This window comes from Stenella coeruleoalba (assembly GCF_951394435.1).
Source record: "Stenella coeruleoalba genome assembly, chromosome: 7".
In the NCBI taxonomy this organism is placed as follows: domain Eukaryota; kingdom Metazoa; phylum Chordata; class Mammalia; order Artiodactyla; family Delphinidae; genus Stenella; species Stenella coeruleoalba.
In genome coordinates, this window is record NC_137153.1 from 121,030,670 (window position 1) to 121,235,225 (window position 204,556).

At 58.0% G+C, this 204,556-nt stretch overlaps 6 protein-coding genes across 8 annotated transcripts; 4 read left to right on the top strand and 2 right to left on the bottom strand.

The window, feature by feature from the left end:
- Positions 1 to 575: 575 nt before the first annotated feature.
- LOC307188940 (beta-lactoglobulin-2-like) lies at positions 576 to 4,973 on the top strand (the record flags this gene model as incomplete). Its single annotated transcript, XM_079926588.1, has 6 exons — positions 576 to 671; positions 1,147 to 1,286; positions 1,967 to 2,040; positions 3,381 to 3,494; positions 4,319 to 4,444; positions 4,915 to 4,973. The coding sequence occupies 6 exons, from the start codon at positions 576 to 578 to the stop codon at positions 4,971 to 4,973; spliced, it is 609 nt and encodes a 202-aa protein (XP_079782714.1).
- Positions 4,974 to 15,327: 10,354 nt separating this feature from the next.
- Positions 15,328 to 20,393, top strand: LOC307188941 (beta-lactoglobulin-like; the record flags this gene model as incomplete). The annotated part of the gene is made up of 7 exons (XM_079926589.1): positions 15,328 to 15,423; positions 16,115 to 16,446; positions 17,017 to 17,090; positions 18,687 to 18,797; positions 19,507 to 19,611; positions 19,839 to 19,880; positions 20,313 to 20,393. The coding sequence occupies 6 exons, from the start codon at positions 15,328 to 15,330 to the stop codon at positions 19,853 to 19,855; spliced, it is 735 nt and encodes a 244-aa protein (XP_079782715.1). The 3' UTR covers positions 19,856 to 19,880; positions 20,313 to 20,393.
- A 23,636-nt stretch (positions 20,394 to 44,029) lies between these two features.
- On the top strand, positions 44,030 to 52,703 carry LCN9 (lipocalin 9). Of its 2 annotated transcripts, XM_079926034.1 has the most exons (6): positions 44,030 to 46,264; positions 46,368 to 46,501; positions 46,758 to 46,831; positions 47,188 to 47,298; positions 47,715 to 47,911; positions 48,413 to 52,703. In XM_079926034.1, the coding sequence occupies exons 1-5, from the start codon at positions 46,169 to 46,171 to the stop codon at positions 47,885 to 47,887; spliced, it is 588 nt and encodes a 195-aa protein (XP_079782160.1). In that variant the 5' UTR covers positions 44,030 to 46,168; the 3' UTR covers positions 47,888 to 47,911; positions 48,413 to 52,703. The 2 variants fall into 2 exon arrangements, with proteins under 2 accessions (XP_079782160.1, XP_079782159.1); XM_079926033.1 differs by lacking the exon at positions 48,413 to 52,703 and having other exon boundaries at positions 47,188 to 47,336; positions 47,868 to 48,220.
- A 1,108-nt stretch (positions 52,704 to 53,811) lies between these two features.
- SOHLH1 (spermatogenesis and oogenesis specific basic helix-loop-helix 1) lies at positions 53,812 to 58,795 on the bottom strand. Its single transcript, XM_079926032.1, has 8 exons — positions 58,678 to 58,795; positions 58,210 to 58,353; positions 57,636 to 57,783; positions 57,050 to 57,117; positions 56,918 to 56,961; positions 56,072 to 56,249; positions 55,509 to 55,579; positions 53,812 to 54,906 (listed from the first exon to the last, which is right to left on the bottom strand). The coding sequence occupies exons 1-8, from the start codon at positions 58,740 to 58,742 to the stop codon at positions 54,689 to 54,691; spliced, it is 936 nt and encodes a 311-aa protein (XP_079782158.1). The 5' UTR covers positions 58,743 to 58,795; the 3' UTR covers positions 53,812 to 54,688.
- Positions 58,796 to 62,175: 3,380 nt separating this feature from the next.
- On the top strand, positions 62,176 to 132,641 carry KCNT1 (potassium sodium-activated channel subfamily T member 1). The gene is made up of 31 exons (XM_079926727.1): positions 62,176 to 62,819; positions 73,594 to 73,752; positions 101,806 to 101,885; positions 102,379 to 102,478; positions 105,948 to 106,004; positions 107,341 to 107,389; positions 107,469 to 107,528; positions 107,695 to 107,769; positions 107,836 to 107,919; positions 108,634 to 108,728; positions 109,639 to 109,819; positions 112,884 to 113,048; positions 113,313 to 113,449; positions 114,351 to 114,414; positions 114,529 to 114,637; positions 115,046 to 115,154; positions 115,926 to 116,075; positions 116,401 to 116,639; positions 116,956 to 117,190; positions 118,323 to 118,428; positions 119,809 to 119,981; positions 120,348 to 120,419; positions 120,523 to 120,657; positions 120,826 to 120,937; positions 124,461 to 124,562; positions 124,965 to 125,048; positions 125,142 to 125,270; positions 125,586 to 125,606; positions 126,388 to 126,700; positions 131,291 to 131,375; positions 131,488 to 132,641. Exons 1-31 carry the CDS (start codon positions 62,710 to 62,712, stop codon positions 131,606 to 131,608), a joined length of 3,711 nt encoding a protein of 1,236 aa, XP_079782853.1. The 5' UTR covers positions 62,176 to 62,709; the 3' UTR covers positions 131,609 to 132,641.
- Positions 132,642 to 142,061: 9,420 nt separating this feature from the next.
- Positions 142,062 to 197,342, bottom strand: CAMSAP1 (calmodulin regulated spectrin associated protein 1). Of its 2 annotated transcripts, none has more exons than XM_079927739.1 (18): positions 197,169 to 197,342; positions 196,847 to 197,006; positions 179,332 to 179,594; positions 178,355 to 178,516; positions 168,926 to 169,006; positions 165,629 to 165,770; positions 157,205 to 157,344; positions 157,021 to 157,117; positions 155,356 to 155,512; positions 154,807 to 154,898; positions 154,179 to 154,263; positions 151,174 to 153,553; positions 150,133 to 150,269; positions 149,807 to 150,015; positions 149,417 to 149,519; positions 147,874 to 147,989; positions 147,322 to 147,440; positions 142,062 to 143,943 (listed from the first exon to the last, which is right to left on the bottom strand). In XM_079927739.1, exons 2-18 carry the CDS (start codon positions 197,004 to 197,006, stop codon positions 143,641 to 143,643), a joined length of 4,746 nt encoding a protein of 1,581 aa, XP_079783865.1. In that variant the 5' UTR covers positions 197,169 to 197,342; the 3' UTR covers positions 142,062 to 143,640. The 2 variants fall into 2 exon arrangements, with proteins under 2 accessions (XP_079783865.1, XP_079783864.1); XM_079927738.1 differs by having other exon boundaries at positions 150,133 to 150,287.
- Positions 197,343 to 204,556: the final 7,214 nt, after the last annotated feature.

Sequence of the window (204,556 nt, forward strand, 5' to 3'; positions counted from 1 at the left end):
TGGGGCACACGGCAGCCCCGGGCGTGCACACTCAGGTGGTGTGTGAACTGGGTGCACACACACGGGGACAGCTTGTGCAGGGGACCCATCAGGAGTGTGGTGATATGAGCCCCCGGTGTGGGGCAGAGGGTCACCCCCTGGCACATGTCCCTGGGTCATGGCTGGCATGGGGGTCTCCAGACCCCGGCCGACCCACGGGCCCGCCCTCCAGGACACAGCTGTCCTCAGTGCTGGCTCTGACCTGTCCTTGTCCAAGAGCCCGACCCAGGAAGTGTTCCTGACACTGGCGGCCAGCCTGGACCCACACCCTAGACCCTTCCTGCCTGGGGCCAAGCAGGAACTGTCCAGGCCCAGGGACACAGGGCACCTTCCTGCTTGGCCTCGGATGGAAGTCAGTGATACTGTCACAGAAAGCGGGCCTCAGGCTGTCCTGGAAGACAGTGTCTTCGTGGCCCCAAGGATGAGTCACAGGGCATTCGGGGAACCGCATGGCCTCCTCCTATATAAGGCCCCAAGCCCTCTGCCTCGGAATTCCCTTCTCTCCAGAGCTCAGAAGTGCCACCACGGCTGCAGCCATGAAGAGTCTCCTGCTCGCCCTGGGCTTGGCCCTCGTGTGTGGCGCCCAGGCTGCCCACATTCCCAATAAAGTGGAGGGTCTGGACATAAGAGAGGTATGGGGGTGGGCCCCGGGGGCTGGGGTCAGGGGCTGCGAGGGCACAGGAAAGCCTGGACAGCAGAAGTCTAACACGGGTCAAAATGAGGCCATAGCATTGGGGGACCACTTCATCCCCCAGATGTTGGAGGGACTTGTCTCTCTCCAGCCACTTGGTTCCCAGATGCTCCTGTTTCCCTCTCCCTCCCGGTGTGGAGTCGTCCTCGAAGTTGCCACACCTGGATGGGGGCTGACTTAGGACTGCGCTGGGGGTTCGGCAGAGATGGGGGTTGTTCCAAATATGCAAGAACTCCCCACTCAGGTGTCATCACAGAGCTGGTGATCCCCAGGTGCACCTGGAACCCTAGCGCATCACACTTCCTGAGAAACCCGGGCACATAGGAGACTCGGCGTGGCCCGGTTGAGGCGGGACTGAGAGCCCACTGTGGGGCTAGGGTCCCCTTCCCGGAGTGCAGCTCAAGGTCCCTCCCCAGGTGGCAGGGACGTGGCACTCCGTGGCCATGGCGGCCAGCGACATCTCCCTCCTGGATGCCGAGAGCGGGCCCCTGAGAGTGAACGTGGAGGAGCTGAGGCCCACCCCCCAGGGCGACCTGGAGATCATCCTGCAGAAATGGTGGGTGAGCCCCGCCCGCCGTGACACGGCACCACCCCTTCCCCGGGGCTGCGGGCCAGCGGGGGCAGCTCCAGGACTGGTGGGCGGTGGGCAGGGCTCCAGGTGGGCCCCAGCTGCACTGTGGGCAGGGCCGGGGCCCCAGGGACGGGGAAACAGGGCTTGGAGGTTCTCGGTCCCCTTGGAGCCCTGCCCAGGGGCTGTGGGGCAAGAGGCGGCTACAGAGCGGCCCCGGGGTCAGTGTGGGGAGAGGCCTGTGTGGAGCCACTGGGCAGCTGCAGGCTTGGGTCCTCAGGGCCTGGGCAGTTTCCACCATGAGCCCCACCTGCCCCCAGAGTGGGGGAGCCGGGGCGTCGGGGAATTCTGGGTCATGATGAGACCAGTATTCTTGGAAACACTGTGTCCAAAGCCCCATGCAGACAGGGTCAGTTCTGAGCTGCCACATGCCCTCGGCCACCAGCCAGCTCCCCTGTGGGGTTCCTGGCTGACTCTGTCTGCCCCATTGTCAACTTCCTGAGTCACCCGCTTGGGTCCAAGGAGGGCCGCTCCCACTCAGGCCAGCACCTGGTGACGGTGCTTTGGACGGCCCAGGTGTCCTCCTGCCCTGAGGACACTTCCCGGAGCACAGCTCCTGTCCCTCTGCAGGGTTTGTGAATGACCCCCACCACCATCTGGCTTTTCAGGGAAAACCAAAAGTGTGTTGAGAAGACCATCCTGGCTCAGAAGACCGAGGACCCTGCTGTATTCAAGGTCGACGGTGAGTGCCCCCAGCCCGGGCCCCATGCTCCCTTGGGGTAACCCCAGCACATGCGGGGCGTCACCCGACGCTCTGAGACGCTCGCCATCCCGCCATCTGGGCAGCAGGAGTCGGGCTTGAGTGTGTGGCCTCGTCCTGTGCACCAGGCCCTGCTTCTCCCACCCTGTGGAAGGTACTCTCAGGGGGACAAGGCCTGGGATCCCCATGCTTTCCTGCCCCTTCTGCACCCCCTGCTTGGTGTAGATGGAAGGAAGCGGGTATGTGTCCTGTGCACCCGGGGGTGGGTTGGGGGGGGACACGTTTCTCGGGGGCTCCTTAAAAATATCCAAACAAACCAGACCTTTGGGCAGGCACACTGTGCATTTGCCTCTCCAGCCTGAACCCTGCTTCTGGAACATTCCAGGCCTCACCTCCCTCACCCCAGCCCTGGCAGCCTCCCTGGGACACATCCCTGGGCCCTCAGATCCGCCCCACCCCCAGGGCCCACCAGCCCCATCTCTAATCCACAGTCTGTTTTTTGTCACGTCCTCTTTCTGAGAGGCAGTAGGTGGGGTGGGGACAGTCTCATCCTGCCACATCTGGGCCCAGCAGCAGATGGGGGCGGGGAGCCACCTAGCCCCACGCCCGAGGTTCTCATTCCTCACCTGCAGGGCCTCAGGTCTACCTGGGAAATCGGCAGGACTTTCCAAAGAGCCTTCCCTCCATCACCATCATGTAAATCCAGCCAGGACAAGGGCCCCGAGGGTGCGGGGTCTCCACGTTCTCCCCCCGAAGGACAGAGGCGTCGCTGCCCTTCCTCTTGAAATATCGTCCCTTCTTTCTTCCACTCTTTGGTGTCGCGTATAACCCCAGACTCCAGTGGGGCTCCAATCCTGGCATCTTTTTGATCGCTCACAGACCTGGGAGCCTGCCCCATCGAGGGGGGCTAGCTGGGATTTAGTGCCTGGGGGTGTGGATGAATAAGTGACTGAATTAATGCCACGTCCAGGACATAGGGGAGCAGAGTTTGGCCAAGCGGGCAGTAGGCATGGACAGCGGCTTCACTGTAGCATCAACATTTAAGAGCTGTTTCCAGTCTCGGCCTGAGTGCGGACGGGCTGGTCTCGCCCAGACGGTGCGGCTCGGAGAGTCCCCACTGGGGGTCCATAAAACTTGTGCTGCCGGTGGTGGGTTTCTGGCACCCAGTAGGGAGGGCGTCCCCTCGGTGTCCGGGAGCAGATATTCCGAGCCCAGTGGCTGCCGTGGGAAAGAGCGCTCCCAGGTGATGATCCGGGTGCCCCGACGGACATGGTGGAGGGACTCAGACAAGATTTCAGGCTCCATTTCGGCCCCTTTTCCAGATCATGGGGAAAGAAAGATTTCCGTGCTGGACACAGACTACACCACCTACATGATCTTCTGCATGGAGGCCCCCACGCCCACCGATGAGCACGGCGCGATGTGCCAGTTCCTGTGTACGTGGCTGACCCCGTGGGGCGTGTCCAGAGGGGCCACTCCTCGTCAGAGACGTGGCCTTTGGTCAAGCTGTGAATAAGGGACGCTCAAGACTCCCCCGCACCTTCCTGGCCCCTGGTGGGAGGAGGGGGAGAGGGGCTGCCTCGCTGGCCCCTACAGGTCATGCTAGCGAAGGTCCCAGCCGTGGCGCCCGACACTGGCCGCCAGATGTGGGGTGACGTGCAGGGCAGGAGATGCTTGGGACAAGGTCCGGGACAGGCCAGCGGGACTGACACAGGAGGCTCCGGGGTTTCTCCCTGCATGGAGGGGCCTCACCGACCAGCTGGTACAAGTAGCTAATATTCATCAACAGTCTTATAGGAGGAGATTCTTAACGACTTCAGAGCACTTTCAGTTATGCAACCAGCTTTAAAGGGAGATTTTCTGACCAAAGTAAATATACGGGCGATGCTCCCAAGGTGGCCATGGCGGGCAGTGGAGGCTCCTGGTCAAGTCAGTCAGCCCAGGGGGACTGGGGGAGACCAGGATAGGGGCGAGGCGGGTGCCTCTCCTCTGTGACCGTGCAGACCCCCAGCGCTGCCCCGGGAGGAGGAGGAGGGGGATGGGCCGGGGGGGGGGGGCAGGGGGCGGGGCCCTGGAGGGCAGGGGGCGGGGCTCTGCAGACCACCCTGGGAAGCAGGGCTAGACCAAGCTCTACAGATCCCAGCGCATCCGTGCCTCCTTCCTGCGCTCGCTCCTGGGCGGGGGGGGGCCTCAGGGTCCCCGAGCTCTCGGGGGGCGGGGGGAGCGGGGATGCCCCCAGGGACTGACCCCTCCCCCACAGCCAGGACCCTGCAAGTGGACAACGAGGTCTTGCAGAAATTCGAAAGAGTCCTGGAGTCTCTGCCCGAGCACATGCGGATCAACCTGGACCTGAGCCAGAGGAAGGGTGAACTTAGCCCTGCCCAGGGTGAGAATCAGGGGAGCATCTTCCCCCCTTGCTGGACCCCCATTCTCCCCACGGCTGCCGGGAGGAAGGGGGTGAGGGCGCAGCGCCCCCGAGGTGGGCCCCCTCCCCACCCCCTGCCAGACCCCTCTGTCCCCGGGGCGTCCAGTCCCGTCCTGACCCTTCCGCACGGCTCTCCCTCCCCCACAGAGCAGTGCCGCGTCTAGGTGAGCTCCTGCCGGCGCCCTGGGGGTAACGTAACCCCCCTGCCCCACATCCTGGGCATGTGCACAGGGTGGGGGTCTTGGTGGGGCCCGGGCTCCCCCATCAGGCCCTGGGTTCCCCCTGCGGGAATGGCTGGAAGCTGGGGTCTCTCCTGGCGACTGCCGAGCCGCTGGCCGCGTGCCCACTCTTGAGGGGTGGCCTTTGGGGAGGTCGTTTCCTGTGTCCTGGCCTCACTCGCTTGCTGACCTCCCCCTGCTCCCTCTGGGCAGGGCCGAGGGCCAAGGTGGAGGCCCCGGAAGCGGGCACCGGTGACAGACACTCCACCTGAGGGGGGAGGTGGGGGTCCCTCTCCCGAGGAGGGGCCGTCCTGCACCCCCAGGCCCAGCCCGGGGAGGGGGCGCTGGCGAGGGTCCAGCAGGTTCCCCAGGAATCACAGGAGAGCCCCGTGTCCATTTCAGGGCCCGGGAGCCTTGGCCCCTCTGGGGACAGATGACGTCACCCCCACCTCCCCCACCAGCACGGTCAGGAGGCACCAGGACCAAGGTCACCCCTCTTGGGACCCAGGCCCCTCCGGGCCCCGCCTGGGGTCTCCTGCTCGGGGGCGTTCCTCCTTCAGCAATAAAGGCATGAACCAGTGCGCACTCCTGTCTGAGTCTTTCCTGGCCGATGCGCGTGGGCTGGGGACCCGGGCGGCTCAGGCGGTGACGCAGGGATGGGAAAGCTGGTACCTCCTCCAGACCCAGCCCTGAGCCCAGCGGGGCCCCAGCGGGACGCCTTGTCTGTGTCAGGCGGTGTTGGACACAATTTCCCTTTACTATTCATCCCACCTCTGTCGTCGTAGGGCTGCGGAAACCCTGTTTGCTGGTGGGACAGCTCACCCTGAAAATCATACATTTTCATTTAAATTTCTTGAAAAAGAAATGTCTTGGTACCTCCTGCCCTCCCTGGAGGTGGGGGTGTGTCAGAGCTCCAGGGTGGGTGGGGGCCTCAGGCTGCTCTGTGGGTGGGCGGATCCACAGGGACCAGCATCAAAGAGCAAGGCCACCCCCCCCCCCCCGTTAGAGCTCAGGGTCACCCCCTGACGGGACCCGCGGCAGGGCTGAGCCCCGCCCCTGCCAAGAGAGAAATGGGGGCAACAACATTCAGGCATTTCAGCTTCCTAAGGCCCTGCACGGTGCTGACGTGGCTGCACAGCCACGGAACCCCCAGTCCCTACACCAGTTCAGGGGCAAAGCTGAACCGGGCCCCTGGCCATCGGCTCCACGCTCCAGCTCTAACCTGACACCGAACCCCTCCGATGGGAAAGCTCCCAGGTCTGGCTCCACAGACGAAAAGGATGGACAGGACGGCAGGGCAGGGCCTGGCCACAGGGTGGTGACAAGGCTGTGAGCCCGTTTCTGTGACTGCCGAGGGCAGCGGTCATCCTGGCTGTGCGCTGGTCAAGAGCACAGGCTGCAGGCCAGCCTGACGACGCCCTGCTGTCACCTCTCTGCATCCGTTCCCTACCTGTAAAGTGGAGAGTGCGGAAGGAGCGACCCCAGGGAGGCGTGGGTGAGGATGGAAGGAGAAGACAGCTCTCCTGCACCAGAGCAGGGTCCACGCGCAGGAAGTGCGCAGCGACCACCGCCGCCCCAGTCCTGACACCTGACCTTCCCCACCATCGCCACCACCCGCCAGGGCCTCAGTCTCCTCGGACGTCAGGGCCAGCCCGAGACGGTGTGACAGCCCCCCGGTGGGTTCTTCCTGCCACTAACATAGTCAATTGAAAGCGAGCAAAGCCAACTGTGGCAGAGTTTAATAGAAAACTTCCCCAAAAAACCGCGGCGGCTGGACTTCCAATGTGGACAAGATGGTGTGAGCCCATCTCCCCCTGCTCCTCCCTGCTAAGCACAATTATACAGCCTGGAAATTACACAAACGAAATCTGAAAAGCGGCAAAAGGAAGGCCAACTGGTTTGGGGCCCTGGGGTTGGGGGAGGGCACAGCGCAAGGTGTCACGTTCCCCCGACTCAAGCAAATAAGGTGACCCGGCCTGGTGTTTCCTGACCCAGCCAGGAAGGCAGCCAAGCTGGGACATTCCCCGCCTGGATCAAATGGGAGTCCCTCTGACGACACCAGGCGAGCCCAGCACCTGCGGCAAGGGAACCCAACCGGGGCCCCTCCAGCAATGATTAGCCATGGGTTGCACTCCCTTTCCCACAGGAGAGCAGGCCTGAGATGGTCCTCCCCACTGGGAAACGCTGGCGGCCAGGCCTGAAGAAACCCTCCTCCCTTCAGGCAGCACGAGCAGGGACAGTGGGGGCCCAGGTAGCACCAGACACCCCTTTGTGGGGGTCAACATGGAGCCACAAAGGCTTTGAACATTAAACTGGAACCACAGTCCACAAGAATAGGCCAGGATAGTAGGAGGGAGACTGCTTACTGTGACTAAAAAAAACAACGTCAAGTAACACCCAGGGTCTCCTATCATAACAGGTACAATGTCAAGGATACAATCAAAAATCACCTGTCATACCAAACACCAGGAAAATCACAACCTGGGTGAGAAAAGACAATACAATGACACCAAAAGCAAGACGAATCAGTTGTCGACATTATCTGCTAGGGATTTGAAAGCAGCCTTTGTAAACATGCTTCAACAAGTGATTCCGAACACACTTGAAACAAGTGAAAACAGAAAATCTCACCAAAAACTGCAACCTACCATTAAAGAAATTAAAAGTTTAATTTCTGGATGGGCTCGGCAGTGGAGTGGAGACCCCCAATTCAAAACCGTAGGCAGGTTGAGAGTGAAAGGATGCAAAAAGATGTATCAGGCTAACGTTAATGAAAAGAAAGCAGGAGTGGCTATTTTAATAACCAATAAAGCATAGTTCCAAGCAAAGAGAATCACTACAGAGAGAGACATTACAGGGGACGAGGAGGACAGAAAAATTATTTGGAGAAACAGTGGCCCCAAATTCTCAAAATTAGATGAAAACTATAAATATACAGATTAAAGAAGCTCAACTAATATCAACCATGAAAAGCAGGAAGAAAACGACTCCAGGGCACAGAGAACAAATTAATCGAAACCAGTAACAGAGAAAAAAATTTGTGTAAAAAGGAACAAAGATGGTCGCACTTTTAAGAATGATTTTTGCTGGCAATGTTGGTTGTATATACTTCATGAGGTTAAAGAAAGTCCCTTCTGTTTCTATTTAGATAAAAGGTTTTGTTTTGGCTTGGTTTTAACCAGGAATTGCTGTTAAACTCTAACCAACGTGTTTTCTGCATTGAGGTGACCAAATAGTTTTTCTTTAACCGATTGAGGTTGTACATTGCATCAGTATGTTTTATAATGTCAGATGACCCTTACCTTGCGGGGGAAAAAACAATTAGTCACGAGAGATTGCTATCCAGCACTGGATTTGGTTTTCTCCCTATGTTCTGGGGTACATTTTCCACTTATGCTGTAGGTTAAGCTTTCTTGTCCTCTCCTGTCTTTTTTCTTTTTTAAACACCAACTGGTCAGACTCATATGAGATGTATTTATCTCCCAAGTGATAGAGCTCAGGTCAACCATATTAGAAATAATGCCATACAGATGTCAATTAAAGTAGTGCTGTGTTCTTTAGTACTAGCCTTTGGTTGTTTCCACAGAAGGGACTGGCTCAGGAGCTATTAAACTAAAGGTATTCCCACTGCTATAAAAATGCTCCATAATTATTCAAATAATTATAATTTTAATAACTGTTAATTTTAAACAATTTTGCTCTGGTAAATGGCTTAGAAATTAATTGTTTTCCAGAATTTAACACACTGTTCAGCCAGCCATCTTCTTAGCAGCACACGAGGCTTTCTGTGACGTGGGGGGTATTGGTAAATGCTGGTCACGCAGAGTTGGTTCACAACCACATTCCTTGCTCTGTGGCACCAATGTTTTCCTCAAGCCTGTCTTCTGAGCTTCATGTTACCTTTTGCTGAATTTTCCAAGGAGAAGGAGGAGAATCTGGTATAAGAAACGTGTGCTTCCCCAAAGAGACTCTGAATAGACCTTTCATCGGGACTGTCTCACCTGAAATTCCCTTCCTGCTGTTGGCCACTGCTGAGTCATAATCCCGAGGGGAAGTGTCTCTAGGGATAGAGGCAAAGACCCCGCAAGGGAGACCGAGAGGTTGTGGCCTTGGGCTCACCTCTGTTTCCAGTTGCGGTAGAAAGTCAGAGAGACTTCCTGAAAGAGTATTTTGCGATCTTTAAAAATCTTTGTTATTAGTGTGACCAAACCAAACTGAGGTCCGAGCGTCCACGTGCAGTAAATCCTATCTCCTGACACTGGTGTGTGATGAAGGAAGGGGTGGTGTTTATTGCAGGTGCCAAGCAAGGAGTCCAGGTAGCCAGTGCTTAAAAGGCCAGAGCTCCCCAAAGTCTTTCAGGGAAAGATTTTTAAAGACAGGGTGAGGGAGGGGGGCTGTGGGGTGTGTGATCGGCTGGTGAACATTCTTCTGATTGGTTGGTGGTGAGGTCATCAGGAGTCAACGACATCAACCTTCTGGTTCCGACTGGCCTGGGGTCTATGTGCTTTGGGGCAGCGTACAGTTAACTTCTTCCACCTGGTGGAGGTTTCAGTACCTGCAAAACAGCTCAAAGGACATGGCTCAGAATATTATCTACAGCCCTTGAGGAGGAACTAAAGGTCCTTGGTTTTGTTTAATGGCTAAACTAGTATAATTTTGACTTGTTTGACTGTTTTCCTTTCTTTCTGTAGTTTCTCACTTCTCTGATTAAATGTACTCTTTGGAACTCTGGGAAGGCCTAGGAGGCTAAACTTTTTCTACAAACAAGAGGCAAGTGGAGGACATGGGGGATGTGGGGGGAGTCTGTTCCGGGAAGGCCCCATAGGGTCCTGCTTGGTTACATTAGGACACTGAGGGTTTTTGACCCTTCCCCACGGGACATTGTTGATAGTACTTTTCCTGTTGCTATTTGAACTACAGTCCTGTAAACAACCCTCATCAAAACTCCATCGTGCTTCCTCTTTACTCACTCACTCACGTGCCTATTCATTCCACAAACACGGACCCTGCTGGGGTGTGGAGAGAAATAACAAAAAGAGGGGGATGGGATAGAGTTGATCTAGGTCAGAGTCGTGAGCTCTCTCTCATCCCCCTCTTTCTGTTATTTCTCTCAGCAGCCCCTCCACGCTTTGAAGAAGTTAGGAGATTAAGAGAACTGATGACTCTCTAAGTCTCTCAATCTAGTCCCAACTTGTTAGATCCAACCACAAACTGTATGCCACTAGCCACTTAAGTTTTGGTGAGCTTCAAGAGGCCATTCTGAGAAGTAGCAGAGTCGCCCAGGAAAGTCGGGGTTTTTTTGTTTTTTTTTTTATGCTTCCACTAAGCGAGCCTCAGAACAGAGTCATCTATAAGTACTCAGGTTTCGCAGCCAGGGGACCACACCTGTCTCATCTGTGCCCTCTTAGCCATTTCTTCTGCCACACTCAAGGCCAGGCTCTCACCTGTCCCTTAGATGCTCAGACTTTAACATGCACAGAACCACCTGGGGACCTGTCATGAATAGAGACCTTGAGCCCCACCACTTATGAACCGAATCTCAGGCTCAGGGGTGGGCCCGGTAATGGCTTGTTAGCTCCAAACTGTCCTCACACACACTAATGCTGGAAGCAGACCCAGAGAGACAACAGCAGTGGCCTCTTAATTCCCGATTGTGCTAGTATTTCACCTAGTGTGTCTTAAATATCTTTACTAAAATAATCTTCTCAAAAATCTTCAATGGCTCCTAATTGTCTAGTAAAATGTTTATCTGACTTTTCCGGATTTCCAAAAATGTAAACCTAGTTAAAATTTTAAGTTATTCACTCCTAATCTACACAAAACTTATACAGGATAATTTCTTTTTTTTTTTTTTTTTTTGGTGGTACGCGGGCCTCTCACCACTGTGGCCTCTCCCATTGCAGAGCACAGGCTCCGGATGCGCAGGCCCAGCGGCCATGGCTCACGGGCCCAGCCGCTCCGCGGCATGTGGGATCTTCCTGGACCGGGGCACAAACCCGTGTCCCCTGCATCGGCAGGCAGACTCCCAAACACTGCGCCACCAGGGAAGCCCAATTTCATGTTTCTTAAATATTGATTATATTTTTCCATCTCTAGCTTTGCTCATTTTGTTCCCTCTTTTTAAATTCTTATCAGTTCTTCAAGTCGTCTCAAATTTCCTTAAGAGGACTGTACTGCCTATGTTTTCTTCTAGGAGTTTTAGTTTCAGGTTTTACATTTAAGTTTTTAATCCATTTTGAGTTTATTTTTGTACACGGTGTTACAAAGTGGTCCAGTTTGATTCTTTTGCATGTAGTGGTCCAGTTTTTCTAACACCATTTACTGAAGAGGCTGTCTTTTCTCCATTATATATTCTTGCCTCTTTTGTTGTAGATTAATTGACCATATTAGTTGGGTTTATTTCTGGGATCTCTGTTCTGTTCCATTTACCCCTGTGTCTGTTTTTGTGCAAGTACCATACTGTTTTGATGACCGTAGCTTTGTACTATAGTCTGAGGTCATAGAGCATGATACCTCCAGTTCTGTTCTTCTTTCTCAAGACTGTGTTTGGCTATTCGGGTCTTTTGTGTCTCCATACAATTGTTAGAATTATTTGTTCTAGTTCTGTGAAAAATGCCATTAGTATTTTGATAGGGATTGCATTAAATCTGTAACTTGCCTTGGGTTGTATGGTCTTTTTAACAATATTAATTCTTCCAATCCATGAGCATGGTATATCTTTCTCTCTGTGTCATCTTCAATTTCTTTCATCAGTGTCTTAGAGTTTTCTGAGTACACGTCTTTTACCTCCTTGGTTAGATTTATTCCTAGGCATTTTATTCTTTCTGATGCAATTGTAAATGGGACTGTTTCTGTAATTCCTCTTTCTGATAGTTCATTGTTAGTGTATAGAAAAGCAACAGATTTCTGTGTATTAATTTTGTATCCTGCCGCTTTACTGAATTCATTTATTAGCTTTTTGGTGTCATCCTAAGGATTTTCTCTATATAGTATCATGTCAATTGCAAACAGTGACAGTTTTACTTCTTCCTTTCCCATTCAGATTTATTTCTTTTTCTCATCTGAGGGCTGTGGCTAGGACTCCCAGTACTATGTTGAATAAAGGTGGTGACAGTGGACATCCTTATCTTGTTTCTGATTTTAGAGGAAATGCTTTCAGCTTTTCATCATTGAGAATGATGTTGGCTGTGGGCTCGTCCTATGTGGCCTTTATTATGTTGAGGTTTGTTCCCTCTATACACACTTTGTTGAGAGTTTTTAGCATAAAAGTATGTTGAGTTTTGTTGAAAGCTTTTTCTGCATCTATTGAGATGATCATATGGTTTTTCTTCTTCACTTTGTTAATGTGGTGTATCACATTGATTGACTTGCAGATATATTTGCATCCCCGGGATAAATCCCACTTGATCATGGTGTATGGTCTTTTTAATGTACTGTTGAATTCACCTTGCTAATATTTTGTTGAGGATTTTTACGTCTACGTCCATTGGTGATATTGACCTATAATTTTCTTTTTTGGTAGTGTTTTTGCCTGGTTTTGTTATCAGGGTGATGCTGGCCTCATGGAATGAGTTCAGAAGTGTTTCCTCCTCTTCAATTTTTTGGAATAGTTTGAGAGGGATAGGTGTTAACTCTTTAAATGTTTGGTAGAATTCACCTGTGAAGCCATCTGGTCCTGGACTTCTGTTTGTGGGAGTTTTTTAAACTACTGATTTAATTTCATTACTGGTAATTGGTCTGTTCCTATTTTCTATTTCTTCCTGGTTCAGTCTTGGGAGACTGTACATTTCAAGGAATTTGTCCATTTCTTGTAGGCTGTCCATTTTATTGGACATGCGTGGGGGCACCTGGTGCCGGCCACCACGGTCGTGAGCAGCGAAACTCAGACTGGCTTCCCGGTGCTGAGGTTGAGACCCCGAGCAGCATGGCATCCTCAGCTGTGTGAAGGCCCACTGACCCTGCCCGGCCCCACGATTTCATTCTGAGATAGGTGATTTCCTGCTTCTGCAGTTACAGGCCCGACTTCCTGACATGGTTCTAAAGAGCAAGGGGTTTTGGTGGGAGGGGGAGTGACTGAGAGCTGGTGGGGGCCCAGGTCTCCTCCCAGGTCCCACTTTCTGGGGCAACGCATGACCTGGGGGAAGCTGAGCCCTTAGATCTCAGTCTCCCTCCCACAATGGACAATGCCAACTGCCCAAGGCCAGTGGGTGCTTTTTTTTCCTTTTCTCTCTCTCTTTTTTTTTTTTTCCAATTTTATTTTTTGGATGGTATTCTATGGAAACTGAAGGTTCCTGGAAGTTATGAATAGTTGTGCCCTGAAGGGCATGCTTTGTGGTCTCGATTCAGAGGAACACGTGAGAACCTGCAGCACGGATGCCCCGCGGCGGGTGGGATCCCGATTTCCCAAGCTCACCGAGAAACACGGTGCTTGTTTCTCTCTGGCTGACCTCCCTCTGCCCTGCGTGACCCAGTTCTGAGAGCGGAGCTGTGTTGAAGGGGATGGCCTCTCGCATCTGACCCCCGGGTCCAAGCCGCCCGTGCTGATGTCCTAGGGGGCCACCCCCTGAGCGGGGGGGCTTCTAACTACAGAAGTGTGCCCTGTCCTGTCTGAGGCCAGAAGTCCACAGTTCGGGCGTCGGAGGACCGAGGTCCCTCCAGAGACTCCCAGGAAGGACCCTTTCCCGCTTCTCCAGCTGCTGGTGTTGCATCAGTCCTTGGAGCCTGGTCTCGTAGAAGCCGCGCTCCAATCTCTGCCTCCGCGTTCAATGCCTTCTCCCTGTGTCCCCTCCGTGTCCTCGTCTTCTCTTACAAGGACACCAGACAGTACATCAGCCCCCTTCCAGCACGCCTCATCTGAACTACTTACACCTGTAAAGACCCTGTTTCCAAATAAGGTCCCATCCTGAGGTTCTGGGTGAACGTGTGTTCTGGGGCGACAGAATTCAACTCCATAACTGCCTGTGGCTCGTCGTAACAGAGGGAACTGGGGACCCTGAGCTTGGAGGATTGTCGCAAGAATTAAAGGAGATAAAACAGATCAGGGCGAGGACTGGGGCTGCCCGAGCCTCCTCCTTCTTTCACGGCCCCCACCCTGGGAAAGGGGAGTCTGAGGGCAGCCTGGGGTCCTGCAGTCTCTCCAGTGCACGGGCTCTTTCCTGGCGCAGTAACCAGTGGTCTCTACAGGAAAGAAACCAGAGGCCAGATAGCAAACCAGAGCTAGTCTAGGAGACCCCTTAGCCTCCCAAGACGCTGACAATGACAGTGGCCACCTGGAAAGACCCTACACGTCGGGGGGGGGGCACAGGGGCCGACCCTCCAAGTCTCCCACCATCGGGAGATATCCCCACCTTGCCCCTTTCCCCCACCCCAGAGTCCACGCCCCCGCCACCCCGAGATGAGCAGGTTAATCACTTGGAATGTCAATTGATGGCCTTTGCAGCCCCCCTGGCACGGGACACAGGGCCTGCACAGCCCCCGGGGGTGTTGTTGTCAAGGTGGACTCAGCGAGACAGATGCTTCTGTGTCCTGCTCGATGCCCCTCCAGACTTAGGTACATGCCCAGCGCCAGGGCCCCGTCCCTCCCAAGGTGCTGAAGGTGACTTGCTTCAGCCTTGAGTGGTGTGGAGGGAAGTGCCCTGGGAGATTTAAAACGTAAGATTCGGTAGATCGAAGATTCAGATACTGTGGACCTTTCTATCACGCTCACAGACACGGAGCACGCGGTGTTGCTCCGCTGCACTCCCAAAGGTCAGGTCACCTTCCCGGCTGGGTGGCTCTGGGGGTTCGGATGACTGCTGCTGTCAGCATTGTTGTCTTTATTGCCACCCTAACTGGGCAGCAGACACTTGCAGAGCTCTCACTACAGGCCAGGCCCATCCTTGGAGCCCCACCTGAGCCCCACGTCACCCTCACCCCAGCCTACAGGGGGTGGGGTGACCGCAGAGAGCCCTTCGCCCAAGGCCACGTCCGTGGGGTTTGGAGGAGCCGATGCCCGAGACAGGAGAGTGTACCAGAAGCAGGAGGAACCCAGCGGGACCATAGCCTTTCGGGAGGCCTCGCTCAGCAGGACCGGGTGGGAGGCCCCGGGAGCTAGTGGAGCCCCCAGGAAGGGCAGCCCACAAGAGAGGGGTGACGGGTGCGGGTGACGGGACCCCCTTGTTCGGGGCAGACGGCCACCCCCTGGCTCACGTCCCTGGGTCCTTCCTGGCATGGGCCTCTCCAGACCCCGGCCAACCCATGGACCCGCCCTCCAGGACACAGCTGTCCTCAGTGCTGGCTCTGACCTGTCCTTGTCCAAGAGCCCGACCCAGGAAGTGTTCCTGACGCTGGCGGCCAGCCTGGACTCGCACTCCAGACCCTTCCTCTCTGGGGCCAAGCAGGAGACGTCCAGTCCCGGGGACGCAGGGGACCTTCCTGCTTGGCCTCGGAGGGAAGAAGGCCTCCTATTGTCCCAGCTGAGGAAGCCACCCGAGGGCCTGAGGGTGAGTCACAGGGGATTCGGGGAACTGCGTGGCGGGGAGCCCAGCACAGGCTGGCCGCTGGCCCTCCTCCTATATAAGACCCCGAGCCCAGTGCCTCGGCCTTCGTCTCCCTCCAGAGCCCAGAAGAGCCACCAAGCCTGCAGCCATGATGTGCCTGCTGCTCGCCCTGGGCCTGGCCCTCACGTGTGGCGCCCAGGCTGTCAGCGTCATCCGGACCATGGAGGACCTGGACATCCAAAGGGTTCGAGGGGGGCCGGGTGGGTGGTGAGCTGCAGGGCGGGCAGGGGTCTCAGAGGCCAAGGGGAGACAGAGGAGGCTGTGATGTCTGGGGTGCGCGTTACCCTGCTAGGGCCGCCCTAACAAATACCCCCGACAGGGCCGCTTAAACAACACGGTTATCGTCTCGCATCCTGGAGGCTGGAAGTCTGAGATCAGGGTGTCGGCAGGGCTGGTTTCTCCTGAGGCCGCTCTCCTGGGCGTGTAGACGGCTGTCTTCTCCCTGTGTCTTTACCTGGTCATCCCTGTGTCCAATTTCCTCTCCTTATGAGGTCATCAGTCCCACTGGATCAGGGCCCACCCTAATGGCCTCATCTTACCTTTGTCATCTCGTTAAAGACCCTGTCTCCAAAGAGTTATGTTCTGAGGCTCTGGGGGTTAAAGGGACACAGTTAAGCCCCTAATAGGGCCTCTCTGCCCCCCAACCTTTCCCCACCTCCAGCCACGTCTCCCCAAGGTCCAAACATTCCCACTTGTGTGATGGGCTCCTCCGGGTCCTTCTTGGGGCTCAGAGTGAGTTTAGGGAGAACATTCCTCAGGGTGCCGAGGAGGGGGTGTCTCAGGGCTGCCTCAGGTCGGGGTGGGACAGAGAGCCCACCGTGGGGACGGGGTCCCCTTCCCGCCCCCCCGGAGTGCCGATCAAGCCCGCTCCCCAGGTGGCAGGGACGTGGCACTCCGTGGCCATGGCGGCCAGCGACATCTCCTTGCTGGACACCGAGAGCGCCCCCCTGAGAGTGAACGTGGAGGAGCTGAGGCCCACGCCCCAGGGCGACCTGGAGATCTTCCTGCAGAAAAGGTGCGCGTGGTCCCCACACCCCGCCGGGGCTGCAGGCCAGCAGGGGGCGGGCGGCGGTCAGGGCTCCTGGTGGGGCCCGGCTGCACTCTGGGCGGGACCAGGGCCCCAGGGACGGGCAATGGGGCCCTCGGAGCCCCACCCAGGGCTTTTTTTTTTTTTAACTTTTATTAATTTGATGCTTCGGAACATAATAAAATAAATGAACATAAAACATCATCTTAGTTGACTTGGAAAGGGAGATAAAGTCCACTAAAGTGGAAACGCGTAGGAAGGACGTGTGCATTCAGGCAGCTGCTTTAATTCTGTGTTGGGTTAGGGTTACGAATGTACTTGAGCAACGGGGAGACGTTTTGCATCTTTTCTGGTCTGAACACTTCGATATCTCAGATGAACGGGATGTCACAGAGACAAAGCAGAGGGGGGAGAGCCCCATCTGCCCTCGGAGCGGGGGTGGGGTGCAGAGTTGGGGACCCGAACCCCAGGATTGCCTGCAGGTGCAGGTCGTTGCCCCGGACCGCGGGGCCTGGCCGCTCCCGGCCCTTTTCTCCCTCACTCCGTCTGACCTCTTGTGGCCTGTCCAACCTGGTCACCCGTGGCCCTAGAGGTTACTGTGAGCGCAGCCAAGGCCTGGGTGACCAGCTGGGCTCCAATGCCCCCCCGGCTCGGGCCCCTCCCGGGGCCAGCTTCCACCCTGGCCCACAGTTTGGCCTGATCAACAGTGCATGGCCTGTGCACGTGGCTCAGGAAACGCCTGCCTTTCAGGGACAAGGACGGGTGTGTTAAGGAGAAAATCATCGCAGAGAAAACCGAGATCCCTGCTGTGTTCAAGATCAACTGTAAGTGTCGGGTCTGTGGTAGGAGCCCCACCACCCTGGGGGGCTCTGGGCAGGTGCAGGGGGCTGGCACCAGGCCTGAGGATGCCAAGGGGCTGGGGGTGACGAGTGACGCTCTTATTACACCAGCTTCACTGCCCTCCCTGCCCCCTTGCCCGGTGATGTGGGGCCAGTGGCCGTGGGCAGGCCCCTGCTAGGCTGGCCTCACTCCCCAAGGTGACTCTCCAAGCTCTCTCTGCCGGGAGCTCGGGCCCCTCAGGCTGAGCTCAGGAAGCATCTGTGCCCGTCCAGGCGGAGCTCAGAGCCACTGTCAGCGGTCAGGATGCCCCACGGCCCCCAGCCCACCACATGGGTTCCTCCATCTCCACGAGACGGGTTCCTTCCCTCATCCACTGGTTCACTCATTCCTCACTAAATCCAAGATGAGAAAGCACCATGGGGGGCAGGGGGGCTTCCACCAGGGCCACTCCCGCTGGGCGCCTGGGCCACCTTGGGACTCACTCTGACTCACTCACTCTTGTCTGTGCCAGACAAGAACTGACCACTGCCAGGGCGCCTGCCCCAGGGGCTCCAGAGCCACCTGCCCGCACTGGGTCAGGATGCTGGCGTTGCCCCTGAAGCTACCTGACCCTGCGGTGCAGCCGCTGCCGCCCGCTGGCCTCTGTCAAGGCAACCCTCACTCCTGCCGCCCCAGTTCCCACGGCTCAGGGCTGCCCCGCAATGTAACCGTTCTTGGGACGTTCCCCTCCTCCCTCGCTCGGCGGTGCCCAGTCTCACCTGAGGTCGGCGTGACAACCCTATTTCTTTCTTTCATTTTTTTTACATCTTTATTGGAGTATAATTGCTTTACAATGGTGTGTTAGTTTCTGCTTTATAACAAAGTGAATCAGTTATGCATATACATATATCCCCATATCTCTTCCCTCTTGCGTCTTCCTCCCTCCCACCCTCCCTGTCCCACCCCTCTAGGCGGTCACAAAGCACCGAGCTGATCTCCCTGTGCTATGCGGCTGCTTCCCACTAGCTATCTACCTTACGTCTGGTAGTGTATATATGTCCATGCCTCTCTCTCGTTTTGTCACAGCTTACCCTTCCCCCTCCCCATATCCTCAAGCCCATTCTCTAGTAGGTCTGTGTCTTTATTCCTCTTACCCCTAGGTTCTTCATGACATTTTTTTTCTTAAATTCCATATATATGTGTTAGCAGACGGTATTTGTCTTTCTCTTTCTGACTTACTTCACTCTGTATGACAGACTCTAGGTCCATTCACCTCATTACAAGTAGCTCAGTTTCGTTCCTTTTCATGGCTGAGTAATATTCCATTGTATATATGTGCATTTCTTGACCACTCTGGCTCCCGGGGGGCATCTTGGATTGAGCGCTGCGTGTTCCTGAGTCCAGGAGGCGGTGGAATGTCTCTGGCACATCCGTGGTTGATGGGCCTGGGGACGGCTCTGGGGAAGGGCCTGCGGCACGTTGGCGTGCGGGGAGTGCAGGACGCACTCCCGGCCCAGTCCTTGCCGGGTGGTGACCAGAGGAGCTGGCCAGCACTGCCCCCGCTGGAACTTACTTCTGCCCTGTCTTGGTCTCCCTTCCAGTCCTGAATGAGAATAAGATCTTCGTGTTGGACTCCGACTACACAAACTACCTGCTCTTCTGCATGGAAAACACGGCTGACCCCGAGCGCAGCCTGACCTGCCAGTACCTGGGTATGCGCCCAAGCCCTGCCTCCCGGGGAGACCCGCGGTGTGGTCCTCACTGCGGAGAGCGCGTGGGAACGGGGGAGCCTGACACCTGAGGAAGAGGAGGAGGGGTGAGGGGTCATCGGGAGAGGGTCGCATCCTGTGGCCTGGTCTCCTGTGGGCCGGGGGGTGGTTGGGGACGAGGGACAGACCGCGGGCTGAGGGGCAGGCGGACTGCAAGCGCTGTGACTGGTGTGACCATCGCAATGGAGCCAGCGGGTCACTATGAATCCAACAGGCTTTGTTACCCAGGAGTTTCAATTACTTCACCAAATAAGAATTCAGTCACAGAGACATCTTTCTACTATAACGTCCTGAAAACAAATGTCAGGTGACATCTTTATTGTCACAGACATGTGCCACTGTGTGTCCCCAGGGAAGTGGCCGTGGGCATCAGGCAGTGCAGGCTCCTGGTCATAAGTCAGCCAGCCCCGGGGTGGGGCGGGGAGGGCAGCAGGAGACCCAGACGTCCGGAGGGGGGTGCCGTGCAGACCCCCACTGCAGTGCACCGGGAGGACGACGAGGGGAATGGGCCGAGCGGGGAGGGCAGGGGCCCCGGAGGGCGGGGGCGCTGAGCCCTGCAGACCACCCTGTGGGGGGGGGGCAGGGCCCTCGGCGTCCCCGAGCTCTGGGGGGGGGGGCGGGGTGCCCCCAGGGACTGACCCCTCCCCCACAGCCAGGACCCTGCAAGTGGACGACGGGGTCATGGAGAAATTCAACAAAGCCATCAAGCCCCTGCCCATGCACATCCGGCTCTCCTTCAGCCCGACCCAGCTGGAAGGTGAGCTCCCAGGCCCCGCCCCGGCTCCCCGGGCAGAAAGCCACCAGCCCCGGGGAAGACTTCCTCCCGTGGTGAGCCCCATTCTCCCCAGGGCTCCCGGGAGGAAGGGGGTGGAGGTGCAGCGCCCCGAGGTGGGCCCCTGCCTCCCCACCCCCTGCCAGGCCCCTCTGTCCCTGGGGCGCCCAGTCCCGTCCTGACCCTCCCGCACGGCTCTCCCTCCCCCACAGAGCAGTGCCGCGTCTAGGTGAGCTCCCGCCGGCGCCCTGGAGGTAACGTAACCCCCCTGCCCCACATCCTGGGCACGTGCAAAGGGTGGGGGTCTTGGTGGGGCCCGGGCTCCCCCATCAGGCCCTGGGGTCCCCCTGGGGGAATGGCTGGAAGCTGGGGTCTCTCCTGGAGACTGCAGAGCCGCTGGCCGCGTGCCCACTCTCGAGGGGTGGCCTTTGGGGAGGTCGTTTCCTGTGTCCTGGCCTCACTCGCATGCTGACCTCCCCCTGCTCCCTCTGCGCAGGGCCGAGGGCCAAGGTGGAGGCCCCGGAAGCGGGCACCGGTGACAGACACTCCACCTGAGGGGAGAGGCGGGGGGTCCCTCTCCCGAGGAGGGGCCGTCCTGCACCCCCAGGCCCAGCCCGGGGAGGGGGCGCTGGCGAGGGTCCAGCAGGTTCCCCAGGAATCACAGGAGAGCCCCGTGTCCATTTCAGGGCCCGGGAGCCTTGGCCCCTCTGGGGACAGATGACGTCACCCCCACCTCCCCCACCAGCAGGCTCAGGAGGCACCAGGACCAAGGTCACCCCTCTTGGGACCCAGGCCCCTCCGGGCCCCGCCTGGGGTCTCCTGCTCGGGGGCGTTCCTCCTTCAGCAATAAAGCCGTAAACCAGTGCACACTCCTGTCTGAGTCTTTCCTGACCGATGCGCGTGGGCTGGGGACCCGGGCGGCTCAGGCGGTGACGCAGGGCCGGGACCTAAGGTGTCTGCCTCACAGGCCTCATGACACCTGGGGGCCCTGCACACGTCATCACGGCTCCTTTAAACTTCTGGAAACTAGGTAGGGACGCGGCAGAGGCACCTGCCAGTTAGCTTTGCATCTTCAGCCAACACCCAAACTCCACAAAGGACAGGAAACGGAAACTTGCTGTCCCTTAGTCTAATAAACATTGATATAAAAACTTAATTTAGTTGCTTGCAGATCAAATTCTGCCCTCTTTTACAAATGCAGCCCCATGACCCTCATGACCAGCTTTCAGGAACATAAAGGTAATTGCTACTAGTAAGACTATTGATATCAAACTTCATATGCCAAAAATGCACTGATCTTTTCTGTGCTAAGATGCAATAGAGAGATTTCCCCTGGACAGAGGAGCTGGACAAAAGAGGTCACCCTTGGAGGACGCTTGTTCTGCAACCACCTTTGAGCATCACAAATGGAAAGGGGGTATATAGCGACAGAAACGGGGATTTTTAAATCATAAGAACAGTTTACGTCTAACATAATATACGCACATATTGCTATAGGTATAGTTACATATAATAACAATTTATGTAGAATATTAAAGTTTTGAAAATATAGGTAAAGTGGATACATTTCTAGAAAACTATTAAATACCAATATTGGCTAAGAGAGAAAACTCTGAAAGAACAATAACTCTAGAAAGTAAAGAACGGTTCCAGTGCCAGATCTTCTCAGTCTATGGATGAGAACCAGCAAACCGCCGTCATGGCTCCTGGCTCATACAGTCTGTTCCAGGGCACAGAGAGATGCGGAGTCTGGACTGTCCTCTAACAAAGCTGGATGGGATGATGCAGGAGACAAAAAAAAGCAGAGCCATCACTTGGAATAAACATACAAATATCCCAATAATTTATTAACAGGTCGAATCCAACAATGTATTCAGTACCTAGGGATTTAAGGCAGAAAATCATGTTTCCACATTAGACGATATATAATAAATTTGTTAACAGATTAAGAGAGGAACACCCATATAAGCACCATTAATTGATTTTAAAATAAATATTTTAGGGCTGCCCTGGTGGCGCAGTGGTTGGGAGTCCGCCTGCCGATGCAGGGGACGCGGGCTCGTGCCCCGGTCCCGGAGGATCCCACGTGCCGCGGGGCGGCTTACGTTTCCCCTTGACACTCTCTAATATTCACCTGAATTTGTACGTTTTTAGGTTTGATAAAGTCCGTTTTACCTATTTTTGTTGTTGCTGCTATGTTTTTGGTTTACCAGGTTGAAAAAGTTCCCTTCCATCCCTAGTTTGTTGAATGTTTATATTATGAAGGGACGGTGGATTTCGTCAAGCAACTTTTCTGCATATATTGAAATGATCATGTGGTTTTAATTTTTATCCTATTAATATGGTGTATTACAATGATTGATTTTTCTATGTGGAATCAACCTTGCATCCCTGGAATAAATCCCACTAGTCTGTGGTGTAGAATCCTTTTAGTGTGCTCCTAGATGTGGTTTTCTAGTATTTTGTGGAAACTTTTTGCCTCTATATCATATAAGATATTGGTCTGTAGTTTTCCTGTGATGGCTCTGTCGGGTTTTGGCGTCAGGGTGATGCTGGTCTCCTAGGATGAATCCTCTTCTCATTTTTGGAATAGGTTGTGAAGGATTCGTATTAATTCTTCTTCAGACATTTGGTAGAATTTGCCAATGAAGTCTTCTGGTCCTGGGCTTTTCTTCATGGAAAATGTTTTATTATTAATTCAATCTCTTTACATGTTAGAGACCTATTCAAATTTTTCCTTTCTTCTTGAGTCTTTCTAGGAATCTCTAAGGGTTTATATCTTTCAAAGAATTTCTCCATGTCGTCTAGGTTATCTAATCAGTTAGCATATAATTGCTCATATAATCATAATTACTTCTGAAGGTTGTTGGTAATGTCCCCTCTTTCACTCCTGACATTAGTAATTTGAGTCGTCTCTCTTTTTATTTGGTTATTCTAGTTAGAGGTTTGTCAATTTTGTTACTATTTTCAAAGAACCAATTTTGGTTTCATTGATTTTTCTCTTATTCCACTCTTTATTTCATTTATTTACTCTTTCATTTTTATCATTGTTTCTTCTGCTTGCCGTAATTTAATTTGTTCTTCATTTTCTTTTTCCTTAACGTGTAAAGTTAGGTTATGAACTTGAGATCTTTCTTGTTTCTTAACGTAGGCACTTACAGCTATGTTTTGCTATAAGCACTGCTATCACTGCATCCCAGAAGTTCTGGGATATTGTGTTTTTATTGTCAATCATCGCAAGGTATTTTACAGTTTGCCTTGCTGTTTCTTCTTTGGCCCACTGACTATTTAGGAGTGTGTTGTTTAATGTCCACATATCTGTGGATTTCCCAAATTTCTTTTTGTTATTTATTTCTAATTTTATTCCATGTTGGTCAGAGAATAACTTTACATGATTCGAATCCTTTTGAATCTATTGAGACTTATTTTACCATGGTCTTTAAGATGGTCGTTCCTGGAGAATGTTCCATGTGCACTTGAGAAGAACAAATATCCTTCTGTCGTCGGGAGGAATGTTCTACAGATGTCTCTTGTAGGGTCTTTTTTTTTTTTTTTGCGGTACGTGGGCCTCTCACAGTTGTGGCCTCTCCCGTTGTGGAGCACAGGCTCCGGACGCGCAGGCTCAGTGGTCATGGCTCACGGGCCCAGCCGCTCCGCGGCATGTGGGATCTTCCCGGACCGGGGCACGAACCCGCGTCCCCTGCATCGGCAGGCGGACTCTCAACCACTGCGCCACCAGGGAAGCCCTACAGATGTCTCTTAGGTCTAGTTTGCAGTGTTCTTCAAGCCTTCCATTTACTTGTTGATTTTCTGTCTAGTTTCTCTGTCCATTATTGAAAGTTAGGTATTGTGGTCTCCAACTGTTGTTGTTGAATTGTCAGTTTCTCCCTTCAATTCTGTAACTTTTTAGGACTCTGTTGTTACGTGCATGCATGTTAATAATTGTTATTTCTTCTTAATGGATTGAACTCTTTTATCATTAAAAATGTCCTATTTTGTCCATAGTAACAGTTTTTATCTTTGTCTATTTTGTTTGATATTAGTGTAGCCCCTCTAGCTCTCTTTTGGTTACTATTCCCATGGTATACTTTTTCAATCCTTTTAGTTCAGCCTAAACTAGGTCTGTGAGTGGTTTTGAATCTAAATTGTCTTCTGTAGACAGCATATGGTTGGATCATGGTTTTTTAATCCATTCTCACAGTCTCTGCCCTTTTTAAAAATTTTCATTTTATATTGGAGTATAGTTGATTTACAGTGTTGTGTTAGTTTCAGGTGTACAGCAAAGTGATTCAGTTATACATATATGTATATCTATTCTTTTTCAGATTCTTTTCCCATATAGGTTATTACAGAGTATTGAGTAGAGTTCCCTGTACTATACAATAGGTCCTTGTTGATTATCTATTTTATACACAGTAGTGTGTATACGTTGACTTTATTCTGTTAAATGTCTGTCATGCAAAGAGGTGGAGTAGAGTAGGTCTGGGCTGTAACAGTCTCTGCCTTTTTTTTTTTTTTTTTGCAGGCCTCTCACTGTTGTGGCCTCTCCCATTGTGGAGCACAGGCTCCGGACGCACAGGCTCAGCGGCCATGGCTCACGGGCCCAGCCGCTCTGCGGCATGTGGGATCTTCCCGGACCAGGGCACAAACACGTGTCCCCTGCATTGGCAGGCGGACTCTCAACCGCTGCGCCACCAGGGAAGCCCCCAGTCTCTGCCTTTTAACTGGAGTGTTTAATCCATCCACAAAGTGTAATAGCACAGTGGCCATTTTGCTGTTTGTTTCCTATGTCTTATATCCTTTTTGTTCCTCTGGTCTTCTATCAATGCCTTCTATTATGTGAAACAGATATTTTCTACACTACCATTTTAATGCACTTCTTTCTTCTTTCACTATATAGTCTAGTTATTTTCTTAGTAGTTGGCTTGGGGATTACAATTAGCACCTTAACTTGTAACAATCTAGATCAACTAATACCAACTTAATTTCTATGGTATACAAAAACTTTGCTCCTGTATAGCCCCATGTCTTCTCCTGTCCTTTGGGCTGTTATTGTAATGCTAATTACATGTTTATACATTTTGTGGCCATTGACACAGATTCATAATTATTGCCTTATTAGCAATCTTGTAACTCAGACAGGTGAAAAAGAAAATTACAAAAATGCATTTAATTTGTCTTTTATATTTACCTAATTGTCTTATATATTTACTGGTTGTCTGTATTTCATTATGTGGACTCAAGTTATTGTCTAGTTTCCCATTTTTTCAGCCTGAAAATTTTCCTTCAGTATTTCTTGTACAGCAACTCTGCAAGTGATACATTTTCTCAGTTTTTATTTTCCTGGAATGTTTGAATTCCTCCTCCTCTTCCTCATCCTTCTTCTACTTCTTCTTCCTCCCCCTTTTTTAAAGAGAATATTTATTTATTTATTTATTTATTTATTTATTTTTGGCTGCATTGGGTCTTCATTGCTGTGTGCAGGCTTTCTCTAGTTGCAGCGAGCGGGGGCTACTCTTCGTTGTGGTACGTGAGCTTCTCATTGCGGTGGCTTCTGTTGTTGTGGAGCACAGGCTCTAGGCACGTGGGCTTCAGTAGTTGTGGCGTGTGGGCTCTGGAGCACAGGCTCAGTAGTTGTGGCGCACGGGCTTAGTTGCTCCATGGCATGTGGGATCTTCCCAGACCAGGGCTCGAACCCGTGTCCCCTGCATTGGCAGGTGCATTCTTAACCAACCCCCCACTTTTTGTGTGTGTGTGTGGTACACGGGCCTCTCACTGTTGTGGCCTCTCCCGTTGCGGAGCACAGGCTCCGGACGCGCAGGCTCAGCGGCCATGGCTCACGGGCCCAGCCGCTCCACGGCATGTGGGATCTTCTTGGACTGGGGCACGAGCCTGTGTCCCCTGCATCGACAGGCAGACTCTCAACCACTGCGCCACCAAGGAAGCCCAACTACCCCCCTTTTTATGAAGGATATTTTTTTCTGATATAGAATTCTTAGTTGACAGGGTTTTTTCTTCCAGCATTTAAAATATTTTGTCCCACCGCTTTCTAGCCTTCATGGTGTCTGATTAAAAATCATTGGTTAATCTTATTGAATCACTTCTCTTTTGTTACTTTCAAGATCCTTTCTTTGCTTTTGGTTTTTGACACTTTGATTATGATGTATCTAGTGGTGGATCTCTTTTAATTTATCCACTGGAATTTGTTGAGCTCCTTGGATTACTGATTCTTTCTTCAGCCTGCTCAAATCTACCGTTGATCTCCTCTAGCAAATTTTTTATTTCAGATGTTTCACTTTTTAACTCCAGAATTTCTATTTGGTTCTTTTTTTAATAATTCCTTCATCTTTATTGATATTGTCTTTGGTAAGACGTTGTCCTCATACTTTGGTTTCCTTTAGTTCTTTGTTATTTAAAATAGCTGATTTAGGGCTTCCCTGGTGGCGCAGTGGTTGAGAGTCTGCCTGCCGATGCAGGGGACGTGGGTTCGTGCCCCGGTCCGGGAAGATCCCACATGCCACGGAGCGGCTGGGCCCATGAGCCATGGCTACTGAGCCTGCGCGTCCAGAGCCTGTGCTCCGCAATGGGAGAGGCCACAACAGTGAGAGGCCCGCATACCGCAACAAATAAATAAATAAATAAATAAAATAGCTGATTTAAACTTTAGTAAGTCCAACACCTGGGCTTCTTCAGGCATAGTTTCTATTAATTTCCTTTTTTCTTTTGTACAGGCCCTACTGTCTTGTTTCTTTGCAAGTTTGGTAGTTTTGGGTTGAAAATAAATAACTTAAATAATACAATACGGCAACCCTGTAAATAAGATTCTCCCTAAGTGAGCAGAGATTTCAGTGGCCGTATATTTTATAAAAATTAGCTCAGAAAAGTCATTAAACGAACAAACATAACAACCAAGAGCAAAGATGAAGCCTGGGAAGGGAGGGAGAATCTGACTCAAGGCCACTGTAGAGCTGGAGAGAGGCAGTCAGCCCAAGGCAAGTTAAAATGCCACAAACCTCACTTTTCTTACTGAGAGCCACCAGCTGTTTTTCTTGAGCAAATGCTCCCCAGATTGGTATAAGCCTTTTGTTAATTTCCAGAGTGCTGAATGAGTTGATTATAACAATTTTTGCCAGTTTTCTCATTGGTTTTATGGAGGAGAAAATAATTGGAAGTGAGGACTCCACCATTGTTGGTGATATACCTCAAGAGAGACTTTATGCCCACCACACTGGTGGCACCAAGCATCAGAAAGCAAGGAGACCTTTGGGGATTTAAACTGGGGTGGGTACCTGCCTTGGGCAATGGTTTGACACCATCTTCCAGGTTGGACAGCAAATGCCCAGCCTCCCAGTGGCTCCCCTTCCACCCACGTGAGGCTCTTGCCCACATGTGCCACAGAGCAGGCATAAGAATGGTGCGGGCAGCATTGCAACAGCAAAAGCACAGAAGTGGTTCAGGTGCCCGGGAGAAGCCCAGCTGATGAGTCAGCTGGAATATTTGCACCCTGGGTGTTACACAGCTGTCCAAAATGAACTACAGTGACAAACTCAGGTGAATGTTAGAAAGAGAGTATCAAGGGGAAACGTAAGCCCTGGAAGATTACATAAGCATGATATCCCCTTTATAAAGTCACAAAGAGCTAAAATGCAAAAATAGACTTTGTTCAGAGTACTTGTAGATAAATTATATAAAAAGGAAAGCAAGAGTATGATCCATCAGGATTCAGAATGACGACTATCTTAGAGGTGAGGGGGGTGGCGAGGGGGCAGGACAAAGGGACAGGGGACAACACAAAGCCGATGTGAGTCATTGAAGGTTTTTGTTTCATGAAAAGTAAGCAAAAGCAAACACACAAATCAATAATACAACCAGGTTGTGCATAAACCGATGAGGACAGTGTGTCATGAATCATGGATTCTGATTTATCTAATTCTGAGCACCTGAGGTCCATTTAGAAAATACAGGTTTGCAAAAGGAATTCACAGAAGATTAAATACAAATGAGTGATAGACATTAAAATATGCTAAAACGCAATAATAACTACAAAAATGCAGATTGAATTGGGATATTCTAACCAGCAATTTCGCTAAGAATAAAAAAAATTTTATGATACTTTAGTTTATCCACTGTAGATAAGACAGTAAAAAGGTACATTTAGTAAAAGGAAATTTAGCAACTTACCTCAAAAATTTAAATATCTGGGTATTTCCCTTGCGGTCCAGTGGTTAAGACCCCACGCTTCCAATGCAGGAGCCGTGGGTTCAATCCCTGATCAGGGAATTAAGATCCCACATGCCACACAGTGTGGCCAAAAAATAAAATAAGGCATAATGTAAAAGAAATTACTATCTGCCTTCTTTGATCTAATGGCTATGTTTGGGGAATTTACCCACAGATAAACTCACAGGACAATGTAAGAATATATACGCACATGGTTAGTCCCTGGAACATTCCTCGCAATAGCCCCAAACTATGAACAATCTAAAACCAAGAGGGAATTGGCTAATAAATGATGGCATATGACCAGAAAGCAGATGCTCCTTAACCACTACAGAGGACGGGACCCTCCCCTGGGAGCCGAGGCCGAAATCAAGAGAAGCCGTTGGTGGCTTTTTTAAGCTGCCCCCAGCGGGATGCCCTTTCCCTGAGTAAACCAGGAAGCTTCCAGCAAGTAGAGTGGGTCAGTATAAACTCCAGCTACTGGAGACCTCCCAGGACGCCTATAATTTAGTGACTGGGAAAAAAGAAAAACTAATCACTCCAAATTGAGTTCGTGTGTGTGTGTGTGTGTGTGCGCGCGCGTGTGCGTGTGCGTGTGCGTGTGTGTGTTCATGTGCAGACACTTTCCATCTTACCTGGGATTAAACCAGTTTGAGAGCTGACGTTCTTCTACTTGACTATTCCTGAGTATGAACGGAAAACCAAGTTATTATGAGTAATCCATTCATTCAACAAATATTTACAGAGCCCTTGAGGTGTGCTGGGTGCTGTTTGGTGCTGGTCCTACAGCTGTGAACGTGCAGCTCCGGCCCCTGGCCCTGGGGCACCTGCGACAGAGAGGCGGCCCTGAACAGTCCCTGAAGTAGGTGCCCATGGGAGAGACAGGGCTCAAGGCACATGGCTGAATGTGGCACATCTAGCCCAGTGTGGGGACCAGGAGAAACTACTGGAAGAGGAGACATCTCACCTGGGTATGGAAGGGAAAAGGTGGTCAGGAAAGAGGGGTGGGGGGAGGAGAGGACGGCCAGAGGGGAGAAGCCAGAAAGGGTATGTGGTTGGGAGGAAGGATTAAGGAAAACGAAACTAACAGCAGATCAGAGAACTGTGTCCAGACAAAAGGCAGCCCTTCCCCCATTCCCCTTCTGGGTGGAGCCCACACCCCACTGTCGCCAGACCCCGTCGGCCCAGAAAAGCACGTTGTACGGGACCGCCATCCGGAGTCCTGCCTCCTCCTTGATCAACACCAGAGTCCTTGCACTAACACACACAGGATACACACAAGCTAATGAGCTAACACACACAGGGCACACACTAGCTAATGCGCTAACACACACAGGGCACACACAAGCTAATGAGCTAACACACACAGGGTACACACTAGCTAATGCGCTAACACACACAGGGCACACACAAGCTAATGCACTTACACGCACAGGGTACACACTAGCTAATGCACTTACACACAGAGGGCACACACTAGCTAATCAGCACCTAGGCGTCGTGTGTTTAGAACACTTCTGAGCCGATCGCCAAGGAAGTCAGAAGTGGTTGCCTGCAGGTCTGTCAGTCTTTGGTTTTCTGTCCCCCTGGTTCTGCCACCCCTGGAGCCTCCTGGTTCCTGCCCTCTCGGCTTTCCAGAGGGACAATCTTTATACAACAAAGATCCTTGCTAGCATATATGCCCCTTCCGGAGGGATGTCTGGCAGACAACAGCAGGACTCCCGTTCAACGTGAGCTTAAGATAAGCAACAGATGTTCTCCTATAAGTATGTCCCAGGTAATGTGTGGGGAATCATAGCTAAAAGCAATCAAAACTATCTAAAAACTCTCTGATAGTGGATTTCTTATTTACTATCAGAAATTCAAATGTAACAGAGCATTCTGTATTTTTATTTGCTATATTTGTCAACCCTCCCAAGTAAATGATTTATTCTTCAGATCAATGGGAAAAATCATTTATGTTTTGAATTTGAACAGAGACCTATTGCAATTTGAATAACAAAAATTCTAGAATTCAGATCCATTTATTTGCTCTTTTTAACCAAATGATGACTGAGCACCTACTATATGCCACGCGTAAGTTTACAGTTCTGGGCACATGGCAAAACCCATGCTATGGGCTAGCATGTGGCCCCTGCATCTTCTCTGCTGAGGACAGCCCGTCATTATTCCCTTCAAAGAGATAATCTCAACACCCAGTCCTTTCCTGAAGGTCAAATGCCACCAGAAGACATATAAGGTGTGATACCATGCCATGGGGTTAAACTTTTCTGCCTTGATTTTGCATTATTCATTTATTGTCCTTTATTTTCCCTCCTTTTGCTTATTTTTGTTTTATTTTATATTGGAGTATAGTTGATTAACGATATTGCGTTAGTTTCAGGTGCGCAGCAAAGTGATTCAGTTATACATATGCTTGTATATTTTCTTTTCCAAATTCCTTTCCCATTTAGGTTATTACAGAATATTAGGTCCTTTTTGGTTATCTATTTTATTTTTTCTTTTTTTCAGCTGCATTGGGTCTTCCCTGCGGTGCGCGTGCTTCTCTCTAGTTGAGGCGTGTGTGTTTCCTCTCTCTAGTTGTGGCGCCTGGGCTCCGGGGCACATGGGCTCTGGATGTTGGAGCACATGGGCTCTCTTGTTGAGGTGCGTGAGCTCAGTAGTTGCCCTGCAGCATGTGGGATCTTAGGTCCCCGGCCAGGGATCAAACCCGCACCCCCTGCATTGGAAGGTGGATTCTTTACCACTGGACCACCAGGGCAGTCCCTTGGTTATCTATTTTAAGTGCAGCAGTGTGTACATCTCAATCCCAAACTGCCTAGCTATCCCTGCCCGCCACCCTTCCCCTCTGGTGACCATATTCACTCTCTAAGTCTGTGAGTCTGTTTCTGTTTTGTAAATAAGGTGATTTGTATCGTTTTTTTTTTTTTTTTTTAGATTCTGCATATAAGTGAGATCATATGCTATTTGTCTTTGTCTTTCTGGCTTACTTCACTCAGTATGATGGTCTCTAGGTCCATTCATGTTGCTGCAAATGGCATCATTGCGTTCTTTTTATGGCTGAGTAGTATTCTATTGTGTATATGTACCACATCTTTATCATTCATCGGTCGATGGACACTGTGTCCCCTCCTTTTAAAATAAACTTTATTTTTAGAGCAATTTCACGGCAAAGATTATGAAGGTGGTCCTGGATGCCCCTGCACCTAGTGGAGCCCGCCCAGGTCTTCCGGTGCGTGAGCCCCGCCCTGGCCTTCCGGTGCGTGAGCTCGGCTGCGGGTGCTCCGGCGGCCAGGCGGCAGAGGAAGCCCGATGGAGGGTGGAGGCCGCTTCTCCAAGCCTGTCCCTCACCCTGCCGCGGGCTTCTCCTGCCACGTAACAGGGAGCCTCCTGGGGTGGTGGGGCTCAGCGAGCACGCCCTGCATCCCCGTCCTGAGGCGGCCGTAACACTGGACCCCAGACAGGGGCTCCACACAGCAGGAGTTTATCCTCTTGTCGCAGTTGTGGAGCCCAGAAGTCTGAAACCCAGGTGTGGGCAGGGCTGAGCTCCCTCTGGAGGCTCCAGGGGAGGGTCCTTCCTGCCGCGTGCAGCTGCTCGGGCTTGTGGTCACATCACCTCAGTCTCAGCTCCGTGGCCGTGTCTCTCCTCTTCTGTCTCCTGGTGAGGACACCTGCCCACGGTTATTTCGTGGGTTAAAAGTGATCGTCCACTGGGCATCCACCCAAGAGACGTGAAAACGGGTCCACACAAAAACCTCTGCACACTCTGCACATCCTGCCCCAGCTGTGACAGCCCGCGTCCCCCCGCAGGTGAGCAGCTGAACGAAGTGTGGTCCAGCCACGCACCGGACACAGTGCTCCACGGGAAAGGGGCAAGACGATGGGTCTCAAGGCTGCCCTGTGGGATTCCGTTCACACAACAATCTCCAGGTGGCAAAACTGCAGTGATTTCAGGGCTTAAGGGGCGGGAGGGGCCAGAGGAGGAGGGTGTTCTCGTGGGGATGGAAGGTTCTGTACCTGGGCTGTGGCGGACACGGGAGCCTGACACGAAATACACACTCACACCCTCAGCGCCCGTGTTGAGGGATCTGCACAAGCGTGGGTGGTACCAACACCAGCGTCCAGGTGGGGTGCTGCCCCACGGCCGTGCAAGAGGTCAGCAGGGGGCAGAGTGGACGAAGGGACCCGGGAGCTGTCTGTATCCGTTCTCACACCTGCATGTGAATCCTCAGTTCTCTCAAAATAAAAGGTTAAAAAGAGAGAGTTTGTCCTTCCTTCCGAGTCAACCGGGAACATGTTAACAGGCTCCTCCCCTGACCCATCAGACGGGGCAGCTCCACCACCCCAGTGCCCCTGCCCCGCAGACCCTCTGCTCCCCTCCCAGGGTTGCCCCGCCTCCCCCCTCCCGTCTGAACAGGAACCAAACTACCCACACATGCGGGTAAACACCTACCCGCCTGCAGTGCAGCTCGAGTGGGCAGCCCCCGGGCAGGGTGAGGGCGCTGGCGCCACCCCTCCCTCCGCGGGTGACCACCCACTGGAGACCCTCCCCATGGCCGGCTGCTCCAGAAACCCCCAGGTTGGGGGCAAAGCCTGGATGGCCACGGCCGGGGTCAGCAGCAGGAGAGGACCGAGGGCCGGCCCCAAACCCCAAGGGCGTTTCCCTCGGGGACCAACCCCGCCCAGCACCAGTGTCTGTTCATAATCGCTGAGTCGGGCTGCACAAGGACCAGGGCTCCAGGCTGTGGGGAGGGAGAGTTTTGTGTCCCTTCCAAAGGAGCCAGATGCTGGGACAAAGAGGCTCTATCCTGATGGGCAGGGGGCAGGGGCACCCCGCACTCTCATGGCCAGGCCGGCCTCCAGCTCCCTGTCCGGAAACTCGGTCCAGCCTGCTGGGCCATGGCTGGGGACAGGTAGGAAGCTGCCCGCTTGGCCTGGGCCTGCTGGTGCGGAAGGCTGGCATCTGGGGAGCACAGGGGCCGCCCAGATTGATGCTTGGGAGGTGGCTGAGGACCCTGGGCCACAGGGAAGCACCACCCACCCCAGGGGGAGCCTCAGAGGCGAGCTAAGCCCAGAGCAGAGAGGCTCCAGGGCCCTGGCCGTCTGAGCCAGGCTCTGGAGCTCAGCGCGGGGCTGGGGCTGGCCGGCGGGCTACTGCCCGACCCAAACCCAGAGACCTCCAGATGGACAAGGGAAGAGGTGCAGCGGGCAGGGAAGCTGGGCCCCACCGTCCAGGGGTCAGAGCCCCTGGGCATCTATCCAGAGAAAATTCTAACTTGAAAAGATACATGCACCCCAATGCTCATTGCAGCAGTATCTACAATAGCCAAGACATGGAAGCGACCTAAGTGTCCATCAACAGATGAGTGGGTAAAGAAGATGTGGTACATATCTACAATGGAAAACTACCCAGCCATAAAAGAATGAAATAGCGCCATTTGCAGCAACATGGATGGACCTGGAAATTATCATACTAAGTGAAGTAAGTCAGACAGAGAAAGACAAATATTATAAATGACATCACTTATATATGGAATCTAAAAAAATAAAACAAATGAATTTATTTATAAAATAGAAATAGACTCACAGACATAGAAAACAAACTTATGGTTACCAAAGGGGAAAGTGGGGGGGATAAATCGGGAATTTGGGATTAACAGATACACGCTACTATATATAAAATAGATAAACAACAAGGGCCTACTGTGTAACACAGAGAACTATACTCAATACCTTGTAATAACCTATAATGGAAAAATAATCTGAAGAAGAATATATATATATATATAAACTGAATCACGTTGCTGTGCACCTGAAACATTGTAAATCAACTATACTTCAATTTACAAAAAACTAAGTGAGCTGGCTCGAGGACAGTAGGGTAGAAAAGACATCCAGTCGCCCCAGAATACCAGTGGGGTCTTAAACAGGAACATTCTCAGCGTCTATATTCATTCTACTTGAAAAAGATTTTGTTTTCAGGAGAAAAGAACATCGGTGACCCCAATAACTGCACACCCCGCCCCACACGGCCCCCGTCACATCAGTGCTCTCAACCCCCAGACGCCCACCCGTAGGTGCCTATGGCCAAGGCAGTGGGGGCCCGAGCCAAGCACCCAGGGTCATCGGTGGGGACCCCAGAGGCAGTTTTGCAGGCTGGGTCCAGCAGCGGCAGGGGCGTCTATGCACGCGGCCGTCCTCTTTCACCCCGGATCCCCCAAAGATTTCCTCTCCGGAAGGTAGCGTCCTTCTTTCTTGGCCTCTGCTGGCAGAGGGCAGGAGGAGGGCTCCCCCTGTGGGTTTTGTCCAGACACAACCTGGGCCCGGCGGAGTCTCCGGGCAGAGCGGCAGCAGGACACACAGGGTCAGGCCCCACTTGGGTGGGACTGAGGGGAGAGGAGGTACCCGTGTGCCCTTCCCCTCCAGGCACAAAGCCCTGGGTGTGGAGGTACAGAGACCAGAAAATAGAGGCCAGTGGTCCCAGTGCGTGCGGGCTGACCTCCTGCTGCCACGTCCGAGCTTGGGACGCCTCCCAGCAGCGCCGGCTGCTAGAAAGAAGGCTGAGGAGAAGGGCCTGGCCGCCAACCCCACAGGCAAACATGCACGCAGCCTGGAGAAGCAGGTTCAGGAACAAGGGGCACCAGGGGAGGGGGACAAGACCCCAACCCCGCAGACCTCGGCAAAGCAGCAGCCACGCTCTGTCGAGCAAATCAGGTGGGCGGCGTGGGGAGCTCGTGTGGGGGATGGAAAGGGACTGGGCAAGGTCAGCTCACCCAAAGGTCCCCATCCTGCATCAGCCAGTGTCACCCCCAGGCCTGGCACCGTCTCTGCATGAAACTGGCAGACCCTCCACTGGAGAAGGCCAGCTGCACCTCCACCCGGGTACGTTGGCACTGTGTGCCCACCTGGTGTCCGCTTGCAAAGCCCTCCTGAAGCTGAGATTTTTCAATCAGTCCCAAGGAACGTGCCTGGAATCGTTTCAGGGCATTTGGGGCTCCTGCAGCCACCAGACTTGGTGCGGCCGCGGGACCAGGGCAGCGTGGACGTGACGTGGTGCCTGCAGAGGATGGGCCGAAGGGCACAGCAGACCTGCTAAACTCATGGCCGGGTCATCCCTGGAGGTCAGAGGAAACCCACCGACATGGCTGCAGCCAGAGACCATAGAGGACAGCAGGTCCCGCACGTCTGACCTGAAACTGTCCACAGAGGGGCTCTGGGGTGGCCGCCTGCCCAGCTCCCCAACCCCAGGAGCTGTTCCCAGGCCCAGGAGCTCGAATCTCTGCCACCTCCCAGCTCTGCCCCTCACCGGGAGGACATAGAAGACCAGGTGGCCGGACACCAGTTAGAGCTGTAAGGAGGACCCAGGGGACTTCCCTGGTGGTTCAGTGGGTGAGACCCCGTGCTCCCAATGCAGGGGCCCGGGTTCGATCCCCGGTCAGGGAACTAGACCCTGCATGCATGCCGCAACTAAGCGGCCCACGTGCCGCTACTGAAAAGATCCCGCGCGCCACAACCAAGACTCTGCACAGCCAAACAGATAAACAAATAGTTGCTGTTGTTGTTCTTTAACAAAAGGAGGGCCCAACTTGATTGTAGCTACAGTAGAACTAGATCGCCCCTCGTCCCCTCCTCTCGCAGTTCTTAGAGGGGGCGTCTGTACTTCTGTATGTGTCCAGCCCCGAGCACTGGCGCCTTTGGCCTACTTTTCCACTGGCCCAGAGGCTGGGTGTGTGCATCTCACCTCAAGTGGCTCTGCCCTCCACGCCCCAGGTGCCACCTCCCCACAACCAGGTGTGTCTCGGACCCGATCTCCTGGGCGAGAAAGTAGCTCATGTTTCGTTGGCCCTGACTCCCAGCAGGGGGAAACACGGAAACTTCAACCCCTTCACGTGCCCTCACCAGGGATGTTTATTGGCTGCGTTGGGTCTTCGTTGCTTCACGTGGGCTTTCTCTAGTTGGGTCAAGCTGGGGCTACTCTTCATTGTGGTGCACGGGCTTCTCATTGCGGTGGCTTCTCTTGTTGCAGAGCACGGGCTCTAGGCACGCAGGCTTCAGTAGTTGTGGCATGTGGGCTCAGTAGTTGTGGCTGGCGGGCTCTAGAGCGCAGGCTCAACAGTTGTGGCGCGCGGGCTTAGTTGCTCCGTGGCACGTGGGGCCTTCCTGGACCAGGGCTCGAACCCGTGTCCCCTGCATTGGCAGGTGGATTCTTAACCACGGCGCCACCAGGGAAGCCCCCAGAGACATTTCCTAGCTTCCAAATGAGGGAGGAAAAGAGGGTGGAGGCCGGTGCCACGCACACGCTTCAAGTCCTCAGGTCTCTCTCTCCTGTATCCTCATCCGACCCCTCAGCACATCCTTGATTCTCTTTTCAAAACAGAATCCGACCCCCTTCACCCGCCCCACTGCTGCCTCCTGGTGCGAGCCGCCACCTCCTCCCACCTGGATCATTGCAGCGGCCTCGTACCGGGTCACCCTGCTCCTGCCCTGCCCTGCCCGACGACCACCTGTCATCCTGCCCCAGCGGACACACAAGTCCAGGCCCTGCTGCCAGGAACACTGTAGCTGCCATCAGACCAACCCCCACTCACACAGAGTAACTGACAAGTCTGCAGAAAACATAAAAAAACAACTCTCCAAGGTACTGGAGAGTGACCAACAGACAGCGGAAACTGGAGAGAAGCTGGCCTTGGGGGAAGAAAAGAGCGCTGGCTGACTTTCCCCTTTCTGTTAAGCAGCTTTTCTGTCTGAGCACGGGCCCTGCTCGCTCAGGCTGGGCGGCTACGCTCGACAGGAACTCTGGGTCTTCCTGGCCTAAAGAACCAGCTGGGGAGGAAAGGGGACCCCAGGAGGGAGAGTGCCGTGGAAGGCAGGCCCTGAGTCCCCGCAGCTCCTGGTTCCCCGTGGGAGGCTAGACCTGAAGCCCGGCCAGGCCCGAAAGGATGGACAGACACTTCTGACCCACCGCACGGAGGGAACAGAGCCAGCCAAGAAACCGACTGCCAACGATTCTTGGGAGCAGCAAGACAGAACTGAGGATCTAAACCGCACCCTTCACGGCATCCGGATACAACACCAAACCAGCAAACGCATAACGAAAGGAAACACAACTCAGACGCAGGCTACTGCCCTGGTGAGCCAGAGCTGGAGACACCAGACAGCCTCCTGAGTGTGTATGCTCAGGAATAGGATGGAAAAGTATGCTCAAAAAGAACAGAACCGTGGGACCCCTCAGAGATATAAAACTCTAAAAAGAAATAAAGAGAAATCCCGGAGCTCAAATATACATGTATACATTTCTAATATAAAATATTATATATAAAATATATGATAATGTGAAATTTGTATAATATCTAAAATTAAAAACTCACTGGATGGCTTCGCAGCAGAGTGGACATGACAGAAAAGTCAGCAAACTTGGGGACAGATCTATAGAAGTCATCCTATTTAAAAAAACAAAGAGAAAAAGACTGTTTTAAAAAAATGAGTAGCACGTCAGCAATCTGTGGGACAGGATCCAAAGGCCTGATAGACATTGAATTGGAGTTTCAAGGGGGGGAAGGGAGTGACACAAGGAAACACACACACACACACACACACACGCCCCAAACAAAGAACCAGAAAATTTACAGAAATAATGGACAACAACAAACAATAATCCCAAACTTGATGAAAGACAGTTTCGGATTCTAGAAATTGGACAAACCCCAAAGCAGAATGAGTACAAAGCAAACCGCTGTCAGGCCCCCAGGAAAACCGCTGCAACTCAAAGGTAACGTCACACACAGGAGACACCTGGCACTGCGTTTCCTCGGAAACAATGGAGGACAGAGGACAAGAAACAGCCCCTGCGAAGGGCTGAAAGGAAAAATTGACCTCGAGCCAGGATTCTCATCTAGGAAGTGTCCTCCAAGAAAGCAGACCCCTCTTTGGAGGGAGTCAGCTCCCTGCCCCCTCCCACCAGGGCCTGAAGCCAGAGTCCCGGAGGGGTCTTCCAGACGCCTCTCTGAAGACCTTGCTGCCAAATCAATGCAATTAAAAATGGGCGGCAGGGCTTCCCCGGTGGCGCAGTGGTTGAGAGTCCGCCTGCCGATGCAGGGGACACGGGTTCGTGCCCCGGTCCGGGAGGATCCCACGTGCTGCGGAGCTGCTGGGCCGGTGAGCCATGGCCGCTGAGCCTGCGCGTCCGGAGCCTGTGCTCCACAACGCGAGGGGCCGCAACAGTGAGACACCCGCGTACCAAAAAAAAAAAAGAATCCACCTGCCAACGCAGGGGACATGGGTTCGAGCCCTGGTCCGGGAAGATTCCACATACCACGGAGCAACTAAGCCCGTGCGCCACAACTACTCAGGCCTGGTGCCACAACTACTGAAGCCCGTGCACCTAGAGCCCGTGCTCCGCAGCAAGAGAAGCCACTGCAACGAGAAGCCCGCGCACTGCAACGAACAGTAGCCCCAGCTGGCCGCAACTAGAGAAAGCCTGCACACAGCAACAGAGACCCAAAGCAGCCAAAAATAAATAAGTAAATAAATAAACTTATTTTTTACAAAAACACAAATCCTGTAGGATCCACTTATGTAAGGTCCCTAGAGGAGTCACAGCCATAGAGACAGAAGTAGATGGTGGGGTTCAGGGGCTGGGGGAGGGGAAGGGGAGTGAGTGTCTAGTGGGGACAGAGTTTGGGAAGATGAGAAGGTCCTGGAGACGGAGGTGCTGACGGCTGCACAGCAACGTGAATGTGCTCGATGCCCCTGAGCTGTGCACCTAAAAGTGGTTAAGATGGTGAATGTTATGTTAGGTATGTTGTAGGACAAGAAAAAAATAATTAATTTAAAAATAATATGGACGAATCCCACAAACACAATATTTCCTGCATAATAAGCTAGACACAAAAGAATACGCCCTGTGATACTGTTTTTGTGAATTTCAAATACAGCTGAAATGCAAGTACGAGACCCCATCACATACGAGAGCCGTTTCTACGGCTGCTCCGGAGGAACCCCAGGAGCCGTCTGCATCTTGGTAGCAGGTGTCCCTACGGAAAAGCCAGGTCTTCATTTCCTGGTCTAACGTTCACCGCGTCAATGACTTGGCCGCCTGCGGGCTGGCACACACACGCACACCATCAGAGGACAGAGCGACATCAGGGGTCAGTCAAAGGCTTCTGGGAGGACAGCAGCAAACGCAGGGTAGACCAGCCCCTCCTGAAACGACTCACCAGTGGGGAGAACTACCTGCACACACAAGACCAGCCTCACAGACGGGCGGGGGTGACACCGGCAGCCTGGGGTTGGCATGCGGGGCAGGATGCGGCATGGGACACGGTGCAGGACAACTGAATCTCTGCATCCTGCCAACCTGGAAGGTGGAGGGTTGGGGGAGCCCCAGGGACAGATTCAGGCCACTGGGCTGTGGGGTCTGCAGGGTCACTTTTTTTTTTAAGTCGAGGCAGGTTTATTTAGAGAGCTACACGCTCCATAGACAGAGTGGGAACCGTCTCAGAAGGCGAGAGGCTTCAGGGTCACTTGAACAACCACCTGCGGAAGGCCCACTGCCAGCCCCAAGATAGGACCGCCTCCTTCTGACCACCTGCCCAGGTGCGGCTCCCTTGCTGCTGCGGAGCTGGCTGCGGTATTAAACAGCTACCAGCTCGTTATTCTCAGTGCCGCCCTGGCATCCGGTCTCCGTGGAGGCTGGAAGGTGGATGAGGCAAGCTGGTCACACTGACATGAGTGCCTGCAGGTGGCTGAGGTCACCTGGGCCCCAGGACAAGGATGAAGACTTTGGTCTCCACACCTGCCACGCGGGCGGGAACACAGGTGTGCAGCTGCTGGTCCCAGGCCAGAGGCCTCAGACAGGTCTGTTCCAGGAAGCGGCCTCCACGACAACAGCTTTTGTTCCTGAAAATCAGCATCTCAGGAAACGTTTGCGGAAGTGCCAGGGTGCCTGGCGCCCTGGGCCCTGGGTGACGTGGTTGCTGCGAAGCTCCTGGCTAAGGAGGGACCCCTTCTGGGTGGAGGGCTCTCACCATGGGGCCCCTGTCGAGGAGGACACCCAGGACAGACTCGGGCGATCGGGTGTAAGACCCCGGGTCAGGAAGTCGGCCATGCCTTCCTCTGAGAAGGGAGATGCCGTGACACAGAGCCATTAGGAACTGACGTGGAAGCATGTTGGCCTTGTCAGGAGACCTGCCTAGAGTGAAGATGGGGACCCCTGGGGGGTGGAGAGGAGTCAGGCCAGTGCCACAGGTAGGGACCATGGCCGGGACCTGACCGGCCACCCTCACTCCAGGCGTGACCTTCAGTGACCCGCCAAGCCTCAACCGACATCTGTGAAAACAGGAGGGGATTCAGTGAGCCCAGCACAGCCCAGCCCCACCCCCCGTGGTCCCTCCACTGCCAGCCCGTTGGCTCCTGGGCCCCTCACACTGCGCCACAGCCCAGAGCTGCTCCCTGAGGAGACCTGGATGGGCTCATTCCCGACACCCCACATGTGGACGTTGACCCAGGTCCCGGGAAAGTCTTCAAACTTTTCCAGCTACCTCCATCAGGTGACCTCTTTAAGCATCCCTCACTCACGCTGGTCCCCACGGGGACTTTGCAATTCAACCCAAAGGTAAGAGAGCACCCCACGACAGGAGGCATGCTGGGCACCCCGTGTTCTCTGGGGCATAGGTTTGGGGGTCCCCTCCTCACGCCAGACGGCTAGTGAGCGGCCTGGCACTCCCAGGGCTCCAGGCCTTTGGCGAGCGGTGGCCGCGCTGTGCTTTGCAGGCTGGACTGTGGCCAGGAGCACGAGGGCCACACACGCCCTCTCTGGGAAGGACAGCCACCACCTCAACCCCAGTTCCAGGGTGCACAGTGCATTCGACTCAATTCCACAAGTGTCTGTGCCAACCAGCAGCGGCAGCCCTGCGGCCCCGTCCTGAAGCCGCCGTGCAGGCTCGCTGTCACGCCCTCTCCCCCCGCCCAGCACCTGTGCTGGTCCAGGTGGCTTACCTGGGCCACCCGACCCTCCCGCCACCCCACCCCAAGGCCTCTGCCCACAACCCTGGCTGCTCCCTCCAAGACCGAGGTCTCCTGAGCTGGGCCAGGCCAGGCCAACCGTCTCCCTGCACACAGCCCACCTCAGCAGTCGCTTCCCAGGCGCTGTGAGACCAGCCCCTTCGGGAGGCCCCCAACCAGCCGCTGCAGAAAGACGAATGACAAAATCCAGCAGCCCTGGGGACAAGAGTCCTGTCAAGCTGGAGTAGAGGGGCCTGGCAGAGGGCGCTCACCAACTGCAGCGGACGGCGCACCGACGTGGACACCCCTGAAACCCTCTGCAGTCACGGAACCACGGTGCACGGACAAAATACCAAAGTCTCCGGACACCCGCTGTTACTACTCTGTTCCCAAAGCGCTTCCACTGGCCGGGGGCTCCCAGCTCAACAAAGCCCCTCCCATTTGGGCTGGTGGAGGGTGTCCCCGACTGTCCAGCCGCCCACGCTGCCAGACCCTCAGGTCACCCTCATCCTGGGGCGGGTGGAGACTTGGAGAAAACCTCTGGGGAAACAGGCATCAAATCAACACATGAATAGCTCCACTGCTGTCAGGAGAAAGAATTCTACTTATTTTGGTACAACGCACAAAGAAGTGCAGAACAGCCACGTGCAGCTCCGAGAATCATCGCACGGCAAACCCGTGCATCCACCGCCCAGGAGGCCCCACAGGCGCAGCTGTGAGTCCCTATTTCCCCATTCCCACGGCTCTAGAGCCACCGTGTGAAGAGCCCACAGCTCTGTCGCCTGGTCTTCTGTCGGTGACCCTGGGGCGGCCTCCAGGCCGGGCTCTGTGCACAGACCTGGGTGGGGAGGCACCCAGGAGAGCGGCGGGCGTATCCAGGGGCCTCGGCGGCCCGTGCCATGGCTCTCCCGTGTCTGTGAACTGACCAGCATCCCTTCCCCAGAGCATCACCTCACGCTGACCCACGTCCTTGTCATCACTGGTGCGATCATGTAACTGCAAGTGGGATCGGGCTGCTCGCTGCTCTAAAGCCGTTAAAGAGACAAGGTTGGTGGATAGGAAAGTTTGCTTTATTTCCAAGGCCAGCAACCGGGTGGGGGGCGGGGATCAGGGAGGGGGGAGGGCAGACTCGTGTCCAAAGGCCGACTGGCCCCCCACTGACAGGGGACAAGAGGTTTTACAGACAGAGAGAGGGGGCTACATGCAGAAACAGCACAGCCAGCTCTGCCACTCACCTTGAAACTGGTCCTGCGGTGGTCTAACCAGCGTCATCTGCACTGTTTTAGGTACAGTTAGTCTTCAGTTCCAGGGTCGGTTTGTTCCCATTTCCTCGAGGCCAGTTCTCAGAACTGCGGCAGCTTATGTCATGGCTACAGTCTGGTCATCATGTAGGTAGCTTCTTCCACCTGGTGGGGTTTCAGTATCTATAAGACAGCTCACAGGATACAGCTCAGAATATTATCCATAGCCCTTGAGGAGGAGCTAAAGGTCCTTGACTTCGCTTAATGACTAAACTATGATTATTTGGTCTCCTTTGACTGTTTTCTTTTGCTTCTGCATTTTCTCACTTCTCTGATTAAAGTTATTCTTTGGCTAAAATTTTTCCACAGACAAAAGGCTGGCGGAGGACATGGTGGGGAAGGACCAAGGGGTCCTGCTCCGTTTCAATCAGGCATTTTAGTTTTAGTCATTTAGGGCATTGGGGTGGGGGTGGGGCTGAAATCTCATTATAACTTTCATTTCTTGGACCACTAATGGGGCTAAAACACTCTCTCATGGTTTTGGTGTCTTTGTCAAATGATAACTGAGGTCTGTGGCCCATTTTCTACAGTTGTGTCTTTTTCTTGTTGATTAGCAGCTGCTCTTTATATATCGTGGACAGGAGCCCTTGACTACGTGAGTAGTTTACCTCTGCCACCCTGGGGCTGAATTTTTCACCCACTTCATTGTGTCTTGCAGGGAATGGGGCTCTAGTCTCTGACAGTGCAGCAACTGGTGGCTTCCAGCTGGACTCGGCCAAAGGGAGGCCCCCCAGGGAGCAGGATCGAGAGTCTGGGGTACTCACCCCCCCACTGCCCCTCCCTTAAGCTGCACCTCAGCCATGTTGTGTCCTTGTTGGGGGCCCTGCCTACACCTGCAGCCTAGAGTCCACCACCTGCCCCCCGAGGCCCCTGAGCCCAGGGCGGTAACACCTCCCTTGTGGGCTTCTCCTAACCCTTCCCACCAATTCCTCAGGAGCCCTTTCCCCAAACGCTCTTTCATTACCCCTCTGGATGTGCTCACTGTTCCTGCCGGGACCTTGACCGCTATCCTGCCGTGTGTGTCCTGCGGCTGCTGCACCAAAGGACCACAGACGGGGCTGAGACAGCAGCGTTGTCCTCCCGGTACCAGAATCCCGAGTCAAGGTGTCCATGGGGCCGGGCTCCTTCCAAAGGCTCGAGGGGAGGACGGGTTGTGGCTACATCCATCCAACCTCCACCTCTGTCAGCACGTGGTCATCTTCCAGTCACCCTCCCTCTGCATGACTGTGTCCACACTTGTCATCTTTTTTTTTTTTTTGCGGTACGCAGGCCTCTCACTGTTGCGGCCTCTCCCGTTGCGGAGCACAGGCTCCGGACGCGCAGGCTCAGCGGCCATGGCTCACGGGCCCAGCCGCTCTGTGGCACGTGGGATCTTCCCGGACCGGGGCACGAACCCGTGTCCCCTGCATCGGCAGGCGGACTCTCAACCACTGCGCCACCAGGGAAGCCGCCACACTTGGCATCTTTACAAGGACACAAGTCACGTTGAGTCGGGCCTACCCTGTGACCTCATGTCAACCGACTAACTCTGCAAAGACTCTACCTCTAAGCAGGGTCCCATTCTGAGGTCCTGGGTTAGAACTTCAACCTGTCCCCGGGGTGGGGCACATCCAACTCTTAACACTGCTGGAATTTATCTTTGTATTTTTTTTTTTTTTTTTTTTTTTTTTTTTTTTTTTTTGCGTTATGTGGGCCTCTCACTGTCGTGGCCTGTCTCGTTGCAGAGCACAGGCTCCGGACGTGCTGGCTCAGCGGCCATGGCTTATGGGCCTAGCCGCTCCGCGGCATGTGGGATCTTCCCGGACCGGGGCACGAACCCGTGTCCCCTGCATCGGCAGGCGGACTCTCAACCACTGCGCCACCAGGGAAGCCCCTTATCTTTGTATTTGACGTAAGGTCAAGGTCAAGGTCAACGTTCATTCTTGTCCTTATGAGCAAGCAGACGACCCAGCACCATGTATGAAAAAGGCTGCCTCTCGCCCCATTTCTCTGCAGAACCATCTTCACCCTCAGAAGTGCCCGTACGTGGACTCGAGGGTCTGTTTCTTGCTCTTTGGGTTCATTTCTTTTTCAGTGTCACACAGATTACACGCTGGCTTCAGCACGAAAGCTCATGATGAGAACAGGAGTCTGGGAGAGCCAATCCTACCAAGCTGACCTTCAGGAGAGTCCCGGCTATTTTTAACTCGCGGCATTTTCAGACATCTTGGAATCAGCTGGTGAATCCCATAAGACATATACGCTGCTGGAATTTCAACTGGGACCCTATTGTTCTTAGGAAAAGAACTGACATTTTTATAGTATTGAGGCTTCTAATCCCCGTACACGTGTATGAACGTATCTAGTTTACCTTAATTTCTCAACACTAGCTTATGGTTTACTGTGCAGAAGCCTGGCACCATTGTTGCCTTGGATTTGTTCCCAGCTAATTGATTTTTTTCACTGAGTTGTAAATGAAGTCTCTCTAAATTTCATTTTCTAAGTATGCAGTGCTCGTGTATAGAAACAGTTCATTTTTGTGTACAGAGCCTATGGCCAGTCGCCTTTCTAAACTCACTAATGAATCTGAACAAGTCACCTGCAGGTGACCTGGACATCCTCCACACGGGGTCACGTCACCTAGGACCATCTCAGGTTCGCCACTTCCTTGCAAATCCTTCTGCCTTTCCCTTCCTAGAAGCTTCTGATGCTTCACCAAGACAGAGGTCAGTTGCCCTAGTATTTTGTAAACCCCTTAATCAGATGAGGACGCGCCCGTTAATTTCTAGAGCGGTATGAGTTTTTGCCATGAATAGTGGCTGACTTCATCCAGTGCCTTTCCTGCAGCTAATACCACGATCAGAGGATTTTCCCTCCGCTCTATTAAGTGATGGAATCATGGATTGATTCACGATCCCTAAACCAACCTAGCAGTTCTGGATGGAACCCTACAGGTTGTAAAGTACCTTCCTTTCCACAGATGTGGCTGGATTCGCTGTAGGGTGTTTACCTGGGCTCCTGAACCTACGTTCATGGGTGGGTGTGACGTCAATTTTTCCTTTCTCGTAATGTCCTTGCCCAGTGTTGACACCAAGGTGTGGCACTGCGGTACCAAAGGAGGGGCTCTACCTGGGGCACAGTCGGCTGCACAAGGCCACCGCTTCAGTGGGGGATGAGGGAGGGGGATGGGAGACCCCACACGAGCATCTTCGAAGGGTCTTGCAGCCAAGAAACGGGCCGGCAGCCAGCAGCCAGGGAGCAACGTCATTGCCCCTTCAAAGGTGAGGAACTGAGGCTCAGAGAGCTAAGGACACAGCCCTGGTTGGGGGGGGCGGGAAGTGTCTGCACTCACGCTGCTCTGCCCTGTGCCCCACGGCCCCGGGGGTCCCTGTGCAGCACGAGGGAGTCAAACTCAGTCAGGCTCCAGCAGGGGAGTCGAGATGGGGCACATCCCGGCTCCCGCTTGCAGCCCCCTCACTCCCGCTGTGCCTGGCTCTGCCCAGATGGTCCACTCCAGGGGAAGCGCCCGGCAGCATGGCCCAGGCCGTGTCACGAAGCCACCCCTGTCCCCCAAGCCAGGGTCGTCGGTCAACCCCCAGTGGGGAAGGGCACCCAGGGCTGCCGCTCCCCCGGGGCCGCCCCCCGAGTCCCAGGGCCCCATGACCAAGCCACACAAACGTCTGGGTGGCCGTCAGAAGGGAGACCTCAGGGCTGCCCAGGTCAGCAAGCGGCTCTGTGACTTGATCATTGATGGGAACACAAGGACCCTGGAAGCCTGCCCAGGCGGACACACCCGCTGTTCCTGGAAACAGCATGACTGCACCACGCACGGGCAGGGGGGCTGTGGACAAGGGCAAAGTGGCCATTGTTGGCCGCAGGCTCAACAAATAGAAGGTAATTGTGGTCAATGGAAGGGGGCTGGTGACAGCCCGCCACGTGGCCAGGAACCTCTCCCGGCAGGGGACAAAAGGGCCACCACCACGGGCTCTGGACACCTGTCCGAGGTGCCGCCGGCCATCCCTCAGCCCCCCTGACTCGCCATGAGCCTCCTGCTGCTGGCTGTGGGGCTGACCCTGCTCGGCTGCCCCCAGGCCCTGCACTGGGGGCCCCAGGACCCCAACTTCAACGAGACTCTGGTAGTCAGCCGCGGGCGTCGGGCGTGGGATGGAGAGGCGGCTGGGGGCAGCAGCCACAGGGACAGGGCCGGCCGGCACCAGCGTCCCCCCCTCTGCTCCCCAGGTCAGCGGCGAATGGTTCTTGGCAGGGATGGCCTCCAACCAACCCAAACTCCTGAAGGAGGACAAGGACGCGGGGCTGCTCGTCCACCGTATCCAAGTCACCCCCAGGGCCCTGCAGCTCCACCTGCACAAGAAGTAAGTCAGGGGCAGGTGCGGGCAGGGCGGAGCCCAGGTGAGTCGCACGACCCTGTCCCCCGCCCCCCTCACAGCCTGCTTTCCGGGCTCAGAGGTGATGTGGGGCGGGGCGAGGGGCTCGCTGCCTGGAGATGGACACGAGAGTCCAAGGTCCAGGGTGGCCGAGCTCCCCCAGTCCCACCGAGGGGCTGCAAGGAGAAGGCCGAGCCCTGCCTTCCAGACGCGGGTTCCAAGGCGACCTGTCACCCCTTCCCAGGGTAAATGGTGCATGCGTCCCAATTACGATGATGGCAAATAAAACGAAAAGGAAATTTCAGTACCGGCTGGAGGGTAAGTATAGACTCGCCATCCTCCAGCCCCACCGCTGGAGGCGGAGTGTGGCCCCGTCCGCCCGGCCCCACGCCACCCCCAGTTCGGGGCGGAGTGTGGCCAGGAGCCCCGCTGCCGGGACGCCCACTTCGAGATGGCGTCCCCGGGCTGGGCACGGCACCCCCGTGGCACCGGCAGCAGTGGCGGGCACGTGTGGGCGGAGGCGTCCGGGAAGGGCCCGAGGGCCACACCCGGTCCTGCCCAGCCCAGGGCTCGGCTGGCCCTTAAGAGCAAGTCGTCCAGCCCTGTGAAGGGACCAGAGGGGTCCCAGGGTCTGGTTCTTGTCCCGCCTCCCACCCTGACCCCCGGGGTCACAGATGCCGACCAGAACAGGCTTTTCCTGGAAAAAGTGGACCCCAAGAGCTACGTCATCCTCTGCAACCACCGCGAGAAACGTGAGAAGGAGGTGGTGGTGGTGAACCTGCTGAGTAAGTGCCCAGAGACCCCTGCCTGCCTGTGCCCACACGTGGACCACCCGCCACCCCGCAAGGGCAGGGCGAGCCCCTCCCCCCGCCCCCTCCAGGGACACCCAGTCCCCAGGGAGGACACCGGGCCACAGGCAGCAAGACACAGGATGGACCCCGGCCACCTCGAGGCCGTCTGGACCCAGACACCCTCAGACTGTCCTGGGGCCCCAGCCCTTTATCCCAATGTGGAGTAAACAAAGGACAGGAGACAGCAATGACCAGGACCCAGAGAAGAGGCCTGCCCCCACCCCAACGCTGGGCCTGCCCCCATAGCCACGCCCACACCCCGAGAGGGCAGCCTCCCAGCCCACAGAACCCCACCGCCCGCGGTCCCAAATGACCAGCAAGACAGACGGCCCCTGGCACTGTGCCCCCAGGCCGGACACGCGAGGCCAGCCCGGACGCCCTGCTGCTGTTTACCAACTACTGTAGAAGCCATGGGATTCACCCCACCAACATCATCAAAGTGACCGCAACTGATGCGTGCCCACGCCTGCCCCAGCCTCGGACCTCCGCTCAGCTCGCCACAGATCACTGCCCTCGCGCCTGACAACGGGGAGGCTGCCGGGCCCAGGTGGGTGACCTCTGACCCCGTGGGGACTGCAGCAGGGGATCCCCTGGGGGTGGGGGTCGGCGGCAGGTGCCGCTCGGCACAGGCGTTACCAGCTGCTCCACGCGGGGCCTGGCCCTCTCGGAGACTCAGGATGCAGTGCCGGGGGGCGTGGGAGGGACCCAAGGTGTGGACGCCCATCGGGGCTGACCCAGGCTGACACGGGCAGGGCCAGCGGGGGGGCAGAGGGGCCTGTGGACACACTCGGGGTGGGCCTGCAGGTGGAGGACTATAGAGGGCAGACCTTGGGGGTCCAGAGCCTGGCACGCGGCTGCCTGTGACAAAAGCCCCTCCCCATCGCCTCCTCTGTCCCTCAACAGACGCCCCCAGGCCGTGACCCGCGGGAGGGCCCGGGGCGGTGGGGAGCCAGCTGCCCTGGCTCTCAAGACAGTGCCCCGCCCCTCCCGCAGGTCTGCCCCCGCCGTCCCCCACCACTGAGCCTGCCGCACCCCCGCTTGTTCACAGGGGTGTCTCCCAGGCACCGAAGGACCAGAAAATCTCGGTTAACCCAAGGAGCCCTTCAGCTGCCCCACCCCCTAGCAGCAGCCTCCGCCCTCCTGGAGGCCTGTCCTGCTGTGTCCAATAAATGATTGACCCGGACCCAGTGTGCTCTGGGGGGCCTCAGCCCGAACACAAGCGTGGCCAGTGTCAGCATGGTGACCGGGAGCTGCCCACTGACACCCCATCCCAGGCCAAGGCTGCTGGGGACAGGGGATGGGGACCCTCCTGGCGACACCAAGCTGGCCTTGGACTCACGTCCACGGGGTTTGGAGAAGCTGCTACAGGTTCACCAGGACACCGTTCAGAGCGCAAAGCTGGGAGATGGTGCAGGGAGGGGGCGAGGCCAGGCCCCACGGCCACCCTGGTCCCCTCAGGCTCGGGGCTGCGGGCAGTGGCAGCCCCAGGGCTCACCCCGTGGTGGTGCTGTGGGGTGAGACCCCGGCAGTGGGGTCTCCGGGCAGAGAGCACAGCTCCGGTGGGTCGGCCAGCAGAGCGCCTGCAGGTTAGGGGCCCCTTCAGACCACACCCTGGTCTCCCCTAAATGACAGTGGCTGAGGCCCTAGGGGCGGACACGGTGGCTGGGCAGGCAGCAAAGGACGTGTCTTACCCTCCTCGAGCTGCCAGAGCCTGGTGGGTACCCCCTAAGCCCCCCTCCGACGCACACAGTGCCAGCCAGGGCTCCCACCTGGGGCCAGGGCCCGGGCGGCCCACTTGAGTCCCCCATCAGCCAGGCCCCCTCCACTGGATCCCAGCCTCAGGGAAGCTCCCTGCCCCACAGCTGGTGAGCCCCTTTGCTCCCCCAAGGGCTGTACCTCAGGCCACTGTCACCCCAGGCCAGGGGGCTCTCTCCGGTGGCCAAGAGTCCCCCGAGGCCGTGTCTTGGGCCAGGCTCCCAGCACCCCAGGGCACATGTCACAGGCAAGGGTATCAGCCAGCCAACACCCAGCCCCTGGCACAGCTGAGCCCGCCCACCAGGCGTGGGAAAGTCAAGTGCATTCGGAAAGAGCCCAGGGGGCCATTTGTGCGAAGCCAGGCCTGCCAGGATCCCAAGGGGCTCCCGCAGCGCACAAAACACGTCACACACACACACAGAGGCTCAGACGGTCGCGCACAAACCACGCACACGCACACGCGTGCGGGCGCATGCTCAGACGGGCCAGGCAAAGGCATCTGGGGCAGAGGTCACAGCCCTGCTTTGGGCTTCCCAAATGGATATAAAAGGACGTGCTGGTGGCAGGGGTGGGGGACAGCCTTCTAAGCCTGGTCTTTGTCCTTTGAGGCTCCGTGATGCTCTGATGGGGACGGTGGGGTGAGTGCTGGGCCCTGACACCACGGAGGAAGAAGCCGCCCTCAGGCACCACCTCCAAGGACAGAACTCCCACAGCCTCCTGCTCAGACCCTGAAACGTACCAGAGACGTGCCTGGGGGCACTGTTAGCCCTGGAATCCCTCCCCCATTTGTAAAGCAAAAGCCGTTAAAAGAGAGAAGACCGGGGAATGGGAAGCCGTGTCCTCCAGAGGACCCTGGGGAGTCAGGCTGTGGCTGTGATGCTGCTGGACTCGTCCCCCGGAGCTGCCCTCCATGAGGGGTGGAGACGCTGCAGACCCCGACACTCCTCCCATGTGTCCTTCTGTGCTGTTTAGAACCCTTTCCACCACCCCACCCAGGGCACCGGGTTCAGGAGCCACCTGCCCCAGCAGAGGCCGTGTGCCCGGGAGGTATCCTGACCCCTGGCCCCTCACTGATTGAGGAGCTGCATTCTGAATAAGCTGCCCCCCGCCCCAATTCACAAGCCCCCGTGAAGCACAGGCGCTGCACCCCTGGGGCTACCGGGGGGGCAGCCTGGACAGGGACTTCCCAGCCGCCTGGGATCTGGGCTGCGCGCACGCACTTGGCCGGCTTGGCCGCACGCGACCGCAGGAAGCACCGGGACAGGACAGCGGCCCAGCTTGGCCCCGCAAAGAGGCCAAGGGCGTTCTCCAGGGTCCCACGCTCCTCTTCCTTGCTGAAGGGTCTGCGTCCTGGTGGCCACTGTGCCATCACCTGGCCTCCAACGTCCATCCCAAACCCAGGAACAGGGCGCTTTCGGGACAGTCCCCGAGCAGGCCCAGAGCAGGCTGGGGGGCAAGGACTCACTGAGGAACGATGCCCTGGGAGGGCCCACCCAGAGAAACCCCAACACTGGGAAACAAACCCACCACCGGCTGCCCCAGGCAGCTGCGCGGCCACGGAGGTCAGCCTGGGGACAGGCCCTGAAGCTTCTGGCCGACGTGTCCCCTCCACCTGCCACCCCGCCCTTCACCAACAGCTTTCCTTTTCGGGTTAGGATCCCCAGCATTTCAAATGAATCGAGTGCAACCAACCTCCACGCTTACAATAATAAGATACAATTTCTAAGAGGCGTAATGGGATTGTTTTCTGCGCCGAGAAGGCAGCACAGGGCATCCGTCCGTTCAGCGAAAGCTCCTGGCCTGACTCTCCCGAAGGCAAATGCAGGAACTGGGCACGTCAGCTCGACCCCATCAGCAGAGACGGGGGAGATTCACATGATCCGGAAGCTTCTCTCCCACCGCCCTCAGAAGCAGAGCCAGCCACGTCCCTGGGGCTCGGGGAGGGTCCTTAGAACCGGCACCACCAAGGGCACCCCCTGCAGGAAGGGCTGGCCAGGCCCCGGACAAACCAGACACCAACTCTGGCCTCGCTGGGTGCTCCCTGCCCTGGCACCCAGGCCCCATCCAATGGCAGCGGCTTTGGAATGCACGGGAGCCCAGGCCCCCCTTGCCATGGCTCTGCACATGCCACCTCCTCCAGCCCCATAAGCAGCAGGTGGGGCGCTGACCCGCTGGTCCACGAGTGGACACTGTGGGCGCCAGGGCCTCCCTGGGCTGCTGCCTCTGCAGGGTCCGCAGCTCCGAGGGCACCAGCTGCCTGTGTCGAGGAGCTTGGGGCCACCTGCAGGTCCCAGAGGGGTTAGAGACGGCCAGACAGGGCCCGCGAGGGAAGGGGACCACCTCCGTTTGCACTCCTTCCGACCACCAGCCCCAAAGCCCATTTCTGCTGAGACCCCTTGAGAGAAGAATCAGGACCCACATCCCTGGGACCTCCCTAGACCCCACGCCTCCATCATACGGCTTAGCTGCCCCCGCCCTGTCCACCAGCACGTGGCCACAAGTGTCCTCTTCTCCTCTGGAAGAGTCAAAAAGATTCCAGAAGGTTCTGGAAAAAGGAGGAGAGGGAGGGACTCATGGTGGGCCCTGGAAGGTGACCAGGTCCAGCACCACAGGGGACACTGGCTCCCGGCCACAGCGTGAGCTGCAGCTCTGACCCCTGCACAGGAGGGCCAGACCAAGGCCCCCACCCTCCCCAGCGTCAGGTACGACCCTGAAGAAAACATTGAAGCCAGGTGGGCCTGGGCATGGCTGCCCTGGGGACCCTGTCATGCCATGGGCACCCTGCTGTGCCCAGGTGGCAGGCTGCAGCACCTGCTGGGGGATGACGAGGTGTCCTGGGTTTCAAGAGACCAAAGGCGGGGCTGGAGGAAGACTGAGCCTGTTTCTGGCTCCTTCAGGCCTGTAGAGTCCAGCTTCCAGGGCAGGTGGGGCCTGTCCTTTGCCCAGGTGTCCCCCCACGGGGGGTGGGGGGCGGGCACACTGAGGCCAGGCTGGTTGGGCGAGGGTCTCGGGAGGGCTGAGGCCTGAAGCGAGGGAACCATTTCTCTCACTCATTGGGCACCTGGGTAGGAGATGGACAGGATGGGCCTGGCCTTACCAAGAAAAGGTCACGTTGGTGGTAGGCAAGGCCCTGGCACTGTGCTCTCCAGACCCCTGAGGATGAGCAGTGGCCGGCCCCTCCCAGGTGGGCAGGGAGGCCCTTGGCTGTGCCAGGCTCCAGGTCAGGACCCGTGACCAGACGCCGTGTGAGGCTCCTGGGCAGCCCTGAGCACCCTGACCACGACACCAATGGGGAGTGACCCAACGTGGCCTCGAAGTTCAAGGAGGAAGACGGGCAGCAGGGAGGGCGGGAGGCGGCAGAGGAAGGGGAGGCAGGGCTCGGGGAGGGTGGACGGCGGTGCTGGCAGAGCAGCTGGCCACCTCCCAGCTCAGCCGGCTGACAGATCCCAAGGGGCAGCCACAGACACTGCCCAGCAACAATGTCCGGGGCTGAGAGGTCGGTGGACCTGGGAGAGGGTGCAGCCTGAGGGTGTCTGGGGTCCTGCCGAGCCCCACGTCCCCCTCCGTGCAAGCAGCAGCCACTGTCCTACTTCCAGGAGCCCCTGGGGGTGGGGGGAGGAGAGCAGGTCACCTAGAGAGCTGGGGGTGTTATGCTGAAACCCCCTCACTCCCCAAAACAAGCCTGTAGTCACCACCGTGCTTTCTAAATCCACCCCGAACACCCAACTGCAGCCAACAGGGTAATTTGCTTAGAAAAGGGCCAGAGCAGGGGAGGGGTGGAAAGCAAGCTGTTTCCGGGACCCCCAGCTCCTTTCCGCTCCAGCAGCCGTGACAGCCCAGCCCCCACCAGGCCCGGGCGGCAGCCCTTTCTTCTCCCCACCTTGGAGGGGGATCAGCTTTCCCAGCACTCCCCCAGGCAGCGAGGGAGGTCTGGCCCCAGACGGCCGTCCGTCCCGTGTGGGCATCTGGAGCGGCGCCCGTCCCGTCTGGGCGTCTGCAGCGCTGCCCGTCCCGTCTGGGCGTCTGCAGCGCTGCCCGTCCCGTGTGGGCGTCTGGAGCGGCGCCCGTCCCGTCTGGGCGTCTGCAGCGCTGCCCGTCCCGTCTGGGCGTCTGCAGCGCTGCCCGTCCCGTGTGGGCATCTGGAGCGGCGCCCGTCCCGTGTGGGCGTCTGCAGCGGCACCCGTCCCGTCTGGGCGTCTGCAGCGCTGCCCGTCCCGTCTGGGCGTCTGCAGCGCTGCCCGTCCCGTCTGGGCGTCTGCAGCGCTGCCCGTCCCGTCTGGGCGTCTGCAACGCTGCCCGTCCCGTCGGGGTGTCTGCAGCGGCGCCCGTCCCGTGTGGGCGTCTGCAGCGCTGCCCGTCCCGTCGGGGCGTCTGCAGCGCTGCCCGTCCCGTCGGGGCGTCTGCAGCGGCGCCCTGTCTGATGCAGCAGCTTTGTGCTCGTGGTCCCAGGGCCTGCGGGACCCGACCCAGGACCCTGGCCCGGGTGCAGGGTTGACGGCTGCTCTCCTCCCACGATGGGGCAGGCGCCACTCACCCACCCCTGCTCTGGCCCCGCCAGCCTGCCTGGGCCCCTGGACCCTTCTCAACACCAGCTCCGAGCGCCCCCCCCCCTTCACCAGCTGGAGGCAGTGCAAGTGAGCCCTCCTGCCACCCGAGATGGGGTCCTGCCCCTCGCCTTCTAAAGGTCTAAGTGGGGAGTTTAAGGGTCAGGGTGGGTCCACCCACCCGCTGGGGGTCTCAGTCAGGCTTTTGAACAAGTTGAGTCCCAGCTCCCGGGCCTCCCTCCCAGGGTGCTGGGGTGAAGATGCCCAGGACTCCAGAAAGGGACAAGCAGGGATCAGGGTGGGCTGAGCCCCTGACCAGCTTGGGTCAGAGACTGGCACCGCCTTCGCTGTGACTGAAAGGTGATGGGATTCAGGCAGGGTCACTCCTTACAGGAAGCCAGTGCCTCCCCGATCCTTGGGGACGGGAGCAGCTAAGGGTCCAGACGCGAAAGCCAAGCGGCCTCCGTCCCACGCCCCCCAACGGGCCCTGCACGGGGAGCACCAAGGCCAGCACCTCGAAGGCAGAGGTGGTTCCTTTCCCAGGTGCCCCCGCTGGTCCGGAAAGAGGCCTCCCCAATGGACCTCTGTGGGGCCCCTCAGACCAGCCTCACGGGCGCAGGGAGTTGGGTCCCACGCCTGCCTCTTGGGGAGCAGACCAAGGACACAATTCCCCATCTGTGGACCCCTCCCCTCCCTAGCCCCAGGGCCGGGTTATTTAGGGATCCCCCAGGCCAGGAACATCATAGGAACAAATCCCCAGGCAGGGGTGGCTGCACTTTGAACAGAAGCTGCACCATCTGCCCAGTGAATCGCGTTAATTACACGAAATCTACACAAGTTTTGCTTCCTCCAGAAACACTGCTTTTCCTCTTTTAATATCCAGCCTCCGCTTCCCCAGCCCCCCGCCCCACAGCCTCGCTGGAATTAGAGCACAGCTGCAGCCCAAAGCCCAAGGACAATGCCCAAGCACGCGGCAGGAGCTGCTGCAAAGGCCCCGTGCCCCGCGGCCTGGCGCAACCCGGCCCTCAGTAAGCAAAGAAGTCGGGGAAGATGGTGTCTACCTCCTCCCGCAGGGCCGAGCTGGGGCAGCTCACGTCTGAGCTCCATGGCTCCAGGGGCCCGTCGGGGGGGTCCTGGGAGCCGGGCTCATGGTCGCCCAGGAAGCTGGGCTCTGCCCTGTCCAGCACGCTGCTCCTGGCGGGGACCCGAAAAGGGGCACTGCTGCCTCTGCCCTCCAGGGACCCTGGAAGCAGACGGGACGTGTCAGCAGAACAGGCAGGTACCCCAGGGCACGCAGAGTGGACTCAGTGTGCAGAAGGGGGCCCCCCTCTGCCCATCTGTCCCACCCAACCAGGAAGCCCTCTGCTCATCCTTGAGGTGGGAACAGAGGACCCCTGACCAGGTGGGTGGGCCCACTCCTGCCGGCCCTGCTTGAGACGCAGAACCAGGAAGGGGCTCCCCCACCCCATGAAGCCAAATCCTGCAGAGACGGGACTCATCGCACGTCCAGACGCCTCTGTGGGGACGAGGTCTCGGGAGAAGGCTCTGAAACTGACTCGCAGCCATACACACGCAACCCCGTGTTGCCGTGCACTCGAGCGCACAGGTAACTCCCCACACACCGCTTGTCGTTCCCACCAGCGGTCCCCAAAACCACCAGCAGAGAAGAAAACGGGAGCTCAGAGACAGACGCTGAGACCTTAGTGTCACACAGCAAGCTGGACCCCATCCCATCTCCCCAACAGCCCCAGCTGCCCGCCCAGCCCGCAACAGGACCAACCCAGACCCCAAAGCCTGTCCCAAGTTAGGGGAGGAGGTGGCCCGGGCCGAGCACCCCCCACTCACCCAGCCACCAGTCAGGACTGGCCGTCAGCAGAAAGGACGACCCGTCTTCGACATCATACCCCGACACAGACCTGGATGCAACAAGGACACCCTCACCCTGAGTCACCCCAGCTGGACCCCAGGCCTTTCACCTCGAGAGAAGAGCATGGGCCCTGAAAGGCAGCTGTGGGTTCAGAGACAACGGGGTGCGCCCTCCCAGCCGGACCCTGAGCCCACCCTCCTGCCTGCCCCGAGCCAGCCCAGCCCGCTGCTGCTTCCTCTCCAGCCCCAGCAGCTCCCGGCCCACACCCCAGCTGGTAGAGCTCGCAAAACACAAACTCACTTACTGTCAACCAAAACGGATGACCGTTAAGGAGACAACAGCGTTTCCAGAAACACGTTAGAAAGCCACATACGTGGCAGGGTCTGGCTGCTCCGGGACCAGGCCAGCGGCCTGGGCCATCCAGGCAGACACCGAGGACGTTGAGGGGCAGAAACTTCCCGGGCAGGGGGTCCAGGCAGAGCTCGGGCAGGGCTGGGAGCAGGCATGTAGCGGGTCACGCACACACCACTGGGACACCCACCTGGCATCCAGCGTTATGGCCTTGTCAGTCCCTTGACCTGGGGATCGAGCCCGGCCCAAGCAGCTCTGAGACTCTTCGCTCACCAGCGGGGAGGGTGGCTGCCGCGACCACAGCATGGGCGGCCTCAGGGCCCTGGAAGGACTCAGGCCTGGAGACCGGAGGACCAGGCTGGGCGGCTCTGGGGGGGAAGTGAGGCGTGGGTCAGCCTTCCCCACCTGGAGAGCAGCCCTCCTCTGAAGACCTGAGTCCCTGCCCACTGTGTCCTGCATAAAGAACCCATGAATTTCAAGAGCAAAAAACCAACAAGTAACCAGGAGCAGATAGATGGCCAGAGGTGAGGCACCTGACACCTGGGGCCAGGGAGGCTTCCTGGTGGAGATGCCGACTCGGCCTCAGGTCAACCATGGGGGACTCGGACCTGGGGACCCTCACGCTTCCACCTCTTCCTCCATCTCCATGATTCCTGACCAAGGACTTCACCCTCAGACCACCGTGCTGTGTGATCTCTGCACCCTCACACCCTGAGCTTGAGTCCCGACCTTCTTTGGGGGGCCCAGCTCTGCTGCTGGCCCTGGCGACAGCAAGACCCCCTCCCCGCCTTGAGGAACACACCAGGGGAGGGGGAAGGCACAGTCTTGCCTCCCGTGGCACTCGCAGACTGGCAGCCGTGGTCCAAGCAGTGACCAACCGCCATGGCAGGCATCCAGCATGAGGGAAGTGCGGTCATCACACTGCCCTGGGGGCCTCGTCGGAGGCGGCACGACGGGAGGACAAGGGCCCGCTCACGCTCACCAGGCAGGGCCGGCGGCCCACCCAGCACTGCGGCCGCCCCCACCGGGGCCTTACCGTCGTCCACATCCGCAGCTGCACGGCTCGGGGAAGCCTGCTGCCTGAAGCACGCAAAGACAGAAGGAGAAACCTCTGAACAGTCCGCACACACCATGCCCGGGAGTCCCCTAGCCCCACTGGGACACTAACATGGTCACGCTGGACGTTCCCACGCCGGGGTCCGGGGCACCTGCTGGGGTCTGACTCGCCAGGGCCACCTGCAAAACATCTTTCTGCCACGTGTGCCATGTCTCCTTCGTAGAAGCAAGAACCAAAAACGGAAATAGACACAAAAAACGCAACAGAGACCATCAACCAGAAAACCCACAAAAAAAGCAGACTGTGGGCCCTCACTGGCCACCCTGCCTAGGGCCCCAGAGGTCCTCCCTGAGTGCAAACCGTGTCCTCAAGACTGGGGGGTGGGGGCGGGAGGGAGGCTGAAGGCCATGCCCGCCTGGGGACCTCACAGCAATGGGCCTTTTACCCATACCAGCCTTGGCACCGTGGGCAAAAGAACAAAGAACATAACTGGAGAACACGGCTTGTCCCCGGGGCTCCCGCAGGAGGTGCTGTGCACAAACGGAGGCGTGTCTGCAGAAACGCGGCAGCCCCGGCAGTGCAAGGCGGAGGGCAGAGGGAAGCCAGGCAGCCGGGTGGTCAGAGCTGCCCGGGGCACAGGGGGGGATGCCCATGGCTCCCCCCAGAGAGCTGACAGGGCTGCCGCAGGGCAACTCACAGCGTGCTTCTCCCAGCCGGGCACCAGGGCGCTGGCGAGCCGAAGGAACTGCACCGACATCTCCAGGACTGAAGCCATGTCCTCCCGCCGGCCGTCGAACTGGGGCAGCAGGGCCCGCAGGCGCTCACAGCTCAAGGAGATCCGCTTCCTGCCTCCAGGGAAGTGACCACCGACCATGGGGCAGTCTGGCCTTGACCCGGAAAAAGCACCGCAGCCACCAGAGCCCTCTGAGCCCTTTAGGGATCGTGTCAGCACACACTCTGGCCCAAGGCCCTGGACCCCAAGCTGCAGGCTATCCAGATATTTGCCGCGGGCGACCCAAGCCTGCACCGTCACTGCCTGGGGGTGTCGGTGGCACAACCTCGAGGTGCCCAGGACTTCAGGTCAAAGAAAGGGCTGCAACGGTGGCCCTTGGGACCCCCACCCCCAAAAACGTGTGTTATATTCACCTCGGGGATGTACTAAGCGTTCCCTTACCCGACAGACGGCACGAGCCTGTCCCAGCCACCTGAAACCAGCTCGCGGGCACAAACCTGACCTCCTCTGACCCCCAACCCCACTGCGCGGCCCCCACCTGCGCTGCCTCTCGCTGAGCACGTTCCGTGGGAGGTAGGAGACTGGACCCTTGGCCACCGCAGGGGCCTGGGCCTTGGCCTGGCCTGAGCCGTGGCAGAGATCCTCGCAGCGTAACTGGGTCCCAAACAGGAAAGGGCCGCTGCTGAAAAAAGCCAAGAGCGCCGGGCTCTGTGATCCCAGAAAACGCCCCCGGAGCCCCGAGGCGGTGATGGACATCTTGGGAGGCGGGCGCAGAACAAGGCCTGGGTCGCCTAGGAACACGGCCCTGGGCCCTACCTCTTGGCACCCCTCCCTCTTTCCCCCAAAGGGCCGGGGGTCGGGGTTCTGCCCCAGGCGGGCCAAGCTGGGTGGGGACGGGGATTCGGTGCATTTGAATTGGATAGAAGCGCCAGGTCTGGACACCCCGAGCACCCCCAAGCAGGGGCGTTCCAGCTGACCCCCTCCGGCAACCCCCCCCAATTCTCACCTGCACCCCTCGGAGCCGGGGGCTCCGGGAAGCCCAGCGTCTGACGCAAGAGCCCTGAACGCCATAGGCACGCAGCTGGAGCTAGTGGAGAGGCCAGCAACGCGCCCGGGCCCCCACGTGCGCCCCGCCCCGCGCAGGCCGTCCTGCAGCCCCTCCCCCTCACGTGCACTCGGCCCACCCCCACGTGCTTCCCGCCCAGGCAGCACCTGGCCCGCCCCCACGCGCGCCCTGCCCCCACGCGCCCCGCCTCCCTCACATGCGCTCTGCCCCGCCCCACGCCCGCGTGCAGTGAAGCTCCGCTCGCCGAGAAGTTGCCAGAAAGAAGCGGCGGCTGGGGTAGGTGGTCAGAGTAGGTGGGCTTCTTCCACCCTTTCCGGGTGGTCGGCGCAGCTCCCGCTCAGTGGGGTCTCCCCTCAGCTACCCACCGCGGGCGCCCCCGGGTGCCAGCCCCGAGCTGGGCGCTACCCTCAAGGGTCTCACGACTGGGGGGGCCAAGTAGACTACGAATCTGTGGAGGGAGGGGCAGGAGGGTGTCCTCAGGGCGAGGTGGTTTTCAGGAGCGAGCTGGGCAGCGTCCCAAGCAGGAAAGAACGCGAGCCCAGGCGGTTCCCTGGGCTGGCACGTGGGTGAGGTGGGCAGGTAGGATCCCCTGTGTGGCAGGAGGAGTTGGACTTACCTGAGCGCAGAGGGGCCGGGGAGCTACAGGTGTGGGAGGAGAAGGTTTCAGGATCAGTGTGGCCCGTGGGGGACGTTGAGGCCCAGGTAGGGGAGCTAAGATGGGAGCGGGGAGGCTGGTCAGCCAAGATCTATGGGACTCCGGCCGGTTCAGGATGGGCAGAGGGCCCCACCTGCCTCTGAGGGCCTGCCCGTCCCCCAGATGGCATCTCTTGCAGGGGAAGCTCTGCCTAAGCCAGTGCCACCGCCCACTCAGGAGCGAGGAGGCTTGCAGGCGCCTCCCAGCCTTGTCTCCGATCCCACGCACCCTCTCTGTGCCTTCCCGAGCACCCGGGCTTGCCTGAAGGCTGGCTGGCCTTCCTGCCTCTCCCACCCCTGCCACCTGCCTGCCCCAGGCCCGGACCTTCATTCTCGGGGCTGAGCCCTGGCTCTGCCCTCACACAGGCCTTCGCTCCTGCTCTCCCTCCCCGCCCCCCACCTCCAGATGCAGACTCACTCCACGAAGCCCCCGTCTCCAGCAGCTTCTGGGCGGGGAGCTCCCCAAACACCTCACTCTGCCCGCTTTTGGTGCACAGTGTGAGTGGTTCCAGGTCTGTGCGCACCTCGCCGGGTCCCCAGGGGCCGTCCCAGTGCTGGACATGAAGCCCACTGGGGCTTTGTTGGAGGAGTGATGGAAGGAAGGGAGGGAGGAAGGGGAAAGTGGAGACTGGTCCTTTTTCAGAGAGGTGGTCCTTTTTCAGAGAAGTGGACCTTTAAGGGGAGGGGAGGATACTAAAGCTCTATTTCAGTCAGGAGGACTTCAGAGCAGTGCTGTGGGCTGTTGTGGGCGTGGGGGGCAGTTGCTGGGCGAGTTCACAGGGAAGCGAGGCAAGAGGGAGCTGGGGCAGGTGTCACTGCGGTGGTCAAAGTGCGCCCCAGGTGCTGGGCCTGGGACGGAACCAGGTGACAGAGCAGAGCCCCTGCCCCCCGGGAAGCAGGAAACCTGTCTCCAACCGAGGAGGGGCTCAGGCCTGCAGGTGGGCGTCCTGGGGTGGGGCTTTGGGCGGCGGGAGCACCCAGAGATGGGCGAAGTGCAGCCGTGGGAGGTCCTGCCACTTGAGGGCCTGGGCCCACGTCTCCACTCTGCTCAGCTGAGTCCTGAAGGTGGCATGGGGGAGGGGCCGGCCAGCCCAGGCTGGGGCCGCAGGTCAGATGCTGGGGGACTGGCGGGGGCGGTAACATGTTGCACGTGGAGTCAGGCCATGCAGGAGAGGCGGCAGAACCCCAGGAGGCCGGGCCTGGGATAAAGGGAGGGCTGGGCAGGGGACAGAAGTCGCCTCGCGATCGAGGGTGATGCTGTGAGGATGGGTGGGCGGGAGATCAGGTTGGGGAGCCAGGAGGCCAGGGCCCATGTGCTAGGCCCGCACTCCCGACAGAAGGGGGCGCTCCAGGGCCTCTGCTGTCCAGTCCTGCGCAGCCCACAGCCTGGCTTCTGTGTTGAGTCCAGGGAAGGCTGGGGATGGCCGGTTCTGCCAGCACGTACGGCCCGGCATTTACGGGAGGTGCGAGAAGCCCGGCTCCTTGCCCTGGGAGGGTCCCCCGTGCCCAAGAGAGGGCAGTGCCAGGGCAGACCCCGCAGAGCATGTTGGCCCGGGTGTCCAGGGGCACAGTGGGGGCTTTGGCGGAGAGATCCCATCTGCTGGGCTGCCTTGCTGGAGCAGGTGGGCTGGAAGCCAGGGCCTGGGGCTCTCTCCCCTTCCTGCTCCTGGCTGGGGAGGGATGGACACGCCATTGTTCTAGGGGCTTGGCTCCTACTTGGTAGAGAGGGGCCAAGTTTTGGTTTCTCTGAAGCTCTCAGGAATGTTACCGGGCTTGCCAGAGTTTCCCGTCACTGACAGCATGCCAGTCATCTCGTGGACCAGCCAGCCAGAGGGCACCTCCAAGGGGCCCGCAAGACGGACACACCCTGGCAGGAGTCCTGGGGGAGGGCAGAGACCTGCTGGGGGCCAGGGGCGGGTGGCACTCTTGCAGCAGCATCCTCCTCTCAGGAGGAAGTAGGGAAAGTGCCCAAGAGGTAAGACTGAGGATGAGCCTGGGGACAGGCTGCACTCCTTCTGGGGACTTGGGGGCAAGCCATGCCTTTGCCAAGTTCACACACACGCGCGCACACGCGCACACACAGCATCTGTTCAGCTTGCTGTTTTCTGGAAGTAAACAGGGATGGGACTTGAGACTCCTGCAGATGTCAGGATCACGAAGTACATGCCATGCACCCTCCAAATCAGCTGGCCCAGCTCCGCCCTGACAGCCCCTGCACTGACCACCCCGCTGTGGGTGGCTGGGTTGGTGCCCCAGGCCGTGAGGTGAGATGAGCTGCGCGGGTGATGCTGGCTCAGCTCCCCCACCCCCGCCTGACGCCGCAGTCCCTCGCCGTTCTTTGGGAGACGCCTTCCTTCGCTGTCTATTCCTCTGTGTTTCCGCCACGCTTATGGTTCAGTGAGGGTCAGGCCAGCACTGGGGACAGAATAGAGGGTTCTACCTGCGGGGGCGGGGAGCAGCTGAGCCAGGGTGGCAGTGTGAGCGTGTGGGGCCCTCCAGCGGATCGCCCCGCTTCCTGGATGCCTTCCTTTGGGTCGTGGGGTTGCAGCAGGCTGCGGGCCCTCCTCTGCCTGTTTGCCAGGTGCTCCGTGTGGGGCTGCGGCGAGAGCAGAGCAGGGCGGCCGCGCGCCGCAGAGGTGCCGGCGGCGGCAGGTGGCAGCGCGCAATCACTCCTGCCTCCAGGGGTCCGACCTCCCTTCCTTCTCCGGGCCCAGCGGCCTCCCAGGTGTGCCGCGAGGACGGACAGACGGGGTCTGGGTGCAGGCCTCTGCAGGAGTGACAGGTGCCGTGGGGGGATGGGGGTGGGGCAGGTGCTGATCGGCCGCCCCTCCCAGCGGCTCAGAGCGAGGGCAGGATCGAGCAGCGCAGGCGCCATCGCCGATGCTCGCGCTTTAAACAGGAAGCGCCCAGAGGCCCCCAGCTCTCTCGGAGCCCCTCCCACCATGCACCCCTGCCCCTGGGGGCGCTCTTAGGGTTTTCTAGCCTTCGAAGAGCCTCTGTCCGGTTTCCCGGGATTACGGGGGCGCCGAGCGTCGCGATGGAGACGGGTCCCCGGGGTGGGATGCGGGCGGTCCGCCACACCGTCCCCAGCCTGGTTCCCGACGCGGCCGGCAGGGGGCGCTCCAGCACAGGCGCCGGAACCGACCCTGGAACAGGCTCTTTTTTCCCACCCCCACCGTAACCAGAGAAAAGTGTTTCAGGGCAAAGCGGGGGAAGAAGTCGCCAATCGCTCCCGACTCGTTTGCTCCTCGGCTCCGAGTCGCAGCCGCCGCCAGCCCAATGCCGCTCCCGGACGGGGCGCACAGCCCGGGGGGTGTTTACAGGGGGGCGCGCGGCGGGGGCCACACCAACCGGACCTTCGTGTTCGACGACGGCCGATGCGCCGCCAGGTACGGTCTGCAGTGCCCTCCCCCACGTGGAGGGACCCCGGACGGGGCTCGTGCCACCCCAGGGCCCCTCATCCTCAAATCCCCACTTCCCAGGACTACCTGCTCCCCAGGACCCTGGAGCGTGGGGAGCTTGGGGAACAGGGGTGCCCTTCAGGACCCGGTCGCAGTGAGGCGAGCCCTTACTCAGATGACCAGCAGGTGGCCAGAGTGTGGCCATTCTTACCTGCGGGGCTGTGAGCATCTCCCAGGCACCACGAGGCGCAGACCCTGCGGGCAGGAAGCTGGAGTGCCTGGCATGCCAGAGGGGCCAGGTGCTGTGCTGGTCTCCCAGCCCCGTCTCTGGTCAAGCCTGGGGGAGGAGCCAGTGGGGGTGGCAGCGCTGTACCCAGCGAGGCACAGGGGCCAGGTTCCCCCAGGTAGAAGTGGGTTTTCAAGGGCAGCTCCTCCTAAGGGCCTTGTTTGGGGTGTGGGGTGCAGGTGGGCTGTCAGATGAAGGGCAGGAGTCCTGGGTTCTAGTCGCTTGGTGATTTTCGGCTGGTCACTTGTCTTTCAGGGTCCCTGCTTATTCATCTGTGTGAGGAGAGAATTAACTAACAGGGGCTTCCAGGTGGCCTGGGAGCCGACCTTCCCTGTGCAGTGTCCCACGATGCCACGAAGCTCCTGCCTGTCCAGGTGACTGGCACAGAGGGCACCGTGCCAGTGGGCGTCCCAGGAAGGGCAGAGCGGTGACAATCCCGACGGGGGTTTGCCCCAGGGCCCTGTCCTAGGGGCGCCCTCCCCACCCCACCAGCCCCAGAGGACAGGCACACACGTCTGCCCCTCACCCTGCACCAGGAGCCAGACTCCAGGTCACCCACAGCCGCTGCCCTGTGTGTGACCCTCCCTGGCTGGGCAGAACCTTGGACTCTGGGTCCCGCTCGGTCAGCTGTTCTAAGGCCGGAGAAGGGGTGGATGCTGGGGTTCAAGGCCAGGTGCTCCGGCTGTTTCCCTGTGGGATTTGGCTTCCCAGCTTGCCAAGTGAGTGGTGGAGCGAATGGTCTTTAAGGGCCGTTCCTGGTGAGGGACCAGGACCGGAAGGGGAAGCTTCCAGCCACATGTCAAGGGTCAGGGCGGTCCCTTTGCAGGGACAGCGCAGGCCTGGCACCCGTGGGGTCCTAGGGGCACAGCTTTGGGTGAGAGGCAGGGGCCCTGAGAGCAGGCTGTGCAGGTGGCATCCTTGGGAAGTGGAGTTCACCCCGTGAGGTGGGCACAGCCTGGACCTCCCTCGGGCTGCCCTGAGGGATCAACCAGGTGGCGTCTGTCAGGCACAGAATAAGTGACCAGAGAGGGGTCTTGTGACGTGGTCCGGATGCCCCTCTGCCCATCTCCCTGCTTGGACAGGTGTCACCCATCTTTCTGACGACCCGTGTCCAGTGCCCCTGCCCTACTTGACTGCCTGCTGCAGGCGAGGTAGGGGCTCGGTCCCCCAGACGGCTCCGCGTCCGCAGGGACAGCGCTCCTCTCCCCTGGTCGGAGCTGACCTCTGACCCTGCAGTGATTTGCCGTCATGCTTCAGACACGTGTGGAGTGGCTGCCAGGGCCAAGGGTATGTCAGGCAGGCTGGGTAGGGACCCCACCGCCTGCCCAGAGCAGGGGAGACTGGCTGAGAGGGGAGCCTGGCTGGGGTGGGGTGGGGCAGCGGAGGCCAAGGCTGGCAGCTCAGGGGGCTGGGCTTTAGCTTGGAGAGGGAAGACCCCGTGTAGGTGTGTGAGGATCCAGGGAGGGCTGGGCAGGGGAGCTCGAGGGGAGCTTGGTGGAGCTCGAGGGGTGGATTCCCGCACCAGGCTTCACAGCAGGGTCAGCCCTGTAAACCAGAGTCCTAGCTTTGCACCTTCCCACTGGAACCTCCTGGTCCCCCGACAGCCCTGCCTACCCAGGGCCAGCATGGGACCCTCTGGGCCCCAAGGGTGGAAGGCGCAGATCTAGGGCTGGCATCCCGCCAGGGTGCATGTCTGGCTGGAGGTCACGGCCAGCCCTCCCGGCCCATATTAGGGAGCGGTGCCTGCGGGGCAGCAGGAAGTGGCCCAGGGTCTGTGGGAAAAGGTTCCCAAGGCCCGAGGTGCAGGCCAGTCTTGTCCGGCAGGAGGGACAGCTTCCTGGTCTGGGGGCCAGAGGGAACTTGGGGGTCGCCTTCGGCCCGGGGTGGCTACGGCCACAGCTCGGGAGGACGGAGGTGAGTGAGCAGGGATGGGGTGGGGCACCCGCTCGGAGCTCGGCTTGTGTCCAGCGCGGGTCCATGGGTGCCATCTGTGCGCTCGTGCGGGCTCCGTCCACCGTTCCCACGGGCGTCCCAGCCTGTCCGTGTGTCTGACTAACCCCGGGTTTCCTGGCACGACCCTGCTTCGGCAGGAGTCGTGCTGTGTTAGGGGGTTTCGTGACTGAATCATGAACTCTGCCCTGAGGCTTCTCCTTCCGTCCCCGAGGATGTGGGGATTTGCAGGCTGTGCCCGGGTGTGTGGAGCCCCTGGGTGGAGCCCCGAGGTGGGTGCTGGCCCAGGGGCAGCGCCTGATGACACGGGCGGTTTTAAAGGAGTCGTGGGAACTCTGTGGGCTGTGTGTGCGGATGGGCCACCCATGTTCACCAAAACCTCTTCCTCCTACCGTGCTCGGGGATGGGGAGGCCTGGCCCGTAGCCGAGGCCCGTACTAGACGCTGGCAAGTTTAAACCATTTGCAGAGGACGAAGCAGGGTCAGTAGGCCAGCTCCGGGCTGGGGTTCCTGGAAAGGCCTTTCCCAAGAGGTCTGCTCTGCGATTTAGACTTCCCACAGGGGGTGTGTTCAGGGGTCCCTTGTGCAGTCTCTCTGGCTGTGGCCAGCTTGTCCTGCATGGGGCAGTGAGCCCTGGAGGCCACCCTGCAGTGCCAGCCTTGCGGGCCTGGGATGCTGCCCTGCACGTTGACGATGACGTGACCAGAAACCCCCCTCCTGCCCATAGGACAGCCTCCCGCCCCGGGGGAGGCCCCACGTGAGCCTTCAGCCGTCTTCACAGAGACCCTGGCTGCTGGGCTAGAGGTTGCTGCTGGACACCTCTCGGCAGGTGTCTGATCTTGGGAAGAGCTCCGAGTCTTAAATCAGGGACGGAGGCCCCAGGTGCCAGGCGAGTGCGGAATTTCACCCCATCTGGCAGACATGGGGGCCCCCAGGGTGTTGGGAGAGGTGACCCTGGAGGTACTGGCAGATGTCACAGGACAAAGGACAGGGAGACCAGCCGGGGAGCTGGATTCTCTGGGACGTGAGGCTCTAAGGAGAGGGACCTGCCGGGTGTGCGGTGTGGGCAGGGTGTCCCCACCTGGGCCTCAGCTTCCAGGCAGGGCCCAGAGCGCCCCTGCAGGCTGTGCCAGCCCTTGGAGCCTGGTGGCTGAGCAGGGCCACGGTGGTGCCCAGTCCCACGGCTGTGGGGGTGGGGCACACAGGGCAGCCTTCTGCCTCAGCCCCCCGCAGCTCGGCCCAGGCCTCCCCCGGCACCTCCCAGTGGCCGCCACGCACCCAGCCTGGGGGTGTGCACCCAGGGGGTGAGCGCTGGGTGTGCCATCTGGACGTGGGCTCGCTGCCCGGCACTGAGGGCCCCGGGCACACCGCGTCCCCCGCAGGGCGTGCAGCATGGGCTCTCCCCAGAGGTGTATCCAAGCGCAGGTGGGCGGCCGGGAGGGTGGGAACTGCGATCCCCGTGGCTTCTGCCTCCCCTGTGTCTGGGGGCGGGCCCACGGCTTGGGGAAGGCCCGGGGTGGGGATGGCGCCCCCGTGGCCACGCCCAAGGCCCCGTGGCCACACGGCCACCGGGCCCCTCCTCGCTGTCCTCTGGGCTGGCTTTGTGCCGGGGGGAGCTGCCATGAAGTGTCTGTTTCGATAGCTTTCCAGCTTGAATTTGGCACGACGACGACGTGTTCTGAGCTTCCCCTCTGGGATCTGATGCAGCTCGGAGACGGCGGCGAGCAGCCGTCCACGGCGTTGACTCAAAGGCTCCTCGCCGAGGGAGAGGGTGGTCCTCCCCAGATGTGCACCCCGCCAGCTCTAGGCGGCTTGAGCAGCTTGGCCTTTTTATTATGGTGGGTGTCGCGGTCAGCACAGGGATTCGGCGGTTTTCTGCTTCCGCGGGCACCCAGCCCAGCGCTCGACTGACGGCTCCCCGACCCTGGTGGTGCTGTGACGTCTGCAGGACTCCCCTGCGGGGCACTGGGCAGGGATGCGTGCGCATGCGTGTGCACGCAGGCACGCACGGGTCCATGCGCACCCACGCATGTGCACGCACGTGCACACATCCCCCATCCCTCTGTCAGTCGTAGGTCTCCAGTTTCCTTGGAAATTTTGAACCGAGGGTGAGCTACTGAAGGATGCGTCTGAGGGGAGAGCGCGCGTCTTTGAGCCTGAGGGGGTGTCCCTCAGTCCTGCTCCGGGTTGGCTTGAGCATTGCAAGCAATCTGGACTCCTTTATAAAGGAGCCTTGGGGGGAGAAGGGACATTTCGCCAGGATGTCATATGCCCTTCCTCCCCAGAGACCGGCCCGTGGCTGGGCCCAGGACAAGGGCTGGGGCTGCGGCTGCAGCCTGGTGATGCGTGGGGAGAGGAAGGTCGTCCTGGCGCTTCTCACGTCCAGTAACTCAAGCCTTGCTCGGTACGTCTCCTGGTGTAGCAGCAAGGTTGAGGCACAGCCCTTAGCTCACCGTTCGCCACCCCCACACCCGCCGAGCTGTCACTGTGCGGTGGGGACATCCTGCACAGCTGGTATGAGCCAGGCAGCTAGAGAAAGCCCCGTCTCACTGGGCTCCTCTCCGAGCAGATTGTTTCGTTTTTAACCTAAACGGGATCCTTTGAGAGGGCTGCTCTTTTGTAGAGACGTGTCCACTCGGGTCACTGGGACCTGCGTGTTCACAGCGCAGCAAGTCCTGCGTAGCACACGTCCGGGCCTTCTGCAGGGTCATCGTGAAGCTAGGGTCTGTGCCCAGCGTCCTAGGCACAGAGGAGGGTGTCCCAGCTGGAGTCTCGGGGTCAGAGAGTCCCCCCCCCGCCATCATGGTACTTGCTGGGCTGTCTCTCTAGTGGCCGGGGAGGCAGCAGGTCCTTCACGTGTGTGTCAGTTGACTTTTTTGTTTTGTTTTCTCTTCTTTGAGCTGCTGTTCGTTCGTCCTTTGCCTCCTCCTGCCTGTCTGTCTTTCCTGCGTGACTTGCAGGCATCCTTGCACCGACCTGATTTCTGTCACTGTTCTTCCGTTTCATCAGCGTGTCTTTAAATAAAAGCGTCTTGTTCCCACGTGGAAGCATTGATACGTCTGTCCTGCTGAACAAGAAGCTTCTGGACCCCACGCATCTTTGCCCTGCATTCTCTTCCAGGCTCCTCCTCGTTTGGGGGCTGTGAGCTGGGGTCTTTCTTTCGCTGACGGAAGGCCCGCGGCCGGGTGGCGTAGCCACTGAGAGCACCTGAGCTCCGGCACTGGCCCTGCCCAGGTAGCTGAGTTACTTCAGTTCTGTGGCGTCTGTTTCCCCGTCAGCAAACTGGGGGGACGCCATTCCCACCACACAGGATGTTGTGAGCCTCCCGTGAGAGGCCCTGAGGATGGGTTGGGCTGCTCTCATTCCAACAGCAGCACTGACTTACTGATGTCCCTCCCGAGGCCTCCTTTCTCTCCTGAATTCCCTTGCTCTGTGTTCTCTCTCGTACCAAGCCCTAGAGATCCCGTTGCTGGAGCTGTAAATTAGCCCTGACAGCTGGCAAGGCCCGTCCCTTCTCTGTTTTCCTCTTACACTTGTCCTGGCAGGTCTCGCATATTTGTCCTTCAGCGGGAATCTCGGAAACAGGTTCTGAGAAGATGCGTGTGTGCATTGGCGGGAGCTCATCAGCTTTGCCTCTTCCCCTGGAGGAGGGTTGCTGAGCTCTGGGAGCACGACCCCCTCCTGCCGTCGGTGAGAGCGCCGGAGAGCGGTGGGCCGTTGCTCTGAGTGGTCCTGGAGGCCGGTGGCAAGTGGGGCCCCGGTTCCTGAGTTCGCACGGCTGCCGTGAGCAGGCCCTCCCTCCCGTGATGCTGCCTTGTCGCTCCTGCCTTGGGTTTGTGTGACCCCGTTAGATGCTCTCATTTGTTCTAATAGGTTTCAACTGATCTTCTTGGGTTTTCCTGGCAAACGGTGATGCCTGCTGCAGACAGTGAGAGCCCCATCTCTTCCTTCTCTTACTCTTTGCTTCGTCTCAGTGGGAGCCGAGGACGCCCATCGTGGTGGGCAGACTCTTGTGTTCCCAACTGGAGCGGGAATGCCTCCAGGATTCCACCATTGCCTGGATTTTTTTTGGTTGTTGTTAATCAAATTAGGAACATCTCCCCCTATATCTAATGTATTAGTGGGTTTGGGGGTCTTAACAAATCTTTTTTCTGCATCTACTCACAAGATCATATGGATTTTCTCCTTTAATTTCTTTTTTTTAAATAAATTTATTTATTTAGTTTTGGCTGCATTGGGTCTTCGTTGCTACGTGTGGGCTTTCTCTAGTTGCGGCGAGCAGGGGCTACTCTTTGTTGCGGTGCGCGGGCTTCTCATTGCGGTGGCTTCTCTTGTTGCAGAGCACAGGCTCTAGGCGCACGGGCTTCAGTAGTTGTGGCTCGCGAGCTCTAGAGCGCAGGCTCAGTAGTTGTGGCGCACGGGCTTAGTTGCTCCACGGCGCGTGGGATATTCCCGGACCAGGGATCGAACCCGTGTCCCCTGCATGGCAGGCGGATCCTTAACCATTGCGCCACCAGGGAAGCCCTCCTTTAGTTTCTTTGCGTGGTGAAGTATGTTGCACTCTTTTTTAGATAAATCCTGTCTGGTATTGCTGGTGCGGTGTTGTTATGCACTACTGCGTTCCATTTAGTAACAGTTTCCTTAGGATTTTTGCACCTAGAGTATTAAGGGAGATTGTCTCCTGTATACGTTGGTGTTGTCTGCACTTGATTTGGGTGATGGGATTAGGAGAATAAGCAAAGTCGCTTCTGTTTCTGAGCTTTGGAATGGTTTGACTGAGGTGGCGGAACTTGTGCGACTACTGGGGCCTGGGGCCTTTGGCCGGAGAAGCAGGTTTTTGACCACTTTACCCTCCTCAGCTGTGCTTGACTCCTTGACCACCAAGGGGGCGGATTTGGGAGGGAAGGGAAGCAGGAGTCCTGGCCCTCAGAGGGGTTCCCCTTGGCCGCCTGTAGGCAGTGCAGCTGCTGGTAAACAGGACGGCCCCATATCAGGTGTACCTGGCTTCCCCACGCCCCACTTTGTGGGCCTCTTCCTAGGCTGTGTGAGCCCAGAGGTCCTCACCTCCCGTCGGAGGGACGGGGAGTCCTGGCTGCACGCGGGGTTCTGAGGATTCTGTGCCACATGCTGCATTCGCAGTGCCTGGCACACGGCTGGCCCTGGGTGCTGGGGCCCTGGCTCTCCCTCCCCTGGGCCCGGAGGGTCAGGGCGCGCGAGCACGTGTGCACCAAACTGGGAGATGACTTCCCGCCGTGTGTGCCGGGTGTTGGTTTCCTTTCTCCTCCTTAGCCTCCCTTGTTGGATCCCGTAGGTCGGCATCCGAGTCTAAGCCCCCAGAGGGGCCTCCGGCCAAGCTGGGGAGACCGTGATGGGGAGCTGGCCATCCCAGGAACCTGACGCCTGGGGTCAGACCCTTCGTCCACTGGAATTTGGCCAAACTGCTAGCTCACCAGCCCCAGATTAAAAACTGACGTGGATTACGCACCCGTGTGCTGGATACCACGCTGCACAGCTCAACCTTGCTGTCTCCTTACATCTTCACGGTCACCTGCTAAAGGTAGACGGCGTCAGGGTGTTCATCTACAGATGAGGGAACTGAGGCTCAGGGAGGTGCAGTGACTTTCATGGGGCCACCCAGCATGGACTCATGGGGCAGGAGCGAGCCCGCTCAGTCATCAGGACCCTTGGTGGCTCCCCGGGCCTGCGGGTTTACGCCGACGGGCCCTGAGTCCCCAAGGCCTCGCCTGGGAGGGGGCTGCTCTGCCCTGGCTCGGCAGGGGTTGGTGAGTCGCACAGATGAAGTTCCATGCTTGTCCTGAGGGCGAGCTAGGGCCGGGGAGACGGACGCCTTCTTTATGCCACCGGAGCACTGAGTTCTCATAGAAATCGGCCGTTCTTCCATGTGGCCAGCACACAGAACAGAAAGGGTAATGGGCGTGGTTTGGGGGTCCCAGACTTCCTCCCGGCCCCTCTGGGCCCGCAGGGAAGAGGGAGTGGGAAGGAGAGACGAGGAGGTCGAGGTGGGGCCCTGCTTTCGCCCCACCTGGACCATCTCAGCTCTGAGGCGGATGGGACCCCCCACACTCCCGCATGCCCAAGAGCTCTCAGCGACACAAGGCTTTGGGCTCGGAGACAGGCCTCAGCCCGCCCCCTCCCTCCTGCAAGCGGCACCGTTCCCGGAGACCTGGGGCCCTGGTTCTCGGCCAGCACAACAAACACTCAGGTTCATGTGGGCTTTCGGCTCCGCTGGTGCAACGAGGCAGGATGCCAGGAGGCCTGTGGGGCATCTGCTCTGCACCGTGTGCTCACTCCAGTGTCCAGTGTCCCAGCAGCACCGTCAGGGAAGAAGGGCAGCGTCCCCCCTCATCCTCCCCAGGCCACAGCGTGTGGGCAGGGGCCTGGCCTTCTGACTCCTCGTGCACTTCCTACCCCTGCTGTGTCCCCCTGCAGCAAACAGCGGCCCTGGGTTCCGAGCGCTTCCACGGGCCCTGCCGTGTCCGGGCCTTGAGGCCAGGAGAGAAAACCCAAAGCAGGTCCGAGTGGGGAGGGGGTCAGAGGCAGCCACGCCCGGGGAGCTGCAGCCTCTTGGGGTTCTGCCATTGAAAGGGGCTTTCGGCAAGAAAGGGGCAAAAGCAAGAAGACGCAGCCCCCAACCTCGGCCCGTGTGGCTCCCCCGCCTGCGTGCCCCTACCCACGGCCCCACCAGCTTGTGACTAAGGAAAAACATGCAGCCACGCTGATGCAATTAAGGAAATGTTATTTCTCGAATGCTGCCAGATCCTCGGGGTTGACCCCGGGACCCGGGAGGACGGCACGCAGGCGTGTTGGGCCCACGTGGTCTCTCGCAGCCTTGGCCTGGGACGGTCGTTGAGCAGCTCCCGCTGGCCGTGGGATGGGGGGCTGATGCCTGCTGCTCGTCCAGGGGGTCGGGAGGCATGGGCCAGGCCCTCGGTGGGGGCCCAGGGAATGTGTCTGCCCTTCCCAGGTTGGGGAGGGCGAGGAGGGGTCCATAGTGCCCACCCGCCCGCGTGGACCTCGTGCTCCAGGTGAGTGGCCCTGGCCTCCCAGCCTCTCGTGCAGCCTGCCCGTGGTTTTTCAGCGTGGGAGTGAGTGTGGTCAGCAGACCCCTGCACCTGCCCAGAGGCTGAGCTGGGCTCCTCCGTCCTCCTCCTGTCCCTTGGGGGGACGGGCTTGACAGTGGGGAGAACCCACCTCCCCCCCGCCCCAACTCATCTGCCCTGCCTCCTGTGGTGACTGAGAAGGGGCCCAGGAGGCCATTCCCAGGTCCACCACTAAAGGGTCACAGCTGATGTGCTGCTCCCCCGACCCTGGGGTCTTGGCTCTTAGAAGAGAGAGTGAGGGCTCAGCCTAGTGGGCAGAGGCTGCGGGGAGATATTATAACTCCTGCCTCCCCACCGGTGTCCCACCGGGCGCTGAGGGGCAGCACCTAGGTGTGGCCTTGGGCTGGACTCAACCTGGAAGGTCAGGTGGTTGCCAGAGGGCCGGGGGTCCCCGGGGTCTGACCTGACTCCCACTTGCGCTGGTGGCCGGGGCCTCTGAGAATCCCCACTAGTTAACTAGTTACCGACGTGCAGCTGCCCTGCTGCATCCGGCACCCTGTGTTGTGGCGGGGCTCCAGGGGTAGCTAGTGAGCCTCTGACTTGGAGGGCAGAGGGGGCCTGTTGTGATGTCCAGAGGGCCCTGGGGGCTGCTGCCCTGGACGCTGGAAACTGGGAGCCTCGCTGCGTGAGGGTAACTGCAGCCAGAGCTCACCTGGGTGTGGGGATGGGGGCAGGAAAGGGGGAGGAGCCCCGGAAGACGAGTGTCGGTGCCCCAGGAGGCTGCAGACCGCCAGGGACCCTCCCGGTTTACCGGGTGTGACCCCTGCTCTACCACTGCCCGGTGATTGGGACAGGGGTCTCTGTGGCCTCAGAATCCTGGTGACACTGGGCAAAGGGACAGCTAGGGGCTCAGAGGGATCCCGCCCTCCCCTGCTGACACCCCCTGGCAGGCTCTGATCCGAGCTGAGCTGCTCGGCCCCAGGGAGGCCGCAGATGAGGGCCTCTTCTTAAGCCTCCTGGTCACTTCCCCCGAGCCCAGCAGCCTGAGGGTCTGGAAGGGGGTCTTTGAGGGGGAGCTAGGTGTCCTGGGCCCTGAGGGAGGCTGAGCAGCCGGCTTTGGCAAAGTCTGCGTGGGGGGAGCCGGGAGGGCTTCCACGGCCCCCGCGGCATCGGGGGTGGTGTGAGCGCCTAACCCTGCCATCGGCAGTGGTGGACCTCCCCAACGCCCTGGAGGTGCTTTGTTCCGAGTGGGCCGCGCAGCCCGGCAGCAGCTGTGGGCGCAGCGGCGGGGCTGTGCTGCGCGGCCAGGCGCGTGGGGGGACGGGGCGGGCCGGGGGCGGCGGGGCGCGCGGGCCGGGGGCGGGGGGCCCGGGGGCGGCGGGGCCGGTGGGGGCTGTGCTGGCCGGGGGCCGCCCTGCGCGCCGAGCGCGGGCGCAGGCTGAGGGGGCGCTGGCGTGTGCCCGCAGGCAGCCCGGCGCCGGGGACGGCGGCCGCGGGGACGGCGCGCTCCTGGACACCGCCAGCCTCAAGATGAGCGACCTGGACTCGGAGCTCGTGCCCTTGCCACCGCGGTACCGCTTCCGGGACCTGCTGCTGGGCGACCAGTCCTTCCAGAACGACGACAGGTAGGGCGGGGGTCGGCGCGCGGAGTTGTCCGTGGTGCTGAAGGCCGCCGCTGCGCCCGCGCTGCCTGGGGCCCGCGCCCTTCAACTTTCCCGGGTTTCCGGGACCCGGAGAAGTTGGGGGGTGGGGAGGGTGGGAAGCATTTTCCCGGGAGGAGCCTGGACGATGGGACGGGAGGCTCTGTGCTGGGGAGTCCCAGAGACCAATCCCCGGGCCAGCCTCCCCGGCTCTGCCCACAGGCCCCCAGTCCCGCTGGCAGCTCTGCTGATTTTGGGCACAAGCCAGGGCCGGAAGCGCCACGTGGCGAAGCCCCGCAGGCTGGCTGAGGGCTGGCGTCCTCCAGACGCTGGCTGTGGTCATTTATTATTAATTAAGGGAGCTCATGTTGTGGTCACTTACCAGGGATGACAACGTGCCCTCACCTCGGATTCTCCTGGGGGCACAAAGCAAAATGAACTTGAGTCTTTCGGCAAAGCACCCGCAAAACGAGCCCTTGGAAATAATTCATGTGCTGAGGAGGCTGGCAGGAAGCTGGGAGGAATGTTGCTTTTCTCTGCCCTTTCCCCAAATAGCTGTCTCAGTAAACACCCAGCACCATAGCTCCGTCAGCCTCGGGGGAAGTTCTTTATGCGTGCAGGGCCTCACGCTGGAGCCTGTGGGACTTCGGACCAGAACCACTTCCCTTGCAGTGTGTTGGGGGAGGGGCCCCGGTATCTGCGGGTCTCCTTCCCCACCAAGCCCTGAACTGGGCTCGTGAATCTGCAGTTGTCCCAACAGTGCAATTATTCAAGTTAGCACATGAAGTCCGTGAGGTTGAAATCCGTCAGGGCACAGATCAGGCTCTCAGAATAATCCACTGCTGCGGCTGCAGCTGGGAAAGAAATCGTGCTTGTGGAGGAGGCCAGTATGTAAGGACTGTGTGTGAGACTTGTGGAAAGTGAGTTTAAAATCCATTCTGCCTGCCGGAAACAGAATATCCTTCCAGACCTCCCATAGCATTCAGCTGCATTCTCCAGGTGGAATCAGGAGGAGAGGTGGAACCCAAGGGCTTCACCCACATAGAACCAAGGGTGCAAACCCAGCAGAGGGGCACATGAAGGCCGTGTAGTTTTATCTTGTCGGACTGAGTACTGTGGTAATAGGTAAACCCACCCGAAAACACACGCCCCGGTGAAGAGTTCGCTTAGCTATCTGGGTGGGCAGCGGCAGAGGAGGGCAAGGCTGAGCACTTCTCTAAGCCAGACGTGAGCTCAGCACCTTCCTGAGTCAGCACCAGGAAGCACCAGCCTGCTCCGCCGGGACTTGATTAATTCTCGATAACAGCAGCCCCAGAGGTTCTTTCATAGGCGGGCAGGAAACGGCATCCACCTCCCCGAGTGGGCCTGGGGCCTCCAGATGCTCCAGAAACGCCAGTGACTGCAGCTGATGTAACTGCAGTGGCGCATCCCTTAGATTCTAGGAGTGGATGGCAGGTCCTTGCCGGCAGTCAAGGGCGGCGTGTGTCTGCCTGGAGGGAACTGTCCCTGTCCCCTGGGAAATGGGAAGCTGGCACTGAATCCTCCACCGTGCTCTGGACCCTGTGGCTTGGCGGGGGGGCGGGGGGGTGGTTATTGTGGTAAAATATAGGTAGTTTAGGTAAAAATATAGTAAAAAAACCTAAAGTATGAAGTGACATTTAGCACATATACATCATCACCACTATGTAGTTCCAGAGCATTCCGTCACCCCAGACGGAAACCTCGTACCCGTGAGCAGTCACTGCCCTGCAGCTCCTGGCAACCCCCCAGTCTCTGTTCTCCTCGGCCTTGTTTTCAGGGGGAAAGTCTCCCGTGTGCTGGGCCCAGGGACTTTGTGCTTGTGTGCCCATGGTGTTCAGAGACGGGCTGTGTGTGTGTATGTGTGTGGGGGGGGGTAGGGGGAGTCCTCCAGAGGACAGGCCCCCGTGGTCCCCGGGCAGGTGTGGAGACCCTGTGCTGCACTGTGGAGAGGTGGTAAGGATGTGTCTGTACATCGGGTGAGGGAAGGGAGCAGGCACTGGGGCTGAGAGGCTGTGGGGCAGCCGGAGGGCCCGAGAGGCTGGAGGCCAAGGAGGCCAGCCTGCCCCACCAGCAGGGCCGTGTGCACTCACCCCGTGCTTCCGTGTGCCTCAGGGACAGTCCCGCAGAACCCGGGGCTGGGCCGGGGCCGGGGTCCTGGGGCTGCAGGAGGAAGGGCCGGTGGCCTGGGCGAATCGGCACTGCAGACGGGGGGCGTCGTGGGTTCGGGGAGAAGAGCTGTGCTTGCCCTCCCGCGCGCGCTCCCGAGTCCCTGCTGCCTGGGCTCCTTTCCAGCCCCGCTCACGCGCCCCGGGGCAGCCTCTGTGGGGTGAGCGGGGGCGCTGCTGCCCGACTCCTGGCAGGCTGTGGGTAGGCGGCCAGGGCTGTGGGCTTCCTGTTCTCCAGGGGAATAAAGCCACAGCCATGAGTCACCACAGCCTCACACACCGTGGCCTTGGGGGGAGGGGGGCTCAGCCCGCGTGCGCGAAGGAGACTGCTGGCCAGCCTCTTGCAGGGGGGCAGCGAGGAGGCAGGCAGAGCCAGGACTGGCCCACCTTCAGGGGGAAGCCAGGGTCCTAGGGGACCCTCATCACTGCCTGTGGCCGGGTCTCAGGGCTCCTGGGGAGCAGGGCTCTAGGCAGAAGCCCTAGACCTGGACCCTCCAAGGCCTGGGGCTCGGGGCTCCCTACCCTGTCCCGGGTCAGCTCACTGCCCCTTCGCCCCAGGAGCCAAGGGGCAGCTCCAGGAGGCCCCTCCCCGTCCGCAGCGGACCCTCCAGTGCGCCTGGTGTACCTGGTCCTGGGGGATGGACCTGGGGCTCTGAGGGCCCCCTGTGGGGCTCAGGGGCTGCAGGCCTGGCTGGGCGGTGAGACCCCACGCCCGCTCCGCCTCCTGCAGAGGGCTGCTGGTGGCCTGGCCTGGAAGAGGCGGCTGTGAGGGGAGCGGGAAAGGGCTTTGCAGACGGGGCTTTGGTCGTTGTAAGTGTTGCTTCCTTTCCTGGTCTGTAACATGGACACGAGGCTCCAGCCAGCCGCCACACCTCACACCCTCTCTGCACTGCGGTGCGGGGGACACGGGCTGTCCCACCACAGGCTCGTCTCCCACGAGGGTTAGAACCAGCCAAAGGCTGGGGTGGGCAGAGCCACAGGTGAGAAGGCCCGGCCAGGTGTTCTCCTGGCCCGCGTGCTGGGACCAGCTGCTTTCCCCAGCTGCCTGTCTGTCCAGGACCCCAGCCCACAGCAGGAGGTGACGTCAGGGTCCATGCCCCCCCGCCCCCAGGCATCTAGTGGGGGATGGGGTGGGGGGGTGGGGAGGTGTGTGCGCCCCTCTGGGGGCTCCGGGGCAGCGCGGCTGCAGGGAGGTGAGGAGGCCAGGCCTCCAGGGTTAGAGCGCTGCCCAGAAGGGCCCTGTTCTGTGTTTCCCTGAGCTCCCAGCAGCAGAGGATGGAGCCTGGCTGCTGCTGTGGGAGTGAGCGGCACCCCGTGTTGTTTCACCCAGCAAGCCGAGAAGTGGGGAGGCAGGCCTGCGCTGCGGGCAGCGCCCTGAGGACAGACCCCTGCCCCGCCCTGCAGGAGCCACTGTTGGCAGCCATGGCCCCCAGGGCTGGACCCTCCAACCCCTGGGCTGGGCTCTGGGAGGGGCAGGCAGGGCTCAGAGAGGTGCCTTTGGAGCAGGCCCAGCCCCCCGGGGTCCCCTGGGTTCTCCCTGCGCGGGGGCTGAGTTCAAGCCCCTGGTTTTACCTTTAAATTCCCAGGGCCTGGCTTCTGCTTAGCCGCAGTCAGGATGGGACAAAGGTGGGATGCCGGCCCCATCCTGGCCAGGGGCCTCTGTCCGTCACAGACCTGAAGGCCTTGGAGGACACGGCCCACCTGGGAAATGGTGGTGGCGCAGGCTGGTGGGGCCCAGGCAGGTTGGGGGTCCCCTGCCACCTTCAGCTCCATGCAGACTAGGACTGGATGGTGCTGGGGTGCGGGGAACATGTTGTCCAGCACCCCGGAGTGTGGGTCTAAAGCCAGATGCCACACCTCCCCCCACAGCCCCTCCCCACCCAGAGCAGCCACCTGGGTGTTCAGGCCCAAGGCCCGGGGGTCCTCCCGGACCCCCTCCCTGCGTAAGTTGGTCACCCCTGGGGCGGCTGCTTCTGCGCCCTGGACGGCTGCCCGCCCTCACACCAGCCTCTCCAGTGGGCCCCCAACACTCCCAGCTTTCTCCGTAGCCCAGGCCTGAAACGCTTGTGCTCACCTCAGCTCCCTCCCACCTGAGCCCAGGGTCCTTCACCTCCTCCCGGGATCCGCCCACGTCCTCCGCAGCTGGGCGCCTTCTGCCTTCTCCCGTCTGCCTCCGTCTCTGTAGTTTCTGACTTTAAACCATAGACAGAACAGTGGCGAGCGCGCTGGGTGCATGGACACTGGGAGCTGACCCGGACACCGCCAGGCGGCTCTCTCAGTGTCCCTGTGTCTCTTGGGGACTCACTTTCCTCTGTCTGCATGATTAGACCAAGGAAAGGCTCAGGTCCTGGCCGATTCTGTGTGCTGTGTCCCAAGGGGGTAAGATTTATATCCATCTTTCTAGCACTTTCCGGGCCTGGGGCTCATTTGCCTGCATCTCTGCCACACCACTGTAGGACTGGGCCAGGTCTAGTTCTCCCCATGGTCACCTGGGGCCCCCCCCGCAGAGAGTGGCCGGTGCTCCCAGGGGCAGGCCGCGCCTTCCTCCATTCTGTGTCCTTCCCTCTGGGTGGGCGTGTGGGGGCTTGGGTCACCCCCGGTCCTGGGAGGCCAGGAGCAGGCAGGATAGACAGCGAGAAGATGGAGGATAAAGGAATAAGAACAACCAGGACGGGGAGGGTGTGTGTGATGGAGGGGCGCACACACGTGTGAGCAGCGGTGTGGTCGCCTCCACACCAGCCCGTGGACACCAAGGCAGGTCGGCAGGGCTCCTGGACCTGAGTCTGCACCTGGAAGACAGCCACGCTCTCAGTGACCCAGGATTAGGGGTAGACCAGTCAAGGTGTTAGCAGTTCTGTGATGAGAAGGGGCCCTGGCTCCCCTTGCCCACATCCCGAGGATACTGCGGGAGACCCTGAGATGGCGAATTGGGCGTCCCTGGGAGCCGGGTCCCCATCCCGGCCCCTGGTGTTGGACGTCTCAGTGCACCTGTTTGCCTCTGAGCCTGCATCCTGGGGACTTGTGTGCACGCATCAAAGTTACATTCCTCCCGATCAGTGCAAAGCAGAGCACAGACATCCAGCGAGAGGGTGGCCGGCATCCTCCAGTGTCACGGAAAGGAGGGTGGCCGGCATCCTCCAGTGTCACGGAAAGCACGCTCGGTTTCTGTTTCACATTGCGGTTCCCTTCACTCCTGATAGGCTTCCCACGATGTGCCATTTGCCGTTGAAAATTCTATGCACGTGTCATTCGGCTTCATCCACTTGGAGTGAAAATGGGAGGTGAGAGTGTCCAGGCTGGGTCTCAGGCAGCTCGAGCTCTGTGACAAACACCCCAGCCTAGGGGCTTCACCAGCAGACACTTAATTCTCACAGTTCTGAGGCTGGAAGTCTGAGATCGGATACCAGCCAGGGGTGGGCGGGGGGGCTGGTGGGACCTCTTCCTGGTGTACAGACTCCTTCTCACCGTGTCCTCACGGGAGACACAGGCAGAGACACAGAGAGCACGTGCTCTCATAAGGGCACTAATCCCATCTTAGGGCCCCACTCTCGGGATCTCATCTAACTTTAATCACCTCCTAAGGCCCCACCTTCAAACACCATCACACTGGGGGTTGGGGCTTCAATGTGAGTTTGGGGAGACACACACATTCCATCCACAGCAGGCTTGGGGAAACAAGGTGGACGCTACAAAAGAGGTGGCCGGGGCTTCCCTGGTGGCGCAGTGGTTGAGAATCCACCTGCCGAGGCAGAGGACACAGGTTTGAGCCCTGGTCCGGGAAGATCCCACGTGCTGTGGAGCAACTAAGCCCGTGCACCACAGCTACTGAGCCTGCGCCCTAGAGCCCGTGAGCCATAGCTACTGAGCCTGCATGCCATAACTACTGAAGCCCTTGCGCCTAGAGCCGGTGCTCTGCAACAAGAGAAGCCACTGCAACTAGAAGCCCACACACTGCAAGGAAGAGTAGACCCCGCTCGCCGCAATTAAAGAAAGCCTGTACGCAGCAAAGACCTAACGCAGCCAAAACTAAAATAAGTTAATTAATTAAAAAAATTTTAAAAAAAGAGACGGCTGGTAACCTTTCATGGGGTTAAACTCTGCCTTGCTTTCAGATTCCTTACACCCCGAGAACATCCCAGGATCCCCAGAGGGAGAGCCTTCCCCTCTCCCCTCACCCACGGGGTGCAGGCACCTGGTGAGTAGAGGCAGATTCTGCAGGAAAAGACCTGTTCAAGGTCGCACAGCTGATCGGGGGAACTTCAGGAGGGGGGGTCTGCAGGGAAGAACCGCAGACCTACTGCAGTGCTTTGAAATGGTGTCCCCCAAATTCATGTCCACCTGGCACCTGGGAACGTGACCTTATTTGGCAATAGGGTCTTTGCAGGTGTAATTAAGGTAAAGATCTTGAGATGGGATGATCTTGGATTTAGGGTGGGCCCTACATCCGCTGACTGGTATCCTTGTAAGAAGAGAAACACACACAGGAGAAGCCTTGGGGAGACGGAGCAGAGACTGGGGTGACGTGACCACAAGCCAGGGCCGCCTGGGGCCGCCCGGAGCTGGAAGAAGCAGGAAGGACCCTCCCCTGGAGCCTCTGGGGGAGCACAGATTTCGTGTGGCTCTCCGCCGGGAAGCACAGATTTTGTGTGGCATCTATGGGCATCTCCTGAGACTCGTGTCTGCACTGGGGAGGCAGGAGGAGAGGAGGCGTCTCCCCTGAGAAGTCGGGGAGCCCCGGGTGGTGCCCATGAGGTGATCAGAGAGCCTGGGGGGAGTGAGTGAGTGCCCCTGGCTCTGGGTCTGCAGCCAGGGTGGAGTCCGGGGAGGGGGCAGCACATACCTGCCTTGGGGAAGACATTTCCCTGGTGGCCCCAACCTGTCCTTCTCGGCTGGTTTGTTTGGTCCAGGAATATTGTGTTGCATCTGGTTATTACGGTTCACTGACTCCTTTTAATCGAGAGTGGCTCCTACCAAGTGTGGCCTCCCCAGCTCCCCCACCCTAATCTCCAAGCCGGTAAAGATGGTGAAATGTCACCCCCAGGATCTCCTTATTTGGAAGTAGGGTCTTCAGAGGTCATTACATGAGCATGAGGTCATTAGGGTGGGCCCTAATCCAACATGACTAGTGACCTTTTTTTTTTAACATTTATTTTTTATTATTATTATTTTTGGCTGCGCCGCCTCTTAGTTGCGGCACGTGGGATCTTCGTTGCTATGTGCAGGGTCTTTAGTTGCAGCATGTGGGATCTAGTTCCCTGACCAGGGATCAAGCCCGGACCCCCTGCATTGGGAATGCGGAGTCTTAGCCACTGGACCACCAGGGAAGTCCCTACTGGTGACCTTTTAAAAAAGAGAAATCTGGAGACAGACCTGGAATGATCCTCCCTCACGGCCTCACAAGGAGCCGGCCTTGCTGACACCTTGATCTTGGACTTCTGGCCTCCAGAACTGGGAGAGGACGAATTTCTCTTGTTCAAGCCATCCAGACTGTGGTACTTTGTTACGTCAGCTATAGGAAGCGCATACCCATGGCAATTCTGCATTATAAGTAAGGTTACTAACCAGTTGGCTGAGTTAATCACCAGGAGGTTGGGCCCTTTCTGGTCACAGGGGCCCTTTGAAAGCAAGAGTGTTTTCCCTGGCTGGAAGTGGAAGAAAAGATTTGGGGCACAGGGGAATCTGACCCACGATTGCCACCTTAAAGGTGGAGGGGCCCAGGGATGGAGGGCAGCCTTTAGGGGCTGAGCAGCCAACAGCCAGCAGGAAAGGGGAACCTCAGTCCTACAGCCGCCAGGAGCTGAATCCAGCCAACTGGATGAGCCTGGAGGCGGATTTTCCCCAGGGGTCCAGGTGGAAACTCAGCCCCGCTGATGCTGATTTCAGATGCGTGGGACCCTAAGCGAGACACCAAGCTAAGCTACACCCGGTCTTCTAACCTCGGCACTGCGAGTATATGTTGCTTTAAGCTGTGAAGTTGGCAGTTTGTCACACAGCCTAGGCAGCTGACACACCGGCCTCTGGTCCTGCAGAATGTTCTGCCGTCTGTGTGTCTGGTTGCCTCTTGGTGGGTGGCTCAGCTTGTTGCTCCGCCTCCAGTATTCCTGTAAACTGGACGTTGGATCTGAAGGGCTCGTGGACGGAACTCAAATGTTTCAGGCAAGAGAAGGTTTTAAGTGCCACCACGGTCCCCATGTTGCCCCAGGTCCTGGTTGTCCCTCCGTTAGAGATGGCCAGAGGGACACGATGGCTTAACGATGACAGCCCAGCCCTTGCACGGGGCAGTTGTGCGAGGTGATCCGTCGTCATACGACCATGCGTTCCCCCTCCTTGGTGCAGCTAAGGGTGGCAACCCCACCGGACGTCCTCCCTGACCCCACGTTCTGCGGCGGCTTGGACAAGCTCCCTTCCGGTTCTGCTCCACCCTCCTTGAGTATAAGCCACATTCTTCTTTAACTGGTGGTTTTCCTATATCAATGGGAGCTGGTTGTACACCCCGAAACGTAATTCCTGCTGAGAAAGCAGGAAAACACGCTCAATCCTTTCCATTTAACTACCGGTTTTCAAAGTGTATTATAGCAGCCTCAAAGGATGACAGCTGAAGGTGTGTTTTCTGGACCTACTCTTTCTGGGTTTCAGGTATTGACTAATGGCGTTACATAGGTTCACCATGTGTGATGGGCTGAGCAATGCCCCCCTCCCAAAGATGTACATGTCCTAATGCCTGGGACCTGCAAGTGTCTTAGGTGACGAGAGGGGCTTTGCAGATGTGTTGAAGTTAAGGATCTTGAGATGGGGAGACAGTCCTGGATCATCTGGGTGGACCCCATGGGATCACAGGTCTTTTTGAAGAGGGAGGTGGGAGGGCCAGAGTCAGTTTCTGTTTCTGAGTCTGTTTCTGTTTTGTTATGTTCATTCCTTTGTTTTATTTTTAGATTCTACATATAAGTGATAACACAGTATTTGCCTTTTTCTTTCTGAATTATTTCACTAAACATAATACCCTCCAGGTCCATCCACGTTGCTGCAAATGGCAAAATTTCTTTTTTTTTTTTAGGGCTGACTAGTATTCCATTGTATTTATACATACGTCTTCTTATCTTTTCATTTGTTGATGGACACTTAGGTTGCTTCCATATTGTGGCAATTGTAAATAATGCTGCTATGAACATTGGGTTGCGTGTATCTTTTTGAATTAGTGTTTTCAAGGATTGGGGGGATATATACCCAGGAGAGTGGGATTGTTGGATCCTATGGTAGTTCTATTTTCACCTTCTTGAGGAAGCTCCATACTGTTTTCCACAGTGGCTGCACCAATTTACATTCCCAACAACAGTATTCTAGGGCTCTCTTTTATCCACATCCTCGCCCACATTTGTTAATTGTGGTCTTTTTGATGTTAGCCATTCTGATAGGTGTGACTTGATATCTCATTGTGGTTTTGATTTGCATTTCTCTGACAACTGGTGATGTTGAGCTTTTCATGTACCTGTTGGCCATCTGTATGCCTTCTTTGGAAAAATGTCTGTTCAGGTCTTCTGCCCATTTTTTAATCCAGTTGTTTGCTTTTTTGTTATTGAGTTGTATGAGCTCTTTATGTACTTTGAGTATTAACTCCTTATTGGTCATATCATTTGCAAATATTTTCTCCCATTTGGTAGGTTGTCTTTTCGTTTTGTTGGTGGTTTCCTTTGCTGTGCAAAAGCTTTTAGTTTAATTTGGTCTCATTTGTTTACTTTTGTTTTTGTTTACTTTGCCTTAGGAGACAAATCCAAAAATATATCGCTGCGACTTATGTCAGAGAGTGTTCTGCCTTTGTTTTCTTCTAGGTTTTATGTTTTCAGGGCTTACATTTAGGTCTTTAATCCATTTTGAATTTTTTTTAATATGGTGTTAGAGAGCATTCTAATTTCATTCTTTTACATGTAGCTGTCCAGTTTTCCCAGCACCACTGGGAAAGAGACTGTCTTTTCTGCATTGTATATTCTTGCCTCCTCTGTCACAGATTGACCGACCATAAGTGTGTGGGTTTATTTCTGAGCTCTCTATTCTGTTCTGTTGATCTATATTTCTGTTTTTGTGCCAGTACCATACTGTTGTGATTACAATAGCTTTGTAGTATAGTCTGAAGTCAGGAAGCATGATACCTCCAGCTTTGTTCTTCTTTCTCAAGATTGCTTTGGCCAGTCAGGAGCTTTTGTGTTTCCATACAAGTTTTAGAATTATTTGTCCTAGTTCTGTGAAAAATGCCATTGGTATTTTGACAGGGATTGCATTGAATCTGTGGATTGCTTTGAGTAGTATGGTCATTTAAACAATATTAATTTTTCCAATCCATGAGCATGATATATCTTGACTTCTGTGTCATTTTCAGTTCCTTGCATCAGTGTCTTACAGTCTTCTTACAGATCTTTTACTTCCTTAGTTAGATTTATTCCTAGGTATTTTTTTTTGATGTGATGGTAAACAGGATTTTTTTTTTAACTTCTCTTTCTGATAGTTTGCTGTTAGTGTATAGAAGTACAACACATTTCTGTATATTAATTATGTGTCCTGCAATGTTACCAAATTCATTGATTAGCTCTAGCAGTTTTCTGGTGGCATCTTTAGGATTGTCTGTGTATAGTATCATGTCACCTGCAAACAGTGACAGTTTTACTTCTTCCTTTCCAATTTGGATTTCTTTTTCTTGTCTGAGTGCTGTGGCTAGAACTCCCAATATTGTGTTTAATAGCAGCGGCAAGAATGGACATCCTTGTCTTGTTCCTGATCTTAGAGGAAATGCTTTCAGCTTTTCACCATTGACTATGTTGTTAATTGTGGACTTGTCATATGTGGCCTTTATTATGTTGAGGTTTGTTTCCTGTATACCCACTTTGCTGAGAGTTTTTAACATGAAAATATGTTGAATTTTGTCAAAAGGTTTTTTTGCATCTGTTGAGATGATCATGTGGTTAGTATTCTTCAATTGGTTAATGTGGTGTATCACATTGATTGATTTGTGGCTATTGGACCATCCTTGCATCCCTGGGATGAATCCCACTTGATCATGGTGTATGATCTTTTTAATGTATTATTAAATTCAGTTTGGTAATATTTTGTTGAGTATATTTGCATCTTTGTTCATCAGTGATATTAACCTGTAATTTTCTTTCTTTTGTAATTTTCTTTTTTTTGATATCTTCGTCTTGTTTTGGTTTCAGGGTGATGCTGGCCTCATAGAATGAGTTTGGAAGCATTCCTTCCTCTGCAATTTTCTAGAATAGTTTGAGAAGGGTAGGTGTTAACTCTTCTCTAGTGGTTTGGTAGAAGTCACCCATGAAGCTGTCTGGTCCTGGACTTTTGTTTGTGGGAGATTTTTACTACTGATTCAATTTCATTACTGGTAATTGGTCTGTTCCTGTTTTCTATTTCTTCCTGGTTCAGTCTTGGGAGATTGTGCATTTCTAGGAATTTGTCCATTTCTTCTAGGTTGTCCATTTTATTGGCATATAACTGTTTGTAGTAATCTCTTATGACCTTTTGTGTTTCTGTGGTATCAGCTGTAACTGCTTTTTCATTTCAAATTTTATTGATTTGGACCCTCCCTCTTCTTTTCTTGGTTATCTATCTTCTTTACCTTTGCAAAGAACCAGCTTTCAGTTTCAGTGATCTTTTCTATTGATTTTTTTACTCTCTACTTCATTTATTTCTGCTTTGATTTTTATGATTTCTTTCCTTCTATTAGCTTTGGGTTTTGTTTGCTCTTCTTTTTCTGGTTCCTTTAGGTGTAAAGTTTGGTTGTTTATTTGAGATTTTTCTTATTTCCTCACATAGGCTTGTATCACTATCACTATAAACTCCCCTCTTAGAACTGCTTTTGTTGCATCCCACAGATTTTTGGATCATTGTGTTTCCATTTTCATTTGTCCCCAGGTATGTTTCTATTTTCTTCTTTAATTTCTTCAGTGATCCATTCGTTGTTCAGTAGCATATTGTTTAGCCTCCACGTGTTTGTGGTTTTTGCAGGTTTTTTCCTAGTTTCATAGTGTTGTGGTTGGGAAAGATGTTCGATATGATTTCAGTTTTCTTAAATTCACTGAGACTTGTTTTGTGGCCTAGCATGTGATCGATCCTGGAGAATATTCCATATGCACTTGAAAAGAATGTGTATTCTGCTGCTTTGGGATGAGTCATTCTCTCTCTCTCTCTCTCTCTCTCTCTCTATATATATATATAAACTCCACCTGGTCTAATGTGTCATTTAAGACCAGTGGTGTTTCCTTACTGATTTTCTGTCTGGATTGTCTGATCCATTGATTTAAGTGGGGTGTTAAAGTCCCCTATTATTATTGTGTTACTGTCAATTTCTCCCGTTGTGTCTATTAATGTTTGTTTTATGTGTCTAGGTGCTCCTTTGTTGAGTGCATATATATTTATAATTGTTATATATTCTTTTTGTATTGATCCCTTGATCATTATGTAATGCTCTTCTTTGCTTCTTGTTACAGTCTTTGTCTTTAAGTACAGTAAGCATATTCTTTTTTTTTTTTTTTTTCCGGTACGCAGACCTCTCACTGTTGTGGCCTCTCCCGTCGCGGAGCACAGGCTCCGGATGCGCAGGCTCAACGGCCATGGCTCACGGGCCCAGCCGCTCCGCGGCATGTGGGATCTTCCCGGACCGGGGCATGAACCCGCGTCCCCTGCATCGGCAGGCGGACTCCCAACCACTGCGCCACCAGGGAAGCCCAAGCATATTCTTAATGTGCAACCATCACCACCACCCATCTCTTTCATCTTCCCAAACCAAAGCTCTGTCCCCATTAAACATTCACTCCCCGTCCCCTCCCCCAGCCCCTGCAGCCAGCTTGCTCTACCCTTCACTTGGTTTGCACTGTCTGTCTTATTGCCTGAAGAATTCTTTCTTTATCCTTTAAGCCCAGTAGATTAATGGAATCAATATCTGGGTGTGGCACATCCTGCACCTTATTTTCCTGGAACTCTTTCATCATTATATTGCTCAGTACTTTCTGAGTATGTTTTAAGTACTTAAAACAGGTTGGGGCCTCTATCCAGGGCACAAGCAGTTCTTCGCGTGAGTGTTGCCACAGCTCTCAGCTCCTGTCTGCTCCACATCTGCTGCCGTGCCAGCGGGGCCATCCCTCTGTCAGTAACTCCATTTTCAGTCACATCTTTTCTGGATTGGGTGCATTAGTGATCCCACGTGATTCAGTGTTGGGGCTCTCGGTTTGTCTCCAAACTTCTGTCATCTCCCTGTGTCCCTCACTCTGTTGAGACACCGACATGTCTCATTTTTGAGCTTGTCCCTGTCCAGTGGGTTTAGTGCTTGAAGCCTGTTTAGGGAATTCCTTCTGCTCCTAGTCATGTTTTATTTTTGGCCGGCTTCTTTGTCTTATGAAGTCCATCCTCTCTTTATCCCCCTTTTTCTCTTCTCTCTCTCCCTTCCTTCCTTCCTTTAAAAAATATTGTTTATTTGAATCGTGGTAAAATATACCAAAAACGCACCATCTTAACCACGTGAAGCGCACAGCCCAGTGGCTTTCAGCACATCCACGCTGCTGTGTAACCATCACCACATCCGTCTCCAGATCTCTCCCATCTTCCCAAACTGAAGCTCTGTCCCCATTCAGCACTAACTCCGTCTCCCAGCTCCTGGCCCCCACCATCTCCTTTCTGTCTCTATGGGTTTGACTCTTCGAGGTCCCTCAGATAAGTGGATCCTACAGGATTTGTCCTTTTGCGACGGGCTTCTTTCTTTTTTTTCAAATTTAATTTGATTTTTTAATTTATTTATTTGGTTGCACCAGGTCTTAGTTGCGGTAGGTGGGCTCCTTAGTTGTGGCTCACAGGCTTCTTGGTTGTGGCACATGGGCTCCTTAGTTGCAGCCAGCCTGCCCCGCCCCCACCCAGCCAGCAGTCCCCACACACAGAATGACACAGGGCTGCTGTGTGGCAGGAATGAAGCCCTTTGGAAGAAGGTGCAAGTGCTTGAGCAAAAGGAGCAGTCGACCTTCCTGCCTGTCCCCTACCCCACCACACACAGCCATGGGGTCTGAGTCTGCCTGAGCCCCGTGGGAGCAAGCAGTGCTGGGACTCCTCAGGGCCTGGGTCCGCTCTCCCTGCCTCGCCTCACGTGGGAGCGTCCAGCCTGCCCACTGGACACTCCTCACAGTGCCCTGGGGATGCAGAGCCGTGGGCCACGGGTCCCCCCAGGAGGGCTGTCTGTCCTCCCCCCACAGGAAGATACCAGTAGACTCGGGATCATAGAAGTGGACCATTGTTTTCAAAATAAATCAAACCTCACCTAAATGATGCAGCAGCCAGTTGAAAGACCCCCCCCAGCCCACTCCCAGACGCAACCACCACACATCAGCCTGTATTTGTCACTAGATCCCGCCACACAAAATGCTGGACATCCTGCCCCTGTCACCTGATCTGACCCTGGACCTCAGACACCATCGGGACCTGCCAACCCACTGCATGCTCAAAACCCAGAACGGGAAAGACACAGCACTCAGGGCGGGATGCGCTAGACACGCTGAGCCTTCCCTGTGGGTGGATGTGAGGTGTTGCCATCCTGTGCCCTTACAGATGGCGCTCCCACGAGCATTCTGAGATGGGCTGCCATTCGCTGCCATTGCTCAAGGAAATCAAGTCCTGGTCTCTTCGTGGACCCTAGAGTCTCAAGGAGCCCCTCTCACAGCTTCCTGGGGTGCACAGGTGAACGTCCCTGATGGTCTATTGCGTGTGTGTTACCGACCAGGGCTCTTGGCCCCCTTAATCAATAGAAACTGATCAGAGGCCACATCAGAAATTCAGGCAAGACTTTATTGGGGGCCCTGCTGCTGTAGTGGGGAGCGTGAACAAGTAATAGGTTCCCTTGCTCCCTCGCTGAGTGGTGGGGGCGTCTGGTTCCTTATATGGGGTGGGGGTAGGGATGTGTCCGGGGGTCGGGCCGGAGGGGTGGCTTAGGAGGTCTGCCCACCCCTGGTGGTGTGTGCGAGGGTCCCACCCAGCTCTTCAGAAGTGGCAGTTGGGGTTTCTGTCTCTTTGTAGCTTGTTGTCCAGAATTTGCCCCACCTGCGCATGTACGCAGTTATTTTTAGTCCCTTATCGATTCTTCGTATTTCGTTGCTCGAAGAGATGTTTGTTTCGGTGCAAGCACTGCAGCAAAGGGTCCCAGGTCTCAGCCTGTCTCGCGTGGACACACGTACAGAGGGGCCTCGGCGCGGCCCCGCAGAGGGCGCTGCCCGTGCCCGCGGTGCTGCGTGGCTCTCGCTCACCAGCAGGCCCGAGGCACTTCCGGCCCTCCCTCTTTTGCAGGCACTCTATGCCTCTCTCCCCATGGGAAGGGTAGGGAATGGCTGACAGAGGCTTGCCCGCCTCTGCCCAGGGCGGGCAGGGGCCTCCCAGTGCTTGGCCAGTACGAACACCTCGGCAGGTATGGGACAGGATGGGACGTAGAAGGCGGTCGGGGGAAATGCACGATGAGTGTTTGCTGACGCCCCCGAATGGCTTTATCCCGACAAGGCAATGTCTGGGGAGGGGCCAGGCCAGGGGCTGGGTGTACTGAGGCCCACCTTCCTTCTGCAGACCTCTGCAAGCACCGGGCCCTGGTGGTTGGCTGGGTCACAAGTGGGGTGAAGACATAGAGGTAGGCAGGCTGGCCAAGCTGCAGGCTCCGGTCTGGCGTCAGGGTTTGGACACGTTGGCAGGGCCTGGAGCCCCCCCGGCAGCCTGGACGGTTGTCGTCTGAGCCCCCCTGCGCCCAGCTGGGCTGCAGGGCAGCCAACCCACAGCCTTGGTTCTCCCAGCGCCAACACCTGACGGCCGTTACCTAGGCGAGTCACCTCAGGCCTCCCTCTCTGTGAAAATGGAAGGAATTGGGCAGAAAAGCCACACAGTGCGGCAACAGGGAGCAGAGGCTCGGTCGGCTGGCCCCGCGTGGCAGACCTCGCTCCACTGCTTCCTGTCTGGTCTCCTGGGGAAGGTACTTCTCCCTCCCTCAGTGCCTTGGTTTCCCCACTTTGCAAACGGACAGAAGTCTGCACACTTCCTCAAGCTGTCTGTATTCAGTGAGAGGCTCCGAGCTCGCCCAGCAGGGCGTCGGGCGCAGACTGGGCTCCAGGAAGTAGCTGGCTCATCCGCAGCTGGGGTCTCACGCCTGGCACGGAGCTGAGCCTGGTATGCGGGCACCGGTAAACGAGTACCCCCGTGGACTCCCAGAAAGCTCTGGGGGGAAGGAGGTGGGGGAAAGGGCGACCCCTGAGTGCCTGCGGTTGGGAGGACAGACAGCGATGTCCCACCTGACCCAGGGGCTGGACCCACCCAACCTGGGCAGCAGGGGTAAGGGCTGGCAGGTGCGCGTGGCTCTGGGCTGGCCAACTAGAGCCCCACCCGCGTCCCCAGAACCCACAGGCCGGCTGAGGCTCCCCTCTCCAGCGGCCTCCGCCTGCGGAGGTGACCGGCCGAGAGCCACCGGCTGTCACCGTGCTACTATCCCTCCCCTCCTCCCAGCGCCGTGACCGTCAGCATGACTATTACTACTACTTCCGTTGTAAGGCAGCCCCTCGAAGCCTGGGACGCCAAGACCCTCTCCCACGTGGCGCGTCCTCTGGGCACCCAGCCTCCGGGGTGGGGAGGCGGCCGAGCCTGGGCGCCCCCGGGCCGCGGCGGGAGGGAGCCCGGCCGCCCCCAGTTTCCCAGCCCCCCTCGGCCGTTCCACTGCGGCGGAGGCGCGGGGAAGGCGGGGCGGCGCGCGGAGATGGTAGCGCCCGCTCCCCTGCCGCCACCCGCCGCCTGCCGCCCGCCGCCCAACGCCGCCGTGCGCTCCGACAGGATGGCGCGGGCCAAGCTGCCGCGCTCGCCGTCCGAGGGCAAGGCGGGCCCGGGGGGCGCCCCGGCCGGCGCCTCGGCCCCCGAGGAGCCGCACGGGCTCAGCCCGCTGCTGCCGGCCCGCGGCGGGGGCTCAGTAGGCAGCGACGTGGGCCAGAGGTAGGGGCGGGGGCGCGGGGCGCCGCGGGAGGGGCTTTGCATCTCTGCGCTCGCATCCCGCACGGGCTCCGCTCGGCTGCACCTGCCGCGCTGCCTGCAGCCCCGGGAAGGGAGGGACGGCCGAGGTCTCCCTCGGGACCCCCAGCCAAGCGCCCCAACCGCTCTGTGTGTCTCCAGCCCGCCTCGGGGAGCCTGTGGGACCCCTGCTCCCTTCTGCTCTGAGAGGCTGAGCACAGAGGGCCTGCACATAAGACCGGAGGGAAGAAAGGCAGTGGGGACCTGGGCGCTGTGCCAGGTGGCTTGGTGACCACTGCCCGAGCCCTGCCCCACTGGAGGCCACACTCTTGTTGGTTCCAGCAGCCACTTGGGGGGAAGCAGGGCCAGCATCTGTGTCCTGCTTCAGAGGTGAGCAGCTGCATAGCAGATGGGAGCTGGGGTGTAGCAGGGCTCAGGCTCCCTGGGGCTGGTGCCTGGAGCCAGTGGCAGCTGAGGTGCAGCAGGCTGGTTCCCCAGCCAGGCAGGGGCAGTGCCAACCCCTGTCCGGCCCCTCCTTGAGGCCCGGTGCAGGACGACAGCCTATTTCACAGATGCGGGCGCTGAGGCTCAGTCTGCAGGGCTAATGCAGGGCCACCCCTGCCCTGTGCCAGGAGCCCTTCTAGATGCTGCGGGGGAAACCGAGATGAATCAGACCCAGTGGTGTGGGCACATGTCGTGGGCGCGGAAACCTGTGCCTGGTAGAGGGAGGTGCAGGCTGGGCCGGGACAGGGAGAGCGGGGCTTCCTGGGGCGCTCGCCCTTCGCGGGGGAGCACAGGGAGATGGGCAGGGGCTTCCAGGCAGAGGAAACAGCCAGGGCCAAAGCCTGGGGCGGTTGGGGGAGGCGCTGTGCCGTGTCAGGGTTGGGGCGAGGTGTTGGCAGAGACTCAGCCTGGCAGATGGCAGACCAAGAGTGCCTGGGGAGCCTCCCCCCACCCCTCCTGCTGGCCACATGCCCTCTGGGCCCCTCCCCACCCTCAAACCCCATTTCCTGCTCCTTGGCCGCCCCTGGGGGCCACTGCCCAGCGGTCATTCCCATTTGCCGGAGGAGACTGCTAAGGCTGGAGATAGAGTGCCTCTAACGGGCACGCCTGGTGGCCTCACGCAGCTGATGGGCAGCCCCTGGGCAGGAGGGAGGCAAGGGCCGGCCAAGGCCCTGGAGACCAGGTTCCTCTCTGCTCCATCCTCTTCCTGCAGGCAGTGCAGGGACAGAGGCATGGCAGGTCTTGTCCAGGCTGCATCTGAACCCGCAGTGCAGCATGGGAGCTGTGGTGGCAGGGACACCTCCTCCAGGGAGCCCTCCTCCCATACCCACCCCTGCCACCCCCAGTCCTGTGCTGATGACCCTTCATGTGAGCAGCCTCACTCAGTCCCCCTGCAGGCCCTGAGGTTCAGGGTCCTCATCAGCCTCCTTCTGCAGAGTAGAGGGAGTGTCTGCAGCTGCATCGCTGGCCCAGCAGCACCAAGGGCTGGCGCCTGCAGCTTCCTCTCCCCAAGCATTAGATGCACACTGTGGAGTTTGCTCTGGACGGGAGTAGGGAGCCATGGCAGGTTTCAGAGCAGGGGAGGACTTGCAGGCTTTGTTCCTTAGGAACACGAGTCTGATAGAGATTCCAGTAAGACCAGAGCCGGCAGGTGGTTGCCCTCTGCCGGAGGGAGCCTGTGGCCGCAGCTCCTGCGGCTGCCCGCGTCCTGCACGCGCCTTCTGGAGCCAGCCGGGGGCAGGGCTCGCTGGACCACGAGGCCTCGTTCCTGCCCAGGGCGCCCTCCCCACCTGCCCCTGAAGCACTGCACCCCCATCTCCTGGACGCTGTGGGGGGATCGTTAGAAACGTGACCGGGGTGTGGGGGGGTGATAAGGACCATCGCTTGAGAGCTTTGGAGCTGAAGAGCCAGTGAGGGTGAGGCTGGCCATGTAGTGAACCCTCCCGGGGGGTCACGGCTGGGCTAGCGCCCCTTCATGCCCCCAGCGACTCTGGGGCTGAGCGGCCTTGCCCCCAGGGGTGCTGCCGTGTAGCCTCACATCTGCTGGGGGGCCCCAGCGCAGTCCCCCACCTCCTGCCGAGTCTTCAGGAGTCCAGCCTCGGGTCGGGGCCAAGGACGGCAAAGCTGGCCTGCATGGACTGGGGCCCGAGTTCGGGGGCCCCACTGGTGGCGGGGGGGTGCTTTCGGCCCTGGACGTGGGCTGCCCGCTGGCCTTTGAGAGCCGAGTCCTTGGGCCCCAACAGCTCTGTGTGGAAGGAGGGGCCCCAGGAGCCAGAATGGGGTGAGGGTGCCAAGGCCCAGAGCTGTCGCCCAGGGGCCAGCAGGAGAGCAGGGCAGGGCAGGGCAGTGTGCTGGCTTTTGGGGACACCCCTGCAGAGCCCCAGGCTGGTGGGGACAGAACCACTGGAAGGTGTAGGCAGGAGGTTTCCAGGCACAGCTCAGGTCCTAGCCGGGTGCCAGGTGTGCTGACCTGGAAGGAAGAGGGATGCAGAGGGGTGGGACAGCTGGGGCAGGTGAGGCTGGAGAGGAAGGGCCTGCTTACTTAGCAGGCCCCGCCCCCTGGGTTTGGGTTGTGTCCCAAGTGAGGGGCTCACTGGTGGCTTGCTGGAGGGGACGTGGGGGTAGCCGGGAAGGCATGGCAGGGGCCCTGGTGAGAAGGAACGGGCTGCAGAAGGATCTAGGAGGCAGAATTCTGGGGTCTGAGAGTTGTGGGGAGTCATGGCAGGGAATGGGGAGCGCTCTGTGGACGGCTGAGTTTGGGGTACCTAGAGGCACAGCCACGGGGAGAAGTCCGGGAGGCAGAGCCCAGGCCGGGGAGTGGGGACCCTTGTGTGGGTGTGGCTTTGGATGGGGCCACACGGGCAAGGGGAGGAGTGGAGGCCAGAGGCAGGATGAGCTCTGAGGACCCGCCGGAGGCCGCGCGCAGAGGTCAAGGGAACTCCAGGGCAGGAAGAGGGTCCCCGGGGAGGGGAGGCAGGAGGACCTGGACGGGGGAGTGGGAGGCCGCCAGGAGGCCAGGCCTAGAAGCCGGGCCAGGAGGCTGTCTTCGCCCTCCCCAGGGGTAGTTTCAGGGGCGGAGCTCACCAACCCTGGACCCTCACCCGGAGGGGACATCCAAGGAGGGGCTCGCTCAGAGCTGGGTTGACGAGAAGGTTTGTGGGGAGAGAGGGGGAGCTCCAGCCGCGGGGTCTTCGTGCAAAGGCCCACAGGTGGGGTGGGGCCTTGGGGGCGGGGTGCAGTCAGGGGTGGGGCCTGGGCGGGGCCAGTGCGGCTGCTGCAGGGCCTGGGCGGGGGTTGAAATCGCCCGGAGACCCGGGCGGCAGCTTCAGAGAGTGGCCGCTGGGGGGCGCCCGTACACCCAGGGCCCTGACTCAGGGCGGCCCCTCTGAGCCTGGCTGCCCACCAAGGACGCGCGGGGGCGGCGGCGGTCAGGCCCCGCCTTTGCAGAGCCCTGGGGCCGTCTGTGGACTGCGGGGGGCCGGGGAGGGCAGGAAGCAAGGGCTGCAGGGAACACCGGCTTGGCCAGCCCAGGATCAGCTGTGCACTTTGCTCTGGGGGCCCGAGCCCGCCCTCCCCGCGTGCTCTGAGCTCAACGCGTGGCCGCCTCCTCCAGCTCCGGCTCCCCCTCGGGCGGCTCCAGCGCGGCCCTGCCCTCGTGCTGTTCTCCCCAGGACCCTCGGGCCTCCCCCGCCCCTCCTCCCCTGCAGATCTGCACTTTCATGTGCCCGCCCCCTCCAGAAACAGGGCGAGTCTCCCTCTCCCGACCTGTCCTCCCCTGCCGGCGCCCCTCACCCGCTCTCAGCAAGTTCCTGGTCCGCTGTGACCGGCTCTGGTCCTGCCAGGTTCCTGCCACCCTGGGTGCAGCTGTCGCCCGACTCAGCACTGGGGGCAGCGCCCAGGCCAGAGGGAACCTGAGCTGGATAAACACGCAGAATCTGGGCCCAGTTAAGCCCAGGTTTCCCCTGCTCTCTGCAGCGCCCAGCCCCACACCACACCCGCCCAAGACCTCACCCGCCAGGGCACCAGGAGTTGTAGGCCGGGGGTCCCACCCAGAGGGCCCTGCACAGGCAGGCAGGCAGGCCGCTCCCCCCTCCCCGCCTGTGGTCTTAGGGAGGCAGTGGTCCTCTCTGAACCTTGGTTTCCCCTTCTGGAAGATGTTTGCTTTAAGAATTGAAAGAGAGGCCCCGTGAAGCCCTCTGCGGAGAAGCAGGCCCCAGGTGGGTGCGTCACCAGCAAAGAGCAGACCCTCTGTGCCCCCCTCCCTACTCCGCCCCAACACGGGCAGTCTGGCAGCTCCCACCAGCCTCTTCCTCCCAGCCTCCCTCCCAGGTCGGCACAGGCCACGCCCACCTTGGTGTCATCTGGCTGTGGTCAGTCTGGTAGAGCCCTAGGCCAGGCCGCCCAAAGGGCAGCAGGTGTGTGTTGCTGGCCCAGTAGAGGGGTTGCCCCTGGGGGTCCCTAAAAGCACTGGCCTGCCTTGTCACCCAGGAAGCCGAGGGGCAGGGCAGGGGGTGCAGTGGCCTGTAGAGGGCGGGGGAGCCCAGCAGAGGTCGTCCAGCCAGTGGCCCTGTGTGGGGCCCGCCTCTTGCAGCCATCAGCTTCCTGGGTGTCAGAGGGTGGCTGACGGTGCTGCTTCCTGGACACCGGGGTCACGCAGGGCCTGGGGTGGGCTTAGTGCCGAACAGTGCGGTAAGCCCTCGCCAGACCTGCGGTCCTGCCGCTCACCTGGCCACAGGCGGGTGCCCATCCCGTGTGCGGTCTCCCAGGTCTAGCGGTCACCCCGTCCCGCCCCGGGCGGGACGGGGCACGTATGCCGCACTGCCGCGCGCACTGTGCCGCTGTGCGGGTGCCAAGGGCGCCAGGCCCAGTCGGGAGTGTGCGCACGGGCGCACCCCTGCTTCCCTCGGACCCTGCCCGCGTCGTCCCTATGTGTCCCTGCCCACACCTGGTCCAGGAGCCCAGGCCCTCTGTCTGTCCATCCGTCCGCGTTGATGTGTCCACTCCATTCCGTCCCCAGGCTTCACCTGGAAGATTTCAGCCTGGACTCCTCTCCGTCTCAGGAAGTGCTTGGCTCACAGGTGGCCTCCCAGCCCCTGGCAGGCCCGGGGAGGGAGGGCAGCTCGAGCCGTGCCAGCCCAGGGGGGAGGGCCTGCTCCGGCCACAGCATCTGCCCTGCAGCCGGGTGGGAGCGGGGACACGGCCGCTGCTGCTGGGCCTCGGGTGGCGCTTCCTGGGGCGGAGCCTGGGGGTAGGAGACGGGGGCGTCCGGAGGCGAACACCCCACAGGTTGTGACCACAGCCCTCGGGAGGGAGCAGGGACCCCTGCCGTGGTGCCTACGTGGGGACAGGCGTACAGGTGACCGCTGGTGACTGTCCGGACCCACAGGCACCTGGCTCGGCTGCCCCACCGTGAGCCCTGCCAGGCTTTTCCTGGCTTCAGCCAGGATTTAGGTCAAGCAGAGGGTGCTTTGAGATCGGGGTACCCAAGCGCCCTCAGCAGCCCCATTGGGGGCGTTCCTGGGAAAGAGCCCCCCACCTGCTCACACCCACGGCGTCCAGTGTGGCCACCGACTGGGGCCTGGTTTTTAGTCTCGTTAATTAACACCGTCGACATTGGCCACCACCGCGCGCGCAGGGCTTCCCCGCGCCGCCCCCTGCAGCCCGAGGCTTTGCGCTGTTACGCCGCCGGCAGGAGCCTGGGAGCTGCCCTGGGCCTCAGCCCCCCAGCGGTGGTGCGGTGGGTAACAGGAGGGGGAAGGCACCTCCTCCACCGCAGGGCTCTCCCAGCCCCACCAGGAGCGGGTCTGAGACCGTGGGAGGATGTGGACGATTGCGGCCACCTGAGGGGCCGAGGCTGGGGTCCTGCTGCCCCAGAATTGCATTGTCACGGGCAAAGCAAACGTCCCTGGGCCCTCGGAGGCCCAAGGAGGCTCACCAGGGCCCCTGACCGAGCCAAGGCGCCAGTACAAGGACGCTCTCTTGGACTGGGGAGGCCCAGGACGGCGCCGTCTGTTGGTTTGAGAGGTCACCCGGAGCCTTTGCTCTCCTCGGTGTGCCAGGCACCGGGAGGGCCGAGTGGCAGAGGGGAGGCGCATGGCCGTGGGCTGACGTGGGACGGCGGGCGGCCTGTGCCCCCGCCTGTTCCGTGGGAGGAGCTGCAGGAGAGCCTGTGCCCCCGATGCCCCCACAGGCGAGGCTGCAGCTGGGGCAGAGCAGCCCATCCGCCTGAGGGCCCCACCTCCAAACCCAACCCAGCCCGGCTCCTTGCCCGCCCACCCTGGGACCTGCCACTGCCCGGGAGCAGGGCGGGTCAGGGGCTCTGCCCGTTCGCAGAGTAGCCGCGGCCTCGGCCTTGGCAGTTGGGCCCCGGCCCTGCTCTTCCATCTCGCCCGGGGCTCCGTGGCCTCCTGCGTGGAGCTCCCGGGCACCTGCTGGAGAGCCACCGGCACACAGCAGTAGACCGGGAAGAAGGCTGCCAGACGTCGGCCCCTTGTGAGTTCAAGGCTGGCACGACCGGGCGGGTGGGCCTCCCCACAGCCGTGTGCCTGGTGTCCCGCCGGGACCGGCCGCCCGGCCCTGCGTTTGCCGCTTCCCGGCACAGGCCATCTGTGCCAGAGCTCCCTGCCGGGAATCCCTGGAAGGCCACGCCCGCAGCCTGCCGGTCAGCTGCCGGTCAGCAGGGAGAGCTGCAGCCCCTTCTTCCACCTGCCCTCGCCTGGCAGGTCCGGTCCTGGTTGGGGGGGGGGGGGGGTGGAGTTCAAGCTGCTCTGCCGGCACGAGGGGGCGTCCTCTGGGCCACCCCAGCGTGGGCAAGGCCCTGCACACCGGCAGTGAACGCAAGCCGACTGGGGATGGGCCACGGCCGCCTGCTGGGACCTGACTCCTACGCCCCTGAAACTCGGAGACCCAGGGAGTCCAGAGCCCTGTCTCCTCTGACCACTGGGTGACCTGAGGCAGCGTCCAGCCTGGGTGGGCCTCAGTTTCCATGTGTGTAGGGACGGGGCTGGCAGGACCCCTCCGAGAAGCCCTGTGGCCGGGCTTGGGGACATGGCCCTCCAGCTGCCTGGCCTGGACTGCCGTCCTCGCCAGCCTGAGAGCTGCTCACTCCATGGCGGATGGAAGGGAGCAGGGCTCAGGACTGTCCCGGGACAGGGAGTGGGTTTGGCCTGTCCAGTCCTCGGGGCTTATGGCCGAACCGCAGGGGGTACCCCAGGGACCGTCTGGGGCTGGGGCTCTCAGAAGCCTCGGGGCCCCGTGACCAGGCCTGCCCAGTGCCGCAGACCTTCCTGCACCCCGGGCAGCGGGCAGCAGGGGCCCCGCGGTGCGCCCAGGCCTCCCCGCCGGGCGTCCTGCCGAAGGAGCAGGTGAATGCATGCGAGCGGGTGCAGACGGAGTGGACCCCTTGTCTGCCCTCGCCCGGCTCTCGAGCTGTTTGCCGGGCTGTCGCCCTGTGAGCTCGTAGCCGGCTCCTGGCTCTGGACCCCCACGGAGCCCTCCCCCGCTCCCCAGAGCAGCTTCCTGTGGGCCTGGGCACTGGCTCCACCATGGGGCCGCCACAGGGCCTCAAGCCACAGCTGGTGGCCGGCAGCCATACACGTGGGTCTATGGCACGGGCCGTCTCTCCTGGGTGATGTGAGTGGTGGGTGTGGACCAAAGTCAGGCTCAGAGCAGGTCCAGCCCCGATCGCTCGCACCGAGCTGGTGGGCGCCGGGCCTCGGCCACGGGCGTGGCCGTCTCTCACTTCATCCTCTCTCTGAAAACCAACACCTACCTGGACTTTACGAGGGAGGACCTGAGGCACAGAGAGGACCGTGTTAACTTCTCCACGGTCGCGGCAGCCCTGCCAGGCTCCCTCCGGATGCCCGTGGCAGCCGCCCGAGCCCCAGGTGAGGCGGCCGAGGCTCAGACAGGTGGGGCCACCTGTCTGAGTGGGAGGGGCGGGGCTCTGCCAGGCCAGACGGTCCGTGACCCCGGCATGGCCGCATCCCCCAGCAACTTGCGGAGCCAAGAGCACATCCTGCAGCTGAATCACACCCGTTGCACCCGCACTTCAGAGTAAATGGGAAGCTTGTAACTTACTTTCTGTGGTGGGAGAAGTGGGCAGCCACAGCTCGTGAAAAATTAAAAGCGGACGCGGCTCCGTGGATTTCCCCGGGCACCCAGGCTCGACCTCCCGGGGCCGAGTCTTCGCCGGGCTCCGCCGCCCCCCACCCCTTTCTCTCCTCCCGCGTGGAGAGCGCCCGGGGCCGGGGGGGCCTGTGCAGATGGGTGTCCACAGCCGCCCGGGCAGGGGGCTGACGGGTTCCATGTCTGAGGCGTGACCAGTCCTGGTTGGCAGTCCTGACCCCTGGGCCTGGGCGGGGACTTGCGGGGGCCGCCGTGAGAGGCATGCGGGCTGGGGGCGTGGTGCACGGGGGGGGCAGGTCCCCGGGAGGCTGAGGAGGAAGGAGGGAGACTCGGCCACCAGCCATGCGCACCCGCCACGTGGGCCGAGCTGGACCTTGCTGGCCAGATGAGGGCCAGGAAGGGGGTACCCAAGTGGAGGGGCACAAGGGCTGGGGACCCCTCCTTGAGGCTTCTCTGTGCAGGGCAGGACGGTGGGGGAGTGTTCTCTCGGGACACGTGGGCACCGCCGAGGGGCGTCTGCCCCCTGACTTGGCCCAGGCCCAGCCTGGCTTGTCTGAGTTGCTCCTTCAGAGAGAAGGCATTTGACCAACTCCCCAGAGGGACCCTCGGATTCCCGTGACCCGGCTCTGGGTAGCACCTGCAGAGGAGGTTGGGGTTCAGGTCCAGTGGGGTGTGCTGGGGTGCAGTGTACAGTGGATGCGTTGGGGTACAGTAGGGTATCCTGGGGTGTAGCGTGCAGTGGGGTACACAGATATACTGGAGTACAGTGGGTGTACCAAGGTACAGCGTACGCTGAGATGTGCTGGGGTGCAGTGTACGCCGGGTGCACTGGGGTACAGTGGTGTGCACGGGGCTATACTGGGACATGAGGAGCGTGCTGAGCTGCTGCGTACAGTGGGTGCGCTAGGAGCAGTGGGGTACGCAGAGATGTGCTGGGGTACAGTGGGTGCGCTAGGTGCAGTGGGGTACGCAGAGATGTGCTGGAGTACGGTGGGTATATTGGGATGTTGTGTGCAGTGGGGTGCGTTGGGTACAGTGTGCAGTGGGGTGTCCTGGGGTGCTGACCGCCCTGCACCAGGACCTGAGAGTGGGGAAGGGCCCACGCCACCAGCTCCTCCCCCTGGGCCCTTCTTGGGCCTTTGACCAGTGGGGGCCGCTGTGGTCAGGCCAGGGCCCCCGACCTGGCAAAGGTCAGGGAGGTGCTGGGGCTCTGCCCCAGTCCCCTCCCGTGGGCCCATCACCAGGGGAGGTCCAGACGGCTGCTGCCAACACCAGGTATCACACACTATGCCTAGAACAGGCTTGAGGAAACACTTCTTGGAGATGCTGGGGCAGCCAGCCGCGGGCAGAGCAGCGCCATTGAACTTTCAAGGTGACAGCGGCATGAATTTCTGCATCGATAGGAGCTGGAGCCTGGTCAGAGGGGGAGAACGTTCACAGCCCTCCACCCTGGTGGACGACGACAGGGAGGTAGGGGTGGGGAGCAGGGACCTGGGCCAGCGTGCGCCTCACCTCTGCCTGTGGACCACTGTCCTGCATCCCATCTGCTCAACCGCCACCTCCTACATGCAGCCCTCCAGGGTGCCTCTGGGTAGCACTACTCTGCCTTCAGGGTGCTCAGTCCCTCTGCCTCCTGTGTCACGGTCTTCACACAGAGTGTGCCTGAGCAGCTGCCTCACCTGGACAGTCTTATCGCACCCACACAACATCCCTGAGGGTGGCGGGGCCGCCTCTACCTGACATCTGGGTGAGGGGAGGCACAGGGCATGGCATCTGGACCAGGCGTTTCCGGGCTCTTGGTGCCTCTATCTGGTCAGGGGGTGAGGACTGGCCACAGTGATGCCCATGGGCTGCTTGTGGGGTCCTGACCTGCCAGTGGGGCAGATGCAGCTTGGAACGGAGGCCGTGTGGCAGATGCCAGGTGCTAACCCAGAGCAAGGCAGCCCCGCCCCAGGGCCCCCACCCGGCAAGGGAGAAGCGGGGCTGGACCATTCCCACCGCGGGAACCTGGCTACAGGGTCGTTGTCGTGCTGTCAACACTGGAGTTTCCGTTATGGTGGAACGTTAAGCCCTCGCCTAGCCAGCATGCCGGCCACAGCGGGCTCGCGGCCGAGGCGGGGGCAGCGGCCCGTGGCCTCCGGGTCCCACGTTACCCTAGTGACGAGACGGGCCATCCCCACCCCCTGCCTCCTCGTTCGACAGCAAAATCCTGCCAGTCCGTGTGGTCTGTTCCCAGGATGCTGGGAGCCCGGGTAGGGGCTCAGGGCATCTGGGGGTCATCCAGGGAGGGGGCCCACTGCCAGCCTGTTTGCCTCGACCATCCCGCGGGCTGCAGCGAGTCTCCAGGCTCAACCACCAGGGGCCTCCAGATAAAGCAGCTGACCATTGGCTTCTGGAACATTCTATACTAATGATACGGCATGTTTGGAGCCAAGGGCCACACAGGCCACATGTAATCCTCGTGGCCGCCGTGACAGCCCAGGCTGGGGGCCTGTGAGCATACGCCTCTGCGGGGCCTGGAGGTCCCTGGGCACTGAGAAGGCGGCAGCCGGTGGGCAGGTCCGCTGGGGGCACGTGGGGATGTGGCAACCAGGGCCTTCTGTCCGAGGTGGCAGCGCTGACCCTGCTCTGGCAGCGGGGAGGGGCCCGCCGTGTGGGGGGCTTTGGGCTGCAGCCCCCGCTGGCCCCGGGCCCACTCTTCCTGCCCGCCCCCCAGGGTCCAGGTGGAGTTCTACGTCAACGAGAACACCTTCAAGGAGAGACTTAAGCTGTTCTTCATCAAAAACCAAAGATCCAGTGAGTGGGGCCTTCAGGGTGGGGGGCAGGGCGGTGGGAGTGCCCCTCACCTCCGGCCCGCACCACGTTCCACCCTGTGGGGACCCGCCGCCCCTGGCAGCCGGGTGGCACCGTCTCAGCCCCTTCACCCCGAGGGGCTCCCTGGCCCCTCCGTGTGGCCCCACCCTCCCGCTGCGGGTACCTTCCACCTGCATCCCAGCAGGAGCTTGGCCCCCTGGGATGCAAGATGGGGTGCGGAGGTGCCCGTGGGTCCTGGTCCGTCAGTCTGTCCATTGCTCCCCTCACCCCCCCCCACCGGTGACACCAGCCCCGGGAGCCCTCTGTACCACGTCCGTGAGGCGGGACAGGGTGAAGCCTCTCAGAGGCCGGCCCAGCAGAGCCACCCCGTCAGTGCTGGCGGGGCAGCCGGTGCGGAGGCCCAGGTGCAGAGGGCGGAGTGCGGGCTGGGACGCCGGCCCGTCCGGGAGCCCTGACCACCGTCCCGCCCCCACAGGCCTGAGGATCCGGCTGCTCAACTTCTCCCTGAAGCTGCTGACCTGCCTACTCTACATTGTCCGCGTCCTGCTGGACGACCCGGCCCTGGGGATCGGATGGTGGGTGACCTGCGGGCCCGGGGCTGGGCCTTCCTGTGGGCCCTCTGCCGTTACAGAGGCCGATGGGGTCCGCACAGGGGTCCGTGCCCGGCGCCCTGTGCCCAGGGCCTTGGGGAGTCCTTCCTTCCCCACAGTACCCCTCCCCCACAGAGCCGTGGCCAGGATGCCACCCTCAGGCTCCAGCTGACCCGCCGGCTCAGCACGGGCGGAAGGTGTCCTTGTCGTGGACGACGACTGCGTTTGCAGCCACACCCGGACCTGGACAGAGCCCTCCTTGGGGGTCTGGGATGCCCCCTCCCTGCTCGCCCAGGGGTGCGCTGGGGGGTCTCAGCGAGGGGCTCTGGGTCGCTCAGCAGCTCCTGCTGGGCAGGCAGGGGTGCCAGGCCTCGGTGGGGGGAGGACGTGAGTCTCGCGGTGCAGGGCAGGGGTGTGCCTCTTTCTTGGGGCTCCACCCGGTTCCCCTTACCCCTCCCAGCCCACCTCCCCATCTGCTCCGGGAGCCTCTCTGGACTCCCTCGTACCCAGATGTGGGGTTCTGGAAGGTTCTGGAACGGTACTGCTTCCCTCTTTTGCTCTGTCTGGGGGTCTCCCCAGCTTTCTCTCCCGCCTCTGGTTGAGAGTTTCACCTCTGCTCTTGTGTTTTCTGATTTCTGAGAACGCTTCATCTCCAAGCGCCGCTCCCCCTGCAGGCGCCCTGCCATCAGCACTTCGGGTTTGTCTGAACCGCTTTCCTTTCTTACAGTTCCCCCTTCTGCTCAGTCTCTGCTCCCCCGAGCTCACGCTGAAGGGACTTCCTCAAGCGTCTGGCCACTCACACTAAGGTTGGGCTCTCGGAGGCCGAGGGCCCTGTGGTCAGGGTGTGTGGCCAGTTGGTCACCACCGTCCCCTGGGTCTGCCTGGCTCCTCAGGGCAGATCCTTCCCCTCTTCCCTGCAGGGTAAGGCCTGGCCCCTGGGCTCCTGCCCGCTGAGCTGGGAAGGAGGCCAGGGTCAAAGTTCACAGTGCAAGCTTGTAGTTACCTCCCCGCCACGTGCAGCGGGGTGGGTTCCCCAGGCCAGACCCTCACCCACTCCTGAGAACGGACCTCCTGTCTTCATCAGGAGTGCAGGAGGACAGATCCCACCGTGGTGGTTTGAGAAGGAAACCGGGGTTCTGACTCTCCAAGCACTTTCCTGGGTTCATCCCACCTTCTCCCACTCCCAGAGGCGTCTGGGACATGTGGCTTTACATTCCCACAGGGACCGGCTCTGTTGTATTCATCGCACAGCACCTGGCACATGACGGGTGGGTGGGAGAGCGAATGGATGGGTGGGGGGGTGCTGGTAGATGTATGCGTGGGATGGATGGACAGGTGGGTGGATGGATGGAGGGATGAAGAGATGGATGGATAATGGATGACTGGGTGGACGGATGAGTGGATAGAAGGAGGATGGATGGGTGGGTGGGTGGATAGAAAGGTGGATGGCGGATGAGAGGGTGTATGTGTGGATGATGTAAGGACGCTGGATGGATGGGTGGATAGATGGCGGGTGGATGGGTGGGTGGATAAATGAATGGATAGAAGGTGGATGGTGGATGAGAGAAGGGTGTATGGGTGGGTGATGTAAGGATGGTGGATGGATGTGTGGGTGGCTGGATGGGAGGGTGGCTGGGAGGGTGGCTGGATGGGAGGGTGGCTGGGAGGGTGGCTGGATGGGAGGGTGGCTGGATGGCGGGTGGCTGGATGGGAGGGTGGCTGGCTGGCTGGATGGATGGATGTGTGGGTGGACGGATGGGAGGGTGGCTGGCTGGCTGGATGGACAGATGTGTGGGTGGACGGATGGGAGGGTGGCTGGATGGGAGGGTGGCTGGATGGAGGGTGGCTGGATGGAGGGTGGCTGGATGGGAGGGTGGCTGGCTGGATGGATGGATGGATGTGTGGGTGGACGGATGGGAGGGTGGCTGGCTGGATGGATGGACAGATGTGTGGGTGGACGGATGGGAGGGTGGCTGGATGGGAGGGTGGATGGATGGGAGGGTGGATGGATGGATGGATGGATGTGTGGGTGGCTGGATGGGAGGGTGGATGGATGGGAGGGTGGCTGGATGGAGGGTGGCTGGATGGGAGGGTGGCTGGCTGGCTGGATGGATGGATGTGTGGGTGGCTGGATGGGAGGGTGGGTGGATGGATGGATGGATGTGTGGGTAGACGGATGGGAGGGTGGCTGGATGGATGTGTGGGTGGATGGATGTGTGGGTGGACGGATGGGAGGGTGGCTGGATGGAGGGTGGACGGATGGGAGGGTGGCTGGATGGAGGGTGGCTGGATGGAGGGTGGCTGGCTGGCTGGCTGGCTGGATGTGTGGGTGGCTGGATGGATGTGTGGCTGGATGGAGGGTGGCTGGATGGAGGCTGGCTGGATGGAGGCTGGCTGGATGGAGGCTGGCTGGATGGATGTGTGGCTGGCTGGCTGGATGGATGGATGGAGGGTGGCTGGATGGAGGGCGGCTGGCTGGCTGGCTGGCTGGATGTGTGGGTGGACGGATGGGAGGGTGGACGGATGGAGGGTGGCTGGATGGGAGGGTGGCTGGATGTGTGGGTGGCTGGATGGAGGGTGGACGGATGGAGGGTGGCTGGATGGGAGGGTGGCTGGATGTGTGGGTGGCTGGATGGAGGGTGGACGGATGGAGGGTGGCTGGATGGAGGGTGGCTGGATGGGTGGATAGATGGATGGATGGATGGATGGATGGATGGATGGATGGATGGCTGGATGGCTGGATGGAGGGCGGCGGGATGGAGGGGGGCTGGCGGCCGCTGTGGGCATTGAGTTTGCAACCACAGGCTCAGGCTTAGGAGGAAGTGCGTCAGTTGAGAAAAAAGGAGGAGGGAGCTGCCCGTCACCATGGGGCTCTGAGAGCGAGGTCCTGTTGGCCAGTGACCCTGGCTTTGCTTGTAATCTGGGGCAGAACTAGCGCGTCTGCCAGGCCCCGCCACCCTCCCAGTGGGCATCCAGGTGGCGTGGGGAGGCTTGTCCTCGGGAGTGACTCAGGGACCTGCGTCTCGGAGCCGGCACCACGGGGCAGGAGCTCGGCTCTTCTGCGTGTCTCGCGCACATCGCCCGGCCTTGTTTCGGCAGCTCTGGCCTCCAGGAGGCCCTGAGTGCTGCAGGGTCCGTCGCTGGCCACGCGCAGCCCTTTCTCTGCTGGCAGCCCGGGGGGAATCCCCACTCCCTCCTGGGCTCACCTCTTGTGTTCTCCTCACCCGGCCTGCCCCTCATCCGTTAGAGAGCCTCCGAGAGCGTCTGCAGGGTGCGAGCAGCTGCCTGTCCCCCAGGTGTTAGAATACAGACGCCTGTCTGAGTTGTGGGGGCCCTGGTTGGGGAGAGTGTGCCCCCCATACGCCCTAGGCCCGTGGCAACCCTGGGAAGGGTCTGGTCCCTTCGGGGGCGGTGCTGGGAGGGGCCGTGGCCGGCCAGCTCCGTCTCTCCACAGCTGGGGCTGCCCGAAGCAGAATTACACCTTCAACGAGTCGTCCTCCGAGATCAATTGGTGAGTTTGCCACCCAGCTCCCACTCAGAGGCCCAGGGCCGGGTCGGGTGGACAGAGGGTGCACTGCCCAGCCCCCCAGGATAGATGCCCAGCCGCAGCCCGTGACCCTCCTGGGACCCCCGGACCCTGGCCAAGCAGCGGGCAGTGGCGGGATGGCCCCTCAGCGTACAGCCCCTGAGGCCCGGGAGCAATCTAAGAGTGACAGCAGGGTCAGCAGCAGCCGGCCTGGCCCAGCCCTCACGGACCGTGGGTGGGAGGAGAGATGCAGTGAGGACCTGCCGGAGGGTCGATCGCTGCCTCTGCAACTCACGGCCCTTTAGCCAAAGAGAGCAGGCGCCCAGTCGGGCAGGGGGAAGTGACGCCAGAGCGGCGGGGCGCCCGGTCCACAGGCCAGCATGTGTCCCAGGGCCTTGGCCACCTTCTTGATGGAAGCTTCTCCCTCCCAGCCTCCCCACACCCAGAGCCCCCCTTTGGCCTTAGCCTGCACCTACGCCCCTCCCCTGGCACCCCCGGCCCAGCCTCGCAGAGCAGTCCTGGTACTTGGCGGCAGCAGGACCCAACGTACCAGACCTTGAGCACTGTGTCCCCAGCTCCGCAGCTTCTCCCGCTCTGGCCCGGTCGCCCTGTCCCTGGAAGGCACGCACAGCTGGGGTGGAAGGGACACGCCAGCCCCTCCCTTCACACCCGGCCCTGGAAGCCTCTCCTTTCTGGGCCTGTGCCTCGGAGTGGCGGCCAGGGCAGCTCCTGAGCCCGGGCCCAGCTCTCGTCCAAGCAGCCCTGAAGGCCCGGGGATTTCAGAGTCTGTGTCCCTCGGCCGAGGAAACAACAGCCCAACGCCTCCACTGCGGCGGGGGCCCTCCCACCCCACAGGGGCCCACGGGGGTCAGGGCCTTGGCCGTCTGGGGTCTGGCTCTGCACTGAGCACGGCCACCCGACCCCTCCTGCTGGTCTCGCCGCAGCCTTTGTCCTGGGGCTGCGTCTGGGCAGGGACACCCCCACCCAAGTCACTCCCCTCCCCTGCTGGGTTATGGACGAGGACCTGAGGTCAGAAACCGGGGAGCGTGATGGCCAGCACCCCTGCCCCTGCGGGGACGGGCGTAGGAGCCTGTCCCCGGGAGCCCAGACGAGAAGGGGAGGCCACCTGGGCCAGCTGCGGACTCTGAGCCCACGGCCCGTCCCCAGGGCAGCCCGCTTAGGCCCTGGCCTCACAGGCCCTGCCCTGGGGCCCCCTTTCCCCGGGCACCTCCCCTTCCCTCCTGCCCTCGGCCCCTCCGTCCAGCTCAAGCAGCAGCCTGCGGTCAGTAGAGGCCCAGGGCTCACCTCCCTCTCTCCCCAGGGCCCCCATCCTGTGGGTGGAGAGGAAGACGGCTCTGTGGGCCACTCAGGTGAGTGGAGGCAGCACGGCTCTGGGGGGCCCTGCCTGCCCCGGCCCCGCTCAGAGGCTCCGGCCCCTCCCCACCCCAGGTCACCGTGGCCGCCGTCAGCTTCCTGGAGACCACGCTCCTCACTTACCTCAGCTACAAAGTAAGTGCCCCCAGGCCTGGCCCTGCCCTCCCCCCGCACCCCTCCCCCCACCCCTCCCCCCGCACCCCTCCCCCCGCACCCCTCCCCCCCACGCCCCTCCCCACACACCCCTCCCTGGCCCCCTCCCCGCCCACCTGCTCTGAAGCCCACCCCCCTGGCTCCCCAGGGCAACATCTGGGAGCAGATCTTCCGCGTGGCCTTCATCCTGGAGATGATCAACACGCTGCCCTTCATCATCACGGTGGGTGAGCCGCCAGCTGGGGAAGGGGCCGCCGAGCCCGCGCCCCCTGACCTGTCTCCTCCGCAGATATTCTGGCCGCCGCTGCGGAACCTGTTCATCCCGGTGTTTCTGAACTGCTGGCTGGCCAAGCACGCCCTGGAGAACATGATTGTGAGCCGCGGGCCGGGCAGCTCTGGGCAGGGTGGGCTCCCCCCTGCCCCGCCCCTCCCCTCCCGCTTCACCTCTGCGAGGCCCCCAGGACCCCAGGGCACAGCTCGCCATGCCCTGGCCCTGTGGGGAGCTGGCCAGCTTCCTTTGGTGCCCAGGAGGCCGGGCTGACCGGTGGACAGACGTGTCTCTGTCACCACGAGATGCCCTCACACCTCCTTCCTGACCAGCCGGAGCCCCAGCCCTGATGCCCCGGGAGAGTCACCCAGGCCTGTCCCTGCCCCTGGAATCGTGGCTGGAGGAGGGAGAGGGTGAAAGTGCAAGTGAGCGCAGGCGGGGCCCCGAGACACGGGGCCACGGCAGACCCTGTGCTGAGGTCTGAGCGAGGCCCCTGTCAGCAGGCGGCGCAACGACTGTTTTCTCCCAGGGTGCCCCTCCCCAGCCCAGGCTCCCTCGGCTCACCTCCATCCCCACTGCAAAGTGAGGTGACGGCGCTGAGGTCACGGCCTCTGGCCTGCGCCCCAGGTCCTCCCCTGGCATGGCAGAGGCTGGACGGGGAGGCCGAGCGCTGAGGTCAGGTGGAGCCGCCCCCCCCCCCACCGTTCATTCATTCTCGTGCATCTGGGACGTACGGGGTGGGGTGGGGGGTGGGGGTGGGGGTGGGCCCTGGGCTCCGACCAGTCCCTGTTCTGCCCCTGATAGCGCCACTTCCCGCAGAACGACTTCCACCGAGCCATCCTGCGCACCCAGTCGGCCATGTTCAACCAGGTCCTCATCCTCTTCTGCACCCTGCTGTGCCTGGTCTTCACGGGGTGAGTCCCTGCCAGGCGGCCGCGTCGCCCAGCCCTCGCATCCGAGAAGCCGGGGTAAAGGACCAGAGGCAGCTCGGAGCTCCGGTTCCTAGGCCAGAGCTGCCGAGTCCGGCTCCTCTAGGGCCCGGAGAGATGTGGTGGAGGAGGGCACTGGCTGGGGGGACGGGGGGGACCCTCGGCTCGAGGTCCAGCCGAGAATAAGGTCTGGGAGCAGCCTGGGGGCTGGAGCAGAGAGCACGCCCCCCCGGCACGTGCCTGTGCCCTGGGCGAGGACGCGGGCAGGTCCCAAGGCCGTGTGCCTCCCCCCCCCATGCCCCCCGACACACGCAGACGCACACTCCAGCGGAGTGGGGCGGGGTGTCCGCAGGGCAGGAAGCACCGGGGTGGTCCAGCCTGCCCCCTCCCCGCAGCCAGCGCGTCCACCCTGGGGAGGGCCCCAGCACCGCTGTGTGCCGCGCCACGGTGTATGTGGGGACGGGCCACGGGGCCACGGCGGGGGAAGGACTGTCCAGCTCTAGCTGGGCAGGGGGCTGGGCGTGCCCCGCGCCGTCTGACCTCCTGGGGGAGGACGAACTCCGAGGTGGGTGGCAGGTAGGGGCTCGCAGCCTGGGCGGCCCCATCCACCTCCTCTGACCCCAGGCCCACGCTGAACCCACGCAGCGCTGTGTCTGCGCTCCCGTCCAATTTTCCAGGGGCCTCAAAGGCACCTCGGGGCAGGAAAGGAAGGCCCGGGGGGATGCGTTGGGTGTGCCAGCCCCACAGGCCAGGGTCGGGAAGCGCAGAGCTGGACCCGGGCCCAGGCTGGGGCGCCGTGTCGGCGACAGCTGACGTGCTGTCGCGGGCAGGCCCAGCCTTGCCCCAGGCGCCAGGCCGGCCAAGGCCCTGCCGCCACCCCCATCCCCGGTTCCAGGACCTGCGGCATCCAGCACCTGGAGCGTGCGGGCGGCAACCTGTCCCTGCTGACGTCCTTCTACTTCTGCATCGTCACCTTCTCCACCGTGGGCTACGGAGACGTGACGCCCAAGATCTGGCCGTCCCAGCTGCTGGTGGCCATCATGATCTGCGTGGCCCTCGTGGTGCTCCCGCTGCAGGTGTGAGCCCTGCCCGGCGGGGCCGAGAGGGGCGAGGAGGGGCGCCAGTCCTGGGAGGGGCCGCAAGGCCAAGACCCCGACGGGGACACGTGGGGCCTGCCGGGGCCTCCTGGGGGCCTGTGGCTAGCGAGGCCCGCAGCCGTCAGGACAGTGGGGGGGGCGTGCTCAGACGGCTCCCCCGGGTCCCGTGCGGAGTGTGGAGCGCGGGGGGCTGCCAGGGTGTCCCGCGGGCTGGGACAGGAGTCCTTAGCCGGGGCAGCGGCAGCAGCTGTCAGGACCCCGTGGGGCACCGCTGCTTCCCGTCGCCTGTCAGCAAGGCCAGTCTGCCGGCTGAGCCAGCCGTGTTTAGATACGACGGGTAGAGGCCTGGAGAGGGGGCCGGTGGCTGCAGGCGCCCCCAGCCCTCCAGAGGGCAGGAGAAAGCCCAGGGGACGGAGCAGGATGGACTGGGGGAAGCCAGACCCCACGGGGGACACTCAGGATTTGGAGGGACGGGGCAGGGGAGGTGCCTAACTGTGGCTGCAACGGGGGCCAGTCCACCCCCGGGGTCCTCTGCTGACCCTGAGCTCAACTCCCCACCCCCGCCCTGCGGCTCGGAGCCCCCAGCCCCAGCTGACACCCCCCCTTCCCTGCTTTCCCCCTGGTCCGGAGCACAGCCCACCCCCTCCAGGAAGGCCAGCTGCATGCGAGGGACACCCGTGGGCCGAGAGCCCTAAACAGAGGTCTCACCCCCATCCCCGCGCTCGCCGGAACTTGCCTTCCTGGACCTGGTTCAGCAGTGGCCTCCTCCCTGGCCTCCACCTGAAGCCCCGTCCTCCCCCCATTCCCCCCGCCCCCGGCAGGGCCCCCGCAGGCCACAGAGCACCTCAAGGTGGGCCGTCCACTTTCCCGGGGCCCTGGCTGCTTGTAGAATCCATGTTCACATCTTATTATATTTTTATACAATCATGTTTTTCTAAATCGTATTTTTAATATTTTAGATATCTAAATTTATATATGTTAATTACTTTTTGTTATAAGTTAAGTTGCATTTTTAGTTATATAGTTATGAACATCATTATTTGTTTTATGTTTTTAATTCTAATTAATCATATTTCTTTAAGTTTAATTTTATATTTTTACATTACTACCCGGAACCTTTTCAAGCCTGGCAAGTCTGTCCCACTCAGAAGCTACATCAGGAGAGAGAGGGGACGATCTCCCCTCCCCGGGGCAGGTTGTGGGGCTGGGGGCTGTCCCCCGTGTGTGTGCCCCCCGTGAGTGCACAGAGGGGTTGTGTGTGGTTTCAAGTAAACGGTGCCAGGTAAGCTGGCTCCCGCCCCCTGGCATCCTGGACGCCTCCGCAAGGCTGTGCCCTTGTCCCACGGCTGCGGAGCTTCTGTTCCTGCGGTGCTCTGGCCCCCACGCTCCTGGCGGGTGCAGGGGCCGCTCAGGGCTGGTGTTTACATCCCATCACCCAGGCCAGGCTGGTGCCCAAGCCCCAAGGAGAGGGAGGCCGCAGGGCCCGGCATCGGAGGCACACACCGTCCTCCAGGGCTAGTGGAAGGTCAGGACCCGCGAGACTGAGTAATCTGTTGTCAGTGATGGAAAGGGACGGTCTCGGTTACCGTCCTTCGTTCTTTCTTTAACCACGTTCACCAGTTAGCGCCCTTAGAGACGGTGACAGCGGAATGCCCACCTGTAGATGTTCCTTGCAGAGTAACAGTGACGACAGCTGACAGCATCCTCCCCGCTCAGGGCTGAGTTTCACACATCAGCGCGGTGCTTCCTGCAGCTGCCGGAACAGAGCACCCCACAAATGGGGGGGTGGGGGCTTACACAACAGAAATTTACTCTCTCACAGGCCAGAGCCAGAGTCTGAGACCGAGGTGTCAGCAGGGCTGGTCCTGGAGGCTTGAGGGGAGGCTCTGCTTCCGCGTCTCCAGCTTCTGGTGGCGCCATGGTCCTTGGCGCCCTGGGGCTTGTGGCCGCCTCCCTCTCAGCTCTGCCTCCGTCTCCACGTGGCTTATTCCTGCACCTCTGTGTCCTCTCGTTACGGGACACCGGCCACTGGAGGTAGGGCCCACCTTAATCCAGTCTGAGCTCATCTTGACTCATTACATCCTCAAAGACCCTATTTCCAAATAAGGTCACGTTCGGAAGGCCACACCCGTGACATGGGAGGCTTGAATCCAGGTGTCTGCCGTCAGAGCCCCAGTCCTGCACAGGCCTCAGGGATCACCCTGGGGTCTCCGGCCCTTCCCACTAGGGCCCAGTCCTGTGCTTCAAGGCCACAGGGCCTTGTCACTGGAGCCTAGTAGGTGCTCAATAAATTCAATGAGCTGAGCTCCCCTTAGCAAGATACAGCGTGTCACCCAGAGCAGGTGAGAACCAGAGGGTGTGGCTGCTGCCATTCATTTAGAATTGTGTGGGAAAAAAATGAACGACCTCAGTGCTTTCACGGGGTCTGGCTGTCACCCAGACGGGAAGTCAGACAGTAGCGGCAGGTCCTGGGCAGGTCAGCACCCCGGTCAGCTCCGTGGAGCCTGGAGTCCCCTCACCGCCAGCCCACCTTTATAGATGTGTCACTGTCCTACTTACAAAGGGCTCTCAACACCCAAAGCTCACAGCCAGGAGGTGTGGGCCAGGGTGGACGGCACCCCCAGACGGCAGCCTCCAATCAGCCACACCCTTGACCTGGGCTCAGAACCGTGGTACTCAAAGTGCTCCTTCCATGCCGGGCACCTGGGTCCCTCATTCTAGGCCTGAGGCTTTTCTCAGACACGTTTCCAGGTTTCTCCAAAACGTGTCTCAGGTGCTGACGGAGACCCAAGGGGCTCAGTTACCTGGATGCTCGGAGCGTATACTTCGGCACCCACTAACGGTCGCTTGGCCTCCTGGGGCTGGGAGCTGGACCTGCCACGTCTCTCACTACCCCACACACTGGCGGGACCGTCCACTCTGCCCCCACCTGGCCCCTTGAGCGACCTGTGCCGCAAACTTTGCCTGTGGTCTTCCGAGACGTGGTCGGGACGCAGCTCCCGGAGCCCCAGGCCTCCTGGAGTTCACACACTCTTACCTGCAGTTTGAGGAGCTCGTCTACCTGTGGATGGAGCGGCAGAAGTCGGGGGGCAACTACAGCCGCCACCGGGCCCAGACGGAGAAGCACGTGATCCTGTGTGTCAGTTCCCTCAAGATCGACCTGCTCATGGACTTTCTGAATGAGTTCTACGCCCACCCCCGGCTGCAGGTGAGGCCCCGCCCACGGCCCCACCCCACCCCAGTGCCCCCTGAGCTCCCTGGGCCTGGGTTTCCCTGCCTGTGCAGTGGAGCCCCGGTGGTCTCCCGCACTGTGGGGGTGGGTCTGTGGGGTCCTGCCTTTCCCTCCTGCCAGATGCACCATCACAGAGAAGGCTGGGGCTCCTGAGAGGCGACTGGTGTGGAAACACTAGGAAGGAGGGTGGGCCGGAGCCGAGCAAGCCTGCCAGCAGGGCTGACGCCCTCCTACCTGCAGGACTACTACGTCGTCATCCTGTGCCCCACCGAGATGGACATCCAGGTGCGCAGGGTCCTGCAGATCCCCCTGTGGTCCCAGCGGGTCATCTATCTCCAGGGCTCCGCGCTCAAGGACCAGGACCTCATGCGGGCCAAGTGAGCGCCGGCGGGGGTGAGGGTGCGGTACCGCGCCGGCCGCACGGGCAGGCCAGGGAGGGGCCCTCAGGCGGGCGGCAGCTCCCTCTCTGTGCCTGTCACCCACCCGGGCGGGCCAGGCCCCCCGCTGACCCCGGCAGAGCCACCTGGGCGAGCCCCCCAGCCTCCTCCCACCTGCCCGGCTGTTCATCTGGGGGCCTGGGGGCAGCTGCCGCTCTGAGTCAGGTGGGAAGCCGAGGCTGTGGGCAGGTTTTCTCCTGAAGACGAGGTGACAGGGTGACTTGAGGTAAGGAGGCTGAGTTGTGAATGGAACTTTCCAGAATCTGCTGCAGCACACAGACACCCCGGAGGCTCCCCCATCACCCGTCAGGATTTTATTCCAGAGCCTGACGTAACCTTCGAGGTGAAATGTGGGTTGTGTGGAGGCCAAGGAAGCAGGAGGCCCGGCAGCCAGGGCCCCCCCCACGCCTACCTTCTGAGCCTCGGGCCCCACAGGCTCGCCCAGGAATCAAGGCCCCAGACAGGGACAAGTTGGGGTGCCAGGTGACGGGGTGGGAGCCGCCAGGCCCCCCAGCCCTGGGGCGTGGACAGTGTCTCAGCCACCCTTTGTGCAGCCAGGGGCTCTGGGGGCATGAGGGGAGCAGAACGGGTCATCCACAGGCCTCGGGCAGCCTGTCCCGGGAGAGGACGGGCCAGCAGGCAGGGTCCAGCCTCTCTGCCACCAAGTGGGCCCTTTATTCCGTGCCCCAGCCCCACCCCGGGTCAGCAGGGGCCCATCCTCAGCCCATCCAGGGCTCCTAAGAGTGAGCTGGGGTCTCAACAAGGCCCAGCTCTTCCCCTGACGGCCGAGACGGGAGCACCACGGACGGCCCTGGTGGTGCTCAGACCCGGTGCTTTGCAGGATGGACAACGGGGAGGCCTGCTTTATCCTCAGCAGCCGGAACGAGGTGGACCGCACCGCAGCGGTGAGCGCCCCCACCACCTGCTCGCAGGCCCCGGGGGGGGGGGGCGCCTGGGGGCAGAGCCCCTCCCCCAGGCTGCTGCTGCCCGTCACCACCGACGTGGCCTCCCTGCCTCAGGACCACCAGACCATTCTGCGCGCCTGGGCTGTGAAGGACTTTGCCCCCAACTGCCCTCTCTACGTCCAGATCCTCAAGCCTGAGAACAAGTTTCACGTCAAGTTTGCAGGTATGTTTGGCCCGGAGGGGGGCGCCTGTGTGCTCACGGGCGAGCGCGTGGGGTGCGGGATAGAGGCAGAGCCCATGCAGGTTCTGCACCTGGGCCTGGGGGCCAGGGCGGGCAGAAGCAGTGTCTGACGAGCACCTCTGTGGGCGTGCCCGAGCTGGGCGCCTGTGCCGAAGGCCTGTGCTGGACACCTGGGGGACCAATGAACAGGCCCCCCCGCCCCCAGCCCTGGAGCTCTCGGTCAAGCCCGGAGACAAGCACAGGAGAACCGAGACGATGAACCGGCTCCCAGGGGCAGGGCACTGGATGGCGCTGAGCAGGGCGGGGAGGGGTTCTGGGGGGTGCTGGGCAAGGGGGCGTGTGCCGTGGGGCAGCAAGAGCCTGTGGTGGCCCTGGCGCTCCTGCCCGCAGAGCACGTGGTGTGTGAGGAGGAATGCAAGTACGCCATGCTGGCCCTGAGCTGCATCTGCCCGGCCACGCCCACCCTCATCACGCTGCTGGTGCACACGTCCCGAGGCCAGTGAGTGCTGCCCCCAGGGCTGCGCGGCCAGCGAGACGGGGGCTGCTGGGGGAGCGGGAGGCGTTGAGGAGACCTGTGATGGGAGGGGCCGAGGCCCGGGGAAACGACCCCCGTGGACCCAGCTGAGGAAGCGGTCGCTGCCTCGCCGAGCGAGGGGTCGCAGCTGGGGGCGGCCTGGGGGCTGCTGGGAATTGCAGGCGGGGCCCGCCGCGGAGCAGAGGGCCGTAGCGGGGGCAGCAGGAGAGCCCTGGGATCTAGGCACGGTGACGGGGTCCGGCGGGGCTTGGTTTGTAAGAGAAGACGCGTTTGGTGTTTGGCACCTGGGCTGGGGTCCCAGGCAGAGCCTGAGGCGAGGGGCTGCCCTGGGACAGAGGAGGGGCACCATCTTCTCTCTGGGAAAAACAGGCTGGGGTGTGGGGGGCCCCGACGGGTGGCCTCGGCTCCTTGTGGGGCCTGGGCGGCCCTGGGGGAGGGACCAGGCAGGGGAAGAGGACGTGGCCCGGGGTTCCTGGGAGGACACAGGCCGCAGAGGCCAGTCTTGACTCTGAAATATTTTGACACTCCTAAAAATCAGACCATTGTGTTTACAGCTTTTTAAAACTGGCCAAGGACCCATCAGGCCACCCAGGTCTAGTCTCAGCCAGACGGGGAGGGGCTGGGGTCAGGGGTCACGCTGGCTTCCACCCACACCGGCAGAACCCACATTTGGGGGGCACCATAGCCCAGCTGGGCGGGGGCGGCCGTGGGGGTGACACCCTCCCCACGCCCCAGGGAAGGCCAGGACTCACCGGAGCAGTGGCAGCGCATGTACGGACGCTGCTCGGGCAACGAGGTCTACCACATCCGCATGGGGGACAGCAAGTTCTTCCGCGAGTACGAGGGCAAGAGCTTCACCTACGCTGCCTTCCATGCGCACAAGAAGTACGTCCCCCCACCCGGTCCAGGCCAGGGTGGGAGAAGTGCGGGGCGGGGTCCGGAGGCTGAAATGGGCGTGGCCCGTGCCCGCTGCAGGGTGGGCCAGCGGCGCCTCAGGGTCAGAGTCACGCCCACTCAGCCGTGAGACCCGCACGGGGTCGGGGTCTCTCTCTCTCTCCCCCCCCCACCCCCCGAGGCTGCCCTCGGTGGGTCTTTGCGTCGAGTGGGAAGGCATCCCGACACCCGTGAGCGCAGGGCTGCACCGTCAGCCCCCAAGGAGCCCAGGAGGGGTAGCTTTGGGCCCCATCGAGCCCCCGCCCTGTCCGCTCAGGTACGGCGTGTGTCTCATCGGCCTGAAGCGGGAGGAGAGTAAGAGTATCCTGCTGAACCCGGGGCCCCGGCACATCCTGGCCGCCTCCGACACCTGCTTCTACATCAACATCACCAAGGAGGAGAACTCGGCCTTCATCTTCAAGCAGGAGGAAAAGCAGAAGAAGAAGGGCTTCATGGGGCAGGGGCTGTACGAGGGGTCGTCCCGCCTGCCCGTGCACAGCATCATCGCCTCCATGGGTGAGGCCGAGTCCAGCTCCCCGCGGGGCGGGAGGGGCGGGCGGGGGACCCACCCGGGAGACCCAGGTGCTCAGGCCCGCAGCGTAACCCTGGGCAAGTCCCGCCTCTCTGGCCTCAGTTTGCACATCTGTCCCGTGGGGGCATCCTGCCTTCCTGTGGGGACCTGTGTCGGCATCGATGTCCAAGTGCCCGCCCGGGTGAGACTGCCCTGCGTCAAGGGTCACTGGGAGCCTCTGTCCACCTCCACTCCGGGAACCCCTGTCCCCGGGACAGACAGGGGAGGGACTTCCAGCCAAGTTCAGCCGCTCTGTTCCAGGGACAGTGGCCATGGACCTCCAGAACACGGAGTGCCAGCCAGCACAGAGCGGCGGAGGCAGTGGGGGCAGCAAGCTGGCACTCCCCACGGAGAACGGCTCGGGCAGCCGGCGGCCCAGCATCGCGCCCGTGCTGGAGGTGGCCGACAGCTCGACCCTGCTGCCCTGCGACCTGCTGAGTGACCAGTCGGAGGACGAGACGACGCCGTCGGACGAGGAGGGGCTGTCTGTGGTGGAGTGAGTGCCGCCGGGGCTGAAGGGGGAACAGAAGGCTTCCACGGGAGAGGGGAGGGGCAGCGTGTGAGTACCCGGCGCCCAGGAAGAGGTGGGCCAGCGGCGCCGGTCCTGGGTCTGCCCCACGCTCTGAACAAGGCTTCCAAACGGCTTCCCCGGAGACCTTGTTTGGCAAGTGGAATCTTTTGGGGACCCAGCTCGTGGACAGGAAGGCCAGGCAGTGCCCGCCTTCACCTCTCATCCTCCCCTATCACAACCTGGGCGGCCAGGCCTCAGTGCCACGGCCCGCTTGGCAGGGTGGCTGCCCTCTGAGCGTGGTCTGCAGAGGTCACAGACAGGGGAGCCCGGGGTGAGATGCCGTCCGGGCGTGGAGGCCACTGGCCCATCCTGAGCCGTCATGCTGCCCTGGGTTTGGGCCCAGGTCTTCCTCTGAGATTATGAGACAGAAGAGACCCCATTGTGTCCCCAGGTCTTGGCCACCTGGCCTCGTCCGGGACAGACAGGCGGTGCCTGACCCCAGGGCCACGGCCAGCTGCCGGCCTGCACGGCCAATGCTTCCCAGCCGGGCTGTCACTGCAGCCACTCTCTGCTCCAGCCTTTGCCCCGTGGTGGAGTAATCGTGCTTTAAACACAGGCTGCCGGGGACCGGCTCTGAGATCGGGGGGCCTGGCAGGGCCCCTGCACACCTGGGGCAGGTGGCGGGCTGGCCTCGGATGCCACGTCCCTTAAGCCAACCGGAGGTGGAGCGGGAGGCCAGCCCCTCTTCAGGCGGCCTGGGGGGACAACCACGGCAGGGTAACCACCGCGTGTGTGTGCGCGGGGCGCCGTGGGGACGGCGGGGGGAGTACAGCCTGTGGGGCGACCAGCCTGGCCCAGGGGAGCCAGTGGAGCGGGGACCACGGGCCAGCGTCTGCCCCGGCGTTGGGGTGCTGGGGGCACCAGGGGGTGATGGGCCGTCAGAGCCCCTTAAGGTTCTTTCGTGGCCTGTGTAAGCTCGTGTGTGTGTGCGCGTGTACGTGCGCGCGTTGCATGCAATCTTACCTGGCCCGGTCAGGTCTGCAGGGGTCTGGCACCCCACCCCCATGTGGCAGCCTAGGGCCCGAGGCCAGGCTGAGGCTCCTCTCTCTCCCCCCAGGTACGTGAAGGGCTACCCCCCCAACTCGCCCTACATTGGCAGCTCCCCTACCCTGTGCCACCTCCTGCCCGTGAAAGCCCCCTTCTGCTGCCTGCGGCTGGACAAGGTAGGTCACGGCAAAGTTGGGGAAGTGGCAAGGACGCGCCGAGGACGTCCTGGACCCTGTCTGCCCTCCCCGACGTCTCTGTCTGTTGTAGAGGCGTGTTCTCTCCCTCCTGTATCCACGTGCGCTTGCTGAAGCGAGGGTGCCCCTCTCGTAACCACCGTCCACTCACCACAACCGGCCTGGCCTGCAGCCCACACCCCACTGGCCCTGGTTGTCCCAGGAGCCCTCGCTGCCCTTCCCGGCCAGAGCCACAGCTTGTCCCCCTCCATCTGGACGCTCCCTGCCCCTTCCCCTCCCCAGGGTCTCTGGGCCTCCGTGTTTTGGGTTTGGTGAGCATCCCTGGCGGGGGGCGGGGCAGGGCGGGGTGGGGGCTGGACCCCCCAGAGGTGCCGCGTCCTCCTGGAGGCCTCCCCGTGATGCTGCCTTAGAGCACGGGGTGCGGGTGCCTCGCGCACCCAGTCTCTGCTGGAGGAGCTACTGTTCTGCCTTTGCAGTTAGGACGTCATTTGTGGGGAGACACGTGGGGACCAGGTACATAAGCCGGCCTTGACTGAGCTCCCCCGACGCATTTCTGCCACAGCCGATGGTTCGCTGATTCCACTTCCTTCTGTGTTTATGTCAGCGTTTCACTGGGAGAAAGTGTTTCCCCTTTCTTAGCCATTTGCGTACATCAGTGTGGCCTCACTTCTTCACTCAGAGGGTAAACAGTTGGTCGTTACTGCTACATCGGCATTCCATATGGATCACGCTGGTTTTGACATGTGGACTTCTGCTGGTCGGGCTGGCCTCCCGGTCCTTCCAACATGTCCCCTCATCTTTGAACACGTCCATGCCTTTGAACCCACGGTGCCCCCACCCCCACCCCCCGCGTCTTGTTTTTGCCTTGCTCCAGTCCTGGAACCAACTGCTCCTCCAAGAAACCCGATTCCTTTTAGTGGAAACCACGTTTAGAAATAAGGTCTGGGCACTTGGTGTGCTCACTGCTGCTTTGTATCCGAGTCTCTCCACGCAGAGAGCTAGAAAGTGTGTGTACACACGAGCACACACGACCAAACGTGTACACACGTGCACGCATGACCAAACGTGTACACGCATGCACACACGACAGAACGTGTACACACACGACCAAATTTGTGCACACACAGCTCATCTGTCCGTACCTGCACCTGCTAAGACCATGTGCTCGCAGATACCTCCCTTCCCTCCCGGACGTGACCTCTCCCACGGTGGCCCCAGCGCACACTCTGCTCTGTGTGGCGGGCTGGTGGCCTGCAGCCCCGTGAGGCCAGGTGGCTGGCGACCGGGTGCCATTTGGCCGAGGACCCCAGCACGGCACCCTGGCTCCCTCCCCGGTGGTTGATCGCGGCGTCTCCCCCGCAGGGCTGCAAGCACAACAGCTACGAGGATGCCAAGGCCTACGGCTTCAAGAACAGGCTGATCATCGTGTCGGCGGAGACGGCGGGCAACGGGCTGTACAACTTCATCGTGCCGCTCCGCGCCTACTACCGGCCCCGCAGAGAGCTCAACCCCATCGTGCTGCTGCTGGACAACAGGTGAGGGGCACAGGCGCCCCAGACCTTCGGGAGGCAGGGGGGCTGCCCCGGCCCTCGGCACTGCTCCGTCGTCCTCCCGCAGGGCTTCTCCCGGCCCTACTGGGTCCCCACGACCATGAGCCCCCAGGGGCCAACCTCCAGCACTGCTACCCCCAGAGGCCGGGGTCCAGCCTCGGCTGTCCTGGACCCTGGGGCCTCGGTTTCCCCGCGGGTACGATAAAGAGCAGCCCCATTGGCCGCTAAAGGCCCCCCTGGTCCCACACGCTGCGGTCCCAGGGCCCCTGCTCGCCCAGGTCAGGGCTGGGCTGGCCGTGGGGGCTGGCGGCAGGGCAGGGTGGGCGCCTCCAGGACCTGCTGTGTCCACAGGCCTGACCACCACTTCCTGGAGGCCATCTGCTGCTTCCCCATGGTCTACTACATGGAGGGCTCCGTGGACAAGTAAGAGCCGCTCCGCAGGAGGGCCCCGCCCTCTCCCCTCCTCCCCGCGCGGCCAGGGCGGAGTGGGAGGGAGCAGGACACACCCCAGCCCGTCTCCCCGCAGCCTGGACAGCCTGCTGCAGTGCGGCATCATCTACGCCGACAACCTGGTGGTGGTGGACAAGGAGAGCACCATGAGCGCCAAGGAGGACTACATGGCCGACGCAAAGACCATCGTCAACGTGCAGACCATGTTCCGGTGCGGCGCGCGGCCCGCCCTGAGCCCCGCCCACGTCTGCGACCAGCCCCGCCCTGAGCCCCGCCCACGTCCGCGACCAGCCCCGCCCTGAGCCCCCGCCCACGTCCGCGACCAGCCCCGCCCTGAGCCCCCGCCCAAGTCCGTGACCGGGACCCGCCCCCCGCCCAGGCTCTTTCCCAGCCTCAGCATCACCACGGAGCTCACCCACCCGTCCAACATGCGGTTCATGCAGTTCCGCGCCAAGGACAGCTACTCTCTGGCTCTTTCCAGGCTGGAGAAGGTGAGCAGCCCCGCCCGACCTGCCGAGCTGAGGGCTTCAGGCCCTGCGCCACAACCTGGAGGGGGGGGGCGACTGGGGCCATGGGAGGCCTGGGTGCCTGCCCTCCTCCGGCCAGGGGGCTCAGAGACCTGGGCTCAGCCCCAGCGCGAGGCTCTCGAGTGTGCAGCCCGGAGACCTCAGGGTCATCGGCCAGGAGCGGACATTGTCCCCCTAACGTCGGGCCTGGCCCGGCCTTGTGTGAGGCAGAGGTTGCCCGTCACGCCAGGAATTACTAGCCCAGGTGATACCGGCCCCGACACCATGCCCAAACCTGAATCGTGTCCATTCTGTCAACTGCCCAGCAGGGACGTGCTCGTCCCGGTACAGTCAGGGTGGGGGATAAGGGGGCGCAACTTGCCTCAGGTCACACAGCAGTGCGGTGGGACAGCTGAAGTCAGCTCCAGGAAGGGCATCAGCTGGGCCCAGGTGTGGAGCCCAGGGACACGGGTGGCGCGGGCCTGGTGGTGCTGCCCTGGCACGTTTGTGGGCCCCAGGCCGCTGCCCGGGTCAGTGCAGCACTACCTTCCACCAAGGGGCAGGGCCGTGCTCAGGCTGCCTTGGGTGAAACCAGGAAGCAGGTGGGCTGCCACGGAGGAGACCCTGGCCGCTGCGGTTGGGAGCAGTGACCATTCCCTGGGAGCCTGGGCTGAGGTCCTCGTCAGGGGACGGCTTGCACTTGCGTGGCTGACCCTGTGCCACACCGGGGAGGACCCCCGAATGGCCGCTCCCCCAGGCCAGGCCTGGCCACCGACAGCAGACAGAGGGACAGCATGGGAGCTCTGAACCCGGACAGACAACAGAAGTGAGTTCCCGTGGTGGCCCTGGAGCTCCTTGGATGGCACCTGGGGGCCTCAGTCAGCGGCCCGGGAGCTCGGGCCATCCTGCTCTTGGAGGAGGCTTGGCCTGCACCCCACACGATGGCCCAGTGGACGCCCCTAAACGCCCCCTTGCAGTGCCCCGTGAGCTGAGCCTGCCTCCACTCAAGGCTGAGCCGTGGGCTTTGGAAGTCGGCCTCAGCAGCCCCAGCTAGACTGTATCCAGGCGCTCGGGCCAGTCTGATCCAAGCACGGGCAGGGGTGACCAGCACAGAACTGGGGTCAAGGCTCATACCCTGGTGCTGGCCCTCACTTGCCGCCTTCCCTCGAGCAAACCCAGTTCCCCACAGGCCTTGCACCCGGACCTGTTCCGGAGGTGGGCGTGAAGTAGGTCCGTCAGCAAACACGCGGCAAACGTCCTCCCACTCCCCTTTCCTTGCACGGCAGACATCTCAAATCCACCTCCCACCCCCTCTCTCTGTGGCAGGCATCACCACTTGGTAGCACCTGCCTCTGCAGCATTGTCTCCAGGGGCAGGGGCGGGCGGCCCACTCCCCACCCCGTGGGTGCACGCTGGGGAGCCCAGTCCTGTCGTTTGTGATCTGGAGAAAAGTCAGGAAGTGAGCACGTGTGACCGTGGGCAGCTGCAGCCTTGGGCGCTTGCCGGCTGAGGTCCACGTGGGGCGGGGCCGAGGATGGGGCGGGCGGGTGGGCAGAGCCACGTGATGCCACCCAGTCTCTGGAGACGGAGCTGGCGCGCCCACCCCGCAGAGAGAGGATCCCGCGGAGGATGGGGAGGGAAGATGGGATCGCGCTGTACATAGAACCTGCCTGAGACAAGTCCTGTTTAATGAGTAGAAACTGAAGGAACACTGGAAACACTTCCGGCGTTCAGATCAACGTGCTTCCAAGAGGTCGCGCTGGCACTGGGGGGTGATTCAGGCGTAGAGGGTGGCGTCCGTGTCTCCCTGGAGGTTGTTCTCAGGAAGATCTCCCAGAGTCGGGGTTCCCCACCGCATCCCAGGACGCAGGCTCCCAGTGGCGTCATTGTTCTAACAGTCTCAGCGCCTGTGACAGTGACCTCGGCCAGGAGCCCGTTCAGACTGGCCCCTCTTCGGCAGGGCCCCGGATGCCCGTCCAGTCCTGCTCCTGCTTCCCTCTGGCCACGTGGTTCTCAGGAGGGCTCGTCCCCCTGTGTTCCCACGTTTCGCTGTCGCGTGCAACCTCGGAGCTCGGGCTAAAGCCCCTGGACCCTCCGCGGCCGCTACAGAGTGGACAGCGTGAAACCAGGGCCCTCGTTCAGAAAGCAGGAAAGTCCTGTGAAGCCACTAAAACGTCAGGCCTCTTCCTTCCTCCTCGGTCTCCCGACCCGTCCTGGTTCTCTTCTTCTCAAACCGTTCGTTTTTCTGAGTGAAGGGAAACTGACAACTTTAACGATTTCGGGAATCTCTCCGTTTGTCCTCATAACGTGCGACCTGGGCTCAGAGTGACACCGTGGGACGCAGCCTGGAGTGACCACGCCACGCGGCTCTGGATCTGCGGCTCTTATGTGATAGCGCACTGTTTTCCTCCTGGATGCCCGCGTGCCGTGCAGCACGCCCTTGGGCTCCCTGCTGGTGGGGAGGGACAGAGGCGAGGCCTCCTTCCCCGGGCGTCTGTCTGCCCCGCCGTCCAACCTTACAGCAAGGAGGCTGCCGAGGCGAAGTGCAGCCTCAGAAGGGCCACGAGAGGGCTCTTGGTGGTCTACGCGGCCCACCTTCTGTCTGAAGCGTGTTCTGGTCCAGCAGGAAGGACAGTCTCCCGGGCTCAGAGCCACCTCTCAGCCATAGGCCGACCTGGTGCGGCGGGGACAACGCCCCCAAAAGCCCCTGCCCTAGCCCCGGAACCAGCACAGGGTGGAGAGGACGATTCCATGAAGAATCCTGAGATGGAGGGGGCCCTGGTTCACCCAGGGCCCACACGCCATCACCAGGGGTCTTGCAAGAGGGAGGCCGGAGGTCAGCATGGAGGTGGAGGAAGGGCCAGAGGTCAGGGACGTGGTCAGCCTCTGGAAACGGCGAGAGGGAAAGGGTCGTCCTCTGGGGCCGCCGGCTGGAGCACGGCACCGTGATGCCTGATTCCAGCCCCTGAAGTCTGTTCGGACTTGGAACATCCAAAACCGACAGAGTAAACGCGTGTGGTTTTGAGCTTTGGGGTTTGTGGTCGTCCGTTCCGCGGCCACGGGAGCCGCACACAGTGGGTCTAAGGGACCCGCGTGGAGCCTCGCGACGCCATGCACGCAGCACAGGCAGACACGTCTGTCTCTGCTCACGCGCGTGCCCTGCCGTCCTGTCAGTTTCACTCATGGACTCGTGCTCCGGGGTGAAATTACTGTAAGGGTTAGGGTTCCGCGATGGCAACAGCAGGGCGTTAAACCAAGTCCAGGCTCCCGTTTCTTCCCAGCAGAGCCCCGAACCCTTACCCCCGCCTCTGGCCCCCCGTGTGTCTGGGGGGACGCGTAGCTGGGTGCTCGGCCTGTGGTCAGCCGTCTGCTGTGTGTGTTCACACGCTCGCCCTGCACACGCGCACACACCCCGTGCACGCGGAGGCCCCTGGGCTGCCTGCCCTGCGCGGCCGCGGCCGCGGCCGCGGCCACGGGCACCAGCCAGCCTGAGCCCCTCGTCCTGCAGAGGGAGCGGGAGAACGGCTCCAACCTGGCCTTCATGTTCCGCCTGCCCTTTGCCGCCGGCCGCGTCTTCAGCATCAGCATGTTGGACACGCTGCTGTATCAGGTCAGCAGGGGCGGGGGGCCGGCGCCCGGCATCCGGTTCCAGTCCTGAGCCACGTGCCCCTCGCTGAGCATCCACCCCTGGGTCCCCAGGAGGCCGGCCAGGACTGGGAGGCTCTGGGCCCCATCCCCGCCAGGGAGCAGCAGGGGTTCACCCAAGTGTCCCCCGTCCTTTCCACCCAGGAGAGCGCTGCCCCGGGGTTGGCTCCCGGCAGCCTCTGGGTTTCTGATCCCTTTTGCCCTAGTGCACTCGGCCTAGTGAGCGACCACGGCCAGGAAAGGCCGCCCAGCTCTGTCTGCTGGGCGCACGGCACGGGAGGCTGTGGGCGCCCGGCGCGCGTGTCCAGGGGATGTGGAGGCAGATCTGCCCGCACTGCCCGGCCTCACTGCGGTCTCTCCTCTCCAGTCCTTCGTGAAAGACTACATGATCCCCATCACCAGGCTGCTCCTGGGGCTGGACACCACGCCGGGCTCGGGCTATCTCTGTGCCGTGAGTGCCTGGGCAGGCGGGCAGGGCGGGCGGGCCCTGCTGGGGAGGGTCCTCCTGCCCGAGGCCGGCCCAGCCCAGGCTCCTGCGTTCCAGATGAAGGTCACAGAGGACGACCTGTGGATCCGCACCTACGGCCGCCTCTTCCAGAAGCTGTGCTCGTCCAGCGCCGAGATCCCCATCGGCATCTACAGGACCGAGAGCCACGTCTTCTCCTCCTCGGAGGTGCGGGGAGGGGGAGGAGAAGGGCTCCCCGAGGCGGCCCCGTTGCTCTGTGACTCGGACCGCCCCATTTCCAGTTTGGGGGTCTGGGCCTTTGCTGTCAGGCCCACATATCTCCATACGTGGACATCCCCGGGTGGCTGTGACCACCCCCACGGGGGAGGGGCGGCTCGAGAGCACTGTGGGGCCCCTGTGCCGCCCGCTGGAACTGCAGAGGGTGGCCTGCCCACGGGTCCTGAGTCCACGAGGGCTCAGGCAGCCTTGGGGGTCGGGGCAGGAGCCCCACAGGTACCCAGGCTGCTGTGGTTTCCTTTGCAGCCTCACAACCTCAGGGCCCAGGTGAGTGGTCCCTTCAGGCCCACAGGGGTTCACTTAACATGCACGAGTCCCGCCTGGCAGGAGCGCAGGGCCCCGGGCTCTGGGTGACGGGTCAGGGAACGAGGCCCCAGGATGCGCCAGCCAAGGTGCAGCTCAGAGAGGGCTCCTGGCATCACCCCAGCCCCATACAGATGGGCAAACTGAGGCCCAGGACGGGAAGCCCAGGGTCCCCCAGCCCCCATGACATCTGCCTTTCGTGCCACGGCTCCCGTCCTGGCAGGTACCCCCTCCTCCCCGCTGTCCATCCCGATCTCCACACCCCAGAGCCCCACACCCTGACTGAGCCACGCAGGGCCCTGGTACTTCCCAGCCTACCAGGCGCCCCACCCCCGCTCTCTCCTGCCCCCCAAGATGAGGAAACTGAGTCGCACAGAGGAGGTGCCCCCCCGCCCCATGGCAAAGTCGGGACGTGCAGGGCCCAGAGAGGTTGAGGGAGGTGCCCCCTCTAACCAGCAAATCAGAGACAGCTCTAGAGCCAGCAGTTGGGACGGCTGAGTGGTTTGGGGCTGTGGCCCGGCACCCTCTGCCCAGCTGCAGAGGAAGGCACTGGCGTCCCTGGGCTGAGCTGCCCCCAGGGACTGTGACTGTCCTCCTCCATGTCACCCCAGCTGCTCCGTGGGTCACCCCGTTCTCTGCCCGGCACCCCTCCCAACCCGTCCCAGCCCCTCCCCCATCCCCTATCTCCCTCCCCGTGCCCGGGTCCCCCTCCTCTCCTGGGCCCTCACCCCTCCTCCCCGGCCAGTCCCAGGTCTCGGTGAGCGTGGAGCACCACGAGGAAACCCGGGAGGCGCAGGGGCCCTGGGGCTCACGGGCAGGCACGGGTGGCGGCGGGCACACGGTGGGCGGCTGCTCGGCGGAGCGCCCGCTCCTGCGGCGCAAGAGCCTGCCGTGGGCACGGAGGCTGAGCCGCAAGGGCGCCCGGCACACGGGGAAGGCGGCGGCCGAGGAGATCAGCCAGCAGCGGCTCCGCCTGCACCAGCGGTCCGAGCGGCAGGAGCTCTCCGAGCTGGTCAAGAACCGCATGAAGCATCTGGGGCTGCCCACCACCGGCTACGGTAAGGCCGCAGGGCCATCTGCCCGTCTGCCTTCCCGGCCCGCGCTCTGCCCGCCGGGGCACCCGCCCCGCGGCCCGTCAGAGCTCCCCGTGTGGAGCTTCCGCGTAAGGAAGGGCTCACCCCTCCACTCTGGGGCCTCAGTTTCCCCATCTGTAAAATAAAGGCCCAGGCCGGCGGAGCCCAGCAGGCAGCTCTCCTGCAGGAGGCAGCTGTGGGTGGGGAGGGCTGGGTTGGGCTCCCCGAAAGCCAAGGGCACAGGCCTCAGTCGGGGACAGACCAGTCACTTGCAGCCGGTCCTGCTGGGGTCAGAAACACAGGGGCCCGCTGCGTACCGTGAGAACAAGAACAGGGTGTGGCAGGGAGACCCCAGAGCCCCCGGCCACCCCTCCCCTTGCCCTCCCAGCAGCTGGAGCTCGGGGTTACGGGGGCAGATCTGGGGGCCGCCGGTCGAACGGCCGAGCACCAAAACACTCTTCCCGGGCCACGGGGGCCCCACCGTTGCTCCTAGCGCACGGCTACCCCCTCCCTGCGACTTCAGGGCGACACCGCCAGGGCGGTTGTCATCGGCAGATTTTCTCCATAGCTTGTTTTGGGGAGAAGTTTGTGACGTGACCGTCCGTGAACAGGCCTGGGCTGCCCTGGCTGGGCCAGAGGAGAGAAGCCTGTCCCCTCCCCTCACTCCAGAGTTGCTGCCTCCGTTGATGGGGCCGAAAGGGGCCCAAGCCCCTCACCGCCGCCCGGCCTGGAGGGCGGCTCTGGACTCCGCTGGGTTCCGTCTCGGGGACTCTGCCCACTTCCCAGGCCTGGCTCTGTCCCCGGCACCCACCTCCTGGCTCAGGGGCCCCTAAGTCCCCTCCAAGTGGGATGTGGCAGCTCGGGCTTCACCCAGGAGCTGCCCAAGGGTCTGGCCGTCTGCAGGGCCCGAGGTGGACGGCTGCCCGTGAGAGCTGCCCAGCCCCTCCCGGCCACACCCCGGCCTCATGATGTGCCTCTGTCCCCTCTCAGTGTCCCTTCCCCGGGAGGGTGCTGTCACCCCCTTCCGGGTGGCGCGCTGACCGCCGAGGCTCCGAGTGGGGTGTCCCATGTCCACGGGCTCGCGTCGCGCACTGGCTCACGGGCTCGCGTCGCGCACTGGCAGAGACTCCAGCTCTGCTGAGCCCCAGGGAGGGCGCCCCTGGGTGGGCACGCGGTGCTCCCCTGGGCCTCCTCGCCCCCCCCACCAGAGCCTGGCAGAGGAGGGGCCGACTTCTGTTCAGGGACAGACGGGCCTCCCGCCTTGCAGCCGCCCCCTGCCCTCTCCCAGCTGCGCTGCCGCCTCCTCTGCGCTATTTGCTCACCTGTCTCTCTCTCTGTTTCTGTCTGTCCCTCTTCCTGTGTGTTCCGTAGAGGATGTAGCAAATTTAACAGCCAGTGATGTCATGAATCGGGTAAACCTGGGATATTTGCAAGGTAATTCTGCTCCGGTGGCTGGCGTCTGGCAGAGGGGCAGGCCAACCCTTCGCCGACGGTCCACCTGGTGGCCGCCCGCCCCGGCCAGGCAGGCAGACAGAACGAGACACGAGGGAGGGTCCCTGCAGTCAGGGGCCCACGAGCTCCCAGGCCGCCCCACCGTGGGGACCTTAACTTTCCTCCTTTATTTGCTGACTTCCGTACTGACCCTAGTACCCCAGGCCTTCTGCCCCGACTGTTGTCTGAGATAAGCCCTGCTCTGAGCACGCAGGTGGCCATCGGCCTGCAGCCAGCCCCTGGGAGCCCACCCAGCTCTCGGGAAGCACCCAGATGGAGGGCCCCAGGCCAGGGTGCCCGTGGCCCTGTGGGCTGGTGCCTGGGGCCTTGGGGTCTGCTGCGCCCTGAGCCTTCGGAGGGCCACCCAAGCCCGGGGGACGGCTGACCACCGCGCCCCCGCTGGGGCTTCAGGAGGGGGTTCTCTGTCTAGTTGAGGCAAAACCCGTTTGTGCCCCATTCTCATCCGGAGGCTCAGGTGCTGCGTGGGCCCCCTGTGTCTTCCAAGAAGACACCCCACAGCCCCCAGACGTGCCCCCAGACCCCAACAGAGGTCAGAGCAGAGTCCAGGCCTCACTGCCGGGACCCCTTCGCTCCCTGGGGGCCCCTCACGATCCGGGGAGGCTCAGCGCCCACACGCCCCGGCCCCCTGGGGTTAGGGGTGACCCCAGCGCTGACAGGCCTCCTGAGCCCAGGTGGGTGTTAGCTCAGGGGGGACTGGACGGCCAGGGGCAGACCCAGGCCCAGGAGCGAGAAGCTCCGGGGTTCACGGCGGGGGAGCTGCTGGGGGTCGGCCCAGCTGGGCCTGAGCAGGCGAAGCCCTGGCATCTCCGGGGTCCCTGTGCTTTTCCTCACCCCGCACCCCACGACCGCATTCACGGCAGAGCCCCCAGGCCAGCCCAAGTCCAAGCCTGGGGCTGCCGTGAACGGGGTGGCTGCGTCGCCCCCTCCCTGCGCCCAGCTGCACCCCTGCTCCCTGCCAAGGCTCCCGGGCAGGGGTGGCCACACCCACAGGCTCCCCGGGTGGTGTGTCCTGAGCCCCCCACCGACGTGTGGACACCGAGAGGTGCCTAAGCCAGGATGTAAAACCAGAGAGAGGCTGATCCTGGGGGGCTGCAGGGCAGTCAGTCCCCGGGGAGGGCACCACCATGAGGACCCCGCAGCGGCATGCATCTCGGGGAAGGTGCTGCAGTTGCCCCCAGCGCACGGAGGAGAGTGGGGCTGTGGTCAGCGTGGACGCCCAGGGCCGGGCCGGGCGTCTGGTCTGCGGGCTGAAGGAGGAGGGCCCGCACAGAGGCTTGCGGTGCCCGGTAGCGGGTGCGAGGGGGAGCGCAGCAGCACAGCCCTTGGTCGCTGGCCAGGAGTGCCATCACCAGCCCGCGGCCGCACCCCAGGCCCTCACCAGAGCACAGCAGGCACAGCGCGGCCGCCCCGTCCCAGGGAAGTCGGGGTCTGGGCCTCGCAGCAGAGCAAACCCAGCCCTGGGCGCCACAGCCGGGCCCCCGTAAGCACGGAGCTGGGCCTGCTTCGGGCCGGGAGTGCCCGTGATCCGTGCCCCCCGGGGGAGAAGCAGGGTCCAGGCCGGAGGGGAGGGCCAGCGAGGCAGGCGCCGCTCCCCCTCCCCCCGGCCACACAGAGGGGCCTGGCCCAGCCCCGGCCTCTCCGCTTCCTTGTTCTGACCGTGCGCCTGTCCCCGTGGAGCCGCCCTGGCTGTGGTCAGGGGTGCGGGATCCCCGAGAGCCTTCGGGGGCCTCCCCGCCCCCACCTGCGCCACCTGCTGCCCCCGCTGCCCGGCTCCGTGCTTCCCACCCTGGAGGCACGCAGCCTCCAGCGTGAGCCAACCTGGCTCGTGACCCCGCGCGGGGGTCAGGCCATCCCCTTCCCGGGCGTGGACGCGAGGTTGGCACCAGCTGATGCCGTCAGGGTCTGCACATGTCCGTCAGCTCCCGGGTCCCAGCCTGTGCCCCGACCTGTCCCCAGGAAGCATGCCGCGCTCCGCCTGCCGCCGTGCGGGTCCCGAATGCACCGCCAGATGCGGCCCTGAACTCATCAGTTCAGAGGAGCGAGCTGCAGCCCCCACCCCCCCGCGCCCGGCTAGTCAGCGGGCAACTGCCCCAGCTTCGCAGAGAATCCCGCCCCTCAGTGGACCGGCTGGCGCCCTCCCAACGGGAGGGACGGTGCCGAGAGAAGGGAACGGGAGGGGCTGGGGGCAGAGGCCACCCAGGGCCTGATCCCCCTGGAGGGCCGTTCCCTTGATGCCTGGTCCTGGGTCAGGGGGCGCCTTTAGGCATCACCAAATGGGGAAACTGAGGCCGCCAGCCGTTCGTGAGCTTGGGGTCACTGCCAGACAGCGGCCAGCCCTGTCCCTGTATCTGGCCGGAGAGGCACCTGTGAGGTGACCAGGGTTTCTCCAGAATCCACAGCCACCCCGTGGGCTGGACCCCAGGCTGTCTCTGTGACGGGCAGCTCGGACCCCGTGTGTGCCCAAGGGCCCCTCTGGGAGACTGAGCCGGGCGGACTCTGGGCTGGTGCCACGGGAGCAGGTCTTGGGAAGGAAAGGACGAGTCTGAAGCGGAGGGTTGAGGAGGCGTCAGGAGTGGCCTGTATGGGGTGGGGATGCGGGGCACTGGGGGGCGGGGGAGGGAGTGAGTCTGAGGGCTGCACTGGTGTGAGTGCGGGTGTGTAGGTGTGTGCACACGTGTCGGTGGGCACAGGTGTGCTCCATGGTCAGGGTCAGCACACCCTAAGATGTTGATGACCCAGCTGAGCGAGCCATCGGGAGACCGTGGGGGCCAGTGCCTGCTGCCCTCGTGGCCGCCCCCATGCCCGTGCAGCGCGGGCGCCGAGGCCAGTGCCTGCTGCCCTCGTGGCCGCCCCCATGCCCGTGCAGCGCGGGTGCCGAGGCCAGTGTCAGTCAGGGAGGACCGGCCCTGCTGGGTTCACCGGGACAAGGGCTCAGGCAGAACGGCTGAAAGGCCGGGAGGATTCTGCAGCTGGACCAGAGCTGCCAGCTCCTCGGGGCCCCCCAGAGCGGAGGTGGAGGGGGGGTGCTGAGTGGTGACTGCGCGCTGGGCCCTGTCTCCGCAGACGAGATGAACGACCAACAGAACACCCTCTCCTATGTGCTCATCAACCCTCCACCGGACACGCGGCTGGAGCCCAACGACATCGTGTAAGTACCGGGTCCCCGGACAAGTGTAGACACCTGCCCATCTGACGCGTGGGCGTCCAGCCCAGCCTCCCAGACGCTGGGCGACATCAGGGACCTCCCGCCCTCCCCGCAGGTATCTCATCCGCTCCGACCCCCTGGCCCACGTGGCCAGCAGCTCCCGGAGCCGGAAGAGCAGCTGCAGCAACAAGCTGGCTTCCTGCAACCCCGAGACGCGGGACGAGACGCAGTTCTGAGCGCCGTGTGGAGCCCTCCGGGCTGACCTCGTCCTGCCAGGGTCCGTGGGCCACGTGATGCATGAGTGCAGGGCCCCGACCCCCGCCTGCCGCCCAGCCCAGAGCTGCTCCCGGGACTGGACCCGGTGAGGGCCGAGGCTGCCCCGGGCACTACCAGATGCTGGTGGGAAGGCTTTTTAACCTGTTTTTACAAATCTATACAATCCCTGGCCCTTTGCACAAACGCACCGCAACTCGTGACCGGGTCTGGCCGCAGTGCAGGGACAGGAGCCAGGCTGGACCGCAGAGGCCCGGGCCGGGGGCTCGCACCGGAGCAGGAGAGCACACTGCAGCCCCTGAACTTGCCCGTTTCCACGGCCACGGCTGGTATTGATTCCTGGGCCTTGCCCACAGCTCTCAGCAAAGCCACGGGGCGGTGGGCCACCCCTGTCTGCCCTGTGGGTCCCCTGTGGTCTCACTTGTGAGGGTCTGGCCCAGAGTCGGGCCGCAAGGGTCTCCGGAATGGTGAGGCAGGCACGCGAAGGGAGCCTTTTCCAGAAGGAAATGAAAGCAGGAGGGTCCGCAGCGCGGCCGAGCCCCTGGCAGGGGCGGGGCAGGGGGGCTCTGGAGAGTTGCCAGCAGCCTGGGCTCGCTAGGAGGGAGGCGGGGCTGCTGTGAGACCCCACAGCGGCCCTGGACTTTGGGGAAGAGAATCAGATGACGGCCTTTTCCTCTGGTTTTACGCTGAACTTTCGCAGCCGCGCCATCTGACCTCCTTCTAACACCAGACCTGAAGCACAATTCAGCCGCTGGGCTGCTAGCAGGCCCAGCCTCCGCGCGCGGGACATTCCTCCTCCTGAGGGAGGGGCTCGGGGCGCCGCCGCGGCTCCCGTGTGACTCTCTCTGACAGGTGTTGCACGCTCAGTGCTGGAAACTTCTATTAAACGGATGCATCCTGCAGACGAGAGGATTGCTTGTAAGGCCTCCCCTCCGAGACCCAAGCTCGGGGCCTGGGTCTGCCCCAGCCGCCCCGTGTCAAGGGTTAGAGACGCTTGCTCTGCTCCCCAACCCACTGGTCCCCACAGGGAAGCCCCTACCCCAGGGAGATGCTGCTGGCCTGAACCTTCCCGAAAAGCAGGAAGCAACTCAGGTGGTGGCGGGGACGGGGTCCAGGAAGGCTCCCTGGCGAGTTGCCTGGCCCTGGAGCCCGGCCGTGCCCAGGAGGGATGTGTGCCCCTCGCCAGCACAAGGCAGCCGTGTTTGTCTTGGGGTGGGGCTCCCGCTCCTACAGAGAGTATTCCCAGAGGCTGGCAGAGGAGCCAACGCAGCCCCCCACCCGGGGGGGGGCGCACACGGCTGCTGGAGGGGCCTGCCCTGAGGGAGGGGCACACGTGCAGCTCCTCTCCCCCACGCTGGCCGCCTGGGGACACTCCCTCCCGCCCAGAGAGCGTCTGCCTGCCCAGGGGATGGCGCAGGCTGTGGGCAGTCAGGAAGGGGGCTGACCGGGCTTGGGAGACCCCAGGGCCCGTCCCAGCAGGGTCAGTGGCTCCTGGGGTCCTGCCAGCGAGCGTCCTCTCCTGCACCTGCCACGTCTCCTGGCACCCACGCTCCAACTCCCTGAGGGGAGGGGACCCTGCTTGGCCGCTGGACCGGGGGCTCCAACCAGGTGGGGCTGCAGCCCCTGGAATCCCACACGGGATCCTCAGGAGTTGCCTGACTTGAGTCTGGGGTGCAGGGGACAGGCGGTGAGAAGTGGGGTTCATCTCCAGACCGGGCTGCACACTCATACCCACGGCTCAGTGCAGAGGGCCCAGCGGAGGCTGGAGACCTGCACCCAGGCGCCCTGACCGAGCGAGTAGGGAACATTTCTCAATGTTTTGCCAAGTTTTTCAAACATAACAAAATTAGAGGAAAACCTCTGTTTTATTTATTCCTATAGAAAGCTGGTCAGGACAATAAGGCCAGCAACGTGCTGGCCATTCCGGCTTGTCAAGGGCGCAGGGCCTGGGAACACCGGCTTACGGTGCCTGCTCGCCCCACCCCGGAGCCGAGCGTTCACAGGCAGACGTGCGGCAGGTGCAAGTGGGCGCCCAGACTCGGGGCGGCCGCCCAGAATCTCACAAAGAAGTGCAACTGGCATCTGGGGGACGAAAAGATACGGAACCATAGCAAATGCTTACTAAAGCCAGAGAAGGCAGGAAAAGGGAGAAACGAAGGACGGCGTGCACAGCACAGCCCTTCGCCCTAAGTCCACCTGCCAAGAGAGGAAGGAGGCCCCTCCTCGAGACGGCGCCGGCCCGCCCCGCGCCCCGGGGGCCGGACACGGATGCACGTTCGGCCTCCGCAGGACCACAAGGCGGGCACCCCACGACGCTCTTGGCCCTCGTCTCGACCCCGGTCCACACCCAGTGGTCTCAGAGGCGCCTCTTTCTTTTGGCGGCAGCTGTGCGCCCTGATGAGTGGGTCTCAGAAGAGCCGCAGCATTTTCCTGGGAGATGGGCGAGCTACGGCTTCCTGCGTCCCAGGGTCCCCCGACAGGCGTGCAGGCTGGGGTCTGCCGTCCAGGACCTTAGTCCGGCCGCCCTGAAGGCAGCCCCGCCCACCTGGGGCTTGCGGGGCTCGGCTGGGGCCTCCAGGGGCAGGGGCTGGGGGAGCACCCCCGGCATTCCAGGCCCCCAGGGGCGGCCAGATGGCCAGAGCCCCCTTCGTCCTCAGTGACATCCGCAGGAGCTTGGGGCCTAGCGCGGTGGTCTCAGGGAACTCACAGATGCCTAGAGCAGGCCCTCCAGGCGGGACTGTCAGAGACAGTCTGTTCCATGGCCCCGGTCACAGAGCGCAGGGCTGGGAATGACCATCAGGTCCTCCATGCCCCGGGCACCCTGCATGGGCCCCTCCAGGTACCCTCAAGGGCCTGCCTGGGGGGCCGGGGGGGGCCACGTAGCACTGACCCACACCCTCTGCAGCCCTTCTGCAGCCCCCAGCCTGGCGCGTCACTGCTGGCTCCACGAGGCCCGCTGGACCTAGAAGTGCGGTCCAGGGTGGCTGCACCTTCCTCCCTCCAGGAAGACACCCTTCCTGGCAGCCCGGCCTCCATCAGGGACCTGACTGTGGCTGAGTTCCCAGCAGGCCCGAGGCCTTGCCTGTCAGGGGCAGACGGCTTCCCTCCCAGGTCCCGAACTCAGGCCGCTGCCTGCAAGATGGAGAAGCAGCAGACCATCCGTCCTTCAGGGAGGGGCCTTGGTCAGGACTCGGCCTCGCCCTCCTCTTGGGCGCCTGGGCAGCCTCGGGGGCCGGGCAGCCAGGAGGAGGTGGTTCAGGGGCACGAGGTTTGCACTGGGGAAGCGGTGTGAGCGTGTGGAATGGGGGGGCAGAGCCCGTGTCCACCCCTGACGGTCTCGTCATGGCACTCTAAGACCCCTGCCTGGTCTGGCTGTGGGGTCCCTGTCACCCCAGGGCCTGTCCCCTCTCACGAGGACTTGGGCAGAAGGTGCAGCATCACGCCGTGGGCTGAGACCTGCCTTCCCGCCATCCCCAGGCAGGCTTGGGGCTCTGAGGCTGCAGGCTGTGCCTGGTCCCGCTGTGGGCCCTGCTCTCCCACCAGGGAGGGACCCTCAGGCTTGAGCCTCATAGTTTAGGAGACTGTGGTGGGGGGCGAGGGGTGCAAGATGAGTCTTGGATCGAAAAAGCCCCTCTACCCAGGACTATTCCACACCAGCCTCCCCCAAGTTCCGAGTGACTGAGGCCCAGGTTAACAACGTGGGTTCACGGTGGACCCCCATTCTGGCCCTGGTCACCTGCAGGGAGACCACCCGGCCCCTGCAGATCCCTTCTCTGGCGGGGACCCCTGGTCAGGGGGGAGGGTCCTGGAAGGTGTTCAGGGAACCTGGCCCCGAGGCAGGGGTCCTCGAAGCCAAGCACCACACCTCCGGGGTCCCTCTGGGTCATGCTGGGGAGGACGGCTCACCCAGGCCGCCTTCCTGCTGCCCCGCGCTGTCCCAGGGACCCGGGCCACAGCCCCCAGGACGGCAGGGGCTCCACACTCGCTGGGCGTCTGCCGCAGCCCGTCGTCCTACCCATCTCGGGGCCGGCGCTTCAGGCCAGCAGCTCCAAGAGTCCAGACGGAGGGGGCCCGTAGGAAGCTCAGTGACCACCTTGGCTCTGAGGCAATCCCTGTGGCTGGTTCCCGGCTGCCCTGCTGCACAGGGGGGTTTGGGGGTCTTCCCAGGGGAACTCCTCCCCCAGGGCCTCCCCCAAGAGCTGGCGCTGAGGCTGGGTCCTCACTGAGGCTGGACGGGGAACCAAATAAGGCTTTAGAAACACTGCTTATCACAACACCAAAAAGAACGTGAAGAAGTGCTGAACGGGTAAGATAATATACAGAAGATAACATAAATATGTTTTAAAACTTACTTTCTGTATATTATTTAGAAAAAGACAGATGACCCAGCAGGAAGGTAGGCAGACAACTTGAAGAGACATTTCACAAAAGAAGAAAATCAAAAAGACCAACAAAGAGATGGAAATATGCTCTACTCATCTGTAACCAGGGAAACGCCAATTAAAAACACTAAAAGGGGGGCTTCCCTGGTGGCGTGGTGGTTGAGAGTCCGCCTGCCAATGCAGGGAACACGCGAGCCACAACTACTGAGCCCACGCACTGCTACTACTGAAGCCCGCGCACCTACAGCCCGCGCTCCGCGACGAGAAGCCACCGCAATGAGAACCCCGCGCACTGCAACGAAGAGTAGCCCCCGCTCGCCGCAACTAGAGAAAGCCCATGTGCAGCAACGAAGACCCAACGCAGCCAAAAATAAATAGATAAATAAATAACACTAAGAGAAGGGGTTATATTCCAAACACCAACAGTAAAAAAAAAAAAAAAAAAAAAGGCCACACTTTGGCATATATGCTGCTCCCATAATGAAAGAATCCTGTCTAGATTATTTAAAAATCTTCTATGAATCTGTAAGAAAAAGAACCACCCAGTTAGAGAGGCCCAATTGAAAGTGGGCAAATGACCAGGAATCTCCCAGAAAGGGAAGCGTGAATTTGCTCCGTAGACACTGAAAAAATGCCTCACCCTCACGCCAGGGGGCGCCCAGTGACACCAGCAGGACAGCCATGGGATTCCGTGTGAGCCCGCCGTGCACCCGCCGTGCCGGCCCGAGCAGAGCCCCCGCACCCCCAGACCTGCTCTGAGACCCCAGGGCTCGTGGGCTCAGTCCCGCAGGTCGGACTCCCCGCCACGCCACCCCCAGTGGGACTGCACCCCGTGTGGGCGGAGGGAGCTGCAGTCCACGTGGAGGCACGTGGCCCTGCTCACCTGCTGGGGCCCAGCCCCTCCCAAGCCCAGACGACAGGGAGACGGCAGGCACCTGAGTCAGGGCTCCTTGTCCTGGGTCCCCAGAGCCAAACCCTGAATCAGCAGACGGCACCCCATGGAGAGTCCTCTGGGGATTTTGTGGGGGGTGGCGGCCCACCTGCAGACCCGGTGCAAGGGGTCGGCACCTGGTGACTTTGAACCTCGGGCTTAGTCACACCTCCAGGACGCCCTAAGTGACCGTGACCGGCTGTTCGGGGGTCAGCAGTGGGCTTCACTTCCCGTGACCGCCCTGCTCGATGCACGTGCTGGTCACGAGCGGGTCCGGAAACGCTTCAGTTTGCATGCTGGTCGCTGCACTTCTAACACTCACCACCTGTTCCTGTGCTTTCCTAGGAGGACTTTCATATCTCTGCCAATAAAGACGGTTTGGGCTTTTCTTTTCCTACCTTTAAACCTCCTGTTTCCCTGTCTTATTACAACGGCTCAGACGTCCAGGAAAGCCCTGGCTACTCACTGTGACCACAGGCAAACTGGCCTCCACCCTGACTTAACAGTGAAACACTGAAAGTGTCCCCAGTTAAGTGTGGGGCTCGCTGGAGGTCTCTGGCGGGTATCATCAAATTACGAGACTTCTAACGGCAACGTTTCTCATCGTGAATGATACATATTGAACGTCATCAACTTTTTTTTACGTGTGGTTTCCCTCTTACACCCAACGTAAACTACACTTTCTCACGTTGAACCTTTATTCCCATTTAAACACTGCTGAGCATAATGTCTGAGTCTGGGTTCATCTTAGTGTTTTATATTCACCAGCAGGAACTGGGGCATGATTTCCGGTCCCTGTGTCTCTGGCCAGGCTTTGATGCAGAGAAACCTATGCGTCACTCTACTGTGTGTCCGTGCACAGCACCCCTACCTGAGCCTCCTCGCGCCTGAGACGTGCCCTCTGCCCCGCCCCCAGACACACCTGAGCATCTGAGGGCGTCTCCTGGTCAAGGACGCGGCACAGTCTGCGTGGCAGCACTTGCCCTCCTTGGTGGTACAAAATAGTGGCACATCTTAAAAGTAAGGACGTCTTAGACCAGCAAACACGGGTCCTTCCAGTCGCCCGTCTCAGAGGCTCCACGAGGACAGGGCACCCAGGGGCCGCTTGCTGACGCCACCCGCCCCGCGTGTGTGTGACGTCCGAGTCTGCGGATGCCCGGGAGGGTCTGGAAGCGTGGACAGTGGCGACCCCCTGGGCACTGGCACCGGGGGTGGGCAGCCTGCAGCTTCCCCTGGTGTGATTCTCAACTGTTTACCGCATTTGATGCTTTCAAGGAGTACGTTATTTTATAAACAAACAAAAGTAACATGAAACAGAATTGTCCGGAAAGCGGGGCTTTTTTGTTCATTTGATCCATTTCTAGCCCAAGGAGAGCGTCTCCAAGTAAGGAGCACTACCCGGTGTTTCCTCAAGGGCGGCGCCTTTGGGCAGAGTGGGTTCCAGGCAGCGGGAGGCCTGGCAGGAGCGGGGGGCGGGGGGGGGGGCGGGGCTGCCCTCACTGAGGGCTGCCCGCCCTGCGTGAAACCCCCTTCCCCCGCCCCAAGTTCCAGGGCGAGGCCTTCCCCTTGTACCTAGTTCTACGCAGCTGAGGTACCGCCTCCCCGGGGCTTCTAGAACGAGGTCTGCAGCGCCAGTGTTTACGTGAGGGCCTGGGCGCTCAGAAAGCCAGACCAGACGCCCCGGTCCCGGCACCCAGATCACCCGTAGGTCTGTCTCTAACATGGTCCTGCCCGACTTCAGGGTGGCTGCCCACTCCTGCCCTTCCCATGGGACCACACCTGGCACCAGACGGTGAGCAGGGCTCCAGGTGAGATGGGCCCCGCCCCGTTCCCCAGTCCACGTGGGACCGGGCAGTGGCCTCCACATCCCCGCGTCACTGGGCTCTTGGCCCCACCCTACACCCCATGGGTCCCCGGGATTTGTGACGCAAACGTCCCGCGAGATCATTCCACATCCAGGTGCAAGAGCAAGGGCTTGGCTTCCCGCAGCCCCAACCCGGCAGCAAGTTTAACCAACTTTCACCAAATGTCCAGCTGGTGCCGGCAACATGGCCCGAGGGCCGAGAACAATAAAGGGAGACGCCCCCGCTGCCCCCAAGAAGCCCCGTGCCCGCCCCACGTGCCCTCACCTGGCCGGTCATCTCCCCCCTGACCCTCCCAAAGCAGCCACGTCGTCCTAAGCAGGTGACACCTGATGCCTGAGCCCCGTGGATCCCGCCCGGGAGGGCTGCCCCTCTGGCGCAGCAAGCAGTCCTTGGGTGAGAAATCTTCGCACCCACAGGACACAGGGCGCTCGCGAGCTGAACAGGAGGCTGATGTGAAGAAACACACACAAAGATAACAGCGCGTTTTCCGCCCCGCACACACTGGCTTTTGCAATGATGCTTCTGCAGCTGATCGACTCCTACTGGCAGTTCCGTGCCTACTACGGAAACCGCACGAAGTAACCATTAATAAATATACTTTAGAAGCAAAAAACTCTAGGGAGAACTTTGGTGACAAATACTGAGAACCACTCATTTAAAAAATGAGAATGAACACTTTGCCAAATTTTATCAAGCTCTGTACCTGGGATCCGTTTGCTTTTCTGTAGGTACGTTCTACTTCAATTGAAAAAAAAGAATAAGGGTTGTATTGTGACGAAAACAACAAAAAACTCACCACCTAGAATTAAAAGGGCAAAAAACCAAATTGTTTCTTGCACAAATGGAGACTAGAGAGGTTTATCAGTTCAACTGAAAATAACTGCTTTAAAAAAAAAACCGAACGCACACTTTAAATTCAAGTCCTGAGGCTTCAGCCTCTGCCTGGCGGTGCTGCTGACGCCTTCTGTATGCTCAGAAACTCCCATCACAGGATCCTGACCTGGATGAGCAAAGAGCACGCATGGTCCAAGGCCATCCGAGCCCCCGTCTCAATGCCTGGTCCTTGGAGCTGCAGGCTTGTCAATTTAACCCATCCCATCATTACAGCATCTCAAACTGTAAACGGGGAGCGTGTGCGCAGCCGAGGCCCAGAGTAATGGTACCTCAGGAGTTCCAGACATCAGTCACCCAGTGGAAACACAGGCCCAGAGACGTGACTCCAAGGCCAAGGTTGCTAGCTTCTGACCTTCGTAATAGCACCAGCCTAGACTTCACTTTTATGGGAAAGTCGGTTTTTATGCTGTTGCTATTTCTTTGCACCGGCGGCGACCCCAAATTCTCATTGCCAAGAAAGGGTTCCCGTGAAACAAATCCTTCACAGATTACATCCGGGCTTGACGACGTGGAGCTCAGGCTATAATTTTTACTACTCTTTGTTCAATTATTAATTCCCACTGTAAGTGGCTTTTCCTTGCTATCTAGGAAATCACGTGGATACGGTAACTCGCTCTTTCTAAAGAACAGAGAACAACGCAAGGAGTGGAGATCACCCCCTCCTAGATGAGCACAGGGAAGGGTAGGGAGACAGAGGGGCCCCGCTTCTTCCCAGGGCAAGTTCTGCCCCCGAGATCTCGAACGGTCCCCACAGCTCGGGCCTTCGCATGGAGATGCAGTCAGGGACAGCCCGGAGAAGGCTCCAGACCGCGGCAAGGCGCCCCCAACCCCTGCAAGAGACGGCCAGGCGGGATGCCACCCGGACGCGTTCTGCTCCCCGCCAACGCTGGCGGACTTGGCCGTGACCTTGACGCAGAAGCGCAGCCCATCCTCCCCGCACGCAGAGCCCCCACCAGAAACGAGGGCCACAGACTGGGAGGGGGCTGCCTACAGCCGCTCGCTCCCGCTTCTCAAAGGCCAAAGCGCGTTTTACAGAGTAGGTCAGCATCAATCAGGAAAGGCTGTCCAAGTTCATCTGAACAGGAAATTTCATTTCAGGGACTTCCCTCCCCAAGTAAGAACTACAGTTTCAAAAAAATAAAAGTATACCCTAGGGGCTTCCCTGGCGGTCCAGTGGTTAGGATTCCACGCCTCCACTGCAGGGGGCGCGTGCTCGATCTCTGGTCGGGGAACTAAGACCCCACAAGCGGTGCAGTGCAGCCAAAAATAAATAATAAGCAAAAGGAGAGAACACACACACGCGAAGTATAACCGAGACATAACTTCGGAATTATTCCATTTTGCAGTTTGCCAGAGCGAAGAACACAGTTTGGGTCCAAACAGCCTGATCAGACACTGCCCTGCAGTGACGTGCAACGTCAGAGGACACATGGGAAAGACGGTCCGTCCGCCTCTGGCGTGTGCGAGCGTCCACACCCCCCCCGCCACGTACGCACACTCACGCACACGTGTGTGGGGATAAGTTAATACATCTGCACATAGATTTGTAACTATGGGGCTCCCTCACCGCACTTTTATTTGGGCTCCTGGGATCCCAGCTCACCAGCAAGGACTCATACATGAACCTCGTCACGTGCTCAGCCATGCACGCAACACTTTCTTCACCAAGTTAAATTCTAAATGGGTAGACGGGCGGCTGGTCAGAATGCCGAGAAGGAAAGACGTACCACCCCCCACCGTAAGAACAACAGGGAGCCCTACGAGGCAATGAACGACTTCACCACCACCAAAGCCAGAGAGGACTGAAACTCTCCACCACGGAAGGGAATCCTGCGTCTGAAACTTCCTGCGCCGCACAGGGGGCCCGCGGGGAGCGTCCGTCCCCACGTCCCGAGCACTGGTCCCCTCCCTGGCTTAACGAAGGGCACAGAGCACCACATGCAAACAACCTTCGCAACGCCCCACAGGTTGACTGACTGTATCAGAAAACCCAGAGTTCACCCAGAACTTTGGTAGGAACGAGCTTTCCAGCACTGGGCCGGGAGCGCCTCTACATCTTCACTGAAAACCATCAAATTCCGCTGACTTCAACAGGACTGTTATAAAATGACGGAGAAGTTGTCACACGTCTTGTCCGCATAAAGGAAGAAGTTGCAAAGCGTCCCTTCTCTAGAAGGATGTGATTCTCTAATAAAAGGGACGTTAGTCAACTAGAAACCACAGGAAATTTCTCTACAGCAAGGAGCCGGGGACACTGACCGAGAAACAAGTCACGACGACCTCACGCAAACGTGACCATAGAAAGCAAATTAGGTAATTACTTTATTACATCTTAGTGCTTTCTTAAAATAAATATAATAATATAATATACAACATACAGTGAGAAATAAAGCACACGTGTGAACGGCATAGTAACAGGAAAGTTCACTCAGGACTGTTTAATACTCAGCACTGGAGAAACCGCACAGCTTCGTTACCTATTTACAGACAGAGCCGCTGGCTACCGATATATACAAACCCGACCGGGAGCGGGCAAGGCCCTGCCGCTTCTGCACCACGTTCCCTCCATCCTCATGGGCACAGTCCGCTCACCTCTTCGTCTAAAATTACCAGTATACTTTGTCTTAACTGTTTCTCTCCACTGATCTTCAGTTTCTTTCTGCAGTTTGAGATAGATTCAAGTAACACTCCCAAGAAAATATGTGCAAAACTAACATGGGACTCCAGAATCTTCCGGCAGTCGGGTCAGCTGGTCAGTTGTACAGGTGTCGGCAGACTTCCGGTGCCGTGCGGAGGCCGGGCAGGAACGTCTGGTCCGGAGAAGCCCTAGTGACTGTCAGGGCCGCCGTGGAGAGAACCCGGAGCATTCCGCTGACCTGGAGCTCCGAGACGGCCGCAGATAACCCCTTTAATTGTCTTTACGCAGGCGACACAACGAGATGCTCTATCTAACCCGAGAACCGCACGCTTCCTGCTCCTCCAGAAGCAAGAATCAGGACGGGTGAGTGACGACGTGATAGAAACACTAAAAGAACCGTCCGCGTAAGTGCATCGCCTTTTAAGAGAAACATGCTCAGAGTGAAAAAGATTCTACTTTACCAAAATCTGTCTTTATTAAAGTGAACAAATCGGGAGCACACCATCCCAAACGTAATGAACGCGGGCTGTAATCGGCTCAGCTTTTCCTATTTTCAACTAGGCAGGCACCAGCGAGAGTACCATTCACCATCCTCGTGATCGCGTGTCGGCGAGAACCCCTCCGTACTTGTAAACGTTATTTTAGCAGAAGACAGACTTTGCAGATTTCAGTGCTTTTAGTGAACTGGTATTTTCAGTAAACCTTTTCTGAGCAGCAAGGAACAAGAATTTTTTTCAGAAATCTTAGAATTGGATATAAACGTTGGCAGTAGACACAATCAATAAATATACAGTTTCTCAAATGAAAACGACTTCCCCAACACGAGCTCCTTCCCTACAGACATTCAAAAACCCCGACCCAAGATCGAGTCTCAGTCCTATCATCTCGCGAGATTACAGCTGGCCAGCAAGACGGCTGTCAGGTCATGTGCAAAAGGGGGTGAGGTGAGAGGCAAGAAAGCAAAGGAAATCACTTTTAATTTACACCGAAGGAGAACTTCAAGTAAAAGGAATCCGCTGCCCGGAGCTCCTGGGCACGCGCCCCTCGTCTGGGAGCCTCCGCGTAGCAGTGACCACAGCAGCCGCGAGCTGCTGGAAACGGAGCTGAGTCCTCACTCCAGCTCCACCTGCCGTCCTGCGTGCTGGGACCTAAGGGAGGGTTTTCTCGTGTTGTCTAGAAGTCTCTCTGAAAAAGGTCTGTGATTCTGCACACTTCGTACCCAAAAGGATGAAAATAATAAATATCGACCTGGCCGGCGCGTCCTCGGACTCCTGCCGCACCAGGGTCATTTACGAGTCTGCGTCTTCTTTGGCACCGAGGGCCGCTTGGGCTGCCACAAGTGGTTATGAATGGTGAGCGCGTCCACGCTGACGGACATGGTTTTGGCCGGGATCAGGTTAAACTGTTTTCGGTCTGAGCTGTATTTATACAGTTTGTCGATCATCTTCTTGGTGATGCTCTTTGGCCCCGTGCCAGTTAGTTTGTAGATTTCTTCAGTGTCAGGATAGTAGCAATAAAGTGCCCTGAACTGGCAGCCAGCATCACGAAACAGTATGATGTAGTGATTCGCGTCACACTTCTCCAGCTCCTGTGTGGAGGGAGTGAAGGAGAAGAGACAGGGAACGTGAGTCCCTCCCGCAGTCACACCGCAGCATCCACCGTCCTGACCAGGAGGCCCGCGGCCAGCTAACCGCCCACCCCGGGGCAAGCTTTCTAGGACACAAAGCTATGGGCTATCTGTTCAGTGGAGCACCAACTACCACTGAGAGATTTTACTTCAGTCCAGGTACCCAAGGAAAAAAATGCTTTTAACATTAAGTGAAAAATCACATGAAAAGACGCTGGACATCATTAGCCATCAGGGAAATGCCAATCGAAACCACAGTGGGGGGCTTCCCTGGCGGTGCAGTGGTTAAGAATCCGCCTGCCAATGCAGGGGACACGGGTTTCAGCCCTGGTCCGGGAAGATCCCACATGCCTTGGAGCGACCAAGCCCGTGCGCCACAACTACTGAGCCTGCGCTCTAGAGCCCGCGAGCCACAACTGCTGAAGCCCACGCGCCTAGAGTCCGTGCTCCGCAACAAAGAGAAGCCACCGCAATGAGAAGCCTGCGCACCACAACGAAGAGTAGCCCCCGCTCGCCGCAACTAGAGAAAGCCCGCGTGCAGCAACGAAGACCCAATGCAGCCAAAAATAAGTAAATAAAATAAATTTAAAAAAAAGACAAAGTTCCATTTAAAAAAAAAAACAAACCACAATGGGGGCTACTTCCCTGGTGGCGCAGTGGCTAAGACTCTGCACTCCCAATGCAAGGGGCCTGGGTTTGATCCCTGGTCAGGGAGAGAACTAGATCCCACATGCATGCAGCACCTAAGAGCCCACATGCCGCAACTAAGACCCAGCACAACTAAACACATAAATATTTAAAAAAAGAAAAAGCCACAAGGGGGTAGCACCCCATGCCCACTAAGCTAGAGTCAGCGCAGGTGCTGGTGCGGAGAAGCAAGCGCTCATCTTCCGCGGGTGGAGGGGAGGCGACAGCCTCTGTGTCGGCCAGTCAGGCGGCCAGTGGTTCAAAACGTCACACAGAGTTACCACGCGACCCAGCAACTCTTCTCTCAGACACCCGAGAGAAGCTGAAACACGCACGCACGTAAAACCTGCGCACAAACGCTTCCAGCCGCGTTACTCGTAACGGCCCAAAGTAGAAACAATCCAAACGTCCATCAGCAGGTGAAAGGATAAACAAAACGGTCCAGACGCACAACGGGAAGCTGTTCAGTCTCAAAAAGGAACAAAGCGCCACCACACTCGCTACAACTCGGAGGAACCTCGGTAATATCGCGCCGAGCGGAAGAAGCCGCCCCGAGAGGCCACCTCAGGCGTGAGTCCCTTCACGGGACGTGTCCAGAAGAGGCGAACACACAGAGCGGACCGCAGACCTGTGGGGCCGGGCGCCGGGGGCGAGCGCGGGGAGCGGCCTCGGTACAGGACCCTTCTGCGGGGGGCAGCTTCTGGGATTAACTGGTGACGGCCGCCGCCTGGGGACAGACTGAGCAGCCCTGAACTAGCACTGAAGGGGGGACCTCGCGCTGCGTGAGCGATCTCTCGATAACGCTGCCGCAAAAGAACCTGAGGCAGGCACGACCGTCAGTGCTTGTTACAGCGTCTGCCGTACCGTGTGCTCAACTCGAAGAAATCACTAACACAAAAACATTTTAAAACAGATTCTCCTCGTGCTTGAAAATGTCTAGTTTCGTTTTCTACCCCTGCAGCTCTCTGAGCATGGGCCAGGGTTCCTGACACCCTCTCCGGGTCTCTGCTTACTACGTTATCTGCCTCTTCACCCGCCCCTCAGGGTACAATGCCATTGTCCAGCGGCCACGGGACACGTGGTCTGTAACAGACAGACTCGGAAGCGGGTCACACCCAGCTGTCTTCTACGTAGCCAGGAGCTAAAAAGATTCGTATGATGTAAAACAATGCCACTCTTCTCACTGTTTTTGTTTTAGAAAACTAATTTTTCACAAATAGATACTATTCTTTTCAGAATCTAACAGGCTTGTTGTTTTTTAAAATAAACAAATATATTTATAAAATTAAGAAGAAAAAGCAAAATTTAAAGCTGCAAGTATAATACTGATTTCAACGACATAAAAACCGTTCAAACGTGAACAGAACTAGAGACGCAAAGACACATACAGGCCCCCGGGCCCCACCCTCCGCAGGCTCACCACGGCCCCGCCTCCACCCTCTCGCACCGCACCCGTCCCTGCCGGCAGCCGCTCAGGAGGCCGGTGGCTCACGGCCGTCCTCTGCCCACAGCTGCATTCACCCCCTCACCCAAGGCAAAGCCAGGTCCCCTTCGGCCCACAGAGGCCCGACTGGAGCTGCCTCATGACCTCTGACCCCCAGCTCCCCGCTCCAGCCCCAACCAGGGGATCAGTCCCACCTGGAGCCCGTGCGCCTCCCTAGATCTGCGGGGCACCCTCCCCGCTCCAGGCCTCTGCTCAAATGACACCTTCGAGTAAGACCCACTGACCGACCAGCCTACTGACCACTGCAGCCACCCTCGGGCCCGCGTCCTGCTCCCCTTTCACTCTTTCCAGACCGCGGCCAGAATCAGCACCACCCACTTTTGTAAACAGGTTTTTGGGGACCGAGCCGCCCTCTGGTCAGTCTGTGGCTGTCCTCACGCTGTGACAGCACAGACGGGCAGACCCGCCGGCCTCCAGAGTTTCTCGTGCGACTGCTCTGTCGCGGGGCCGCCTCGTGCCTGGGACCGTCAGCTCCACAGCCAGGCCTTCGCGTCTGTCTGCTCCTGGACCAGCCCAGAGGCTGGAGCAGCTCGGTGACACGTGAGTGGAGAGGAGCCCCGCGCCCCACATGCTGCCCCTAGCCGGGGCGTCAGTCAGGTCACGGCACGCAGTCCTGACCTGGACCCTCCTTCCACATCTTCTACCTGCTGAGGCCACCACCACTCACCGTTAGTGACCGAGGGCTGCCGCCCCCGGGGAGCGAACAAGTCAACCCAACAGGACAGAAACGACCAGCATTTTGCCCCAAACTCCCACTTCTCCAGCTCAGAGCTGGGGTCCCTCCTGTCTCCACCCGACACCACCTCCGACCCCCCCCCGCAGACACCCTGCCCTCAACACCTCAAACTAACTCAAGAAATCTCACCCACTGCCACTGCCCCGCCCCAGAGGGCCTGCCCTGGACCCCCAGCCCTGACCCCAGTGCAGCCCCCTCCGTCTCGCTGGTCTGAATCCCGCTCTTCCGCGGGGCCGTCCCAACCGCGAGGGCCTGGGACACGAGTGTCCTGCGTGTCCTCACACACGAGTCACACACGTGCAGGACAGCAGCCTCACGTGTCAACAATCGGGATGCTCTCCTCTAGAAAGAGCCCTCATTTATAAACACCCTTATCCTACATAAAAAACGGGGGGTGAAATTCGATACTTGCCTCTAATATCGAATTCTTGTGCGGTTCGTTCACCTTTCCGGCCAGACAGCAATGGGATATGGCGTTGTGAATAATCGGCTTGTTGGATTTGCTGCTAGGCTCCTTAAACAGCTTGGGACCTACGAAAAGCAGGCCAAGATTTGCAAAATTAATATTCACAGCACACACACACACACACACGCAAGAAAGGCGGCAATTCTGTAGAACCAAGCAGCGGGCAGGCTGAATTAGGGATGTTCGTAATTTTTTGAAAATGGGAAGAGCCACTTCGAATCTGTGACAGAATTCTAAGTTACAGATTTTAAATAAACTAAGGAAAAGACTACAGTAAGTAATAATTTATTCCCTTTCCAATTTTGGTTTCTTTGATTAAAAACAAAAAGAAACCAAGAAAGAGTAATTTTTAAAAGCCTATGGTTCCAAAGTGCCCAGGACGCCACAGTGAGCCGTGGGCTGTGCAGACATAAGGGCGCGTCACCCACTGCGCCCGGGCCCCGCCCCCCACCAGGCCCCGCCCGTGCGCCCGCGCCCCACAGAGAGCGAGGCCGTCACCTGTGTACTCGGCCACCGACGCAAGGGAGGACGCGGCGGACGCCGTCTCCCAGTCTCTGTCCGTGCTCCGGCTGGGGTTGCGGCTCAGGATGGGCAAGGCTTCCAGGGACTCGACTCTGCCGGGGAAGAGGACGGGGGCGGGGCTGGGAGGGCGGCGGGCACGCCTCCTCTCGCCCGCAACTGGCACCGGCTGGAGGGATCCTGCCCCGAAACGGGCCAGGCTGCACCATCGGCACACGAAGGGCCATCGGCCGCGGCAGGAGGCTGGCGGCAACAGTGGGGAGCGCAGCCGGTGCGCTCTCTGGAGAACACGATGACAGACTCGGGGCAAGACACCAAGACCCCGCCCACCTCGGGCACCAGAATGACCTCATCAGGGAAGGTTCGCCCTCACGCTCAGCCCTGCTGGCGTGGGAACCAGAGGACCCGGTTTGGGCCATCTGCACCGCTGCCAGACAAGGGACGGGACCCCGGGAAGGAAGGACGGGCAGAGAGGGCCGAGTCCCAAACCCCGGCAGGTCTCAAACGACTCTCCAATCCCTGGCAGGCCTGAGCCGCGTCCCTGCAGGGCCGTCTCCGCTGAGCGGGACATAGACGCTCATGCACGAGAGGCGGGTGCGGGCGCCGTCCGAATCCAACCCCGGTACCCGACCGCCTGGACAGAATTCCAACCAGAATCCAGAATCCCCGGGAGGTGTCCTCCACAAAGCCCCGGCGACAAGAAGCCACCAGACGTGTGGAGAGGATGAAGGACAGGAGGGGACCCTGCCTACCAGGAGGCCAAGCCCACCCGTGCAGGTGGCCGCTGAGGCCCGTGGGCAGACGTTCAGTGCCAGCGACAGGGTCCCCAGGCCTCCGCCCAAATTACTCCTTAATCACAAAGGGAAATTCTCCAGCACCCGTGGGAAAACAGCACCTTAACCCAAGTCAAAGTGACACACACAACAGGCTGCGCTGAGAAAGACACGTCCTCCTCTCTGGGGTGTTCCCGCCAAACGTGCACAGCCTGGACCTAATCCTGGGAAACCCACTGGGGGACGGGCAACAAAATAACCGGCCCGTACTCAGCAGAAGCGTCAAGGCCCGGGAGGACAAAGGAGGGCGAAGGCCTGTTCTGGACAGAAGGGACACAGTGACTCAGGGCGACCGTGGTCCCGCACGGGCCTGGGCTCTCAAGGACACTCTGCCAATCGGCCACGGCGGGCGTGGACTGGGGACCTAATGGCAGTGCTGGTTTGATGACTGTGGTGACACAAGCCCACGTCCTTGTTCAGAGAACGTGCGCTCCAAAGCGTTTAAGGATAGAGAGGATGCCACCAACTTACTCGTAAACGACAAAAACGAAAACGCGCGCAGGGCCGGGAGGACCAGGGGACAGAGGACAAAAACGTCGAAACGTTTCGCTCATCGGTGAACCTCGGTGAAGGGCAGCTGGGTCCCGTGACATTACTGTCACGGCTCTGGGCGCCTGAAGCTGCACCAACATCACAGCACAGAGCCACTGCCCACATGGCGGCCCGCCGCACGGCCCCCGGCCCCTTACCGCTGGGAAGGCGTGCCCCCCGAATGCACGCTCTCGGGCTCTGTGGTCGCTGCGGAGGCCAAGGACAGGCTGGAGCCCGACTGGGCCCGGCTCAGGTCATCCGCTGCCAGAGACAAGACAAGACAAGCTTTCATGACACGCGTGTTTGGCCCGCCAGCCACTGACCTGTGCAGCAGGAGCAAGAGCTGGGGGCCCGATGCCAGCGGGACGCGGGGCCCCAGGCTGGGACCCTCCCCGCGCGCACGGCTCCCACCACCTGAGGACCCAGCGCTCAGTCCCAACCTTCCCTTCTGTGAAACGGGAGAGCCCCCTGCAGCCCAGCCTCGCGGCTTCGGGAGAACTACAGTGGCTCAGGGCCGTGAGGGGGAGGGCCCCGCGCCGCGCGCTCACGTGGGGGGGTGCTCTTGGGTCCCGAATCGCTGCCGGGCTCCTCCCGGTGCACGGACTTGGGCCGCGGCTTCCTGGGCCTGGACTTGGGTTTCCCCAGGCCCTGCTCCTCCAGAATCTGCTGCTGCTTCCGCCGCAGGTACTCCTGCTTGATGAGCTCCCGCCGCGCCTTCTCCTCCTCCTTGCGGATCCGATCTTCCTCCGCTTTACGCCTGCGGGAAGGAGCGGCCAGGACGCCCTGGTCACGCCAGCGCCGCGCCGCGGGAGGGGACAACAGACACGGCCACGCCGACCGCGTGCGGCGCCCGCCGGGCACCCGGGCCACCTACCGTGCCTCGTCTCTCCTGAGCTCGACCTCCACCTCCAGCTGCTGCCTCCGCATGCGGGCCTCCTCGGCTTTGCGCTGCTGCTTCAGAAGGAAGGCCGCCCGCTTCCTGGCGAGCTCGTCATCCGCCTTCTGTTCGTCCTGCAGGGCAGACGCCACCTACAGCGGGGCCGGGCACGACCCCCGAGGGTCCCCAGCACTGCCGCCCCCGGCCCTCCACGCACCCCAGGAACATGAAACGCTTCCTACTCCTCGTAACTGATGGGTGAGCGAGCGTCTCTCTACAGACACGCTAAAATACAAACGGGAGGCAAACCGCGCCCTTGGAGAAGCATTTAGTCTGCTGGCACTGAACTCCGTTCGCCTTAAAAACTGCACTTGTAACTCCACAACAGGAGCCAAAACCCAGACGGGTCATCTGTCTGTTCCCAATTTAAGAGCACAAACGTCAGGCAAAGGCCGTGCGTGTCTCCTGAGAAGACGGCCCTCACAGCTCCGTGGTGTGTCAGCCACCTCCTAAGCGCCAGGACAAAAGGAGACGCTATCAAGACAGAAGGGGACCTCACAACTCACTGCTGTCTCCTGAAGGAAACGCTACAAGAAAGGCACTGAGAGAAACAAAAACGTTTCCGAAAGTTTCTACGCCCGCCGGGACTCTAACGGGGCGAAGCAAACCTTGGCCCAAAGGCCAAGTGCAGCCCATGACCTGTTCTGCAGACTGCGAACTAAGAATGCTTTTTCACTCTTAAACGGTTGGAAAACCATCAAAAGAAAAACATTTCGTGACACACGAGAACAAGTCAGAACTCCCATTTCAGGGCCCAAGGTCAAGGTCTGCTGGCGCACGGCCAGGCTCCCGCAAGCAGGCGCTCCCAGCGGCTTAGGGCGAGTTGGGTCCTTGCGGAGCCCACGCGGCCATGAAGCCGCATGCGTCTCTCCTCAGCCTCCACAGAAGAGGTTAGGTTCTCTGTGACGCCCTCACGACTAGGCCAGGGTGACGTGCCCGCCCGCCCGCCACGTGACACAGATGCCACCAGCACTTTACCTTGAAGAAGAAGCCGACCCCCGGCTTCTGGTCGCCCTCGCTGGCGAGGTCCGCGGAGCTGTGGCGGCCTTCCGTCCCCCCGTCATCGTCGGGGGCCTTCAGGTCGGAGAGGTCCACCTCGATGAGGCTAGCCTTGCTCCTCGGGGGCCCGTCCAGGGCCGCGCCCCCCTTTCCTGGCCCGCTGAGGGCGGCGAGCCCCGCCCCCCTCACGCCGTCTTCCAGAGCCTCCCTGAAGCCCATCTGTTCTGAGGTGACGCTGGCATCCCTGGGGGAGGCCGAGACAAATGTCCGCTGGTTGTTCTCATCGTGGAGCCTGTAACCGGCGAAGCAGCACTCCTCGTGGGGGTCACTCCCGGGGTCGGCGACCCCGTCCCAGCCCGGGTCAGAGGGCGTCCGGGGGGAGAAGGACCGTAAGCGAGGGGCGGCCTCGACGCCAGGTGTGAGGGCCTTGCTTCGGGAGGAACCCTGCGCTCGCTCCTTCGGCACCTTCAGCTCGGCCGGTCTTCCCGAACGGGAATTCCGACCCGGACCGAGCCGAGGGGCCTTGCGGTGGCCGGCCAGTGCCGTCGGCGAGAGCGGCTCGCCAAAGTGTATGGCCCCCTTGACCTTGGGTTCCTGGGAGCTGTTCCTGGGGCCCGGCGCGGGCAGCGTGGGGGACGCGAGCAGCAGCTGCTCCTGCTGCTGGGAGACCCTGAGGATGGCCTGCTGCAGCGTGCTGATGGTCTCGTTCAGCTTCTCAATGGACAGGTCGCACTCGCCCAGGTCCACGCCCACGTCCACGCCCTCGACGGCCTCCAGGAGCACCGCTGACAGCGCCTTGCTCCGCTCCAGCTCGGGGAGGGCGGCGGGGTCCTTGCGCGGATGCTGCTGGACCAGAGCCAGGTCCTCTCCGTCCAGGTCGGGGGGCCCCAGGAGGTCTCCCCTGCCCTCCTCCTTGCCAAGCAGGTCTCCTACCCGGGACACGCCATCGAGGTCGTCCCCGTTGTGCTGAGAGTGCCCTCCCGCCGAGGCCCCCGCTTTCAGTGGCCGAGGGGCGGCGTCGGCCCGGCCCCTCCTGACCACGTGCAGAAAGGCTGCCTTGCCCAGCTTCAGGCGCTGCCGCGCCGACAGCGCCTCCACCTTCTTCTTCTGCGCCTCGATGGCCCGGCGCTTCTCCTCCAACTGCATGTGCAGCTGCACCAGCTCGGAGGCCAGCAGGTTGGCCTGGTCCCCGCCCTGCCAGCTCGGGCTCTGCTCGCCCCTCTGCTTCCACGTGGTCAGCGGGGCCGGGCAGCTCTCCGAGGCGTCGGGCGTGGTCTTCTGGGAGCTGCTCGTGCTCGACTTGGTCTCGCAGCTGTTGAGCCTGTGAAGCTTCTTCTCGGCAAAGCTGGTCATCTTCACGCTCCCGCCGGCCACGGAGCCGCTGCTGAGCTGGCTCAGACACGGGCTGGAGCGGCCGCTGGCGTCGTCCTTGCCCTCGTGCTCCTTCACTTTCAGGTCCTCCTGCAGCTTCGCCGATTCCTCCTCCCCAGCGTACCCGGCCCCCAGCACGGGGCAGTCCTCGCCGGCGAAGGCCTGCTCGGCCCCCTCCAGGTCTGTGATGTCTGAGTCGGAGTCCTGCCTCAGGATGGCCCAGGCCTCCGGGCCAAGGGCGCAGGGGCTCTGCGCACAGCTCGCGGACAGCCTGCCCTCCACGTCCTCGTCGGCTCTGCCCAGGTGAAGGAAGAAGCCGTCGGCTGGCAGTCCCCAAGACGGCAGGCTGGAAACGCCGCCGGCCGGAGGCCCGCCACGGGCGTCCCCCGCTGCCTGCGGCCCCGCCTCAGTGGGCGCGGGGCCGAAGCCCATGGGAAGCTCTGAACAGGAGATGGGGGTGAAAGTCCTATTCAAGTCTCGACTGACGTGACTGCCAGGCGCCTTCTTCCGCCCAGGAGGCTGGTGGCCCTCGCCGGACCTCCTGGACGTGAAGCCCCTCGGTCGCCCCTCTCCGCACTCATCCTCCTTGGTGACCGCCTGCTTCTCCTTGGCTGGCCTGAGCACGGCCGGCATCAGTGGCTCCAGGAAGAAACTGTCGGGCTGACTTTCTAAGGCATCCGCCAGCCTCTGGGGAGACCTGGCACCTGCCATCAGGCCGGGCTCGGCACCCTGGTGAGCCGCATCCGTCCTAACGATGGCCAGGAGCTCCTCACCCTCGTCCTCAATACTGACATTGTTCAGGAGGCTTCTTCCATCGGTCCTGAGGGCTGCGGGCTGGGGCTGGTTCTGCGGGGTCAGATGAATGACACTGGATGCCAAGCTGTCCTTGCTGATGGAGCGGGCCAGGCTGACGCTGTCGCCAGAGCCTGGGTCCACGTCGCAGCTCGCAGCGTGATGGAGAGCAAAGGGCGCTGGCTGAGACGCAGGCCTGCAACGTGGGGAAAGAAGCCATTGCACACGCCACGTCCCCACGAGAGGCTACGCAAGCTCGTGAGTGACGAGAACGCGAGTTAAGAAGAGAGAATCCAAATCTTACACACGGGAGACTTAAACAAACCCTCTCCCGGGCAAAAGAAAACCAGAGAGCCTTTCAGTCCAGCAACTCTCAGACGCTCTGGCCCAGCTCCCCTTAAAGATGCTGGGGACCCCAAAGAGGTTTTATTTATTCATCAATATTTGTCACTTCAGAAATTCAAGCTGAGATCCTTTTAAAATGATTAAAAATTCCCGTGAGAAATCTATCACATGAGCAGTGGCCATATTTTCTAAAACAGACCAGTGCAGAGTGTGAACAGTGGGATCGTTCACATTCCTGCAGATCTGACATCTGGCTGCATGCTCGCGTCTGATCTGATTCAACCTGCTGTGGTCCCACACCTGGCGAGGCCCTGAGAATGGGAAAAGTAGTGACATCCCAGCGTTGTTACGGATATAATTCTGACCTCCAAGGGACTCCGTGGGCCCCAGGGGCCCTTGCACCACGTCTGGGGCACTGCTCTGTCAGACTAACGAACATGTCAAGTAGAAAGGTATTTGAAACGCGGGTGGGTCACCTGTTTTTTTTTTCTGTCCACGCTACTGATGCCCCTCGGGGCTGACCGTCGACTCGGGTTAAGGAATTAGATCGGTGTCGCTGGTCTGCAGTTGGAGGAAACAGTTTATGTTCAGCATTAAGTAACTGATTTTATATCATTTGAAATTCTGTCACTATAATAACCATTTCTCAAGGAAATGCACCATAACTCAGTACACCAAAACTGCTAAGGAAAGCAAGCAACCACAATACAAACATTTTTCGTAGTTTCGATAACAGGCAGTGTGTAATTCAACCGTGATCACGGTCATGAAAATAATCAGAGTTAATTACACGTCGATATCAATTAAATGACGTCAACGCCCATTGAGATAATGAGCAGATGTCAAGGTATAAGCTCTTGCCGCAAAAGACAACAGTAATTTTCTGTGTGCTCCGTGTGATTCCTTATGTCTCAGTAACATTTTCGCTGTAACGACTATGAATTCTAAGGTACGTCAATAAAGATCAAAACAAGCTCTGCCACAGTTTTCTCAACTCACATGACTACGCCATGGTGAGTCTATTTATTTTGAGAGCCATGATATTAAGGAACTCCAGCGAGAGGGATGGGAAACAGCCGGCAAAGGGGAGACGGCGCTCCTTACCAGCGGGGTCCTCTCCCTGCACTGTCTTTTGCTGTTTCTGTCTCAGTGGCAACAATGGATGCGATGGGCTAAAGGCAGAGGCCCCTTTCCCCCTAAACAGAGAAAGGATGGGAGAGAAAAATCACTACCTCACCAATCTTCGAGTTCAAAAACAAAGGCGTAAGAAGCTATGGAGACCATCATGAATTCACACGAACCTGTAAGAAGTTCACAGATTCCTTGGGAAAATTAATTATTATAAAAATGAACCAAAAATGTGCCAAGAACTTCAAATTTGGGATAAACATCCAAACTGCAGCTAGGGGACGTACTGACCTCTGGTTACGGCCTGTAATACAACAGGTTTCAAGTTTTCACAGTAAGTTCAAGTTCGCATTAAGGCTACCCTGCTCGCCTCCGGGGGAGCAGGGGCCACAGGAGGCCCTCTCACTACCTACTCCGCACAGGCCTGCCATCACCCCTGAGAAAAGGTAATCCCCACGGGAACTGCAAACCAGCAGGAAGAGGGAGGCCGGGTGGCGGCTCTGTCCCGAGAGCAGACAGACTTACAAGAGCTCAGGCTCTTCGAGGTGCAGGTGGTGCAGCTGCGTGGGGGGCTGCGGGTCGGCTGGGCTCGCCGCCGCGGGGCTGCCCAGGAAGCTGCGCTTGGTGGCGTTGGAGATGGGAACAGGAGGCCGAGTGCTTCGCGGGTGCGATACTGATTTAGCTGCAGAAACAATTTTATAGAAATAGTTACTGACACTTACAACACTAGCAAGAAGACTCTAAAATAAACCCGTTTTTATAAGCACCAAAGACCCAACTTTTTTTTACCTGAAACCAAAACTTCTCCAAAAAACTAAAATGGTTTCAAGGTCAACAAGTAAGTATTCTGTAATGAATATGACAGATATTATACCAAAATGAGTACTAAGGTCAAAAGACCAACACAGAGTAGAAGAGCGAGCACCGGGACTGGAGGCTGCGTCTGGACGACTAACAAGCGGCCTCGTCGCCGGGGCCCCGGGGGTGCAGCCACCAGGACGCCTTGCTGGCCAAACCCTCAAGGCGGCAGCTGCCTCAGCTGCAGAAAGACCTGGTCTTCTGAGCCCAGCCTGTGACTGAGCACCTCAGTGGTCACTTCAGCTCAGGCCCCCGTGGGGTCAGGTGAGGAGATCAGGTCCGGCCCGAAGCTCCCGTCTGAACAGGGACCCCGTCTCTGAGGCTGCTCCCCAGAAGGCTGGCCCAAGACAGTGCCAGGGACAGTCCCGGCAACAGGAACCAGACTCCAGAGCCAGACCGCTCACTGCCCAGGGGTCTTACGTGAGGGGAGCCGCCGAGGTTCTCAGGGGCAGGGGAGCACGCCTTGGCCACTGCCCCGAGCCCTGGCCGTCTGGGCGTCTGCTCTGCCGACGTGGCGGGGGTGTATCTGTGTGTCGCTTCTGTTTTAATCCCCGATAAGGCTGAGCATCCTTTCATGACGTTATTAGGCACCCGGAGTCCTGCTTTCACGAAGCACCTGTTCGAGTCTTTTGCTCTTTTTATTGGTTTGTCTTTTTCTTCTTTTGATATGTTCTGGACACTGTGTATCTGCTGTAGGTATACGACAAGGATCTTCTACCCCTGGTAGCTACTTGATTTCCTTTTTTTTTTTTTTACTCTTTTCATCATCTTTTAATGAAAAAAAGGTCTACATTTTAATGTGGCCAATTATCAGTCTTTGCCTCTGTGGCTAAGATTTTTATATTCTTTGTAAGAAATCCCAAGGACATGAAAACATTCTCGCGTATCATCTTCTTAAAGTTTTGGAGATTCTCAAGGCTGGCAGATCGTTTTACTCTGTGGTAAAACAGATCTTTTTCTGCCTTGTTTTAGGGGCAAAAAAGTCAAAGCTGTGGAGGGTGAGGATTGGCATCACGGACTAGAGCACTTCCTGCCCGAGGTCCGTCAGAACCACCCGGAACCTTCTCTCCAACGCCTCCTGCTCGCCCTTGGACCCTGACGCCACAGGGCCAGGACGGACCCCCAGCTCACAGTCTGGAGGGGCTCTGTGCGTGACCACCACGGCGCACCAGACAGCGGCCCAGACGGTGACACGCTCTGTCCTCCCAAAAGAAACCACTTAAACACCACTGTCGTACAAAAACCAGGAACCAGTTAAGCGCACCTGCTGAGTGCTGCGCCTCGACTCCCTTAGAGGAAACAGCCGTCACTTACGGAAAGTTTGTCACTCACCATCTTTCAGTTCCTGAACATCCCTGGGCTGAACAAAGTCTGGTTTGACATTCTCAAACCACCAGAAGAGCTCGGCAATGAAAACCATAACGTTTGGCTAAAAGGAAAACGAGAAATCAAGGACACGGTGAGGAGCTTATTCACACAGGGCTTTAAAAATATGTTTTTAATAAGTCATTATTACCTTCAACACTAAGGGAGCGTACAGCATGTCTTCTAGAGTGAGATAAAAGCACTTGTTCAGATACTCATTTGAGAATTCTCTCAGAAGCCGAATATTATACAGGCTGTCCGCCATCGACGTCACCTCTTTCAAGCATATATCTAACAGATAAAAAGAAAACTGCAATTTATTAGAAAGACATTCTGCTTCATGAGTGCGTGTGTACACATGCATACAATTTTCAACTGAAAAACAATTTAAATAAAGGTAGAGGTGATATTTAAAAAGGTAATAACATTAACAGATTTAAACACCACAACAAGTATCATAAATAATGTTAAACATAGAAAGAAAACACTCAAGAAAAAGACAGGAGAAATCTCCAGGACCTGAGTTTAATTGTTAGCATCTAAAAAGTACACAATAATTACCCGAACTTTTAAGACTGGGCTTCCAATAGCAATGGTAACAATCACCTTTCAGTTTATAAAGGACCTGGCGGCATAAGGCCACTTAACATTTAACCAAGCTCCTTTCGAGGGAGGTTATCTCCGTGGTTGGGGGAGGGGAGCATAAAACAGGAAGTGTCAGGCTTATCCACAGGGAAGCACGGGAACACTGCTAATCACAAAACTCAGGAGCTGTGCAGAGCACAAGTCCTCCTCTGCTGCTGTCTGCACCTGTAGCAGGACAGCTGCCCATTTTACGCTGCTCTGCAGGATGCCAGCCCCTCACCCAGAGAATTCCAGCGCAGACACCCACGCTGGGCGCTGAGCGGGCTCCGTGGGGGGAGGTGGGCCCGCCCTCAGCCAGGAACCACTGGAACACCTAGATACCACTCCAGACTGAACTGGAGGCAGCTATCCTGATGACTCAGCTCTGCCTGTAAATAAATAAACAGGACTGAGAAACACCACTTATTTTAAAATAACTTTACTCCTAAGAAGAAACCATTTTCAGCGATTCAGAAATCTCACGCGCACACGGGGTTCACAGCACCCGGGGTCTGCGCATGAACCCTGTCCCGTGCGGCGGCGCCCCAGCACTGCGAATTCTCAAGAGGAAAAGCTTCTCTAAGCTGAGTAACTGTGCACGTTTATATTGCTAAGAAATGCTTCTTTTTTAAAATTCAGATTATGAGACATGACAAATGTAAAGAACAGGCTCCCGTGTCCTCTCACCCCAGATGGGACGGACGTTAACGCCACACCTTCTCCGATCCAGGTCTTACTTTCTTTCAGTGACAGAGCATCACAGGAGGTGAAGCCCGCCTCCCCCCAAGGCAACCCCTCTCCTCAAGCCCCGGGACCTGGCTCGTGTGTGTGTCTTTACCACGTATGGTCTCTGCCCATAAATCATATCAACAGTGCGCTGCCGACCTGGCTGTCTTCAATTTACATTCATGACAACAAACCGCCTACCACGTTGCAGCCTGTTATCTTCCCCAAACTCGGAACTACGTTTCCAAATAGTTCTCCGCTGCTGTGGGCAGATTTCAGTCACTCACTTTAACAGCGATTTAGGATTCCACAATTTTCACTAGTACGTAAAATGCCAGAAAAGCCAAACTTGCATGCCGTCTGCGCTGGCGACCCTCCCAGAAGGGGCTGCAAGCTGTGCTGCCCACACCTGACCATCGCCTGGCCACGTCCCACCCCGCCGTACCCCCGGGCCTCTCAGCCGGGCCACCCCGCTGGGCCCGCTCTGCCTTCCTGCAGTGGTGCACCCCCTGCTGCTGCGGGCTCGCCCTGACCTCCTCCTCTGGGAGAAACCTGTTCTTGTTTTGCCTCTGGGCTGTTCATCCTTTTCCCGCTGATTTGTGGGAGTTCTTTTTGTATTATGGTTACAAAACAACTGACTGTGTGACGATCCTCTGTCCGTTTACATTTGCTGCAAACACTTTTTCATGGGTACGGCTTTTACCACTGAGTTTTGTCTGTGATGTTCCTCTATCACCACAGTGAATCTTAATATGGTTAAACACAGGAATCTTTTCTATTACTTGGCTATTTTGTAAGTTAAGTAATCCATCCCAACACCAATGTCATAAAAATATTTTCCTCTATTTTCTTTTCAAAGTTTTAAAATTCTGCTTTTCCGGTTTGTGTCTTTCATCCAAGGAAGAGTGTTTGGCTCATGTGGGGTGGAGTCTCACTGCATCTCCCCCCACAGATGGCACTTTGCCCCACATTCTGTGCTGGCCAGTCCCCCTTGCCCAGCCGTGGGCCACACCAGGCACTGGGGTCCCACAGAGAGTCACTGTTCGGACCTCTCTGCATGGCTCCCCTGCACTTAGCGGATGTAAAGTTAAACAAAACTTGGTCTTTGCAGAGCAAGTACCCCATGTTCCTCTTCTTCAAAATCACAACTTGTCTGAAATCTGGGACAAAGCAAGAGAACAATGAATGTCATGGATCATAACCCGTTGAGTAAAGTAAGAATCCACGAGGCCATCTTGATACAAATCACCGCGCGGATAAATAACGACAGAGGAGAGGAGAGCAGCCCTCTGCACAGGAGTGCTGACCCATCAGAGAACAAGCAGCAGAGCTAGAAACTCCCGACAGATGCCAATGCTGGGGTGAAAGCGCGACGAGAGACCAAAGCCACCCCCCGATCACTAGTCGGTCATAAAGCAAAGAGCGGTGATCTCAGAGGAGGAAGCCAGCGCACGCCACCTGAACCCAGGGACCATCCCTGCGGCATCATTCCTGCTGGAAACCCAGGCCCTGAAGGCCACCAGGAGGGAACGCCGGGCAAAGCCAAACAGGGGACAGGCAGCCAACTAAGCGACCTGCATGCCTGGAAAACGTCAAGGGCAAGAAGGGCTGAGAAAGGCTGGGACTCAGCTCCAGGTACAGGGAAGCAGAGATGGGACCCTCAACAGGGTGGTGATGCTGGGCCAGAGCCTGGATTGGACAGAAGAAAACAACACCAGGGGCGTCCCTGGCGGCACAGTGGTTAGGACTCCATGCTCCCCATGCAGGGGCCCAGGTTCAATCCCTGGTCAGGGAACTAGATCCCACACGCATGCCGCAACTAAGAATTCACAGGCCACAACTAAGGAGCCCGCCTGCCGCAACTAAGAGCCGGCACAACCAAATAAAAATAAATAAATAAATGATAATAAATAAATATAAAAAACAAAGAAAGAAAGAAGACCACAGCAAGCCCCACACCAAGTCTTCACACGGACCCAAACCTGCGACCTGAGACATGTGAAGGCCGCCACCCTGGGACAAGATCCACGGCGTGGACCCCATCAAGCCCACGGGTTCTGCTTCAGTGTTCAGAGACCTGGCCCAGACCTGGCCCAGACCCGCGCAGTCTGGGAAACACTTATAAAGAGCTGTCTGCAGACACGACGCTTTTGTTCATCCTGGTCACGGAGGTTTACCTAGATGGGCCAGCGAGGTGCTCTCCAGCTCACTGCTGCCCTCACCGCCCAGCACATCAGGCCAGTTCTCACACAGGCTGGGAGCACCTCACCGGCACCGTTGCATCCTGGCTCAATCCAACTGCGAGAGGCCTTGTCTCTGGCTCTGGGGCTCCTACGTTCAGGAGAAAGGCAGTACCACAGACCGCGCATCCCTCCCCGCTGTCGGTGCACAGAGGGCTCCTTGGGTGCAGACATTTCTCTAAAATCAACGCGCTGCTGCCCAAGGCCAGCGAAGGGCCCGTCAACTGGAAGGATCTGTGACCGTGACCCCGGGAGAGGTCCACTGAGCAGTTTTCTAGAAGTTGCTATCCAAGTATCCGTCAGTGACAAAATCAAATTGAAAACATAATTTCCCTGGGAATTCTTTTTTTTTAATACTTATTCTATCTATTTATTTATTTATTTGGTTGTGCTGGGTCTTAGTTGCAGCAGGTGAGCTCCTTAGTTGTGGCATGTGTGTTCCTTAGTTGCGGCTCGCCAGCTCTTTAGTTGTGGCATACGAACCCTTAGTTGAGCTATGCGTGTGGGATCTAGTTCCCTGACCAGGGATCGAACCCGGGCCCCCTGCACTGGCAGCGTGGAGTCTTAACCACTGCGCCACCAGGGCAGTCCCCTCCCTGGTAGTTCTTAAGCACCCTGCACAAGGGAACACAGTGTCCACGGAGCAGCCATGAGTCAGGCTGCCAGGAGCGGCCAGAAGTGGCAAAGCTCCCCTGAGACCTCGGCCTGGAGGACGCCGCCCATGGCTCCACGTTCCTGGCAGGGAGATGAGGTCAAACACGCTGGACTCTCCTCTTCTTCGTTACTACTTTTATGGGTAAAGCAGGGAGACCAGCACTCTTTGGGCAGGGCCAGCTGCTACTAGTTTTCACCTGGTAGGTTAAACTGCAGGTTTGAAGGTGTCGGGTGTCTTCATTTGGAAAAGGCCCCCTTCGCCCAGCCTGCATTCCCATCTCGGTCAGGTACACTGACCCGCGATCTTTCACGCAGCCCCCAGGAAGCCTGAGGACATTCTGCAAGTTCTCAGAAATTAGGGGTCAATTTCCTGACTGTAGTCGAGGTGAAAATCGCTAAGGAACAGTCCTTGGTGGGAACCTCCACCGACAGGCAGAGGCCGGGGAACGTGACTGGGTCCTGTTTGCGCAGTTATTGGGTATTTCTAGGGATAAGCTGTGCACGTTGAACAGGAAGGAGACAGGTGGATTGTTTCTAAGAGGAAATGCTTTTCTGTTAGGTGCATCCTGCGTTGAGGTTTCTGAGCCGGCACAGATGCCAACGCTGGAGTTTGGTTTTTTTGGATTGAAATCACTTGGGGAATTTTTTTTTTTACAATACTGGTGAATTTTGCTCTTTTTTTTGGCGGTACGCGGGCCTCTCACTGTTGTGGCCTCTCCCGTTGCGGAGCACAGGCTCCGGACGCGCAGGCTCAGCGGCCATGGCTCACGGGCCTAGCCACTCCGCGGCACGTGGGATCCTCCCGGACTGGGGCACGAACCCGTGTCCCCTGCATCGGCAGGCAGACTCTCAACCACTGCGCCACCAGGGAAGCCCGAATTTTGCTTTTTTAAAAAATACTTATTCAAGTGTGTGTTTTGTTTTGTTTTGTTTTTAACAGACAATCTTTATTAGGTGTGCACCTCCATCTTAGATCCTGTTGGAGATGCTGTTTTGCTGTTAGGTGGGTTAAAGGGTTAACCCTGGGTGAATTTGGTAATAAAAGGTTGTTGAAGTTTAAAAAAAAAAAAAAAAAGAATGTGTTTGTTCTCCAGTTATTCCCAACTAGCTCAGGGAGAAAGAGCACAAATGTGACAAGATGTAACGGCTGGAAAGTCTGGGGACAAGTATGCACCAATTCCTGCACCTTCTCTGTAAAAGTAAACTCACATCGAAATAAAGTCTGCAGGACTTCCCTGGCGGCGCAGTGGTTAAGAATCCACCTGTCAATGCAAGGGACACGGGTTGGAGCACTGGTCTGGGAAGATCCCACAGGCTGCGGAGCCACTAAGCCCGTGCGCCACAACTACTGAAGCCCGCACGCCTAGAGCCCGTGCTCCGCAACAAGAGAAGCCACCGCAATGAGAAGCCCGTGCACCGCAACGAAGAGTAGCGCCCGCTCGCCGCGACTAGAGAAAGCCCACGCGCAGCAACGAAGATCCAACGCAGCCGAAAATAAAAATAAAGTCTCCAAAACAACCATTTTGTCCCTTTGGCCTCCAGTCTTCCACATGAATTTTACATTCCCTTGTCAGTTTCTGTAAAAAGGACTCGCAACAACTGCATGAACAATCAGGGGACATCACAATGTTTATACTGCTTCTTGGCATCTAAGAATATAGTTTAAATCCCACCTGACGGCAGAGTTCACGATTTTTCCCACGGTCCCACATCTTTTTGTTGCGTTTATTCCCCAGCACTACAGACAGGTCTTCTGTGGGTCCCAACACTCACCAGGAGCTGGCACCGTGCGCGGGGCAGGTGCACAGAGTCACCCTGCCAGGGCTGGGGCTACGGCACCCCCTCCCGTCCCCCTGACTGCAACAGTCCGGGGTCGAGAACCTCTGTGGGGTCAGAGCACGTCAGCGGCAGGCCAAGGGCATCCGTCACAAACGGGCAGTGGCTTCTAACAGACCTTGGTCTGTGCCTCCTGAGATGAACAGGAGAACACGCTCAGCCGTCCAATTCTTGTTTTCTAGGACTTTACACAGGATTTTCAACCCATGTTAAGAAGGAAAGAGAGCCTATGCCCTTCCTCCCATGCTCTGCTCCTCGTGCCGGAATAACCCCGGCAAAGACGGCCTGCACGTCTGCTCTGGAGCCCTCCCGGGACGCCTGGCTTGGCCTCCTCTGCACCCCTCTGCTCCGCTCCTTCACCAGGTGGCTTGTCCAGAGCCCAGGCGGGCCGTCCTCTTCAGGACGGAACCTGCAGTTCAGCCTGTCTCCTCCATGTGTTGGGGTGATTTCTGACCAGAGGGGAAAGACTACTCTTAATTTTTCTTCCTTCAGCTGTTTTGGGTTTATTTCTATGTTCTTTTCGAATGCGCTGAGATCAACCTGGTTCATTAATTCTTAAATTCCTTACTGTCCAGACTGCACTGAGGCGACGGTTCCCTTCACCCGTCACTCTGAGCTGCGTCCTGTGGGTTCTGGCACGTACGTCGTTCATCCATTTAATTCAACAAACCTGATCACATTTGTCCCAGACGCTATTTTAGACGGTTGGGATGTATCAGTGAACAAACAGATAAAAACGCCTGCCCTTACAGAGCTCCCACTAGAAAATTCCACTGTAATTTCTACTTTGATCCATGAACTATTCTGAAGTATCTTCTTTGGTTTCTAAGCACTAACAATTTTAAAGGTTTGGAGAAATACGCTGCACGTTTTTGTTACTGACTTCTCGTTTTACTGTGTTGTGAGGAACTATCAATTCTCTGCAATCCGTCGAGGTTTCTTCCGTGGCCTGAATCAAGCCCACTTTTGTAAAGGCCTCCAGGCTTCCTCGTTTTAAAAGAGCACGACCCCTACGAGCTGGTGCACTGGGCCCAGCCTGCGTCCGTGTGTTCAAGGCCCCTCTGGCCTCACCCTGCCCTCCCCTGCTTCCTCAGCCTGGTCCCGCAAGGCAAGTCGTGAGCCTGGCTCCAGTCACTCCACCCTGTGGTTCTGTCGTTTTTAAAGCCCCGTTTTGACGTTCCGCTATTAGGTGCAATGAGCTTCGGTGGGTTTTCCCTTCCTCGGTAGCACAGGCTCTCTGTCCCTCGTAGCTGTTTTTGTCTCGAGGCCCCGGAGGACAGGTTAGAGACAGGCTGGACGAAGCCCGAGGCAGGACTGCCTACCCACACACGCAGTGGGCGGAGGGCCGAGGGGAGGGAGCCCCGCGCGCTCGAGCGCCCCACACGTCGGCATTTTAAACACTCTGCGCTCGCATTCAGGGCTCTTCCTCACCCAGGTCGGTCCGCGGCGCCTGCCGGCTTGGTGGTGGCAGGGCCCCTCCTCTGCGGGTCTGGCGGACCCTGGCGGTGGCTGTGCTCCCACACGGCAACACTCTGCTCTGACTCCCGCCAAACGAGTCCTGGACCCGAACGAACTCGCCTGGCAGCTCACTTCCTCAGGAACGACCTCCGCCTCCGCCGCGAGATGAGCCTCCTGGTCTTCCCTGGCCGCGGGGGAGCCTCCCCAGTCCTTTCCAGGGCCCCGGTTACAGGTCTCAGCGGCACACGGCCCAGGCCGCACGGGGACAGAGGCCTAACGGACCTGGGGCCAGCACGTGCCAATCTGGGGGTTTTCAATCACAGATGGAGACCCCCTCCTGGAACCTGAGCCCCCCTTTCTTTCAAGGTCAGCTGTGTGCTTTAGAAACTACAAAACCCAGCACTTCTGCACTTGGATCAGAAGCAGGACCGACGTCAGCTCAGCACCGGCAGTGACTCTGACAGACACTCTACGTGCGGCCGGCGGTCAGGGCATCTGTGGGCCTCACACCTCCCTCCCCCAGAAAGAAGAGGACTCAGCAAAACCTACATCAGAGCTCCTGTCCGCACGGCCCCGGACAGGTGTCCGGCGCCATGCTGCTCACGGCATCACCCGCACCTCTCCCCGCGGCCAGGCGTGAGCACCTCAGAGACGCACGACACGGTGATACCAACACCAAGCACACGAGTCACTCACGGCTTGGCAACAGACGGGTCTGCACTCATTTTCCTAAACCACATTCTAGATGTTTTAAATCAACTAGAGTAGGGCTGACGAGCTCTCAACTGTTCTGAGACTGAAGTACAGTCACCAATACTTAACACGTTACCCAAATATTTCAAAGTCCCATTTCACCCCGGAGAAAACTGGTGGAGGCTACCGACAAGCACGCCACCGTCAGAGCTGCCCGCCTCTGCACCTCCCCGGTTGGCACTAAGGACTCAGGGCGACTCCCCGGTGTTCTGACTGTTTGCATCAGAGCATCCTAACAGCCTCCTGAGCCTCAGGTCCATTCCAGAGGCACGTGCTCCACTCACCGTCCAGCTTCATCTGCTCCGGGCAGTAGTAGTGGACCACGGCCAAGAGAGCAGCCCCGTGGCTGCCGTCCCGCATCAGGTCCTCCAACAACGGGAAGTAGGGTGGCTGCCTCGTTGACAGGTGCTCTCGGCGGTAGCGCACCTGCGGTGGAGAAAAGGGAAAGGGTCACTACGCGCGAGGTGCCGTCACTGCTGCCTACGTCACAGGCAGGCCGTCAAATCTAGAGTTAACAGGAGTCCTGCGGGACGACGTTTAGAACAACGGCAATCACGTGGGAAAGCCCCAAACGTCTGGCTTGCACAGTCCGCCTGGAACGTATGTCACGATCCAGGGAACTGGGCTTCGTGGCCACACTGGGTGACAGCAGTTAGTCGCTAATGACACCCGGCCGTCTCACTCTAAAGGGCCGGGCACACCCAGGGCAAGGAAGCAGGACACACGTCTACACTGCCAGAGGCCGCGCACCATCAGCGGATGAGAAACAAGTTAAACGGCGAACAGCCTACGCTGGGAAGACCCACGTTACTGTTACTTTTCTCAGATTAGCAGCGTTAACCTTGGCCACTGTGAAGAACACGAAGCAGCACTAACAGAGTTTGAGAAAATACCCAAAACCAGGTTAGACGGAATGTCGTCTCATCCGTCAACCAGCCCCTCCGTCAGTGCACCGAAGCGTCAGGAACCTGAGTGCTGTAAAAAACAGGCATTCTTCAAGGTTTCTGTGCTTCTGCCTTTACAGGAAGCCACGTGCACGGTGCTCTCCCCGCGCCCCTGGGCACTGCCCCTGGAGCTGGGCCTCGCTCACGAGCACAGACACACAGGCCGCCAGGGGACCACGTCCTGTGGCACAGGTGAGCCTGGCATTTCCTGCAGCCGCGCCTTCTCCAGGGGAGGAGAACACAGTGCCAGCTCGAGGGAGAAAACCCGCCACCCGTGCTGCCCGCTATGGACCTCCGCGAGCCGTGCAGGAGAGTCAACCCAAAGGCAGGCGCCCCGGCAAGAACGCAGTGTGCGCACAGCGCAGGGCACTCAGCGCCGGCATCTGCACAGAACACGCCTCACCCGTGCACGTGCAACGCACGCCACTAACACTGGCCTCGACATGGACTTTAACTTGTTTCTCGGGCCGCCGTGCCCAGGGGCCAGCCTTGGGGCTCCCGCATGCAGAGCCCGAGGCGCACGCCGGGCCAGGTCTCCACACACACAGACAGCGCGCGGGCCGAGCACGGCATGCAGGGAAGCGGGTGGTTTCGCGGCTGAGGGTGGATGGTGTGCGCTTGCATCAGGGAAAGTGCTGAAGCCCTGGGTCGGGGGAGCCGGTGCCACCCCTCGAGGGGGCCCCAGCAGCCTAACAGTCACCCCGCTACCGACGAGCCAGACATGCGCTCAGGCAGCCACGGTGGCCAACTGCTAGGAGGAAACCTACAGGCGCTCTGCTCTCGGCCACATTCTCCAGTTTTTACACGAGTCTCATCTGAAACCCCGCTTCCGGGAGGACACCTGCATCTCTGACTGTGTCCTCACTACAGCTCGTAACTGCTTTTAGCAGTTCTCTCTTTGGCCTTCAGTTTTCGAGAAGTTAAGAGATACGTAAATATGCATAAAAACGCTTACCCCCTCTTTGCTATTAATATATTTCAAAGAGAAGCAAGATTATCCATCAGCTACAAAGCAGACCATATCACTGCTCACGCAGATCCCACTGACAGTTTTACATCCACAGTATCTCCTTTATGATGGAATTCTAAGGATAATTTGATCCAAGTAATTAAACTAAAGGATCAGGCAAATAAAGGAGTCTTCAAAAAGATTTGTTCTCCAAAACTTCATTTTAAAATGCACCACTTGGAGCACCAGGTATTTTTCCGTGGGAAACAGTGTAACGAACTGGTCCTGCTTCCAGAACAGGTCCCCAGGTGGAGCACAGCCTGAGCTGCAGACCGAATCACCACGGACCGTAACGTCAGGAAGGACAAATCCAAAGGGGAACTTAGCAAATTGGATGATTTGCCATTCCTGCTGGCACCTATCAGAAAGGAGAGTACAGCCTGTCACTGACCTTGAAGTTCGTCACATAAAGACGTTAACTATGTGTCCGAAGAAGAAACTGTCTGCAAGTCTACCTAAGAAACTGGGCGAAACCACACTCGGGGTGCTGGCTACGAAATGCACCTTAGGGCTCCAGAGGGCCTCGTTACCGTCTACTCTGCCCAGAACCGGGCCATCACTGCCCCGCGGGAAATGCAACAACACCACCAAGGAGGACATTCAGACAAACAGTCACGAGCAGTCTGTAATGGAAGCAAGTGGTTGCGGCGGGACGGCCGTCTGGACGGCAGCTGGGCGCACGCGCGGAGCTCACTTACGGGCACTAGCTTCCAGTACCACTTGGAGGGAGACTGCTCGGGAGGCGAGGGAAGGAAGGCAGGAGAGGAGGTCAGCGCGGCAGGCGCACGCGTGGACAGACGAGACACACACCTGCACACCACGTTCACACGAGAGGCGGGGCGTCCCTCTGCGCTAGCAGATGACCGCAGGGGAAGCTCCCAGGCACCTCTACGACACTGGCCTCTGCGGGAGCAAAGACTACTCTGGAAACTCCGCACGGGCCGGGCACCAAAAAGGACAGGAGCCAACCGCCATTCGGGGAGGGGCTCAGCGAGTCGTCCACGCCCATCTGAGGAAGGGGGGTGGCTCACGGAAGCGTGGCCGGGGTGAGGTGCTCACGGACAGCATCCCCGGGGTCCAGGTAAGAGAGGGGAGCAAGGGGACAGTCGCTCACCCCGCAGCCCAGGGGCCCGCAGCCCAGGCCAGGCCACGTCGTACACGCGTTTGAAGAACATGGATTCAGTCACACACGTGCTCAGCCAAAAAATATAATAATAATCAGGTCACACAGGACGTTAGTGGCTCATTTCACTGGACACGTGACATTTACCCGCCTGAATCCCACACCGGGCTCACAGTCCGTGAGGGCTCCAAGGGGACCCCTGGCTGCGGGCAACCCCCCCACCCGCCACGCTGACTTCACCCCGGGTGACCCTACGTCCCTTCCTCTGGAGCTTCCGACACCTCCCACCTCTCCCCCACCCTCCCAAGTTCAACACTAGGCTGCCCCTGCCTGGGAGAAAGGGCAGTGGGCCACCGCGCCCTCGCCACCGGGGCCGGGGCCCAGGGCACTCGCTCCCTGCTTGGTAAGAACAACGAACAAGCACAGAGCACACACAGACACAGTTCTTTAAAACGGGAGCAACGCTGACTTGGTGCGTTCCAGAGAAGTGAAATTTACCCTTTACCTTTTGATGAGCTGGACTTTCCAATAACTGCTGTTTTAACTTAACTTCTTTCTCTGTTATCTCTCTCATTTTAAGATTTACCTAAAGTAGAAGAAATTAAATGCATTAAAAAGGCAACTGAAATTGATTTCCAACAGTGGTGTGTACATCCTTCCAGCACCCACCTTACTTGTTTGAACTCAGGCTCTTAGATGCAGGTAATATTTAGACCCGTGACACGCATGCAGAAATACATGGGTTCCCTGTGACCCGTGATTCGACACAGAGAGCAAGGAAGGCCCTCACGCCCCACAGCACCCGCGTGATGCTTTCCACCTCATGACAGGATCGGCAGCCTCAGAGCTGAGTGTCCCCGGTGCACGGGCAGCCCAAGTTCGCCGCCACTATCAGCGAATGCTGCTGATAACATGGTCTGGCTGAAAACCCCCGAAGTAAACAGGTGCTCGCACATTCCCTGACCACCAAAAGAGCGCTAAGAACTGTCATGAGACACTCGTAAACGATTAATACAACTGCTCGGAAACGATCAAAATTGCAATTATAAAGTAATAGCGTGGAGAAAAACACTCATCAGTGTTAACGGGGACATGGTCAAAGCTATAATCAGATGAAATGCCACAGAACTGAATGTCTTCTCATTAAACAAGGATAAAGGTAAGTGAAATCATGCACATCAGATCAAGAATGTAGAAAATTTGTTTTTCAAAAGAGAAAGACAAAAGAAAAATCAACGTTGATAAGTTTTAAAATAAATGAATCAGGGCTTCCCTGGTGGCACAGTGGTTAAGAATCCACCTGCCAATGCATGGGACACAGGTTCGATCCCTGGTCCGGGAAGATCCCACATGCCGCAGAGCAACTAAGCCCGTGCATCACAACTACTGAGCCTGCACTCTAGAGCCCGCGAGCCACAACTACTGAGCCTGCAAGCCACAACTAACTGAAGCCCGCGTGCCCAGAGTCCGTACTCCATAACAAGAGAAGCCACCGCAATGAGAAGCCCGCGCACTGCAAAGAAGAGTAGCTCCCGCTCGCCACAGCTCGGGAAAGCCCGTGCGCAGCAACAAAGACCCAACGCAGCCAGAAAGTAAACAGATAAAATAAATGAATTAGAATAGATGGACGGATGGATAAGTGATAAAGCAAGTACTGTAAAAAATGTTCACTGTAAAATCTAGGTGGTGGATACAGGGTGTTCTCTGTATAATTCTGTCAACTTTTCTGCATGTTTAAAATTTTTCACAATAAAATACTAGAAGTTAAAAATTTTAGAAAATTTGTTTCTGCCATAAACTAGGTACCTTCCTAACATGGAAAGGATTTTCTGATTGGATTGGTGGTGCTATTAATGAATGTAATCTTTGATACTATATCGTGAAATGTGACATTGGGAAGATCAATACAAGTCAGCAAAACAATGTTCCCAACGACAAGGCCTCACAGAATCGTGAGTAGCAGGACCAGGAAAAATGTAAGAAAGGTTTCACTACAACAGAGTACAAAAAGTGCACTGGGGGCTTCCCTGGTGGCTCAGTGGTTAAGAATCCGCCTGCCAATGCATGGGACACAGGTTCGATCCCTGGTCCGGGAAGATCCCCCGTGCCGCAGAGCAACTAAGCCCGTGTGCCACAACTACAGAGCCTGTGCTCTAGAGCCCGTGAGCCACAACTACTGAGCCCACGTGCCACAACTACTGAAGCCCGCGCGCCTAGAGCCTGTGCTCCGCAACAAGAGAAGCCACCGCAATGAGAAGCCCGCACACTGCAAGGAAGAGTAGCCCCTGCTCATCACAACTAGAGAAAGCTCCCGTGCAGCAACAAAGACCAAACGCAGCCAAAAAAAAAAAAAGAAAAGAAAAGAAAAGTTCACTGGGCTAGTATCTAGATTATATAACAGAATCGTTGCAACAATAAAAAGAGTAATAATCCAATTTTAAAACGGGCAAAGGATGTGAACAGACATTTCTCCAAAAAAGATCTACAAATAGCCAATAAACACATGGAAAAAGGTTTCCCATCATTACTATCAGGGAAATGTGAATCTAAACCACAATGAGATACCATCTCACACCCTCCAGAATGGCTAGAATCAAAAAACCAGAAGATGAGTGTTAGCAAGGACGTGGAAAACTGGAAACCTCTGGTGCTGCTGGGGGAATATAGACGGTGCAGCAGCCGTGGAGACAGTCTGCCAGCTCTTCACAGAGTTAAACACAGAGTTCCTGTACGACCCACCAATTCCACCCCTAGATATAAACCCAAGAGAAGTGAAAACACAGCCACACAAACACTGGTACTTGAATGTTCACGGCAGGAGTCACGATAGCCAAAAAGTGGAAAACACACATGCCCACCAGCTGAGGAATGGCTAAACAAAACTCAGCATATCTATACGACTGAGCGTTACTCAACCATAAAAGGCATGTGGTACTGATAAGTGCCACAACACGCATGAGACGTGGAAATATGCTACTTGAATGAAGTCAGAGACAACAGGCCACGTACTGTAGATTTCATTTAAATGAAATGTTCAGAACGGCCAAATCCAGAGAGACAGAAGGCAGAGGAGTGGCCACCAGGGGCTGACGGGGAAGGACTGCGGATGGCACCAGCGTCTCTTTCTGGGCATGATAAAGATGTGTGCGACTGGTGGTGGCAGCTGCACAGCCTGGTGAGTGTCTTAAAATCCACTGAACCACACACCTTAAAAGAGTGAGTTTTACAGCATGTGAATTATATCTCAACTTTTTAAAAAAGTTAATTGGTGGGCTTCCCTGGTGGCGCAGTGGTTGAGAGTCCGCCTGCCAATGCAGGGGACACGGGTTCGTGCCCCGGTCCGGGAGGATCCCACGTGCCGCGGAGCGGCTGGGCCCGTGAGCCATGGCCGCTGCGTCTGCGCGTCCGGAGCCCGTGCTCCGCAAAAGGGAGAGGCCACGACAGTGAGAGGCCCGCGTACCGCAAAAAAAAAAAGTTAACTGGTAACAGTTTCAAATTCCATATTTCAAATAGCCTTCAAGAAACTACCACTTGTCAAGTTTTGGTATAGAATCAAAAAGAGATGTGCATAACTATCTGAGGAGATTATGAAAGCACTGTCCCCTCGTCAACTACGTATCCACGTGAAACCAGACTTTCTTCCTTTACATCAATAAAAACAACATATTGTGGCAGATGAAATGCAAAGGCAGGTAAGAATCCAGCTGTCTTCTGGTAAGCCAGACATTAAAGAAACTTACAAACTGTAAAACACCACCACTTGTTCCATTTCTGAGAATACAGTTATTTTTCCTTAAAAACACATCGCTTACATTAACATGGAATGAGCTGTTACTTTTAAGTGAATTAATAAATATTTTTAAATGTTCCTGTTTTTAATTTCTAATACAGTAAATATTGAGAGATTTTCTAAAAATTCTTTGAGGGCCACGGTATTTAAGAGCGTAAAGGGGTTCTGAGACCAAAAGGTTTGAGAACTCTTCATCTATACAAGGGAATGAAGAGCAATAAAAATGGGAAATATGTGGATAAATATTGCTAACCATTTTTAATTACTTTAAAAGATAACTGGCTGCTGAGGGTGAAAGTAACTTATCTGGGGCTGTAATGAAATGAATGACAACAGTGGCACAAAGGCCAGAAGGGGAAAAGACATTTCTGATCTTATCTGTGAAATGCTATCACTTTATTTGAAGGCAGACTATGAAAACCTGAAGATGAAATTTGTGAACCCTAAAGCAGTCCCCCCAAAAAATACTGGAGATGAAATGGAGTAGTAAAAACGCCGAATCCAAAACACGCCAGAAGAGAAGGAAGACAGAGAAAAAATACAGAAGGGAGACAAGATGCAAAACCCAGACGTCTCCATAATCACATGAAATGCAATTAAGTTGAACACTCCAATGGTAAGGCCCAGGTGGAAACTCGCTTTAAATAGAAAGACAAGTCGTGCACACACTGGCCATGCCGAGGCCGGAGGCAAGGACTGTCACCTGTGATAAAGAGACATTGCACGACCACAAAAGGACAGAAAAATCCTAAACACGTATAAATGTAACAACAGACTAAAAATACACAAAGCAAAATCTGACACAACCAAAAGGTTAAACAGACAAAATCACTGCTGGAGATGAACTCTCCTCCCTGGGTGAGTGACTGAGACTCCAGCGACGCAAACGCCCCCAAACCAACCTGCACTGACACTCACAAAGTACTCCCCTGACAACAGCAGAACACACGGCTCCTTTTCAAGTGCACACGGAACACTCTGTAAGACCACGCAGTGGACCACAGGTCTCGATACATCCAGAGGACTGAAATGAAACCACACAGACTACGCTCTCTGACCTCGACAGAATTCGAAACCAAAACACTAAGGTACCTAGAACCACCCCACCTCCACACGTATGAAAACTGAACTACAAACTTCTAGATAATCCATTGCTGAAACGAGAATTCGCAACTGAAACAAAATATTTTAGAGAATGAAGGAAACCACCACACGTAGACATGTGCACCGTGCAGCTAGAGCACTTGTATCCACTTTAAATGTTTATGTTGAAATGCAGAAAGGCGTAAGAGGACTGATCTTCTACCCTAACGAACTAGAAGGGAGAGAAAAATACATTCAAAATAAACAGAAAGAAAAACAATAAAAGCAAGAGGAGGAATTAAATAGAAAATTGGAGAAAGCAACAAAAACCAAAAGAAGGTTTTTTAGAAGATTAATGAAGTTGATAAACCAGACCAACAAAGGGAAGAAAAAAAGAAATTACAGAGCAGGAAACAAGAGGGGACATCACTACAGATCATAATACACTAAAAGGATGATAAAGAAATATGAATATGCCAATAGAGTCAAAAATTTAAATAAAATTGACAAATTCCTTAAAAGTCACAAAATTAAACAGAAATCCTAAACACCTCATAAGTACACTAAAGAAACTGAATTCATAATTAAAACCCTCCAAGAAAACTCCAGGCCCAGATGGCTTCACCAGTGACTCCAACAAAGATTTAAGGACAAAATAATACTAGTAATACTAATAATACAAAAAGTGTTTCACAAAATGAAGGAAGGAATACTTCCCAGCTCTTTTTTTGACACCTGCATTATCCTGACACCCAAACAATAAAAACACATTACAAGAATATATACCTTGGAAAGCACTGGATCCCTAAATCTTTACACACATAAAATATCCTTGAAACTCATTAAGACAAACCACCTCATTAAAAATTGGGCAAAATACGTGAACACCTAACAAGATACACAGAAACATCTTTAGTCATTAAAGAAATGCAAATTAAAACCATGACATACCTCTACACATCCACCCAAACGGCCGAAACCGGAAGACTGACGATACCAAGTGTCAGCGGAACGTGGAACACTGGAATTCTCCTGTCTCGTGAGTGGGAGCCTAAGATGGCACAGTCACTTCAGAGAACACTTGGACAGTTTCTTCTAAAGGTAAACTGATCGTCATGGGACCCAGCAACTCACTCCTAAGTATTTACTCAAAGAGATGAAAATGTATCCGCACATCAAGACTTGTGCACAAATGTTCCCAGAAGCTCTATGCGTAACAAACAAAACCAGAAGCAACCCGAGTGCCCATCAACAGGTGAACGGATGAACAAGCTGTAGTGCCTTCGTGCCGTGGAACCCGACCGAGTCTCAAAAGCACCAAACTACTGATGGACACGATGACGTGGATCAACTTCAAAAACACGGTAGTCGGTGAAAGACGCAAAGAGTACCTACCACGTGACTCCACCTAACTGCAACGAGCGCAGAGGAACCGCTTTTGGACGACGGAAACGTCCCTTGACTGCGAACGCTAAACGTATGTAGTCACTTGTCGACACTCAAGGGACTGGGTCCATTTATCGTATACAAAACATGTTTGGGCAAAGCTGGGGAGTTTTTTTTAAAAAGACTCAAGCTACTGGCTGGGCGTCCATAAAAAATAAAGAGCCAGAGCAAGACGGTTCGCGGGAAAACTCCCGGGACACAGAGGAGACCCAGCCACACTCACACGGGCGAGGACGCCGGCGGATGGCTCGGGCGGCCCCAACCCCAGGGAGCGACTTGGGCCCCCAGGGTGACTGATCACCCGAGGAGGGAGGGGCTGGTTCAGAGGGCGTGGTGTGGGAAGGGTAAGCTGCGGCCTTTCTGAGCAGGGCCGGGGGTGCACTGCAAGGACGCGCTCCCCACACGACGCACAGGCCGGGGCAGCAGCTGGACTGGCCCAGTGCCAAGCGGAGGGGTCTCTAAGCGTCTCAGGTGGCAGGCGTGCCATCCAGTCTGCAGCAGGACGGGCCCCAGATCGATGCCACCCAGCAAGAGAAACTCAGAGGCCACCTGACAGGCCTGCCCTGAGAATCCAGAGACGCTGACGGGGATGAGGGCGCCCGCACGCGGAGCCCAGCGTGAGAAGCGGCCCCCTGGACAGACCCCACAGGAGAAAGGCAGGCCGGGGCGGGTGTGAGGGGGCTCACACCTGCCTCAGGTGTGCGCACACAGCCGCGATCCTGGGAACACGGAACCTAGGGACAGAGTTTCCAAGAGACTTCAGCTCTTGTTAGACATCTAAGATTGACGCTGAAGAGAAAACTCACCAACGTCAAACCTCCCCAGAGCCCAAACCTCATTAAACGTGCAGCAATTTTCTGTGGAGAGAGGATGGAGGGAAGGTCTCCAGGCCCGGCTGGAAGCCTGTCAGGCGACAGCGTCCACAGTGGAGAGGCCGCGGGGAGCTAAGGTCCCATCACAGCTCAGGGAAGGCACGTGAGCAGAGACCCTCCGAAGGCACAGAGGCGGGAGCACGTCTCACCCTGCACCAGAGGATCCTCCCCTGAGAGGAGCCCCAGGAAGGAGCGACTGCGGGGATCCCGCCCTTGACGGGACCCTGGGGAGACCCTGCAGGACAGCAGCGGGTGCAGAGGCCAGAGCACCCACCTGAAGGAAAAGCCTCCTAACTGAGAAACTGAAACTCACACGGATGCTAAGGAAACAGCGAAACACGGAGCACGTGGAATAAAAACATAAATGCTGGGCAAGCGCAAAAGGATCATGCAAAGCTGAAGCCAGCATTAACTCCTGGGAGAATGGAGCGCGGCACGAGCAGGGGCGCGAGCTGGGACAAACCCACACACTGTCAGCACAGCGTCAGGTGCGACTGCGGACCCGGCCAAGGCGGCCACGTGACCACGCCGAGCGGTGGGGACACCTGTCACAGCAGCAAGTCAGGAGGCGGTGTCCACACGGCGGGGACACCACATGGGGGCAGAAGACACAGCGGTGCTGCCGGGCCGGCCACCAAGTCCCAGGCAAACAGGCCACGAGCACCCGGGACGCGCCGATGAACACACGGCAAACACCCTGGAAACGGGAGGGTCCTGGGCAGGAAGGGGAAGGCACGTTCCCCCACCCCTACCCGAAGAACCCTGGCCAAAACGAATTACCCAAAAGGGAGAAAGAGAGCCAGACATACACTCTCTTCCTTAAACTTCAACTTTATCAGCGAGTGAAGCAGTAACAGTAAAAGGGGCTAATTTTCACCTCTCAACTCGGCAGGTTTGTGTTTTGTTTGTTTTCTTTTGCGGTATGTGGGCCTCTCACTGTTGTGGCCTCTCCCGTTGCGGAGCGCAGGCTCCGGATGCGCAGGCTCAGCGGCCATGGCTCACGGGCCCAGCCGCTCCGCGGCACGTGGGATCTTCCCAGACCGGGGCACAAACCCGTGTCCCCTGCATCGGCAGGCAGACCCCCAACCACTGCGCCACCAGGGAAGCCCGGCAGGTATTTTTTAATACTATCCAGTATATGAGAAGACACAGGCAGAAAAAACACTTACACAGACTAAACAGTACGAGAAAAACGGTACAATCTTTATGGTCAGAATTTGGCAAAAACTAATCAAAAGCCTTTAAAAATGAACCTCAGCTTAATCTCAACCACTACCCACCAGGAACATGTGGGCGGAAGTCACCAAGATGCTCAGGGAGACGGCTGCTTATTGCGGGAGGGGACAGCTCGGCCCCGACACGTCGAGACCACGGCAGGCGGGCGGGCGGCCTCAGAATGGCCCGAGCCATACTCACCGCATCTCACCAAACGCAAAGCTCAGCCTACGGTCAAGTGCCTGGAAGACCCCAGCTGCGCCTTAAGTATGGAGGCTACACCCAGATAAATACAAACTACGGCAAGTTAGTACACTTCACTGCAGAGCACTACGTGTGCAGGTGGCAGGGCCATGGGGAAGTTTCGCTTTCTTCTGTTGCTCATCCGTGTTTTCTAAATGTCTATAATAACCATGCCATTCCTTTGATAAGGGGGAAAGAATCAATACAAGCTGTTAAAGGAAAAGGAAAAGAAAATCTGAACCTGTGGCCACAGGAAGGGAGCTCAGGCTCGGATCACACCTGGGCTCCCGTGGAAATATCACTTCAGAACATCATTTTTTTAACCAAATCCCCGTGGGACGCTTCCCGCATGTACTACTATGTGAAGCCAGGGCACAAGGACGAGGAGGTGCCGCCACCGGGACGCGACCTCGTGGCCACCGGCCAGCTCCCGAGTCCCACCGGGGCCAGAGGCTCCACAGGAGTCCTGGAAAAACCCTCCACCTCACTGCGGGGTCAGAGGGTGAAGGCGGTCTGCTCATCCACTCGATGCCCCGGACCCACACGAGGGAGGAAACCAAGGAGAGAGCAGGGCGGCATCGCCGCGGCGAGGCGGCCGTCCAAGGGAGCAGCACGCGGACTCTGCCAGGCTCTGCTGCGTTCTTCAACTAATCCCACGGCCACGGACGTTCACCTCACCTCTGATAAAGCCCTCACGTGGCAGGGAATACATGTGCAAACTGTGTAAGGAAATAACTCCAAATTTCCTGCACGTGATACAACTCTGCAAGGAGCTGCTCCACGTTCCATTTCCTCTGCTTAATAAAGTGTCCCTAATGGAACACCTTTGGCAAATGAGGAGGCTTAATAACCAAAGGGCTTTGGCAAAGTAATCCTCTAATCACACACCACGAAAAATGAACATTCTTTATGAAGACTGTATAGAGAGGCACACTGTAAGCTTCGAAACATAAAAGGAAAATCACAGCATTTAGGAAGGTACCATTTTTCCCTTAATCAAAATGCCTTCTAAACTGAGATCTCCATGAACGCACGTACGTGCTTGAGATAAAAATAAAAGGAATTTATTAACGTGCACCGCCAGCACACCTGTGCTTTCTACAGGCCCGTGCTGCTCCCCTCTGTCTGAACCACAGTGGACACACGTCCGAGGCCGCTGCTAGCCAGGGTCACAGCAGGACACACAGGAGGGCGCTGCTCTCAGGGGGAAGAGGACCCACAGTCAAGGAGCACCCCGGCCACTCATGCCGCTCGCCCCCGTTCCGGGCAGGGCCCCAGCGCTCACCTTGTTGACCCAGAAGACCATGGCGTCCTCAAGGTCGTAGGGAAGCTCTTTCGAGGCACTGAACGTGGAGAAGCGCTTGACGCTGGCCACCACCTTCTCAATGCTGATCATCTCCACGGTGTAGGCCATCATGAGTGCGTCCACCATCGCCATGTGGGCGCTCTGGGGGCAGAGGCAGCAGTCAGTCACCCAACCTTGCCTTTCCGCCCCGGGTCAACGCAGAGACCCTCCCTAGACCCACAGCTGAACGCCTCCGTTGTCTGTCTTCCTCTGCATCTAAGGAGGCACTCAGATCTCTACTTGTACGTGACCCCCACTTCCTCATCTCTGACGACCCCGTGAGAGCCCGGGGCTTCCCTACTGCTCAGCTGTGGGCCAAGGTACAAGGGGCCAAGAGACGTGCCTGAGGCCCCATGACCACCACAGGCCCCTGGGGCCTCAGGGGCCCGCCACGCTGAGCTCACGCCAGGCCTTCGAGCCCTTTCTTCCCAGAACCAGTAACGTCCCCTCGATCCACAACACACATCCACCAAGGCCAAGAGCGAAAAGCCACAGAACGCAGAGCGCCTGAGAACGGCCGAAGCTTAAAGCCACGTGGGAGGTGCCACAGCGGCGTAGGCCTGGAGCAGCCTGGGAGAGTCACACTGGTGGGATGGCTTTCCGGGAAAGCTGCGGGGAGACGCTCGGGGAGGACAGGTGCATTTCCTTCTTTATTTTGGCACAAAAATACTTAGAAGATACACGTGAAACAACCTAAGAGGGTGGGCTCGACAATTCTACAGCACAACACGTGCAAAAAGTTTGCTCCCCGTGAGAAAAAGCCGACAGGAATCTGCTCCCTCCCCCTTTCCAAATCAGCCCCTGGCCCGCGGAGAGAAGGTGCTCTCGAACCCTGAACTTTTGGGGTGACTCTGCTGCGCCGCAGGGGGACAGCGGCAGCCCACCAGCCGCCCCCGCCTGCCGCCCAGGCCACTCACCATCTTTATGGGCGCGTGGCTGAGATCAGGCTCCGTCACGGGGGTGTCGTCACTCTCCATCACGTAAATCCCTTTCCGGGACAGGGCCTGGATGACAGCCTGGTGTCCCTGCAGAGCGGCCACCTGGTCCCCTCTGAGGATGAGGCCGCACACGCGGCAGTACAGCTCGCTGGACAGCAGCAGCCTGATGACCGGGGGCTTGACGTGCTCCTGCTCGTACTGGTCGATGTAGAAGGGGTCCCTGAGGTCCTCCGGGATGTCATCTGCACGGGGGAGAGACCGCCGCGTGAGCACGACGGCACCCCCACTCTCTCCACACACGGCTCAGGGCCGACGGCACACAGACGACGGACAGAGGGGCTGTGAACGACGACAGGCAACTAACCACGTGCGAGACCCCAGCTACTCGGCAAGCGCTGCCCTCCTCCACCAGCAGAGGCGAGCAAGCCACGCACAGCACTGGGCAACGCCACCGCCCAACCCCCACGAGCATCTCTCCCAACGCAGGAGAGCAAGGAGCAGGTGTGGGAGCCGGAGGGGGCTCGTGGGCCGAAGGGAGGCCAGGACCGCGCACAGCCAGGCCACACCGAGCACCCGGCACCAGCCCTGGGGAGGGAGCCAGGTGCATCCCCGTCTGCTGTCAAATCCCGTGATTTCAAGGCCAGACGCCAGGTCTTTAGAGGAAAGAGCCAGGCCTGCCGCTGCTGCGACAACCAGGCCGGAACCGCAGCCGTGAGCCTCTGCGCATCTTTGGACCGGGCGGCACAAAACGATATGAGCCATGTTACCAAGCATCCCCTCGATCCCATCAAATCAACACTTCTGTCCCTACGTCACAAATGAGGAAACCGAGGCACAGAGAAAGTCAGCAACGTGCCCAAGGCCACGAGAGTCAGAAACCAACGATGAACCCAGCGTGGTCCACGGCACCTACACCGCTTCCCACACACACCCCCACCGTGTGTGCAGAGCTTTCCCGGCGGCTGCGACAGTCTCCCCCCCCCCCGCTGTCCTTCACGCTTGCTCTGCAAGCTGTCAACCACTGTCCCCCAAAGGGGGGACTCTGCAGTCCAGTCCAGCTGCACCTCACTTTGCTGCGCTCTGCGGACACTGCGTTTTCTCCAGGTTAAAGGTCTGGGGGAAGCCTGCGCCTAGCCAGTCTCTGAGCTCCATTTTTCCAACAGCATTTGCTCACTTTGTGTCTGTGTGCCATTTTAGTAACTCTTGCAGTTTTCAAACTTTGTCATTACTATTATATTTGTTAAGGTGTTCCGCAGTCTACTGTAACTGGAATTTCGTAGCAAGAGTGTTTTGGGTTTTTTTTTCTTTTTTTGGCTGCCTTGGTCTTCGTTGCTGCACATGGGCTTTCTCTCGTTGCGGCGAGCGGGGGCTACTCTTCGTTGCAGTGCGCGGGCTTCTCATTGCAGTGGCTTCTCTTGTGGAGCACAGGCTCTAGGCGCACAGGCTTCAGTAGCTGTGGCACGCGGGCTCCATAGTTGTGGCTTGCAGGCTCTAGAGCGCAGGTTCAGTAGTTGTGGCGCACAGGCTAAGTTGCTCCCCGGCATGTGGGATCTTCCTGGACCAGGGCTCGAACCCGTGTCCCCTGCACTGGCAGGCGGATTCTTAACCACGGCGCCATGAGGGAAGTCCCCAACAGAGTGTTTTTAACGAAGCCGTGTATGTCTTTTAGACATAACGCTGCTGCACACCTGATAGACTACAGTCCAGTGTAAACGTCAGGTTCAGATGCACCGGGAAACCATACCTCCGTGCGACTCGCTCGGCCGTGCGGCCTGGGGCTGAGCCCGGGTCTCTGCTCTCTCACTCCGCCCCACCCCCACCCCGGCCACCCCCGCGGCGCCCACGCTCAGGCCACACCTCGAGGTGACCCCACCCAGGAGCGCGGACGGCGCTCGCTCAGCACAGGGGGCCACCTTCTCCGTCGGCGGGGAGCAGGGGGGACCCACGCCGGGAGTCAGGGCAGGACCCGGACGCAGCTGGCTGGGAAGTGAGCCTGGGAGGGAGGCAGGGTCACCTCCGGGGACAGCACCGGGACCCGCCCCTCCCCGCTCGCCCTCCGGCTCGCTCGCCCTCCCGTCTCCCGACACGGGCGGGAGCACGGCCATCCCACTGCCCAGGGGTCCTCGGTCAGCAGCCGCAACGGCGCAAGGACCCGTGTGGGCGTCACCGCCAAGCGCTGAGCTGGACCGAGCTGGTGGGACAGTGGCCTGAGGACGCTGCCTTGGGGACACAGGTGTGAGGCGCGGCTGTCTGAGGGCCACTGTCATTCAGCAGAAACATCAGGAGACAAAGCAAGCGCGGTCCTGCAGCTGTGGCCGCAGCCCTCGAGGCTCAGGACTCTGAAGCGGGCCTGCTGGGAAGGCCGCGAGAAGGGCTAGAGGATGCGGACAAGACTACAGGTAAAACAGGGTCGGCGCTCCACGCAGAAGAAGGAACAGGGCGCCAGCTGGTCGGGTGAACAGAGGATCGGAGCTAGAGGACAGCATGTGCGCTGAGAACAGGACCCGAGCACGTCAGCCTGGCCTTGACCGGGTGCGCCTCTCACCTGGCCGGTCAGAATCCCGGCCTCGAGTGCAAACCATGGACACTACGAAGGCCTGTCTCCGGGGTTGGGAGAGGACTGAATCAAAACGTACGTGTAAGTCACCACGCTACGAGCGGAGCCTGGAGCGCAACAAAACTCACGCAAGTATTAGTTATCAATTGTATTATCAGGCTAAAAAGACCACCAAGGAAGCACTCCTCCTGTTGCTGCCACACGTTGTCCCATCCTGTCTACCAAGGCCACATGACTCACCGGGGGGGGGGGGGGGACGGAGACGTGGCAGCACGTGGGGGGGTGGGCAAGGACTCCCAGGTAGGCGCCAACCCCAACCTGAAGCCCGAGACGGGTTCCAACCCAGTCTGAGGAAAACCACGACGGCAAGCCTCCACGACACAGCAGGGCAGTGAGCCTCACCACCTGAGAGCTTCAAAACCACGGCAGTGTCCACCCCACCCCAGACCAACTAAGCCAGAATGTCCTGTGGGCTCACAGGCAGAAACATCGAACCCCTGAGAATCCACTAGACAGGCTGCAGAGGTGGCTGACGGGCTCCGTCGAGAAGTCCCTTACTTATACACTCTGGCTGTGGAAACAGGCACTCACAGAGGGCTTCTAATTCTGGAGCCCTGCCTGCACCCCACCCTTCACTGGAGATGCCAGACAGAAGGGAAAGAAAACAGCCAGCAGCTGGCCCCACCGGGCACAGCCCAGTGACTCTCCTCCCCTACACCAGGCGAGCTCCAGAACAAAACCATATCCCAGCGGTGGCGGGATAGGTGGGCGCCAAGGGCGCTTTTCCCCCCCTTTGCTGAGGCAGGCTCGGTTGTGGGAAACACACAGGCTTGGCTTCTAGTCAACAAGCCAGGAAGAGAGACCCCTGGGAACCCCGGGAGAGGGGGTGGGGGACCACAGAGAAGAGGGGGTGGATAAGGAATCCTGAACCCGTGTACACTGTCCTGGTGACCCCAAGTAGCCCATGTGTGACAGACCCAGAGAACCGAACTGACCTTGGAACCACTGCCCACACATGGCCAAACAGACTTCTGGTCTGAACTTACCGGGGTTTACTGCCACCCAGCTGCTAACAGAGCACCAAAAACACAAGCATCACCCAAAAGATTTCAGCAGAAACAGGCTCACAGCATAAGATTCTAAGTGTCCAGGGCAGGGGCTCCCTGGTGGCGCAGTGGTTGGGAGTCCGCCTGCCGATGCAGGGGACACGGGTTCGTGCCCTGGTCTGGGAAGACCCCACATGCCGCGGAGCGGCTGGGCCCGTGAGCCATGGCCGCTGAGCCTGCGCGTCTGGAGCCTGTGCTCCGCAACGGGAGAGGCCACAACAGTGAGAAGCCCGCGTACCGAAAAAAAAAAAAAAAAAAAAAAAAAAGAATCCGCCTGCCAATGCGGGGGACACGGGTTCGAGCCCTGATGCGGGAAGGTCCCACATGCCGCGGAGCAACTAAGCCCTCGCACCACAACTACTGAGCCTACGCTCTAGGGCCCACAAGCCACAACTACTGAGCCCGCACACCACAACTACTGAAGCCCGCGCGCCTAGAGCCTGTGCTCTGAAACAAAAGAAGCCACCGCAGTGAGAAGCATGTGCACCGCAACAAAGAGTAGCCCCCGCTCACCACAACTAGAGAAAGCCCACGCGCAGCAACCAAGACCCAATGCAGCCAAAAGTAATTAATTAATTTTAAAAAAATGTCCAGGACACAATCCATAAGTGCTCAACACATAGAGACAGGAAAGCGTGACCAATTCTCAGGGGAAAAGAGAGTCAACAGACGCCAACCCTGAGATGACCCAGATGTTAGAATTACTGAAGACTTTAAAACAAGGCCCCACGAGGCCCTCTTGAAACAAACGGAAAGATATAAGTTATTAACAGAGAAATAAAAACTATTAAAAAAAAAAACCAAACCTTCAGAACTGCAAAATACCGTTATCAACAAGAAATTCAATGACAGATTCAAAAGATGAACAAAACAGAAGCGGACTCACAGATGGAGAGAACAAACTAGTGGTTACCAGTGGTGGGGGAGAGGAGGGTACAAACAACTGGGTGTGACGAAGGCTCAAGGATGTGTTGTGCAACGCAGGGAATCTAGCTGATACTTTGTAATAATTGTAAATGGAAAGTAACCTTTAAAAATTGTATAAAGAAATAAAAATTAAGTTGAATTAAAAAAAAAAAAAAGGCAAACCAAACAACAGAGGAAAGAGTCAGTGAACTTGAAGACAGACTAACAGAAGAAATCTACCTGAAGAGCAGAGGGAAAATCAACAGAATGAAAGGCAGAGCCTAAGGGAGCTGTGGGACAACATCGAAAGATTTAGTAATTACGTCACTGCAGAAGGGAGATGGGCACAGAAAAAGCATTTGAATAAATAATGCCTAGAATCTCCCCATATCTGGTAAGAAACCAATTTACAGGCTTAGGAACCAACTTGAAGGAAACCAGGTCCACACACTTCATAATCAAATGGCTGAAAACCAAGGATGAAATAACGGGCCCTCGGGACCCCTAACCGGAGGTATCAGCCAGACTTTCAATGACCGTGCTGAAAACAATGAAACGAAAAAAGATAAGACTGAGGATTCTGGCAGAAAAGTGGAAATTATTTTTTAAAAAAAGACAAAAGAACTTGGCAGATTTGAAAAAGAACCAAGTAGGAATTCCAGAGCAGAAAAATACAGTAACTAAACTGAATACAGTAACTAAACTGAATACAGTAACTAAACTAAATACACTAACTAAACTAAACTAAACTAAACTGAACTGAACTGAACTGAATTTCCACACTGGATTTTGCCGAATAGCACATTACACGCAGAGGAGAGAAAACACAGCAACAGAAGGTAAACGACGAACAGCCCTTAGTGTCGCAGGAGTGTGACTGGAGACCCAGAAAGAAAGGAGAGAAAATATGGGGCAGAAACAGTATTCCGACAGATAATGGACAAGCATTTTCCAATACTTGTAAAATTCATGCTCCCCAGAAGGAAGGGAGGAAGGGAGGGAGGGAGAAATCCACACACCAAAGGACATCACAGTGACACTGCTAAAATCCACAGACAAAGGAAGAGCGTGCAAAGCGGCCAGAAGGAGCCTCTAGTCAGGACGAGGTGGCACAGATTAGTCCTTCCCTGCTCCTCTCTACTGGGCACAACTGTAAACCCTGGAAGGAACTCAAAGGCTACCCAGCAGAGAACTCTGAAAGGTGGACGAGGAAGGCAAGCTGGCTGGGAACCCAGGATTGGCCACGCACAGCAACAGGGCGTCTTACGACCCCCCCTCAACAAAAGGTGACCCAGGCCTGGTACTTCCTGACCCCCCAGCCTGGAAACAGAAGGCAAGCCAAGCGGGCTCATTCCTGCCCCAGGTGGAAGGGGAGTCCCACCCACTACACCAGGCCAGCCTGGCAGAAGCAGCGAGGGAGCGACAGGAAGCCCCACACCCACCTCCACAGGGCACCCCACCTGGAAGCGCTCTCCTTCCCCATGAGGCCAGAGACACCCCCACTCATCACCGGGCGCCAGGGGAGTCCAGCAGTGCGACCTCAGCACGACGGGGCAGCCCAGGAAACACTCTGCATCCCCCAGAGGCAGGGGCGGCCGCCACAGAGAATCCCACCCCACCCAGAGGCGCTCCTTCCGCCTCCTAAAGCAGCGCCCGCAGGGACGGCGGGAAGCCCAGAGGCACCAGACATACCAAGTACAGCAAAATGGTACCACGAGGCTCTGGACATGACACTGCCGCTGGAGCCACAGTCCAGAGTGGCCAGGACCTGCAGGCAGGACCTCAGCAGGGAGACTGCTGACGATGACAAAGAAACTTAAGTAGCACCCAGACTCACCTAACATAGAGCCACAATGACCAGGAAGCAAGCAAAGATCGCCTACCATAACCAGAAGCAAGAAAACCATGACTTTAATGAGAAAAGAGAATCGACTGACACCAAGGCGTTGGAATTATCCGACAAGGGGCTTTAAAACAAGTGTAAAAACATGGCTCCGCAGGCGATCACAAGTCTCCCGAAATAAACGAAAACTGGGAAAAAAAGTCAGCAAAGGAGTCATAAAAGGAATCAAACACAGAACTGCAAAACAGAGTCACAGACTTTAAAACTCACTAGTCTCAACAGTAAAGTAGAGATGACAGAGGACAGAATCAGTGACCTTGCAGACAGATAAACAGAATTTACCCAATCTGAACAACAGAGAAAATATACTGAAAAAAATAAAATGGACAGAGCCTCAGGGACCTGTGGGAGAATAACAAAAGATCCAATATTCGTATCACTGGAGTCCCAGGAAAGAAGGTGAGTAGGGCTGAAACAATATTTAAGGAAATAATGGCTGAAAACTTCCCAAACATGGCAAAACATGTAAACCCACTGATTTCAAGAAACTGAGTGGACCCCAGATAGGCTACACCCAAAAACTCCAAGCCAAGACACAGCATAATTGAACTTATGAAAACTAAAGACAAAGTATTTTGGAGCAGCTGTAAAGAAAGAACACGTGAAGGAAAAGGGAACACCAACTCAACTGACAGTGGGTTTCTCCTCTGAGCCACAGAGGCCGGGGGAAGTGGCACACATTACAAGTGCTTGAGGAAAAGAACTGCCAACCAGATTCCATATCTGGCAAAACTATCCTCAAGGAATGAAGGAGAAATAAAGACATTCACAGACAAAAGAAAACTTAGGAAAAAAAAAATTCTCTCTAGAAAACCTTAAAAGAGGCTAAAGGAGGGGGCTTCCCTGGTGGCGCAGTGGTTGAGAGTCCGCCTGCCGATGCAGGGGACGCAGGTTCGTGCCCCGGTCCGGGAAGATCCCACATGCCACGGAGCGGCTGGGCCCGTGAGCCATGTCCGCTGAGCCTGCGCATCCGGAGCCTGTGCTCCGCAACGGGAGAGGCCACAAGAGTGAGAGGCCCGTGTACAGCAAAAAAAAAAAAAAAAAAAAAAGAGGCTAAAGGAAATTCTCCAAATAGAAAGAAAATGATTAAAAAAAATACAAAGGTCTTCCCTGGTAGCAGAGCGGTTAAGAATCCGCCTGCCAATGCAGGAGACACGGGTTCAAGCCCTGGTCCAGGAAGATCCCACATGCCACGGAGCAACTAAGCCCATGCACCACAACTACTGAGTCTGTGCTCTAGAGCCTGTGAGCCACAACTACTGAGCCCGCGTGCCACAACTACTGAATCCCGCGCACCTAGAGCCCATGCTCCACAAGAGAAGCCACCACAATGAGAAGCCTGTGCACCACGACGAAGAGTAGCCCCCGCTCGCTGCAACTAAAGAAAGCCCGCACACAGCAACGAAAACCCAACACAGCAAAAAATAAATTAAATAAATAAATTTTTTAAAAAAGGGAACTGTGAAAATGATTAAAAAAAAAAGGAATCTTGGAGAACCAGGAAGAAAAAATAATGTAAAGAAATGGGTAATAAGTGTAAATACAATAGACTACCCTTCTCCTGAGTTTTCTAAATTATATCTGATGACAAACAAATCTACAACACCTTCAGGTACTCAGGACAACGGTAGTATTTAAAAGTGGGGAGAGCGGGGGCTTCCCTGGTGGCGCAGTGGTTGAGAGTCCGCCTGCCGATGCAGGGGACACGGGTTTGTGCCCCGGTCCGGGAGGATCCCACATGCCGCGGAGCAGCTGGGCCCGTGAGCCATGGCCGCTGAGCCTGCGCATCTGGAGCCTGTGCTCCGCGACAGGAGAGGCCCGCGTACCGCAAAAAAAAAAAAAGTGGGGAGAGCAAAGGAACCTAAATGGACAAAAGGTTTCCACCCCTCACTCAAAATGATAAAACAATACCTGTCAACTGTTGGAAGTCACATGCGTATACTGTAATACCCAGAGCAATCACTAAGATAGCTATACAGATATACCCCAAAATGAGATAAATAAATCAAGATGGAATCCTAAAAAACAGTCAAGTAATCCACAAGAAGGCCCCAAAAAACAAAACAAAACCAGGAACAACAGAAACAAACAGAATAAATAATGTCAGACTTAAACAGTAACAATTACATTAAACGTAAATACTCTAAATACACCGAGTAAAAGACAAAGATTGGCAGGGCAGGTTAAAAAACACAACACAACTACATGTGGTTTATAAGCAGCTTACTTCAAATTCAACGATGTAGGTAGACTGAAAGGAAAGGGATAGAGAAGGCTATAACAGGCAAACACTGTTTAAAAAAAAACAGGAATAGCTATATTAATATCTGATAAAGTAGAAAGAAAATTACTAGAGACAAAGCGGGACATTACATTAACAGTAAAGGGGTCAATCCACCAAGAAGACTTTACAACCCTTAATGTGTACGCACCAAAGTACAGAGCCTCAGAACTCATTTAAAAAAAAAAAAATGGACAGAGCTGTAAAGAGAAATAGACACTACAAGCATAGTGAGGGACTTGAACATCACCTACCAGAACTGACAGAATTCAGACATAAAATCAACAAGGAGGAAGATCTGAACAACACAACCAATAAAGAGAATCTAACTGACCTGTGTAGAACACTCCACCCAGCAACAGAAAACGCCTTTCTTCAAATGCCCACAGAACATTCACCAAAACAGACCTTATCCTGGGCCATAAAACAAACCTTAACAAGTTTAAAAGAACAGAACTCACAGAGAGTATGCTATCCTACCATAATGGAACCAGACTAGAAATAATACCTAAAACACAAACAGGAAAATCTCAACAACTGGAAATCACACTTTTAAATAATTCATGAATCAAATAGGAAGTATCAAAGGAAATAAAGAGAGATACATCGAACTGAACGAAAATACAACATACCAACATATGTGGGATGCGGCTAAGGCAGTACCGTGTGGAAAATTTATAGCACTAAATGCTTACACTAGAAAAGAGGATAGATCTCAAATCAATAATCCAAGCCCTGGGACTTCCCTGGTGGCACAGTGGTTAAGAATCCACCTGCCAATACAGGGGACACGAGTTCGATCCCTGGTCCGGGAAGATCCCACGTGCCAGGGAGCAACTAAGCCCATGCACCACAACTACTGAGCCTGCGCTCTAGAGCCTGTGTGCCGCAACTACTGAAGCCCGCGCGCCTAGAACCCGTGCTCTGAAACGAGAGAAGCCACCGCAATGAGAAGCCCCTGCACTGCAACGAAGAGTAGCCCCCGCTCACCGCAACTAGAGAAAGCCCATGTGCAGCAACGAAGACCAAATGCAGCCAAAACACAAATAAATACATTTATTAAAAAAAAAAAAAAGCTCATCATCATTAGTCAGCAGGGAAATGCATACCCAAACCACAATGAGTTATCACAGCCCACCCACTTGAATGGCTACTATTTAAAACACTGACAATGCCACGTGTTGGCAAGGATACAGAGCAACTGCAACTCTCATGCCACACTTTGCTGGTGGACATAAAAAATGACACAGCCACTATGGAAAACAACTGAGCGGTTAAACACACTTATATGACCCAGTAACTCCATGGCCAGGTATCTACCCAAGACAAATGAAAACACACGCCCACACAGACTTGAATATTCACAGCAGCTTTCTTCATAGTAGACAAAACTGGAAGCAATCCGAGTGTCCATCAACAACTAAGTATTAAATAAATAAATAAATGTTTTAAAACGCAACTAAGAAGTCTGCATGCCGCAACTAAAAAAGATCCCGCATGCCACAACGAAGGTCCCGCGTGCCACAACTAAGACCCAACGCAGCCAAAATAAATGAATGAATGAATAAATTTTTTTAAAAGGTAAGTAAAATGTGGGGAGCCAAACAATGAAGACTATTAGCAGCCCTAAGCGAAAAGGTCTCTACACATGGATGGGTCTCTAAAATACTAGTAAGTAAAGGAAGCCAGACCAAGAACACCTGATGTATGACTAGAGGCATGTGACACTCCAGAAGGACCAACCTAATCTACAGTGACAGGAGCACATCAGTGAGCCTATGGGCGGGGACTGACTGCAGGGGGCTCAAGGAAACCCTCGGAGGTGATGAAAAGGTCTTACCTTGATTGTGGCCCTGTGCACAGGGGTGTATGCATTTGTTTAAACTCATCAAACTACACTCTTAAAAACGTGTGCATTGGGCTTCCTTGGTGGCGCAGTGGTTGAGAGTCCGCCTGCCGATGCAGGGGACGCGGGTTCGTGCCCCGGTCCAGGAGGATCCCACATGCCACGGAGTGGCTGGGCCCGTGAGCCATGGCCGCTGAGCCTGCACGTCCAGAGCCTGTGCTCCGCGACGGGAGAGGCCACAGCAGTGAGAGGCCCACGTACCACAAAAAAAAAAAAAAAAAAAAAAAGTGTGCATTTTATTGTATGTGAAGTACATCTATCTCAATGAAGTTCGTTTTCTCAAAGGTGCAAAATAAAATTCTTCACTGTATACCCAACAATGGGCATTAACCCATCCTACAGAGACTTCTCTAAAAAGCCAAGGTTTAATACATCTCTTCCCTCCTGAGAAATCTTCAATGGCTCCCCAATTCACATACAACAAAACCCCCAAATTATCAGCCATTCAAGGCATTCCAAGATCTGGCCCTAGGCGTTCTGTCCAATCTACATTCATCTTACCTTCATCTAACTCTGCAGCAGCTAAGTTCACATCCCACCCCAACTAGAACGCTCTGCTTTCCCTTAGCCTGGAGGATGCAGCACTCTCCCCGCCCTCCTTGTCCCGGTTCTCTGTTCCCTCACCTTCACTAGGTTCTTACCCACCTGAGCCGCACACTGGGCTTTACCTTCTTGAATGGAACATTCCAGATTCCCTCAGGGGTGTTTCTCACCCTCCCTTACCTGTTCTGCCGGAGCACTTGCTCCTCTCTCAGGCACTAGTCTCCTTGGCCTTGCATCACAGGTCTACGTTTGCAAGGCCACGGCCAGCACCCCGTGAGCCCTGAGAAGCACGCTGAGGACCCCACAGGCCACAACATACTGTTCAGCTGAACTGATTCAAGTTTACTTTTGCCTGAGTTTGAAATAACTGGAGGACAGTGACTGAGGGATATTTAAGTGAACTAGTTAGCATGGACAATAAGAAAGAGAGGGCTAGGCGAGGGAACACGAAAGAAATCAGAAACAGAAATAAAACTCAAAGATCACCCCTGTCTATGCGACAACAAAGCCATGAAAGCAGGAAAGCCCCAGGGAATAGAGACTCTAAACACCCCCGTCAAGGGCACCGCAGGCTCCAGGCGGCCCCCAGCTGACCCCTCCCCGCGCGCGCCCACTTGCCAGCCCACCTCATATCAGCCCAGTCTCGACCACTCTGCTTTCCTAATATCTGTTGGCTCAACCTACCTTTCTAGTTCCCACTGCCGACAAGCTGGCCAAGACCTTGGTTCTTCAAGCCAAAGCGACATCAGCTCTGCAATGGACTTAATGGGTGTGTCCCCCAAAATTCACGTAATGAAACCTAACCCCCAAGGAGAAGAAGGTATTAGGAGATGGGGCTTTGGGAAGGCGATTAGGTCATGAGGGTGGAGCCCTCAGGAATGGGATCTGAGCCCATATAATGAAGCTCCCTCACCCTTTCTGCCATGAGGGCGCAGCGAGAAGACGGCCGTCTACAAATCAGGAAGCAGGCTCTCACCAGACACCGAATCTACCGGCACCTTGACCTTGAACTTCCACCCTCCAAAATCATGAGAAAAATGTCTGTTGTTCTTAAGCCACCCAGTCTCTGATGTCTTGTTACAGCGGCCTGAACGGGCTGAGACGAGCTCCTGGATACTCCACTGACTGCAGCCTCTTCGCACTCTAACCTGCTAGAAGAACCTCGCCAGGCTGTCTCTCAGCCCATCACCACCCCACGCGAAAACCTCCAGAGGCATACATCGTGAAAGAACTCGCTAGCCAGCCTGCAACACCGTGAACAATCTGGCCCTCACTGTTTTCCAAACTAATCACCTACTATTTCGGTCCACGAATCCTCTGTCACAACAAGGTTAATCGACTCAGGGCCCAAGAACTCTTCTTCCTCTGCACGGAACCTGCCGGATGCGCTCTGCTCTACTCTTGGGGGTGGTGTTCCAAATACCAGGCACCCTTCAAAGCCCGTCTCCCCACGGAGCCTCCCCCGGCAGCCCTCCCACAGCGACCACTGCCCCCTGCCTGCAGCCCTGGTCCCTGGGTGCCCACCAGACAGTTCCATATTCTACCTCAAGACAGCCCGTGGACTAACGCCATGCCGCCATTTTTCAGTCCTTGCATTATTTCATTTTCCTTTGTATGTGTCAATGATTCATGTGACTTTTAAGCAACTAAAGAGATAGCGTCATACAACTTCATGCGCACATGACGGCCATTACTGGCTGCATGAATGCAATATTGGCTCCATCCTGGTCACCATGTGATTAGATGAAAAATGACAGCAATCTGAGTTTCTCAACAGTTGAAGTAGGAAGTAGAACAGGAGACTGGTACATACAATGGTGGTACAGCCACCAAAAGACCAACAGCAGAAGCTATAAGCTATCAGGAGGATAAATGTCACACAGAGAAAATATTAAGGGCTTTTGTCAGAATACTTCCACAAATTCAACATCCTGAAGCACAACAGGGGCCGACCCTTCTGAGGGTCGCTCAGATTCAAAGTCTGAACTTAGAGACAGATTTACATTCCTTGGCTAAAATTCAATTTGTGGCATCAGGACAGGAAAGGGAACTTGTACAGACTGCTATAGCTTTAGAAATGAAAATTCATCCACGTACGGCCACCAGGACAGAAATCTTTCTATTCCACCTGTTTCAAAGGCATTTCCAACTCTATCACCAATCTGACAAGTACGTGAGCACTGACTCTGTCCTGCAGACATGGCACTAAATGGGGTAACCCTGACCCCTGACCTCACAGACAGCAGGCGGTTCTCAGCACACCCACGCAGAGCGGAAGGTCAGGCCACAATGCCAGCCAGCGACCTGACCCCCACAGTACCTCGTACCACTGAGCAGATGCACCCAGGCTGCTCCGTAAGCTCCCAACTAAGCAGCACTCAAATCCCGCGCTAAGGGGCTTCCCTGGTGGCGCAGTGGTTGAGGGTCCGCCTGCCGATGCAGGGGACGCGGGTTCGTGCCCCGGTCCGGGAAGATCCCACATGCTGCGGAGCGGCTGGGCCCGTGAGCCATGGCCGCTGAGCCTGCGCATCCGGAGCCTGTGCTCCGCAAAGGGAGAGGCCACGACAGTGAGAGGCCCGCGTACCGAAAAAAAAAAAAAAAAAATCCCGTGCTAAAAACAAAAGACTATTAAAATATAAAATCTAACTCAATAACCAATAATCTGAGCAAATCATCACATCAAAGGAACTTGCCAACGTGCTTACGAACGAGGGCCTCCCCACCAAGACTCGAGCAGCCACTGGTCCCCCGCGAGTCCAGGGGCGAGAGCAGAGGCCGATGTCATTTCCGGTTCCGGGCCGGGAGAGGAGTGCTGAGCACGTGCTCCCTTTTAGCCAAACATCAGACAACAAAGGAAGGTGGTGCCCCCCTGGAGTTGACAACGAAGGGATTTTGCTCCTAATATCAATAATATCAATATCAAACAGAGAGCCCGAGCTGTCCTTGTGGTCTAAGTAATGAGACAGCCGGCAGCGGCTTGGTTACAAATACCCCGCCCATGGCCGCACAGATTTCCCCTCCCACAACGTGGTTTCCAAATCAGTGGTTTAATTAACAAGATTGTGGAAGGACAAGAGTGTCCACCCCTCACTAGCAGTGGGCTCCGGACAGCCCTGTGGCCCCTCTCAATCCCAGCTGACTGCTGGTAAAAAGGGAAGGGTGACCCTGGTGGCCCCTACGGTCCAGTCTGGCGTGGTTCAGGGCAGCTCAGCCCGTGGTGAGTTGCAGCTTGGCTTCCAGGACTCCTCAGAGGGCGAAACGACCACCACTGAGCCACACAGCAACACACTTGCGAGTAGCCGAGTGCCTTCTAGTACTTTCCCTGGGTCACTTTTTCAACATTGTCCTTGGGAGATAACAAAAGCTATTACTCCCCCACTGTCCCTGAAACCAAGGCCCAAATACCTTTAGGTTTCCTAAGGTCATGGACTAAAATCAAAAGTCAGGAATGCAGTAGCTCCAGTCCAGCACTCTATTCTGTAAAATAAACTTCCAAGTCACACCTGTAAACTTTACCAATTAACTACAACTTTCACCCAAAAGGACGTCACAAAAATATTCCAGCTGAGCAGGTTCTACTACTTCTTACTGACACTTTTAAGTGAACAACTTTCCACATATCCAATATATTATTTCTGAAGAAATGATTAAAACACTGTCCGTGAAACAAGAGTTAACCCAAAAAAGAGGAGAATCTAAAAATAAAAGCACAAGCCGGCCCACGGTTCCTGGCTGTGGCACCAGAGGCAGAAAACTGGAGGAAACGTTTCTGCACAACCATATGCCTCCTCCAGGCCCGGCCAAGGGTGAGCTCCTGAGCCCCCCCACTTACTCCAAATGGCAGACGGTGGCCTTGGGGACACAGAGAGAGTCCCAAAAGGCAAACGCAAAACAAGGCAGCCTCAGAGCACCTAGCCCTGGAGCGTCCGCATGCTTTCAGTTCCTATACAAACAGTGCTGGGTTTCATTTAGCTACCTAATGAACAACCGTGTAACAAGTAAAGATTTAGGCCACTTCCACCATCATGCCCACCAAAAGCTGATTTACAGTTAAAGCATGCAGACCGAAACTGCCGTGTCTAATTAACTGAAAGCTAAGCTGGAGACGCACGTGGAGACGTCCAGAAGACGAAACAAAGAGCAGGCCCCTGGATTAGGAAGAGCTCTGGGGGGAAAGATCCAAGCTATCCTAACAAAACCCCCTCCCCAGCCTGTCTCCTGAAAGACAGCACCCCACGCTGGGTAGCAGGGAACCTCCCACCCAGGCTGTGACCCCCACACCCACTAAATAAATCACTTCAGCTGAGCCCAGGCGAGTCTTCTCCGTCATCTGAAATGGGATCACCCGAATTTGTAAATTTAAAGAGCAGCTCTCAGTTAGAAAAAAAAATTACACCGGCTCCCCTTCCTGAAGCAAGGTACAGAATGGAGAAGCATTCTCATTTTGCAAAACTGACTGGAAAGCAGACCTCCTGAGGTCAGTTTGATGAGCACAACCCAGCCAAGGGATGGGCAACGTGCAGCCCAGCCTTAGAGCCTCAGGCAGCCTCTCGTCTCCTGCAGCTCCTGCCCACGTTCTGTTCTATAAATACACACCTTCAGTCATTTCAAAACTTTAAAGCCAATTTTAATATCAGCTTTTGAATTAGTTATCTGAAGAGTCAACAAGTATTAAAGAGTGACTTGGTACTGGAAATAAAACCCGACTAATCCAACAGTGACACTGAAAGAGATGCATATTTATTGCCAGAGAGCTGACAAGTCCCATGCTGAATGCCAAAGCTGAATGCAACAAGATAAAAATGCATTCACTGAGCCTAAGAAATTGGAAAGCAAACAACGAGAGGGCTTTTTAAAAGCATCTGCGTCTATACAGCATTCAGTACCAGAACCTTAGCCACCTCCATATGCAAAAATCTTAAAAATACACCCAGGAGTGAAACTTTGCACATGTGCCCCAAGAGCCATGCCCAAGAACGCACTGTGCTTGAGAGCGGAGACCTGGAACCCAGCCAGCGCCCAGGAACGGTGAACGAGCTTCCTGTGAAATACTACACAGCACTGGAAAAGCAAGGCGGGGAAGATGGAAGGAAGCTAGAAGAATCCAAGAACCTGATGAGAATAAAGCGGTCGCCATGACAGGTGCAAAAACCCGTAAAACGAAACCGCGAGAGTTTAGCGATGTGAACAAATGTGCTGAAATATAAAGGAAAGCAAACCGACAGCCAACACGAGACATGAGGTGGGTGTAAGGGGAGGCCACGGAGTTGGGACAGCCGCACGCTGCCCTGCGGAGCTCAACCGTCACAGCCTTTTCCTTAAGCGGCCGCTCCGGGATGACTCGTTCACTGTCCCTAACTCTAAAACTTCATTCGTGCTTTTCATCAATTCTGTATTTTCCCAAAATCACTGTTTCCCCATCACACTACGCGGAACTGGATAAAGCTTGGTGGAAGTATAAAAAAGAACTGTAACACTGAAATCTACAAAATAAAGGGGGAAACTCTCCTTGCACGCTATAAAACCAACTTAAAATGAGGCGCTGCATTTAATCCCTAGGACTTGCAGGGCGTGTTTATCCTCATGACGAGTCCATCCATAGCACAGGCCACTCCAACCGGTGAGATCCTGTCACCGGGAAACGCCCGCTCAGCAAGTTTTCAAAACCAGTCAACCAGACTCTCTTCTGAAACGGTTCTCTCTCCACTTCGGTCTCACTCTACAAACAGGAACGTTTTCACCAGAATAGAGGCAATTTTTAAACAAATGCTTCCAATTTAAAGATTCCACGGCACTCAATTTTGTACCTGAAACGAAGCACCTGAAATTAATCAAAGACAGCCTTCGGAGCCAAGCAATCACGAGAATCACTTGGTCTGTAAGATTCCAAGAGCCGGAAATCGGAGCGTCTTAATCCACTAAACATATTAGGGCCTGACCAATAACAAGGTTATCTAGTTCTTCGAAACAGGAATCAACCGAAGGTAATGATTCGGATGAAACCCTACCCATTTAAAAGGAATGCTCGTTAGGGAATTCCACACCTGACATTTGGTAAGAATCGGGAAAGGCCGGGATCAAGGGTTTCTGCCCTGGACTCCCGCCCGACCCGCCCGAACAGGAGAGGTTCCGCCCGCGAGCGCAGGGGAGCGCCGATCCCTGGCCGCACCTGCAGGACCCGCGCGCCCCCCGACGCGAGCGCAGAGCGCACCGGGCCAGCCCGCGCCTCCGCGCCCCGCACGCCGGGGACACTGCACAAAGGCCCGGCCCCTCCCCCGCGCCCCCGGCCCACCTCGGCCATAGGCCTTGGCGCAGATCCACTGCAGGTTGGCGGCGATCTTGGCCCGCGCCGGGTCGTAGCGGTCCAGCGGCACGATGTCCACGGCGCCGTCGGGCGCGGCCTCCATCCTCCTCCAGCCCTCCCCGATCGGGCAGCCGCCCGCGTCCACCATCTGCACACAAAAGGGCCGCTGCAGCGCCGGCCGCGCCGGACCGGGCGGGACAAAGGCGCCGCGCCCCTCGCCGCGCCCGGGACCCGCGTGGGGCCGCGGGGCACCGACCGCCCGCGCACCCCGCGCCCCGCCGCCGCCCGGCCCGCGTCCCCGCCGCCTCACCTCAGAGCCGCCGCCGTCGCCGCCGCCGCGGGTGTTGCTGCTGCATGCTGCGCGGCCGAGCCGGGGCCCGCGGGGCCGGGGGGCGGCGAGCCAGGGGGCGCGGGCCGAGGCCTCGGGCCGGGGCTGGGGGCGCGTGCGCGGAGCCGTAGGCGGCGGCGGCGGCGGCGGCTAAGGAGGTGGCCAACCGGCGGGAGCGCGCGCGCCGCCGAAGCCGGCGCAGGCGCAGTGGGTGCGGCTCCAGCCCGCGCCCGTCCCGCCCCCTTCCGCAGGCGCAGTGGGCGCCGGCCCGCGCTCGCCCCGCCCCCTTCCGCAGGCGCAGTGGGTGCCGCCCGAGACCCGTCCCCTTTCCGCGGGCGCGGGCGCGGGGCCGCGCGGCGCGGGCGGCGCGGGCGGACAGGCCCCGGCGGCTCCCGCAGCATCTCTTTGTCTGGGCCGCGCCTCCCCCTCCCCGGCATTGGGTTGTCCGGACCACTGGCCCCCAGGCGCCGCCCGACGGGCCGAGCGCCTGTGCAGGCCGACCGCGACCCTCCACCCCACAACAGCCCCGGGGGTTCCCCCTCCCGGAGCGCAGCGCTGGGAGGCCGGGGGCGCCTCACCCCATAGCGGCCCTCGGTGCTTAGAGACCCCCACACACAAGTAACCCAGAGAGCCTGGGGTGTCCTACCATAGGGACTGGGAGCCCGGGGACCCCACCCGGAGAGCCCTCCCGCCTCAGCACTGGAGGCCGAGGAGACCCCCTCCACCTGCAGCGTGTAGAGTCTGCCAGGATCACCTGTGCCCGGGCGCGCCCCGAGTGGGCACTAACCATGGTCTCCAGGGCCTGGGCCAGGGAAGGTGGGCGTCTGGACACCCGAGACAAACGGCAGCGTCCTCACCCCTGAGAGTAGCCATGGGGACGGGCCTCTGGCACATCCTGCAAAAGGGGCTGGCTTCGTCCTGACAAAGTCACCACCACAGGAACTGTATGGGGCTAATAATTATAATAACACCGTGAAACCTCCTGTGTAAGTGATGCTTCTGAAGACCTCACAGGCAAACTAAGACAGGGCGACTCACTCCTGTGCCGTACGCCAGGGTCCAGGGACCCAAGGCCTGGAGGACAGCAGGAAGAAATGGTTTCCCATGAGTAAGGGGCCCTGGGAGTGAAGGTCACAGCTGCTCCCAGCCTCCAGCGGTTTTTAAGGTGCTACCAACCTCCACTTCACCCAGCATCCTAAGTCAGGTTATCAAGCGACGTAAGCTCCGAGGACTCAGCCTGTCATCCACGAACACTTACCCCTGTGCAGGCAAGAGCCTCACTCTGGCTCACAGCAGAGAACAAAACACAAATCCCGGCCCGCCCCACCGCCCCCAACCCCCAGGGAGCTGAGGTCTAGCGGAGAATGTGACCGCGTGTGTAGGACACGAGGTGGTGAAAGGGTAACGGGTCTGGGGGCAGGCAGGCAAGGAAAACCGTAAGGGGGCACTTGAGCAAAGACCTGCAGGAAGTGAGGGGCAAGCAGGAGCGTGTACCCGGGGCAGCTGCGGTCTGGGCAGGGGGTACAGCAGGCACAGGGGCTCTGAGACAGGAGTGCAGGGAGGCACTGAATCCAGAACCCAGGATCCAGAGACACTGGTAGGAAAGGGGCGCGGGGGCGGAGAGGCAGTGGCAGATCTGCGCAGTAAGACCCTTGACCTGTTCTCTGAGTGAGATGGGAAGCCACGGAGGAGCTGTGAACACGGGGAGGAAGGAGGTGACGGACCCTTTAGAGGAATCATTCTGTTTCCTGGGTGAAGAATAGGCGGTAGGAAGGACGAGGAAGGAAGACCATCCCCTGACAGGTGGGGTACGGAGTTCCTAGAAAGAAGGGGTGGAGGGCAACTCCAGGGGTTTTTATTGATCTTGACTTTGTTTCCTGCAACCTTATTAGCTGTAACAATTTTTTGGAGGATCCATCAGGATTACCTACATATGAGATCGTGACATCTGTGACTAGAGATAGTTGTACCTCTTCCTTTTCAGCTGAATGCCTTTTATTCTTCTCATCTAATTCCCTGGGAGAACCTCCAGCACAACGTTAAATAGAAGTAGCAGAGTAGCATCTTTGTCTTGTTTCTGCTCTTAGAAAAGCATCCAGTCTTTCACCACGGAGTATGTAAGATGTTAACTCTGGGGGGTTTGGATTCATCAGGTTGAGGAAGTTCCCATCTATTCCTATTTTGTTGAGTGTTTTTATCATGAAAGGGTGTTGGATTTCAGCAAATGCTTCTCATGTGTGTGACTATTGAGATGATCATGTGTGGTATTTTTACTCATTCTATTAATGTAGTATGTTACATTAATGATTTTCAGATATTGAACCAGCCTTGAGTTCATGGGATAAATCCTCTTGGTCATAGCATATAATTTTTTTTTCAAGTTTGGCAAATCATTTTTTGGAACTTTACTGAGATAAAATAAATGACATATAGTATTGTGGAAGTTTAAGGTGTGCGATGTGATCATTTGCTCTAGGTATAGGTGTGTACTGTGAAATGATTACCACAGTAAGTTTAGTTGGCACCTCCATCACCTCACCTAGTTACCTTGTGTGTGGGAATTTTTTATGGTTCCATATGAATTTTAGGATTGTTTTTTTTCTCCTTCTGAGAAAAATATCATTGGAATTTTGATGGGGTCACATTGAATCCACAGATGGCTTTGAGTTGGGTGGACCTTTTAACAGTATGAATTCTTCTGATCCATGAACACAAGCTGTCTTTACATTTATTTGTGTCTTCAGTTTCTGTCATCAATGTCTTATAGTTTTCAGTGTACAGATTGTTAACTGCCTTCAATTTATTCCTAAGTATTTTATTGTTTTTGATGCTATTGTAAAAGGGATCGATTTCCTCTTTTCTTTTTCGGATAGTTTGTTGTTAGTGTACAGAAATGCAACTGCTATGTGAATGTTAATTTTGTATCCTGCAACTTTACCGAATTTGTTTGTTAGTTCCAACAGTTTTTTAGTGGAATCGTTGGGGTTTTCTCTATATAAGGTCATGTCATCTGGAAACAGACAATGTTACTTCTTCCTTTGCAATTTGTATGTCCTTTATTTCTATTTCTTGCCAAATGGTTCTGGCTAGGACTTCCAGTACTAGGCTGAATAGGACTGGTGAGAGTGGGTAACTTTGTCTTAAAAGGAAAGCTTTCAACCTTTCACCACTGAGTATGATGTTAGCTGCGATTGTCATATGTGCCGTTTATTATGTTGACTTAAATTCCTTCTATACCCAATTTGTGGAGATTTTAACATGCAAGTCTGTTGAATTTTATCAAATGCGCTTTTTTTGCATCTGTTGAGATACTCATATAAGTTTTATCTTTTATTCCATTCATGTGTTTTATCACATTTATTGATTTCTGTATATTGAACCATCCTTGTATCCCAGGGATGAATCCCACTTGATTATGGTGTATGATCCTTTAATGTGCTATTGTCAGTCTTTTGTTGAGACTTTTTACATCTATACTCTTCAAGGATATTGGCCTGTAGTTTTCTTTCCTTGTAATGTCCTTATTTGGCTTTGTTATCAAGGTAATGCTGGCCTTGTAAAATGAGTTTGGGAGTATTCACCCCTCTAAAAATGTTTGGAGGAATTTGAAAAGGATTGGCATTGATTCTTCTTTAAATGTTTGGTAGCATTCACCGATGAAACCATCTGGTCCTGGGCTTTCCTCTGTTGGGAGATGTTTGATGACTTATTCAATCTCTAGTCATTATTGGTTTATTTCGATTTTCTGTTTCTTCATGATTCAGTCTTGGTATGCTGTATGTTTCTAGGAATTTATTCCTTCTAGGCTATCCAGTTCGTTGGAGCATAATTGTGGTGTATTTCTCTGGTATCTGTTGTAATGTCTCTTCTTTTTTTCTTTTTTTTGCGGTACGCAGGCCTCTCACTGCTGTGGCCTCTCCCGATGCGGAGCACAGGCTCCGGACGCGCAGGCTCAGCGGCCGTGGCTCACGGGCCCAGCCGCTCCGCGGCACGTGGGATCTTCCCGGACCCGGGCACGAACCCGCGTCCCCTGCATCGGCAGGCGGACTCCCAACCACTGTGCCGCCCGGGAAGCCCCCTTCTTTCACTTATGCTTTTGTTGATTTGAGTCCTCTTTTTTCCTTGGTTAGTCTAGCAAAAGTCTTGTCAATTTTGTTTATTTTCAAAAAACCAACTCCTAGCTTTGGTGATTTTTTCCTATTGTTTTCTAGTCTCTAATTTCACTTATTTCTGCTCTAACCATTGACCCACCAGCTCAGAGCGTGAGGACCCGGGGCCACCCCTGGGTCCCTCAGAGTCCACCCCAGAGAGAAAGATGGAAACTCCCTCCAGCACCAGGGCCCTCGGGCTGGCTGCCCTGACCCACCTTCTCCCAAACTCTGCTTCTGTGGCTCCTCCCTCCTCCACTCCAGCTGACCCAAAGGCCCTTCCACCCCCACAGAAACAAAAATGACCATCGTTGGGGGTTACACCTTCTGGTTTCTGGTTTTCTTGCCTACTTTTCCCCCAAGGCTCTCACAAGCCCCAAGCTCCCCTGACTTTTCTTTATTTACACTGATTCCCCAGGTGCCCTCCAAGTTGCCCCCATGCACACACTTAGTGGAATGTCAGCTATATTCAGGGAACATGGAGTGCAGGGTAGGAAGCGGACCAGCAGCCTGATTCTAGAGCTAGGGCTAAGACGCGATGGCCCGGTGAAGGTGGTGACCACGTTATGCTGAGTCCCTGAAAACTCAGTTTGAAGAAAAGGCAAATGTAACCTTTTTATTGACTTGCCAGCTGCCTCTTCTTTACAGAAATAAAATAATGACATCTTTCTGGCTTTAGTTTCAATTCCATAAAATCTAACGGATTTCGGTTTTCCCACAATGTACACAGACAAGAAGTCTCCTTGAAATCAAGCGATGTGTGGAGTGCGTAGGATTCTGACAACCGTCTACTGAGTTCACACTCATTACAGGGCAGACAGTGCTTCCGTGGCCTGGCAGTGCTGTCCCCAAAGGATGGGCAGGTCAGCCCTGCCCAAATAAGGCCGGGCGTCAGTGCCACCACATGGAGAAGAAAGCCATGGGTGCCACTGGCTAGCGTCCTGTTCATCACTAGTCCAGTGACAACGGCTGTCAGACCCAGGCTAGAGCTGCTCGTTTAAGGCATCAGTAAAGAAGCACGTGTATGACTACCACAATTTTTAAAATATTTTAATAGTAATGTTTCAAGACAGTTGGTTTCCATTTTCATCTCATGGTATGTGCTAGAAGGGGTTAGCTGAGAAGGGGTCCGTGGGCTTCACCAGATTACCCACCGGGTGCCTGGCACAGAAAAGCTTAGTGGTGGGTCACCTGCAGCCGGAGGGGGACAGGGGTCCTGGGGAGGCGTCCCAGCCTCAGAGCCCCGGGGTGTCACACGCCGTGCACACACCTGCTCAGAGTAGCTGTGTTCACAGTAGCCAAAGGGCAGAAATGGCTTAGCTGCCCCTCAGCAGGTGGGTGGATCGGAAAAATGCATCTGCACAGTGGAATGTTATTCAGCCATGAAAGGAAGGCCTGACGACGCTACAACATGGACGAACCGTGAAAACACGACGCTGAGTGAGAGAAGCCAGACAAAAAGGCCACAGAGTGTGTGATTCTGAAACCGAGCAGGACCCTGTGGGGCTCCTGGGCATGGAAGCCTTTCTTATGGCCCCTGCTTCTTGTTTGTAGGGAACAGGCTTCAGCCTCCATGACCTTCCCTGAGTTCCAAAGGGCAGATTCAAACAGTTGCTAATCAGGGAAGGGAGGGGATGCAGAGACAAGGGAGGAACAGTCAAGAAACAATGGTGCAGGCTCGGGGCAGGGTCGTGGTTCCGCTTCAAGGGATACACACATAACAGTATCTCTGAGCTCTTCTGCAGAACTAAAACCCCCAACAAATGGAAGATGCTAACTAGTTGATGAAGCATTCTTCATTCCAGAGAGAAGGTCTCAGTCTGAGAACCTCGAGACCCACAGAAGCTCATTAGGAGACCCCCTGAGGCCCTGCACACACCCGATGCTTATCCACAAGCCCGCCCTTGAACCACTGCTCTAAAACGCCTCACCAAATCCCCCCCCCCGCCCCGCCCCGGGCTGGGACACACGGTTTTGAGAGGCATGAGCCGACTGTGTCCCCCTTTGCCTGGCAAAGCAATAAAGCTCTTCTTTTCTACTTCACCCAAAACTCTTGTCTCTGAGATTCAAATCGGCGCCAGTGCACAGAGGCTGAGTTTTCAGCACCAGTTCCATTAATGTGAAATGTCTGGATCAGGCAAACACGGAGACAGAACGCAGAATGCAGGGGCTGGGGGGAGGGGATCGAGTGTGAACGAGTGGTGTTTGTTTTGAGGCTGATGGGAATGTCCTGGAAATAGGTAACGGTGATGGTCACACAGCTCTGTGATGAGCTGAAAACCACTGAACTGTACACTTTGAAAGAGTGACTTTTATGATGTGGGAATTAGATCTCAGTAGAAAAATTGTTTGAAAACAGGCAAAACTGACCCCGGTGTCAGTCGGGGAGGGGAGGTGGCTGGGAGCGCTAGAGGGCCTTCCAGGGACCCCTGTGTCCCATGCCTTGGCCTGGATGGCGGGCGCCCGGCTGCATTCGCTCTGGGATGACCACCAAGCTGCAGATGCATGGTTAGAAGCTTGTCTGCATGGAGGTTAGTATTTCAGTTTAAAAATTAAAAAGCAAAAATGCCATCACAGCACTGAGTTCTGTCTTCATTTTAACGTACTTGAGGTCAAAGGTGCAGTTTTGTTGGGGCTTCCCTGGCGGTCCAGTGGTTAAGGCTCAGTGCTTCCATTGCAGGGGCATGGGTTCGATCCCTGGTCGGGGAACTAGGGTCCCACAAGCCTTGCATTGCTGCCAAAAAAAAAAAAAAAAGGTGCACTTTTGCTTGTTTCCTGACCCCCAAAACCAGGGTGGACCCCCAAGTTCATTCCCGGGCACTTGGACTTTCTTCGTGGTGACACAAACTTCTCTTATTGTTGCTGCTTCGCTGTCTTTTTCTTGGGGGGGAGCGGGGGGGCATGCTCGCAGTTGGGGGCAAGTCCGACCCACTTGGCCCTGCTGCCTGCCCAGCCCTTGAACGATCTGGGCAAAAGCAGCGTGCCATCCGTCAGCCCGGTGCACGTGCCACTTCTGAGTGTACGTTTTACTTCAATAAGAGGGAAAAAAAGGAACGGAATTTTAAATATCCTTCATTGTTAAATTTAAATATCCTTCATTGATATTCTCGGCACAAAGCTGAAACATGAAACAAAAATGAGAAAATTAACGACGCCTAGAGCCCAGATGGTCTGCGGAGCGGCCGGGGAGCCCTGCGTGAAGGGCAGCAGTGGACTGGGCCA

Coding starts and splice junctions, on each gene's coding strand:
- LCN9 (XM_079926033.1), top strand. CDS start 46,169: ATGAGCCTCCTGCTGCTGGCTGTGGGGCTGACCCTGCTCGGCTGCCCC. Junction 46,502..46,757: donor CAGCTCCACCTGCACAAGAA/GTAAGTCAGGGG, acceptor ACCCCTTCCCAG/GGTAAATGGTGCATGCGTCC. Junction 46,832..47,187: donor ATTTCAGTACCGGCTGGAGG/GTAAGTATAGAC, acceptor CCGGGGTCACAG/ATGCCGACCAGAACAGGCTT.
- SOHLH1 (XM_079926032.1), bottom strand. CDS start 58,742: ATGGCGTTCAGGGCTCTTGCGTCAGACGCTGGGCTTCCCGGAGCCCCC. Junction 57,118..57,635: donor CCGGCTGGGAGAAGCACGCT/GTGAGTTGCCCT, acceptor GATGTTTTGCAG/GTGGCCCTGGCGAGTCAGAC. Junction 56,962..57,049: donor GGAACGTCCAGCGTGACCAT/GTTAGTGTCCCA, acceptor TGCGTGCTTCAG/GCAGCAGGCTTCCCCGAGCC.
- KCNT1 (XM_079926727.1), top strand. CDS start 62,710: ATGCCGCTCCCGGACGGGGCGCACAGCCCGGGGGGTGTTTACAGGGGG. Junction 120,938..124,460: donor CTCTTTCCAGGCTGGAGAAG/GTGAGCAGCCCC, acceptor CTCGTCCTGCAG/AGGGAGCGGGAGAACGGCTC. Junction 125,271..125,585: donor ACGTCTTCTCCTCCTCGGAG/GTGCGGGGAGGG, acceptor TTTCCTTTGCAG/CCTCACAACCTCAGGGCCCA.
- CAMSAP1 (XM_079927738.1), bottom strand. CDS start 197,006: ATGGTGGACGCGGGCGGCTGCCCGATCGGGGAGGGCTGGAGGAGGATG. Junction 178,517..179,331: donor GCCACGCGCCCATAAAGATG/GTGAGTGGCCTG, acceptor CTCTGCCCCCAG/AGCGCCCACATGGCGATGGT. Junction 149,520..149,806: donor ACCCAAGAGCACCCCCCCAC/GTGAGCGCGCGG, acceptor TGTCTCTGGCAG/CGGATGACCTGAGCCGGGCC.